Here is a 273,812-nt window from a genome sequence, read left to right on the forward strand (position 1 = left end):
GCTGGCTAGAGAGGGAAGAATATTATTACCTTTTTTCCCCTATTCTTCGCCGAGACTTGCAGCTTCGACCTGATCTCGACAGCAACACATGCTTTATCTCATTATAGGAATATTCATGAATGTGCTGTTTCGTGCATGTTACGTATATAAACGGTTTAACGACCAATGCGGGGTCGTCCTCCCTCTCCACAACCAGCTCCCAAGACCAAAGCCAAGATGAGTCGAAGTTACTCAAGTCCTGTGAGCATAAGGGCATAGCGTAAAAATTTCAGAGAATATAATCTCCGATTCTCCAGGTTATAGGCACTTTTCGGACTGTAAGTCGTGCTCTCATGCTAAGAATATACCACAGAGATCTGCGATCTAACCTCTCCCCGCATGTAGCTCCTCCACTCACGGTCTCTTTTTCTGGGGTATCTCACCAAGTATCTATTTCACTTACATCCCCTTCGACGCCTACGCCTCTCGGCATAAAAGAAGCAGCCATCCTCGACTGAACTAGTCATGTCGGGAGCAGACTCGGAGATGAAAATAGATGCAGCCCGTGCAAAGACGCTGGTTTCCCAGCTCCAGAGCGTGAGCGAAAGGATCGCCGCGGTCTCTAAGGGCAGAAATGTACGAGGTCCCTTCTCTCTCAAAACTCATCGAATTCTGCTCCCTCTGAAATGGAAGGACTGCCGTCAAGTCCATCCGCAAGGTTGCCCACCCGAGTGCTCACATCCTTCTCATCAGGTCCGCCTCGTGGCAGTCTCAAAGCTAAAACCCGCCAACGACATCCTCGCCCTTCACCAACCACCAGTCTCACACGTCCACTTCGGCGAAAACTATCAGCAAGAACTCCGCCAAAAGGCCGAGATCCTACCAAAGACCATTCAATGGCACTTCATCGGCGGTCTCCAATCCGGTAAGTTCACTCGTTTTCTCTCTGTCTCCAGAATACATCCGCAGTAGGGCATCAAAGGTTAAAAGTTTCTTTCCCTCTTTTCCCTTGTGTGTAAATAGGCCACTGTAGACCCCTCGCGCGCATCCCCAACCTCTTCTGCGTCTCCAGCGTAGACACTCTCAAAAAGGCCCAACTCCTCGACAAAGCCCGAGGCGACCTCATCGCCACCGACCCCTCCATCCCCCCGCTCAACGTCCACGTCCAAGTCAACACATCAGGTGAAGAATCCAAGTCAGGCTGCACCCCCGGCGACGAGACGATAGATCTCTGCCGCGCCGTCGCCGAAGCGTGTCCTAACCTGCGGCTCCTCGGGCTCATGACCATCGGCGCCATTGCGCGGAGCAAGGCGACGACGCCGGAGAATGAGAATGAGGATTTCGTGGCGCTGAGGGAGCAGAGGGATCTCGTGGCGGAGAAGCTGGGGCTTGAGAAGGAGAGCTTGGAGTTGAGCATGGGTATGAGTGATGATTTTGAGGGGGCTATTACTTTAGGGAGCTCGGAGGTGCGTGTCGGGAGCACGATATTTGGGGAGAGGCCGGCCAAGGCGCACGCGAAGATTAAGGAGTAGGCCGGCCGTATAATAGAAATTCCGCGATGCTCGAAAAAATATACCTACAATGAAGCTCACTCCACCCAGTTCTTTTCCATCTTTGAATCCCGACTTAATCCATGGCGCTGCTTTTCCATATACCGATTGATCAATCCCATGTTTCCCGTTTCCACCGAATCTCTCAAGCACCTAACACCACGCTGAAGGAGTGAGTTCGTAAGAGCAAATCAAGACAAAAAGAAAAAGCCTTCCACCGGCTGAACCTCAGTACCTGAAAAGCGCCCTCCAGACTCGGAATAAGATGATTGGCAAATGAATGGTTAAGTAAAGAACAATGGACACATCGCCTATTTCCCAGGGCCCAAAGTTTTGTCCTCTAACGAAACACAATACTTTGCAAAGGAATATTTGCCAATGAGAGTACACCACAATTATGAACGACACAGTTGCTATGATGTGACCTTTGCACGCAGTCAGCAGGAAGAAAATACGCCATGGGATGGTAGAACTTCGAAAAACATGTCGCACTGAAGTGCGTAGTATAGATAAATGAAAAGAGAACTTACATGCGGTATACATTGAATCCAGTGCCCTTTCCCAGCCGACCCTAGACTGACGAGTAGTCGATTGGCCGGAGACATTGCGGTCGTCTTTCTTCTCGGTTATCATATTGTAGTAGTGATGACGGAGTCGTTCTCTGGCGTTTGATAAGAGTAGCTCGAGGGTTTGTGTAGATGTGTTTGGGGCGCCTGGGCAACTGAACAAAAATGATGCAGATTGAGGGAGAGAGAGGAGGAGAGAGTTGTTGCGTAGCTCGACCAGCATGTTTAAGAATCCGGCCTAAGTCTCTGGTAGAGGTATAGAAGATAGACGGAAACTTCAATCCACCCAACTCGTAAATGGCCTCTGAGCTTGAGGCAAATCGAACCGTCTTGCGAGGCAACGGCGACCAGCGCAAGTGCTTTTCTCTGCCGTCCCGGCTTCCCATCACCGCGAACCTATCACACGGCGGGGCGAACCGAACGAAGACGGATCATATTCAGGGACAAGTTTAGGAAGTCGGGATATAAACATCCCAAGTATCAAAGTGCTCTCTCGCAGTTCCTCTAGCTTCACACTATCACCCTGCGCCTCTCAGCAACTCCATCCTTCGATACTTATACTTACATAAATGTATTAACATATCTTGTTCTGACTGGCGAGCCGCAATAATTAAGAAGTACATACTATTTGCAGAGTCAATCCTGTAGAAAATGCAAGAAGAAAGAGAGACTCGTCCAATGATGTGTACAATTCAATACCGCCATCTCTCCTTCCATCCACCATCCAAATAACCACCCTATGTTACCATGACGTTCTTAAACGCATCAGATATCTCGGTTCGCGTAGGAACCTGGGGCCCTCTCATCTCCGGTTGGTTCGAATGGCCAGAAGCTATCCTTTCTTCCATCAACTTGAGTAGTATGCCGGGAACGATATCGTCAGTGGCCCGAATAGTCAGGCGTACCATCTAAGAAGGTTTCCCGCGTTAGTTTGCCATTCGTAAAACGCGCAATTAGCACCTTAGAGAGCGGGGAAGAAAGCCACGAACCTGGGTGCCGTAATTCGGCTCCAACCTCATCAAACAACCAAACTTGCCGCCCTGCGAAGTATGCAGCACGCTAGCTCCCACAAAATTCTTCGAGTTATGATCCACGCCCTCCAGGATCCTCCACCGGAACCCTTCAATGATCCTCCTCAAGAATCCCTCCGTGAGCTCGCGGTCCCCATTTCTACTATGCGAAAGCCCAAAAATCTGCTGCGCCTCGCGAGGCGCCCCGCCAATCTGCTTCCACCGCTTGAAGAAGTCGTCGGCCGAGAGGTCAGCGGGGTCCATGAACTTGTGAATGGCCACGGGTAGCTTCAAGGTGAGCGCCTGCAGCGCACCGGCAAGGTAGCTGATTCGGATCGTCGGGCTCTTCTCGAACACGTTCTTGGCCTCGAACATGATCACCTGCTGGGATTGCGCTCCTTGGGAAATGTTGCTTTCTGGAAGGCCCTTTACGTCCCACGTGAGGTTCTTCTTCTCACTCTCATCGAGGTCCAGTGTCGTTGTGAACGAGCCCATGAATGCCGGCGTCCTATTCCTGAAGTACAGGATAAGACACGCCATCTGGCCACGGTACTCAGACCGCACACCAACCTGGATCTGACCGTCCTCGAACAAGACACCGTCGGACCGAACCAGCAGCCTGTTATACCCAGGCTCCCAACCGGGCGACAAGTGAGCTGCGCTGGCCAGATTGGGCGCCTTGAGCATCTTAGGCTCGGCCGACCCGATGTTGGACATGTCAAGGCCGGCAAGGTCACTTGCCCCTCCCCCTATGCCACTTCCGTGACCGTTGGCACCTCCACCATTTGCTCCGCCATTAGCCTTAACCGTCGCCGCCGAGCTAAAGCTCCGCTTCAGGCCGCCACTGTTAACCATGCCAACCTCGGCAGCGTCAGTGTTGGCCGACTTGCCACCAACAATCCAAGTTCTCCGATCGCTAGTATTTGCATGCTTTTGGTGAAGACGCGAGAGCAGCGCAGACTGCCTTTCGGGAAACGGCGGCATCTCATCACACACTGTTCTCAGAAGGTCGTCCGTCGGCATATGCGCAAGAGCCAGGTATTCGCAAGCTCTCTGCTGAAGCTCAGCATCGATCGCGTGGCTGTAGATTTGGAAGATGTTGACGAGTTGAGGCTTGATTTCGGGGAACAAGTTGACGAATTTGATGAAGCAAGAGAGAATCATGACCCTCGTGCTTGAAGTGCATGCGCCGAGCTTTCCCTGCAAAGCAAGGAGCTGCTCGATCGGGCTGCATCTGGGCTGATCGGCGATAAGGTGGCCAAACTCGCCGAGGATATAGGAACCAATCTTGACCAAGGTCTCGTGGCAGTGGTCCTGCTTGACATACTGCAGCGAATGCTGCGCCGCGTAGACTTGGAGTTCTTCGTTATTCGTCACGATTTGGATTACTCGTTGCCAAACTTCATCGCTAACGTGATCGCCAGCCATAGCGATCAGCCTCAACGAGATGTCCACGTACCACTTGATATCGGTGGCGTATTTCTCCGTCAGAATCGCAATCTTCAGCACCATCTCCTCCCGGATGGCGAAGTCGGCATTCTGAAGATATTGGAGAAGCTCGCCCACGATAACCCTCGCGTTGGTGAAGTCGCACATGCTGTACAAGAGGTCGAGTCCCTTTCTCCGAACACTGATGTCCCTATCCTTCAAAGAGCCAAGGATTATCTCTTGGTGTTGCTTGATAGGATCTAAGTTCTCCGCCCGCGCTGCCAAATGGGTCATAGCTTCCAACCCAAGGTATCGGATGTTGGTCTCGCGCGATTGGATGAACTTTCCTAGACGCGATGAAATCTGCTTCATAAGCGTTTCTTCCGTGTCGAGGTGGATGATAAGGTTAATAGCCTCAAACAAGACAGCGTTCTGCGCGTTGTTCTGTTGTACGTTCTTGGTCGGCTCCATAGCCACATCAAGAACCTTTTGAAGGGAATCCCGAATCATTGTACGGGTGTGAGTGTCATCTGTAGGCTCTATTGTTAGTGACCGCTTCACCACTCACTGGATAAGTTGTAATAATGCGAGAGTACACACCGGATGGAGGGAAGTATTGAAGCAAACGAAGAAGTTTGATCTGAAGCCAGGGGCAAGGAACCTTGTAGTAGAGGTAGTCTTGAGTGTACTCTCCATCTACGACAACACGCTTCAGTCTGGCAGCAGCTTTAGCGTACGCTCCCTTGTAATGGTCCAGGTTATCCTGGGCTAGCGTCATAACGAGCGAGGTGATGGAGAGCGCAACGCCGATGTCCGGGTCATCCATCAGTGATATAATACGTTCCGCCCATTGTGGCTGAACGATATCGGGATGTTTGCGGTAGAGCCGTAGAAGTGTGAGAGCGGCCTTCTTTTTCACAAATGATTTCGAGGCACTAGTTTGAAGGTTAGCCTCTCAGCAACATAAACCAAGCCGCTGCTACGAGCTAAGTCGGGTTCTTCCTATTGCTTACGGTGAGATCAAGAGCCTGTGCACTTCTCCGCTCAGGGCCTCGCCCATCTCCCGGCCTCCTACGTTGGCAATAGCATGGAGAGCAAGGCAGTTGAATAGCTCATTGTTGTCAAGGAGGTCCTTTCTTATGCTGTTGAAAACTAGGTGCAGGAGCTCATGCTTCTCGTGGAGGAACAGCGTCATGGCAAGGTAGCCAATCTGCTTTTCGGAATATTTGTTGGCCGAAATAAGATTCACCGCTTCGAGATGTCCGAAGTCGACGTTCCAGCCGAGGATATATATGTACAGGAGCTGCCCTAGTATCAGCAGCGTGTACATGGGTACGGAGCAATCCCGGTGGTGGACGGAGAATACACACCTTGCACACGTATTTCTTTTTATGGTACCCGCTCAAGTTCCCATCTACAAGACGAACAAGTTCATGTTAGTGACCACTCGGGGAGTCCGTTATACCAAACAAAGCAGAGAGTTGGTCGACAGTCACCTTTGAACTTTTGACTATACGTACACCGCATGGTTAGCAGAGAGCAACTTCTGGTGACTCGCACCACAATCCACCAAAGACCATGCTCACCGAATATTAGCCAGCTCTTTATTGATTCTCTTCTCCTCCAACTCGCGGGCCCTAGCGTTCCTCAGATCGGCGATGAACTGCACGAGGCCGCGCATGTTGGAGTTGCTATTGGCCGAACGGCCCAGAAAACTGCCCCCAGAGCTCGACATGGTGTACGGATGATGGGCCGATGAAGGGGAGCTTCGGATTGCCTTCGCCTTCTGAGCTCGAACTTCCCCTTTGCAACACTAAAATCTATCACACAGAGTAGCCGTATCTGCCTGCGATGCCCAAGCTCTATAGAATTCCTAGACCGGATGGACCACCACTTATACGCACGCCTTTCCAGCACGAACTAGCAGTCCATGAGCGTCTGACGTCGGGGTAGAAATAAATTCGTGGTGTCAAGAGGGTCAGGCTCGCCCAAAGCAAAAATTCGAGCGTCGAGTGGAGTACCGGTCGCTTAAAGTCGTGAGGAGGCGGCGGGTGTCGTCTCCTGCAAGGATGCGATGTCGGGAATGCCGGGAAATAGGGGGTCACGGTAAAGCTTGATGTAATTCAACCCAGAAGGGCACCCGGACCGGCTTGTCACTATTCGCTCAAGGGATAGAGTAAAGCAATGCAATTCGCTTGGAATATGTCGCGAAATACGCCGACACAAACGTATTGAGAACTCTTCCTCTAGTATGCGCCTCGAGGGTGCGAGATTCTTTTGTCAGTCGTCGATCGAGGGAGGGATTCGTCGTGTGGGGATGTCGGGTCTCGACTCTAGCTCTCGTTGCTGGTATCGTCGGGTTGAGTGATCAGCGACAAAGGGGGGGGTTGATATACACTGCAATGTAGCCCGGGATGGCAATATATACGGGGGAACGGCACACGAGCGCCAGCAGACTTCTCTACCGCATCAATCCACGTCTGGAAAGCTAATCCAAGGGACAAGTAGGTCTGTCTGGAGTCGGGGTCTAGTTCCCAGAAAACGTGACCGAAGAAGTGGAGAGACCCCTATGGACTTACGAAGGAGCCCACCTCATCCAGACTTCGATCGTTCTTGACATTTTGAATTGCAGGACCGTGCGTCAATAGTTATGCAAGTTTCCCCCCTGTTTCCGCCCCGTTTACTCCATATTAAACGTTAATCAATTCCTGCTTCGTGCCTCCCAGTTTCTTATCGATAAGAGCTCCAATCACCCAAAAATAACCCAGCCAAGAAAGATTGAATCTCGAGATCAATTATGAATTGAGTCCTCGTCAATCGCCCGCCCCTCCAGAGAACAAGGTGCAACTTCGAGGTAGCCTGTCTACCCACACGCAGATGTGGTGGCACTGAAACCCAACTCCCTGCCCACAATGAGCCAAACCCTGCGATTCTTCCGCGCGGCGACCGGATTACGGCTGGATACCCTCGTCTGCACGCGGGCATTCGCGACACAAGCACCTGGAGCGCCTAGGTTCCAAGTCTTCAATCGGCGGACTAAATGGCTTCAGAAGGAGCGCGCTGCGTCAGATGTAGAAAATAGTCGGGTGGCAGATTACCTCAAGGATGAAGTCGCCATCAGGCTATGTGAAAGGCTGCTGGTACGTCCGATTATGGCATTGGCCTCGCATCGAGGGTCATAAAAAAAATCCTAACGGTAGCTCCAACACAGGATATCAAGCGGGAATTCCCCAAGGTCCTTGATCTAGGCGCCAATTCCTGCAATATCGCCCGGGCCCTCACGAGGGAGAACCCCGATCCCGACCCAGACAATCCCATCTCCGACCCCATCGCGAAAAGAGTCACAGAGTTAATCGCCGCGGATTCCTCTGAGAAAATGCTCTACCGTGACGCCGACTTACCCTTCAACAAAGAGATAAACATTACGCGTCAAGTTCTCGCCGATGAGGAGAGCCTCCCTTACGATTCAGAGACGTTTGACCTCGTGCTGAGCTCGCTCAGCATGCACTGGATCAATGATCTACCCGGTGTTCTCTCGCAGATCAACAACATTTTGAAGAAAGATTGCGCCTTCATGGGCGCGATGCTTGGTGGCGACACGTTATTCGAACTTCGCACGTCACTCCAGCTCGCAGAGCAAGAGAGGCTTGGCGGCATCTCCCCTCATGTATCCCCCCTGGCCGACGTCAGAGATGTGGGTGGCCTGCTACAAAAGGCCGGCTTCAAGATGTTGACCGTCGACGTTGATGACATCATTGTCGACTACCCCAACATGTTTGCTTTGATGCAAGATCTGCAGGCCATGGGTGAGGGTAACGCTATCCTAGGTCGGGAGATGGGCCCCATTGGGAGGGACGTTCTCCTTGCGGGCGAAGCTATCTACCGCGAGCTTCACGGAAACGAGGACGGCAGTCTCCCGGCCACGTTTAGGATTATATATATGATCGGATGGCGTGAAGGCGAGAATCAAGCGAAGCCTTTGGCAAGGGGTAGTGGCCAGGTCAACCTCAAGGACATCTTGGAACAAAAATAAGCCGGGTGCGGAGATTTGATTAACATATATTCTTGTATAAAGCCGCGTGATTTTTCATGTCTTTACAAACCACGCCCCAGGCATAGCCTGTGTGTAACAATACCAGCCATAAAAAGCACACGAACAACAGAAACCATCGACATGACAACCTTAAATAGCCTCACTGCACTTGAACATGTACTACGAAATCAATTGAAAACGCCTGGCCAAGTCTCTGCTAACCCGCATTTTTCCGTCCCCGTCCAATGTATGCTCAAGAAATGCATCGATCCCCGCTTCCGTCTAGACTCTCCTGAAATCAGTCATACACCTCACAATCGACCCCAGCCCAGCAACCTCGACAGCCTTCTCATGCCAGCTAAGAAGCACGCTCATAGCAGCAGTAACAGATTCGTTCGCCGCGCCTGGCCTCGACCCTACTTGGCTGAATCCACCGGTGGCCTGTGGAATGATGCGGGTAGGACTCCTAGGCCCAGGCCCCGCAGATCCGGCAGCCATGCCTTTGTACCTTTTGACACGCCAACGTTAGCGGACTTTGAAAGGAAGAGTTCGAATTTGTGTGGATTTCCATACAAGTATTTCACGAGAACATCCAAAAGCTCACTTCCTCCCTCCGATCCGTAGATGCGGTTAAGTAGCGGGGTCATTTCGCTTGCCTTGATCGACTGGAGTACCTCGGTGATAGTCTGCAGATGCGCATCCTGTTGACAAAAACAAAATCAAGTCAGCTCAAGGCTTCACCCCGTAGAGTCCCCATTGTGGATAGAACCAAAAATCAACAACCTGCCTTTGCGGCGTCGCTGCCATTGTAAACCGGAAACTCCAAACATCCCCTAAGCGCACCCTCCGCATCACCACCCCTAAGTAGCTGCCTAACCTGCTGGGCGAGCCCGCGAACATCGCTTTCGGAGATTTCGGGCTGCGGGGGAGATAATGTGGACGTATCGAAGTTGAGGGGCGAGTCCTCTTCTAGGGCATCGATGTTGATTGTGCGCCAGGCGTCGCCGAGCGTCGCCTCGGAGTGCTGCTGGATGATGGACATGGTGGTTCTGGAGCTTCCCCCTTAACAAAGGTAGGATTGGGGAGATGTCGTCGGGAGAGGAGAGGATTCGGTTGGGTTGAAGAGACTAGGTTCCCTTCGGAGTTACCTCGTCTCTGTTGTGTCTCGTGGAAATCGAGTAGGCGGATGCAGGTGGACAGCTTGGGGTTGTTTCGTGGCGGGGTTCGGTGTGGCAGGTGCTTGAGGCTGCTAGCACCCCGCCCAGTGAGGATCATCACCAGCAGTTCAACGTCCTAAAATGACTTAGTAATCAACCGGTCCCCAAGGCACTGTCTTATCCACAGTATGGTTTGGTTCTATCTACACCGTCTGCGTGTAAGTGAGCGCCAAGTTCAACATCGTTCAACCTGGTCAGACTCAACGCCCCCCAAGTAGTGACGCCAAACTTATAGAGAAGTGGGCTCAAATTAAGAGGCAGGGGAACTCATCAAGTTGCGTCACAAGCCTCTGATTCTCCAGGTTTAAAAATCGCCAATCTAACCCGGAATTGCCATTGCCAGCGTGAAGAAACCCATATCTCGAGGTCGCGAGAAGTCTTTTGATGCTGGGTGTCTTGGACCTCTTGTACATTATTGTACTGCTTTGTGTCTTATGGGTAGCTCTCTTTACGATGGAAAGCTGTAAAATTTTTGTATCGTTCTACGCAATGGCCAGCCGATCCCATACTTCACATCAAGACCTTCCAGTATGCCGAGAGGAGATCAAGAAAAGGTATTTGATCACTCTGTGTTCTAGCTCGGAAGAGAATGCACCTCGGCATTAGAATCAGAGGCCTGTTCATCAGACTAGTTGCCTCTTAAAAGACTTCATTGAATTGCGAAATTAGAGATCAAGGTAGGAATCTAGTCCCTCACCGTCGACATCGAATATGAAGGCTCTTGAGACGCTTAGGGTTCAGCTTGCTACTGGTAATGGAACTCGGTTATTCACTTACCTCTTAGTTGTTTCTGTATTGTCATGCCGTAGGCTTTTTATTTGCAAAATGGCCACGAGCTAAATACTGCTCTAGCATATCTCGAACCTCATTCTTGCATCTCTAGAAGATAACCTGAATACAGCATCCACTGAAGTCGTGCCCACCACGGATCGACACGTACAGGAACAGAGAGTCATACCCTGTAGCAGAAAACGGCAATATCTTGACTCTTCACCGGAGTTTCCGCTTTTCAAGGCCGAATATGCTCGGGAAGACCCTCTGTCCTGGCGTGGGAAGGAACCAACAATGTTAAGGTGGTAATATCTTTTAGCTGAGTCTTCCTAATTCCTTCTTAAGGTGTTCGTAATACATGGAAAAGCTGTGTTGGGAATTAGGCAAGACTAGGCCCTCACAATGATTCAAGGACCTGGACTCAACGGACCTGTTCTTCAGGAGCAGATTAGGCCCAGGACTAGCTACACCTCCAGCTGAACAAACTACCTAGCAAATGGTATGACTACACCTTCCATTTGACCTAGCTTGGATTGACATGAAAGCTTCCATACCTTCCAGGGATTAACTGTATAGAGACCTGCCGTTCTAGTAGTCAAAGTTGCTACACCGGTTCTGCGATGTTCCTAATCCTATCTTTTTAACACCGAGGTCCGAATCACGAGCCTTGCACAGTCAATATACGACGAGAGCACAGTTAGGTCCAGACGGAGGACAGTGTTCACGGAATCAAAGTGAAGAGAATATATATAGTTGACCGCATTAGTCTCGCGTTTGGGCGGACTCAATGCCTCCCAATATATTTCCGGTCTCTTGACAGGTACTTTGCCTTCTGGAAGCCTGATACACGGAACACTCAAAAAATACACTCTGGAATGGATCGGCAAGTAAGATATCGACACGAGGACTTAAGAATGAGGAGCTGTGGCCAACTTAGAGCTATTTGTGCCCTCCTTGGGCTGCAACGTGAAAGTGCCCAGGCTTCTCGATGCCAAGAATGTTCCGGCCTTTCTGCTGCACATTCACTCTACGGCGTGCTCTCTGCACGATGCCTTGAATCTACCTTCGTCTTCATCTGCGCCTCATGTGCGAAAGTGCCGGAGGGAGTGGGCATATCAACGTGTATGACAGATGGTGCGGTCGACTCCATCAATAGAGGAACATCAGGACCTCCGGCGCCCGCGGAAACTAAACTAGAACACTAGGAAATAGATATTCGCCACAGGGCGGAGAGGAACGCCGGGCGATGTGAAGGGGAAGAGTTTCTTCACTTCCTCTCTCACTTTGAACGGACAGGACTAAACTACGTGAAGGAGGCCTCAAGCGCAATTCGAGTCTCTGCATCACTGTTACAGTTTCCCCAATCATTTTTGCTCATTCTTCACAAAATACGTGCTTAAGGAATGCTTGCAATGCCACAGGTAAGTACATTCGCCCGTAGATCTTGGGATGTTTTCGTTTCTCTTCTTTTTCTCATTCCTCAGCAATAAGCATCATACAAATTACCTATCCAAAGGCGTGTATATCACCAGGTAATTGCCTTCCCTCCCCAGCTCTCCAAAAAAATCTCTCAATATATTCAAGATGAAGGGATATATTCCCTCATAACAGCTTGGTTCAAATTGCCCGAGTCGTCTGACCGACGATGACGGACGGTGCGTAACGATCTCCACACGTCGGGATTCACGGATAGGCGGAAAGCAAAAAAAGGCAGAAGAAAAAAAGAGTCAACGGGAGGGAGAATGTACCTCGCATAGACGATCTGGGGTGCCTCTTCTGCCCTAAGGGAGTGTGCTGCTCTTGGAATTACGGGGTATTATCCGTCGCATCTCTGGAGATCAAGAAACAGCATCGCTACCGCAGGCCGTAATCAGGCAAGCGGTAATTCCAGAAAGAGAAAAGTGCCCCAACCGAACACCGGGAGTCTGAGGAACGGGTCGCATCTCAAAGTCGTATCCTGGCACCGTTTTGGGCAATGAGACAGCGCTCACACTGCCGTTTTGGGTCGAGCTTCATCCTTCATGTCGGCTTTTGCGTCTCAACGAGGGCAAAATTTTCTGGTAATATTACTCGTAACTCACCGAACCAAGGTACCATTTTGATGGACGTCCGCGCACTCACCGGTCGCGTAAAACCTTTCTTCATCATCCGTTCGCTAAGTATGGCCGCAATTAGAATTAATATGCGTGAGACTTTTGGTTGACAGGATGTGGACGGGACGTGTATCGATCCAGAGCGACGAGATCCTGCCTGTCCAGTGGCTGATAGAGCCCGCATATGGCCAAGCTGACCCGAGCTGTATCTTTCACATATTGTCTCGGTTGGTGTGGACGGGCACAGAGGATCTAGCGCTTCTCCGAGCTCGTCGTCGGTCTCCCACAAGTTTATCAAAAGCAGATGCTCGAGGCTCTGAGTTGTCCAGTCCTGGCTGGACCGTGACACGAACATGCCACCAAATCTAGGGCATCGGCAAAATCTGGAGTTCTATCTCCTTCCCGAGACAAGAATTAATACCGGTAATCCTATCTTTTCCCGCCTGCCGTGATTTCTTTTTCGTCCCGTCTTGCCCCTTCGTTCCCATCCTCTTCCGGAGATCAACAATATCCATCAAACAAGTTTGCCCGTTCGCATGCAACGAGATTGGGCACTCATACCACCAATCCGTCGCAGGTAGCTCCCTCATTTATTTTTTCCATCCTCCCTGCGGCACGACGTTGTCAGAGAGTGGATCTTGAAGTCTTTGCGTTCAGGGAGGCAGGGCCAACAAGGTGAGACGGATCGGTAGCCAATCCCTATTTCTCCGTTTCTCGAAATTCCTTGGCCCTAAAATTTTGCCCGCCTGGCAAGGGAGGCTGAAGGCGATCAGCAACAAAGGAACACTCAATGAATAATGAATGGAGCAAGAGAGAAAATTTTTAAAATTAGCCCGTGCCTGTTGCTTCGGAATGATCAGCACGCGCGTGGAACTCCTGCAACGTAGCTGCAAGGCGGAAGCCATCCCCGGTGCCATGAGGCTCGCTTGGCATCTTCCGGCCCCCAAGTGTTTCTTCACTCACGCGTATCTTTACGAAGCATTAATGCTTCGTATACGGACACCGTGCCAGACTGTATTTGCTGCAGGTACGGAGTGCTTGGACTGTTTGGACTATTAATACTTCGTACGAATGAATACTGGTGCACTAACAATCTAATTCCCGCGCTCGGATACGCGTCCCAACTTCTGGAGAGGTTCTCCACGAGTGTAGCCTATGAGTCAATTCACTTCTTACACCCCTACAAGCAAAACCCCAGAAACTACGGGTTCACCGAGCCAAACAGCTTGTCCCTGGTATTAGTCCTCTCGTTGTATGTTTCGCAACGTCGTGATGGAAGTGTCGTCCCCGCTTGGTTGGCACTGAGCAGGGCGAGTTCATTACACGCCTGGCTGTCGAACATGTTTGGTCAAGGGGCAAGACGATGCTGCTTCAAAGATTGTAGGACAAAGGGTCTGTCACCAGCGGAGTGGGGCGCTGGATTGGATGAGCCTGAGGACCATCAATTTAGCCCCTGATCCTTCGCGTGGTCCAGTCGCACTGGGTTCTTCTGGAAGGCGAAGAATTGGAAACCATCCCTGTAAAGTACCACGAGTTAATCACGGGGATTTCCCTTTCGAGACTCCTCTCTCTTTTTTAGGAACGGGGAGGTTGCTGGGGGGAACCTCGGCCCCTAATTTCCCGCCCACACGGATCGGATAGGTGGATTCAAGTTCCTTGAAATGCTACCTCGTAGCGTTGGAACTGGTAAAAGTTGAGTTTATGCTATTGTCATCGCAAGACTTACGGAGGCTAGTGGGCCACTAGCCACCTCGAGCTAAGCACTGCTGAGGATATTCTGTCTGGTTGGTGTCTTGACTTTAATAAATCGAGGCTAGGATTTGCCTGCCTGTCTGCATGACCTTGACAATCGACAGAGCGAACATACGCTTCTCAGCCATAAGAAAGTGTCTTGGGAGGATGAGCCGTAGGCCCGAGGAGTTGTTCAAGTTGAGTTCGACACGGGGTGGCCTCATACCTGCTGGCACACTCACTCGCTATCTCTGTCCAATTTGGGACCGAGATCCCTCAAATTTACGATACTGGTTCTGGGTGTCGAAATGGCAAAGGACACTGGGGAAATCCACACTTTTCTGGGGCGCAAGAAGGCCGAGTGGACACAGGCTCTCGGGACCTACCCGTCTGGGCCGGTCGACGAAATGAATGTGGGACGAGGGGGGGTTCTAACTGGCACTGACCTGACTTCCAAACGAAGTTAGCGTGCACAGTCTGGGAAGGAGAAAGGGCAGACCATGCCCAGCCCCCTGGAAGCTGAGTGTCAGTGTTTCCTTCGTCGGAGCTGTCCTATTGATAGCCAGGCATCACTGAGACCATCTTCCTTGCCGATAGTGCGTAATCTAGAATGCCCTTGATTGTTGCCATCATGTGCGGATCCGTAGAATTTACTTCGTGAGGCGCTGTGCGAGAAGCTCTGAAGTACGAAATAGGGATCGAGGCACGAGCCCAAGTATGGTATGGTACTGCCGAGTCGGAGCCTATGAGGTACACTGACCTTGGTGCTCCACCAGACATGGTATGGTGTGGACATGGGCAGGCATGGCCCGATTAGTTGCCTGGGCCGGGCTGATGGATCACGATATCGACTCGAATCTCGTCCCCAGTGATGGCTATGGTAATAATCTGTTCCGCTCTGGACAGCACACTTGCCAATTGATGCCTACATCGGAGAGAAGACGGCTGACGGTTATTCGCTCCGGCATCACATGATTCTTGTAGAATGCGAACGCCGGGCGAACAGTGGACTCGGAAGAGAGCAGAGGGGTAGGGCCGAGTCGTCATTGGCTGTGGGGCGTGTGGGCTTTGCCTCTTCTTGCGCCGCCTGGCTGGTGAGCGTCTTCATTGGAGCATAAATCGGCTCCCTGCCAAGCCTGGGGTTAATGGGACAAATTCACCCTTTCTATTGTTTTCCCGTTGTCTGTTCGGCCACTCTGGCCCTGGGCACCTGGGCGATGATCAATGGATTGAGTGGACAACCGATGGGAGCGTTTGCAAATTACCTTCCCTATCCTAAAGTTTGCTTCGTGCTTTCAATTGCCCTTGTTTTGGCCTTCGTCGCGCTATGTAGTCTTCTGTGGAGAAAGCTACAAGGCCATGATCGAAGAGACAGGAACGTGATGGCGTTCAGAAACAATGTTGGCACAGTACCACTCAGTACGGAGTACATAGTCACAGGAGACTTGGCCGTGAGATTCCTGGAGGAGCCATACTAACCATGTCCGGTATCGTTTTCTCCCAGCTAACGCAGGAACGCCTGCAGTGTACCAGTATGGTGTGGCGTAGAGTTCTTCACAAGCAGGCTGGACACGTGTGTAGTGTACGTACCAAAAGGGATGGCAAACCCCAGGCAATGAAGCGACCTCGGGCCAGGCACTGTAATATCCGCATATGAACATCATCGTGATGCCCTACCTCGAAGGCTCCATCGATCATCGATTAACACTGCTGTTGCCGGGTAACGGGATCCGCAATACATTTGTATTATTGACGTGGACCGGGAGGTTGTCCGAGGGTAGGATATCCTATAACCTCCCTCCTGAGCCTCGTTTCTCCTTTGAGTAATCATAGAGCGGCCAGAGATTTGTAAGATCTCATCTGGTTGACCGAGGAAGGCTGACCTGGCCCAACAAAAAGGGGCAGTACTTTTAACATGTTCCGATTCATGTGAGTGATGGATCCGCTCACGCCTTCCGGATCTTCTTCCCTTCACTTTTCAAGGGTTAATGTACTCCGTGCGTAATATTATATAAGAACTGGGTACCAAGCGACACTTCCAAGCATGCCCTAGTACGCTAAATAGTTTGGAACATTTGCCCCTGTTCTAGAAATGTTCCATGCAGAGAAAAGAACACTGAGCTTCAGTGGTGCAAACACAGATCAATGGATGGTGTCGCTCCATCGGATGCCATTTTAGCGGGAGACTGCACAAGCAACATTGAATGGGTAAGGCGATGACACCCAACACGTTTTGTCACTTTTGATTCCGTATTTTACAAACAACTTGGGCATTTCCGAGCTGGTGTGACAGGAAGGGAAGGCTCGACGGGAGGATCCGTTGACTCGTCACATGGAGGTCGCATGGCAGGTTGACCTGTGGCTTGCTTGTTGCAGTTGCACTTTGCACTTTGCCCTATTGATGCCGCTTGCCGCTTTTCTTGGGTTGGTGACTTGTCAGGGTCTGCAAGCTGATACGAAGGGGTACTTTTCAGCCCTCTTTCCAGGCTTTTCTCAACGGAAATTCGAGGGCATGTTTGTTCCCAATTTCTTCTTTTCTTCAAGAAGTCTCCCTGCAAAGCCATTGAGGTCTCCAATCGGAAGTTTGGCCCACTGTTTCAACGATGGCCGTCACATTGAAGCTGTTGGGATGAGCAAAAAACCGGGTCCATGCGATGGCGAGCGGCTTACTTTCGTAAACTACTTCGTGGGCCGCCTTGATGTCGGTGAGTAAACAGAATTGTTGATCCTCACCGTGTTCACCGATCTGGAAGGTACTCTCCAAAGCCATGGGCAATCTTGACAAATTTAAGCACCAAAGTACGAAGTAATGTATATTGACTTTGGTTTTGGAATTTTTGTAAGGCAAGGGGACTTGCCAATTGGAAGGGGCTGCCCGAATGGGCTTGCCTCCCGAGAAATATCAATTGATGAAACAGGCAGCACTCTGCCAGGGTGTACGAGGTAAGGTTCGTTGTGTTGTTGCTTTGTAAACCACCAAATAAGCCCTTCGTACCCAGCACGCGAGATCCCAGCGTTGGAACGTCAATCAATACTACAAACGAGCCCTCGTCCAAAAAAAGATGTTCCTGCAGTTCGGGAGCGGAAATGTGGGGCGTCACAAACGGGCACCTTGACCGGATCTCGACGTCGCGTTGGAATTTTGAGCATTCCCAGAGGCGCGTCCCCGATAAACCGAGAGCCGGCACTTCACTGCCGCGGCCCCTCTCCCAGCTCGCCTCGACGACTAGAAATGCATCAAACTCCAGGCTGGACCGGAATTGCGCCGGTCAACCCATGTTCATCCTCCTGTACCAGGTCAAAGGTTTTGTCCCTTGTGGCAGGGGTGGACGCGACAGTTGAGGCTGATCAAAGGAGCAAGGGTGGGAATGAAATTTCTGTTTTTGCCAGGGGTGTAACCGGCCGGATGGCTTCCAGGTGGGTAGATGGCAACCTAAATCCGTCGGCGATTGTCTGGATGTGGCTTCGGGGAAGCACGAGGAGATCGAACTAGGCCGTTTTCTTGTCCAGGGTTTGCTCCCTTCGTAAAGTTCGTAAGAAGTATTTCTTGTAAGTGCGGTCGATCAAGTCCAATGTGTCCACTCCCCGTTACACGAGATGTGCAAGAAAGGCAGCCACTGAGCCAGGCACATCAACCGGCTCCCTTGCGAGCGCAGAGACCTTGGGAGCGACCGGGGTCAATGGATCCACATCTCGCAGAATTTACGACCGAAGAATCGAAGCTTTCAGAGCTTATGGTGGGATTGGCGAAGTTGGAATTTTTGGCTTCCTCTTTCTCAGTATCCCTGGGCCCTGAGTTCTACGGCGCTACAGAACCTGGCTTCTTCACCCTGTTCTTAACACTTCGTCTTATATTCTTATACTATTTTGTTAACCTGGCACCCCTGGATGAGAATTTCCAATTTGCAGGCCGCCGGAGACATTATCAACAAGTACCGGCCAGCCCTGTACTCCGTACTAGATCCAATACTCGATAGTCCTCTCCATAACCATACTAGCCTCAGGAGAGTTCCTCATTCCTGGGCCCCCTTATCGACCCGGGACCTTGGGTCGGGATTCCTTCTTTCCTTGAATCGTCACTTCTCTCAAATTTGGCTTCCCTGCCTGCTACCCACCAGATCCCAAAAGATTGAGAAGTAAATCATATCATCCCGGAGGATCAATCTTCACCCGGGACGTTCGTGCATTATTCCCGGTCAACTCGTATAAGCGTCCTTCTCCTGGTGCCGATCCTACACCGACCCGTCCGGCTGGAATTCGCCAGGAAGCCATCTAGCTCGTAAACTGCATGTTTTTCTTATCTCCAAGGTCCCTGTATAGTATCGAGCTTAACCACCAACTAGCCCCTCTAGCTATGCCCAATGTGTAGGTTGATGCCTCTTCCCAACCTCCTGGGCCTAGGTTCCCTGTCCCACGCAAGTACTTGATTCTGAGGGCCTCTTGCGTACGAAGAAGTAATACAAGGATCGCTAAAGGGTGATAGAGGCTTCACCCGAGCAATCTTGCCATCGAAAAAAAGAACTGCTTTGTACTTCGTAGCGGTTATCTCCGTAAAGGAGCCGGATGTTGTATCGACCTGGGAAACGTGGACCAACAAAAACGCCTGGTTGACACAGGTTATGTGACGCCTCCTTCAGATGGGGAATCCATCACCAACCCGCAATTGGCTGCTGTTGAGGTTGGCGTTGTAGTACTCATGAATGGCCGTTTTTTAGAGATCAGGAATGGATCTGGTGTTTGTAATATTTTGTTGTGATCGGCACTACAGCCAACGGTCATCTGGTGGCTGTATCAAGTGTCGTGCGAGCCTCCATAGAAGGGGAGGGGAGCACGGCATTGATCATTCTACCCTCTTCTTGACACGATTCGGAAGATTACGCAGCGAGTAACAGTGCACAAGTTATTAATAGCTGACTTTGGTGGGCGACATCGAGACTGGGCAGTCTACCCTTCGACCCTGTTGTTACACGTCCTGGTTTCCGCGAGATGAGAACTTTGGCTGATCGAAGTCGTGTACTTCGTAGTTATCTCCATGTCGGTGGGTGGTTCGTCCAAGTCTACGCCAGGTTAGGTGGGCATCATTCGATGATTGCAGCACTGGCGTTGTGGACAAAATCAAAGAATGCGGGTGCAGGTACAATTTTGTTCTCCTCGGCAGTGTTTACCGATTGACCGGTGTTCACGAGCATTTTTGTAACAAAAGCCCCGCGATTAGTACGGGGAGAGCAGTCTTGTTGCAGGATGGCGTGTAAACTGCCGAATCTGATAAAGAAAATCCCATCGGCGTGTCCCGAGTCTGACAACGACTGCCCTTTCCTCTAGTAAAAGGATATCGGGCTGATTGGATTCATCGGGCATCAACTTGGTTTTCTATTTCACAAATCAGATAGATCTGGGATGACCCACCGAGAGTCATTCGCATGGCGCAATACACAGACGGGAGCAGTAGGAGCCAGATATTCGTAGTGCTTATGGAAGCGGTATTGTGAGTCTTGTTAAGGGATGCCGTTCGCAGCTGCATGGTTTAGTGTGACTTTTGTAATTACTTGTGATAGTGAAGAACGCCTAGGCTCGGTGAGAGGTGAAAAAGAGATCCACCCTGATCCAGTGGCAGGAGTGATCCATACGAAGTACTCGGTAACAGGTTTTACTTTCGAAGTACAGGCTACGGGAAAGGGTCAACCTGCTGCTCGTAAAGCCCCAGAATTGCTTATTTCCATTCGTCAGGCAGAGTACTGTGACTTATGCACTATTGCTTTTGGGCAAGAGAAGTACCTGTAAGGCGATACAGTCGATATGGTCGCTACTGTACCTTCCTCGTACGTATCGCGGTCTGCATCAGATGAGGGTTTGTCAAGTGGTGCTTTTAGTACGGTGACATTCACCGAGGCTGTTGCGCGTTGTATGTGATGGAGAGAGTGAGTCTTCCCTCTTTTGAAGAGCTCTCCTTGACTGCCGTAGTAGGACGTACATCAACCTGTTGGTATTGCTCTACACAACGAGTAAGGAATGCATGCGCTAAGAGCGCAGGCTGGGGACTAATACCCTAGTCTTTGGTCCCAGTGGCTCGGAAGATGACCAGTTTGACCCGGTGGGCTGGCGACTGCTTGAAACAAGCTCCTCCCCTGTACTTCGTACCTGAGTGGACTGGATCCTTGCCTAGGGACATGGGATACGATACAAAGTACTCTACAAATGACACTGTACAAGTACTCAAGGACGACTGCGACCAAAGGGAGTGCAAATTCATTCACCCTTCGTGAGGTTCATCCCTGGCAAGGAAGTTTGTGAACTACCATACGCAGCAGCCCGTCGCTCCTACCACGGAGGCACTGGGACTCTGAAGCATGCGAAACAAGATGCTGAAAAAGCTGTATCAGGCTATCAGGCTATCAGGCACACGATTTCCCCTTTCCTCAAACAACATCAATTCTCTCATCATTCCAGTGAACGAAACTCCCTTGAATGGGATTACAATTGTAGCAAATTCGATCTCATCAACAGGGCAAACGCAGGCCGGATCCGGAGTAAATAAGAGTGTACCTGCGCAAGGGACTCTTGAAGAATTTGTCCAGCCACCAACAGCAAGACCAATACACAGCACTAGAGTTGGTTGATCAGTTCCTGCTTTTTGCTGTCCCAGCGACACGGGGTCTCTTGGTCCTGATAGTGGTTCCAGTAATATTTGTATAATTACCGGGATATAGTGGGTTATCGTGTACCTCAGTACAGAGGACCATCTGGACCCGTACGAAGTAGGCACTAGTTACTTCATCTTGAATGTAATTAGTGGAGCGTGTTTGTTCGCTGCCTGTTTCGTACTCTACAAAAGACGAAGTACTTCGTACTCCAGCATTTGAAGCCCACCCCAGTCGGGTCTCACTCAAACTCCAACTTCCATTGATGGTACCACAAACAGTACACGGCACGGTCAGTGACAAGACAAAGTACTACTAGCCCAAATTGGGTACATTGTTGGCGTATACACTACGGCAAGGCAAGGTACGAGACAACGACCAGGAGCTAGGAAGCTTCAGGAAGGAACAGACCCAGCTACGAAGAAGTAAGAAACTACGGAGTACACCCTCCCCCCTTCCCCTTGGCGTCGTCCACCCCCCCTGCTATTTCCTCCGAACAAATGAAGACATCTAGGTACCGCTCTACTCGCTCATCTCCCAGTGAGTAACTTTGTAGTTCCAGCATGGGTTACCCCCTGCCTTTGCCATCGAATTGATTTCCGTGGGAAAAAGAAAAAAATTTGAAGGTAATAATGAGTGAGTCTCTATCCCTTTTGCTTGGTGGCACGTCCTCACAAGTTTGTTCTTATAATAATATCACACGCCTCCCTTCTCTTCCTGTCTTTTTCGTTTCCTCCTCATTCCATCCTAATACGTTTATTTCTCTATCTTTCCCCTCCTTCGTTCCCGCCGTGTATAATAAACAGCAAGCCTTCGCTCTTCAAGTTTCTATCTCTGCCCAATCCTTGTTACTTGTCGCTTCGCTCCTGCAGCCCTGCAACGTGCCTTACATCTCCATCCCGCAACGGACAACAAAGACCGACCACACATGACCTATAAGACAAAGATAGGAAAATAATACAGCTCGCGCTGTCGCATCAAATAAACCTATTGCCGAACATCAAAGAAGAGGAGGATATTAGGTCCACCGCTGAGATACACCATTCAGTGAAGGGTGTTTCCAAACCGTCTACATGCAACGACATCACCGATAGGATATAATCTACCTCGCGACCTCGCATCCGAACTGAAGCGGAACTTTTTTACGCTCCACTCTTTCCAGGCCCAGGCCTTTGTTTCCCTCTATTAACATTCACGGAAGCCATCACCGCTCTTCTCTCGCCGCTCGCAAGGCTTCCTTGCATCGCCCCCAACTTCCTCGACCACCAATCACCTCCCTAGAAGCTCTGCTGCTCCCTGTGGTTGACTTCGACGTCTACTCCTGATACGTCCTGCGACGGGTCCCATAATTTGTGAGTCACCAACTCCTGTACCATGTTGCTGTGCGATGTGCTGGCGTTCCATCGTGAATTTCGAACGCTCCGTCTTGTGGCTTCGTCGTTGCTTCTTTCTCAGCTTCCCCAACAGCGATGCAACCGCGACGTGCGCTCCTGGGCACATGGCCTCTCTCGATATAGGCCCATTGCTGCCCTTTTGCTGCCCAGCGCAATGGTGTGTTGCGGTTCCGCAAAGGGCTTGATTCCGTGTGCCCTTTTTATAAAGCCACACACGAGATCCTATTTTCCCGGGATTTTTGACGTTTTTGTTTCGTGACGAAGATTAGCGAGTGCAATGGCTAATCTGGTTGTTCCAACCATATCCAGAATCTTACTACAACTTTCTATATCACAATGGCCGTCCGCGACTCTACTCCCAGTCCCACGAACATGGGGCGTGGTGCTTATGACACTACGGGAATCCCCAAGCCTCCGCCGAAGCCGAAGCCGCGATAAGTCTGGAAGACGCTGATTTTATGTGCGATCCGATGTACCACCGGCCCGCAACAGACACCTCAAAACTTGCTTTGCTGCCTGCTCGAGCTATGTCCTGTCCCGAGTGACGTCGCCCACCGCTGCGGATTTACGAATTCTATTCTCGCCGGCTCACGGCTGAGCCCTACTTTCCTCTTCCGAATACTACTCTTAATCAATCCCGCGGCCGGGCCAGCAAGCGACTGTACCAACACGTCTTTCCCAATCGCTGTGTACGACTTGCGCCCTGTTTTCATTTCACCTTTTTTCGACCAGTTTGGCTTCGGATACGACCTTTTTAATTCGCTTTCTATCGATCTTATACATGTATCGGCTCACTGCCAAATCGCTTCCCAGCAGCGTGGAGGGTTGGGAAACACGGGAAGAATCTAAAGAGGAGGAAATCTTATGACGTGATTTTTTTTTTCTCCTTTCTTTTTTCTTTTTCTTTTCGGAAGAGGGATCATTTTGGTTTTACGGCGTTACCCACTAGACAGGATCGATTTCTATTGCTGGATATGTTTTCCTATGCTTTGTCCCTGCGGATATCGCTTGATTACCCTCACCTCGTTTCACTCATCGTTTCTGTCAATGGTTTTTATTTTTATTTTTTTCGTGTGCTAGCGATCGGATCGCGCTTGGAGGAATTACCAGATACCCACAACCCTCCGCGCTGATATCTACCCCTCCAGAGATATACACCATACCCCCAAGATCGCAGAACACCTCTTCCTGCCTCGGAAACATTCACGGTTTGTTACTCCAAGCAGTGAGTTGGCGGGTCAGGTGTCATGATCAGTTTCTGTTTCCTAATTAGACTGGGGTAGAAGCAATGTCTGGTGAATCTCGGGATTTTGGGTCTTCTCTTTTGTTTCCTTTTCTCGAATATGCTTCTTTATTTACAATGTCATGGGATGGATTTAAAAAGACAGGGCGGGATGGGAAAAGAAACAAGATGCTTTAGCATATCCATAGATTTATTGAATTTTGCTTTCTTACAAACTCAGTTTCCTATATCCTTGGCCCTGTTTGCAGTTTCTTGCGCTAAATATGCCTCCCAGATCTTGTTTGACCCCTCCATCGTGATCCCTGTCCAGATGTCTTAATTTCACCTTTACTTGCTTTCATTTTTTTCTTACGAGGCCCCTTTACAATCATTATTTTTACACCAGATGAACTGACATGGGACTCCGTCTATTAATGCTCACTAAGGGAAGGAGGTTTTTGCCAAGAGCTATCTAACTGCGAGTCGCAACCTACCAACTCAGCCAGGTGGGCGAGGCTGAGAAGGGTATTTGTCACTGATTTAGCTTCATGTCTTCCGTAGCTCTTGGCTCGAGTATCAGACGGCATCCTCATCGTCTTACTAATCTCTTATTGGAAAGCTGGGGAGATGCAGAGGAATGCATCAGCTATAATGTCATGCTGAAGCCTGGTCTGCGGTCTGCCTGTTATGCGCTGCCCGTTGTTTTATTTCTCCCTTTGCACTCTGTCTGAGGCGTTGTTGAGTGGCTTAGCTGCCGTTCGAACTACGATGAGACTTTGTATATATTATCGATTGCATAGAGGTGTATCCAAGCATGGCAAGAATGAAAAGGGAAGATACTCATGCCCAAGGCATACTCGGCGCTATCGAGTAATCCCTTTTCAGCTCAAGTATCAATTGAAGGACAACTTTGCGAAATGGAGGTCATGACGGCCCACGGTCCTTCTTCCTCCTCCTCCCCTTCTTGCGCTTTTGCTCCCACCCTTTTTTCTCATTGCGCAGGAAAAGCAAAAGAGAAGGCTTATACCACTTAAGGCTTGTCTTGGGAAGGTGAGACATTTTGTGGTCCGTTCTTGGGGGGCGTAATGACCCTACGTCAGAATAGGCAAGACAAGAGAGATGGGCCGTTATTACACCCTGATCGAGGAGGCATCTGAGACAATGCTGGTGGCATTCTGCCAAACACAGCTGAATGATTTTCTCCCTTCTTCTTCTTCCCTTTCCCAGGATTTCTGCAATTTGCCTTCGTCTCTTCATTTCACTACTATGCATAGTACCATGCAACAACGCAGGAAGCGAAGTGTCATCTGAGCATATGAGACGAATACTACGTAGGAGATGGATCTTTCTGGCGTACCTGGAGCCGCGCAACAGGACCCAAAATAAGCAAGCATGATGGGAAGACGTCTGACGACGAGGTCTTACAAACCAAACCGGGACGAAGTCAACAAAGAAGAAGGGGGGGTGGGATGATGGGGGTAGCTGTTCCCACTTCGCGGGCAGGTCCGCCGCGCTAAAACGTGTGATAGAAGGTGGGTGGATGACCAGTTGTACGAAGTATTTGATGTCAGTGGTGATAGAGTTTTGGCCCTTTCATCGTATCGTTTTCCCCCGTTTGGAATATTCGAATGGGGGGCGTGGTGATGAGGCTGTGACTGGTGTACTTCGTAGTTTTACTTGATAAACCCCCACACCCCCTATTGTTTTCCCCAGTTCCAGTTGCCTCCTGCGGGATTTACGTTGCAGCACAGCTATTTGGCGGGATGATCTCGACGTGCTTCGAGGAAATTTCTTGAGGGGAACAAATAACAACAAGATCAAATACATTTCGCCGTTGTTTGGCCCGTTTCGCCCACCCCCCTTGTTACATTGTGGCAAGCGTCAATCAATCACTGTCATTCGAGAAAAAGAAGAAAAACCCGAAATCGGGCACCTTGACAAGGGAGCGTTTGGCGTTCATGTTTCCTGTATCGGGCTTGCTTGCTGCTTGCTTGCTGCATGTTTTGTTTTCTTTTTGTCCTGTCTATGCAGTTGCATTACCGTTATTGTCTAGGCGGCGACAACTTGCAGCCCCAAAAGGTAATGTTTGCTTTTTCTTCTTGATCATTACTAGTAGGTGGATATGTGATGGGATTTGCTTGTTCGTGATATTACTACTTGAGGCGTTTGTTGGGGAAGAAGCAAACCCCACCAAAGGGGGGAGATGTGGTAGTTTTCCGGTCAGCGCGGGCTCCCGAAGCATCGTGCCTGCTTGCTTGACGAAACTGTGCCTGGGGATGTGGAGGAGAAGCCGGTGATGTTTTCCAGTTGATCTGTGATGGGTGGAAACTATTACTTCGTACTCTCGTATTTTTTTCTCATTACTGGGCATCGCGAAGTCTCCTCTCCTTCTTCCACCTCCTCCCCCTTTCTGGGCGGATGAGCGCAGCAAAGAAAGCAACTTCCTCCGCCATATTGGGCCATTTTTTCATAGCTTTTGCTCGGCCTTAACCTAGCCGTAGTTCCGGGACGGGCAGAGAAATGGTGGGGATTGATACAACCATACCTACTTGGAAATACCGAATCTGGGATGTTGGAGGGTGCCTAAAAATTCCTCTTTTCTGAGAAATGATGAGAGTTTTGGGGGAGGTGCAAAGCTACATCCGAGGAAGCAGAAAAAGGAAACCCTCGCAAACCAACCAAAAACCGTGCCGATGTTACTTTGCCGTTTCCGTTTTACTTTTTTTTTTTTTTCATGTTCTTCCTTCTTTCATCGTACCTATAAATTTAGTGTCAGTACATTTTCCCCATTTTCCATTTTTCTTGTTTGCTTCTCATGCGCCTCCTTGCCATGCCTTGCGAGATTGATACAAGGGGAGGCGCAAGGAGGGACGCAAACAGAAAATAGGGGGTACCTTCGTTCGTGTGGAACTTGTGGCAGGGAGGGCGTCAGCTGGCTCGAAAAAGACGTGGGCTAATGCAGGGCGTTCGCTGCACTTTAACGAGCTTCCCGAGAACCAGTTCGTTGGGACCAAAAAGGCGCGGTGCTATTTCCCGGGACTCTCCCGCGGTGGACCGGGGGACCTGGTTTGTGGATGAACCAGAGGAGAGGTACCATCTGAACTTGAGAAGGTACCTACCTGGCACTACCTCGTATCTGCTGGCTGGGACGAAAGTACAGGGTGTACTCTACACTATAGCAAGGGTCAGGGGGAGTAGCTGGGAGGGTACATCAATTGATCGATCACATTGCAATGTTCCTTACTGCTCCCTCCCCACCGAGAAACGACTCCCCGAACATTCTATTCTGCAGGGGACCGAAATGGTAATTTGCCTCGTACAAGAATTATCTTTAATTCTTGCAAAAACGTGGGAAATCTACGACCTAGGAATATTTCCTCTGCTCTGTAGCTGGTTCTCTGCGGGGATATTGTCAACGATCAACGACTAACGGATTGACCAAACTCCTATAGTGGCTATTAACCGTAATTATACCCAATAGTCAATGGTGTCATTAGGATTCGAATCTCGTTGATCGTTTGCGCGGCAGGAAGAGGGTCGTACGAGATATTATGACATCGGGGATTAAATTAGGCTCCAGCTTTAACCAACGCCTCGTGCTCTAAGGGGGGATCTTGGGTTGGTCTTTTGTTTTCTCAGCGTTTGCTGTTTGGTCAATGGTGCCCCTAAAGCAAAATGGTCAGACAACACCGTATTGCTCATTAATCATCTTGTCAACTACCTACTACTTTGAGCAAATTGATAATTTCGTTCTGTGTTTCAAGAGTTCAATGTTGTCACTCCTTCAATGTCTAATCAAGTTTACGAGCTATGAGCCGCCCTACATTTGTAGTGTATACCTCTATTACCAGTCACGTCCTTGACCCCAGTTTTCCGGGATGGCTTTCCGGTCTCAAAGTGCTTGGGTTCAGATCGCGAGACCTGCTTCGCAAGAAAAAGCAGAACACTTTTGTTAAGTCGGTTAGGTACACCATTGCAAGATGATAGGATCGATGCCACTGTTTGGTGTTTTGCGGCTGTCACTCAGTCGATTGTCGTTGTACCGTGTCTCCCACTACACTGGGCACTCCTGACGTCGCAAACCGACTTCCAACGGCAAGCTGCCAGTGTCAAGATATCAACCTGGGACGCAGACAGAGGCGGAGGCGTTTCTGCTTGCCCGTGGTACTTCGTAGATCAGTGCAGGTCAGACATTCAGACATGCCCCCGTCTCGATCGAGACAAATGAGCGCATTAACACATCTCAGAGGAGAATTTACTGCCTGACGTTGTGGTACTTTTCTCCACCTACAGCACGCCCCAAGAGTGGTGGCGGCGTCTTAGGTGAGATCAATCTCAGCACACCGAACGCTCGCTAATGTCAACGTCAATGAATCAAGCGATCGCTTAAGAACCAAACAGGGAAGAATCTGATGCTGACCAGTGAACATTGTAACACATCAAAAACTAAATTACAAAGGATTCCATCTGCTGCGGTAGCGTTATGTCATTTTGCAGCTTCGATCCGGCCCGCTGCCCACCACCGTTGATTCGGCGAATCTGAGTCAGGGTACGAGGGGATATTAATCCCCTTGCCGTCTTCTCTGCATCTTCCTATTCTTCGTATTGCATTTTCTCATAATCTTGACGGCATAATATCGGCTCGAAAAGCGCAGCGCGCCCCTCGTCCCTTGTCATCAGGCAGGCCGAACCCGTGGACAAGGACCGCCGCGGAAGGCGATACCGACGAGGGTAAATCGGAAGAATGTGCCGGTTTGACCACACAGCCACCCACGCTCTTTCCGTTGCCCCCTTCTCCCCGGTCTTCAGCCCCCACGCTCTTTCCCAGCTCGGTGACCAGCTGATGATCGGTGATGACAGCGTGAGATCACCTCAGCTTAAATTGGAAGCCCCCATTCACTGTTTCCCGCGTGGACCCTGACCTCACAACATTGCATTGCCCCCAATGTTTTCCTCTTTTTCTCCGATCTTCTGTTTCTCCTCATTCTCGATAGGGTCTGAGGAATTAGAATCTCATCAGCCCTCGTTCCACTGCCTCGTCACATCGGATATTTTTCGCCCCCGATCCACCTCACTTTATATTGTTCTTCAGCCTTCGTATATAGGAGAATAGAGCCACTACTTGCCTGCTTGATGGTGATCATTTCCACCAAGTCGTCAGGCACCGAACGTACACCTCTACTTTGCATCAGGGCATCTTGAAGTACCTGCGATGCTTTTCTGCGCACGGAGTACAAGCATGGGGAGGTGTGTAATGAAGCTTTTTACTGACCATGTTTGCTTTGCTCTTGCTTTACTTTTTTCCTATGAAAAAGGATGAACACCTCTACGAAGTAGTATCAGTGGTTCGAAACCATCACCTCCTGCCGGAATACCCTACCCACCCGGCTGCCGTGAAATTGTCATGTCTCGAATCGTGCCGCCTCTTACGACCAAGGCACTGAATGTACGACCTTGGCTGGCTTAAACGCAAAACCTTGCTTTATGAACCTGTGGGGCTCTGTATCTCTTCATCTGCACGAGCCCTGAACCGCCCCAGTGATGCCCCGAAAGGGCTTGAAGGCGTTCGAGGAGTAAGGAACCAAAGGCAGTCAGTGCTCCTCATTTGGACCCAGCCCTTCGCTTGCTAACCGATCTCCGATCTGGACGAGTCTCCATGCACACCAATGCAGCCTAGCGGTTCATCTGCCGGCACGTATCAGGATCCGGTAGTTTGAGATCGAGGAATCCGTGGCACTTGGCGGTGACTGGCCCGCTGTTGACGGGACGGCGGGTTCATATCTCGGGATATATGTCTCTGATCGACTCATGTTAGCCCCATATTGCGAATCGGGGAATAAAGGATCTCGGTGTTATGGTACTCTCCGATGCGCGGATGAGCCGAAACGGTAGCGCAGCCGACACTCAACTCAGTGTTTGGCTTTGCGAAGGGGAGATGACTCACGTTCTTCTTACTAGAGGCATCTCTGCCCGGACCTTCTGAACCAAGTCTAGATCGATATCCACGAAGCCAACCGCCGTGCCGTCCGAGCCATCATCGGGGTTCCCGTCTGAATCCACACCGCCAAGGTGTAGCACCACCCTCCCCCAAGGATCCACCACTAGACTGTGCCCGTAGCTCACCCTCTTCTCATTGTGACGACCCACCTGCGCCGCAGCAATGACCCAGCTCTGCGTCTCGATAGCCCTCGCCCGGAGCAAAACCTCCCAGTGCGCCCCTCCCGTCGGCACCGTAAACGCCGATGGGTACGTGAGAATCTGCGCCGACGCGCCAGAGCCACGATGCGCAAGTGCCAGCGCCGGTTCGGGGAACCGAAGATCGAAGCAAATGAGACTGCCGACGCGCCCGAGAGGGGTCTCGAACGGCGGTGTCAGCCGAGTCCCCGGCTTAACCGTCGCGCTCTCCCGTAGGGCTCCATAGTCGAAGAGGTGGAGCTTGTCGTAACCTGTTCCGTCGTCGATCCCGCCATCGGAGCGGATCCACAGCGACCGGTTGTAGAGTCTTGTCGACACCGAGCCCGGAGAGTCAGACTGCTCCGTCACGGGCACGTGGATGCCGACGTTGATCTCGATCCCGTGCTCCTTTGCTGCTGAGCGGAGACCATTGACGAATGGGGACTCTTCTTGCGGCTTCGCTAGGGAAAGTGACTCTTGAGGCGATGAAGCGATGTAGTCTGCGGCTTCGGGGAGGAAGATCACCTAGAACGTACCGATCGCCGGCCCTCGCTCGAGTGAGTTCTCTTGCAGATCCTTCTTGTCATCAAACTGATAATTGAAAGACAAAATTCTCTTACCTTTGCTCCCCCTTGGGCTGCCTCGCGAACTAGTTTCTTGCACTTCTCCAAGTTCAGCAACACGTCCGCCGTCGACGTGAGCTGCCCAACCGCCTGTTTGTTTTGAGTGTTAGCCTCACCATTCTTTGTATCTTGAAAAAGCATCCCGATTTACCGCAATCGCCATGCTGTAAGAGCGCCGAGTCACCGGCGCCTGGAAACGGGAAGTGAGTCTAAGAAGCCTGATGGCGCTGATTCTACGAGTCAGGATGGGATTCATTGCCTGGTCAAGTCGCCCATTCCCCAGTATGAGCCGCAACTAAGAAATGGCGCGAATGGGCGAAACTGGCTTGGGACCGGTTCCATCCGCGACCGATTACGAAGATGCTGGATTATTTGTAATACAAGTTGAACTTCACCTCTCGCCTGAGACTGGACACTTACATGGAAGATAACACTCAAAAAGAAACATACAATGGCACCATTCTTATTTTTTTTTCTCCCTTTCATGAAGAAATGATTAAAACGTAAGGTTCTTAAAAATGGCAACAGAGCCTTTCCCTTTATTCTTGAACTCCCCCTTCCGACGCTCCAGCGAATTAATAAAGAATATCCCCGAGTTTTTTTTGTTTAACATACAAGGCCAGACGTACTTGGGACCAAAACAAGAAGAAGAAAAGGAGTAAGAAACCAAAAAGAACAAAAGAGGAAAGATGAGGAAAGGAGACCAAACTCTGAAAGGACATGATCAATAGAAGGGTCCTTTCGAAATAACGGCAGCAAAAAAAAAAAAAAGGGTGTCGAGAATCAAGAACGTGTAAAAAATGTACAAGGGGAAATCGAGAAGGAGGAGGTCTGGGGCCAACACAAAGAGAATTTCCGAGCATGAGTTTGCTTTCGGTCTGTGTATCAACTTCCTGTCTGGTATGAGTATGAAAAAGGGGGAGGATTTGGGTCTGCCTCGAACGGTCTTTTTTTCTTTCCTGGTTCCGGTCTGTCATGAAGTAATACTCTATTCGTGTCCAATAACCGTGACACGCCGAGGGAGTTGAGACGAAGAAGAAAAAAAGAGACAGATAATACCCTCGAGAGTACTTCTCTCGTTTAGCTTACTTTGGCCCCGAGGTATCGAGCTTATCGTAAGCACTTTGTAACGTCGCGTGTTCAACACCATCCGCCTCCAAGGCCGCGATCCAATCTCTGAGCTGAACGCCCTTACCCTTATCCTTATCTTCCCGCCAGTTTCCAAGCCTATTGCGACTATCCGTCGTTAGGGGCATAGCCTCGGGCTGTGCCGCTGGTGCCGCACCCGCACCGCCTCCGGGGCCAGGAGTACCCGCGCGTGCTGGTGTCGAGGCACCACTTCGAGCACCGCCACCCGTCATCCATCCATACTTCTTCTTTCCGAAGACGCTACCCATCTTGCCGACAAACATGCTGCTGGTCAAGTTCTGAGAGGCGTGATTACTAGCCTCTGCCGCTTTCGCGCTCTTCCGCTGCTCCTTCTTGGTCATTTCCTTCTTCGTGCCACCATCTCCGGCCGTGGAGCCAGGCGTGCCGGGCCCGACCGAGCCGGCGCGCGATGGAGCGCCGGATTCTGTTGTTCCTTCCTTGCGTGCGTTTCGCTTCCTTAGACGCACTTCCTCCCAATCTCGTTCGGTTCTTACGGCGTCTCGAACAGTGGTAATGGTTTCGTTCTTATCGATCCGTTGCAGCTTTGCAGGAGTACCATTCGCAGGTTCGAGTTCGGCGGCGGCTTGCGTCCCTAGGGTTTCAGGGTGGTAAGTATAAAGCATCAGATGGGGGGCTGTTTTTGGGGGGGGAGGGCAGTGGGGTTAGGGTAGAACATACTCTTAAGAGGATTTGGCTCCGCACTCGCCGTTTCGTCGTTCGCTACCAGAGCTGCCTCCTCAACGGCCGCCATTCCCTTGAGCGGAGCAGCTACATCCGCCCACTCCTCGGGGATATGCCCGTGGGATGAGGCTTGCCTGTTGACAGATACTCGATGCGCATCCTCTAGCAGGGTGCGCATTCTTTGCTTGCAAGCAATGGACAATAGTCCGAGTTGGTCGACCAGGTAGGCGTCATGTGGAATGAATGAGCCAGCGGTAGTCACTATAGTCGCGTCCGGGAGAGTCTTCACAGTGACGTTGACGCGGGGTTGTGGGAAATTCTCAGGAGCGCGCATCTTTCCATGCTGCTGGCCAGTTTTCAAGTCCACGTGAAGCTGCAGACCCTGTTCTTTGGCGAACTTCTCCAGCTTCCTGTGGACGGCGGGGACGAGGACATAGGGCTCGATTAATTCCTGGACACGTATCTGCGCTAGCTTCCTCGCTGCGTCGTCCCACGCTTTCTTAGCGGCCTGAGATACGAGCTCTTCCTGCGACTGCGCGTCGGTACGCTCCGGGGGCTGATTCAACTGACCCGCTCCATATAGGGTCTCTCTAGGACCCGGAGGATGCTGGGGGAAGCCATACGATGCCTCATAGCTATTGAGTAGCATTTCCGTTGCATAATTCTCTTCGGCGCGTAGATCAATTCCTGTCCCCGCTAACATATCGGTCGGCTCGTAATCAAATTCCTTGGTCGGTCGATCGAGGGGACGAGCTGGCGGCGGCATGCTCTGGGAGATGGCAGCCGGAGAAGGGGCGCCCGGGCTGGGCGCGGGCGCAATCGGTGCCATAGTGGCCGATGTATACTGGGATGGTGGCCCAGGACTCGGGGCCGCGGGCAGTTGTGGGGTAGCTATTGTCGGGACATGTGGACGGGAGTCGGGAAGGCTAAGGCCAGGTGTGTGGCCGTTAGTTGAAACGGGAGTCGCTGTCGGCATGGGTATCTGATGGGTTGGCATCGGGAGAGTGGTGGGTGTCGTGGCACGCGCAGCAGAAGATGCGGTTGGCGTAGTGGTAGGAAGCGGTATGCCTGTAAACTGAGGAGACGCGGCGGCGCTGGACGGAGTGTGACCTGGTGTGGAAGCTCCCGTTGCACCAGGGCTTTGAGCATAGGGAGAGTTATATGGCGACTGTGGTTGCGACGCGGGCGCTGGAGATAGTCTGGGACGTTTGTTTGGGGGCAACGTAAAGGCAGATTGGGATTGGGCGGGGGATGGCGATTGCTGAGGCCCAGATGGCGGAGAGAAGGCGGGTGTCGACACGGGTTTTGGGATGGGCGGTTGTGACTGTGGTTGCGCCATGGTTGCGAGTATGCGAAAGCCCCGAACGGCTTTCCTCCTTTATTCGAAGATGAATCACGACGTCGAACTCGGGAAGTGGCGATGGATCTCGATGTGGCGTTGAAGATCCTCAAGACGTGCACACCAGGCAGCGAAGCCTGGTAAAGGGCGCGGCTAGGCGACCCATTCGGCGGATCTGCGAAGATGGATCGTTGGGGACGGTCGCGATCAACGTATGGGTATGGGTATAGGAAGCGACACCGGCAGAATTAGATGGCTGCTGCTTGTAGGAGACGCGGGATTTGCTGTTGTAGCTGTCGTTGATGTAAAAAGCTTGGACGAGTCGCGCCTCTGTCTGATGAGAATGAGGAGCAAGGAGTAGCTTGGCTGGCACTTGCTTGCGTCGACAATTTATAATCACGTGACGCGACCACTGACAACAGAGGAAACGGAAGGCTGACTCCAGAGAGCTTGCTCCAACAAATACCCGAAGTATTTCCGAACAACTCTTTTGTTGCCTCAGCCTTCGCCGCGTTGAACAATCAAGCCGACGACAGGACAGCGATGGTCCTCTCAAACCTCGACAACCCCAGAGCTTCCAACCTTCCCTTTCCTAGGGTTCCGCGCTCTTTCGGTTGCCAGTACATGCAGCCCAATATCAAAAATCTCCGGATTCGAATTTGATTCTCCTCTGATTTTCCTTCGACCACGACACGAGTATTGCACTATAGCTGTAAAGCACCATGGCGTCCAAGAGGAAGGCGGCTGCCATGACAGCGACTGAGCCGGAAGAGCCAATTGACCCAGCAGATCAGCTAAAGTTTCTTTGCCTTGGTGGAGGCAATGAAGTCGGACGATCATGTCACATCATCCAGTACAAGGGCAAGACAGTAATGGTAAGCACACCACCACCTCGTTCGTTGTGTCTCGTGTGCCACTGCACGTCCTGAGGCGATGTGGATCTAGAGCAATGGGCTGACAGTCTCTCTTTCTTTCTAGCTTGATGCCGGACAACATCCAGCATACGATGGTCTCGCGGCCCTACCCTTCTTTGATGACTTCGACCTTAGTACCGTGGATGTCCTTCTTATCAGCCAGTAAGCGGATCCCCTCTATACCCCCATAGCATTGTAATATTCGTGTTGCAGGGCAAGGCGGCTGCAGGATGATGTATGTACATGGACTCGGTCAGCGACGTCATGGGGAAAGACCACTCCCCCCCATTTCTACTACGACATACCAGACGTATGGATATGACGCGGGTGACACCAGAAGAGGTTGGATACGCCCTTCAGCCCTGCCACAGTGGCATCGAGCTCCAGGACTGTCGCCGCCTTGTTGTTCCCAGTTCTATTGTAGACAGAGAGAATATCAATATACTATTTTCATCCCTCAGCTGCCTTTGCCTTTGTCTCTTGCCCTGCAGTTCGGCTCTTTGTTTCGTTCGAGTGATGGCTTGAATATGCTCTTATTCTCGCACCATGCGGCCAGTCCTAGGCTAACACACAACTCTAGTTTCCACGTCGATCATGCGGCATCTCTTCCATACGTCCTGGCCAAAACCAACTTTCGTGGTCGCGTCTTCATGACGCATGCCACGAAAGCCATCTACAAATGGCTGATCCAGGATAGCGTACGAGTTGGCAACACCTCGTCAAACCCGACCTCTCAACCTGTCTATTCGGAGCAGGACCATCTCAGTACTTTCCCTATGATCGAGGCCATAGACTATCACACTACGCACACTGTATCGTCCATCAGGATCACACCTTTCCCGGCGGGCCACGTCCTGGGAGCGGCGATGTTCCTTATCGAGATTGCGGGTCTCAACATCTTCTTCACCGGAGACTATTCCCGAGAGCAGGATCGACATTTGGTTTCCGCAGAGGTCCCCAGGGGAATCAAGATTGACGTTCTCATCACCGAGTCGACCTATGGTATCTCATCCCACACGCCAAGGGAAGAGCGCGAGCAGCAGCTGATGAAGTCAATCACAAACATTCTCAACCGCGGAGGACGCGTTCTGATGCCCGTCTTCGCTCTTGGTCGAGCCCAGGAGTTACTGCTCATCCTCGACGAATACTGGGGAAAGCATCCCGACTACCAGAAGATACCAATCTACTACGCCAGTAACCTCGCCCGTCGTTGTATGCAGGTCTACCAGACGTATATCGGATCCATGAACGAAAACATCAAGCGTCTTTTCAGCGAGAGAATGGCAGAAGCCGCCGAGTCCGGTGACACCGCCGGCAAGGGCGGACCCTGGGACTTTAAATACATTCGTTCGCTCAAAAACCTCGATCGATTCGAAGATTTCGGCGGCTGCGTCATGCTTGCCAGTCCCGGTATGCTGCAGAACGGCGTAAGCCGCGAGCTACTAGAAAGGTGGGCTCCGAATGAGAAGAACGGCGTCATCATTACCGGTTACAGCGTCGAGGGAACGATGGCGAAACAAATCATGCAAGAGCCAGATCAGATTCCTGTTGTCATGTCGAAAGGTGCTGCTACAGGAAGGAGAGGTCCAGATGGTGACAAAGTCATGATTCCGAGGCGATGCAGTGTTGAGGAATATTCATTCTCAGCTCACGTTGATGGAAATGAGAACCGTGAGTTCATAGAGGAGGTTGCTGCTCCTGTTGTTGTAAGTTGATCAGTCCAATTCCATTTTGCTCTTTGGTGCCCAGGCCCGTCAATCACTAACCAAGAACTTCACTTTGTAGATTCTTGTCCACGGAGAGCAGCACAACATGATGCGTCTCAAGTCAAAGCTTCTCTCCCTCAACGCACAAAAGATCCACAAGGTCAAAGTATACTCGCCCCGAAATTGCGAGGAACTCCTTATCCCATTCAAGTCAGACAAGATGGCCAAGGTGGTTGGCAAACTGGCATCCATCCAACCTCCAACCCACGTCATTGGCCCCGACGACCCAGAATCGCGTCTCGTAACTGGCGTACTCGTCCAGAACGACTTTAAGCTATCTCTCATGGCACCCGAAGACCTACGCGAATACGCCGGTCTTAACACGACCACGGTGACTTGCAAGCAAAAGTTCGTACTGGGCTATGCTGGCATCGACTTGATTCGATGGGCTCTCGAGGGAACGTACGGTGCCATCGAGGAACTCCCCGAGATGCACACACGAAAGGCTACGGATGGCGATGGACAAGATGAGAATGGCGACGATGAGCACGGTGGAGAGAACGGCGACAAGGAGATGGTTGAGGCGGCGGACGAAGAGGTTCCTCACCTCGTGGCTGCGTACCTCATCATGGGATGCGTCATTGTGCGGTACAAGAGTAACCGCGAAGTCGAGATGGAGTGGGAAGGGAATCTGCACAACGACAGTATCGCCGACTCCGTCATGGCAGTTCTCATGATGGTCGAGACTAGCCCTGCCGCCGTGAAGCGTAAGAGAACCTCCCCCTTTGCCTCCTTTTGATTTTTCCCTTTCCACGAAGATATGACGACTCAAACTAACGCTTGCATATCAAAGGCTCCGGATCACAATCCCCTCATCACCATCACACCCTCCCCGCCCGCAACCCCCACGCCTACGTCACCCCCGAAGAGCGCCTCAGCCGCCTCTTCCTCTTCCTCGAAGCCCAATTCGGCGCCGACAATGTCTCCCCCATCGCCGACCCCAAACTCCCTCCCCTCACTGCCTCCCCCCCTTCAAAAGACAGTTCCGCTCCTGCCGACCAACAACAACAAGCCGCCGACGCCATGTCCCTCGACGAATCGCCCGAATCCCTTGCGCAGCGCCGCGCCGCCGAGCTCGAGCGCCTCCACAAAATTGGAATCCCCGTTCCTGGCGTGTTTATCCGCCTCGACAAGATGTCGGCCAAGGTGTGGCTGGAGGATCTCGAGGTAGAGTCCTCGAGTAGGGTGTTTGCGGATCGGGTTAGGGCCGTTGTGGAGAGGGCTTGTGAAACGATTGCGCCGCTTTGGGGATGAAGAAGGAGGGGTTTTCGTGTCTTTTCTCTTGTGTTATGACGTGCTTTTGATACCTTGGAGAGGCGGAATGAGGGTTTGTTTCACAGGGAATTGAGGAAAAAAAACGGTCTGATGGGGATTAAACGAAATGTACTTTACACAGCGATAACGGAAATGGAAAAGAGGAACCTGGCCAGAACAGGTGAATCCAGTGTGTATACGATGATTAGGAAGTCAACTATTTTCCTATGGCGTTCAACTGTCCACGGTGTCTAGTGTCGGACAGGAGAGTCAAGGAGGATTGCAGGGAAGCAGAATTCAACTTCTCTCCCAACATCCACGGGACGTCTCAATCCAGTGGTGAGAGAGTACATCTCCCAAATTAGTTCTACATCAATTCTACATGAAAACACCACAGACTATAGGCACGAGGAGCATGATAAGAAGAAGAATAGCAGTGAGATGCATGTTTATTCCCTACCCAATAAATGCACCACAATGCATAATCCCCATCTCTTACAAAGGACCAAGGAAACCAAAAAAAAAAGGAGGGTAAACTAAAAAAAAAAAAGACAAAAAGCAACTAATAATACTTAATACATCGAGACCGATCGGTCGGTTCTACCCGATAAACTCTTTCAAGTCTTCCGACTCTTCTATCAAAGTCTTGAAAGAGAACGGGGTGAAGGCCCAGCCTGCAAATTCGGCGAACTTGGAGAAGGATTCGACCCAGGCCAACCTGAGAGAGTGAAGCTGTTGATCAAAAGTTAGAATCTTTGCCTAAGAAAAGAAGGGTTCGTGGGTTTCCTCGACTTACCATAGCGCTAGTTCCCTCCATGAGCACGAGAATAGCAATTGCTGGAAAAAAGAGAAAGGTCAGTCTCATGCTACACTGAATACAGGCGGCTTACACTCTAGACTTACTGAGATTGAGCCACATGGTGAATCCGATAACGATGGCAATGATACCAATTGGGCCAGTCATCTTAAGGCAAGGGCCAATGGTCATGTTCCAGAGCACGGTACTGAGTTGCTGATGGGCAAGCGACAGAGCCCAGAGACGGAGGTAAGACGCAGTGTGGGACACGCAGTTGAGGCAGAATTCTACACAAGTCAAGTTAGCAAAGTCGTCTCAAAACCACCTGTTTTCATAAGCATCAACTTACCAATGGTGTGAATAACCTGGTGAATAATTACTTCACTCAGCTCAAACTCCTCATGCTCCTCGTCATCAACATTTTCCGTGACCATATGAATGCCAGCATCAAGGCTATCGCGACCGTTGCCATTAACGGGCCGATCGCCATCTTCGTCATCACTATCAGCGGCAACAATATGCGCCGTCTCGCCAATAGTACGATAACCCTTGGCTCTCGCCTTCTTATGCTCCTTCCAGAGCATGTAGGGCTTGAGACCCAACATGATGGGGACCTGAACCATAGCGACGAGGAGCAGGACGTTCTGAACGAACGCCTGGCCGGGATACAGCTGGACGTCGATCGTGCCGGGCTGCAGGAACATGTAAATCAACATGTTCAACAGGCCGGGGGGCTGCCGACCGATGCCGAACCAGTCGATAGACCACTTGTAGATGATGCAGATGACTAGGTATCCGAAAATCGCCTGGAAGAAAATCATGCCGGGGATGAAGTTACCGAAAAGATCTTCTCGCTTCCGGAAGTGTCTAGCGTTGATGTACGAGAAGCAGAGAGAGTAGGTCATGTGAACCCATCCAAGGATAATGCTCATCTTCATCTTGTAACTGTTGGTGAAGAGCAGATTGTTCTCGGTTCCGTGCCACATCCAGTCGAGTCCGAACGGGTATCGGTAGTCGCCCTTGAGCTGTCCGACAACAGGAGCTCCGTCTGTCTCGGGGGGATGCTCCCACTCCCAGGCGCTAGGCCAGAAGGTGAAGGACAGGGAGAAGATATCGTTATAAATGAGACCGGTGAAGACCGAAAAGATGGCCATGACGAGAGCAATATATCTTCCGTAGAAAAGCATAGCGAAAAGTTCAAAAGTAACCTTCTTGAGTGACTTTTCCCAGTAGATCATAGCTATCGAAGCGAAGAGCATGATGAGCGCGTGGCCGACATCACCGAACATGACAGCAAAGAGGAAGGGAAACGTGACAATGACAGGGATGGCAGGGTTGACCTCCTGGTACGTGGCCGTTCCATAGGCGTTGACGATGGTCTGGAAAGCATCGGTAAACTTGTTCGTGCGGATGTAGGTCGGCGGCGTCTTGTTAGTTCGAACCTCGTTGATAATAGACGGAATCGAAAGACCAGCGCGGTTCGTCACATCATGAAGCGTGGACCGGATGCGTGGGAGGTCCGAGGTGGGACACCAACCCTCAGCGATAAGCGTTCGCCGGGCTCGGTCGTAAGAGAAGAGGTTAAGCGTGCTGTACACCGCCTTCTCCTTGGCCATAAGGACCATCCATACCGACAGGGATTGGGAAATCTGGTTGAGCTCGATGTTGAGCGTCGTCTGCGTGTTCTGCAACACGTTCTGGACGTCGGCAAGGCGAGCATTGACCTCGTGAATCTGATCCCGACGAAGATCGCTGTTCTCATCAACGCTATAAACATCGGCACCCATCGACTCCGAGATCTTTCGAATCTTGGCAAGAATTTCCTTGCCGTGGGCAAAGATGACGAAAACATTCTTGTTGACGGTCTCGTTGGTGGTAGGGTCAACGAGGGGTTCGGGAATCTCGGACTGGTTCATGTAAAGATTACCGCGCAGAGTTCTCCAAAGAATCCTCTCAAAAGTATCAACGCGGTCTCGGGCAATAACACCAGCAACGAATCCGATGTTCATCCCAGAAAAGGATCGCTCGGCATCGGCAGCACGAGCGTGTGCCTCGATATCTTGCAGAAGCGGAGCCTCATCACCCTCCGTCGAAGCGCGGATCTCCTCGACGTTTCCATGGGCACGGTCGAAGAAGCTGCCGGCCTCGCGGAGCACCCATCGCCATTCGGTAAGATCGACCTCGCGTTTCTTGAGCGTCTCGTAGCTTTCATTCAACTCTTGGATGCGCTGCTCAAGGACCTGGCTTCGCTCCACGACTTCGTCAATGTCGGCAGGGGCCAGAGTTCCGAAGTTATCGCCTTCGGTGTCAAGGTCGAGCTTGCGGAGGGGGATTTTCGCTTTTTCCATCTGCGAATGGAAGTACCCTAGAAGTTGCCATCAACGTTAGCATTTTGGTGCGATTTGGGACAGAAACATAATTATTTGGAGGTACTCCATCGAGACGGAACATACGAAGCTGTCGCTCAACATTATCAAGTCGACGGATCTCGTTGGTATACGTTCGTTGAAAAGCACTCAGCTCGCCGTTAAGCTAGGCAACAGAATTAAATGTTAGCAACCTCCTCTTAACAACGGCCGAATTCCCATCAATCGCTCGCCTCCTCTTGGGAATCTCTCATGCCGGGGGACTGCTCGGAATCATCGTACATCTCGAAAATGAAGCATGCCAAGGTCGCCGAGCGCCGTCACAACCTCACGGCCAATTTCGTTGCTCATGTACAGCTGCACCATGCTCATCTCCGAAGAGCGAAACATGGTGTCCTGCACAGGAGCCATCTTATTGTATTTAGGGTCACGGACCCGGACGGGGCTATTGGGTTCGTCGTATTCTGGCTCCGCGTCGGAAGCTGTCGTTCCTGGTATTGAAGCTCGTCGACGACGGATCATGGGCGGCAGAAGCCGAATCGAGATGCTGCACTTGAGGTTCTTAATGAGGAAAGGTCGAGGCCCTTGTGAGATTGCCAACCAAAACCAAGCAACGAAGTCCAAGCTCGAAGAAGGCTACGTTACGTAAGACTACAGTCGACTTGAAAAAGCCAGTTATATCACGTGATTACTCACCTGAGTCCGGAGCATCGGTCGGAATATCGGCGCCGAGTTCGTCATTCTATGATGTCATGGTAAATTACCAGTCATTCATTTATGGGGAGGACTCTGTAAGTCAACATCATGGGAAAACGGAAGCGATGAGAGCAGCAATGTGGAATTCACACACATCTCTGTAGTTTCGCTCGTTTCTTTGGGAAGTGGAAACCACTGTCATAGAGACTGGACAGCACATCTGACAGACACTACACGTCGGTACAGGTGGCCACTAATAGACCCTAGCCTACACTACTTTGCCTAGAAAGCGAAAAACAACTTGAGGGGGACACTAGCACCATGAGCAGGGAAAAGGAAACACGGGTACGGAGTACAAGCAGAGTAGAATTATTTTCAGTAAAGAGTATCGAGATGCACTATAATTCCATGAAAGACCACAAACAAAAAGCAGGACAGCCGTAGTTTTCGCTCTCATAAAACAAATTTAACAATCCCCGACTCCTGTTGGCTTGCCTCTTTTTTCCCACCTCCGCTTCATGGCCAGTGATATCAATGCTTTCCCAAACTCCACGCCTTTAAATACAAGGACTGCTCGTGATATCTAGTGCTGAAGAAAGTATTGAAACAATCGCAGGTCATGATATGATGCTGAAAGAGTCATAGTTAACAAGAAACATATAGGCGCCGACACACAGGAGAGAAAAAAAATAGAAAATGTAGAAGAGGGAGGGGAAAAATATAGGGATCATGACAACAACGCAATGCAAAGGACTGTAGTGCAAACGATAACGCCAGGGCTAGAAGAACCAGAAGAAGTGTGACAGTTCAGCTGGGTATCATACAGCATCCTGTGAGTCTGCTAGGGGAAGTTGGGAGAAGGGCAGGGACAAGCACTTGAACTCAAAGCTTCCGAGTAAACATGTGCCATCCGTACATGCCACCAACTTCGGCGACAGCCACAGGGATCTTTCGGGCACCCCAAGACTCCGCGCCCATCTTCCAGGACCTATACGGATTTTCCTTGGGGATTTGGCCAGCGTTCCTGACCAGCCAGTAGCGTTGACCGCTCTCCTTCAGTGTCCAGCCTGCAATCTCGACAGCCTTGCGGCGCTCCTTAAGCCGCTTGAAGGGTCTCTCTGCAATTTCGAGGACACATAGCGGAGCCGAGACTGGCTTCAGAAGGGTGTAACGCAAGTCAAAGAGAGGGTCAATATCATTGCTTGCTACCAGGTCAGACACATCGAGGTAACGTAGAGTATGGGGGCCCATGTCATCTCGTGGGGCTAGGAGGGAATCGACATCGGAAGCCATGAGACATCGACCAAGTGACAGTTCCTCGAGTCTTCGGGTAAGAGGTGCGACTAAAGGAAGATGGATGGGCTTCATCTTGCTACCCTTCAGATTCAGAGACTTGAGAGTAGGGGGTAGAACAGTTAGAAGATCGAACAAATCGTCCGCGCCCAGCAATTCATGATTAGAAGCATCGTGTGCCAGACTCAAGACCTGAATAGAATCCTTGACTGCCGGGTGGCGGGTTAGGAAAGTGATGATTTCATCAGCCTTTAACCGCTTGCACTTGGCCAAATTTAGATGAGTGATGCGGGCAGACGTTGGGATGGAGAACAAAGCTTTGGCAGTTATTTGGCACCCTGCTACATCGAGATGAGTAAGTCTCGTGAGACGTGGCAAGATGGTCTCGAAGATGGCAGCAGGCAGCGTCGAAGTCTTGTGAAATGAAAGACGCGAAATCGTCAACTCCTTGGGCCACTGAACAGTGAGGAGCGCCTCAAAGGAGCGTCTGAAGTCGGCATGCCAGCAGCCACAAAAGTCAAGGGCGCGTAGCTTGGGCAAGCTGCCAAAGAATAGCTTTTGGAGGACCTCTGGGCTTAGATTTTCCCCAATATGCTCTTGAGCGAGGAACTCCTTGACATTGGGAATCAGCTCGAGGCACTCAAGAAGCGTGCTGGAAGTCAGATTGTGAGCATTTGATCTTTCCCGCTCAGTGGAGAAAAGCGAGGTAGGATTGAAATGGCTAAAGTCAAGCCGTCGGACAAAGCCACCTAACTCAGGATGCGTAGAGATCTGGGTAAGGAATTTTCGGAAAATCTTGGAGTGAGGGATAGTGATGTGGGTGTACAGCGTCCCCAGGGTGGCTCCGTGCAGTGTCTTGGACGTGAGGAGCATCGCACGGAGATCAGCGTTTCGTTTTGCGGTGCTGTTCGTAGGGGTCTCGACGACAAGCAACGAGATGATGGCGGCTATCAAAAAGCACGTTAGTAAGACAGAGAACGCTAAACAACGGAACCAATCCCATCGAGTCTAGCAAAAGTTTGACCAGCACCCACTTCCCAGCGAAATCGGGGAGGGGCGAAAAAAAGAGTCAGGAGAGAAAGAGGAAAAAAAAAATTGATGATATTGGAAAATCGGATAGGGCAACATACTTAGAATCTCGGTGGGGAGCCGCTCGAGGGCCGAATTGCCGGGTCGTATTCCGGGCTCGCCTTCTTGAGTATTAGGAGTCTCTTCATGAGCTTCAAGTTTGGGGGACGGGGGCAAGGTCGTGAACCGATGGAGGGCGTGAAGATCGCTGTAACTCTTGCTTGCGTATCTGCCCTTTACCCTGATCTCCTTCCATCCCCGGCCCCAAGGGGTGCCGGCGGGATACCAGGCACCATGAAGCTTGCTCGCAGGTTTCGTGATGGGGGGAATAAATTCGGCGTTCGCCATGACCACATCGCCAGTATCGTCGACGGCTTCTTCGTAGGCTTCAGCGTAGGAGGAAATTTTGGTTGAGGTGAAAGATTGGGCGAGGCCAGACTCGTGTTCTCGGACAGACGAGAACGAGCCTCGCCCGACAGTGTCTGGCGAGGCCGAGCGCTGCATGGCCTCGATGGTAGGTGAGGTTGGGGAGCAGACAGGGATCATGGGACCGTGGTACGAATGCTTGGAAATTATTGGGGCGACAGGCCCTCGCAATCGAGATGGCATCGTAAGACTAGAAAGGGGGAAAGGAAGAGAAGGAAGTATTATGGCGTCGGACGACGGGGGGTGGTGTTCGTTGTTCTTTAATGGTGCTTTTATTTCCCGGGATCCAGTGGAGCCTTCTCCGAAATTTGCAGAAGAAAGAGCACTTGAGTCCAAGAGCCAAACTTTATATGCAATAATATCAAGGACAGTGTATAGTGTATAATACACAAAGACCCTAAGAAAATGAGAAAGAGCGATCAAGCGCCCCCAGCGGAAACGGGCCGGGGGGTTTGGGTTGTATGTAAATAGGTCACAAGGACAACTTGGACGGTTTCTTTGGCGGCAAGGGCCCAGAAAATATTGCGAGCCCAAGGAATCAGGGAGGTTTGTGTTAGTCAAAGCTTTAAGTTTTTAGGTAAGAGTATCCCGTATTGGGGGGGTGCGATGGCCTAGTGGTGCGGGGAAGGGATGTTTTTCGAAGCTTTCCTTCCTTTGGCTCATGGAAATAGCGTTGAGAAAGGTTGCACCTGCGTTTTAGAGCCCCAGCGTTTGGAAGGTTCGACAGGCAATTCGAAGGAGTGCGGTGAGGTAGCGTCTTGTTGAATGTTCTTCGAGGGCTTGTCGTTGGTGATCGTCAGGGATGTGAAGTGGATCTCGGAAGCGATCTTGCGTTGCGCGTGGTACTGGGGTTTGACAGGGAGTCGGGTTTGTACAAATGTACTTGGTAGTTGACTTCAGCCCAAATAGAGAAAGGTGAGAGAGCATCTCTTTTTGGGGGGAACAATTGAAGAGAGGTGGATGTAATATGGCATTATGTATCCATCGGCGCCCGTATGGCAGTGGCCACATACGCTACATGTATCCCAAGATGACTCTTCCATTACCGCAAAGTGGCAAGGCCTCGATATCTGCTGATAAATTTGCCAAGCCGACGTGGAAGCTAATCTACTTATAAGTGAGGCCTCAAAGTACTACTTGTATCTATTTTTCTCTGCCCGATGGGATCATTGATGACTCCAGGTACACCGGACCTCTACGGAAGGAATACCGGGTCGGCGAATGGCCTGGCCTGGCGAGGTTATTACGGAGGACGAGGATCCCTATATTAGTCGCGTGACTTGGCAGGAGAAAGGTCCCTGATCCAGTCGATCTCCTTCATCCTTCCGGGTCGTTGGCTGGCTGGGGCGAAGCAATTTCAACGTTGGGAGTTTATGCGGCTTCTGGACATGAGTGCAGCATTTATACCAGACATCAATGTTCCATCAACATACTCCGTACGCATACGCCGATGGGTGTGTGAAACATTGACGGGTGTGGTGTTAGACTAAGAGAAGCATTGGAATAAATCCAAGACGGTCAGCGTGCATCGTGGTGGCCCATAGCATTCGGCACCACCCCTGACTGGCCAGGCCACTGGTCAGTGGTGGGTGACACAGACAGCAGACCTCACGCCGACAGCATGCAGCAGAACGCAGACCGCAGAATAACCGAATGCTGGCAGGGGAGCTCGTCAATGACGTGGACTCTTGCGAATCGAATGCGGCAGGAAGCTTATTACCGGTGTGTACCTGGTTCCTTTGTCCGCTCCGCTGCGTGCTGCGAACCTCGGCGGAATCGACTCACCAACAGACGGCGGGCGGAGTTGTGGCTGGATGAAAAATCCCAATTTAAGACATTGAAAAAAGAACTCCCCCTTCACAAGGCTTTGCCGGAGAGCCTACTTTGTAGCAGGGCCGCGAGGGAAACCTGAAGGCTGACAAGAACGATGCCCCAGTTGAATCATCAAGCGCAGCTGATTCTTGCGATAACGGAATCCGTGGAAACATCAATTGATGCTCCCGACAGCTTGCTGAACAGATATAATGGTGTTGTGGCACCCGATGGAATTTACATGGGACCATCATGCGGACGAGAGAGCACAATCAACCAAGCCTCAAGTGGAAGGGCATTTTCCTTCCTGTACGGAGTATGCCAATACGGGAAGAAATCACCAATCCTGCAAATAGATCATGGATTGCGTTGGGCAAAGGGGCCTACAAGTATGGAGTAGGGCTGGATACACTTTCTCCGCGGAGGCAAGGGATCAATCAAACCAATATCGATGTAGCCTTTTTGCGATGTGCCTCCTTCTTACAACGTTCTCCTCGAGGACGGCTACTTCGTACTTATTCCAACATGTCGCGGGCTCGCTAATTTTGATACGGATTAAAACGGGATATTAATTGCAACACACCACAAACCCACGTCCCAAGTAACCCGATGCAAGGCGCTGGAGGCGGGACAACATGACTTGAACATTGAAATGCCCAAAAAGCGAGCGATTTGATGTCAGCGAGGCTCTTTAACTCCGACGGCTCTATCCTTCCGTCGAATCCTAAACTCGCAATTCAAATTGAACGAGAAAGATACGAAGGGGTGTCCAATAGATAACAAATTTCGATGATGTCTACCTTGATGGAGAATTTTCCGTCGTGCTATTGGCTTGCAGAAGACTGAATTGTCGCCCAGCTGCGGAAGTCAGTAACCTGCACCCATCATCACGTCAGTTCTACCAAGTGTGGCCTGCTACACCACTGCACATTCAAACAGATGCACGGGTCACAACATCGATGGGCGCTTGAACTCTTTCGGCTCTGGCGACTTTCCTGACCATTCCTCATCGATCTATCACCAACAGCAGTGTCCTCGGATGCCGAGATTTCACAGCCGGAGTAGAGGGAGGACTTGGACTTCGTACTACCCGTATTCATCACCGCAGACTCCGATCATTGCAGTTGAACCGCCTCACATCTTACGCAGGTTATAGAATGGTCGGGTCGAGTCATCGAAATGTATGTACGAAGTACACTCCTTCGAGTGTCGATGCGCCCAGCGACTGGTTCAGATCATGTGCCCTAAACCGATGCTGCCATAGGTTCTCCAAAAAGGTCAGCTAGGACACAAATTGAAGCCGAGCGTTAGGGCACCACATCCAAAGTTGGCATCGGTCATGCACTTTTAACCTCTGAAGACCCTTGTCTACGGGCGGGTCCGAATGGGCTCCGCCAGCTGGCCGCCTCAGGGGAGCGAGTGAGCTGGCCGAGCTGGGCTGGAAAGGGCAAGTTTTAACTGGGCTGTGGTGGCAATTGGCTGATTCGCTCGAGCCGAAGATGTGGCTTCGCCCCGGCATCGGCAATTCCAAGTTTTTTTCTGGAGTCCTAACTTTCTCGCCTCCCGAGCAACGCTGCCCTTCTTAAGGCAACGGCGCTTCCGATTTGTTCTGAAGGAAGAACTTTAACTCGATGGAATGTCGTCACCGACTTTCTAGTGTACGCTTCTTGCCGCTCCCCGCAGCTTCACACTCTATCGCCGTATTACATATCATTTTTTGCATTGCTTCTCCCATTTTCCGTTTATTCTTATTATGTCTTATGTCCATCATTTACTCTTTCTCTCCGACGTTAGAAAATTCCAGAAGCCCTCGGGGCCTTATTAGTATTGGGGATTGTTGCTCGGGTATCCCCAAGATAAACTATACAAATCAGAATTATGATTTCCTTGTGCCTCATTCCGAAAGATAACTAGTCAACGGATATCCAACTCTTTCCCGCTGAGGATTTGCATACCTAGACCCCAGCCTTTGGCCTCCGATCAAACTTCACGGTTGAGATGAACGTGTTCAACGTGACCAAGGCGCCTCAACGACCTTGCAGGCTCCTCTTCTTTGATTCAAACCCAGAGAGCCATGACGAGGATCAAAGGATCCACCGCTTCACCCACCGCCTACTGGACCCATACTAACCGATTTTCTTGCTAATACCGTGATTCCAAGAGGTTCGCTGATAATCCAGCTAGGCCCGACCGCTGATGCGGAAAATCCCTGCCCTCCCCACCCTACCCCGCAAAAACATTACCAACGTACATATCACGATGTTACCAACGAGTCATCTTGTCCAAAAAGTAAGCATGTATAGCCCTTAAGTGAAGGAGGCGGCAAGCTCAGAAGACTCCAAAGAAGGAGGAAAAAGGGAAATGGAATAGGCAGGTCTTCGTCTTAGGCTCGCCGTTTTTCGATGGTGATTCGTCCTTGGACGCGGTGCATATGCAATGCGCAAGTCGCCGGATGGGCGAGAATCATTGGCTCCTCTATGCCATCAAACTCGAGCGACGACAATGGGGGCCCTTGCTGAACGTGCACCGCCCGTGGCTTCTCACAATCTTGGGCGTTGAGTTGTCGTGCTCTGATATGCTTTCGGGGAGGGGGTCTCTCGACTTGTCTCTCTCCACACGAATCAACAAGGCATAGATCGGGGCCGAAGGACGACAAAATTCGGAATATACAGCGCTTCACGAGGAGGAGAGACAGCAATCCTGTGAAGAAAAGAAGTTCAATGCCGAAGAAGTCTGATTGTCCCCAGGGATGATGAGTTTCCCGTGGGTTAGGTAGATAAAATGCCATTTCGTACTTGGAAGATCCCATTTCTCCGTAGTTTGAAGGGGGAAAGACAACAATGTTATGGTGAGTTTGGTGGTATCCAGGCACGCCCGCTGGGGGAAAAGAAAACCAACCGAAACGATGCAAAGGAGGGAAAAGATTCCGATATAAAGACATCTTAACGGCTCCGTAGGTAAAAAGAAAAACGGTGCCCCAAACTATCAACTGCTAACGCCTCATTGTCCATTGATGATGAGGCTTCTTGCCAATGAAAGCCCTCGCCTAGAGAAGAGAGATTGATTCGAGAAAGAAGAAGGGTCGAGAAAACATCAAATATACTCAAACAAGCCTGCGCCGTTTCCGTCCCTCGTGATCCCTACAATGGCAATTATGCAGCCAAGAGTTGCAAGTAAAATTATACTTGAAAAGAAAAAACATCGAAGGTAAAAAGAAAAAGTTTATAACTGCCAGGAGGAGAAGCAGCCCGGCTCTTATTTACCGAGTACTTGTCTTCTTTCCACCTGCCTTCATCCGCTCCTTACAGTCCTCACAGTACCATTTCACTATACAAGTTCAATATTAGCTTCATATCCCCAAAACCGAAAGAGCAAAAAGAGATGAGGGCCGAAGAAACTTACCATTCTGCTTCGGCGGCACCTTCAACCCCACACACTCCAAATGGAACCACTCCCTCTCACACCCCTCGGCATCACAAGCCACCATCGCACCGTAGCTCACACTATTGCAGTAGCAATACGTCGGCTCATCAGCATCAATATCTCCATCCTCGTCTTCCTCGCCGCGGGGACTCTTATTGTTTGCGCTCTCGCCAGAAGTCTGGTTCGCGCTGTTGACCTGCGCCGCCGACGACTTCTTGTGGCTGCGCTTGGATGTCGACTCCGTCGTTCGAGACGATCTCGACCGCGCCGCTTCCTGGAACGTGGCGAGAGCGGGCGTGGACGGCTTGCTTGCCCGCCCGCTCTTCGTCGTAACCGTGGCTATCGTGGTGGTGGTGCTGTTGGTCACAGGTGGAGCGGGAGCGGAGGTGGTGGTCGCGACGGGGGCGGGTACCGATGGCGCGGTCTCGGCCTTCTTCTCCGTCTCCTCGGGTTTCGGGGGTGGGTCTTTCTTAGTTGAGGTCGATGCCGAAACGGGCCTGTCGGCGTTCACGTCCGGCTCTTTCGCCGTTGTTGCAGTCGCAACTTCTGGCTTGGGAGCTTCGCTGGGTTCTTCAGTAGGCTTAGAGTCCACCGTCGGAACAACATCCGGGGTACCCGGGATAACGCCATTAGGCTTGTTTGAAGCTGAGGATGACGGACGGGCCTTGCTGTTCCCGTTGTTATTGGTGGCGGCGGCAGTATTGCTAGTCTCAGTAGCGTTCTGGGCGGGGGGTTGACGAGATCGCGAGGAGCTGGGACGTGGGGTCGAAGAGCCTGGCGCCGGCGAGGCACGGCCGGGAGCCTTGTTATCGGGGAAGGAGCTGAGAATGGGGGAAGCGGTCGCCGAGGGGGTTGTACCGGAACCGTTTTTGCTATTAAAAAGAGGGAAAAGAGTTAGTAAACGAAAAGACACTAACGTGATACGTAAGAACCTGGTCCGGGTATGGGATTACAACGAACCTTTTCTTTGATTGAGTAGGGCCGCTAGGAAGGGCCTTCCGTTTCTTTTGGCCGCCCTCCGGCACCGGTGTTGTCCTCGGACTTGTCGTCGATTTCGCCGATTTGGACGCGCTGTTGCCAAAGACCGTACTCATCGCCCGCTCAGTAGGCAGACCTCCACCATTAACAGGCTTCTCAACCTTGCGCCGCTTGCTAGGCGGGTTCGCGCCATTAGAAGTACCGGGCGCGGTAATACCGAGACCCAGTCCAGCATTATTACTCTCCGTATTATTATTATTATTCTTGCGGCCCTTGGTGCTCTGGGACTTCTTGGTGCCCTCTGCCTTGTGATCGTCGGCATCAGCCTCGTGGGCCTGATGTCTCTGTTGCTTCTTTGCCTGAACGGCCTGCTTTCGGGATTCGCTCCGGGCAGCCGCTTCCTCCGCCGCCTGCTGCGCAGCGGCCGACGGGCCATCGCGGCGGCTCCCGCGCTCGTTGTGAGCGGGTTTCCCGAGTCTGTTTTCGGGGTAAGCCCAATGCGTCGTGCTTCCCCATTTCGCCTCTTCGCTAAACTCCGTCTCGAGGTGCGGCCAGACGCCCTCAATGCGGGACAGGTGACGCTGCAGCACCTCGTTCGCTGTATTGATGACGTGGTTCTTCTCATCGAGGGCTATGAGCATGTCCTTTATGTGGCTCGCCGTCTCGTGGAAGAGCCGCCGACGCGGCACGTTGCTCGGATCCGAAACGGCAGCCTGATAAGCGTCGTCGTGGATGGGAACCGGGCGCAGGGCGTTGTTGAGAAGGATGCTGGTGCTGCTCGTAGAGCTACTGCTGGCTGAGCCATTATGGACACTGGCGGCAGTAGCCGAGGCCGGCGACGCCGCGGCGGCACTGGAGGTCGACGTCGCATCGTCGGTATTTTTTAACTGTGGAAACGGTGAGCTTGCACAGGCGGTGACAAGCTCGCGGAGCTGCTCCGTCGGCGTGGAGATCTTGGCGTCGACTTCCTTCAGGAGCGTAAAGTGGCGAACGAGCTCCTTGGGCAGAGCGGTGATGGCATCGGTGAAATGCGTGAGGCCGGGGAAAATATCGATGGGTTGATCATGGACGACGGCGGATCCGTTGATGGCGCCGCGGCCGCTGGCGCTGCGTTGGAGGGCGGCGCCCGTGGCCTTGGATGGGTTCGTTCGCGTCTGCCGCACCGGCTGCGACCTGCGACCGTCGACGACGGCCGGCGATTTTGCAGACTTCATGCAGGCGATTGTTGCGGGAAAAATATCAAACTCGAAGAAGGGGTATACAGTATACGTGTTCCCGTCGAGAAGGGTCGTAGTAGATGCCGTCGGGTGTGGCTCGGGATCGAGGAAGCAGGAGAGGGTTCGACGAGATCGGTGCTAGGTTTTTTTCTGGCGTGGAAAGCAGCAAAGTAGTAATGCTGAGAAAGTCGCTGAAGCTTGGATTGGGATGGTCCTAGGACATCCTGCGCCTGAGTACGGCGTTTGATCGATCAGGATCCTCTAGGGGGTACTGGAGAATAGTGGGTGAGATCTCTCAGAATTGGGTGTTAAAAAAAAGGCGGGAGGGAAGAGTTGGGGGAGGGTTCGATTCGGCATTCTCCCCAAATGACCTTTCTTTGAGCAACACGACTGGCGTAGAGTGGGCGGGCAGAGCGAGTTTCTGCCGGGGGGGCGCGGGTTAGCGCGGGCGGGAACAGGTGTGGGCGGAGACAGGCACCTGCCATTGATTATCGGAAGAATCCTTTTTCCGATGATGTGATGTGCCAGCTGGGATCACTTGTCATAAATGCTCGATGAGCTCATATTCTGCAGGGGATGATCTAGCTCGGTTTCACAAGCTCGTTGAAGAGATTGGACAACAACGGGTTTACAAGAGAGGGAAAAAGAATAAAATAAAATAAAAATAAAATAAGAAAACAAAAAGCGCCACAGAGAGTGGCCTGGCCTGGGGTTTTCATGAACCTCGTTTGGAACGACACGAACTGTGCCCGAGAGGAGATGTTCTATAATAATGCCTATCAATATGTTGATACCAATATTCTATAGCATCATACGGCCGGCATTCCATGACTTGTTCTATCCATTACCCAGCGCAACGTAAACGCGAACCCAGGGGGAATTAAGGGTAGACAGCTGAGAGAAAGAAAAATTGATGCTGGTGTCCGTCAACTTCGGGGTATAGAAAGAGATCAATAAAAGCAAAACGCAAAACTTAGAAACATGAGAGTCTGTCAGGGACGAGACGTGATTATGCCAACAAAAGAAAATGCCCACCCGCGACATGTCTCGCAACATTGATTGATGCATCTTTTCCGCATTCCAACTCTGACAAACAAACTTCACCTCCGACGACGAACTTCGCATTATGGATCCTAAAGATGCAAAACATCAAGGGCTATGTGTGCTGCGAAACACCATCTTTTTCTCCTTCTTCTCATCTCATTAAGCAACGACCCGTTGCACCTTGGCAGAACGCTCTGCCTTCAGAGGAGAAGCTTCTCGCGCCTTCTGCTTCTGCTGGCGCTGCCATTCTAGAAGAACGGGAATGAAGTGCTTGAGATCAAACTCGGGCCACATGCATTGCAGGAAGAAGATCTGGGTGTCTTGGTGGCATTGCCAGAGCATGAAGTCACTGAGACGTTCGACGCCGCTGGTGCGCACAAAGATATCTAACGGCGGGTCCTCGGACGTGTACATATGTTTATCTAGAGTTTCCGCCGTGATAGTCTCGGGGTTGGGGAGCGCGTTTCGGGAGGAGGAAAGGCGACGTCCGGTAAGGGTGGGTGACAGGGTCTCGGGAGAGAGTGTGGTCGAGGAGTTCGCATCATTGTCGTCGTCCGCGTCGGACTTGGAAGACGGCGCAGGCGATGCATCTCTGATAGTGGGTAGGGGCTCACCCCGCATATCAAGGTGCTTCGTTAGGATATTTCGGGTGATGCGCGACTGGGAGAAAGGGTTGCTCTTGGGGAGTGGAGGGGATAGGTATTCCTCAACCGTCGATCGCATTGCCGTCGTCATTTCCTCGCGAGAAGTATATGGGAAGCAGATGTTGAGCGCGACGCTATGGCGGAAGAATAAAGTGTTAGCGCAACACGTTTCACTCCACCCAGATTCTTCGACGGGACATGTATATATATGCAACTTACAGGTTGTTATGTTTGGTCATGTTGACGGCGCGGTCCACAACCTCCATCACGTCGGGCCGGATCAAACTCCTCTGTCCCAACACTCGAACGCGGGCGCCGTAGCGGTCTAGGATATCCCCGTGCCGCGCAAGCTGCTCAAGCTTGACCTTGGCCATCTCCATGAGGCCATCCACCTCATACTTGGGTCGGTTGAAGTTTTCGATACTGAAGGCATAAACTGTAACAGTCTTGACGCCGCACTTATAACATACTTCCAGAATCTGCCACATTTGTGTTAGACTACGCCTTGCACCAGTGCGGTGGACCTCTCCTAGAGGTCAAGGGCGGGGAGCATGGAGGGGGATGCAATTGCTGTGAAGGAATCGCTCTTGTCGCGCGAACGTACCCTTGCCAAAGCTTCGAAACCGTAGTGGTGGCCCTCAACGGTCTCCATCCGGTGGCGCCGGGCATATCGACGATTGCCGTCCATCTCGAAAGCGACGTGCTGAGGGATGGGACCTTGGCGCAGAGCGCCTATAGTCAGCTCCCTGAGCTGCTTCAAGGCCCATTCTGCAGGAGGCGAGCTAAAGAACCATTTCCTAATCTGCGACGGCTCGGCCATTATGGTATGGGCGGGTGGGAAGAATATTAAAATTAAAGAGCGTTCGGATTTCAGGGGAACTCGAGTGGTCGACGTGTTCGGTTTCGGCGGTCTATTAAAGTTCTAGGGATCGACTTGGGGTGTTAAACGAGGGACATGGAGGAAAAAAGGGCAGCTTTAAGTGAAAGAAACAGTTTGGCGATTTTGGCGAAATGTTGAGAAGTGAGAATGGTTAGCTGCAGGATGTGCAACCGGAAAAAAAAAAAAAAAAAAAAAAAGGCAGCACAGGTGAAGGACGACGTCAGCGCTGGGCAGTGCAGCACTCGTACGAAGGCATCCTCGTATCTCGCAGCATGAAGTGAGCTTACAGGTGTTACTCCTGCATCCTGGCAGGTGGTGTGGTTGGCTGCTGGTCTGCTCTTTGCCACGGCCAGGCTGTAACATGGATTGGATAGCTGCAGTATGGTACTCTAGATGTCGAATTTTACTGCTCAACTCTCATTGTTGCTGTCTTGGTGTTGGAAAACCGTGTCTTACATAAGGACACGATCAATCAGATTCAGCACAGGTTCTACTTCTGGCAGGTGCTGTTATTACTGAATGAAGTCGCTCTCATGACACAAGTAGAGAGCTAATGCTCTTCTTAAACCACGAAGTACAATAGGGAAATAATTTCAGAGAACAAATTGAGTGGTCTACTACTTATTTAGAGTCCAGCTTCTAGCCAGGTCTGAGTGTATTAGAAAATGTTTAAGCATCGATTGATGCTTGGCTTTGGCAATCTGTCAACGTTCAAATAAGTGCTAGTTGGCCTTTTTACTTCACTATCAAATGGATTCAGATGCTGTCTCTGCCTGTGGGGACGAGGGGCCTAAAATAGCCCACTTTGTTGACTGTGCTGTGCTGTCTGCACTTGGTCTCTGGTGATGCAATTTGTCCACTATCAATTAAACAAACCCACCTTCCAGCATTGAGCTTCTAGAAAGCATCCATCATCACCACGTTTAAACCTTGCCCATCGAGGAAACCACTCTCACTCCTTATCGCATATTAATACTTCATACATATTGCTATTAATCCAGCTCCTGCTATCTATTCTTCCTTTCTTCTCTCCCCGACTTGGCCAATATCTCTCGACGACGCCCAAGAGCCCTCGCTCAAAGAATGTTGTCGATGGCAGATCTCCCCCATTGAGATCGAACTTCGCTTTACATTCCCGAAACTCGACCAGAAGCTTCCCACCGACAAAGCCCATATTTCTTCCGCCGCCGACATCCCCCTGGAAAGACGACACGATGTCCTTCACCAATGCCCCGGTGACGCGCTCCCTCGCCGTCAGCCTCGTCGGCACCTCCATAGCCGCAAGCCTCTTCGACATAAAGCACTACTTCTACATCTTCGCCGACTCCCACATCTGGCACTACCACCAGCTCTGGCGCCCCCTCACATACCAACTGTGCTACATCAACTCGAGCGAGGTCCTCTTCGCCTGCGTGGCCCTGTACCAGCTCCGAGTTGTCGAGCGCATGTGGGGGTCCAGGAAATTCGCTGTAAGCTCCCTTAACTCCGGCGTTCCCTACCGAGCTCTATCTTCTAACGCTCTTCGATACAGTCCTTCCTCATAGTCACATCCATCTTCACAGCCATCATCCCCCCCGTCCTCATATCCCTCCTTCAACCCCTCACGGCCAGCTACTTCAACTACCTCCCCGCCGGTCCCACCTCCCTCATCTTCGCCATCCTCGCCCAATACTACGCCATAATCCCCCACATCTACCGCTACCGCGTCGCCACCTCTTCTCCTAAACCCCCTCCTCCTCCCACCGACCCTTCTTCTTCATCCTCAACGACCAACAACCGCCCCGGAGACGACGACTCCTTCTCCGGCCTCACCTTCTCCGACAAATCATACCGCTACCTCCTCCCCCTCCAACTCGCCGTGTTCCAATTCCCCGCCTCCCTCATCACGGCCCCCGTAGGCTGGGCTCTAGGTTACGCGTGGCGCTCGGGACTGTTTCCTTCGCGCCTTACCAGCTGGCGGCTCCCCGGGTGGCTCGTCGGCGCGTCGTCCCAGAAACCCTCGGCGCAGTTTGAGGGGCTGAGGAGGAGGTTGGAGGACGAGGATATTACGGAGGCGACGACGGCTATTGCTACGGGGGTTCAGGGGGCGGAGGGGAGGGGGGAGGGAGGTCCGCAGAGGAGGACGGTTACGCAGGCGATATTTCAGCAGTTTTTGTGAACCAAAAGAGCAAAAGAGGTGGGACGAGTGGAATCAGGAGAGGTAGCGAGGATCGTTTAAAATGGTTGGCTAGAGGTGAACAGGCGAGTGTGTTGTATGTGTATAGATTCAAGAGGAAGATGGGAGAAAAATACCCTCTTTCCCCTTTATTTTCACTTGTAGGAAATAGACTATTTCAAGCGATTACCCCATCTGCCGTCGTTCCATTGTGAAAACACTCGCTATCCCATGGAAGGAGGTATGGAAATTCCGAAAGAAGTTCTACGTGGACACTAACCCGTTGATATCCAGTGCCTACGACAAGAGCCGATGAGCATCAGAAGCAGAGACGTCAAACTCTCAAGCCTGGAGTTGAGAAGCCTACACGAAACAACGGACGTCACGTTTCAACAATTTATGGTTCCCTCAAAATTTTTGTTGTATTGCAATATCGTCGAACGAGGAGATGACTACTTTGAAGTAAGTTCTCTAGGAGAGTGCCCCTCATCCTCGAATCTAAGGTTATGCTTTAAGTGTTGCAGCTCCTCCTGTTTCTTTCTCTTCCTTCATTTTCGGACGAGCCGTCTTCCGCAAATGCATCTCCTCAAACTTCTCCCTCATCCCCTCCCCTTCAATACCGCAATACGCAAGGTCGATCAACGACCTTCCTTGCAACCTGGGCGTTGCCTCCCCCCTTGAAAAATTGCATCACATAGTGGAGATGTGGATGTGTGTAGCGGCTTCGTGTGGTGTGTGGTGTCTGGCTCTGTTGTGTGTGTGTATGGAAATAATGTGTGGTGGTTCCCAATGTTGTAAAACGCCTTGATTAGAGAAATGAAGACAGAAAAAGGACAACTCGAAAGATGAATCGACATTTTGCATGTCAATGGATATCCCCACCCAAAACCCCGTCTATAGCCGGAAACTCCATAAAGAAAAATGAAGAGAAAAAAAGAAAAAAAAAATTTTTCAAGAATGCCAAGATAAAGGAAATAAAGTGAGGGTGGTAGGAAAAATGCAATTGGAAGCGAACGACTGATCTTCTCAGGAGGAAGGATATCAGTCAAGAATGGGGTGAATGGCATAGGTAAAGACGCAAGGATAAGGTTAATCCGACGAAGCACGAGGATTATTGTGTTCCGTCAAAATGGTTCGAAGGGAGATTAAACGTTGATAAACGTATAGGTTGGGTTGTCAGATTTGCCTCTCGAGTTCTGACAACAGTGGCACTCCGCCAACTCTCGGGATCTATTAAATCGCATAGTCGAGGTACCCCGAGAGAGGCAGATCCGGCAGGGTCTTTTAAATTTGTTCAGGCTCCGTTGTCATCTCAACGTCGTCCGAGTAAACGAGGCCGGACCATACCCTCCAGTGAATGACGCCCAGATGAGCTAAACGGATAGCCATGTCTTCGATGGTCTCGTCTTCGCGAGCTTCCCTCGTGGAACCGTCACTCCTCTCCCGCTCTGGGAATCCGTAGGCATTTTGGGGCCGGCTGCCGGAGGCAATGCTGAAGAGGCTCACACCCGACAAACCGCGGAACTGCTTGACGCGAGCAGCGAGTTCAACATGGAGTTTGTTGAGGAAGTGCTCCTCTAGCTCCCGGTACCTATCCGAGTGGACGTCGCAGACGAGAGAGGTAATGTTGGCCTCTATCACGGGAAGCGCTTGCTGAGGAGCATTCGTGTACCGGAAGACCTGGAGAGCCATCGAAGGAGCGATGGCCTTCCAACGAGCTGCGGGCTTCGCCGCGGATGGTGCGGTTTGGAGGAGGGCGATGAGCGAGTTGTATAGCTCGTTTGCCTTCGCCTTGGAGCGTGTGGCATCGGCGGCCGTTTGCGAGGGGAGAATGAGAGAGGATCGCGGCGAGGAGTTTGCGGAGCCGGCGTTGCTCCAAACGAGGCTGGATGGCCTAGACGAAGACACGGATGCAGCTGATCCACCAAAAACCGAGTCGGGAGTACCTGGTCGAATTTGCTCTCCGAGATTATGCAGGGCAGAAGACAGGAGAAGGGCGCCGTATCCCGACTCCATATCCTCGTACGCCTTCATGCAGATCTCGAGATTGATGGCGTCCATCATGTCGGATCGGAGTTTCATTATCCGTTCTTCGTCGAAGAGGAAGGTATTCGGCACCGTCTTCTCGTTTACCGAGGGCAGCAGAAGTCGGGCGAGACCCTCGAAAAAGACTGTCATGTCGCCGAAAGCTTGGGTGTTGGTGGAGCTCGACAAGGCAGGCGAGAATCGTTCGCAGGCGTCCCCGTACCACATCTTGGCCGAATCGACATCGATCTTTCCAGCTGCAATCTTCTTGAGGAAGAAGCGTTGTTCGAAGTTCACGGTATCCTCGATCAGGGCCGGGCGGAGGCATCTTATCTGGTGGTTCGCAACGTCCAACTTCATTGCCTCCAAGACACTTAGCAGACTCCTCATTCCCTTGACCAGCTCGCTCATATCATTGTTTCGGTTGCCGCGGCTTAGTTCGTTGTACATCTCGTCTACCCACTCATCACGCATGGGTGCGCAGTGCGACTTCAGGACCTTGGAAAGCCACAAGGCGAGCTTCTCTAGATCCGCCACTCCCATGTTGAACTGTTGCATAAGCAGGTCGACATTTAGGCCCTCGTCGAGGTATACTCGGTCACGTTGAGGCACTAGAGTCTGAATTATTTCCTTCACGGCCTTAAGAAGAGCTGGTAAACACCAGTCATCGCCTCTGCCGTGCTTCTCCTCAAAAGTCGGACGGTCCATCACAAACTCGCACAGCTGCTCCAGAAGCGCATTCCAAAACAGATTCGCCCTCTCCTGCTTCCTCCTTCCCTTTTCTCCCTCTAAGTTAGGCCGGAAATGTAAGTCGGGGTCGAAGTTGATATCGTGGCGGAGCTTGGGGTTGTGGATGATTTTAGTGACGTCTAGTTCGCTGAGGGTTGCCCTGGTCACAGGAGGCTCCAATGGCCTGGATATCCGTCGAGAGTAGGGAATGTAGCAGCTGCCTGAGCGGCTGTGTGTTGGGAGGCCTGATGTACAAGCCGGCGGGTAGGTGTTCGCTAGCTTTCCGCCTGACTGTGCAGTGGGTTCGGCATACTGGGTCTGAGTGTCTTCTTGTTGTTGGGGGATGCGGTTCTCCACCTCAGCCTCCGGCAAGGGCTCGCTCTGCGTATTCGGCCTAGGCGGGGATCCTCCAAGGGCACCCCCACCAGTTCCTTGCTCCGTCGTCATGGTGGTGGGCCGATATGGTGGGCTATCCTGGAGGGGAGGGGTGTGTGAGGAAGGCCAAGGGTCCAACGTTAACTACTACCCGTATCCGGAAGTGACGATTGGTCCAGAATCGTTGACAGTCGAAGGTAAATCCAAGACGTCGTCGGTTCGAGGTGATTCGGCGTCTATCAAGAGTGGCTGATGTCTAAAATCAAGATTTTGGTTCAAGGTGTAGATTCTTGTTCTCTTACGTAGCGAGGTGGTGCGTGTGCCGTGTAAGAGAGAAAAGAGTATAGGTGTGTAGACAAGTCGAGATCACTATCACTAGCGGCACCTTGGGTTAGTGTCCCTTGTATATAAAGCGCGTGGAGCTGAAACGGAGTGAAGAGTCAGGAACGACGAAGGTGACAGGAAAGGGTGTTGCAAACACGGAGCAAGGGAAGTTCCAAGTAAGACGACGGGCCTCGTGAAAGCGGGTAACCGCAGAGCCTTTGCCGTAGACCGCCCTGTGATTCGAGAGGGGCCGGGGCTACAAGGAGGTCGGGGAAGAAGAAACAAAACGTTTGCCCGCAGGGTGTAGCCAAGGTGAGAATAGGATGTAAGGGCTTACGCAGGTGATCCCCCGCGAGAGACGGAAGCAGGAAGATAGAAGCGGTGTATGGAAGATGCGCGGTTTAGGGTAACAGGAAGAGGTGCACTCGACGAGTGTAGGACGAGAGAGGAACAGACTTCTCAAGTACCAATTGGTTAAGAGAAAAAGCAAGGAGTGGAATGACCTGACAATTGGAAGAATGGAAGGAATGTATGAAGTCAAGAGCCAAGAGAGAGCTGAACTGGTAGGAAAAGAGAAGGTGTGTGGACTCTTGAGGGTATGAGTGAAGGTCTTGAGCGAGAGTGTATATATGTGGGTGGGCGGTGGGTGTGTATGAGAGGTACCAATGCAATGGCTTTTGTCACTAGACTCAAAGAAAGGCAAGACAAGAAAAAGGGTCAGGGTCTCCTCAGGGCAAAGGGTCTGGTATTATTCCCCGCAACTAAGGTAAGGGAGAAGGTAGTGGAGAAAGGCCAAAGGCCTTCGAGGTGGAAATGTGGAATTGCCGAGATGAGACGGGGTTTCCTTACCGAAGAGGTCTCTATGTCGCTGAAGGGTCTGGTCGACAAGACGTGGCGTTAGACGTTGCCCATGCGGTGTGTTGTCCAGACGTATACGAAATCGAAGGTTCGGCAGCCAAGAAGAAGGGGGGAGACTTGGACTGGATCCGTCTCGGTGGGTGGATTGCGGAAGATGGGACACAATGGCGCTTATAATCCAAGGTAGTGGCAAGATGGGGATTCCAGCGTGGCTCTACCGATATGCGAGGCAGCACTTCTCTTTTCCTATTCCTGCCTCCAATCGCCTCTGGTGTCGAGCTAAATATGAGCGAGGTTTAAAAAGACCACGGACGGAAGTGGACTTGCAGCAAGGCGATGGTGGCAGCAGCAGTAGTGGTTGGTGGTCGTGGTGGTGGCGGTGGCGGATTTCCTTGAGAATAAAAGGAAACAATCTGACGTGGGTAAGGAGCGACAGGAATGAGCAACAGCAAAGGAAGAAATATCAAGGAGGGACACGACTGAACGAAGTCGGGAAAAAGAGACAAGGAAAAATTGAGGATCAAAAGGAGAGTAGACGAAGAGAATTGGGCTATAATAGTATCAGATGTAAGAGAGAATGGAGGGAGGGAAAGAAGAGCTGAGAACAAATGAGCCCAAAGGAAAAAGGAACAAGAAGAGAGCGGAAAGCACGCCAGCCAGACAAGAGGAGCCAGGGGCTGCCCAGGCCATGCGATACATTGGATTGTACTAGGGATTAATGGGCAATGGGCAATGGGCAATGTGTGCCAAAGCCAGCATTGCATTGCTACACTACTTTGTAGAACGGGGCATGCAGCTGGCTTCCTACAAGTTACAAGTAGAGAAAGTACCAGTAGTATTTAGTGTCCGGGGCAAGTACCCGACTGGATGAGACGAGGTCCATGATCAATTTCAATGTGCCTCAAGTGCCCTCCATGTCACGAATGTATCTAAGTATTCAATGTTGGTGGCATTGGGGTTGTGTGGGTAATACGGTGCTCTACTTGGGGCGCCATACAATTGTAGTAATACAAGCACAATCAGCAGCAAAGTACAATCGAATCTGAGCCAATCAATAGATCCAATACTAGATAAAAAGGGCAAGCGCAGGGCAGAGAGTATAAAACGGAGTTGAGATTGAGGTACAATCCGTGCCGGACCCTTGCCAAGAGTCGTGGGCGTTTCCCCTTCAGTTGGATTAATCGAAATCAAGTCTCCTTCGTATGTCGTAGTGTCTTTTACCATGAACCTGCTCCAAGTTTGGGGGGTGAGCAAGGGCAGAATCAAGACAACGCGCACGAGAAGATCCACATTCATACGCCCGGACGGCCCTAGATCATTTGGGCTCAATTCTCAGACTGGACTCCAATTTCATATTACGCATACTCCGTATTTGATTCTGCAATAGCCGTATACACTACGTCTAAGGCAGGATTGATACCCCCCACTGTTGACCTCACTACAACATGAAGTATTAATGTACACAGCCAGGCCAGCTCAAGAACCACTCGGCCCAGCATCTTGTACTTCGCAGCCTAAAGTAACGCAGCGTACCTAACCTCGCTCGAGGTCAATGGTCTATCAGCCCGTAGTCCTGCTGCACATTACGCCTTGACGATTACAGGGCATGGCGTTTTGCTCAAACACTCACGAGCTCCATCAGTTAGTACTACTCTGTGAGCTACACTCCCAAGACCAAATTATCAATGATATCTTGATCAATTATTGCATAGTAATATTACGGGACAAACCTCTCGGATATTACTTCAGCACTGAACCTAGCCCCTAAAAGTTAAATCCCCGTTCTTCAGGAACCAAAAGAGGCTTGCCGTTTGCAATCTATGGCTTAATGCCTGAGCAAGGCGGTCTCGCAAGGGGCACTCGATGAATCGATTGAATCAATGAATTGATGTATTACGCTGCAGCACGACGCGGAGCTAGTTAGGGTCTATGAATGTATTTGCCATCGGTTCGATCCATTCCACCATCAAGCTACGAGATGCTGCATAGCACCAATGTCCATGTCCCACATTCCCCATCTATGGTACAATAACTCTTCAACTGGAACCAATACAATGAGAACTCCATGTACCCAGGCAGCGAGATGAGCCGTGAACCACGACACAGCTCACACAGCTCATGGAATGGGTCTAAATGGGCATTCTCCATCTTCTCATGCTTCACTTGCATGAGATTTTCAGAGTGAGGACCCTATCCATCCGTCATAGCACCACTGCAGGGATCGGGCAGGTCCTCCCCGGAGCCCGGAGCTGAGGCTATCAAACAAAACGCCTGGGATCGAATCGTCCCTTCTGTGCCCAAGCACTTGCCTGTCGCCCCGTCTGATGTTGAGTAGATCGAGTAAATCCATTGGTTACACGCTGGAGACGTTCCTTCGCACCAAATTTTCTCTTTACTATTTCGCTTCGTCTTTTTTTCTTTTCTTGCTCCGCTCTATTTCAGGTGGGGCCGAGCCGCAAGGGAAAACCTACACGCCCACAGAAAACCATCGCCAGTGGCGGAATGAAATGGAGTTGCACCCACCAAAGAAAAACCCCTTGCCTATTCGAACCGGCGCGTCTCAGTGCATCTTTTTCCTTTGGTGCGATGCATTCCGAGCAAAATATTACGAGCTGTGGGCTCCTGGAATGACTCCCATCGTAGTAGGCATGCTTCGCATAAGATACCTTGCAGTGCATCAAAAAGTCCGATCTCAATCCCAATCCATACCATACAACGCAACCCAATGCCTCTGGAAAGTCGTACGGCTGGTAAAACATGGGACGCAACGTCGTTGTGTGTTCGGTCGGTTAACCCTGGCTGGTCCGTCTCAGCTTGGCTGCAAGCAGCACCCCCCAGATATGCCGGGATGGGCACAGTTGCAAGGAGCATATCAATGGGCGACGCGCTGTGCGAGTCTGTCTTGGAACGGGAGAGTGTCTGTCCATCCCCCGCGCCATGACGTGAAGTGTGTGAAAGTACGAAGTGGGATTAGTTGATACGGGGGGGACACGCATCGTATAAGTATGTATACGTTTTAATTAAAACGGTAGGTGCATTTTGTCGCGGTGGGTCAGGCCCAGGCCGGAGCCACCGTCTTATACGCTGATACAGTGATACAATGAGACGGCGATTGATACATCGTAATCAGACAGATTGGATCAATCATGGTGTGGTCAACTCGGGACTTCTCAGACCCTTTCCCTGATCGACCAACGCCGGTCTAAGTCAGTCAAGTGGAGAGTGTATGAAGTAGCCGGATGCAGAGCGCAGAGGGATATTAATCGCATTCTTCCTCTTTCCAACAGACATTGTTTCCGGCGGAACCGGTGGGAGTGTCCATTTGCTTCGCACTGGAGAGGTCAACCTCATCTAAATATCTTCACATCAATCCCACTCCCCAAAAGCATCAGCCATCATCAGCTCCAATTCGTAGAGGAGAATGAGAGTCAGATGCCAAAAAAAGGATCTAGACTTCCCAAAAACTGACATGGTCCAGCTCTCTTAACTGAGACCTACGAAGTAAGCAGGCAGTTACAAAAGCAGCAAAGGCAAAAGCAGCCAAAAACCCTCACTACTTCCTTCGTGCGTCGTAGCTCAGCGCCCAACAAGAACAACGAAATTAGCAGCCACGCCCATGCCACAACGCAAACCGCTGATCCCCCCATCCTCGATCCAAATATATGCCGAACCGGAAACCAGGCCTCATAATCATCAGGTTCCACACTGCACTTTTCAGTTCCACAGAGGCTCAGCTTGTCGACGTGGTCGTGTTAGGACTGACGCAATCCCGCAGGGTGCATGCTTGCCCAAGTCCTATTTTGAACAAAAAGAAACCCAGATAGGGCAAACTGTGTCCCGTTGCCCTCTGACTCCTCTCCCCTCACGCTCAAAGCCAGACTTCGAGGGAAGGGGGAAGGGGAGAAAAGACGGGGCTTTTTTTTCCTCAAAATATGCACCTTTCCACGCGGGTGTGTTGTATTTACCTCGTCCTTGGGATTCCTCCTTGGAGCTGCTCCATCCTGATCCGTACAAGTGGCTACGCCAAGAAAAGTCTTATTACCCTCGAGATTTTTGTGGACTCAAGCTCGGTACCTGTGACGTTTTGGACTGCCCTAAGAACATGCAGGAGCTAGCGGGGAGTGTTACCCACATTGGAGCTAAACTTCCAAGGTCGAAGTATTGGAATTCTCAGCCAGACCGAGACTTGCAAATGTTGCATGTCGAGTGGACGTTGATGATCTAGACCCTTACAAACATACGGAAGTAGTGTAGGAAGCAGTGTACAATACCCAAGACGGCGACACTTCAGCGGGGCAACTCCCTTCTTTTTTCTTGTCTCCTGCGAAGTACTCATTCCCACGCATTCCCACGACTAATCGCCGAAAGCAACCAGTGGTGGCGTCAAGTGGCTTTTCCTCTTGCAGATTTCTTCAGATCAAATTAGAATCGCATGGCAAAAAGGGAGGCCACATCAAAGATTGAACACTCAACTTCGTTCCTATTACCTGTAGCGTATTATGTCAGTCAAGATCCATTCTCGTCTCGTAGACAAAGTACTTCGTGCGACAATGTCCCGCGCCGGTAGTTTGGCCGAGGAATCTTTCAACGAAAGCTGAGGGATCTCTATCGATGTGTGCATTTATTTTTGTTTTCTTATTCTTCCTATTCTGGAGTACGCGCTTTGCTGGTTCGATTCCTCGACAGACACTAAGGTCGCATTGCATTTAATGTTTCTTCCTATTTGCCCCCATTTCTTGTCCCAAATCGACTAAATCGCGGTCAGTGTGCATCTTTTTGCCACTTTCCAGGTAAACGCAGGCGATTGCACTGGGGAAGTTGGTTGGCGCAGGTGAGGGGGAGGCAAAAAGATCCAGATCACGCGAATATCACGATCTTGTTCACTCCCCGGGACATGTTCGCCGGCTCGGTTCGTGGGGTGGGACAGACGTACGTGGGCGTGCGTGGGATTTATGTTCAGACGCTAAGAGTTACGAGGCACACGTATCTGGAGCGTATAAAGGAGCATCAACACACTCAGACATTCGTCCGGGATCTATCCGGTTGCATATGCAATTGAGTTTTTTTTTTTTTTTTTTCTTCCACATGTTGCGCCACGAGAGATTAGGATCTTCTAGCCTCAACATCGACTTGTGGTTGCAATATTGGGATAAATGGAATGATTTTTGATGGCACTCAACTAAGACACTATATCTTGGTGAAGACCACGCCAAATTTTAGTGTATGACGTCGAAGTAACCCTCAGTGCGATTTGGTCCCTTCTAGTTTACACTAGGGTGTCCCATCTTGACCGTGATGACACTCAGCTTCGTCGTACCCTGCCAGTTGAGGCAATCACCTCGGAACCGCAAGGTAGCAGACGCAATTTGGCGGGGGGGCACACTGGTGAATCAAAGACCACCAACACGTCGAGCTTGAGACGGCATCGCCGAAAAATCGGGGGCGAGGAAGGAGGGGAACCCATTTGAACTTGCGTCAATGCATCCTGGATGCGACCAGTTCACGCACAATAAGACTAATCTCCAACCCTTCTCATGCACTCGCCAAGATAATTTGCTCGGCCTCAAGCTGGTTTAGCTTGGAGACGTAACCTGCACATGCTCACTCTCCCCATGTTATTAGTTCCAACACCCCAATACCATGTTTACTGTCGCAATGACACGGACAGCAGCAAGCCCAGCCGCCTCAAGATCAAATGTTGACTCTGTGGACGAAAGGAAGTAATAATAATCTCGAGTGCCGCTTTCCTCTTCATGCCAGCCGGCTTCTTGTCCCCGCGCTCGGTCATTTTTCCCAGAGTGATCTGCCTGGAGATGATTTGGAGCTACCATCATTACAATTTTTTTTTTCTTTTTTCTTGCCTCTTCTTTCGTCTGAACAAACGCCCGACTCATAATCTCCGACAAGGATCCTTTAGGTTCTTTTAAAGGTGATTAGGAAAAGCCAAGCCGGCCCGGAAAGCTGGGACAATATAAGTCGAGGGGAAACTTGGGGAAGAAGGGGAGACGAGATTTCTCCCGGAATTCATGCGTCGACGATCTAGAAGGCTTCTGGATCACCATTTGGAAATTCCGTTTCGTCTCATTTTTGTCAATGCAATACGGTTATTAAAGACCCAGAGTACAGCTCTTCTTCATAATCTACGACGGATATTAAGTGCGAACAGACCTCCACCACCTGGCCTGGCAATAATCTTGTTTCGATGTTGTATTCCTTGAGCTGGACCGAACAATTGATCCAGCGCACCAGCCAGAAGAAGGTGGAGTCGTGAGCTCCTATTTCCGGACCGTCCGCCCCCAGTCCCCACGAGGCATGAACGTCGAAGCCCCCTGACCCTTGGCAGATAGGGACCATTTCCGCCATGCAGCTCGAAATGACCATCATCTATCAATCATTGCATTGACGCAGTGTGCTGTACAATAGATGGAGGAGGCTGGATCGAGTCTAAATGAGGGTTACATGTATGAGGCATGTTCAATATCGTCCAAACAAAACCCCCCCCCTCAAATGTAGTAAACAATGTTTCTACAGAGTACGAGATTATAGATACAGGCAATATCCCAGATGAGACCTCTTGTTTGCCATGACCAATTAGTCAGGGATTTTTAACCAAGTTGGTTCAAATGTTGCCGTGTTAGTACAGGTATAGCGTATCATTTGGAGTCGTAAGCTCCTCCGCACGGCATGAGATTTGACTCCAACAAAAACTACTCCCCACACTAGCACCGGAATACTATGAGAAAAAAGGAAACAGTTTGCCTGCGGGATAGAATGGGGGCCAGAGGAGGAGAGAGTGGCAGTAACGTCCCAGTGGTTCGATAACTCGATAAAGGGGACCAGCCCTGGCCCGGGCTCCTCTGTTCGTACGATTCCCCTCCATCCTCCTCGGAGGAGAGTCCTAACGCATCAAAATGGCGTAAGCCTCGGCGCTGTCTTTTTAGGGCGGGTGAGAGAGGAGGAACAGCTCTCTCCAATTGGGGAAAAGGTCCTCTCTCTTGGTCAGGTACCAAAACCCAACGCATCGGTAAAGACTCCATCCAGATTTAACTTTTCGCGGAGTGGGACGGGGAGATTGCTTCGGCTTAGATAATTCAGGGGTGGTCTTCTCTCTTTGCTGCTCTTATGGCTGCTCTTGGTCAAGCGCTCCAAATCGAAGCCTTCTTGCTCCATAATAATACCAGGCGAGAAGCACACTAGAGAGAGTCTGGAAGGCTTTGCTGCAACGTCGAAACTTGCTAATCCGATCCGACCAAGAAGTGGGAAGGACCCATTTCTTTTCTCGTCTTTCAAGAAGCGGATCGTTATGTGGTGCCAAGATGCGACGTAAACTACGTCTACGAAGTACTACGCCTCTCTACACTACGAAGTACGCTGTCGATCTACAAAGAAGATCGGACTGACAAGAAGTATACGAAGTACTTCGTCACCATCCCGAAGCATAAAGCTATTCCCTTACGAAAGTAGTGCCAGGGGGTGATGCTGTAATTAGAAGCATCGATCCTCGATTCCCGGTCTTAGAGGGACCTCGGCCAAGGCTACTGCTGTGTTTCGGGGGGCGTCCTTGATATGGCCAGTCATCATTGGTCGCGGTCAGGTGTAACACTGGAACACTTTCTCGTCGGCTTAAGAGTGAATTGTGAGGCGCAGGGCTTGATACATCAGTGCATGAGTGTGGATTTGTACGTCTTCCTTCGTATGTGTGTGGGCTGACTCTCACCACCTTCCTTCTATGAAGTACGAGGCAATAATGCACCACTGCACCACGGCACCGAACAGCGAGTTGGTGTCTGCATCGACTCGAGCGGTTCCCTTGCTCCTTGATCCTTCTCGGTCGTATTATTAGCATACTCACACACCGGAAGAGTACGAAGTATCTTCATCACAACAACCCTCAACTCGGAATGAGGACATTGTAGTCTACAGGATGCGTACCGTACTCCGCTGAGTACTGCAATGACGTGTATCAAGTCGAGGCCCCCCGACACATGCCTTCACCGGTAGTTGTGAAGCGAGGCAACGATATCAAACCGCCGTTTCCCTGCCTTCTCACCGCCTCGGAGGAGACGGGGACGAGAACTCGAAAGCCACGTGAGACGGCGAGACGGAATTAATGTACTTTTTGTCCTACCCTCCGCGTCCAGCCCGTGGCGTTAACAGTAACCTCGCCTTATTAGAAAGGCTGGCGAACGCTGAAGGCTTTCTTGCGGTAAGTACCCGGCCCGGCAACTCTTCTTGGACCGGATACCGCGCCACTGTGAAATTCGCCTTGCTACTTTAGTGTTGATTATTATTTTTTTTTCTTTTTTCCCGCCCGGCAGTCAGTAGATCATCATCGAATCTAGATGGCCTTTTTCACGATTGGGCTTCTCCTGGCCCGCTCGCCGTAAACTGCCAAGTTTACACTCAAGATAGATCCAAGTCACTAATGTACCTGCCCGGTCTACACCGGATATTTGCAGTCTATGGATCATGCAGAACTAGCTGTTCTTGTTCCGTCGTTTACGTTAGATCGTTTACGTTAGACCAACTCTCGACTTGGAGGTCGGGCATCCTTTTGCTCGCCATATGATTCAGAGAAAAGGGCTTGGCAAGTGCGGCGGATCGTCTAAATCTTGCAGCTCGTCCCGTTCGTGGCAGCATGACTACAGGAGAGTTAAAGAAGACCAAGTAAGCCCAACGCTTCACTTTGCCAAACGGAAAAATAAAAATAAAAATAATACAAGGATCGGGGCAGTGTTAGTCTATAACTCTAGTGTACCCAAAAATACAAGAAGCAGGTCAATGTGGCAAGCTGTGATGGGCCACCGAGTCCACAGCAGGAATTCCAATCACAGCCTCACTAACAACCCAAAAAAACCCATCCCCCACTCTTGAGACACCGTCACGGACGCTGCCGGCCTGGCGGCAACAAGCTTTTGACTCAAGACTGTTCCATCTTTCTCAAGTTCAGGGGCCGAAAAAGTTTGTCGCCCTAGTCCTGCGCCATTGAGTCATATGAGCAGTTCTGACATTGAATTTTTCCTTCCATCTTCCCGAAAGGGGTAGGGAAGGCCATTATCGGTAAGGAGCTGCTCCAGAAAGGTTGCTCCCCTCGGTGAAGGAGGGAAAAAAAATCTTCCTTGGTGTTGGGTCCTACATATGCTTGATGTCGTGGCGGGCGCCTTTTTTTTTTGTCTCTCACGAGGGATGGTCGAGATTTCAGCCGAGGATTTTTTGATTTTTTTTTTATTGCCCCTTGGCTAGTCTGCTCGTGATGCTGGACTGCTGTTCCGGCAGCCCGATATCACCACACTCGATGCGAGCTGTTGTGTAAGACTGAAACTTGGCGGGAGTTCGTGGGTTAAGGCGGATGTCACGGGGAGCCGAGCCTGCTCTACCTACGATTTTAGGTCTAGGCCGCTGTAGGGTTACTGCATTTTTACACATCACCGGTATATCTCAAGTCCTCCAATATGCTAATTATATTCTTACATACCATATCAATCTCGAGAGGAGAAACTGAACAGTGATTAACGCACAGAAAGGCGAGGCGCAGCGCACTGCTGTATGCCATGGCTGGCCGTAAATGTACGAGGCAGTATTGAACATCGTTGAGCGGGCAGTGTTTGTTTGCTTTCACTTCTGCAATGTTTCTGGTCTTTTCGGGTAGCACCAACACCGCCCAACGGAAACAGCAGATGTTGTCCACCGCCTTTCCCGTCACCTCGAGTCACGACCTCGGGAGCGGTCGTAGACGATTGGTCTATCCGGAACGCGACTGGGATGGAAATGGCAAACGTGTGAACTTGACAAGCGGCCAACAAATCAAAGGGAACGGCCCCGGAAAAAGGGCACACGAAGTGCTATAGTCAAGTTTGAAGGGGAATGAAAACGAGTCAGTCAGAGCTCCTGACCTCCTGACAATAAGAAACCGTAGCATCACTGCGGCATCATCAGCTCACAAGGCATTCCAAGCGCAGGCTGAGGAGCATGATTTTCTTGACCACCCACCGGCCCGGCATGTCTAAAGCAGTGTTGGTTGGCTGCTGCAGGGCCCTCGAGCCGGGGCCGGCAACGTTGAAGATTGAAGACGGAGCACCCCGTTCTTTACTTGGTAGAATGCTGGCACGAAATCGAAATCCCAATGCTACTTTCAAGCCCAAGGCGTCTGTTTTACCATTGACAACCTCGAACTTCATCTCGTCCTTGCGATTGATCGACCAGCTTATCCGTTCCGAAATCCAAAGAATCTGGGCTAAATGTAACAGAACAACAGAATCTACGTGCTTTTCGGAAGACGGAGAGCAGCTTCTGAAATTTGCTGCAGGTAAGGTAGCAGCGTTTCGTACCCCGGAGATTCTGTTTGGCTTGGCGAAGAGCTCCCAAGTTTCTTCTTTCTTCCCTACTTTCCTTCTCAAGTGTCACAAAACAGTCCCAGCAACAGGGCTCCATTCTCCATTCTCCATTTCCTGAGGGCCTTCCTTGTTTTGATTTATTCTAGACAATTTTTAGAGGGTGATCATTGAAGTCGAACTCGAAACCTAACATAATTGTGTAACTTCAGCTCTAGGCCGAAGCTATATTGAAGAGGAGTGCTCTGTTGATTCCTCCTCCAATTCCCATACACACTCACACATCTGTGCTCGAACCTCCGGGAAAAAACGAAGATGACGGCAAGCTCGAGTCAGGATTTATCCCCCACGAGCAGCATGAACGAGAACAGGAACGGGGGGTTGCAACGAACTTGGGATGCAGAGCATAAAAAAACAGACATTGTTCAATCTTAACACTATACTTCTTCCCTCACTTGATTCTTCCGGAAGAAGTGTCGAATACCTGTCGTGTGTCTGTGCGGCTACCGGAACATTTCTCATGCGGACAAGTTTCCAGAGCCTGCATCCTCACAATCTGGATAGAGCCTAGGGAGAGATTGGCCGAGTCAGTCCCGAAAGAAGGAGGCTCTTTTCGTCTCACCTTCATTACTATCAGCCTCTTCCTCCCCTCGCCCCCACCCTGCGCAGCTCATATGTACGTGCCATATCCGACCTGGTGTGCTTTTACCTCCTTCATGATTCGTTCCACTGCAGGTCTGCCTCCCATCCCCCCCCTTCTCAGTGTCTTCCCCCTCCACACTTTGCCCGGCGGCTGTAACGCGGGAGCTAGGCAGAGCTTCCATCGGATCAGCGGGATGTAGGTGCGCTTGCATGCTTGCCCCGCGAAATGCTTTGCGTTTGTGTATCGCGCAGCTGCAGAAACCGCCGACTTCCCTCTCAATGCTCCTTCTTCCCACCCTCTCCCGGACCGGGCGGACTGGGGAACGAAGGCAAATAAGAAGGCACATGGCCTGTTGGAAGCCTCCACGTCAGTCTCTCAGCGTCTTGATATCATTTATGTGTGGCTACGTAGGGAAACGATTCCTCTTGTCCGAGTATGAGCTGGACCTAACCTCGGGCGTACGAATCAGCCTGAGAAGACAGAGAACCACTTGTTCTGTTTCGTTTCACCAAAACAACTGTCCTTCTTTCTTTTTTTTCCTTATTGATATTTCCTTTCGCCTCTTTTTGTGTGCTGTCGATCATGGAAAGGTCGCGCCCTGCTATTTTAGCCGACAGGAGCTCCTGCTTTCCATTCTGCCTCTTTGTCTGCTCTCCCAGACACTATTCAAACCTGCATCAGGAGAAAAGCTCCTGGATGTGGAGCTCGAGGAGCAGTTCTTGGCGGCAGGACGGAGGGTTTTGAACGACCAAAAGCAGAGAGAGAAGATTGGGGGAGGAGAAAAGGGTGGGTAGCAAAAAGACGTAGGCAATGGTGTAGCTTGCACTCATACTTAGTATGATCTGGGGCTGATATATCAATAATGTATCGTCATATCAGGATGGGAGAGACATCGCACCAAATCGTGCGCCGAGTCTGAGTCTTTTTTTCTTTTCTCATTCTTAATTTTCTTGCTCGCTCTCACCCGGGATGGTGGAAGGCTACTGCTTGATAGAAACACCGGTATATCCCTCGTCTCAAAATAACATCCTCCGCGAAGTACGACTCCTCAGATCTCAGAAGCCTGGCGCATGTAAGTAAGTTGTTGTTTTTATCTCGACAATCTTCCAGCTTTCGTACATTCGTGCATTCGTGTATTCATGCATTTGTACATTCGTATAAGACACATGGTTTCCCGTCCTCCCTTGCATATGCGATGCAGGTCGAGGCCACCCCGCGGGATGTGAGAGAAGGAAAGCAAGAAGAAAACCTCCGCCGTGGTCTGCTTCTATCTCCCATGCACGGCGCAAGGTTCATTCCTTTTACTTGCCAAAGTTGGAAGGTGAGTCCTTTTGCCCTCGTGTAGATGCTTCTTAATACGATACTGATGACCTTTTTCTTCAAATACTTCTTCTCTTCTCCTGGCGTATCGAGTAATAAGAGTATGTGAGATGGCGCAGCGAGGCTCTCCCGGCTGATTTGTCCTTGCATTCAGTTAGCCTCATCGTATCAATGGCTTGTTGTGGGGAGCCTAACTTCGGAATGGAGATGGCTCTTTTCTTTCCGTTTTTAAGTAGCCTACCGGAAGTCTCGTCATGGCCTCAAACACAAACATTCTAAGATGGAAACGATTGAATGACCTGCAACCTGGGGCTGGAACATACACGCGCTAGTACCCGTGCTGAAGCTATCGTGAAGCCTAGGGTCTGTTTGAAGAAGTACACAGCGCTCATCGGCATCATCCGACTAACACCCCTCGGCTCCTTTCCCGCTTCTCTGTTTTGACGTCTGGCTCGTAATCTGGCGATCTCATCTATGTCTAAGTCAGTGCCGTGTTACCTTGTTTCGATTGATCCAAAACAGGGAGCATCCGCAGGCATTGGCAGGTTTACCCTGACACCTACGTAGTGTCACGAACTTCGTGAACCTGGGTAGTCTTAGGCGAATGAGACCCGCAGATAAAGACCGTGTGTTGTGAGGACAACGGCATCTCTCATCCCTAGTAGACATGAGCCCGATAACACCACATCTTGAGCACTGATGGATAGTCATGAACTTCCCGCTCGTGAAGTTCCGAGTAGTGCATCTAGCCGAGTCCTCAAGGATTGGGATCAGCATCATATACTAGCCCAATGTTGTGCAGACCTGACCTCCTTTCTTTGCTTCTTATACCCGCGGGCTCTTCCTTGTGTGCGCATCGGGCCTACTGCACCACTAGTATCGAGTTATCAACAGACGCATGCATGCATTAGCTTCATACGGTAAAAACCTCGACTCCTATGGCAGTTGTCTTATAGTAAACCAGAGACCTATGCGTACTCCGTACGTCGTAAGCCGACAGGAAGAAAAAGCAAAAAGAAAAGCCACTTTCCATCACTCGGGACTCGGAGACCAGGAACCTCCTCACCCTCCCCCCAGGCTCTCGCCGCTAACCATCCTGCGACCTGATACACGCATGCTGCAAGTTCAGCGACGCCGGGACGTGGACGTGCTATCACCTCGAGAAACCATCAAATTTCTTCTTGTACCACTTCTCCCCCGCACACGCACACATTCTATTCGTGAGACAACAGACCCGAAAAGGACCCACCGAATTGTCTTTACCAAACGGACACGCTGTCTTGTCCGTTCCCGTCCCATCCCCACCAAAAACTATTAAGACATGCAGTAGCCCTCGTCATACGGGTACGTTTGCATCATCTTGCGCTTTACTGTCCTTTTCCCCCTTCTTCTTTTTGAATCGCGGAGTGAACTATGTAAAACTTGTGAGAGAGAGAAAAAGGAGACTAAGGAGACTATTGCTTGGACTACTGTATCTGCGAGACGACACTACTGTAACTATTTGATGGGAACGGCGGTATTCGCCCGAGCTGGAACTGGTGGGATAACCCCTCGTTACTGTCGTTGCCCCAAGACACGAGGGAGCAAGTCGTTGAATGACTTCGTGCTGCGAATGGTGCCCTGTGATGTTGACGTCAGACATCCACGAATGCCTCACGTCTGTTTGTGCCGTTGGTATCCTATCTTGTGTAGAGCATGTCGTCACCGAAGCGGAAACTCGATCTGCCACGGCAAACAACCATGTCCCCTGTTGTAAGTCCCCCATTCTAGAGCGGGTAGATCCGGCAAGCAGATGAAGATTGGGCATCGGTTCTTGTTTGAGCCGAATCCTCGTTCATGTAGCTATTCGTTGAACACAACAGGGCTGATTTCTGAACACGGCGCTGTAGAGATGTATGCAGAGTGCCTTTGTTGCACTTGAATGCCGGGTAGCGTTTTCTGTGAGGGATTATATTCGCCACCTCAGCGACATCTTCACAGTCCCCTTTCCTTCCCGGCCAGCGCTTTAATGGATCCCTTCTCCCATCTCTTCGAGCTGGGGCACCCTAGGCACCCACGTCCTACCATACCCCGCCCCATCAACCCTTCCGTGTATCATCCATACGTCAAATCCTGTGAGCGACGGAACCAGAAGCGCAGCGCAAGAAGGAAACTAAGCTTCCAAATAACAACGCACAGCATCGTTCACATGCTTTCCGCATAGGCGGAGAAGGCGGACAAAGTATGTCGCAAGCTCCGTTGGGCGAGGACTCTCCCGAGCTCGTTGCGCCTTGCGTGAAATTGCCACTTGTCGTGGTAAAATCCTGCCGCGATGCTAGATGACGCCCTATCTTCCGACGCAAACTTTGTAACTGCCCCAGGAAAACTAAGCCGTAGGGTCCGGAAAGCCCAGTTTAAGGGGGAAAAAAAGAGAAATGCATGCTGTATATTGGTGATCCCTTCTCTTTCGTGTCAAGGATATAGATTAATATTCCGGCAATAACCGACGTAAGACGTTGTACATGTAAAATTCGCCCCTTCTAGTCTTTGCTGTTTGTTGTTTCCCGAACGCCTTGAACTCCACATGAATATAGAAGTAAAAATTTGGGACTAGATCGGTATCCTCGAACCCTGACGTTATCGGCATCCCAAGAATGTCATAGCATGGGACATCATTATAGTCATAAGGTGGGTTCCCGAGTCGTCGTCTGGAGTTTAGTTTAGTTGAGGAGGATGGAGACCTAGTTCGGAATGTTAGCAAGTGCGGTTCATCAAAGAGGCTGAGGCGTGGAAGAGCAGTCTTACGGCCATGAAGACGCAACATATACTTATGTACGGACTTAGCCGTTCTCCTACCCTCGCGCACTTCCAAAAGATGCCAGCGAATCTGGTTGAGAGATAAGAAACACCGTTAGCGACCTCCTTGAAATCCCGAAACCGTTTGGGGTGGCTCCGGCGCATGCCTAAACGTACCCGTCCTTGTTCCGATCCATGATCGCGGGAAACATGGCGTGCGCGTAGGAACTCGTGCAGATGAGGAGGAGGATGACGAGGAGGAGAGACTGGAAGTTGAAAAGCGCAGACTATATTTTCCTAGGTTAGGACCGGATTGCGCTTTGCGATAGCTAGGGGTTTGAACCATACCATGGTGGATGATTGTTTTCTGCTTCGCCCGAATCTTTCGATATAGAAAATAGGAGCTCCGAATAGATGATATGAGCTGAAAATAGGGGTTTTGGGGTCGTAAAACTAGTATTTCCGTCTGTGGTTGTCGTCGAGAATATCTTGTCCAGGTTGCAAGTCGAGACGTCGAGAAGTTGAGAAAGGGACAATGATGCTTTGGAGCTACGTTGGCTGGAACTATTTAGCCGACATTTACGCGAATGGCGCCCACGTCACTTTCAACATGTGAACTTTGAACTTTGGACTTGGAAAGCCTCAAACCCAAGCTCACATTGACTCGACTTCGATCCGCCAATCCAGCCTCAACTTCAGCCCTTTCTCTTCCATTCTCCTTCGCGCGGATACCGAAACCATAGCCCGTGTCCATCTTGTTCCTACTTTTTACTCTTACGTTTAATTCCTTCTATAAAGCCTCCCGATCGATCAAAGAAGTGCTGGTCACGATCGACGCGAAACCTGTCTCTCGCTCACCAACCTCTGCTCAACTCACCACTCTCCCCATTCTAACGGTTTCCGAAGCCAATCATCCAAAATGGAGCCCCGAGCTCGCGCCGGCAAAAATGTCGGAAAGATGAACTTTACCGCTAACGACTGTACGTCGCAACCCTTCCCCTTCCCCCAACCCTCCTTCCTGGCTGACCCGCACGCCCTTCGCGAAAACAGTAAGCCTCATCCTCTTCGGCTTCGGCGACGTCAAACAACCCCTCCCCGAAACCCTCCGCGTCTGCGACGAAATCCTCACCGACTTCATCCAAGGGGTAGCCTTCGAAGCCAACCGCGTGGCCCACCACGCGGGCCGGCAAAAGATCAAAGCCGAAGACTTCCAGTTCGCCTTCCGCCGCAACCCGTCCTTCCTCGGAAAGATTCAAGAGGTCTTCGAGAAGAAGAACGAGATTGAGAGCGCCAGGCGCATTTTTAAGGAAACCGAGGATGATATCGTGAAGGATGCCGCGGCGCAGGAGGCCAAGGGCGCTCCCGCGAGTGCGAAGAGGGCTTCTTCGGAGGCGGGGAGGAGTAGGAGCGGTGCGGGTGCTGCTGGGAGGGTGGAGGTGGTGGAGGAGGAGGCTTTGGGGGAGCAGGATGATGATGTGGAGGCTGAGGCGGATGTATTGAGGAAGAGGTGAAAGGGGATGGGGCGGTTTGGTGAGTCGTGGAGTTGAAGCTCTTGCTGAGGGCTGGAGGGGAGGGAGTCTCTATTGTTGCTACTTTTGGTGTTTAGGGATGGGGATTTCAGCGACGGTATTGCCCTGTTATTCCAAAACTCTTTGGTCTTCGCCCACTGTTGCTAGTGGATTGGAGAAGGCTTGGCTACGTGCATTTGCGGAGATGCATATGTTTACTTCGCTCTCGGCCAGAGAGGAGGAATCGGCCGTTTACGTCTGTCTCGATTATTGAGAACGAGAGACCGGATGCTAGGGTAATTAGAATCAACTAGTTGGAGAGACGAGGGCCGCTATCAATATCCCCTTGAGGATTATATTGCCGAGCAGGACGAGGTTATGATACGATACCCAAATAGAAAAAAAAATATCGAACACATGAAATCACACATTCGTCCACACTCTAGCAAGTGAAATCGTCCTTTTTGATTCCTCATTATACCGCCTTTGGTACGCTGCGTCAAAAAAAATACATGCTAAACACACTCTGCTGAAGCATCTTGAAAACCGGGGGCGGGGCCCTCCGGCCCTCGTCTCCCGGCCTCATCTTGTCACCTATCGTCATCATGATACATGTACATGGCTCTCATCCCCCTTCAGGTTTCTCAAAGATATAAGCAGAATACAACAGAAAAAAAAAAAAATTCCGTCTATATATACCATGCGGCCCAACTCAGTAGATAAAAAAAATAAAAAAAAATCAAACATGAGCGCAAACCAGACCGGAAAGGAAGAAAAACATGCGATAGGGAGTGCTTCAACCACGACGAAGTAGGAAACGCTATGCGAAAAAACAGCTGCTGAATAGGAATGGGGAGGGGAAAAAAGGACAAACTCTCCAAAGGCTGCGGGAATGAAGAACGAAGACAGCCGTTTGATAGGTATTGATATGTGATGGGAGAATCGTCCATCGAAAGATTCCCTGTAAGAAGAGGTCTCTGGTCGCTCTTTGGTCCGTTCATTTCAGACTAAGAGGGCTTCGGACTAAGAGGGCTCTTGCCGGGCCCTAGTGTCTTGCGTAAACGCGCAAGCTCATCCTCGAGCTTCCGCCGCCTAGCTTGCTCTTCCTATAAGACTCGTTAGTACCAAACATAGACACGAAAACAAGGCTCCAGAAAAGAAAAGTCCTTACCCTCATGTCTTCCTGGAACTTCTTCCTCTCCTCCCTCATCGTCGCCCTAAACTGCTCACTTAACATCGACGCCCCAGCCCCAGCCCTCACCGACCCCCCTTCACCCGTCCCCACGACCTTGAGCCTCTGCGCATCGAGCTCCTCCTGAAGCTTATTAATCTTCTCGCGCGACGCAAGAATCTCCGCGTCCAACCTATCGCGAAGGTCCTGAATCTCCGCCTCGAGAGAGGACCTCGCTGCGACGGCATCGTCCAGCTTGCCCTCGATCTCGAGCTTCTCGCGCTCGGCGTTGATGGTCTCGCGCGTGATGTCCTCGAGCTGCTTGAGCGTCTGTTCGAGTTCGCCCTTGAGCGTGTCGATCTGCCCGTTGAGCTGGCGGACTTCGTCGCTGCTCTTGAGGGCCGCGACGTCGGCGGCACGTTCGGCGCGGGAGCCGTAGGCGCCCTCGAGCTCGGCCTGGGCGATGGTGAGTTCCGTCTTGAGCTCGACGACCATCATGTTGAGGCTGTCGAGGACGTCGTCTTTTTCTTTGATCTCGCGTTGCTTGCCATCGAGCTCCTTCTGCTTGAACTCGGACGACAGCTCGGCTGCTTTTCGGGCGGCTGTCGCCTCGGCGAGCTCGACTTCGAGGGACTCGATCTTGCCGTCGATCTCGTCCATGCGCGTCTGCAGCTCGCTGCGGCTTGCTTCCGTCATGTTGAGGCGGCTTTCGAGGTCCTTGCTGCTCGAGTCGAGAGCGGCGAGCTTGGCGGTCTTCTCCTCGAGTTCGGCGCGGGCGGCCTTGAGGTTCTCGGACTCCATCGTCTCGGCGTTGCGGTTGGCCGTGTCGAGGTCACGGAGGGCTGACAGGAGCATTCCTTGTGTTTGGGTGGCGTCGGCTCGGGATTTCTCGAGAATCTGCTGCATATCGGCCATCTCGGCCTCCAGCTCCTTAATGCGACGGTCCTTGGCCTCGACATCCCCGGCGCTAGCTACCGAGTTGGCGCTTAAGCTACGAGCTTCATTCAGTTCGGCATCGAGATCGGCAATCTTGGACTCCAGATCGAAGACCTTCTTATCGAGGTCGAGAAGCTCCGAATCCTTATCCGCAATGATGGCAATCTTAGCCTGCAGCTCGTCCTCCTTGTTTCGAGCCTCCAGAATTCTCCTCTCGATCTCCTCATCCCTATTCTGCAGCTCGATATCCTTCTCGCCACTCGACTTGTTGTTGAGCTCGCGTTGCTGCTTAATCTGCCTCTTCAGCACGACCTTGTGCTCGGTCAATTTGGAAATCTGAGAGGAGAGAGACCGGATACGGATAGATAGACCAGTGGCGGAGAATGGCTCATTGGCGTCGAACGACTCGTCGATGGCCATCTCATCCTCATCATCATCCAGACCCTTCTCCTGGCGTACTTTCTTACGATCCTCCCGCTGACGACGGAGCTCCGAAAATCCGTCCTGGATAATATCCCAAAGCTCCCTGAGTAAGGGCTCAGAATTGCCTCCTGAAGGTACTGGCTGCAAATTACCAGCAGCCTCCACCGCCTGAATCAACTCCGTCTCAACAACTCGGAGAGAGTACTGAAGATAGCTAATGCGGTCATCTAATTCTAGATCACCCCCTTGAAGCTGCGCCGGGTTAGGAGGCGGTGGTGGTTTTGCATTAACGCTGAGGAGGAGGTCGGTGATTTGCCTGTTGACGGCATCTAAGCGGCCTTCAGCTTGAGCTATGGCTACTGCTGCGGAGGCCTCATCGTCGACAGAGCGGGAGCGGGAATGTCCTTGCTCCTGCTCCTGCTTGACAGCTGATATCGTGCTGGCAAGGTAGTCGAGCTGATCGCCGATAATGGCTGCTGGTCGCGCACCCCTCGGCGAGTCTCTGCTCGAAGGAGGCATGCGGAAGTCGGAATTCTTCGCGGGGTTGAACTTCACGATGACATCGCGGAGAGATGAGTTCAAGGATTCCAGTTTCTGCTCCAGATCCATAATGTCTCGTTCGTTGTCGGAGGACTCCTGCCGTAGAGCATCCATCTCCAAACTATAGGCATCTGTTTGGGCCCGTAGCTGGTCGTTCTCCTGCTTTAACCGGTCGGCCTCCCCACGGAGTTTGGTTGTCTGTTCCCGGATGGGAGATTTTGGAGGAATTTCCATAGACCTCTGAAACTCCAGGTCTACGCTAGACCGTCCATTAGAGTAAGTATAAAGGCTTTCGGGACTTCCTGGCATGCCATTTATCGGGAGCAGACTTGGCTGTTGTTGCTTCTTGCTCGAGCCCTTGTGGGTTAGTTGTAATATGGCAGCGGTGTGTTCTAGTAGGCGGCGTTGCGGCTCCATGATCCGCTTTTCAAGACCCCAAAGCTCCGAGGCCAGCTCCTCGCATTTCCTCTCGGAGACTTGACGCTCTAACTCTGCCTGCTCAGCGCTATCGCGGTTGCCAGCCTGGCTTCCGAATGGGGTCCGTCTGCCAGGCGACGATCGGGTAGGTGAGAAGAGCTTCGCCATATTTGCGGCAGCATCTCGATACTTGATCTGGACGGCGAGATTCGCGCGGGTCGTCTCGATACGTTGGGTTATGGTCTGACATTGTTTTTTCAAATCGTCGACTTCTTCTTGCGAGAGGATTACGAATTGGCGGCTGTCGAATAGGGCGGTCTCGGTGAGGAGGTGGACTTGGATAGGGTCGTTGAGGTCTACTAAGGCAGAACTTCGTGGTCGATTAGGGTCCCTTTGGGCCGGATTGGTTCGCAAGGCGTCCCTGCCAAAATTATTGTTCGCATCCTTGCGGTAGCCGTCGACCATCATTCGTGCACCCGGCCCAGGCGGTTGGGCACGTCTCGGGGGAGAAGGGCCGTCATTATAATCCCGAGAATAAGGATTTCTAGGGGGTGAAAAGCCATTCATGGCTGCGTAGGCAAGGCTTCGCGGCTCTGAAGAGTAACGGGGGTCGTTGGAGAACTGTCATGCAGTCGAATCATGGGTCAAGGCATGGTGGAAGAAACCAGAGCACTACTTCGTACCAAAAGGAGAAATAAAAAAGAAAGGGAAAAACAGAATTCGTGGCGTGTCGTGTCGTGTCGCAATCGTCGAGAGCAGGGTCAATTGATGCGATCGAAATGGGAGGCTGGGAATCGAGGCAGCGTGGGTCTGGCTGAGTGTGCGCCAGGGAGAAAAGAATTCCTTTGTACCTTCGTAGGGCGGTATCCCCCACAGTCCGTGAGAACGTGAGAACGTGAGAACGAGCGAAAGTGACGCACGTTTTAGTTTAGGTCGGTCGGCGGGAGATGAGACAAAATGGCGAGCGAGAGGCGGAATGGGGGAAAAGGAGTCGTCGATCGTCGCAAGGGGGTGATCAAGGAATTTGGATGCATTCACATCGAAAGCGGCTAACCGGAGTCGGGACAGAGACTAAAACAGAACTATTGCGGTTTAAACGGACTTTAATGTCCACCACGTTGGCGGTTGAGGCACTTTGCAAGACCCTGGGGATGGGAGAATGGAAGAATGGGGGGAGGATCGAAAATCACGTCACGTGTCAGGAACCAGTCAGAGCATTGAAACGTGGACTTCAAGTGATTGAACTCAATGCTTGACCACCTAAAAATCAGCGGGATGGCGATGGAGTGTAAGACTATTGGACAGTGTTTCTACGAAGTACCCGATCTACATGAAGAGATCACTCAATTGATCGATATCAATTCCTACGAAATCGTGTCACTCTCGGGACTACCGAGATAATCAGTTCTTCGGAGGCACAGGTCAATTGGTCTCTGTAAGGGCACCCACTACCCTTTACCCTACCCTTTACCTGCTGCATACGCCAGCCAGCTGGTCTCAGTGGGTGCTGCCCAACAAAATTTCCCAATTATCGGCGGCAAGCACCGTCCAACCCAATAAAATCATGGGAGCCCGTCACCTCAATACGATTGATTGACTAGAATTGTCGAAATCGCCGAAAGGCCTGACACTCATCTACCGAAATCGAAATAGATTCTTCTTCATAACGTTAAAAGGGGATCGCATCGTGAGAAGAGCCCCTTCACGATGAGCCCCTTCTCTGACAGTGCCCAAATATCCTGGAAATACCCTACAACCATCTGCCCCTTTTCATATCCTGGTTAAAGGCTCGGCTCGCTTCATGCTACCGAGGATGATAATTCTGCCGATATCCATTCGGGAAAACAACCCGTCCCGCAACTCTAAGTGTCGGAACCTCATCATTGAAAAGATGCAGAGATAACGTGGGCATCAATGAAAGATGGGGTCTATGGCGCCATATGCGAGACTCCGTGTCCTTTGACGAGTTGGGCAAAGCTTTGAGTGACCGCAAGTGCAGCTCGCTTGCATCTAGTTCTGCAACTGCTCAGGAGAGCTTCTTGCCTATGGTCCTATGTCCTTCCCAAACTCGCGGCCCTTAGGTCGTCGCCAGATCGCTCACTAATAAGGTGATGGCTCAAGGAGACCGTTTCACAGAACCTTGAAAGGTTCCGAGGTGGCGAATATAATATAATGAAGACTAAAATTAGTTTACATGCAAACATATGCTCGCGTAGTAAACGTACAGAGTAGATGCTGCCCGTAAGGAGGCGAATACTGGAAGAGTAGTGACAAAGGGGGCTGCCAACCTTCCCCACATCTTCCGTCATACTCGCATGTTGAAGTTCCACGAACGGGAAAGCAACATCGCCGCTCACATGGTCATCGGTATATCTTTATCTTGGGCGTGTCGTACTCTTGCGCGTTAACGGTTGAAAGAACAGGTAGGCTGTTGGATTCTGGTTCTCGGATGTACGACGAGACGGATAGGCCGTGTCTATCGAACTGCCTCTAGGTAGCGAGCTAGATTCTGTGATGTCGTATCGGAGCTGCAGCAAAAAGCTACGGCACCTCGGCGACCCACATCTCCGCGAATCCCGGGCCGTTTGTGGGCTTAGATCCCGATTGGCCAGCCAGATCTCACGCATTTCCAACCTCACTCCCGCTGCTACGGCCGACCATTTTGTATTAACGTGGCGATGTTGCATTCCCTTCGAGCTCGCCGATTGGCATCCGTCGGTACCGTGATCTATCGAAGATTGCCTAGGGTTGAGATTATGACGTCGAAGGATAATACCCCTTCATGTGAGGGGGGTTTTGCGGCTGGTGCCGCTTTCTACTAGAATAGCATTCTGTCAATCAATTAGAAAAGTCTACCTACTTCTCATGCCTGCCTTTACTCCAGAATTATTTGAGTCCCTCTACTCCGCGCCCCGGACCCACGGACAGTCCCTACAGCGCCGCCACTCTCCTCCGACCTGGCGAGAACCCCGTCCCGCAAGACATACGGCCCGCAGATAGTGAGCCTGCGCTCTCCAGACTGAAAGACCAAGAAGGGACATATTTCAATACCAGGTGCTCTAAATGCACCGTTCAGCATTTCGGGATTCTTCACCCTCCAGGGAAAATTCGACGTCAGTGAGGGTAGGCATGAATGGTTTGCCGCGGATTTTTGAGAATGCGGGGGAGAAGGTCGAATGGGACCTAGGGATGGGGTAAGTAGGAGGAGGGGAGGGACAGAGGAATAACACTTAGGACTTCGTTGGCATGGTTGAGTCTTTACACAAAGCCAGCTCGTGAAAGAGCGCTTCCAGGTAGTGAGCTATGTATTAGAACGAAATCGATTCTATAAAACTCCATATAGCCCGTGAAATAAATACATCAAATGACTGTACAGAAACCTATAAGTCTAGCGCCTTTTCCAATCATGACCCAAACGCCCTGCCATACTCCCTATTTGTCAATCTCGTCGTAGTCGTCCCAGAATACCTATCTACTGCTCTATACCGAGGGTCCCCTCTGCAGCGTTTCCTCCTCCGATCTAATTAATGTATTCTGCTGTACCGTTCGTGTCTAAATAGATATTAAATGCTTCATAAACTTGACCACCTTACGCAAAGCCGTCTTCTCATATTCGACATGTCATATCATCATCCCTGACTTGGCGTAAATAACCAACCAGTCCAGAGTTTACCGGTGTTAGACCCGAGTTTATACCCTGGTATTATCCTGTTATTCTGCAAGTCCCCCCTTACATCGCCCGTTGCTCGTAGTTGCCATTGGGAACCCCGTCCCCCGTGTTTGGTAGGGCATTGATGGGCCTGTTGAAAGTGTGGGTAGACCGGGCGGAGTCTCTTATTATACCCATAGGCCATCCGCTTATACCTGGGGCGTCACGAGTAGACGGTTCGGCGTTGTATGGACTGCCAAGGCCGTTGTAGTTGCTCTGATCCCCCGGGCCGCCGTGGATATTCTGTTGCCCCAGGCTATTATTATAGTAATTGTGGTTTGTAATAGAGGTTCCATTTTGATCAGGACTTTTTCGGGGCTTGTTCTGGTCTCGTTTCTTGAAGCACCGGATTGCGATGATGGATAGGTAGGCGACGAGGACGACACCTACGACAGCACCGATGGCGATACCAACAATCTGGCCTGTCGGCAGAGCTTTGGAAGACGCTTCTGGGGAGGGCACAGGAGGCGAGGATGCGGCAGGCGAGGATGTGGTAGACGACGAGGGCGCCACAGAGGAAGATGCGGAAGGCGGGCACACCGAAGCCGAGGGCAGGAAAGGCGGTGACCCCACAGAGGATGGCACAGGCAACGGGTCTGTTGAGACCCGGTTGGTTATGCAGCGACCAAACTTGCCCTGACATCCCGATCCCGACCCGCAAAAAGCAGTAGAATTTCCGCAAGTCCCATCGGAGCCGCAGCAGTTGCCCCATCCACTTCCGTTGCACACAACAGGATTCCCGTTAATCATGCCGCAATGGCCGTCCTCACTGATCTAAACGGCGCTGCATATACCAAAGTCCGCTTGGCATCCGTCACCGCAGTAGTCTTCCGTCGAACCGCAGAAACTGGCGTGCGAGCAACAGGTTCCGTGACTGTTGCCGTAACAGCTGAGTTGACCGGAAGTACTTGAGCCGCATCGGTTTTCGTCCTCATTCGATTGTAGTCGGACCGCGAGGATTCTGGAGGTTGGCAGTAGCCTTGGAGGTGTTAGACAACTTGATAGACCTAAACTTGATAACGGGCAAGACGATAGGGTTGGAGAGGGGGAGTGGGGGCACTCACATATTGATGTTTGCTAATGCACGAGAGAGGGTTGATGTATGGATTATCAGAGTTATCCTGCTCGAGGTTGAAGGGTGGTTTCGGGGAAGGTTCGAATATAAGGCTGTCGCTTGCGTAGGCTGTAAGCTATAGAGCAACACTATTGATCTATACTTCAAAAGAGTGGAATGAACGCTCAAGACTGGTCCGAGGCGTCTCTCGAGATTAGATGAACGACATGGAGTTACAACGAACGAGTTACGGCGCGGCCTCAAAATCCGGTCTCAGCGAGCTTTTTATTATTTCCTGGTCTGCCTCAGACTGGCGCCGCGTGACTATGGCCCCAAACCGGCAAGCCATTTCTACGTCTTCCGGTAGGCCCCCTGGAGGGTAAGTACCTCGCTTAGGTCTACAGGGTTCTAAGCACCACGGCCAAAGGCCCTGGAGACCTGCCCGTTTTTGACCACGAAGTAACCGATGCAGGTTTACATCGCACCATGCGGAACAGGACAGAACGATGTCGACTGGTGGTGGGTACATCTCGTGAACGGCAGAACCGAAAATAATGTGGCTAAAGGGGGGGGGGGGGATTTTGCGTGAGAGGGCCAAGTGTAAAAGCCGCAGATGCTTCGAGATTGTCAATATAGGAGGCGCAGAGACTGGTGGCTGTTTGCTGGACATCTTGATTGGACGATCTCCGTGTGCATGACAACTTTCGAGGTGATGGAGAGTTGCAGGGCTCGGGTTGAGTGAGGATCTCGATACCCATTCTCGGCCATCGAAGCATCTCCAGGCGCGATGAGGGCGAGGAGGAGAGAGTTGAGTGCATTCAGCTACTGCGCAAGTCTCATGGTTGTGGCATCTGTAATAGAAGGTGACACCAGCCTGGTATCTGTGATGCAAGCCATCGGTCCCCCAGGCCAGGCTAGCGGCTAATGACGCGCACACACCTTGCGAACGAGGGGCAGGAGAAGAAAAATCGAAAAACGTGGAGAAAAGGGGGAAGGTATGTAATAGTGTGTCGTGCGCCTTACATCCATTTCTTTCGACCCAGCCCCAGCCACAGTCTCCAGGAAGCAGCAAGGACCCTGTAGTGTACGAAGCAGTCCATGTGAGTCAGATCTAGGTCCCGGATTAAGAAAGAAGAAAAAAATTCCCCTTCCCTTTTCTTCTCAGCTCGCTACTTGTGTGAAAGAAGTGCCTGGGACCGTGGGTTCTGGCATATCTTCATCGAGGGCGAGGCCATTGCTCATGTCATAATCCTGCCTGTCACTGATACCCTTACTCCTAATCTCTCACTGGCTTCATGACAAGATGCCCACGGTAGAGGTGAGGTCATCGAAGACGTTGTCGCTGCTGTCTGTCCATGTGCAGGGTACGAACAGACAGGCACAAGCTAGTGGCGGAGTCGAAGGGAACGGGTTCGCGACAGGGTTGGATACAAGGATCGCAAGGGCCACCCGAGATTCAGCACAGGTGGGAGGGTCTTTCTAAGTCCTGTGTCTGATACAATCTTCCATATTTCGTAATTCATTTGAGGGAATAGTTTCTTGTCTAGTTCGAGGTGTCCGAGGAGTGTAGAAAGGGGCGGAGGTGGAAGCAGAGGAAAATGCGAGACGGAAAGGAGATTAGTCGACATCAAGGTCTCTTTCCCTCATCTCTGCAAGGGAAAAACGATACACTACTACCCTCCCCACCCCAAGCCTCGATGTCAGGCACGAAGTAAATTAGCAGTGCATCAGTCCTGTAACCTACATTGTAGTAGAGAGCCCCATCATACCTCAGCCCGGCGGTCTCTTGAGTCCAGTCCCTCCTCTGTAACGAATGCCACTGCCAGTCATCAAATGCAAGACGGCATCCCAATGCTACGATACTTCATAGTACCCTGCACCCTGTACGTCTACTGACAAAGTATTTGTATCAACTATTATACGACGTACAAACCCAGTATTGTCGGAGAATTGAGCAAGCCGTCAGGGGCAGAGCCGAGCGGGTTAGCCTCATCCGATTTTAATCATGTCGACCCTAGTCCTGACCCGGCCTTAAGGAACCGGACGTGCTAAACTAGTGCAAGTTCGAGCGAGTGGAGCTGATAAGCAGGCAGTGATGTGATGCACAGAGAACGGATGTCGGACGAACTAGATCGCACGTGGCTTTCAAAGACGACAAATTGACGGGATGAGAAAAAAAAAAGGGGGGGAACTTCGAAGCCTTGAAGTCATTTAATCGTACACATCCTGAGAACAGAGACGTTGGCATCTCAGGGCGGTGGGTGTGGTACAGTCCCATTCATCTAAAGGCGGGCGGGTAATATTAACGGAGGATCGTAAGAATCGTAAAGGAACGAGTCCTTCTACATACAGCTACACACCTGTCAGACAAGGATCACGATGGTAACACTCGCAGAGAGTGTGTGGGTTGTGCCTTCCAAGGCTACTTTGTCGACAAGCCGCAACAGTTGCCCGTCTGGAAGGTTGCGGAATGCTGTCGGAATGTTGCGGTCAGAGGGATTTTAAGGAGAATTACAGGATTAGCGCATCACTAGATCGAAACCTTTTACCCTCGCGCTCGTGCTCCCCTTGGCCCCAGCCAGATTGCCGTCATCATTATCAGGTCGAGACTGATTGATTACACTACCGCTTTTCCAAGGGTTTCTTCCACAGGGACGTAGGATTGAAGTGGGCACATTCGAACCCCGAACCTAGGAGAACCAGGATCAGGACAGCCCTGGCAATAACTGGGAAAGGAGAAAAGCAGGAGTACCCCGCCACGAGCCTCCATGCGACCGTCGCGAAATTGCAGTCCAAGGTTGCCCCTCCATCATTACATCAACGATTTCAATTTCATCGAGCCTGGTCCATTCATTGTCCATTGTCCATTGCTCCATTGCCCATCACCCGCCGCTCCGACTCTGTGGATCCATCCCTCATAATCTACTTAAATATACATCTTTCATCTCCCTCTGGAGCTTCGCCTTCTTCCTTTCTCTCATAAAGGCTGATCGTCTGGCCTTGTTTCATTTGTACAGCGTCCGCCCTACCGCTTCCCACCGCGTCCCGACTCGACTGCGCCGAATTACCACCAAGTTCCCCGCCATAGCCGCAACTTCATCTTCACCAGCCTGCCATGAACAGTGAGCTAGCTCCGATTCTCGAGATTCTCGGGCCGTCAACCGGATGGCTCACCACGACATTGTTCGCCGATGACTGACGCCATCTCTACTCACGATAGAAACACCCGATCAAGTTCGGGAATCTCTGAACCGCCTCGAGGCCGGTCTCGAGAGACCTTCCGCCGTTCCTGTACCTGGTATGCTGCAACCCGCATGCGTCCACTCCGACTCATCGCATGTTCCATGTTCCGTGTTCCATGTTCCCTCACTCCACCCGGACGTGAGCTCCATTCATTGCTTCGCGAGAATCTCCGCTAACCACAACTCCAACTCAATTTGGAAAATTTTCAGAATGCGACGAGATTCTCACTTCTCTTCATCTCTATACTCGAACCATCAGAAATCCCTTCTCAGACCCCCTCACAACCAAGCGCGGCCTGTCCGTTGTTGGCCGTTACGCCTTCGACAACGAGAATGTCCCGCTCAACACACGGCGCATTGCCGCGCGGTGTTTAAACAACATTATTGTGCTAGCTCAGCCAATGCGCCAAGTTTTTGTCGATGAGGGCTATCCCCAGAAGGTCGTCGCGCGATTAAAGGTAACATATCGCCGACTCTCAAAAATCGCACCCCCTGTTCAAAGGTGCCACACTTTCTAGGCAAAAACTAACAAGCTGGTATCTTCTCCCGAAAATTAGAACGGTGAGCCTGACGATGAACTTGCTTGCGGCAATCTTCTTCTCTTCTCCTCCGTACAAACTACGCTCGATCTCAGTCCATCATTTGAGAACGATGGCCTAGCAGAGTTGATCAACAATGTACGTTGTGTCCGACATATACCACTTTACGGGTTGTACATTGTCACGGCGCCTGGCGCTTCATCACGGCTAACACACAATCTTAATAATTTGCGTGCCCACTCACAGAACCTCGCCCGTCATGCAAAATCCGAATCACCACTGACCGACGACCCCGCCCAACCTTGCGTCGCAAGCTTGAAACTCATGTCTACCTTAGCAGTCAGTTACGAGGCCCAAGCCCACCTCTTCATCCCCTCTGTCCAGTCCGTTTTCGACCTCCTCGACAAGGTCACCATACCCACTCCGCCTATGCAGCTCCCCGTCTCTCTACTAGTAGGCTGCTTGGCCTCCGTTCCGTTCCACGACAAGTCTAGAAAGGGCGTTTCCTTCCCCAAGGCCAACGTGGGGAAATTGATAGACGTGGTAGATGCTTCCCTCAGGAGCTATGCAGGGAAGGCTGGAGAGATGAATTTGTTGACTCCAATGGTGGCCCTACACCGTGTGGCGCAAGCAGCAGATCTGGAGTCGGATACTATAAAACAGCTGAAAGAACGCCTACTCCCCTCAGAGGAGGACCGGAAAGAAGTGCTTGGAAGGGGCCAAACGCTTCCACATAGGCTGTTGCGCTTCGGCGTAAACTCGACGTCTCCCGAGCTAAGAGATCCTACTCTATCTCTCCTCTTCGAACTATCCAATAAAGACCCCCGAGAGTTTATCCGCAACGTGGGTTTCGGAAATGCCATCGGATATCTCACTACGAAGGGCATCAACGTCTCGCAGGAGGACATGGCAGCAGGCGGCGGTGACGTCACCGATACCCGGCCCATTAACCCGATCACTGGACAGAGGATGGACATGGAGGCGGAAGTCGACTTACCCGAGATGACGGATGAGGAGAAGGAGCGCGAGGCTGAGAGATTGTTTGTTCTTTTCGAAAGGTTAGTTGCCGGCTACCCACCACCATCTGTCTACGGTTTGTTGCATATTAACAGCTTGGCTATAGATTGAGAGCAACAGGCGTTGTCAACGTGGAGAACCCGGCAGCTCGAGCGGCGAGTATGCCCTCTGTGGAGGAAGTCGAATCTAGTGATGACGAGAAGAAATAGGTGATCTAGATGGTACCACTATGGTTGGGCTCGGCCTTGGATCCTTGGGGGGGGGGACGCTTAATAGATTTGGGGATCGAGTATTTCAGCGCTTAAATGTTTAATATGGTCGAACTCAACTGTACTTTATAATAATCCATTCGTCTTTTTTTCCCTTCTCATAGAGACGTGTTCGGTATTGGGAGCAAAGTGTCAGCCAGGCGAGGCGAAAGGGGGTTGTTTGAGAGGCCTTGATTCCCTATCCTCTTTACCCGAAAGCTTATAGTTTCGAGTCATCTGAAAATGAGTTTAATGATTGGCCCTCGAGCTACTCCGTGAAAATGCCTGGAAAGTGCTCTGATTATCTTCGAAGCTGATATCTTTCTGGGAATGTGAAAGAGGACCACCGACATGTCGCATCATAGTCATTGTCGGCTGACTAAGCAAAATCCAACCAACTCCCCCGAGTGCTACTTTTGTCGCTCGCCTCCTGCAGAGGCTGCAGGGCTGTGAGAATTACTAGAAAGCAACAAGGCGCAACCAAACTTTTTTGGAGCTCCTACCAACCTGCCTGTTTTCAGGTTCTAAACATCTTGATCAACTTTCTCCCTTCCGCACACCCGCCTCCAGGGACAACACTCGACTCCTCATCCACAACAACACCCCACGAATAATCGGTCTACATACCCTCTTCCTTTGAACCAATTGAAGCTTTCGACACAAAACGCCCGTCGCGATGGTCCAGATTAGCGAGGTCAAGGGAAACAAGCGGGACAACCGCACGGCGGCCCACACCCATATCAAGGGACTCGGCCTAAAATCTGATGGAACTGCGGAGAGGCAAGCTTCTGGCTTTGTGGGGCAGACATCAGCTCGAGAGGTAAGGATCATCTCCATTTCCCAACTTTGGCCGCATTCAGTTGAGGTGCCGCCGTCCGTACCGTAAACAGCGAAGGAGGCGAACACAAAACGACTAACCCAGAATTCGAAAATATAGGCATGCGGTGTAGTCGTCGATCTCATCCGAGCGCACAAGATGGCCGGCCGCGGCGTCCTACTAGCGGGCGGTCCCGGAACCGGCAAGACGGCCCTCGCTCTCGCCGTAAGCCAGGAGCTAGGAACCAAGATCCCCTTTTGCCCCATCGTCGGCAGCGAGATCTACTCGAGCGAAGTCAAGAAGACCGAAGTCCTCATGGAGAACTTCCGGCGCGCCATCGGCCTCAAGGTCCGCGAGACGAAGGAAGTGTATGAGGGCGAGGTGACGGAGCTGACTCCCGAGGAGGCCGAGAACCCACTCGGCGGATACGGCAAGACCATCAGCACTCTCTTGATCGGGTTGAAGAGCGCCAAGGGCCAGAAGAAATTGAGGCTCGACCCGAGCATATACGAGGCTATCCAGAAGGAGAGGGTGACGGTCGGTGATGTCATTTACATTGAGGCGAACACGGGCGCGTGTAAGAGGGTCGGTCGCTCGGATGCTTATGCTACTGAGTTTGATATCGAGGCGGAGGAGTATGTGCCTATCCCCAAGGGCGAGGTGCATAAGAAGAAGGAGATTGTGCAGGATGTTACGCTCCATGATCTCGATGTTGCCAATGCTAGGCCTCAGGGTGGCCAAGATATCATGAGCATGATGGGTCAGCTCATGCGGCCTAAGATGACGGAAATTACGGATAAGCTGCGGACGGAGATCAACAAGGTCGTCAGCAAGTACATCGATCAAGGTGTTGCGGAGCTAGTTCCCGGTGTTTTGTTCATTGACGAGGTTGGTCGGCTGTTTCCCGATAGAGTGAAACCCCACTTACTAACTGAAACAGGCTCACATGCTCGACATGGAGTGCTTCACATATCTCAACCGCGCTCTTGAATCCCCTATAGCGCCCATCGTCATCCTCGCCTCCAACAGGGGAATGTGCACCATCAGGGGAACGGACGATATTGTGGCCGCCCACGGCATCCCCCCCGACTTCCTCGCCCGACTCCTCGTAATCCCCACCACTCACTACCAGCCCGACGAGATCAGGCGTATCATCAAGATTCGCGCGACGACCGAGGGCGCATCCGTTACGGATGGCGCGGTGGAGAAGATTGCTGAGCATGGAGAGCGCGTCAGCTTGCGATACTGCTTGCAACTATTGACACCGGCCGGGTAAGTCTTTTGGTTTACGTTTTAATTTTCTTCCCCTAGTTCCCGGTCGTATTTCTACTCGGCTACCATTATCTCCACCAAAATTTGGATCTTGTCCTCCGATTTGATTTCCACCATTTGCTTTTGCGGGGCCGGAACCAAGTTCTGCCACCCGAGACAAAACAACCAGGCTAACAAGTGGGAACAAACAGAATTCTTGCCAAGGCCAATGGCCGCTCTCAAATCGACGTTCAGGACATTGCCGAGTGTGCGGATATGTTCCTTGATGCTAGGCGAAGCGCGTCGCTGTTGGCCAGCGAGGCTGGCAAGGGCTACATTTCGTGAAGCGTCTCAGGATTACAACCCAGCAATGCGGATGTTGACACTAAACTGAGAGGAAACTTCGGGATTGCGAGTGGGCGCCATCGAATGGGCCCATCAACCGGTTAGGAAGGAGGCCAACATTAAGATGAGATGGTACACGGATTAGGGTATTAGAATCGGCAGATGAAGCGGATCATGCCGGAAGTATCCAAGAAGGCCGGCGGGGTCTCCGCCGTTCTACGAGGCTGCATATGGGTTGCAAACGAGGACCATGTCAGAATTCTAATATGATGGACGAAGATCAACCATGTTGTTAACACACAACTTGAAGGAACTGTTTTTTTTTTTCTTTTCGTTTCTTTTCTTCTCTCCTGTCTTGTGGTTTTCTGTTTTTTCTTCTTTTCTTCTGCTATTGGCGAAGGGGATATATCACTGTGAGCACTGATGGAAAATGGGCTGGGTGGTTTAAATAAAAATGTCATCTTTTTTTTTTCTTTTTTCACCGATGAGGAAGGGATCTTCCCTGTACAAGTGATGCGAGGACAAAGAATGGAAGCTCGTGTAGGACGGTGGCTTGACGCCCGCTTGGATGTTCTCTGACCCTTTTCCATGCGCTCTCCAGGAACCGAACGGTCCCGGAGGCGCTATCACTATTGGTATTATCCGAGTCGCACAGGTCAACGTAGTAGCTGCACGGAAACCGGGTACGATGGGACGAGAACTAAGTTGCCGGCATCGTTTTACAATCCCTGAGCCCGAGCTTCCTCCATTAATTTACTCTGCAGATCCATGTCAGCTTCTTTTTCTCATTTTATACCTCGCGTGCGAGCGTGGCCATCTCGTGGCCCTTGTTAACTTGGCCGTAGTACGAACGACCACGTCTTCCCTTCATTCCAGAGGATGGCCGAGAGCGTCTCTGTACGAACCCTCCCATTTCCCGCCACACATGATGGGCTCTGCAAGGAAAACGTCGGCTGAAACTTGGGAGAGGCGTACATTCCACACAAAACCATTGTTAATTTTCTTTTTTCCCTTCTTTCCTCTTTTTCGTCTCCCGTCTATAAAGAAGGGCCTTATTGTGAAGCTTCGGCCTCGGCTTGGAATTTCGAGCCGCTCAAGAGTCTTCTAGGGGGTGTCTTGTGTACGAGAGCGGTATTATTCAAAGGCAAGGTTATTCAAAGACAAGGCCGGGTATTAGTGCGTGTCTCTCTCTCTCTCTCACTCAATCAACTTAGACGCTGGATTCGCCAATGTGCAAGGTTCTTGGAGGGTATAATCCCCCACCCATTCACCTTCGCATAGGAATGGGACGAGGGTTACAAACGCTGCAAGACAAAAAGAACAAGACGGGCAAGGAAGTTAGATGCATCTACACCGCATCGTAATAGAAGTACGGTACGGGATACGGGAAGCTGGGATGCAGAGGCCGTGGAGCAAGTTCCTTTTGGCTCCGTCTTGTTCAGAAAGGGAGCGTGAGATTTGAAGAATTGCCCCCGGCGTATTATATGTTTAAATTTCTCTGGGTACATTCCCGAGACATTTCGACAAGGCATTCTGGGCCCCGTCCGTTGCGTAAGGGATGGTAATGGATGAGCTGTATTCCTTGATGCCAAACGACCTTCTTGTGGCATCCGTTCAAGGGTTTTCCTTTCATGGAATAAACGTAGAGAGGTTTCTTCGGTTTTTCCTCCGCTGCCCCATTCTTCGGGAAGCTGTATCGTATCGGCCATCTTCAAGCCTTCTCTTTTTTTCTGCCTTCCTTCTGGCCTTTTTTTATGTTTATGTTTATTTTTTATTTCTCACTTCCTTGTCGACATCCACCAAAGGTTCTCTCGATACTTGTTTTTCGCTGACTCGTTCAGAGTGGGATGGAAGGGATTCCCCTGCTTCTCACCTTTCGTTTTCCTCTTCTCGGGTTGTTGTCTCTTCTTCGCGGCGATAATGGCGGATACTGCTAGCCGAGGGTGAAGAGAGAGTTGAGAGAGTGTTGAGAGGAGAGAGACCGATGCAAGGTTCGGGCGAGACAGCAGATACCCACGATTCGCTGCATAAAAGGAAAAAACATCCTCTGGCCTCCAAGGCGAGGGATAAGACCAGTCAAACCGGACGAACGAACGAACAACAAAAAGCAGAGCAAGTAAATCCATTGTTCTCTCAGCCAAGTGCTTCTCATCCCTCGGGGTGCTGCTGCCCTCGCCAGAGACCTTTCTTTTTGGGCCCCGTCCTCAACTCTTTATTATTCTCCTTCTTCTCCCCGGCTTGTTGCTCATATTCGTCCCTATTCCTCCGTTTTGAATGGGCCCGTAAGAGAAGAAGATCCTAGTAAAAAAAAGCATCAATGGGCAAGATAAAGCCATGAAGAACCTCCGACAAAGAAAACAATCCAACAAAAAGTCTTTGAATCTTACCGTCCCTTCAACTCCTCCCCTTTCATCATTCGCCTTGGATGACCCTGGGCTGTCCTTTCTTACCTGTGGCTCTGGCCCATTGCTTCTCCTCCACCCACATCCTTCTCTCTCCGTCGTCCAGCAAGATTTCCAACATCTCCTACTCGAGAGTAAGTGTGCTTCCCTTCTCGGTTCGCTCTGTCCAGAATCTGGTTCCTCTATCCACAATACCCAACAACAGCCACTCCTGCTGCCATGAGATACCAAATTGGAGAACCTTTGATATTCCGACACTCTACCATCCCAATCATTGCTTTCACAAATCCCAACCTTCCTCCTATCCCAACGGCATAGAGTTCCTCTCATTCGCAGGTTCAACATCGTGTATTCCGCTCTCTGCTTCTTTTAGAGTGATCTCTTCAGAGAAATACATTCATTTGTAGGCAGGCTGCAATCAATCTCACCAAGGCTTGAAGCAATCATCCTACCTTCTCCACTCACTACTGCTGAGTCTTGACTTTCGTCACCACCCGCCTGCTTCGTTGCGTTTGCAACCTTGTCTCCTACCACACTGTCAATACTCATTTCCAGTCCATAATTAACACTTACTTTCTATCACAGATCCAATGAATACCATGGACACTTCTTTCCATCAGAGGCCCAGGGACGAACAGATGGTCCTACCCTCATCATCTTCTAGCGGGCGTCTTACTCGAAAGCGAGCAGGGTCTATCGACATAGAGCAGGCTAACCGCCAAAAGTTCGAAAACCTCAGTCTCTCCACCCCGAGCTCGGCAGGTCTGACGTCGAATAGTGATGGACGAGACTATATTTGTCTCTGTGCGCCTGCCCCCAAGGTCCCTCGACCTCGAAATGGTGAGTCGAATCATGGCCTTTTCTTTCTTTCCGTGTTCTTCCCGAAACCCACAAACGCCCTCTTGCTTCACATTCGTCATCGTACACCATGCCCACTGCGACCATGTGTCACTTGGTCCCTGGACCTCGACACTCGAGCAGCAAGTCTGAATCACTGTCATTGTCTCCTTTTCTCATCCACCTTCTTTGTTTTGTTGGTGTTGGTCCTTCGATCTAAAAGGAGAGAAAGAATGTATCACCCTCGAGAAACAGTGCGCTAATACCACCAATTCTCCTAGCATTTATTTTGTACCGTCAACATCACCAAGCGGCGGTTACGGCCGAGAACCCAGGTCTTCCCAATCCCGAGGTGTCCAAGATCATCGGTGAGCAATGGAGGAACGAGGCCGAGGCCGTGAAGGCCTATTGGAAGAACCTGGCGGAGGAGGAGAAACAGCGTCATCAGCTACAATACCCCGATTACCGGTATACCCCCCGCCGAGGCGCACGAGGCTCTGGACGATCCTCCATTTCATCGGAGGATGGAGGAAGGTGCCCCAAGTGCGGCGGTCGTTATATCGCCACCCCGAGGACACCCTCAGTCCATTATCAAGCTGGTCGAACCTCCGGCGCCGCTCCTTACGGCCACCCCAGCTTGAATCATGGCGAAGAGGCCTATTTCGTGCCTCCGGGGCATGGCGGCTTGGGTCCGAACCGGGTGCCACAGCCATATGGTTTCTCGCCTAGCGGAGGTCTCCGCAATATCCAAGAGGAAGAATACGATTCCATGTTCGCGGGACCGGAGTCCAAGCGCAGGCGCTTTGATACGCCGCCAGGATACCCAATCGAAAGGCCGCCTGGAAACCACCCTGACCAAAACGGACCGCACTCTGGTCGTCCTGATTTGCTGGGCAGAACTTTCTCTGATCGTTTGTACGGGGTAGGTCCACAACAAGCTGCCACGAACGAGGGCCTAGTGACGTCGACTTCCGCACCTTCGGCTTCCCAACAAGACCCGGTAGCCTTGCCACCTCTTCGTTCTAATCCCCGGTTCGACGAGTCTCTTCGGTTGCCGCCCCTGCATACCCAACTAGCCCCAACTCAAGAAGCGGTTGAGACACCGATGTTGGCTGTCGCTAAGGGCAAAGATTCCCAGGAAAAAGGAGTAGTAGCCATGATTATGTCCATCCCATATCTTAAGAAAATCGAAGTCCTGTGCAATATCACTCCTTCGTATCCACAGATTAGCAGTCGTAATAACGATAAGGCTGCGGGCCGTGGATATTTTATCGCCGTCGACGGACCGGTGGATTCAACCCTGCGTGAAGTTGGCGCAGCTGTGGAAAGGGCGCTCCAGACCTATGGCGACGCTGCTGTCAAGACGTTTGTAAACCCGGCGCCAATCCCCGCTATCAGTGGGCTTGAATTCGGTTTTCACAATTCCCAGTCGGGAATGAGCGTTAGCGAGGATCCATCACACCACCTTGATGCTTATATTCGCCTCATATCGCAGTGGCACGAGCTGTCGAAGGATATCATTGACCACATCACCACAGCGCCAGTGCCGACCAGCGAGATGGACGTGGAAATGCAGAGGTCAGCGTCTGACGGAAACATAGCCCTTGGCAGCTCTGCTCAAGCTGAGAACAATGGATACGGCATCCCCACTCACGACCGATTCGATAACTGCGGCGGCACGTACGTCCGGAAGCCGGGAACAAGGCGTTCCTCGAAGATCCCGATTGCGCTGGTTCCCGGAGGCTTTAGTGTGACTCTGTCGGACCGGTTTGCCTGCGCCGTTCCCATCACGGACACGTACTCGCCAGTAGACCACTGGCAATGGATGGCCACCCTTTGGCGCGGAATCGTCAGCCCTGACCTCTTCGTCTATGTCAAGCCGTCGCCCGAGACCGATGTTAACCAAAGGAACACGGTCGAGGTAAAGTCTCATAATGTCATGCTCGTGCGGGTTCCCAAGGGGATGAGTCTCGACCAGAAGACTGAGAGACGGCTGGCATTTGAAATCACGGAATGGGTGCGCGCCGGACAGGGTCACAGAGTCTGAAGAAAGATGGACCATCCTCTGTCTTTGCCGACCGGGCCATCCGCTTCCGTTACAACCTCCGCCACCTGCATGTGATGCTACGGGCAAAAATGGGATTTATACCAGTTTCCCTGGTGGAAAAAAAACAGGGTCGGAAACTGTTGGGAATCTAACGAATTGAGTGATGATACCTATCTTTCTGCCACTGGTCTGGCATATACACAGAGCAATTGAATGTTGGCAAAGCCATTTCTGCCTTTTTATTACCAATTAGTTATAGTCATTCAAGCTTTCTCTTCTTTAGGCGTGGTCTGGCACCGGCTTCTTCGTCGCATCCTTTCGATCGCGTCTCGAAGTGTTGCGAGTCGAGATGTTGAAGACGGTCGAGGAGAATATTGTGCCTAGTGAAGAGGCCATGAGAACACAATTGATTATTTTCCCAAAACGGCATATCCGCAAGTGCATTTCGCATTTCAAAATGATGGTGGCGCCTAAGATGGCAAGGCATTGAAGAATTGATGCGCAAATAAGATCAACGGAAGTTGAATGCGCGAAGCTGCAAGCAGCTCAGGTACGCGACAAGCTCCCAAAGATGCCGTGTCGCCCCTTTAGTTGCATAACACATGATAGTTGCTCTCATGTTCATTGGTACGGAGGTACATGTCGCAGCTGTCAGATTAGGGGTTTTGCAACTGTTGTCAATCGCGTTTATCCGTTCGCGTCCCAGGCTAACGACAACTCTCTGGATTCAAGAGCTGCATGACCAAAGGGGACCATCACCGTCAACATTCCCCGACGAGCTCCGCGACGACTAACCTCTCCCAGCTTCCCGACGAAACGACGAGACGACCTATGCACTATAATTGAGGGTCGAACCTCTTACCTAATATACCACTCCCCCGGTTAGTTCGACCCGTAGGCTTCAACCCCAACAAGCCAGGCCAAGCCCCAGCAGAATGGTAGCGACGGCCTCGCGGTGAAACTCACCAGTAATAACTCGAAACATCCCTTCCGGCCTCTCAAAATGACGGACATAGCTGTGGGCCAGATCGTCCAGCTCCCCAATGGATGCAAGGGCGAGGTCAGGTTCGTCGGTGAGACGGCGTTTTCCCAGGGCATCTGGGTAGGAGTCGAACTCGAGGATGCTAGCGGCAAGAATGATGGAAGCGTCCATGATAGGCGGTACTTTACCTGCGATATGGGCCGGGGCATGTTTGTGAAGCCGCAGGCCCTTAAGATTATCGGCCAAGCTCCGCCGAGGGCGGCGCCGGCTCCCAGGGCGGGTGCAGTGAGGAGAACATCAAGACCGAGTAGTTTGCAGAATCCCGGCGGTTCGAGCGCAGTGACGGATCCAGCGTTAAAGAGAAGGATAAGTTTGAATGCACCGAGTCCGAGCCCTGGTCCTCGGTCTGCTCGACCAACGAGCATTGCCCGAGTAAGACTTAACCTATCGATATCACACCTCTCGCACATACTCTCCTTCTCTCCCGGTGCTACTTGAAAGCAAGTTAACATTGGCGTTACCTACCAGTCTCCTACGAAATCGCCCACCAAGGGCATTACACCGACTAGTGCCTCGAGCTCACGAACGAATACCCCCTCAAATTCCCGCGTCCCTAGCATTGGCACCAAACCTAAGACTGTTGGAAGTGTACGGACGTCTATGGGTCCTCCGCCTCTTCCGAAGACTGCAGCAAAACCTATGGCAGGTTCGGTGGCGAACCGCCAAAGCAGTGGCTCCACAAGGCTGGCCAACCGACTATCGCTAGCCTCCTCCAAGCCTCCCAGCAGGGCTGGTAGCTTACGGCGACCATCGGCGGATTCACAAGCAACCGGGGCTGATAGCCGCAGGTCGAGTAAGGAAGAGGGAACTATGGCCTCCGACAAGAGTGAAACAGAGATCCTGTCGCCGAAGCCTAGGAGCCCCATCCTCACCAAGTCTAACCCGGTAGAGAGGCTCACGGCCGTGGCCCAAGGATCTGCTACTGGAGCAAGAGGGGGCCGGCCTGCGGCGAACGACGCTGCCAACCGCGAGATCGCGGATCTCAAGACGAAGATTAAAATCCTGGAACGGAAAGCGATGGAGAACCGAGACAAGCTGGCGACGATTCCCAAGCTTCAGCAGGACCTTGAGAGATACCAAACTATCATCCAAAAACTGCAGCAAAAGGCCCAAGATAACAACGAATCGAGGAAACAAGTAAAAGAGATGGAGCAGAAAATAGCTGCCCTCGAAGATGCCCAAGCTGACCATGAGACGGAGCTGGAGAGCATGCTACTTGACCGTGAGATGGCGGAAGAGCAGCTTGAACACGTCAAGATGGATCTTGAGATGACTAAAGAGCGGCTCGAGGTTCTCCAGCTCGAGTATGATATTTTGCACGCCGAACGGGAGGAGGCTGTCCAAGGTCTTACTCCCGAAGAGCGAGCTAGTGAAAGCTGGATTGCCAAGGACAGGGAAAACGAAAGGCTAAGAGAAGCTCTCGTGCGGTTTCGGGACATTACGCGTGAGAAGGAAGCCGAGCTGCTGGATCAAAATGCTGCATTGGAGGAGGACCTTAAGGACTTTGCCGTTACGAAGGAGCAGTTGGGCCAATGCAAGGAGAAGCTCGAAAAGTCCAGTGACATCATTGAGGACTTGCGACAGCAGCTCGAGAACGCTCTTGGCGCGGAAGATCTAATTGAGGACCTTACGCATCGGAACATGTCCCTAGGCGAGGAGGTCACCGAGCTCAAGGCCGTTATTGATGAGCTCGAGACCCTCAAGGAGCTCAACGACGAGCTCGAAGCCAACCATGTTCAGAATGAAAAGGAGATGCAGGAGGAACTTGACTTTAAGGACTCTGTTATCGCCGAACAAGTTCGACGAGTTACTCAACAGGAGCAAGGCTTGGAAGACATGGAGTATACACTCTCCAGGTTCCGCCAACTCGTCACCACTTTACAGACGGACTTGGAAGATATGCGCGCCTCTCACGCTGTCACCGAGACGGAGTCGGCGAAGCTGAACGACCGGTCTAGAGCCATGTTGGACCTCAATATGAAGCTGCAGCTATCTGCCTCCAAAGCTCAAGTCAAGGCTATCGACTTGGAACTCCGTCGACTCGAAGCGCAGGAGGCGGAGCAGCATCTCGAGATTGTCAAAATGTTCCTCCCCGACAGCTACAAGGAGGATCAGAACTCTGTCCTTGCCTTCTTGCGCTTCCAGCGAGTGTCGTTCAAGGCCAACATGCTGCAGGGCTTCATTCGGGAGAGAGTCGATGGCCAGGTTCATCCTGGACACGAGGACGATGTGTTCTATGGCCGCGATGCTATTGACAAGCTCACTTGGGTGTCGGCCATGTGCGAACGATTTGCCAACACGATCCGACGCTGCTCGCCTGAAGGATTTGCCAAGTTCGAATCTACTCTCCATGAATTAGATCCCGTTGAGCGGGCTCTTAACTCATGGATTGACGGTCTCAGGAAAGATGAGCTCAAGGAGAAGAAGTGCGCCGACGAGCTTCAGCGAACTATTGCCGTCCTTTCTCACCTTGGCGAAGTTCATCTCGCCGAAGACCTCGCCTCCTTCGCAGACGAGACCTATATGCAGACACTAAATATGCAGAGCTATCTCGAGTCCGCAACTATTTCGTTCACCACCCTCAAGGCCATGGTGCAGAGGATCTTGTCCTCTTCCGAAAACGGGCAGGACGAGCTCAGCCAACACTTTGTCAAGCGTGCCGAGCTAGCCATCGGGCAGACGCGAAGTGCCAAGCTTCTTGCTGGCAAGGCAGTCCGCGCGTTGGAAGATCTCAAGACTCGGTCTCTATCCTTGCAGCCCGAATCTCGAGACGCCTTTGAGCAGGTCGAGAGTGCTGCGCAAGACCTTGCCAATCTGGCACGCCAGCTTGGTATCGATCTGCACACTCTTCTCACTGAGGAAGGTCGCAACGAGCCTTATACTTTTGCCGAAGTGCAGAGCACCATCTCGAGGACTACCACCGCCGTCACGTCGTCCAGCGAGTCCGATCTCTTCTCTACGTATCTTGCCGGTCTCCGTGTTTCCACGAACCAGCTGAACGACCTCGCCGCTCTCTGCTCCGATCTCGATCAAGTCCAGGAATTCGATGTCCACCCCGCCCCCTGGGTCGTCAAGTCCAACGAACTCACTGCGCAAAAGACCCGACCAGTCGACGCCGAGGAAGCCATGAGGCGCCTGAGGGAGGAGTACAACGAGGCCCGTAGGACGGTAGCCCAGCGCGACGACACCCTCAGCACCGCCCTCCTCAAGATCGAGACCCTCGAGTCTCGGATGAAGGACGCCCAGGCCAAGGTTAACCGCATGGGCGAGCTCGAAGGTGATCTCGAAGGCGTCAAGAAGCAGAACATGGGTCTCATGGAGGACATCGAGAAGCAGGACCGCGAGCTCCGCGTTCTCGAAGCCGAGCGCGACAAGTGGAAGAAGGTGGCCGGCGACAGCCGCGCCTTCGTCGAGGGCGTCGGCGAGGCCAACACCAAGGTGGGCCAGGAACGCGCCGTGGCGACGGCCCGGCAGATGGATGGCCTTAGAGGGGAAATCACTAATCTGCAGGCCGCCGTGCGCTACCTGCGCGAGGACAACCAGCGGGCCAGGACGACGGAGCAGCATAAGTACGCGTGGCTCGCCGAGCCGCTCAAGAAGCCGCCCTCCGTTGAGCAGCGGAGACGGGCTGTCGTGGCGGCTGAGGGGCGTGACGTGCTCGGGGAGCTTCTGCGCATTGCGTCGTCGGCTAAGGTGTACGATTTGACGACGCTGCCCGAGGATAAGCTTGCTTGGAGGAGGGCGAAGACTACGCCGCAGTATCATGCTGCTAAGCAGGCCGAGGACTACGCTGCCTGGAAGAGCTGGCAGGAGGAAGTTGTGAAGAAGTCTAGGACCGTTCTTGGTGGGAAGCATGCCGCGAAGGCTGGGAACAGGGCTCTTGCGAGGCTGCAGATTCGTCTCCCTGGTGCTGATGGGAAGGTGATTCCTGGTACTGGCAAGGACGTGCAAATTGTTGGCTCTGCGGAGTGGGAGCGGTTACAGGCTGCAAGGGTCGAAACGGATTAAAGAGGTGGAGTTTGTCTTGAATCTCCTGTCTCAGGCGTAGGTAAGAAGGTTGAAGAAGAGTTCAGGGGGTTAGAGGATTTACTGGTGTGCACGATGCACGGCGCAGCACGACGCAAGATACCATTTAGTTTGTCGTTGGAATTAAAAGACTTATTTTGTGGCATTTCCCCCGGCCCGACTTGGTCAGGATGCTCCGTGTAGCATTTGTATCGGGCCGACGCGCTCTCATAGCAGCTACTCCCCGCGGCTGGAGCCGTGATGCTAGCAATACCTCTTCCTATGGTTAGCTAAGTCCATCCAACGCGGCCGCCACGCGTTGGGGCGGGTAAGCCAGTCCCCCGTCCGTCCCCCATAGAGTATTCCGATCCCATCCGCAACTAAAGCTCATTCAAGCCCTACTCTTCCCCTTCTTATCCTTCTTCTTCTTCCCCGTCTCCTCACCCCCCGCCCCTGCCCCTGCACCAGCACCAGCACCCATCAAAGCCGACATAGGATCCCCCCCACTCGCCATCTCCTTCATCATATCCTTAAACAAATTCTCACTAACCCCACCACCCGTCATAGCGGGACTAATAAACGGCAACAACTCATTCATCTTCCAACCCTTCGGCACCGCAGGCCTAGGCCACTTCTCCCCCATCTTAGGCGTAGGAACGCCCGGGATCTGATACCGCAAGGACTGCGAGTCGTCCGTGGTAGGGTGCTTCTGCAACCAGCCCGCCACGAGCCTGTATAGATGGTGCTTATTATTCACGGCGGGCGCGCCCACAGGCCTATGTGGATCCCGTAGCTTAACTTTAACCCGCCCCGGATTCGCCCAGTCGCGCGGATGACACTTCCCCGGCTCGAAAAGCACCTGAAATCCCAGCTGCGAACACGCATGCGCGATATCCCTAGCGATGGGGTTCGCCACCGCCAGCGACCGCGAAACGCGCCGGCCCTCTTGCCGCGTGTGCTGAGCGGAGAAGTAGATCGGGTAAAGGCATTGGAAATCGACGTAGTGCTTCGCGTCGGTGGCGGTGGAGTATTGCGGGGGTCTTTGGAGGAGGGAGGCGGCGGCGGCTGCGTTGCGTGCTGCTGCTGAGGAGGATGAGGAGGCCTGGGAGAATGAGGATGCGACGAAGGGGGGTTTGGTGGGGGGAGCGGTTGTGCTGAGGAGGATGTCGGATTCGTCGAAGTCGGAGATGTTGCCTTCGGAGGGGTCTGAGAGGTCGCTATCGGACGCTTCTTCTACCCTAGGGTGAGACATGTTTGTTGGGTTGGGTTATTTTGGAATACCCTCTCCTCGTTTTCTGGGTTGGGAAATGGGCGAGGTTTCGATAGAGGACAGTGAGCTGTCGAGGAGGGTTACCGGGATGTCGTTTGCTTGCAAGTAGCGATGTACCTCATTCAAGACCCAAGATCTTGACTTTTGGTGGGGTTCACGTGACTACCCCACCTTCACCTTGGGGATTTCGGTGGGAGTTTGCGCATGTGGGGAACATCTCCACTACGACGAAGTACATTGTATTTGTAGCTAGTTGAATTGGCAGCTTGAGGAATAAACGAAGAATAAATGTAGCTTGATCGAGTTATATATATATGAGTTGAATCCATACATATACACCAAGTCGCCACCACAAACAACCCACGGCTCATGAGCTTACAAGATATCGAAGCTTGGGCGATCCATCGAATAACTCGAGCGCCCGGGTGAACAGAGCAGAGATGGCTTATAACCATGTTCTTCCCCAAATTCCTCTCATCCCCTTAATAGATGACTGGCCTCGCTAAGGTTCCGGAAAGGGCCTTGTTGCGGAAGAGCTCGCTAAGCCAGTAGCGATCTTCCTAAACCCAATCTAGATAGAGGTTGTGCAGGATAACCAAAACTAACAAAGGAAAACTGGAAGACTTCTCATTTCATCAATGAATCCATAATTGCGTAAAACGAAACATAGGCAAGTCGGTATCCCCCGGTTGTTTTCTTGGACCAATTTTAAAACCCTCCCAACCAAAAGGAACAAATCAAAATAAAAAGAAAACAAAAAGGCGCATCAAATACACGCAAGATGCTTATAAACAAGACGCTGATGATCCATATTCCCTTCCACCCATTCCCACTTCTGCCGGGAGCAAGCGCCTCACTTTGGCTGGCCACGTATACGTAGGCATGCTCCCGCTCCGGCATTCATCTGTGTCTGTCTCATATAAAGGTCGTCGAGATCACCCTTCGCTTCTGACCATCCGATCATCCCCCATCGTCGACTGAGGAGTATCGCCCGCCACACAACACCCCCCAGAGTTAAAGACCAAATAGCCCACGGGACACGACGCCGAAATATCAAGGTTCTGCTCGGGTATTCCCGCCTTGGGTGGAGACGCCGGGGCTCCAGCATCTCCGGCGGAACCACGATTCCCGAACCACCGAGTAAAGAAGCAAAGACGATTCTCGGGAACAGAGCAACGGCTTGAGGAAGGGGTGTCTTCATCCGACATTATAGGGGAGCTAGGGATCGGCGGGCTCGTACAGATGCTGGCGATGCTCAGAGGATCGGCCGCTCTCATCGTCGACATAACCGTCCTCTTCATTCGCCTAAAGCTCGCCTCAACCGCCGACTTTACCGTCGTGGCAAGAGGATTGACATCTTGCATCGCCTGATAGCGCTTGATGGTCCAGTCGAACTGCGGTTTTGCATCCTCATAGAGACGGACGTTCTCTCTTGGGAACAGGGTGTAGATCATGGTGATTAGGATAAGAGCGTCGAAAGTACCAAAGAATAGCATGAAGCTAAGGGAAGGGGGAAAAAATTGTCAGTATAGGAACAGGGGAAATTATAGACAGCGCACATTGAGACGTAAAGTTCGAGTGGTGAATACGAGAAACTCACTTTCTCCACGAATTCGTTACCGTCCCTTGATAAAGGATTTGCTGAGAACTCAGTAGTTTGATGGCTGCCCTAAGAGCCTCTGTTCGACTCAGAGACCGATTTAAAATGTACGAGCGGTGCAATACCATGATATGGAACTGAACCCATTGGTCGAAGCAGAATCGCGATGACGTTAGCCAAGGGCAGTCCGGATGGTTATCCCAGCGCCAATCAGTCGATTCAAGTCGGAAATAGCCAGGGATTTTCTGGGCCGTCTCAACGACCTGCCTTCCGACGAGCTCAGCTCGCGCGAAGTCCATGCAATCCATGCCTACATTTTCAGAGAAATTGGAGTCTCTCAGAGGGCCGGCAAGTTTGAAAAGCCAGAGACTGCGCGTCAACGGTGTTGGTGGGTCAGTATCATCATTTCGTAATCTCACAGGGCAAGTGGACTTGTCGTATGGCGGAACACAATCCACAGGAAGACTAGGTCGCTTCTGCTGAGGATCGATAAACGGAGGCTTTCCCAGAATCAAAGAAAAGTGAGTATCCCTAAAGGAAAGAGGTTAGTTCTTGAATAATCTATTCTAGTTCGGAGACAAAATGGCTGTAGCAGTAAAAGGAAAGAAAGGAAAAGGGAAGGCAAGGCAAGGGCAAAAAGGAGGACGCGAAGAATGATTACCATATCGTCAATGTCATGTAAAGTGATCTTCTTTCTTGCACCAACCACTCTGTCTCCAGAATATCCCGGAGTGTCGAACTCGGAGGCTTGGGATCAAATAAATCGTCATGGATGCCGAGCTCCCGCGCGTCAGTCAGCGCCTCGTTGAGGGAATTCCACTAGAGCAGCGTCGGTTAGTTAACCATACATACCATGCCCAAAGAATGCGGGCAAGATCTTCTGGCAAAGCTAATGATCGAACGGATTTTAGGGAAGTGGGAAGGGATTCCCAAGGTAAAAACTAACAGATCCAAGAATATCGGCCAGATAGGCGAAAAGAACGCAACGGGCCATCCCCGCTTGTACATTTATGATTGTAACTTCAGGCCTGCCGACCAAGGACAAGAGGGCGTGGCCTGTCTCGCTATAATCTATAGCGAGATCCCGAAGCGACATCGTCACGGCATATTTGAGTGACTCAAAGGGCCCCCTTGGATCGTCGGGTACGACCAGAAGAACGGTTGCTAAAACCTGGAACAGCAGAGCGGGAAAGACCCTCAATTTCGGTGGAAGAGACATGGGGCCCGTTTTCTGGAAGACTGCGAAGGGAATCTGGCTCCATCGTTCGGCCAATTTCATAAACTCGTGCGGGTCAATGAAATGGGTGTGCCAGTTGACCTCTGCAAAATAAATGCCCACAAGCTGGTCGATATAGCATTTGGCGGGGAGGTGTCGAATAAGACTCTTGTACCGATCCCTCAACTCCTCGCAGCTGCCCTGGGTACTCGGTGAGTTGGATGCTTGGGTTTTGGCATCGCCATCGTCCCTAGACTCCGCCATCGCCGCCGCCTTTGACATGCGCCGGGCGGATGCCGGTGGGCGCGCAGGGCCTACATCGGAAGTAGAAGTAGATGTCACGGGTGATATGGACCGAGTAGACGTCCTGATGAGCGGCGATAACGGTAGTTGGTTAGTCACGAAGAGATCTGGGATGAACAAGAAAAGTATACATTTCGCTCTTTCTAGAGACAAACCTTAGACTTGGCACCGACGACTCATAACGGCAGACCGATTCTTTGTTACGGAACTTGCAGTTGGCGCAAGGGAGCTCCCGGTCGCACTTTAGACGCCATGAAGGTTAGCAATGATGGTTCAGCACCAACATACACGGTGGGGCCCGTCATTCGGAGGGGAGGCTTGACAGATTCGACGTTTATCCATCTCTTTCGGCTTAATGAATCAAAGAATTCAGGGCAATGGGACTCGATGACGGGTATATCAGCATTGTTGTTTGACCTACTTTTTGCTTGCGCCGGTGACACTCGACACATGATATAACGGCGCGTCTCCTCTTCTTCGGCGGCGGACGAGAAGGGGCGGTTTCGGTCAGGGTTATCGAACCAACACCTCCCGTCATGCCGCCGAGAGGCGACTCAGCCACCATTTCTTAGAAAGGAAAAGAGAAGCTGCGATTGTTTGAACCCCGCCTTATTAAGGCCTGAGAGTTTAGCTCCCCATCGCTGATATGGAAGCACACTGGGAACAAAAGCTGGCACAAGCGCCGAGCGCCGCTAGAAGAGAGACGAGGAAACCCTAGTTCTATAGGGTCAGTAGATGGCATTAAGTGTTGAGATTCCGTGTGTAGAAAGACAAGTGTGGACGAGAGTGGCCGCGGGAACCGGGCAGAGCGCGATTCGCTAATTTGTAATGCGGCAACGGGAGGGTCAGAAGGCCAAGCAACAGGATACCTGTGGACTGTCTGCGGGGGTAGAGACTAATAGACTGACGGATGGGAAAGGACTGGTGATGGTTACAATACATTTTGAGGGGAGCATACGAGACTTGGGCCGCTTCCCACCAGAGACAGACAGAGACGTATTACAGGAAAACGCGACAGACAGGACCAATGACGCAGGAGGTTCCAAGCAAGGCCTGGACCGCGTGTCACATACAGAGTAGAGAATAAGAGAAAGGGCAGACCAAGAAGGGAAGTAAGGCTCATGGGTCCTGACATGAACAACGGCAGAGCGCAGTGAGAATCCGAGAAATCTCCTGGTGGAACATCATCGGTTCGGTGAAGTTGCAGGCTGCAACTACGGCGCGCTACAAGACAGTGACGGGGTGGCAGGAAACGGGAAGCGGGAAGTGGGAAACGGGGGAGATACACAAAGTAATGAAAAGAACATGGACAGACGTAAAGCAGCGAGGGGGAAACAGAAAGAGACGGATTGGGATAAATTAAACTTACCAGTAACCCAACTCGTCTTGATGCAGGCAGACGAGGCTAGAAAACAAATGTTTGCGGGTTTGGGATTTCTGGGGAAGGGGGCTTTTTTCGGTCGGGGGAACGACACGATATTCGGGGATTGAAAGAGCCCGGCATGGACGGAATTTAGAGAGAGTACATGCGAGTCCAGGGCTTCGCACAGCGACGAGCTTATTTCCGACGTTGCGTGCTAATTTGGGGAACATCACCAGCGCAGATTGGTCGTTTGGCTTAGCTCGTCCAATCCCGGAGAGCAGGATTGGTAATCGAATTGGAGATAATACTTTTTTGATCAAGATACTGTAACTGTGTACTTCTATGTCGAGTTTGTGTTTGTCAACGGTCAAGCACACACTCGACACGGCATGGGCTAGGATCGATTGTTCGAATCAGTGCCTCGCCACGACCGATTGCTGGGGTGTACTCACAACGTACTCACGTCCTTTGTACCGCCGCTTTTCGACCTGATCAAATGTTTGTGTCGACGCTGCCTGCTGGGGCCCTGGACCAAATCAAGACGATCCGACTGTCTTCGCCCCCATCGTTGTTTGCTTGGGGTTTGTCGCTCATCCCTGTTTCATTCATTGTGGCTGTCCAAGGTTGTCACTTGTCTCCCGAAGTCCGAAGTACCCTGATGAGTTTAAACCATGGAAGCGTAAGTACGAGTACGATCAACTGCTAATGGATGGGCGACTCCCATTCGATGCATCAGACATCTGCCACAATCTGCATCAATGATCTCTCCTCGGAGATATTGGCAGGGTACTAGACAAATCTCAATAGCTTCTCTGCACCTGCCTCCATTGAAATGAGCGATCAAAGTACTTGAGTATTCGCACCACAACGTGATCGGTTGATATGACTTCGGACATTTGTCTACCTTGTACTTTGGACCCAAGAGATAGGCGCGGGGAAGTAGCGACCAGACACACACATACATCAAAATCGACCCAAGAAAGTGCAAATGCGAGTCGCATGACTAATGTCCTTTCCTCTTCCACATTTAGCGACCTTCCTCATGAGTCGCTCAACCATCCTTCCAGGTTCCAAGGCTTGATTCTGTCGTAGTGTAACGTACAAAGTACGAAATAGTGTAGTGTGGCCTGTCACCTGTGGTTCATTCTGCTCGCCCTGTTCGCTTCCCTCGGACCCCTGGTGGGGCCGACTCCTTCCCCGACCCACTACAAAGTACCAAGTACACCGATGCAAGCAATGGACCCAACTCAATCCCCTAACTCCGTCGGGAATGACAGCATCAAATCTCACAATCACCATGGTTATTTTGAAGGTATCAAAGTATATTGTGGTCCACTCCGAGAAAATGGCTGACGCTAGCATCGGGGATCAATGTTACCATTTGAAGATAAAAATCTCGAAATACGACATCTTTCCCACCTTCTCATATCACATCGCTATCCCCGTTCTCAGGGTCCCCCCACGAAACGCAGGTGGCTGAGAGGAACAGCTGAGGCATCTCCCCACGTGCACCTTTTGTTTCCCCTTTACATCGGTTGATAATACCTCGTAGAGTCGTATCTAACTGTCCATTATTATTATTAAGCCCTGCGACTCGTTGAATTTCTAGAGGCGGTAAAGGGAACGAAGGCCAATCTTAAAAATGTCTTCCAAGGCGTGGCCGAGGAGGGCGTGAGGGGCAAAAGCCGAAATTGTTCGCGATTTGCTGAGAGTCGAGCGGAGCACCGCCTCGATAACGCCGATGGTCTCAAGAGTTACTTACGCCCAATTAACGGGGGCTGGGCGTGAAGACTGGTCCTTCAGACAGTCTATTCGCCTTCGTCCCAATGTTTTCCATGTGAAGTACTTCCTAGGTTTTGGAAGTCAGATAAACCCACAAACCATAGAAGCGAAAGTGTTTCGCATACTTGACGCTTAGAAGATTTGAGCTTAGTGTGCCGATAACATCAAAAGGAAACTTCAATATTTGTGGATAAATCAACGTCAGACCCGTGGTTTCCGGCCTCGAGATAAAGAACGCTGGGTATGCATTTGCAGATTACCGAGCCTCGGTGAGCAAACCAGAAGTAAAAATAACTCTTATTAGGTGGAAGAAAGAAAGGCAAAGAGAGCGAAAAGGACAGATATTAATGTCCAGGCAGAACCGGTGACTCGATTCACTTACTGGCGATCTCTATGGATCTCTTTCGCCTCTTCCAGCCTCGCCTCTCGAGCGCGTTTAGAAAATCTCGAAGCTAGGATCTCGTCGAAATTGTCATGGAAATATGGCAACGACGAAGTTTAAGCCGTTGGCCACTAGTGCTTTTCATTTGTTTCTGGGTTCGCTCATTTCGCGTCCTCGAAAAAGCTAAAAAGGACTAGACGTTTTGCGATCTTCTTTCGGAGACCAAATCTTCAGTTGTGGTTCATGATAGAATACGCATTTTGGGGTGTCGCTTGACCTTGGCCCATAGAATAGCACGCTCTTTTTACATGAGTTTTTGGACATTGAGCTCTAGACAAATTACTATACCAAGCTCCGTACCTACTAAGCCCAATTCAGAGTCTTGCGAAGCCTCCTACGACGTACATACTCTACTTTGTAGTATCGAATGATGAATCTGATCGACAAAACCTCTCAGCTCTCACCACTACTGAAGAAATGTGGAGTCCTGGCAAGGCTTCAGTGTTGCTTTTTGGTCAAAGTATAGCCTGGCCTGGCCTGGCGATAAAACACTCGGCTCCACTCTGGGCCCTGGTTCCCGGAATGTTCTGTTTTCGGATTTAATATACGAAAGTAGTTTAATAATGGTGATAAATAATACTTCGCTGGATCTTACTGCCTGACCCAATCCGCATGTACTTTTTACGAAGTACGAAGTACACGATTTTATCTCTCATCGGAGATCGGAGTCTATCGAGGGCCCGAGCTTGCGAAAACGAAAAGAGAGTTATCCCAAAAAAGAAAGAAAAAAAAAAGGCAGAAAGAAGGCGTCTGCATGCTGTGGCTTACCACGTACTGCCGAGTTCCGCCTAAGCCGGGAAGCAATGCACGAGGTCTTGATCTGAATATTCGGCGATAACCTCGTGCTACTTGGTGGCAAGTAGTGTGGTGTAGCGTAGTTTACACTAAATGGATGACAGTGATTCGTTCCGAAGTTGATTTAAAATCTACAATTTGATAAAACTACAGCGCCGTATATCCTATCAATTTTCGTAGCCACTCGTCCGAGATTCCAGCTTCATTCCATCCCCTCACCAGCTTTCTCCTCTCCGGTCCCTCACTGACCTCATGTAGGAAATTAAAACTAAAGGAAAAAAGGGAATCAGGAGGAACCCTAAAAATGCAAACTCTACGCATGTCCCGCCCAAGCCCTCGGCTTCTCTCGGGGCCACCGTCTTCAAGCCAATCAACAACACCGCGTAAGGCCTTCTTCAAAGTTTTACCCCTTCAAGATTGAGGGGAGTCTCGACTACTGTAGCGCACGGGCACTACGCGTCGGATGGACGGGATAACTGGCGTGCTGTAAGCCCGAACGTGCCCAATTTGTTGCTTGTATGCCGTGCATCACTGGGCACGTCGAGGAGGGATGTCGGGGGAAGGGACGCAGTCCATTAGCTATGTAGGCGGACAACACAGGAGTCAGTAAGGAGGATCAAACACACTCCAGATCCGGACGATAGAGCAGCACGAGAAAAACGCGAACAGATCAAGTCTTTGCATACAATCATCGACAAGTTATCAGTACAAAATGTCCACCTGGAAGAAGGGGAAAAAGAGAAGAAAACCCCCGGAGAAAACAGTAGAAAAATAAACCTGCCCGCTTCGCAAAGAGGCCTCAAGAGTCTAAGTGCGTATTGAATAAATTCGTAAAAGCAAGCAAGATGTACCAAGCATTCCCAAAAAGCAATCCCTTAATTTCAGCCCACCCTCGACTGGTAGGCTTTCCACGCCTCCCTCCGGTACCGTTCCGCTTCCGTAGGTGGGTCATCACCCTTAAGGATACCACGCCCGACAATAACAATGTCCACTCCGCGTCCGACAACAAGCTTTTCCGGCGTGTTGTACTGCTGGCCTTTGCCGTCTCCGGCGATCCCGTTCTCTCCTTGGCCCTCGGGGGGCAATTGGCAGCCGGGGGTCATGCTGATGAACTGGTCGTCCGCCTCGCTGTTGAGGTTCTCCTGACTGATGAAGCCCATGACGAAGTCTTTGTGTTCCCGGGCGGCCTCGATGCAGGCTTGGGTATACTGGGGCGTCACGAGGTTATCCACCGTCGACATTTGCGCTAGGATCAACAACCCGCGATCTATGGGGGCCTCCTCGATTCCTTGGTAGACCAAGTCGTCTCCTTCGGCGATGTTCTTAGACAGGCGCGGCGAACCCGCAAGCTCGTAGTGCTGAGTGACAGTGGTGACAGACACGATGCTGCCTTTCCTGCCCTCCCCCTTGTTATCACCGGATCCGTTGGCTAAAGGCGGATGCGCCGCCGGCTGTGATGGGGGCGCCATCTCGTCATCCTCATCGTCCTCGAAGCTCTCAGATCGCGGGGTTCCGATGCTCACAGACGTCTTGACCTCATAAGGGTATCGGTCGCGCCATCTCGCGGCGGCTTCGGCAAGCGCGGTCACCGAGGCCTTGCCCGGAAGCATGTTGACGTTTATGATATGCGCCCAGTCGATGATGCGCGCGGCGCCCGAAGTATACTGCATCTGCACCGTGTTGCCAATGTCGCCGAACTTGCGATCCTCGAAGATCAAGAAGCCGTGTTTCCGCGCCAGCGCCGCAAGCTTGGCTCCGGTTCCATTCTGCGGGTTAAAGTCCCACCCGGACACGACGTCGTAGTGCGTCTTGAGGACGACAATGGACGGGCCAACCTTGTCGGCGAGGTTCAGGAGCTCACGTGCGGTGGTGACGTCGGCGCTGAGGCAGAGATTGGAGTTCTTGAGCTCCATCAACCGGAGGAGGTAGGCCGTAAGAGGGTGAGTAGACGACTCTGCGCGGGCCGCGTACGACTTCTTGAGTATGGGATGTTGCGTCATTGTGACGGTCTCTTGGAAAGACCCAAGTGGTTTTGACTTGGTTGGAATTGTAAGAGCCGGAAGGCTAGTGTATCGTTCGTTGGTCGAACGAGCGAGAAAGCTGTATTATATTTAAGATTCCTCTCATAAAAATTCGCAACGAGTAGTTTGTTCGACCTTGGACTTGTGGACCTCTCTATCTTCAGAATTTTCTTTTCGCGTCCTTTTTTTTTTTCTCTCTCTTCTTTCAAACTTTTTTTCTCTCTCTTCTTTCAAACTTTTTTTTCTTCTTTCTCTTTCGGCCCTCCCCTCCTGTATGCTGCGTGCTGCACACGCACTCCTGCGAGAGTATTGAACTTGGTTGGCTGGAAGAATCCGGGAGACGCCGATATGCAATGCAGCAGCAGCGTGCCAACTGGAAACAGCGCGGTATCGGGTAGGTCGAAGCCGTTGGGACACCTTAAAAAGGGGGGATCGAAACAGAGTCGTTCTAAAGGGCCGGTCCAGTCACGGACAAAGGGCAATGAGAGAGGGAGGTCAGGGTGTGTTATGCAGGTCGAGTTCGACGGTCCGCAGGGGAGGTAGTATTGAAGGAAGAAGTTGGGAGAGAGAGAGAGAGAGAGAAGAAAAAAAAAAAAGATTGACGAGGTTGTGGGTACCTGGGAAGCTATGTAGTAGTCGAGATAATCGTAGACCAGTGGATCGAGGTTGGCAGTAAGGCCATAAATAGGTGAAAAAAAGAGTTTCCTTTGAGGGGGGCAGGTAGTGACGAGGTCAGACCCCAGTTTGACTAGTCGTATATTGATGTATGCGGACCCTTGCCTCTTGTTGCTTGTTGGGCTGGGTTGATGCAGGTTGGTTAATTGACCCTTTCGGATGATGCCAGACGTTTCGCGAGGGTCAATGTCCTTGGGTCAGATTTAGTGGGCGGCAAAAGCCAGTGCAGGTTCGAGGGGAGGAGGCTTGATTGATCTCTGTGGGAGGAATGGAGGGGAGGGTACCGTTGTACCTCAAGACGCTTGCCCACGAAGCGTGAAAATCATTGAATTCTCCGCCCCTCGTTGGAGGGGGCGGGGTTTTGGTCCAGTTCACACTCCACTATGAAGTACTACCGGTACTCGTCCTTCACATGGACATGGAGTACATTGGGGCGTTCAAAGGAATTGCTTGAAAAGGTCACCATTCGATGGCTCAATCATCAGTGGATGTTGTCTCGTCTCCCAACCAGGTTATTTCAAAGGGTGCGGGGCATGAGTATTGGTACCTCATCCATCGTAGCACAATTCACCCCTTTGCGAGTACATCAACTTTCGCCGCGGTCTAGGCAAGGCCGAGTCCCAGACCGACCCAGACCCAGACCCAGTTCCAGCCTCTGCATGGGATGTGCAGGCGCGGAGCATCAATCATTGACATGCCCGGGGTCCCTTGGGCGCAATTGTGGGTAAGCCTTGCTCGCCACACGCACTACTTCGTACTACGCTATTACGGCTGGAACGGATGGTGGGGATCAGGAGAGAATGGGCTTAGTGTGACGGATAGGATAATAGATCTTAACCAAACCCAGCGATCTTCGAAGCGAGCTGTGTGGAGGAAAGACTAGCAATGGAGAAAAAGAGAGAGACACTCGGGGTCTAAGACACAGTGTCGCACAGGGTGTGTGGCCGCCCGTTCTTCTCCTTGACTGGCCTGGCGAGATACTCAAGTGCGTATAGCTTAAGCCCCGGTCGACATTAGCGGCGACCATGAGACAGAGTGGCGGATGGGTAGTTACAGGTAGGTGCAGCCAAATTGGAGGAGCTGATTGATGATTGATGGGGTTTGGCTCGGGAGGGGGGTTGGAAGAGTTGAAGTTCGCTCCCAAGGGATTGGACATTTCCTCGCCCATGTGCATAGCAGAGCAGAGTGATAGGTGGCTCCTTCATAAGACATTGATCATCAATTCAATCCGGGACTGGGTTTGCCGACGGAGGATTCTACAATATGCGGTAGCATACTGGTAAGTTTCCATTGATCGACTGCGTAACAAGCAGAGCTGACCTGCAAAGTAGTAGTGTATTCAATACTAGTTTGCCTCCATTGTCTCCATCCCAAGCCTCAGCTATCCATCCCCAGTCCAGCCGCTCCTAGTTTAAAACTCTCATGTGACACTTATCGAATAGACCAGATGCTGGATGTTAGAGATGGGGAAAAAGATGGGGACGCCTTGAGTTCCCTCGACCAATCAACTTGGTGGATTGCGTTGGACCCCTTCTCACGGACCAATGTCTGGACCACTTTGGTCTTGTGCCTTGCATTCCGTCTGGACCCCTCAGCGATACCTCATCTCATTTATTGAATGTCTCGACGCCAATTGACGACGCCACAATTCTCCGGACAGTACCTGTGTACCAAGTACGAAGTTACCAGGAGTTTCGCAGCAACAACAGCATATCTCAACTGACCCTTCCTCCCTCCATTGTTCAGAACAGAACTTCAGCGCAGGGGGCCGGGATCGACATGCCAAATTCGAGATATCCGCGCACAGTCCAGTTCCATCTTCGTCAAATCCATCCCATCTTTTCATCTACCGGAATCCCCGTCGTGATACTTGCAGGGGTATTCATTCTGTCGCGCTGCATCATCGAATGATTCCAGGGTTCAGGCCTCTTTTCCTTAGCCCCCTCCCCCCTCCCTCTCACTAATACGCGTAGAATTCGGTATTTTCGGTGTATATTGCCATTGGAGTTGTAGCTGTTGCTCCCCTAGGCCGAGTTTAAATATCAACCCTATGTCGGCTGGTCGAGAACACTTGAAGTAGGGCTCCACTCACTTCTCTCTAGTAGATGGCGAACTCTTACTCCACATTAATGAATCCGCGCAGGAGTATCCGCGATGTAGGGTCTTGGTTCTGGTCAGACTAGTTGAAGCATGACCGCAAATGCTCGATCGGTGACCATATTAGTGCACGCCCAAGTTTCACTGATGCCACCCTGAACTTTAAGTGGACGTTATTCTATCCATCCGGACCTTGCCGCGCTTTGTCGAATTGACCGAGTCTCGTCCACCCCTTGCCCGGTCCGGAGCCTTGAGTCAAGGGCGCTGTCCAGCACGCCTTGCATGCGTGGGCGGAGGGCGCGGGACAACATGACTAGGTTGGCCCACGAGCTTAATTGGGAGACTTGAGCAAGTTCGCAACGCGGCGACATCCGCCCCCCTGCTCTTTATCAGCTGTTTGTTGTACCTGGCCTTCATCGCCATACTTCATAGCTTGACTTGCTTTTTTTTCCTTTTTTTTTTTTTTTTTTTTTTTTTTTTTTTTTCTCATACATGAATACGGGCGATCAAATCGACCGAAGATCTCAACAGTGACCCGGTCGTGTAGAAACCGCCCCTTTCTCACTTCGTCTGATATTAAATGATCTGAAGTTGGAATCCAGCCCCAGTTGGTCTACGCTGCAAGTTCTTCCCTTCTAGAGCGTGTAAAGAAAGCAGGTCTGCCCCAGAGTTGGGAGGAGTTTTACTAGGATCGAGATTGATGGTCTTGGTCCTGCGGTGATGGCTTGCTCTACAAAGGGTAATGATTTGCGGTTCGACGGCCAGTTCGAACATGACACTGGACTGTAATGATTGGGTTGAGGATTATGTCGTGTCAATCTGCAAAATGCATTGCGTCCTGCGTTCGAATGCCCTTTCTTTGAAGTTACTGCATCCTCGAGCGGATGAGTGGCCCCCCGACAGGTGCGGATGCATCTGCATCAAGTAGAACCTTGCAAATTTCTTCCTTTTTTCACGGCAACAGCCTTTTCAGGACTTGCAGGGGTGGGCTCCAAACCATTATCAACTCCTTCGTACATCGACGGATTGATCGTAGGGCGAAGCGACGCCGTCGCAGCCCTGTCCACCCAGACCGTTGGGTCTCGACGTGGGTTGCTGTTATTAATATTTGACATGGGCGTCCCAAGGTCTTACATCACCGATTCAATTAATATACGCGTCCGCCCCATTTCCAATGGAGCCCTGTCGCCAGCCCTCATTAATGGAACCTTTGACGACGCGACTCTGCAAATTTGAAGATCACTAATGTAATCGTAACCGCCGCTAAGATCTAAGAAGCAGCCTGGTAGTTGTACACTAAATACTTTAGTCAACAACAGTCAAGTTCATCGCTCTTCTGTGCGATTCTCTATCGACTTGGTATCGCATCGCATGCTTATCTTGCGCAAGGGATAAGGGTTTCTCGACTTTGTAGACTGTGCTAAGCAAGGAAAGTGCTTCAGCGGGATCGAAAATGATCCGTACTTCGTATTTAGGCAATCCGATAATAGGCGAGACGACCAGAGACCATCCGATTTCAACTTCGCCCGTCGAGCAGCATGCCCGATCAGACTGACGAGCTGTCAAAGCTGATATACGCCGCTGCTGCTTCTATTCAGAGAGTCGTATCAAGACGCGACCGTTGTGCCCATTGAGTGCCTACATGTGACTTCCCATCCTTCGAGCAAGATAACGATGCCAGTCGTTCTATAGCCGAGCAACAGTTTTCGGGTTGAAAATGGATTTTGGGATTTTCATGAAATAAGAAATATCCACGATTATTTTTGCCATTCATCGCTTTGAAGAAGAAAAAGAGAAAAAAAATATCAGAATCCTCGTCTCGCCCATGGTAGCTTATGGTGCTCCTCATCTTAGACAAGAATTGGGTCCGTCCTTGGTTCTGGAGCTCCAAATCAATTGGTGCTACGTAACAGATACTTATCACGCAGTCCACTTACTTCTATTCCGCTAAGTACTAGGTACCTCCTTTCCCAAGAGACCAATCACCAATCTTGACAGCCTCCTCCTTACCAAAAACCTTCCTGACCTGTCTTCTGCAACCTTCTGCTCATCTCAAGTCATCAAATCAATGTGAACTCTCCTTTCCCGCTTTTCCTTGACTAGTCTTCCGTGGTTTCCGTTTTCTTGTCCACTTCTCGACGCTCCTTACACCCACTTGTCCTTATCTACTAAATCACACTTTCTCCGCAGAAGTCTTCTTTTTTATCTAATCCCTTTTTTCTCTCCCCACTGCGAAACGACTAGCTGGGCAGGCAGCGTCTCCTCAGCGAGCTCCGTCGATATCACTACCCCATCCTCGACGTCGATCATATCTGCCCACGATACGACAACACCCTTTACGACTGGCCCTTAATACTCGAAGACCTCACCGGAGTGTTGATATCCGAAGCAAGAAAGCTGATTTGCTAGTATCGAGTTTGGCATCTTTCGTTCTTCACAGACCATTCGCACACGCCCCTTTTCGCCCATACCTGGCGACGACCAAGCATTTCTCTCTCAACGTTCAACACTCATCAACCCGCCCTCAATGTCGGTACGCCAGACAAGGAGCAAGGCCGCTAAGGCCGCTCAAACAGGTTCAGCTGTGCCCGGCGTCGAAATCAACGATCCCGTATCTGCGACGCCCAACGGCTCTGCCATGAACGGCAACGGATCTGCCCACCGCGGACCGGCACGCTCGGAAGACGCGGAGAAGGAGAACATTTTCCTTTTCTGGCCCAATATCATCGGTATGCATTGCCAGGGAGCCAGAAATATGGTTTTATGTGGTTTCGGACCACTTTTCGTGCGAGGGCGCAACTTTTTATTTGTATTTGATGTTTTTGCTGACGTTGCCGTGGCGCGTTGAATTTAGGCTACTCGCGAATCGTCCTCGCCGTCGCATCTCTCTACTACATGCCACTCCATCCGCGCACATGCTGCATCCTCTACTCGATATCGTGCCTCCTCGATGCCCTCGATGGCTACGCCGCTCGATGGTTCGAACAGTCGACCCGATTCGGCGCCGTCTTGGACATGGTCACGGACCGATGCACCACAGCCTGCCTCCTCGTCTTCCTTTCCTCTGCTTTCCCTCGATGGGCTATTCTCTTCCAGGGCCTTATCTCTCTTGATCTCGCTAGCCACTACATGCATATGTATGCCAGTCTTGTTGTTGGTGGCTCTAACAACAGCCACAAGAACATTGACAAGTCCCAGAGCAAGATCTTGAACTTGTACTACACGAACAGGGTGAGTGTTACATTAGTTTATTGCAATTCTACTTGCCTTTTTTTCTTCGTTGTCCAACCAGCCCCCCATTCGTTATGCTAATTTATCCTACGCCAGACTGTCTTGTTCGTCTTCTGCACCTTCAACGAGCTCTTTTTCATTGCGCTTTACCTCCTCTCTTTCTCATCGCCCCTCCTTTCGCCTTCCCTCCTCAAGTCCGTCGGCGATGATAAGGTGGCAGCCGACATCCATGCCGGCGCCCAGGTCAACTCGTCTCTTCTTAACCAGATCTTCCCCGACCCTTACAGCGCCGCGGCTCTCGAGTTTGCGCGAGCCAACAAGATGGATTCCACCGTCCCGTGGATCATCGCCGGTATCAGCTTCCCCATCATGGCCGCGAAGCAGATCATCAACGTCATTCAGCTCGTCAAGGCGAGTAAGTGGTTGGCTGAGGTTGACGTCCAGCAGAGGAAACTGCAGGGTCTGCCCAGGAAGAAGAAGACTGCCTAAGCGTCTGTGGCTATGGTGCCACTTTGCGACCGTGTAACCTTTCGGATCGAGCTCACGGAAAAAAAAGAAGTGGTTCGCTCTCGGGGGCGAAAGGGACGCAGAGTTAGTGGGCAGCTGAGGTGGTGGGGGACTGGGACCCTTGCACTTGCACTTGCACTTGCACTTGCACACGACAACTTGCCCGGATCTGGGCACAGTCGCTGCCCAAAATGGTGAAAGTTCTGAGGGAGGGAATATGTGAGGCACAGAGAGGAGACACCTGTCCTCCCTATGATTGAGGACAGGCATCATTCATTGGATGGGCTCCCGAACAGGTCGTTCCAGTGCCGCCAAACCAAAGTGGTTTGGCACCATTATGAGGCCACAGATGGCTCGAGATGACACTTCATCTTCCAAGGGATATCACAATTTGTGGCACCGATTTTACAGGCGCCATTGTTAGGGGTGGCGCATTATCTCATAGACTCTTCTTGTGTTCATGGGAGTAACTTTTTTTATCTCTTTTTTAATGTTTCTTTTCTCTCCTGTTTCCACTCTCTTCATAAGCTCCCAAGTCCGAATTTTTTTGAGCGTGCAGCACAAATCTGTTCACGTCTTCTTATTTCCGATAATACCACCAACATCTTTCTCTTTACTTGTTCTTTCCTCCTCTTTTTACACCATTTTCCCCTTTTCCTTTTTTTCCTCTTTCTCTTTTCTCGTTCTTCATTTTCCAGCCCTGCTGCGTGTACATTGTTTATATTGTCTTCTATCTTTTTTTTTTTTTTTTAAACCGAATTAGACATTTATCGGGCTCCGAACCGAAGAAATTACTCCGGGCCTCCGCGAGGGAAGGATGGGAATCTCGGGGGGCTTCCCTTTCTTGGGATTTATTGGCCCTCTTTTATGGAAAACTCGTTGATGAGATCATGGGGGGCTGTTCTTGGGAAGGGATTGGGCTCGAGGACACTTCACTGTATATATTGAATACAATTCCAAGGGCATCGATCATGATTCTGCTTCGATTTTGAGCTATTGTAAGTGTCTGATATCGCTGGAAGCCGAGGACGACAGAAGGCATCGTTAGCACCCAGAACCCAACTGAAGGAAGGCGCATCCCCCACTCCACCCGCCCTTGCTCTGTACCTTCCTCTCGATTCTAACCGCCCTCGTAGACTTATCCTTTATATATGAGGGTACGGAAGGAGTTTCCAACCGAGCAGCTCAAGTAGTGGTGACACTACAACCAGTGGCCAGGTGGTCGTTTGGAGCGCTCAGAAGGTTAGAAAATTGCAATTTTCGTAGCTCGTGGGAGGCAACCAGGATTCGATCCTCGGAGCAACCCGCGAGCGAGCTTTTTCCTTTTTTATCTTCCCCTTCGCTCGGGGCCTTTCATCTTTCCAGTTTTTTGTATCTTTTGAATTTTAAGGCTTCTCCTATATCTGGGTACGAGAATTAGAGACGAGGCATGATATTCTCGAACGGGATACCATGGCCCGGATGTATCTTCCGGAATCTTAAGACAACCAAGGGAGAAATAAGGAGCAGAACGTGGCTAGTGAAATGTCAACGATTCTGGTAACTGCAAGGGATTCTGCCAACGGATCGGGGTAGTATGGCAATTGCTCAGGACAATCGTCACTAGACCTTGGCTCCTGCTTCGGAGCGACTCTTCAGTTTGGAGTGGAAGCTGGTTCCCGGATGCGATGGAGTCCCCTTGACTTTGTCGTTGTAAAGATGGCCGATCCATCACAAACTCCATCCGCCTACGAGGATTTAAACTTAGACGCTACCTAAATAGCATCCATCTCCAGCTTTGATACAAGCCCTCAAGCACCTTCCAGATTATTACTATATTCCTATCTCGATCCCCAAAAGCCCGGCGTGAAAATGACGGACACAATACCGTTCAGGGCCGAATCCAGCCGCCGCAAGGGTTAGAAACAACAAGCAATTCCGAGTTCTCTGCCAAGAAGGCCGTTACTAAAACCCAAGTCTAGACATCGACTTTCGGTTTTTTGTCATGCGCCGCAACGGCCCAAAGCAGAGATATCCGCTCCGTCTCATCAGTTTTCCGCTGCGAGACCACATTGGCAACCCCCTCATCGGCGAACAGAAGCTTCCGATCGCTGGATGTTCCCGGCACTCGCTGCCCAGCGCAAGCAATCTGATCTTCGACGGCCTCGACCGCCCCTTTCTGTATCGTGATGTGTATCTCGAGTTGGCGCGGCACGCTGGTGAGAACGGGTCAACTTGTTGCATGGTACGTGACCTACCAATCAATATTGGGTGCCGAGAGAGGGATCTCCGACTGACCCGACAAAATGACTGCCCCCTTTTTTAAGATGCCAGTCATCACGAGCTATTCGGCGACGTGCCAGGTCGCCGTTAATGGGATCGTAATACCTCCGAGAGAGTCATACTACATTCCACCAGACTGTGTCCTCACTTTCGGAAGTAATCTGGTGGAAAGGACTTTGCATTCCGGACTTAGCGTCCGAGTCCTTTGGCTCCCACCACCGCAGGTGCACCGCCTACTCCCCACGGGCTTCCTCTACGCCCCTCTGCCATTGCATCTGGGTGGCGATGCTCTATTCCACAGGCTCCTTCTGCCGGCGCGAGAAGATTCCATGGGCCCAATCTTTCGCACGATCGACGAAGTACAGGCGGTAGACCCAGATCCGCGCATGGTGCGAGCACTACGATACACTCGAGAGGAGATTGTTGACGTAGTGAGGGACTTGTTACCGGTGGGTCTGGAAGATGAGGACCAGAGCAGCTCATCGCCAGAACAAGAACAAGACGATGCACAGAGGTGTGAACACGAACATGGCAGAACACACGAGAACATGCGCGGTGAGGCAAGCGACGAGTCGGGCGGTAGCCGCATGGACCAATGGCTAGACTCGTTGTTGACCCAAGCCACTGGGCTGACGGATGATGATGATGCGGAGACTATACCGGAGATTTGTGAGTGGGTGAATTGTTGTGAGCATGACCCGTCTGGCCGCCGTAATCGGTGGTGACCTGGAAAACCGAGACTTGGACGGCCAGACCACATGCAGTCTACAGTTTAGATTTTCGTCTGCAGGCGAAGGACACGGAGAACCTCAGGTTCGGCGGGGGAGTCGGCGATGGTCGGAATGGGTGGAGTGGACGATTCTGGTTTTGGGGTAGTCAGTCAGTCTGTCTTAGTCTGTGTTTTTGTGAGCCCCGGCAGGATGCTGCTACAGTTGTATCCCATCATGGGGTCAACGAAGTAGTGTTGATGGGATGGATGGTTTGCATGGTCTTAATTAGCAAATATGGGCTCAATGCCCAAACGCAGCGATTGATGTTTGGTTTTGTTGAGCGTTGGGAGGCAGCAGAGAGTCCAGGTACTTTGTAGGTGTTAACAAGTATATGGCACTGTACACGCTCACTAGAAATAATAGTGATCCCCATCAGTGCATGAGGCAATCGGAAACTGTGTGGTTACATGATGCCATTGGCTTGGTGCCTCCCCCCCACGCGAATGATATTGATCTTGTCCTTCGGAACAGTAATAATCGTTCCGACCCTCCATGATGATCCTGCTCCGTCCTTTGTCGCTGGCAGGCTGGGAGGGACCAGCACAGTCCGGAGATGCCGTTTTCTCCCTCCCACTCTCCCTCCAACGCGAAGTACGTCACCGTCGCCGAGACTTCTCCGAACCGTCTCGTCCATTTCCAGCTTCGGGACGAGCCACGGGGGAGCTGCTTGGAGGATTCGATGATTAGATCAATACCGTTTGGAAATATGCCGCAGCCTAAAATGTTTAAGGGGAAAAAGACAGGAATCGGGTTTGCTCGTTGGATTCGTCTCCCTCCTTGGTTTTCATACCGTTATCAACAATCCGCAATACTTCGCACATTCTTCGGACCAGCATTTGATCGGAGTGACCCTTGATCCCTGATCCTTGATCCTTGGTGCTGAATCCCGGGCCTGTTGAACCAGCCCCTGTCCAAGTAAAGTATTTGATTCAAGCAGTGTAACTGTCCACTAAAACGACTTAATAGGCATCATCCTGGACCAGAGCAAACCCAAAGTACTTGTACGAAGACACTACACACTGCAGCGCCTCAGAGCCTGGACTGCGCAAAGCTCAGCTCCGCACATGCCGTGCCTGCGATCCGAACTGGGCAACTGTGATTGATCAAATCGTAAATGCACCCTCAGATCCTTCAATCCCCATCAAATGTCAAATGCCAATATCGCGTCCCCTGTCCTTGTTCATAAGAAAAAAAAAAAAAAACTGTTAAAAAAATGTTCTCCACGATTTGAAGGTGAAATATTCCACCATCCTGGCTCCCGAAACGTCATAATTTGCCAATGCTTTTGGCGCTGGTTTCTTCGCCATTGCCATTGCCGTTGCCATTCCCATTAGCGAGCAAATATCCCTTGCCAAGTAAAAGACCGGGAAACGAAACAGGCATAGTTGCGACTGTTTTGTACAAACCATTGAACGAATTTCTAGGCAAAATCCTCAACTCTTTTTTCCCTCCGTTTTTCCTTCTTGATTTTTTTCTTCTTCTTTCTGTTGCTCTCCTCCTTTCGCTCTCCGACCTCGCCGCCTCTCTAAGTGTGCGAATAAGCCGTCGACATCCGATGGAGGCCTCGACGGCGAGAAAGAGCGCGATTAACCTCTTTTCTCGCCTATCTTTTCCTCAGGCGGCGTCCTGATAACAAAAACACACACAACCTCTCCCAAGAGACTGCGGCCGCTCCCAAAAAGACTCGATTCGAAGAAGAGCGGAGCTGGTGTTCCTCCCGATTTCCGATATATCCATGACGAACCTCCCTTGGCAGACGCTATCGCGTCATGCCCGGTTACGTGCTCGAACACTTCCCATTCCTCACCACCATCTCCAACCTCAACCACTACCACTACAACTACAACTACAACCTGGACGCGCATATTCACCCAGTCCTTCTTCTCGCGTCGAGCGAGAGGCCCTAGAAACAACACATGCCCACGACCAACAGCAAACCTTCGAAATCGAAGCCGACCCTTACCCTCTCCTCCCCCCGAACCGTCCCCGCCCCATCCTCCGCGATGCCGCCACACGTCATCCCTCAACACACCAACCCATCTGCACAACGAGCCAGATGATGCCCAAGTCGGCCCTTCACCCTTCTCACCCACCCGACGCCGTCACTCGCCCCCGACGCAAGTTTCACAACTACTTCATCACCCATCTCCCCTCCTCGTCGATGCACCCGGACCAGCGATTGGCCGCGGGCCCGGGCCACAAGCTACCCCGCGACGCGTCGACACCGCACACGCCGAACTCGGGCCACTCCCCCGCCTCGATCCCCGGACGCGGCATGACGAGCCGCGACATGACCGTCGTGCGCATCCCGCTGCGCAGCGCCAAGCACCACTTTGGCAGGGCGACGTCGAGGGGCACGAGGCCTTATAATGAGGATTCAGACCAAGCTGGCACGATTGATATGCCGGCGTTTGCTAAGCGCGCTCCTATCAGCTTGGTGCGGAATCCGCAGAAGCAGGCGGAGGTTACGCCTGCGGATAGCTCATTTGGGGATCCTCAGATTTTCTACTTTGCTGTCTTTGATGGGCATGGGGGTAGTGAGTGTGCAGAGTTTTTGAGGGATGAGCTGCATGGGTACATTGAGGAGGCTTCTGCGGAACTCGGCCTGCGTAGCAGTCTAGGGAGGAAACACCGGCCAGGCGTTCCACCAAACGATGAGGAGAAGAAACAGAAGAAGGACACTACGGCGACGAACGAAGAAGTCAAGATGAAGACCGCCGCCGAAATCAGGGAAGAGATGGCCGGCCACGTCCCCACCAAGGACCGCCAAGGCGTCATCACCGAACCAGCCCACGCCGACGCCATCCACGGCTCCGACCCCGTCCCCGGCAGAGTCCGCGACTGGTCCTCAGCGCACCAACGCCTGATGGACCTAGTCAAAGAATACCGCGACACGATCGGCGGTTACTTCCGCCGCTTCCACCCCGAATACTTCAAACTCAACGACGCCGAAATGCCTGACATCACCGTCGAGTCCGTCCTCGAATACGCCTTCCTCCGCGCCGACCTCGACTTTATATCGGCGCAGGCCCGGAAACCCGACCCGGCTGACCTAACGGCCACCGACGCACCCTATAACAACGACGAGATCCTCGGTGCCCCCCACGCTACGCCCTCGGGCCAGCACATTGGCGGACGCATGCGCTTCAAGGGCGGGTCGACGGCCTCCGTTGCCCTCCTTTCGACGCCGACGCCCGCGCCATTTTGGCATCCGAGCGCACACGCGACGCTCATGGTCGCGCACGTAGGAGACACGCGCGCCATCCTCTGCGACACGAGCACAGGTCTCGCAGCCCCCGTGACGTCCGACCACCACCCCACAGCCCCCGCCGAAGCCCGCCGTCTCCGCCGCTACGCCCCCGCCGCGTCCATGGTAACAGGCGACTCCTTCGGCGAGCAACGCATCAGTGGCCTCGCCAACAGCCGAGCCTTCGGCGACATCGAAAGCAAGCGCATCGGCGTGTCCGCCGAGCCGGAAATCACCCGCCTCGACATGACGCCCGCGCAGTACTCCTTCCTCGTGCTCTGCTCCGACGGCGTCTCGGGAACCCTGAGCGACCAGGAGATCGTCGACATTGTCAAGGAGGCGAAGACGCCTGACCAAGGGGCCAGGGACGTCATTAACTTCGCTACGGAGATTTCGAAGGACGGGGATAATGCTACGTGTCTTGTCGTTAGGCTGGGCGGCTGGGAAAGGAGGTCGGAGGGGGGTTTGGGGAGTTTGGGGACGAAGGAGGTTAGGGATATGAGGAGAGCTGAGGCTTTGGATCCAAGGAGGTTGAGGTAGGGGGTTTGTGGCTCGTTGACGTTGGGACAACCACTTCTCCCTTGCTTCCCTTGTTTTTTTGCATTTTTGGGATCATCGTGGAAGGGAGGAAGCATGGTAATGAAAAACTCCTTTAATACTACACGGGGAGATTTCGAAGGAGGGCAGCTTTCGCTTTTATGTTCTCATGTTTCTTCTCATGGCCTCATATCTTTGGCATCATGGCGTTTGGGAGAGGAAGAGCACACAGCATTTACATCCATAAGCATTTTCCGAGCAGGAAGGAAATGAGAGGAGAGAAAAGAGGCAACACTATCATGAAGGAGGGTCTTTAATTTTGGTACTTGACATATTTCTTTCTTTCTTTCTTTTTTTTTTTTCGTTTCTTCATAAATACATGCGTGGTATTAGACGGTCACGGTATAGAGGCAAGGCGTATGAGGATTCGTTTCGTTCCCCCTTGTCCTTTTTTTTTTTCTTTTTTTCTTTTCTTTTTTTTTTCTTTTTTTTTTTTCGTTCTCGAGTCTCGGATTTCAAGTCGAGTGGTGTGAAAGCGATTGGGAGTCTTTAGACGCGTTGGGCACACGCTGAAATATACCGATCAGAGAGAGGTCATCGTGGAAGTTGTGTTCAAGATGTATATAAAACTACCTAGTATTTAAAACTACCGCGATGAACGAGAAAGTCAAACTCTCAGTCCTACCCTATCCCATCTCCACAAACCAACTTTTTTTTTGTATCCCCCGCCCGCCGCCATGGTCGCGAGATCCATCTTCTATAATCAAGTCCCCCGGGGCCATTCACCCCTTTCTCAATGTCCCCCCCCCCAACTCATTTCTCGGATATCAGTCGCGGATTTTGAGACTCAAGGACAAAGCGGATTTTTCTACCGATAGCCCGCACCGGGGTACCCTCCACCTCCTCCCTGGTAATGAGGCTGTGGAGGGTAAGGCGGCTGTTGTTGGCCGTATCCGGGACCTCCATATCCGTGAGGGGGGGGTGGTCCGTGACCGGGATACTGCCCCTGAGGTGGTGGAGGACCCTGATAGTAGCTGGGACCGGGAGGTGGCGGCCCTTGCTGGTACCCTCCCCCTCCTCCATACGGCTGCTGCGGGTAACCCTGCGGCGGCTGTCCCTGGTAGTATCCATGGTGTTGGGGGGGAGGAGCAGGTTGCTGGTAGCCGGAACCAGGCCTGCCATACCCAGACCCAGGCCGATCATGCTGCTGGTATCCGGATCCGGGCCTGTCGTGTTGTTGGTACCCAGATCCCGGTCTGTCATATTGTTGGTATCCAGACCCAGGCCTGTCATTCTGCTTATATCCAGACCCAGGCCTACCATGCTGCTGCTGCTGATATCCTGAGCCAGGCCGGCCTTGCCAGTACGTCTGCTGAGCAGGCGCCTGGTACCCCGAGCCCGACGAAGGACGAGGCGACGGCCGTGGGCTCTGGCTCTGGCCCGCGTACTGCGACGAATGGCCTTCGCCGGCATACCCATAACTCTGCCGCGAAGGAGGGAAGCCCGGTGACAACATCGCGCCGCCTTCGGGCTCGGCATCCTCGCGGAAATCTCTCGTGCGGACCTGGCCCCATAAACCGCCGGCGACTTTACCGTGGCCGCAGTCACCGTAGCACGAATGGGCGCCGCCGCCCCGGCTTCGGGACTTGGTTTTGTCTCCGTGGAGGACGTGGTTCTTGCCGTTCTTTACAGATTCGGAGCTGAGGAGGTGGGGAAGCTCGTGGCGCTTAGGGTGCTCGTTGTACCATTTACGCACCGTGTTGTACATGTTGCGTTGGATCTCGATGCGCTCGTCACGGAGGGCCGGGTGGTGGAAGGCTTGGAGGATGTCATTGATGACTTCATTCACGGGGACGTTGGGATTCTCCCAAGCAAAGAGAATACGACTATAGTTTTCCCACGGTAGTAGTTAGTGGGAACGGTTTCCTCAAGATTCGAAACATCAGCCGCTGCGAAGGTATTAACTTACGGTACAGCGTATTGAAGAATAGTTACAGCGACCATTCCACCGCAAGAGTTTAGGATGTTAGTGAAATGATCCTTCGAGAGCATCGAGTGGGTCGGGTCGCTGCAGCGGGGGTTATTCCATGGCTCCAGCTGGGCTTTGGCGCTGGCGCCGATGACATTCTCGGAACCCTCCTTGAGGATCTTGGACCCTTGCTGGATGATGGGGCGAATGAAGGGGGCCAGGAGACCCAGGATAAATGCTGTAAGCGTCTCCGAGATGTGATCCAAGAGCTTCTCCAAACCAGGGATCTTGGAGATTGTGGTGTTAATTGCCTTGACAATCTTGTCGCGGAACTCGAGGATTGGGTAAATCTTTTGAGAGATCTTGACGGGATCAATATTGGGGCTTAGGCCGGGGACGATATTCACATTCTCACGGCTGCGCTGAGAGGAAGCGTAAAGGGCGTTCTCGCGCTCTTGCGCATCGGACGAGGCCTTCAGGTCCCTAGCCTGGGCCGCGAATCCTCCGCCAACACTCGGCAGGTTTGAGATGAGCGAGATAAAGTCCTCTCCTCCAGACGAGCCGCCAAAGGCTCGCGACGATGACGGCACTCCTCCTCCCGCCTCAGCGTTTTTTAAAGCGATGTCCACTTCGTCAACCTCGGATTCGGTGAAAGAATCAGATGCAGCGCTGTATTTTCCATGTTAGTGAGGACGAACTATCGTAAAGACTACGAGAGGAAGGGGGAGGGAGGGTTCTGAGGGGCTGACCCAATGACAGAGTGGAGGAAGTCAACACCTCCAAAAGTCCCTGTAACGAGAGGATACATTCTCTTTCCTCTGATTGAGATTTGAGTATCACGTCCGCAATGAGGGAAGACCTCGTGGTGGCCCATATCGATCAGAACAAGCTCGGAATAGTTGGTGTGGGCACCCCAGTCTTCGAGACAGTGGAGGGCCTGTCCGAGGCATCGCAGTGCTTCGCAGAGGTCCTCCTCCTTACCAGACTTAGAGCCCCCGCAGGTATAGAGACGCCCGTAGTGGACGGATCTCGAAATGCTGAAGCGAAGATACCCGGCGCTTGTAGCCCAATCCCCGTCTTCGTTGGCGATATAGTTTTTCATTCCAGTGCGCATGTCTATCTCAGTCTCGATGGGCCGCACAGGACCTCGGAGTCGCTTATCGAACTTCGTCGCATCGAAGCCTTCGGAGTAACCTAATGGGTTGTCGATATGTTCTTCCGCTCGGTAGACACCGAGTCGATCGGCCGTGACTTCGAATTCCTCGGTTGCGTATCCAAAACTCATGAACCCCAGCACCCAGACCTAGTCGTTTTCATGTTAGATTGCTGTTACCTGTTCTCTGGGCTGAGAGCTGGAAGTTGAGAAATACATACGAGGACGCGAATGGTCTCAGCGTTGACCGGACCCTTCAAACTTCCAACATCGATAGCCTGAGAGTAGTCTCGCAGCCAGTTTCCGAAATACGTTCGCTTGATCAGCATTGAAGTCCACTTCTTTCCTTTTATGAATGCTATTGTCGCAAGCATATCCTCGATGTCTAGGATGCTAAGTGTCAGTGCCCAACAGGTCCACGCGCAAAAGATATGTAACGACGGCAAGACTAACCTCCATGGCGCCAATTGTGTCCCTCAACCTACATGCGGAATGATTAGCTCCTACACCGGTATCGAGATATCCCAAACCGAGTCAACGTACCTGAGCAATCGATGGAATATTCCCAGCACCGAAGGCGGCCGCGGGCGAAGGTAACACAATCAGAATGATACACAGCACGAGGAGCCAAGCGCCCCCGTGGCCGAGGGTGAAAACGCCCATCTTATGTTGCGCGTCGTTGCGGAAGCGTGACAGCGATGGAGTTTTTGAAAGGGCAGGTTCTTTCGAAGCAGAGCTGGCACGAGGGGATTGGGAAGTAAGGCACGAGATTGTCGAGGCCGGGAGGGATTGAGTTCGGAAGTCGAGTGGGGAAGAGAAGGCGTAGGCGACAGCAAGAGGACTCGGAGGCCGCCGCCAGCGGTTCAAAATAGTTTATTATTGGAACTATCGGAGTGATTCAGGAGCATTAACAACAAGGGTATTGTGTGAAGGCATAAATGAGGTTCGCGACAACTGGATTTCTTCGGGCGTCTAGTTGCCTGCGCTCTGTTTGTCGCAAAAGGCTAAGTTGATGACGTGAGACGGAATAAGCTTGATCAGTCTTGTTGAGACGTCAGAAATCAATGGTTGGATGGGCTGGACTGAAGAGCACCTGCCCTACTTGTACTCCAAGCAGACACGCACAGAGAGAGAGGGAAGGAACAAAGGAGGGAGGGAGGCAGGCAAAGACAAACAGTGCGCTAGAGACGTAATGACGACGCGGGGTTGGCTGCCGCTGAGATTTTGACCTGCTCATGACTCCATTCAAATTGGCATGAGCCTTGCCCCTCCCCCTCCTTCCGCCAAGCTAAGCTCAAGCTTCAAGCCATGCCGAGTGCCGGATTGGTGACCACGCAATCCCGTGCAAGGGGACCGGAGGTTGAATTAAGCATTAAGCTCTGGGGGCGCACCACCATTTGCACCCTTTGTTGACTTTGGGCTCCTCGATGTTCCATATCTCGATTTTATCCCCTGTGTGGCCTGAGCAACTGTCTTGACCCAGCAGGGCATTTGGACAAAAAGCTGGAAGGATCGTGACATCAGGCGCCACAAGCTCGGGGAGGGATGGTTTGCCGGATGGAACATCGATCTACAAATAGGCTCAGCCGCAGGACCCCTGCTGTTCAATACAGCCCTACCAACAAAAGGAATGGGGTTTTGGCTGGGAAGTGACGAAATGAATAATAGCAGCAGGATGCTATTATTCGTCGCCTACGAAGTAGTGTTAGACCAGTATTCTCACCTCGAATATCTACACTGCACGAAGTGGCAATCCCATCCTGATGAGAATGAAGATATCCGGCAGCATCTTCGACCGGATTCTCGGGGTTGATGACGACGATGACGACCAAGTTAGTTAGCACCAACTGGAGCTTGTAGTGGTACTCGGTAATCACCGGCGTGTGCCAAGCATGGACTGAAGTGCGTTATGGCCTGTCTAACTCCACGGGCAAGATCGTGATTGCGAGAGGCGAGGATGCACCAAGATTCCAAGTACGAGGTAGAGTCGTCTTCCAGCTGCCGGCAGGTCATATTCGAATGAATTGGAGAGCCGCCCGCCACAACAAGACTCGGGCGGATTGTGAAGGGGGACCGGCGAGACTCGAACAGAGCTGGCGGTCGTCGAGTTTGTTTTATTCTGTTGCCTAATTCCAGTCCGCCAAGCCAGGAAGTTTCCTCGGAGATCCACATCTAAACTTCAAATGTCGGGATCCATCCCCGTCTCCGTGCTTCGTACAAAGTACATACTCTTTGTATGCGCAACCAGTAGATTATGTGTACCACATGTCCGAAGTAATGTACGAGGAAATTTCCACACGGTCAGATCTTGACCAGTCCGAATGTCATTACCGAAAGTACGAAGTACTGGGGTTAATTGATTGTTCTTTGTATCAATCTGGCTCCTGGTAACATGGTCTGGGTGTCTTCATGGCTAACCATGGTTTCGAGTGATTGGGTAACCGGTTCGATGTTCTTGGTATGAAGTACGGAGTATTGAGTTTATCAACAAACTGATCAAATCTTGATCGAGCAACGATTGCCAGCTCAGCGGATCGGATCAATCAATTGATCAATTGATCGATCAATCGCACTTGATCCCCTCTAGTCTCAAAGCTTTGGCTGGCTCTCTTCCTCCACTGGAGCTTTCGGCTGAAGTCGTTCCGACATGCGCCAGGACACGCCATAATTCACGTGCAGATGGCAGATGTAGCACCACCCATGTCTCCTTATTCGCGCCGTTGTTGTGGGACTTTGGGAGGGACTTTGGGACACAGTCCCAGTCTTGGTCTTTGGCCAACTTCCCCCCATCAGATTCAATGGGTCTTCCACCCCTGGTCCCAGTCCTGATTGATTTGATCGGTCAATTTAACCCCAGTAGCACTAGTGTCGTAGCGCCAGTAGCACGGGCATGTCTTATTGCAGAAGATTTGATTCACCGCGCGTTCCGTTCTCCCCGTGTTGGCTGATTTTTTTTGATCTCCTGTCGGGATCCGAATAGTTTAGTTTACTTGGAATGCTCTTCTCTCCTTACTTTTGAACGTCCGGCATCCAATCTCCTTCTCTTCCCCGCTGTGTCCCTGCCTCGGTCATGTTGTTTCTGGTTGTTGGAGTTTGAATTGTGCTCTGTTCATTCGCCAGTTCTTCTCGACTTTTGACCCCTGCTTGCCCGAGGCTTCCGACCTGGTCACCCCAGGAATTTGTTTTTTTGGCTATATTTTGAGGCTTCAAGCCTGCCGCTAAACCGCCCATCGGCCGACGCTTTGTCTTGTCGTTACCCGGTCTGGATAGTTTTACTCTCGTCTCCTAACCTAGTTGTCGTCGCTGTCACTCGTCATGTCTTCGAAGACTCTCCCTACCTTCACCCGCGCCGAGATCGAAGCGCATAGCACGGCCAAGTCTTGCTATGTCACGATCGGAAGAAAGGTCTACGATGTTACCGACTTCGCGGGGGACCATCCTGGCGGTGCCGATCTGATCTTCGAATACGGCGGGAAGGACATCGAGGACATCCTGAAAGACGAAGTCTCCCATACCCACACCGAGACGGCCTACGATATCCTAGACGACTGCCTCGTCGGCTTTGTGGCCACCGCAAAGGCCACCAACGGGAATGCCAACGGCTCGGCCAAAGCCTCCAATGGCAAGCCCGCCGAGAAGGTCGAACTAGACGAGCAGGGCAGGCCCGTTCACCCACGTACTGGCATGTCGTGCGAGGAAGACCTAGAAAAGGAGACGGATTACTCGAACGATTACAAGACGCACAAGTTCCTCGACCTCGGCCGGCCGCTCTTCGCCCAAATCTGGTTCGGCGGCTTCAGCAAGAGGTTTTACCTCGACCAAGTCCACCGCCCACGTCATTATAAGGGCGGCCAATCTGCCCCTCTCTTTGGAAACATCTTGGAGCCCTTCAGCAAGACTCCCTGGTGGGTTGTGCCTACTCTATGGGTGCCCATGGTAGTCTACGGAAGTTCCTTGGCCATCCAGGGCTTCTCTAATCCTCTGCACTTTGCGGCCTACTGGCTATTTGGATTCTCTCTCTGGTCCTTTATCGAGTACTGCCTGCACCGCTTCCTCTTCCACCTTGATGAGTATGTCCTGCTGGGCTCTGTCCGAACCGAGAAGCTCCAACGCCGTACTAACTTTCGGTTCCAGATACCTCCCCGATAACAGGGTTTTCATCACCCTCCACTTCCTCCTCCACGGCATTCACCACTACCTTCCCATGGACAAGTACCGTCTCGTCATGCCTCCCGCGCTCTTCGTTGTCCTCGCCACTCCCTTCTGGTTCCTCGCTCACGCCCTCTTCTCCTACTCGTGGCACGCCGCGACTGCTGTCTACTGCGGAGGTATCTTCGGCTACATCCTCTACGACATGACGCACTACTTCCTCCACCACCAGAACCTGCCACTGTGGTACAAGGAGCTGAAGAAGTACCATCTTGAGCACCATTTCCTCGACTACGAACTGGGCTTCGGCGTTACCACTAAGTTCTGGGACAACGTCTTCGGCACCGAACTCAAGTCCGACCGCAAGTCTGCGTGAGACCCAATTCCTCGATGTGATTTTTTTTTTTTTTAATATATATATACCCTTGCCCGGGATTTACGATCTGGGATTTGAGACCCATCTCTCCACTCCTCTATCTAAGCGGCCCAAAAATACTTTCCCACCAACTGTCGGATATTTTATTGAATAATAGCCGTCCGTGTGGGGTAACCATCTGGTCTTGAAGCTGGCGTATTGAGGCGGGTTGAATCTGTTTGAATCACATGTTCATGGGCCGGGAATCCGGGGTATGTTTCTCTTTTCAGCTTGATCTCTAATATAATGGACGATAATGAGGCACGTTTCGAGGTTCGCCATCGTTGGAGGAAGTGAGATGGCTTAGAAAAGAACTTGTGTCCGTGGGCAGCGCTAATCTTCTTGGAACGAGAATTAATATGATACCAATTTACGCCATCGACTGATGTTTTATGAAGGGATTGTCCATTTTATACCCAAACCCATATGCTGGAGCGAATGGCCTCTGCAAAGGATCATTGCTCAAGTCAAGTTGATTTCAAACGGGTTGCTTGATGTGCTTTTCACGTCCCACACATTGATGGAAGGAACAGTTTATCGTGCTATCAACCCATCAAATGTCTCAGACGCTTGCTTAAGCTTCCACTATCATATGCCTGGCGCCAGTGGAAATTTAGTGGCATTTTGATTCATCAATGCATGTGGGTCAATATTGAAGTGTCGCAGGTACGTATCAATAGTAAGTGTCGGTCATGTGACATTTCCCATCTGACATAAGATTCTATTATTAAGTTGCCCCTCTAAAGATATCCAACCTTGACTTTGACTCGACTTAAAATTCTCCATTCGACCAGGCTGATTGATGTTCGGGCGGCTTATCTATGAATTGCACGTCCAGTTGCCAACTCCCCTGAAACAACCGTCCTACTCATCAACTTCATCCTATAAAGCCGCAGAAGTTCTCTCCCCTCAAGAATTTATTTCAACTCCTGACACGCAATAGGCCCAATCACCATGGCTGCCTTGGACGTTGAGGCTCTGCTTGACGCCACTGCCAAAAACGCGGAGGACAAGAAGCCGAAGCCCTCCGAGGAAGAGGACCGCCCCAAGTCATCAAGATCCGACAGGTCTGACCGCCGAGGCCGCGATCGCGACGAATCCCATGAAAGGGATAGGGAATACTACGATCGGAAGCGACGCGAGCGCCGAGAGCGTAGTTCGACGCGCAGCCGTCGAGACTCGCCCACGGGAAGCACCTACAAGGAAGGGACCCCCCGCAGCGAAACCGGCAGCCACAAGAGCAGCAGGCGTAGGAGCCGAAGCCGCGACGACGACCACCGACGCTCGCGTCGCCACCGGGGAGGAGACGGAGACTATTATCGTCGAGGCGGTAGGTCGCGTTCCCGGTCCCGCTCGCCGGGCGGCCGGCATCATCGTAGGGGGGAGTACAGGGACCGCCGAGATCGAGACCGTTCGGACCGCTACTCGGGCGACCACCGCCACCGCGGCGGCCGGGATGATGATCGTCGTGATGTTCGAAAGCGTGAGGCCACACCTCAACTTAATGAAGATGAGCGAGATCGCCGCACTGTCTTTGTCCAGCAGCTTGCAGCCCGCCTGCGTACCCGCGAATTGAAGGAGTTTTTCGAAAAGGTTGGCGCCGTCACCGAGGCCCAGATTGTCAAGGACCGTATCAGTCAGCGATCCAAGGGGTAAGTTTGCTCGATTCCGGGATATCTCTCCCGTGTTTTATCCCCCCTTTTCCTCGCCATCATTTTTACTACTCTTTACTAACAATGTGATCTAGTGTGGGCTATGTCGAATTCAAGGATGAAGCGTCGGTTACCCAAGCCCTACAGCTCACCGGTCAGAAACTACTAGGTATTCCCATCATCGTTCAACTCACCGAAGCGGAGAAGAACCGCCAGGTGCGCAGCACGGAAGGCACTAATGGGCACCCCAACTCCATTCCCTTCCACCGCCTCTACGTTGGAAACATCCACTTCAATGTCACCGAACAGGACTTACAAGCTGTCTTTGAGCCCTTCGGTGAACTTGAATTTGTGCAACTCCAGAAGGATGAGCACGGTCGTAGCAGAGGCTATGGTTTTGTCCAGTAAGTACTACACTCGTACCCACCCATGAACTGAGTTCTCTTTTACTAACATGTGGTTAACAGGTTCCGTGATGCTACCCAGGCCAGAGAGGCCTTGGAGAAGATGAATGGATTTGACCTAGCCGGTCGAGCAATCCGTGTTGGTCTAGGAAACGATAAGTTTACCCCCGAGAGTACTGCCAATCTACTGCAGAGGTTTTCTGGCCAGAACTCGTCTTATCAAGGTTCCTCATTCTCCGGTGCTGGCGGTCGCAACCAGCAAAACTCCACCTTCGACCGAGCCGGTGGTAGAGACAACGACAAGGCAGGTGGTGCAAGTGCTCTTGATGATACCGATGTAGCTGGTGTCAACTTTAACAACTACAGCCGCGATGCATTGATGAGGAAACTTGCTAGAACAGATGAAGCTTCCACCGTTGCGGAGGAGCGTCAGATCCTGAAACCTAAGACGGAGGTTAAGCCCCTCCCTGTCAACGTTAACATGGCTAGTCGCTGTGTAGTGTTGCACAATATGTTTGATCCCGACGAGTAAGTAAACGATTCTTTCCACAAACAATACCCCTACCGCCCCTACTTCTTCACATATATAATGCTAACACGAAAAAACTTTATAGGGAGGAGGGTGACTCCTGGGTTAAAGAACTAGAGGACGACGTTCGACAGGAAGCCGAGAAGAAATACGGTCATGTTGTACACATTTCCGTCGACCCCAACTCCAAGGGAGATATTTATCTCAAGTTCGACAAGGTCCAGGGCGGCGAAAACGCTATCAAGGGCCTCAACGGCAGATATTTCGGTGGCAGGATGATCGACGCGTCGCCTGTTGTAGACGCCGTCTACAGCAGTTTGTTCTCACGCACCCGAGCCATCTGACGCTAATCTTCTTCGCCTTTCCACCCTCTTTTCTAGGAACCTATGATGGTTAGTTATATGCCCCGAACCGGCATCTCTTCGCCAGGAACGAACCTGAACTAACACTCAACGTAGGCATTCAACCCATACATTAACTTCGATGTCCAGACGCCCTTCGATGGAAATGTCCCCAGGCCAGGTTTCCCTAAGACTTAACCATGTTGCAGAACTTCCCCATCCCCTTGGCCAAACCTCGCATAGCTCAGTCAGGTCCGAGTTCGCACCACACTCATACCTCCACCGCCTCGCTCGCCATTTTCCCCCCCATTCCACCTTCGCGACGATTCCCAATATGGACCTTCGCTTCGGATTCCCCGGCGTTTCGTCATCTCGGCATTTCCTGCCGTCGCGTGGTAGCCGACGACTTTGGTATCCCCTTTTTTTCACGACATGCTGCTCAGTTCTGACTTCACAAGCAACGCTTGTTGCTAGCTGATCTTTTACCTTAGGACTTTTTTTGCCTGGGGCCCCGCGCACCACCTCCCGCGGGAGGTTCGTTAGCAGTGGATGCTATGTATATCCTTTACGCAGCCTGACGTTTCAGTTTAGATTCTTCTTCTGTTTTACTTTACTCAAGTCTCAAATACAGTCCTCGTAGCAATTTCTTTTTCGTTCGGTTCCTCGTCCGCAATTCCCGTGACTCGTTAAGTGTGTGCATGTCGCCGAAGTGATGCTCTCGCCGGCTCGAATAAAACTCCACGAATTAACATCGAAGGCGAAACAATACTCGATTACATCTCGTAAGTGGACCGAGACGTGGTTGGTTTCTAGAACTCAGCTATATCTCAATACACTGCCTTTCTCTCGCCTATTATCTTCCCGTTGTTGTGATACACATCCTACTCCTGTCAAGTGATGCCGATCTCCCCTTCATAGCTCTCCAGATCAGGGCTCTTCTCAATAGTGTTTGGTATTCTGGTTTTGCCTCCTCACATGCGTTCCTACAGGCTTTTACCAGGGAAGGTACGGCCGAGTCTCGTGTGTCCAAGAAACCATCATCATGGTTGTTCCAGCGGTTGTTCCAGTCGAGAGGGATAGGGGGAAGGAGGCTGCTACGACGACCTTCGACACGATCCCAGGCTTCGAGTGCTCCCGAAATTGAAGCTCCAGCTCACGGCCCGGATTCTTAGAGAAGGAGCAGCTGGCCCATTCATCCGCCAGCCATTCATTGATTGAAGCTCTAGTGAATCAGAACACTGGCCCTATTCAGGATTTCTATTTAAGATTTCTCTTCAACCTGCCCCTTCGTCACTTCCCTCAAGATAGAGCAGATCCCAGATCGCTCAGGCTCTCCAGTCTTCGATTTCTCAACTATAGAAGCTAGAGCTCTCTTCTCGTTCTTCTTCTTCCTTCAACATTCTTTGCCCTTGGTAGATTTTCTCATTTTTCTTCCATGAGCATACCACAGACACATCGTCCTTCTGCTACAAGCACGTTGCGTTTACCTGCGGACGCGTTCTTTTCTCACACTTTTCCCACAACATTATTCCCACTTCCCAGAGCACTGTCGAACTGTCAGGTAATGTTTCTGCCCTTCCCTCTGGCCTTTCCTCTCCAGTGTCTCTTCACGGGTATCTGGGCCTGTTCATCTAGCCTTTGTTCTATTCCTCCATTTCCATTACCGTCACGTCATTTCCCATCACCACATCTCTTTCCCTCTGCTCATCTCAGCTCCTGAGAAGCACAGGCAATTGCCTCCATCACCTTCATTAGGTTTGGCAACCTCTTCATCAAGCTTACCATCTTCATTCTCAGGTTCTATCAATTTACCAATCAAGTCCATCTTCAGCAATAGTCCACCTCCTGCTATCCTTCTGGTAGCTGTGACGTTGGCATGTTGCACATCAATTTCAATGCCCCCCTTGAGGGAGAGGCACGAAGGCAAAAGCTACAGGAAATATCACAGCAGCACGTGAGTTGACTCTTTTCTTTGTTCTTTCTCATGGGCAGCATGATAGCAGTGAGGGCTATATGCTTCCTTGTTTCTGTCCTATCATTTCTTTTCCTGCTTCTGTGTTTCCTTACGGAGTTCGTGCATTGGCAGCAGTGTTCCTCTGCATTCTCCTCTCCAGCATCTTCTTCCCAGTTTCCCCTGTCATGGCCTATATTGCTGTCCTCTCGTGGGGTGCTCTACTGCTCCAACTTCCTTGTTCACACGAGCTTTCGTGGCTCTGGAGCTCACCTTAATATCCCCTTGCCATCTCTCGCGTTCAGTCCCTGTTTCTGCCAGGTTCTGGTTACCCGCCCAGCTGACTCGAATACAGAAAATCTTCCTCGAGTGCCGCGAGGCTCAGGGAATGATTGTTCATGCTCAACAGGAGATCCGACGTTCCGCGGGCATCCCAGCTCGCCAGGTCGAGGAGGTCAATGACCTCCTCATGCAGGCCGGCCGGAAGTTCAATTTGGCCGTCAAGTCTATCGTCGACGATTGGGCTGAGTTGTCTCTTGAGAACGACGAACTCAAGCAGACGGTCGCCGGCTGGACGAAGGACCTCGAGTCTCAGCGGGAGGAGGTCAGATCTACCAACCGATACAACTTTGACCTTCGATGCCATCTCCGAGCCTACAAGGACCGAGTTGACAACTTCCGCCACGAGACGCACAAGTTCATGGGTGAATTCAAGAATGTGAATGTTCTCGAGGACGAGAGGTCTGATATCGACCGTATCAACCTTGTCAAGGTACGTAAAGCACATCACGAGGGGGGAACAAGTTTTTGGGGGTTAAGTATATTTCATTCGCTAATAATAATGATGTCTCCGCTACAGAAAGTCCTCGCTCAAATCCAGAACAAGGAATCACTTTTCTCCCTTCTCGATCCGGTCAGCGCGGGCTCCGGCGCCGATGATTCTCCCCGCTCGAGCAAGTGCTCTTTGCTCGATAAGGCTCAGGAGGCTTGGAACACCAAGGAGAAGACCAATCCCGGTTCCAATGTGCCCCCGAACTCCGGTTCGAAGAGCCCCGTTAACCGTTTCTCGAGTGATGATCTTCGTGAGCGTCTCGGAAAGTTGAAGGGTATTCCGTACGTGAGTGGCGTGCCCCGACCTCCCCCTACCATGTGGGCCAAGGACCTTGAGGAGCAGCGTCATCGTGATTCCGGTAAGCAGGGTAAGCCCCAGCACGTATCTTTCAAGAATCCGGCTCCTAGCAGCGGCGGCCTCTTCTCCCCCGTCGAGGATGAGGACGACGACCGGCCGCACGGCCGGTTTGGTGGTCGTAGGCGGCCAGATCCTTTGGCAATCTCATCGGGATCACCAATCAGCAGTCAAGCTCTTGTTTTGAGGACGGCCCATCCAATGCTGCGACTCGGCCGTGGCAGTGGCAACCGATCCCGTCTTATCAATCATCGTCCATTCGAGCGACCTCCCATCACTCAATTTGATGATGACAGATCCACTCCTCTCGAACCTCCCCATCGCGGCAGGAACCGAATGGTGCCTCAAACCCCCAAGTCCGCCATCCAAGCCGGTTTTCCTCAGGGCTCGCGCTCATTCCGCCCCGAGGCGGCTGAGTTTCGCCCCGGTGCCTTGCCCGGAGCAGGAGACTTCGCGACTCAGTGGCCCAGCCGGTCTAACCCCCCGCCCTCCTCCAACGCCGGCGGATTTCGTCCCCTCCATCGCCGCGGTCCTGCCCGCATCAACGCCAGTCCTACTCGTAGGCCCCATCCACCAGCGGATGTGAACGCCAATTCGCAACCTCCTATTACCCCCGTGGGCCGTGGCGACCAGAACATCTTCAACGGACCGCCTCCACATCGACCCCGCCACAACAGGCATCCTCACCGTGAGACTCTCGACGGCCGTGCCTTTACTGGTGTCAAGAATGCGTACAAGGAGTTTTTGCAACTCGCCCGTGGCTGGGTGAACGAGTATGCAGGAAATGTCGATGCGCGGCAATTCCTTCTCCTTAAGGGCACCGACACGTGGGAGAGCCTTCTCGCGACCTATCCCACTCTCACACACCGACAGGCGTCGGCATATGTGGATGTCCACATCAAGGACGTTGTTTACCGCCCATTTGTGATCACCCGATTGATTATCGACTTCTTCATGTCGAGGGTGTGGAAGTGGGACGCGTGGAAGCGTTTCGACAGCGAGTCGAACGCTCAGATCGACGAGCTGTTGCGAGAGTTGAACCGCGGCGGAGGCCATCAGCCCGCCTACCAGAACCAACACCTCTTCAATCGCCAGGGAGACATCGTCTCCCGAATCGTCGCGCATCCCACATACGGCGGCTATCGGGACTCGCGAGTGCGTCGAATTTGCGATGAGCTCAGCCGCATGCTCGAACCCGTCTTGAATCGGTTCGTGACCTCCGATAAGGCGTTCGCGGAGCTCAAGCTTGTGATCGAGCAGGGATGGGAGGTCGGCAGGGAGATGGCTCTTGCCCGCGTGCGATTTAACTATAGGTTTCCCAACACTGGCGAGAGGTTCACTACAACTTCTATGAATGCGATCCACCCCCATCGCAACCCCAACGAGCTCCAGAGCGAGCACTGGCGAGTCGCCCTGGTTGCCTCGCCGGCCATCACGTGCGTCAAGGATACTGGACGCAGCATCGCGGCGTACGACTTGTTCCTCGCCGACGTCCTCTGCATGCAGTAAGAGGATGGTGGTGTCGGTTGCTCCCGCGGGCTGAATGTGTGAAGCCTGGGCGGTTGAGCGAGGTAGTCGAAGGGGTGTTTCGAGGTTTGGTGCTTTCGGTTTTTTTTTCTTTCGTTACCATTTTCGACATCGCGTGGTTCGTTTCTTTTCCCTTCATTAGCATCTTGTTTTCCAAAGCTTTGAGATCTGGTGACTAACCAAGGTGATTAGAATCATGAGTGGCAGGGCTAATGACAGAATCGTCAAGCCGATCGGTTTGTTTCGCTTTTTTGTCTTTCAAAATGACGCCCTCCCCCAAGGAAGCCCCACGACGAGGGCCCCTCGAGGGACGACCAGCTTCTTTTCAGATTGGATTCCCGCTCTCTGTTTTTCGATGGCGAACGATGAGATGGATACTGGGATTAAGTTCTTGGTTTCTTTGCCCCGATACAATTGGAATTTGAGGTTGGTTTGACAAGAATGAAGTCTCAGGCGGGTAAGTTTGACGCGTTCTGTTTTCTGCGGATTTGGGAGGGGAGAGAGAAACAAAACAGGAACTGACGTGTTGGGAATAGGAAGCTGGAAGAGTTTTCTCAGCAGGACTCTTGGACTTTTGGAAGAAACCTCTGACATCCTTTGAGGCATACGACATAATACAACACAAGTACCATTCGGATGGTTGATTTCTTTTATGGTTTATGGAAGGAAGCGTCCACTTTGCTAGAGGCATCTGGAGCATCACGATACAGTCTATTGCAGTCTATGCTGTGAACTCTGGTGTCTCTAGTGGCATGGGCTGGAATATGGAGGTTGTTGTTTCGTTTTTTTCTTTTGTCCCTCTCTTTTCAATTCCCCTTTCATTTGCGTGTATCATTAGCGGAGGAGTAAGTGGTTAAGGGAGAGGGTCTTTGATTTTTTTTTCTGCATTCATGTTCTGGAGAGCCATCTCGGACAAACAAATGCAGCCATCACAAAAGTTCAGGGGTTCGATTTCTTTTGCTTTTTCAGATTGTTTCAAAAGGGTGAATGAAAAGGGAGGTAAGCATATTTATCAGGGTTCAAGAAATAAAAGAAGATCATAAAATGGTTGTGGGCTATGTAGCCGGCAAGCCGAAAGGCACTGGTGGTGCAGTGTGTTCATGATGTTGTCTACAGACTCAAGTGTGGCTCTTAAGGAAGTTCCCCATTTCCAAGCCAGTGCTTGGAACGTATCTTTTGTATGCTGAGGGTCTGGAAAGGGCCTGGCCTCTCAGAGGATCTAGACCTTTTTTACTAAGTTTCTGCTTTTCCGGGGATAGAATTGGCGTGATTGGTTTCCTGGGTTTCTAGAGGACGTCGGGCCTCGTGGTCGAGGACGAGTCTCGTTCTTCGATGATATCATCCTTAGATCAAAAGCTTCTTGGACTGGGACGGGGGAAACTGGGAATTTCACACTTCACAAACACAGCACGCGACATGGGAGTTTTGCCATGGGACGCTTGGAATGGTGCTTTGGAAATACTCATCAACGGCTTCATCCTCTCCGAGGTTGGCGGGAAGCATGAATAGGACATCTTATTTGTTTCGACCTTTGAAACCTGCCTTGAGTGACCGTCTCCCGACAGGCCCGCGGGTGTACCCAATCCTCCAGTGCCGAAGCACGCACAAGATGCCCTCCAAATTCCATTTCTACATTAACCGTCATACGGGCTTGCCAGAGGACGCTTACCACTTCACCAAGGGCGAGCCATCTGAGAACGGTTCGTAAACTGACCTCGTACACTCTAGCTGCCTTCCAACCCGAAACCCCAGCACTCGGAATGAACAGAGAGCAAGGGACCTGATAGAACTAACAACTCACTTCTCTTCCCCCTCACGCAGAAAGCCGATCCCAGGCGCACACAGACTTCCGCAACGCCCGCGGCCACCTCCCCCACGCCGGCCTCAACCCCATCCGCTCATCCACCGGCGTAGTCTGGGTGACGGACCGCGCCACCGAACACGGCTACCTCGAAGCCCGCGACCAATGGGCGAACCTAGGCCAAGGAGCGCCAGACGTCGAGGACGACATCGCGGGGTGCTTCCGTCGCCCGGACACCATTGACATCACCGTCTCGGCGAGGGAATATGCTCCCATAGCGGGGATAAAACCGCTGCGGGAGGCGGTGGCGAAGCTCTACAACGAGATGCACAGGAAGGGGAAGGAGAGCCAGTATACGTGGGAGAACGTGGCTATTGTTCCTGGTGGGAGGGCTGGTTTGATACGGATTGCTGCGGTGTTGGGGTCTGCGTACATGTCATTTTTCTTGCCGGACTATACGGCGTATAATGAGATGTTGTCTCTTTTTAGGAATGTGAGTTATTGGGATAAGGCTCCCTTCCCTGCTTTCTCCTCCGGGTGAGCTGATTATGACTTGTTAACCGCTTTAGTTTGTCTCTGTTCCCGTACCTCTATCTGCCGACAACGACTACCAGCTAGACCCGGGCCTGATATCCTACGAAATCGCCCGCGGTGCCTCCATCATCTTGACGTCTAACCCTCGCAATCCTACGGGGAGAGTGGTCAAAAACCCGGAGCTGGCAGAGATCCAGAGGCTCTGCCGTGGGCGCGCAACGTTTGTGGCTGACGAGTTCTACTCGGGATATAACTACACGAGCGGGTGCGACGGTTCGACAGTGTCGGCAGCGGAGAACGTCGAGGATGTCGACAGAGACGATGTGATTATCGTCGATGGGTTGACCAAGAGGTTTAGATTGCCCGGGTGGAGGATTGCGTGGGTTTTGGGGCCCAAGGGTGAGGTTTAGCCATGTGCGTTGATGCTCTTTCAATTTATGCTGACATTTCTGGATTGAAATATATTAGAATATATCAAGGCGTAAGTCGAACGAGCGGCGGCCGACTTTTCTTCTTGGGATATCATTGCTGACGGTGATTTCAGGATTGGTTCAAGCGGCAGCTATCTGGGTTAGGCTCAATCGTATCCGAGCAGAGAACAATTTCATCTTGGCGTGCTTAGAGGGGCTGACATTCCTATTCACAGACGGCGGTGCTGCGCATTGCCTGCAAGAGGCCGCAATACCGATTCTCGACCCCGAACTTGTGAGGAACGAGATGGCATGTCTGCAGAGGCACTTTCGAGTAAGGCGGATATCTCAACTTACACCAGAGAGCCGCATCTCCCAACTGCAGAAGTTGTTTCTCACGTTGGCCTTAGGACAAGCGCGACTACGTCATAGGCAGACTGCGAAAGATGGGATTTGAGTTCAACTACGTCCCAGATTCGGCCTTCTACATGTTCGTTGAAGTCCCGAAACCCCATCACCCCAGCCTTTATCTCTGCCAAAACAGGGCGTTGAAAAAGAGGAAGAAGAAAAACCAAATAAATGACCATCATGGCGTGTGCTAACCATCATGTGCATCTTAAAAAAGATGGCTCAACCTGCAAGGCCTACCAGAGCCTATTCGTGACGGGCTCAGTTTCTTCGAAGCCTGCCTCGAGGAAAAGGTCATCGTCGTCCCGGGCATATTCTTCGACTTGAACCCTTCGCATCGACGTGACCTGTTTGATAGCCCGTGCCACCACTTTGTGCGGGTTTCTTACGGTTCGAAGATGGACCAACTACGGAAGGGGTGCGACGGAATCGAGAGGGTCATACAGAAGTATTCCTCTTCTTAAAATGGAGGAGGGGGGGAAACAAAATCCAGTTCGTGACGTGCTGAGTGCGGAGAGATGTGTTTGAGGCTTGCTGTGATGTACCGATATTGATATCGCGTGCGATACTCGAGAAGGCAGCGGAGCCGCAGTGTGTGTATTACGATTGCTTCAATGAATCCAGCCTTTGAGCCTTATGAGCCGCCTTGGGGGCATTGCATTCGAGACACACTTGCGCAAAGCATTTTGCATTTGAATTAAACCTATACTAGGGTTAAACGTTAGCTTGAGAGATCCTCACTGCCACCGGGCATATCCTAGGTCAAGTGTTAAGCAGGTATAGCCTCTAATAGTTTTTGTTCGAAAATACTTATTTAGTACCTGTCATGAGATAGGTCAGGTGGTGGATCTGATCTCTCACAATAACATTTAAAACCCTGGTATAGGTGTGGTTGGCCTGCCCAGCAGCCTAACGGCGGGGCGCAGCCGTCCAGGCCTCTAAGCCACAGGGGCAGGGAAACAGGGAAAATGAGACTTAGTGCGAATCATGTGACGGATCTGTGACCGCAACATTCCGGCAGCGCTTCGCCGATGGATGTCGGCTCGGGGCGGACGATAACTATTGACTGACATGATGACTTTAGATTGCTTCGTTTTTTACACTTTCTATATCGGCACTGGCATTGCGAGAAACCTTATGGGAATTTGCAGATTTGTTTATTTCATGTATTGGGATGAATGAAAGCTATAAGAACACGGACTGGATCCTGTTTGTAGATACCTATGGCGATTGCTTGATTCAACAGAGCTCAGCAAAACAAAGAGTTGACAACATCCCTTGCGATCAGGATTGCTCCTTCCGTAACAACAAAGAAAAGAAATCCATAAGTCATCAGATTCATTGTCCTTGAATCAGTTATTTGTGGCCCAGTTATACAATATCGAAACAAACAACTTCCCCCTTGAGCAAGCAACCATGACTACCTCATCATCTTTCAACTTCCTCGTCTCTCGGACTTCATCATGTTCATCATCAGAGTCTGATAATAGCATCAAGATGTCGAAGAAATTATTTGGCAGCGTCAAGGACAAGTTCCGAAAGCGACCCTCTCCTCCCCAGTCACCGGTTCAATCCGTCGCCTCGGGCGCTGGAACCACAGCCGTCGCCGTACCTCCCAGCCCTTCTGATAACCCTTTCCGCGGCCGATCACCCGCCACTCGGCGCCCAGTTTGTAAGTCATCGTCGCGAGATGAAAAAGGCAGTTACCCAACGGACACATAGGCTAACAGGCAGCTAATAGCGATCATGGATGCCCCTCCCGCCTACAACGACGTCGTCGGCGCCAACTCGAGCCTGAGGGTCGGTACTACCGTCCCTCGTGCCTCATCCCCCGCTCCGTCGGTGGCCAGCCTCAGCACTCGTGAGGATCCCTACGCATTCCTGAGCACTTTTGACACCATCTTCGTCATTGATGATTCTGGTTCCATGCGAGGCCGCTCTTGGCGCGAAGTGCGAGAGGCTCTCCACACCATTACGCCCATCTGCGCGGCTCACGACAGCGATGGAATTGATATTTACTTCCTAAACCACAAGTCCAAGATTGCTGCCGACCCCAATGCCGGAAAGGCATCTGGAGGCTACCGCGGCTTCAAGAACCCCAGCGCTGTCGAGTCTCTCTTCGAGTCTATCCAGCCCTTTGGTGGCACGCCCACGGGTACGCGTCTACAAAGCATCCTCAAACCCTACATCAAGCTTCTCGAGACGAACCAAGAGGCCATGGAAACCGTCAAGCCCGTAAACGTCATCGTCATCACGGACGGTGTTCCCTCGGACGACGTCGAGTCCGTCCTTCTATCTGCCGCCAAGAAACTTGATAAGATCGAGGCGCCGCCTTACCAGGTCGGCGTGCAATTCTTCCAAGTGGGAAACGAGCCCGGTGCGCGAGAAGCACTCAAGGAGCTTGATGATGAGCTCGGTGAGCAGGTCGAGGGCGGTGTGAGGGATATGGTTGATACTGTTACTTGGAATGGTCAGAATGGCCAGGTGCAGACTTTGACGGGTGACGGAATCCTCAAGGCGGTGCTGGGTGCGGTTGTGCGCAGGTTGGACAGGAGGAGATGAAAAGGCAAAAAGGGGGGGCGGTGATTTCGGAAGTCCGTTTGCACTGCTCGACTATTTTCTTTTTCTCTTCTCTTTTTACCCTCTTTCTTCTTTTCTTGACTTGTCTTCCTAGATGATACCGCTCTTTTCTCTCTCTTTTCTTTTTTTCTTTTTTTTCTAATGGGCACCACGGGATTATGGTATGGCATAGAAAGGGGGGAAAACTGGTAGACTGGCCACGGAATAGACTTCTACTTTTATTTCACGTATTCTTCGCCTTTTCCCCAACATGGTTAAAATTGTGTCCGTAGAAAAGCAAGTAAGACTTCTTGACCAAGCAACCGAGGCCATCTTCATTTCGGCTGACTGAGCTGGGGGGAGATCAAGAAACCAAGTTTGCTGCCAAGACTGGAAAATCGTAGAAATTCAGCTAATACCGGGGTCAGACCTCCACGTGATGGTGAGTTCACCTTTTGGAGTTCAAAGTCAATCACTCAAGCTATTGGCGTTTGAACCAAGTTTTTTGCCGTGTCGAACCATTTTCTGCCTCTAATATTCTGAGAGTGTGCAAAGTACGTACTTTGTACGGAGGATGCGTGGGCACTACGTATAATTACACCATTCACTTTCTGATGTATGAAGTACTTCGTACCTTCACCCTCGCGTTTTGTTCGTCGAGGAACGGATCAGAGCACGTTGGTACACTCCGTGGACGGAAGTCAACTGCCGCTTTTACTTGTACTCCGTATACGGGGTACGCCCACAAGGTGCGAAGTACCTTCGTACTGAGGTACCCGGTAAACCTTCCTCCGAATGTCTCATGTGGTCCTGACTAAATCCCATCCGTAATAAATTCTTGCACGTGACTTGTGCGAAGTGAACCTTGGTGGAGGTTACAAAAGTGCGAATTAAGCCCGAGGAGCGAAAGCTTACTTAATCGCCACCGCTTGGGTACAATATACTTTCGCTGGTACAGTCGGTGGTACTTTCTTGCTCGTACGTTCTTGGGAAAATAGCCGGTGACTTGGATTGGACTGAGGCGGGGGTTCCGTTTTCCCTCACAACGCGAGACGGACGCAGGGGTTGGGGAGAGCAATGAGTGGGTCCAAGCTCTCAATCGGGGTTTTGGCGCTCTGAGCGGGATTACCTAAGCCAGGCCGGCCAGCCTCGAAGGACTCAGTTTCCTGGTTGGCCGGATTTCTAGGCGTAGAGTGGAGGTACCGATCTCTGAGAGAAGGGGACGACCCCCCGGGCAACTAGCACTTGTCGCCCCAGCCAACAAGGTATCGAGTACACTAGCCCCACAAGTCATGTACAAAACTCTTAGCGAGATTAATATGTATTATCTTGGAAGTACTGAAATTACTTTACGATACCTGAAATGCCTAGTATAAATAATAACCGAGAAAAGACCATTTAGGTATTTACTATACATTATTCCAATAAATGTTAGTAGTCGATAGGCTCGGATGTACTGCTGCTGTCGTCGACTAGTCCAAGTCCCGATCTTACGCTAGATGGAAGGCAGGCTGCTCGGCTTCCTGCAAGTCAACCATTGATCCTCTCTCTTCTGTTACTGTTCGTGCTGCTGCTCACCCACACATTGCTCTCTCGCTCACACACACACCCCAATTGACACCTTCTTTGTGTCTCTTCCGCTCCCCTTCCCTCTCCTTCTTCTCTTAATAACCTTCTTCTTCCCCCTTCCACACTTTCTACTTTTCTTCCCCCCCGGTCACTCCTCGTCTACCATAATCATCAACTTACATCTCCATCCACTATACCTTACCTCCAACCTCTTACACCCAGACCTACCACATCTACCTTTTGTCTAGTAGGACACGAGCGGCTCCGTCGTGTGCCACCTTCGTCGTCCCGGATCTTTCTCACCCTCACTGGCAGTTTCTCTTATCTCAAAGACCTGTCCCCTTCGCGTCCGTCAACACGCTTCCTTCCCTGCATCATCAAACGACCATCCCATCCTCAGTCCCGTGTCACCAGCGACTTTGCCAATCCTAGTCCTCGCCCTTGTCGCTTCCACCATCCCGCAACCACATCGATCAGCACAAACGACGACGGTCACCATCACTACTAGAAGGAAGACCATTTACGGAACCGGTTACGCCAACAACTGCGCTTACACAGAAGAGCAGGTTGCGTAGTTTTGTGTGTTCTGAAATTACTAACCCTGTGTGCCCCCAGAACTCTGTCCCCTTTGGGCGCGTGTTTCGTGCACGTCTCTCCCACCTTTTAGCCCTCCAGCTTTCCTACATCTCCCGGCTCCAAGCCTTTTCCTTCTTCTTCCTCAGGTAGCAATGGTGTACTTCGGAAGCTCCTTTGCCGATGGCCCAGTCCTAGCCATTGCACCTCAAACTGCACACCAAGCCCTCGTTCTGGGCAAGTCCTCCTTTCAATCTAAGCCCAACGCCTTCGCCGCGCGTCGATTCGCCAACATGACTCCTTCTTCCTCGAAGCCCACCGGCGCCGGGCGCAAGAGGTCCCGAGAGGAGGCGGAGCCTAACCTCTCCGACGATGTTTCTGAGTCTTCGCCTGCCTCTTTCTCTAACAATGACTGGATGTCTGGAAATGACATGGTCATGATGGAGACTGCCACCGCCGCCCCCGTTGGCCAGCCTGCCGCATCATCTGCGGCCGCCACCCTCCACAATGCTGAAGTGAAAACAGCATTGCAGATGCAGCAAGAACAACAACTCTCCGGACGAAGCTGCAAGACTCAGCGCCGCGAGCACAACTCTGCGGCGGCCAGCCCTACCAAGGAATACAACAGCCCTAGCGCCGGCTTGACGACACCCACCTCGGAGACGACCCACCACCTCGTGGTGGATGATTTCACCCTCCACCTAGGCATCGGTTGGAGACGCATCAGCAACGATGAGCACATTCAGGCTGCTGCTCGCGGCTGGGCCAAATTCATCGAGAACCACTACCCCATTTCCAACGTGGTCATCCAGCTCGAGAGCAAGGGTCTCCAGTCGTACCTTATTGAGGCATCTGAGGGTTACTTCCTCTTTGACGAGAACCTCCGACAGGGCCGTCTTGTTAGCCGTACAGGCGATGGTGCTCTCCAAAACCTCAAGAGCAACCCTCCCGTCTTCGAGGGCCCCGAAACTATGATGGCCGCTAGCCAGCCTATTGTTCCGGTCTACGTCCAGCAAGCAAACACCGGATACGCTATGCCTTTCGGCAGCACCGAAATTGAGATGGAGGTTTGCTAAATCAGCAAGGCATCTATACGATCTGCCATTTCTTGTCTCTTGTTCACACTAGCGCGGCGACAAAAAGCTTCGGAACCTTGATTATCGCCTTGGTTTTTCGGCGGTTATTCCCGCCCTGCCATCTTGCTTTATCTTTCTCGACATGTTCTTTTTTGATGATTTTTACGGCGGCGCAACTGTGTGTTAGCTTTATCTCTTTTTTCTTCTATCCGGGACGGTGTTTTCTGGTTTGAGTGTGCATTTGGTCAAGGGGATACTGGTAACCACGGAGGACCTCCGAGGAAGGTCATTTGCTACCCAGGGAGAGGAGGGCAACCGGCGCCCTTCTCTGATGGAGCGGAAGCAACAACGAAGCGGCATCATCAATGGCCGTATGTATCATTAGCAGGCAAATTTTAAGCCGAGCAGAAATAGAAAACAGAAGCAATTAAAAAAGTATTAAAAAATCATTCAACATTGTCTTTCTAAGTGATATGTCTACTTGTTCAAAGTGCTGGTTATGACGCCTGAGGCCCAGACGAAAATTCCAAGAGAAATTCCCAATTCCATTCGCCCTGGGGGACTCTCTCATCACGGAGGCATCGGAGATACAGATGGGGCGTAAATACGGAGGTTGATTGGTCCTGAGAACAAGACAAACTGTGAGAAGAGAGTATTTCGTACCTTCGTACATGTAAGTTCTTTCGAATTTAGAAAAGTTTTTCCTCTCAAATCTCAAGGTTTTCGGGAGGTTTTCTTAGCGCTATGCAGCCTACACTAGAGCGGGCATAAGTTGCTTAACCTACCTTTCGCATTTCATAGTGTGTGCATATACATTGTCACGCAAGGGGAATTCAGTGAAGCAAAGGGGGCGCAGTGTCAGCGGATCTGATTGGCCAGAAACGAAGGTTTGGCGATTGTTGGAAAAGCGAGCTTTGATTTGTGCTTGGGGAGGGTCGAGACCGAGTTTATCTGCATGTGCGTTAGTGCTGCGGTTTTGTGCAAGAGGCCGTGTTTTATGCTGGTGTTGATTGGTTGTGGTCTGTTTGTGCAGCGCCTGGAGGGGGCTTAGAGGTGGTTTGGGTGGTTGCATTGGGTGTTAGGGGAGCTTCGGTCTGAGACATGGGGGTACTTTTGGAGGTGCTGCAAGGCCGGTGGCGGGGTGGGTATTTCGCTTGTAGACTCTGGGCGAGAGCTAAGAGCAGTTTGCTTCATTATTCAGAAGGATCACTTTGTCATCGAGGCGGGCATTGAGCATCGAATAATACAACACATCATCTTGGGGGCTGCAGTTGTGCAACAGATGCGAGCCGATGGTCTATCATGATAAGCAATAAGCAGGATGACTTCGCAGTGTTGAAGCGCCATCTTTCATGATGTTGGATGGGCTTTCTCCTTTTTCCTTTCCTTTTTTTTTTTTTTTTTTTTTTTCCTTTTTGCACCGAAGTGCTTGCTTGTGCATTGGGGGAACAATCGTATATGCCAGCCAGCACCTCCGGCCACTGAGGTGAAGAGCTAAATAGTATCTTGACTTGAGCACTTTCAGACTCGACCTGGCCAACTTCCAAAAAGAGACGGGTCCTGTATTGCACCTGATGATATTTAGAGACCGAAAGAGCGAGACGGGATTTGCTCTAAGTCCGATTCTCAGGGCCCCAGAGAGCCACTATAGGCGAGGCCCACGGCAATGGCTGGTGGCAAACCAGTCAGGGCAATAGGAAGCTCTTGTTTCAAGGTGCCAATACCATACTAACCCTGGATGAGCATCGAGAAGCTCTCTCCGCCGAGGAACGGCGATTCGACTGGCTCCTGTTCTCCAGCTCCCCTTTTAGCACCGACGAAAGTCAGCTCATCCCCGGTTGGTTCCCTCATTTCTCGCAGAACTTTTCCGTGGACGCCAGGCTTTTTCGATGATGTGAGAGCCAAAGAATCGATGGAATAACCACATGGGTGACGCTTCCAAGCACCCACAGGCTTGGGACTGTGGATGCTGGGCAGGACACGCTCTCCCGCTTCCACAACTTTTCCTCGACCCCGTGGCTGTCATTGATGTAACAATCTCGCGTTCTTGGATTGGATGGCAGAGAACCAAGGAGTCTGTTTTTGACTGGTGCTGGTGCCAGCCCTGAACTGGTTCCTCGATTCTGGATATTATATTTATTTATTTTTATTCCATATTATTTTTGTTATTCGCCTCCGAATCCTGCAGCGCAAGTGGACAGCATCCAGCACCCCCCTGGCCAGACATCTTTCCTGCTGAGCCCGTGCAGTCTTGTTCCCGTCGCACGCCTTCGCTGTTCTCGCCACACCGCTGGGTATCGTGACTCGAAACTGGTTCCCAGGCGAGCCCCCTCCACCACGTTCCCTTGCTACGCTTTTTGTTAGTGCACGCGTCGTAGGACTTTCACTGTTTCATCCACCGGGTCCGATTTTTCTTCCTCTTCCCGAATGGTTATCTAGTTGTTTATTTCCTTTTCTACCAGTTATCTTTTTGAACTTGAATTTATTTTTGTCCATTTTTAATGGGATATTTCGGAGACTCTGCCAAGGTTCCCTCATTGACTCATTCAACCCTGGCCAAGTCGAGGCGCGGCTGTGGTGGTGTACCTTGACCTCTACCGATCTCGCCTTGCTCGATTGAATCTTTGGTTCCGTGGCGCCCCTCTTCCCAGCCTCAACCCCTCAGCGCAGTGTGCAAGCAGTGAAGCTCCATCACCACCGCTCCAGGACGAACCGAGCTACCTTCGTACAGCTGCGTGTAGTAAACGGGTGCGAGAGCAACGGCGAAAAACAACTAATTGCCCAGCCCGCTGTCCGCCATTTGTATCACGGGCGAAAACACGCTGCTCACCCCATGTTTATGGTTACACACGTCGCATAGCCTCGGGTCTGCACGACTTTACGGAACGACAGCTCGAATAACTCGAATAACTTGAATAACCCTCTCTTCTCGACCAATATACCCCGGCTGTGCTTCCAGTCCAGCTTCGGCCGTCAGTTTTCCGCTGTTTGGAAAGCTTTCTGCGGCCACCACCCGGATTTAATTCCCCCACCCTCCTCATCCTAGACGCCACAGCCAGCAGCATTCATGGTGTCGAAACCCGAATACTCGACCTCGCTCACCCTTCGGGGCCCGTCCTCGGTCGTGTCCCGCCACCCCCATTCCTTCTCGCACTCCTCTCGATCTCGGGCGAAACGGTACAATCGATCCCACGCAGGCGGCACTTCATACATACCCCAGAACGAGTTCCCCGTCTTCTCCAACAGCGGTGATGTCGAGATCGTGATTAAGGCCGGGGGCCACGAGAACCGGTATCTGCTGCACAGGCACACGCTGACGAGGTGCTCGGGGTTCTTCGAGGCGAGCACGAGCCTCGAATGGAGTCGGGGGGCGGCGGCGGCGGCGGCGGCGGATTCGACGCAGGACGACCTCAACAGGATAGCGGAGGAGAGCGATGGCGGGGCTCATGCCTCGGCGGCGGCCGGCGGTGGTGAGCTGGTGCCTAGGAAGAGGAGGTGGAGGTATGAGCTTGACCCGGGCTACGAAGACGGAGACGTCCCGATGCTGGTCCAGAAAGAGGCCGATGCTCCTCTCGACACCAATGGGATCATGCCCAACGGCACAGGGTCGCTTTTCGGTGGGCCGGTGAATGGAAACGCCGGAACGCCGAAGACGAAATCCGGAGGACACAACCATTCCTCGTCTACGAGCTCAACCCGCGGAGGGTTTTTCCGATCCGTAGCAAACTTGAGCCTCGTCCCAAACACCCCCACGCCAGCAGACCAACACCACCTCTCGCAGGCCGACCAGGATCTCCTCCGCGACTACGACAACCTCTTCCGCATATTTTACAACTACCCCCCTCTCCTCGACGGCGTCAACATCGCCGACGCCTACGTCCAGTGCAAGTCCCTCCTGACACTGGCCGATCAGTATGACGCACTCGTGGTCGTCGGTCCGCGAGTCGACCACCACCTCCTTCAGTTCCAATCGCGGCTCTGGAAGCAGATTGCGAAATATCCCATCTCCTATCTCCGTCTTGGATACCTCGCCCGCAGCAAGGTCATTTTCCAGGAAGCCCTTATCCACGTCGTGGGCCAGTGGCCCGCCGGCGAACGCTCCCTCCGCGCCGCGTTGCCCGATAGCGTCATCGAAATCATCGAAGACAAGGTCGATGAGCTCGAGGAAAACGTCACCCGCGTCGAGAGCCGTCTCTTCCGCCTCAATCTATGCACGCCGCGCGGGGAGCGCATCACGCCCGCTGCTTCCTTCCTCGACTGGCTTGCCGTTTCCTTTTTCCGACAATGGCTCGCCGATAATACGAGTTGCCCTCCATCCCCTCCATCCGATAATACTATCAACAACCGCCACGGCGACCGCGGGCACAACCGCAACGGAAACACGAGCGACGGAAGCAGCCGCTCCGCCAACTCCAACCCCGGCGCCATCGTCCAAGCAGGCTCAGCCTCCTCCTCCTCCTCCTCTACTCCCCCGCTCCCCCTAGCCTCCCTCGGCCGCACGTTCCGCACGCTAGGAAGCGCGAACCCCTCGGCGTACCTCTCGCACGACGAGTGCAAGCGCTTCCTGAAGCTCTCGCCCGAGCTATACAGCCGCGACAACCTCCGGCGCTTCGAGAAGAGGATCGAGGAGCTCAAGGCTATGGCGAGGGATATCGTGAGGCCGTTGATGGGGAGTGGGTTGGAGCTGGAGTTTGGGGGGCGTGTGGCGGAGGGGTTGGGGTATTTGACTTGTACGACTGTTAGGGAGAGGGATCTACCCTGGTTGGTAGAGTAGGGGTGAGGTTTTGAGTATACTCTTTTTTTTTTTTTTTGGTTTCAAAGCCCCCTCCCTTTGTCTCACGTATTGGAGGGGATTATTCTTTCGTTTCTTACCTTTTTTTAGCCTCCTTCTTTTGTTGGGTCTTAGATTTGTGGGTGTGTTGTGCCTCGCGGAGGATCTAATCTCGCCTTACGCACGGTTGAAACAGCGAGGACAGTTCATGAACATTTTATATCATCATTTTTGAAAGGGGAGGGTTTTGTACTATGTTGGACATTGGGAAACACGATATTACTACTTACAAACGACTGATGACCCGAGGAAGCCAGAAAGAAAGAATGGCGGGTGGACGGACGAGGGATGAGACTTGGTGTCAACATTTGATGATGAATTTTCTTTTTGTTTCCTTTTTTATCTCCCAGGACACGATGTATGGCAAATGCGCGGATACCCACTTTACTCTCTTTTATAGCCGTTTCTTTTTTTTTTTTCTTATATAGTCTTTATGACGTTTATTTAGAATGAATTGGTGATTTCCAATGTTGTTTCTTTGTTTGATTCCGTCTCTTAAGTTTGTAGAAATCCAAGTTGTTGGATAGTAGTACATCGATACACAGGCCATAGGGCGCAATAGCCCTCCGTTTTACAGAGACCTAATCATCTCCCGTCAAGTCGATCACCGATACGGTACTCTGGCGCCTCTTCTCCCTCTCAACATCATAGTCATCGTCATCAAAAATATGCCGAGCCGCCAAAGATGGCACGCCCACCTTTGAGGCTCCGACGTGGGATGTGCCCACCTTCGCCGGACGGAGATTCCCCGCCTTGGACGTAGGGAACAAAATCCTCTGCTGTCCGCCCGTAGAAGATGCCGTCGTCTTTTTAATCTTTGCGTCCGACGCCGTCTTCATCGGCGTCCCTTTCTTCGTCTTCTTCTTCTCCGGCGACTTGTCTACCGAAGACCCATCCCGCACTTTACTCGGACTCGACAAAAACCCATCCAGCGTCCCCTGCCTAGTCTCCTTCCCTCCACCCTTCCTCGACCCCGTAGACTTCAACCACGGCGGCGTGTCAAGAGGCTCAGAAGGGAGCCGTAAGCGCGGCGGTGTGTAGAGACCACCGAACGGCGCACCCTCGGGCGACGCCTTGTCGTCACGAGTGCCTGTTCTTCGGGAGGGAGTTGTTTCGGCTCGAGCTTCGTCTTCTTTATCTGCTGCGTTGCGGTGGGTTGGGGGAGGGGTTTCCGGGCGGCCGGGGATGGGACTGGATGAGATGAGGATGGGTTCTTGGGAGGATGTGGGAGCGGCGGGAGGAGATGCGGAGAGGTTGAAGTCCGGGGTGGGGTGCTTTTTGGTCCTGGGGCCAGAGGTTTGTGAGTTGGTGAGGGTCCACGCGGTTTTGGTTTGCTTCTGGGAGGAAGTGGAAGAGGAGGAAATGGTAATGGGTTCGAGTGGTTTCGTGTGCTTACTTTTCGGGACGGAGGGAGGCGCGGCGGGAGGGGATTTGCGCCGGGTGGCTTTGGCTGTTGCCTTGGCTGCGGTGGTAGATTTGGGCTTTGCTCGGGCGCGTGAGGGTTTGGAGAGCTCCGGCGTTGGTTCTTTGAGGGTAGGAGGAGCCTGTGTCGAGGTTGTTGTTGGCTTAGGAGAGGTGCGTGATGATGATGCTTTGGTCGGTTTGATCCAGCTGTCTAACGTCTTGGCAGCAGGCGCACGCTTAGGCGAAGCGATTGTAGTGCCTTTGGGCGAGCTGGCGACGGTCTTGGGCTTAGACACCTTCTTCCGCAAGAGTTTCTTGCGTTCTGCAGCTTCGAAGTCCTCCGCTTTAAGGGGACTGCCGAGCTTAACCACAGACTCCGGTATCCACATAGCATCCAACTGCGTCGGATCGAACCTCTTCTTCGGCGCATTGACAGCAGCCTCCTCTTCACCAAACTCATCATCACTATTAAGCGCCAAACCATTCCTAGCAAAAGCCACGATTGCATCCTCCGGCTCAGCGTCGAGGTCCAGCCCCGCGATATCCGCCGGTATAAAGTGCACGCGAAGCTCCTGCGTGCCGTCCGTGCTAAAGTGCGCGCGCCTCCCAGAGATCTTTTGTATCAGCGCCGACTCCTCCTGCTCGGCGACCTCCAAGGAACAATCCGTCGCGCGGCTGCGGTACCTATCCATGAGCTTCTGGACAAGGAGGCTCGGAGCCAGAACCCGCACGAGCTTCTCGGCGCCTATCCGATTCGTCCAGTCGAAGATTTCTTCGGTGAAGCTCCGCAAGGTAACCATGTCGACAGGTTGGCTCCACGATCGTCCGTCGTCCTTGAATTTCTCGAGCGTCGCGGGGTCCGAGACGACGGGGTGGGTGTAATACCGCAGAATCTCCAAATTCGGAAAATCCTCCGGGATCGTCAATGCCTTATGCCTCGTCCTAAAGTACCCGCTCTCATTCGTCCTCAGCTCCCGAATCAGCTTTTCCCTCCACTCTCGCAAACCCGCCTCATCCGACCTTTTCAGCGCACACAACGACCTTCCGAACCCGGCCCTAGCCGCCGCGCAAGCGACCTTGGGTCCACATCCGGGTACGCCCTCGGGGAGGTAATCGCCACCGCTCATGAGGGCCACCAACACCATCCCCTCGCGATCGAGCCCGGACTTGAGGAAATCCTCGGCGTCGACGCTGTACATGGACACGTGGGTCGGGGTCTTGCCCCCCTTCGTCCCCTCCGCCGTCCAGTTCCTCAGCGTCCTAGTGCACCCGAACATGATGGTGTCGACGTCCTCGCTCAACACGGCGTCGACGATGCCGTGGCGCTGCAGGAGCGCGCATTCGGCTTCAGCCTCGCCCGGCGCGTCATGGGTCTGGAAGCCGAAGAGCTTGATGAGACGGCGCACCAGTGCTGATGAGGTCCTGTCGCCTGGGGCGGAGAAGGAGCGCTTGTTTCGCTTGAAGACCGGCTTTCTGGGGCCGTCGAAGACGAAAATGGGCTCGATGGAGTGGCTTAGCAGACGCGCTAGGCGGTAGAATAGAGTTCGTATTGCAGGGTTGGTGCCACCTAACGAGAGGTCAGAACTTCATAGAAACCTAGCTCATGACGTGTTGGGAGCTTACCCCTGGCGGCTTGGATTTGGAATTGCCAGATGGATACGTCAATTGCTATGCGCAGTGGCCTTCCTGTCTCCTCGAGCGTTTCGGCGGCGAGTTTGGCTAGGGAGACACGCTCGCCGGGGCCGAGCTCGGCGTATATCCTGAGAAGCGATGTCAGTGGCGGGTTTCACGCTAGGTTATCGAGTCTCATCGTCCTGAGAAATAACTAACCCTTTGATACCCATTACTGCTAGACAGTATCCAAAACATTAAGGATCGGAATGGGGCGTCAAGCTGGGGGGAATTGGACTTGGAAATCTCGTGCACTCGTGAGTCCAAAATCAAAACCAGGAGAAAGCTTAATCTCCGGAGTGCCAAGCTGCCGCCATAAATATTTCGATATTTTCTCTTGTTTGCTTCGTATTAAACATGCATAGGCTCAATGCATCCGAGGGCCCGGCCGACTGTATAACGATGTCTAGGAACAGAACGGCATGTCGGATATTGGTCGCGGTCTAATGGGTTCAGGAATGCACAATACCAAGTGTGGATGCTGGTGTAAATCGTGATCATCAATTGATGTTTCCGTTGATGTTCTTGGTTGTTGTGGTTACCCAGGCAATGCACTGATAAATGCATAAGCTCAGACTGGCTCTGCGCTACGTTAAATGCATTCATCAAACCGCGAGAGACTTGGACCTCGAACTTCACGAAAGACACGAAGGGAAAGAACAATTGCCAAGAAATGGATGGATTGATGTCTACCTCTCTTTGACTTGCCTTGCGTTCATTATCGCTTTTCAAACTGCTCCAAAAATTCGACATTCCTCTTGACATCAACTCTTGTCTAGGCTCCGACGGTCAGAAGGCTCTTTAAAGGTGACCTTCTAGACTTTTTTCCTTCGAGGCCGAGGCCAAAATCAGTGTGAGCAGAGAGTATTTTATGCCTCGGGGTTTATCCTGTATCCTCCTGTATCCTCCTGTATCCCTTTACTATTGCCAATTCAACATACATATAACATTGATCGAACATCTCTTTCACGATGTCTGCTAACCGGGCGCCACCTAATTTCGAGCGGGTCAACTACTTTGCCAATGACGCACACTCTCCTGGCTACGGATGCTTACGGTTTCTGACCCAAGCTACCACTCTAGACGCTACGCGTATACCCTTCTGTTGGGGATTTACTATCTACCGTGCAACTAAGGCTGTTGCTGGTCAAGACCCCGAAGCCGATGCCCGCTTTGCTGAGGGTCTCCGCCGCTTTGAAGCCATAGTCCGCTGGGACTTTCTCCAGACTAAAAAGGCCCTCGGCATTGTTGTGGCAGGTCTTGACGTACCTAATGGCACCGAGGATTTCTCTCCTGTTGGCCGCGCATTTATCGCCTCAGTAGCTGCATATGGGAAACCTAATGTGACAGGACCACATATATATGCAAAGTTTCAGCTTTTACAGAATACTAAGCGCCTGATCCTTGACGACAAGTCCCTTGATACCCTCTTGACACTGCCTAAAGAACCTCCACTTACAGCACCTGAGGATGAATTAGATGCATTTAATATAGGTGGCGGTTGTCGTGTGTGGCTCTGGGTGCTCGACCGCGAAATAATGCAGGTGTGCGAGGATGGCAAGCCTCTCCTAAAGCTACCATACTAGGCTACTGATAAAGAGCTGTACCTACCCTGGGCCTGGATGTACGTGTCCTTTATAGCAGAGAAGTGGTTCGAGCGCCCAAATCTGCCAGAATACGTCAAGTGGCGCGATGAGTTAATTGAAGATACGACGGAGTGGAAGACAATGCTGTACTGGTATGCGGATCTGGTGTCATGGCAAAACGAGTTCCGCAGGAGTCGCTGCGAGAATCGATCCTGAGAGTTGGGACTTGGATGGGAATAGCCTAGATCGCTCATTTGTAAGAGAAGAGAGGAAGGATCTGATCAACACCGCACTCACAAACATGAACGAGTAGCACAGCATCAAGCTCGAGCTCAGTGAATATATTTAATGGCATGATAGAGTAGAGTCGTAGCGGCATAGCCAATTGATCTTTACTCGACAACTGGAATCATGTCCCTGAGGTAGCGTCACATGCTGTGAAACGTGAAGCATCAAATCAATACTTACCCAATAAAAAGCCAGACGGTGGAAGGTCAAATTGCCAATAAGATCGAACTAACCTCGATGGAGGAGATCGCCAATACCTCCCTCGATTTGCAGCCTTACGACGAAAGATGACTGGGATGAAAGACCAAAGGATGTCTACGAATTTGAATACCCCGGTCATTAAAAAGTACCGCAAGCACTTTATCCCCTTGGAGTCGAACCCCGACGTCTTCAACCAATTGATCCGCCTTCTGGGAGCACCCGAGTCTCTCGTCTTTGAAGACGTGTTCACGCTAGACGAACCGGAGTTCCTCCCGCACCCAGCATTGGCCCTGATCTTAATATTTCCCACGGCGGAAAACTACGAGGAGCAAAGGGCAGCTGAAGATGCTAGCCATGAAGACAGCAGTTCAAGTAGGCCTGGCGAGGAAGTAGTTTGGTTCAAGCAGACCATCAATAACGCATGCGGTCTCTACGCAATACTCCATGCTCTAAGCAATGGAGAGGCACGAGGCCTGATCGGTAATAATGAAGCTCTCCATCCTCCGTCGGCAAGGGCCAATAATCTTGAGAGCTGACAGAAAGGCTAGAACCCGGCTCTCTGTTATCGAGGCTTCTCGATTCATGCTCAGGGTTGCAGCCGCATCAGCAGGCCCTCGTCTTGGAGGAGTCTGAGGAGCTCGAGAGGGTCTATAATGTAGTAGCCATCCAGGGAGATTCAGCAGTGCCGGACAACCCGGAAGATGAGGTCGACTTCCACTACGTAGGTTTCGTTAAATCGGGTGTAGATGGTCGGCTCTACGAGCTAGACGGTGATCGCAAGGGTCCCATTGATAGGGGAGCGGTGCTTGGGGCTGGCGATGATGTCCTTGGCGAGGGCGGCTTGACGGTGATTCGAGAATATATAAAGAAAGAAGAGGGAAATGCTGGATTTGGGTTGATGGCGTTGGTCCGCCGAGAGGGGCCTTGATTTTGATGTCGAGATTCATCTCACGCACGAAGTTCAATCCAGAACCTCCGCGACCAGAGTCATGCCTGGGGTCAAGGAGTAACGATCCTTCCTCCGGGAGTACTTGAAATTATTCCTTTGTTCTTTTCTTAGTACAAAACGCGCATTCCTATTCTGGCTTTTCCATTTTTTGAACCCATGGATTGTTTGGTCGTGTTCTGGGACTTGGAGTTCTGAGATGAGGATGAAGCTCTTTACTGGGTTCGAACTGAGGAGTGATGATCTTCAATGCGGGTGCACAGTGTGGGATGTACTAATTAATACCTCCAATCGCTAACCACACCAGCCAGGCATTCTGCACCCCTGCAACCAGACAATAACCCAAACGAACGCCAAAACGGACGCGACATCATGAAGCTTTCTCCCACGAATCCGTGAACAATTCGAACACCCAGCGCCCTCTCAAGTCGGCCGAAACCCCGGGAACCTAGAAAATGTCCGCCCCCCACCGCTCCGTCGCAAACATTCGCGGCGGCCAGCTCCCCAGCATCAGCGCCTCCAGCCCACACACACCACCCCGCGCCGCTCCCTCCGCCTTCGGTTCCCCTTCGACTCTTCGCGCTGAAGAAGACCTTATTGTTATAGAGATTGGATCTCGCTTCGTACGAGTGGGATTTGCGGGAGATACCATACCGAGAGTGCAGCTCCAACTGCCCCCGGAACAGCAGCGAAGGGTGGGAGATTACAGGATATGGACGGCGCGCGGCGAGGATGACTGGACGAAGCGGCCGAGGGGGCAGCATTGGGGAGAGGATTACGAGCTGTGGAGGAATGATGTGAGGACGACGGACCTCGGGCTCGTGGAGGATAAGTTACATAGGCTGCTGCGTGAGGCCTTCTCAAAGTGCGTTTCTCTCGTCGGATGAACTCCCTGCCAACCCTCCCTCCGTTGCAGGGCCGCTCTGCTAACTTTTCGAGTAGACACCTATTAATCGACTCGAAACCAAGACGTATTGCGCTCGTGCTACCGTCCTCTTTACCTCTGCCCCACCTTTCTACAATCTTAGACTTGCTATTCAACCAATTCCAATCACCGATGATATCCCTCCTCTCAAACGCGACCATGTCCACCATAGCGGCGGGTGTACGGTCGGCTGTGATCGTCGACCTCGGATGGGGAGAAACCATCGTGACGACCGTGTACGAATACCGCGAGGTTAAGTGTACGAGAAGCATAAGAGGGGGCAAGCACCTAGTGTCCTCACTGCATAGGATAATCAGGGATGCGCTACGAGAACAGGGAACGGCAGTCCGTGAAACAGACGAAGAGGAAGCCGAGGACCGGCACGTTCTGAGCTTCGGGGAGTGCGAGGACATCTGCACAAGGGCTGTGTGGTGCAAGCCCTCCAACAAAAATAAAACTACGCAGGCAGAACCAGGCGAAGGCTTACCCACCGTTCAGGAGGAGCAGGAGCAGGATGAGCTCGAGCAAGAAGAGCCCGAGGCTCCCTCAGCCGCCACGCAAGAGGCCAAAACAATTACGATCCCTCTACAATCGACGAGACCGCCGACGAATCTAACTGTACCCTTCTCTCGGCTTGCAGACGCATGTGAGAACACGTACTTTGAAGAGAGGCCGAACGCGCCGTGCAGCTTCGACGACGAAGAGCTTCCGGTCCACTGGCTCGTCTACAAGCATCTACTCCACCTACCTCTCGACGTGCGAGCTACCTGCATGCCGCGCATAATTTTCACGGGAGGCTGCTCCAAGATTCTCGGGCTCAAAGGTAGAATATTCGACGAGCTTTCGGAGCTCGTACGTATGCGAGACTGGGACCCCGTGACAGGCCGAGCCGCCGAGGCCGTCAAGAAAAACCCCAAACTCCGTCGCTACAACTCCCGACAGGCCGGGACCGGACCGACGGCTGTTCTCGGTCAAGAAGGCGAAGCTGGCGAGGAGGATGGCGTGTGGCACGACGCGGCGAACGCCATACCGGAAACGAACGCCATCGACGAGAAGCTGGACAGGCGCAAGACGAAGCCGATCCAGGGGGAGCTTAGGGCTCTCGAGTCGTTGGGACCGTGGACCGGTGCGAGCTTGGCGTGTCAGCTCAAGGTGCTGGCGGTTGCGAACGTTGAGAGGGAGGCGTGGCAGCTGCATGGTGCTAATGGGGCGTCGAGACCGGGGGACGTCGATGCTAAGACGCAGCAGAGGCAGAGTTTGGGTCATGGTGGGTTGATGAGGGGTGCGGCTGGGGGCCAGGATCGAGCTTGGACTCTTGGAGCATGGGGCGTGTTATAAGAAGGGAAAGGGAAATATAAGAGAGAGAAAGAGAGAGAGAGAGAGAGAGAGAGAGGTGACCAAGATATGATTTGATACCCTGGGAGTGAATCCTGGTTCTCACGAATGTGTTCTGCTTGTCGAGTGCTGGGCAACATTACACGTGAAGAGGACGGTGGACAATATGATATGTGGTCCCTCATCTCTTCTCATCAAACAAACTAGACCAAGAGCGAACCTAGCGATCGCGATGGAAAAGACTTCCAAATCTGTCTGGCCTTGTTCAGTCTGGTTTGGTGGTGTCGTTGGAGTCCTCCCGGCACTAATAAGTGAATTTACGTTGCAGTCGCTGTGGCTCAGAGGACTCCGACGCGCGTATCCGCACTGTAAGCAACTGACTGATTTTGCGCATAAAACCGCGAAAAATATACAGTGTGATTCGCACCGATACTGTTTCAATCTCGCAGTGTTAGCCAGCCATCCATCCAGCCTCTGAGGAGAGGAGGGCAGTGCTAGTCAAGTGCGGTCGAGGTTACAAACTTTGAAGTAGTTCGATAGTTCAATGTTGCCAATATCAAATGTGCAGTGCCCATGATTCCATTTGTTCTCCACCTACTTGTAGAGCTAGTGTACCCCCTAGTGTCGCAGGACCCTGAGCGGCTGGTACGCGAAACTACACTACTTCGAATGTTCCTCGAGCTCCCTCCTCAGCTCACTTTCAGCAAGCAGGGAACTTGGTTGTAGTTTAGCCTCCAAGACCCCAGAGTCAAGATGGGTCCGGGGTACAAGTAATGAGGGAATCGCCATCGCCAGCAAGTATAAGGACGCCCATATCGCACTGGACGAAGGGAGGTCTGACTCTCTGACTTGAATCCGAACTATTAATTCAATCCAATCTTTTCCCCTCTTCGTCTTGACACACCAACATCTCCGCTGTACATCTTTCGATTTCCCACTCGCCTGCGTGTCAAGCGAACCTTAGAACCTTCTCTGTTCTCGGGGAAGCGCTCAATCCTGCAGGGCATTTTCATCTGATTGGGCTGGTGGGTTTAGCTTCAAACCATCCGTCACAAGGTTGCAAGCGCGCACATTCCGCTTCGTCTTCTTTTTTGACCCGCTGGACCCTGGACTGGTGGCTTCTTTCTTCACGGAGGGTTCTATTGTTCATATTCTTTTGTTTCCAGGAAGAACCCTGCCGGAGAGACCAGAGACCAAGTGACCAAAGTACCAAGGCACTTGCTCTGGTTTTCTCGTCTCTTGTTCGACCCGTTCTCGACCCTTTCTCTACGTGACCCCACCTTCAACTCAGATATCGCTAATTCTTATAGCGAGGGGCCAAACCACCTCCCCCATCCCCAATCCCCATCCCACCTTGTTTAGCCTCTCTTTCTCTCCCCTTCCCGTCTTTCTTTGCTCCATCCTCCTTCGCGCCAGTCTAAACTTACATCTACGGATCCCCCCGATTTCCGGGCCCCTCGAAGGTCGAATCGCCTCTACACCCCCGGCGATCAAGAAAAAAAAATATCAACCCCGCGATCCTCTTCACGAACCCCTGTTCGACACACCCCCCCAAGCCCTCCAAATACACAAACAACGCGCCAATGGCGGGGCCAGGATCCCCAAGCAACGAAGGGGGACCAACCTATGCTCCCCCGCCTCTCCCCGCTGGCTGGATCGCCCAGTGGGACGGCGCGAGCAGAAAGTACTATTTCGTCCAGCTCTCGACGGGCGTGTCGCAATGGGAGACGCCTACGGAGGCTGCTCCCACGGGAGCGACTCCCAACCCCCACGTCGAACATCCTTATGGCACGCCGCAGTCTGAGATTATTACCCATCCTGATGGGAGCCAGACCAGGAGGCATGCTGACGGGACGATGGAGCCTGTGTTGCCTTCGGATGGGTCAAGGGGTATTGGAGGCGGGAATGGTGACCGTGGCCTTGGTGTAAGATTTTGTTTTCCACGCGCCCTCCTCCCAATTTGTTCAATGTTTTTTTTGAAAGCTAACTTCTCTTTGTTTTGGTGGAATAGAGCATGGCCTTCCAGATGTTAGCCGGAGGCAACAAGAAACAAAAGGACTCGAGTAGCCCCCTCGGACTCGCTGGCCAGCTTATCGGCAGCGTTGCCGGCGGCGGTCATGGTAGTAGCAGCGGCGGCGGCAGCGGTGGCAAGAATTCCGTCCCCGGAAAGCTCGTGGGCGCGCTGGCTTCGAATCTGTTCTCGTCCGGCAACAAACCCGCACAGCCGCAGAACTATCACGGTGATTCTTCGTCTCATGGCAGTTCCCCCGCTCATGGTGGTGGCGGTCTGATTGGTGGCGTGGCCTCTTTCTTGGGCGGTGCTGGTGGGAAGCATAACCAGTCGGTATGTTGATTTTGAGAATGGAACGAGGGAAATTTTGTTTTCACAATACTCACAATAATGGTTACGTCTTTAGGGCCAAAACTACGGATACTCTGGCGCGGGGACCGGCGGCACCTACTCTGGCCAGGCCCCCCCTACCTCCTATCAGGCACCGGCCCCGGGCTCTGCTCCCCCTCCGAGCTCGCATTCTCAACATTCCCAGCACGGCACGAGCGGCTCCCACTCGCAGCAGTCTCAATCGTATCATCCCCCTTCGTCGAACCAGCAATCGCACGATTACTACCCGCCAGGCGGCCAGGGACATGGATCCCAGGGACACGGGTCCTCGGGCCAGCAGCCTAGCTACGGACAGCCCCCTAACACTCATTCCAGCTATGCGCCGCCGTCGGGCCAGCATAGTTACGGCGCGCCTCCCAGCCAGCCCAGCTACGGGGCTCCTCCCAGCCAACCTAGCTATGGCGCTCCTCCTAGCCAACCCTCGTACGGAGCACCGCCGAGCCAACCGGGCTACGGTGCCCCGCCCAATCAACCTTCCTACGGACACCAGGGCGGTGGTCACCAGCAGTACGGAGGTCACAGCAGTGGCCAGTCCTACCAGCCTCCGCCTCACCATAGAGGCTCGAGCCAGCTCCCGCAGGGATCGTATGGTAGCAATCCTCACTACTAAGAGAGTTCACGTTGAGAGTTGATGAAGCTTTGAAGCGTCTTTTTTTTTTGGGGGGGGGGGGGGGGGGGGGGCGAATATATACGTTTGTTGCGCGCATCTTGTTGGGCAATATTAACTTGACAAGCCTGGAGGATTTCTATTTTTGAAGCCAGTTTTTTTGAAACGATTTATTATGTCTTTGAAGGATGTTTGTTTCTTTTCTTTTCGTATATGCCCTTCGTTTTATGCATAATCCGTATGTTCTCTCCCGATATCATTCTCGAATATCCTTGTTCATATTTATTCAGCTGGGATCCCATCCCCCTTCCTTTTTTTGGTGATTGAAGAGAGATTGCACCTACAGGAGGAATTAGTCTCTTTCCCTTCTTATAATACTTGACGCGAAGCGTATGTCGGTATAGTTTTTCGTACGATATCCGGAGTGTTTGAATAGCGTAAAACACTATCAATGACATTTCTTAACAGTCAAGCAACAGAATACATCATAGGATTTTAGATTCTTCTCTAAATGCACAACTGATATCCTACAAAACTAATACAAAACACCAAGCAAAACCCATCGCTCACTTCTCCTTCTTCGTCTCCGCACCCGCCTTCGCAACGCTCACCATCCTCCCCGACACCCACCTCGCAACGATCCACGCCACCGGCACAAGAGCAGCGATATACATCACCGTGGGCGCCAACGACCGCGGTAGCACGTTGTAAAGGAACGGATCGAGGATGAGATCCACGTGCACGGGTTCCGGGTGCTTCATGAGCTTTTCGTCGTCGGTGAAGTAATCGGCGGCGGTTACGACCCGTAGGAGCAGCTTTGAGGATTCCTTGGTCTCGAAGTCGCCTCTTTCTTTCCCGTCTTCCTCTGCGGATGGGGTGTGGGATATTTCGTAGTGGGCTAGGGAGGTGACGAGGTCTGGTTCTTCGAGGACTTGGGGGATGGAGTATGTTGTTAGGGTGAAGGATGTGGGTTGCTTAAAAGGATGAGTCCCTTTCCTTAACCGTTGCGATTGGGTGATATAAAGGAGAGATAACTTACGGTCGCGGCCCAGCATACTCGGACTTCATAGCGTTGGTCAGGGTTGAGGTCATCGAGGAGGTACCATGATTCGGAGCCCGGCGAGAGGGAGGATGGGAACTGGGATGCGAGATGAGTGCGGATGGAGAAGTTGGAGGGTGTGAGGGTGGGTAGGGACGTGAGGTACCAGGGTGAGAGGGAAGGGTGTTGGGCTGTGTTGGGGGAGGGAGGTGGAGCTATGAAGATGGCTTTTTCGGTGTTGGCGAGGGTCGGGGTGAGGATAGAGAGGGTAGCGATGAGGAGGGAGAGGGAGGGGAGCTTTGGGATGAGCATGGTGATGTGACGCTCGGTGCTGGTTGATGAGGTGGCCGTTTCTTTTTGGTTGCTGTTCTTGGACGGCTAGGCTCTTTTATGAGGCTCCAATTATGCTGTGGTGTGTGCCCGGTGATTGCGGTGTTTGTTGCAATGAGACTGTGATGTCGAGTCTCCCGTGTTGAAGTTGAGGCTTGGCTGAGAGTTGAGCTTGTCGAGCTTGTCAAGAGCTGTGATCGATGACGTGCAGGTATGCTGATGAGGCCGAGTGCTCGCACTGTACCGCTCTCTCAAACCATGGAAAGCAGCAATATTGTAACCACTCTCGAAATCTAAAATCAGTGGGTCGCAAGGTGAAGTCCGCCTCTCATGCGAATGAAAACGTTCTATCAAATGTTTCAAACTGATCAAGGAACTAACACTGGATCTATGAAAGTGGTCGGAGCGTTAGTCAGCCTTCCATGACTCCAATTGTCTCCATTGTCCTGCATCACGGCGTGAAACGTTGTCTAACGAAGTAATCAATTTCTTCCGCTCTCTTCTAAGGAGGAATTATACACAACCTCGTACTGAACGCTTGCTCTCGAGCCGAGCACACAGAGGAAAATAAATCCCCCGGTTGGGCCTGTTTCGGGGTGTTCTTTTACTTTTTACCCCACATCACCCATAATGACTCGGCTACGGCCCTGCATCGACCTCCACGCGGGGCAGGTCAAGCAAATCGTCGGCGGGACCCTGGACAGCGAGTCCGCCGCCCTCAAGACGAACTTCGTCTCTCAATTACCGCCGGCGCACTTCGCCAAGCTGTACAGGGACAACGGACTCACCGGCGCGCACGTCATCATGCTTGGGCCGGGAAATACCGAAGCGGCGAGAGAGGCTTTGGAGGCGTGGCCTGGTGGTCTTCAGGTTGGAGGGGGTATTACGGATCAGAATGCAAGGGAATGGATAGATGCCGGGGCGGAAAAGGTGTGTGTTGCCCCTGCTTTCTTCTATGCACATGGAATGAGAGGAGTTTGGAAGAGAGTAGCCCTAAGGGAAGAAAAATGTGTGAGCTGATGGGCGTGTTCAGGTCATCATCACGTCGTACCTCTTCCCGGATGGAAAATTCAACCAGGAGAGGTTAGATTCTGTGCTTCGGAGTCTCGGGAACGACAAGAGCAAGCTCGTGATTGACCTCAGTTGCCGGAAGACGGGGGATCAGAGTTGGCATGTTGCCATGAATAAATGGCAGAAAATTACTGATATGGAGGTCACCCAAGGTAAGCTCTTGTCCAAAACTCTCTTCCTGCTTTGTGAGCCATGGCTAAGTGTGAAATTCCAGACTCAATCAGGCAACTTGAGCCTTATTGCTCCGAGTTCCTCATTCACGCCGCCGACAACGAGGGCCTACAACAGGGCATCGACGAGGAGCTCGTCAAGAGGTTAGCCGAGTGGTGCAGTATCCCGGTTACGTACGCCGGAGGGGCGAGGCATCTTGAAGACCTGGATCTCGTTAAAAGGATCAGCAATGGCAAGGTGGACTTGACGATTGGGAGCGCTCTGGATTGCTTTGGTGGCGAGGGGGTCAAGTTGGACGACTGCGTGGCGTGGAATAAGAGACAATAGAGAGGAGCTTAGACTAGATGGGCTTAGACTCGGGGGGGTGGGATGGCAGAACGTTCTTGTTTTCCTATGAAGAATCAAGCTGAGGCGGTGGGCTTAATTCTGTCTTGGATTCTTGGTGAATTCGAGAAGCAGCATGGGTTTCGAACCGTTGTTCTACCTCCCTACAGTAGAGTTTGTGTCTTGAATGGGGCGACTGGGTACATCACTGGTGTTCAGTGGCGATGAGATTTTACTAAAAGCAGAGCATATCGTCAAGTGCAGATGATGCTCTGCGGAAGACGTCGGTAAATGGACAACCCGTCATGTAATTTACGAGGTACGAAGCAGTTGATAATGCTTGGAAATACGGCGGCTTTTGTCCATGTCCACGTTCCAAATACAAAGCTGAACACCGAGATTGAGTCTCAACGGATCGTTGCTGACAGACAGGCAGACCTGGGGAACCTGAGTGAATCTGGGCCCAAGATCCTGGTCCCTTGTGTCCACCTGTGCATGGACCCCTGATCCGTTGAATCCACGACAACCCCTGCACAAGCTTGGCAGCCCAAAAGTTCGACACAGATAGACCCTGAATCCCGTCAACCCTGACGAGTGGTTTACTTCGTATGAAGCACAAGTCGTACAGATCCTTTTGTCCTCGAAAACAAGGCACTTGTTTCATAGCCAAATGGATATCGAAAGGTCTCCGAGAGACTCCTTGGCGGGGGGACACGAACTACGGCTGCCTGGCAATCTACCAAGTAAACACATGTAAACAGTCGGAGAGGAGAAACGTCCGAGGGAAGCTGGATTCATTGGCTCCCCATTTCCCAACCCACGCTCTTGAAGTTTCTTAGCGTGCGGTGGAACGGGTGGTACTTCGTACATGCTACCTCACACTTGTACGAAGTACACGATACATCAGGACCTTCAACAGGTGGGAAAGGGCCCCCAGGTCCCCTCTCCAGGGGTTCGAGCAGTGCTCAATTTGCCCGTACCTGGACCGTTCGATTGGAGGCGACGTCCAAGTTTGATGAGGAAATCGGCATTTGAGTGGTCGTTCGCTGCCATGGTGGGAATTATCGGCGTGGCGCTTACTGCTTCGAGACAATCCCAATTTGCACGACGGGCCATATAATTACACTGAGCTGTTAGGAGGAGCAGGAAGGAATACTTTTTGTAGCTCGTACGAAAAGTACATATCGGAGTGGTGGCCAAAGTTCTGTGGAAGCTTCTGAAGGGGCAATCAGACGACGGCTCTGCGGTATTTCGTACGAGATTGCCATGTTGCTACCGTGAAATCAAACTTAATGATGGCCTATTATCGATATTGCGCCGAACTGGAATCAGTACAGCGAGTAGTGTACATAGGATACACTACTGAGCACTGTAGTGTGTGGGGAGGATTAATGGATCAACGGACAGCACGGGACTCTAGCAAATCAACTTGCCACCGTTCTCTCCGTGCTGTTTGGTCTGTTCGATATCTTCTTCGTAAAGCTAGCTGGACGCGTGAGCATCGTTGTCGCGTCGTTACATCGATCTATCGAGGTTATGTATGAAATAATAGTAGTATCTCATACTTCATACACCTTTGATCCGTTTTTGGGGAGGCCAGTGGCGACTTGCTGGTGACAGCCAGCATTATTGCCTCGTAGCTATCGATGGAGGTAGCACAGACCTGGATCATTGATTTGATGGTGGTGGAGTTGAGCTGATTGATTGATGTCCCACTTTGACAGAACCTTGGAGCAGTGTCAAAGTACACCTTGAAAGTACTCAGTACTGGTGGAGGTGGAAGAGGGGTGCTGCCGTTGTGTCGTGGAAGTAGAGATACCTCACCGTCCAGCGCCACCGCTGCCACCGAAGGAGCCAATCCAGAGGGTCAACGGGTACTGATTACCAAGCTCTGGAAGGCAAGTTCCGGGTTGGTCCCACGCCCTAACTGCCCAAGACCCCATAATTTTCCATGGGGGGAAACGAACTGAACCGCCTCAGGCTGTCCATTATTTTTTCTGGTGGAGGCACCACCGCTACTATTTGCGGGCAACCCCCTAATCCCTATCAACGTCAACAAGAGAAAAATTCCCCTTCCGCTACAGACACCAACACACCTTACTTCCCTCACTCCACCCTTCACGACCCTTTCTTTAACCAATTTCAACCTCCCATCATCCTCGCATCCTCTCCGACATAGTTTGTCGTCAAGTTATCCCCTCTGGTTCGGTCATCTTGAGATTCCAAAATGCGTGAGATTATCTCTATCAACGGTGTGTGCCCCCCATCTTCTTTTTTTCGAACCCCTCCCCTGGACGCGTTTTGCTCACCGCATCGTGTTGTGGTGATGGCTTCTCGCCACCTATCTGGCTATCGTGCTAATCAACTTTGCGTCTCTAGTCGGTCAGGCGGGTTGCCAAATCGCCAACTCGTGCTGGGAGGTAGGTTTATCTCGTCCTTCGCTGCTTCGAAGCACCCCTCTCTTGGGCATCTCGTTCTGATGGACTGGGCCGACCCGATTCCCCCCTTCCCCCCCTTTTTTCGCCCCCATTTCGCAACTGGTCCCAATTCCATATCAAACCTCGTCCTGGTGATGATGGAAGACTATCGCTTTCACGAGTGTCGTCGGAGGCGAACTAGCTAACCGGGTTGGATATTTCTAGCTCTACTGCCTTGAGCACGGTATTCAGGTATGCCACTCTTATCCGAGTCGCCTAGGTTTTCATGTCTCTAACTTCAGTTTCTACTCAGCCTGATGGCTACCTGACGGAAGAGCGCAAGGCCGCTGAGCCCGACCATGGCTTCAGCACCTTCTTCTCCGAGACTGGTATGTGTTCTCGTCAACCTGGACAAGTCTGCTCGAAGGAAGACTACTCTAACCGTCCTCTCTTGCTCTTGTATAGGTCAAGGAAAGTACGTTCCTAGGACTATCTACTGCGATCTCGAGCCCAATGTCGTCGATGAGGTCCGCACCGGTCCCTACAGGAGTCTTTTCCACCCCGAACAGATGATTACCGGAAAGGAGGATGCTTCGAACAACTACGCTCGTGGACACTACACGGTGGGCAAGGAGCTCATCGACCCCGTTTTGGACAAGGTGCGACGTGTTGCCGACAACTGTGTTGGTCTTCAAGGCTTCCTCGTTTTCCACTCCTTCGGTGGTGGTACCGGTTCCGGTTTCGGTGCCCTTCTTATGGAGCGCCTCTCTCTCGACTACGGCAAGAAGAGCAAGCTCGAGTTCTGCGTCTACCCCGCTCCTCAGACTGCCACCTCCGTCGTTGAGCCTTACAACTCTATCCTCACCACCCACACCACCCTCGAGCACTCTGACTGCTCCTTCATGGTCGACAACGAGGCCATCTACGACATCTGCCGCCGCAACCTCGGACTTGAGCGACCCGATTACGAGAACCTCAACAGGCTTATTGCTCAGGGTACGTGCTGCTGCTATTTTTGCGTGGACATACCTCCTCGCGGGCTCTCCATCTTGCCTAGACGGATGGCTTTGGATACTGACCAGTACGGTTTTTAGTTGTCTCCTCCATCACCGCCTCTCTCCGATTCGATGGCTCCCTCAACGTCGACTTGAACGAGTTCCAGACTAACCTCGTCCCCTACCCCCGTATCCACTTCCCTCTCGTTGCTTACGCTCCCGTCATCTCCGCCGCTAAGGCTGCCCACGAGGCCAACTCGGTCCAGGAGATCACCATGTCCTGCTTCGAGCCCAACAACCAGATGGTCAAGTGTGACCCCCGCAGCGGCAAGTACATGGCTACCTGCCTTCTGTACCGTGGTGATGTCGTCCCCAAGGACGCCCACGCCGCCGTCGCCACCCTCAAGACCAAGCGTACCATCCAGTTCGTCGACTGGTGCCCTACCGGCTTCAAGCTCGGTATCTGCTACCAGCCCCCCGAGATGGTCCCCAACGGCGACCTCGCCAAGGTCAACCGCGCTGTGTAAGTTTTAAACCTCCAACTCGACGTTGTGTCAACTCTGCATAGGGGTACGCCCTTGCTGTATGCTTTTCAAGAGACTAACGTAACTCACCTATAGCTGCATGTTGTCCAACACCACCGCCATCGCCGAGGCCTGGTCGGCGCTTTCCAACAAGTTCGATCTTATGTACTCGAAGCGTGCTTTCGTCCACTGGTACGTTGGTGAGGGTATGGAGGAGGGTGAGTTCTCCGAGGCTCGTGAGGACTTGGCTGCGCTTGAGCGTGATTACGAGGAGGTTGCTGCCGACTCTATCGATAACGAAGAGGCGGCCGAGTACTAGGAGGACTGGACTCTCCACCACAAAGTTTCTTCCTCGTTTGTTTAATCACTTTATAATGGTCAAAATGTAACGATGCCTCTCACATCCGCCTCCCCCTTTACCCATACCCAATATCCACCCACCCCGCGCGTCGAGAAATTCCTTTACAAAAAGAAAAGAAGTCGGATAGGCAGGAGTTGAAGTTTCTAAAAATCATACCCATGTCCCCTTTTTTTGACTTTCTTTTGACTTTCTTCGGCCGCTATATCTCTTGTTATGCCTGCTGAGCCTAAGGACGGAAAAGGTAGATGGGTTGTATGTTTCATTTTCGGTTTTTTCCACTTTTTCTCTCTCGCTCTAATTACTTTTATTACTATTTTTTTTTTTGATGACACCCGAAACTTGAGCCGCCTTTGGCAGACCCTTCTGCGCTTGCGCCTTACGATATGCACATAGCTACTAGCCCTTTTTAAAAAGCGACCCTTTAATGCACCCGCCGAAGGATAGGGATCAAGCTGTTCTTGTAAACTCTGTAAATGAGAGGATGATGTGATGGCTTGATGTATCCAACCTAGATTACTTGACACGGTCTCCGGTGTGTTGGGACACTGGAAGGGTCTAGGGACATTGGACTGGTCTCGGACCCCGAGAAGCCACAACGTCAACCCCATGATTTGCCACGATACCGATGCCGAAGCCGGACAATGTAGAACCCATTTTAAGGTTGTATGACGTCTACTGTGCTCCCCCTGTACTGTGGGCGAACGAAGAAAAAAGGAAGAAAAAGAAAAAGAAGCAAGCTTCTATGCATGCTTCTTTGATCACCCTCTCCAGGAGCTTTCGCTCAAGCTTCGATCGATATTTCCGATGCCAGCTGTAATTCTGCTATTTCAACTGAAACGGGCCGGAGAGGGACCAGAAGCTTGGACCATGCACGGTCGGACTGGTGACGAAGTGACGAGGACTGGAATTGTTATGAGTAGTGTACAAAGGTAAAGAAAGCCGGGGTACTTCCAAACTTAGGGGTTCATGCCTGTTTGCTAGCGGATTTTGTACACTACACTACGTCAATGCTACCCTGTACGAAGTACTCTGTAGTTGACTGTGAGTGAGACTTGTACAATTGTACCAGCTGCAGCCCATGGAATTATTACTGAGCATTAATCTCGATCCATGTCCCAATCCAGTCCCAGCGCTTCCTCCAACTCTGCTAGGAAACCAACCTCTCGCAATAATCCAGGCGCACTCGATCATCTCTCTGCCCGAGGCCCCATCCGATTAATACTTCGTATACGAAGCTCTCTAAGCCTTCCTGCAGCTGTCATTATCTCAGTTGCCAATATTGCGACTCGTTCTTTCCATTTCCCCCCCTTTTTTATTATTTTTATGTGATGACCTGCTAGCCTTGGTGACGAAACCACGAATCAACCCAATCCGCCCGAACCGAACACGATAGCCCCCCGTTAGTCGATTTACTTAGTCCGTCCCATTCCCTTTATCCGCCATCGTTAGACGACGACAACCACATAAGCCCTCAATTACAGGATGTCGGGGGAGTCTTCCACCACCGATCCCACGCAGAATCTTAGCTTGACGCCGGAGGAGAAGCGTCTGTATGGGCAGCTCTTTCGCCAGGCGGACTTCGATAATGTTGGTGTTGTGACTGGGGAGACTGCTGTTACCTTCTTTGAGAAGACGAGGTTGGATAGGACAGTTCTCGGAAAGGTATGGGTTGCTTTTATTTACGAGATTCCGTCTTCGATTTATGGCTGTCGTTAGCCATCCTATGATGGTCATTGTCCCCTCAGGAATGTTTTGGCCCTGCTTTAGCTGACAAGACGCGGCTGCCATATTTTCTAGATATGGCAAATTTCAGATACCGAGAATAGGGGTTTCCTAACTCCCGCCGGCTTCTCCGTCGCTCTTCGACTACTCGGCCATGCCCAAGCTGGTCGCGATCCCACTCCCGAGCTAGCTCGCCAAAGCGGCCCTCTCCCCCAGTTTGATGGCGTCGCCCTACCGACCGCGACCCCGACGTCACCTCCCCCTCCGGCTGCCGTCCAACCTCAGGGTACCGGGGGTGGCCCTGTCAGGATCCCCCCTCTAACCCCGGACAAGGCCGCCCAGTATGCAAGCCTTTTCGAGAGACAGCCCCTCCTCGTCGGGAATCTGATGCCCGGCGACCAAGCCAAGCAAATCTTCGAAAGGTCGGGCCTTCCCAACGAAACCCTGGGCCTCGTCTGGCAGTTGGTCGATACAGAGCAGCGCGGCGCCCTTATTGCCTCCGAATTCGTGATAGCCATGCACCTCCTCAACGCCATGAAGGTTGGCGCCCTCAAGGCCATACCTAGCACCTTGCCTCCCGCGCTAGTCGAAGCCGCCAACCGTCGTGGCCCTGCCCCGCGCCAGTCACCCACCGCGACCGGCACTCTCTCTGCCATTCCCCGTCAGCTCAGCGGCTCTGCCCAGCTGCGCACGGGAAGCCCTCTCGGCCGACATGCCACAATCGCGCCGCAGCCGTCGGGCCTGGCTGGTGGCGCGGGAGCCGCCTGGGCCATTACGCCGGCCGAGAAGGCCAAGTTCGACACGATCTACGATGACCTTGACAAGACGAGGCGAGGATTCATTACCGGCGAGGAGGCCGTGCCCTTCTTCAGCCAGTCTAACCTGAGCGCTGCGACGCTCGCTCAGATTTGGGATCTTGCCGACATTAATTCGGAGGGTGTCCTGAACAAGGACGAGTTCGCTATTGCTATGTATCTCATTCGCCAGCAGCGAGCGAATCGCGATGGAACTGCCGTCCTTCCTACCACCCTTCCCCCTAACCTGATCCCGCCCAGTATGCGCAACCAAGTCCGGCCGCCGACTGCTACCTCTCCATTCGATGCTCCTATTCCACAGGCCCAACCACAGCCGCCGCCGCCAGCGCAGAAATCTGCGCTTGATGATCTCTTCGAACTCGATGGCCCGGCAGCCACAATGCAGGCGCCCCTGACTACCGGAGGCTCCGCGGCTAGTGATCCATTCAGCAGCGGACCGGTGCCTACATCCCCCGTTCGTGCTTCGCCAACTGCCAGTCAGTTCCGGCCGTTCGTACCCTCGTCGTCTTTCGGAAAGGGCCTCACGCTTCAGCATCAGCAACACACAGGTGATTCGAAGCGTGGTGGCGGCTCGGAGGATCTTCTCGGCGATGCTGATCCTGAGATCAGCGCCAAGCTCACCAATGAGACGACGGAGCTGGCCAATATCTCCAACCAGATTGGAACCCTTACGAAGCAAATGACGAACCTCCAGACCCAGAGGACCTCTACCCAGCACGACTTGACGCAGGCTAGCCAACAGAAGAAGAACTTTGAGCAGCGGCTCACTCAGCTTCGCACCATGTACGAGAAAGAGGCCAAGGATGTCCGGGCTTTAGAGGAACAGCTTGCCGCGACCAAGTCAGACACCAGGAAGCTCCAGGCCGAGTGCATGGCCCTGGAGGGAACGTGCCAGGACTTGCAGGGCCAGAAGCAGCAGGTCGTCACGGCATTGCAGGCTGATCAACAGGAGAACGCTAGCCTGAAGGAGAAGATCCGGGCTCTCAACGCCGAGATTGCCCAGCTCAAGCCCCAGATCGAGAAGCTGAAGTCCGAAGCCCGTCAGCAGAAGGGCCTCGTGGCCATCAATAAGAAGCAGCTCTCTACCAACGAGGGCGAGCGTGATCGTCTAAAGTCCGAGGCTGACGAGCTGGTTAAGGGAGGCGAGGAGCTCTCGAGACAGATGACGGGCAGCTCTTTGCAGTCCGGCCCCGCTGGGATCTCCAGCCCCACTCCGTCTGCTGGTAGTGGGAACAACCCATTCTTTAAGAGAACTGCCAGCACAGACATGATTGGCGCTTTTGCCTCTCCGCCCATAAAGGCGTCCGACAAGTCATTTGACGACATCTTCGGTTCGCCATTCCCCCAGGCGTCGGCCACCCCTCCTCCCCCGCCTGCCGCCTCGGCTATCCGCCATCACACCGGCAACTCGACGGGGAGCGGTGGTTCATTCGGAACCCCTGCCACCACCAGTCCTACTATCAGCCGCCAGGCTACCTTGAACGTCGAGCCTCCTGCTCCGCCGGAGTCGCGTCAACTCAGCTCAAGCTTCCTTCCGTTGAAGGATCTCGGCGAATCTCTGTCGTCCTCTCGACAGGTGTCGCCCCCATTGTCGCGGACCGGAGACGATAAGGGTGCTCTAGGCTCCCCACTCTCGGGCGCGTTCTCACCTCTTGAGCCCTCCAATACTGGACAAAGCAACACCGCGTCGGCGGCCGAGGTGAAATCTAGCGCTACGGGCGATTCGGGCAACACCAGCGGAGCAGCTGCGGAGACACCTATTGCCGGAGCTGGAACCGAGGAGAAGAAGCTTACGGGAGAAAGATCGGTTAGGGACTCGGACCCGTTCGCTTCGATGGACCAGGCCACGGCCAAGGCGGAGTTCGACAACGCGTTTGCTAGCTTCACTAAGATCCACAAGAGCCAGGACAACAAGGCCAAGGATGACAGCACCAACGCGTTCTCGAGCTTCAACACCGAGTTCCCTCCCATCTCGGAGCTGGAGCGAGACGAATCGGAGTCGGATAGCGAGGCGGGTTTCGACGACGATTTCGCGCCGTCGTCTCCCAAGGGGAAGGATAGCCAGGTGACGGTCAAGGATAACGCGACTGCTTTGCCTGCTGCTTCTTCGGCGGCTAAGCAAGAGACTTCCGACGCTTTTATGGCTATGATTGGGGATAGTGCTGCTGACAAGTCGTCTGGGCATAATAATAGGTAGATTGTTTTCCCTTCCTGGCCCCTTGGATTCTTTCTTCCTTTCTTTCGCTTTCGCCGTTGCTGTTTTTCTTGTTTTGTTTTAACCCCTTTTCCACCATACCATACTCTATATCATAGCGATAGCTCGTGAGCTTGTTGTGTTTATTTCGTAATAAAGTCCATTCTCTAACAATCTTTTCGTAATAGCAACGCGAATGCCGCAAATAACTTCTTCGACTCTCCACTAGCCACCACCCCAACCGCGGTGACGACTGCGCCCGCGCCCCAGACCTCCTCCGCCTCTGCTCCTCCTGCTCCGTCCAAGACGCCGTTCGACTCCGATCTAGACGACGATTTTGAGGGCCTAGAAGACGCCAAGGAGGGCTCGGCCGACGACGACTTCGCCAACATCTCTAGGTCCGGCCTCGACGAGTTCAACTCCGTCTTCGACAGCAGCCCACCGACCAGCCAGGCCAAGACCGAGTCCTCGACGGCTTTCGGCGGCGGAGAGAGTAGCTTCGATTTTGTTGGCACCTTGTCGACGGGGTCACTTGCTGGCAACAATAACGTGACCCCGACAGCGGCTACGGCCACTACCGGAGTTGCCGCGACCTCGACAACCATCTCGGCCACCGATGCCCAGGACTGGGACGCGATGTTCTCGAACCTCGATTCGGCGGCCAGCAACTCGCCCAAGACTGTCGAGGTGCCCAAGGAGACTGCTACACGGCCGGAGCTCTCGCGCGCCGAGACGGGCGACGATCCGTTGTTGAAGAATTTGACGAGTATGGGGTATTCGAGGACGGATGCTTTGGCGGCGTTGGAGAAGTATGATTATGATATTGAGAGGGTGGGTTTCCCTTTGTCCTTGTAACCAGCCGTGAGGCGCTTCACTTTCTTTGCCTTTCTTTCCTTTTTCAAAAGGGTTGTTGTCTAACTTTCCTTTTTATGCATAGGCTGCCAATTTTCTTGCCAGCTCATCATAATCGCGTCAAGGGGGGGAATGGATTTTAGGGTGGAGGTGAGGAAGTAGTTATTTACTTTCCACGCACAAACACTACGATCATTATTTGGTTTTCTTTTCTTGTATGGGATGGAGTTGAACGTCGTAAATGCATACAAGAAAGCAGGTATTTTTGTTTCGACACATGTCTCGTTGAATTTGGAGACGAGGGGAGATGAGAAGATTGTAGTAGGAGGCGGCGGTAATGCATTGTGAACCAAGTTGTATTATGTCTTGTATTTTACTTGGGGCGGGATGTGGTTGTAATTAGGGAGGAGAGAGTGGAATTCGTCGTCCATTTGATATCTTTTCCGGTTCTCTACAAATAGCCCCAAGTCCACATCCAAACGAGTTCCGCGTCTTCGATATATGAGACCGAATTTCGTCTCTCTCCCGGGGAAAACAAGAAAAGAGTACTGATCCATTATCATTTGATGTATTCCCATACGCCGTAAGCTAGAAACAGAGAGAAGAAAAAATCGAGAACAAGTAAAATCCGACAAAAAACCCCATCCATCATCCCTCCCATCATAATCTAGATATATGCCATGCCCACTACTCCTACTTCACCCGTCCCATTATCGTCTCAGGCCCCCTAACGACATCAATCCTCGCCGCCCTCGCCTTAACGCTATTCAACATGCTCCTCTCAAAGTCATCCCGCGACCTCAAGACGGCCTCTACCCAACCAATCTGCAAGTCCCAATACGCCATCTTGAACCCTTCAAAGGCATTAGGAACTTCATCCTTGGGCGCCGTAAGGAGCTGCAAGAACGGTTCGGTGACGCGCCACGTCTGCTTAATAGAGTCGGCGACGTCCGGATTGGGCAGGCCGTCGAAGTACTCGAAGGCCGTCTGGACGTCGTTGAAGATCTTATCCTGGAAGGGATCGGCGCGGCGGAATTTGGCGCCTTTGTTTCGGACGGAGGAGAGGTATGAGATGAGGAGCTCGTCGGCGAAGATTTCGATAAAGATGTCGACGAGGGAGTGGTGCAGGACCTGGCGGTAGTCAGAGACGTACTCGTCGAACGTGACGACCATTTGCTTCATCGCCGTGGCAGAGTACCACTTGGGCGTGAAGTAATCGGGCAGCACGGGCGCAAAGTCGACGGCGAAGATGAGCTGCGCGAACTTTGTCATGCACCAGGTGGAGAAATCGACGTATCCGTCGCGCAGGGCGTTGATCTCCGAGTCGGCGCGCTCGAGGTACTGCGGCGTGACGAGGGGTTCGAGCTTCTGCACGAAGCTGGAGAGATAGCCGAAGCGGTTCTCGTCCTCGTTGTCGTCTATACATGCGATCTGGTCGTTAGCCGTGGCCACGAGCCAGTCTTGCAGGGACTGGAACCCATCGAGGTTATTCTCGGGGCCCGCGTTCTCGTAGCGCGCTGCCTCGTCCTCGAGCATCTTCTGCCACGCCTGCTGGCGCGAGCGCAGACGCTGCAGCATGGCGTCAATGACGCCCTCGACGACGTCGGCGCGCTGCGAGTTGGCGGCCACGTCGATCTGCTCGCGCATCATGCGCCACAGGTCGACAAGGTTGCGCGTGCGGAAGTAGCCGTACTCGTCCTGGTCGAGGTTGGAGCCCTCGACGTTGCGCTCGGCGAAGTCCTTTTGCTCCGATTTAAAGATGCGCTCGATCCACTCGTCGAGGTACTTAATGATGAGCTGGCGGAAGTCGCGCACGAGCTCGGCCTCGCGGTTGTCGATGACGTGGGGCTTCAGCTCATCCTGCTTGAAGCCCAGCTTGGTCATCTTCTTGTAGTATTTCTCGGGCCAGCCGACGATCTCGAGCGTCGTGGCCGAGCTCGTCGCCGGGTCGTCTATCACGCCGACAAGCGTGTCGTGCATGAGCTTGTGGTACACGTTCCCGTACATCTTGAGAATCTTCCACTTCTTGGGCATCAGGGGCGACATGCCGATTTTGACGGCGTTGAGGTCGTTGAAGTACCACTTCATCGTCTTCTCCAGCTTCGTCGGGTCCTCGAGGAACAGCTGCTTCGCCTCGTTGAACTGCTGCTCGGCGCTCAGCCGTATCGCCTCGAGGAACTTCCCCTTGTATCCGCGCACCTGCTTCGCGCCGTCCGTGATGCCCTGGAACCGCGCCGCCATCTCCTTGTGGTCCTTGAGCGCCTGCTGCAGCGCCAGCACCTTTTGGTCGCTCTTGTCCTCGGCCTCCATTACGACGGCGAAGCGCACCACGAGCCCGTTGTTTCCGTTGACGACGAGGTTGACGAGGTTCAGCGCCAGCAGGCCCACATGCTCGTCGAACCAGTCGATCATGTCGTCCAGCCTCTCGAAGTAATCCTCCAGCGTCGACTGCAAACTCGAATCGTCCGCCTTTTGTATCTGCTCCATCGCGTCGTCCCGTATATTCCTCAACTGCGTAAGCTCGTAGTGCACCGGCAGCAAATTCGGCATGTTCTCCCTATCCGCGTCGTCCTCCCTCAGCATTCCCTCGACGGCGTTCAGCCTCTCGTTGAAGGTCTCGAGGTTCTTCCTCATCGTCTCGACGGCGCCGAAATTCCGGTGGGCCTGCGACACGAAGTTTATCGTGCCGATGTCTTTGATTATGTTTTGCGACTCGGAGCACAGCTTGTCGATCTTCATCATCTCGTCCTTGATCTGCTGCACCGTCTTGAGCCCGTCGGTCAGGCCTGTCATGCCGCTTTGGGTCGTCTCGAGCTGCTCGCGCAGACCGCTCCGGAGCTGGCCATCTATGGCCGCTTTTTTGCGCGCGAATTCTTGCTTGAGGGCGGGGATCTTGTCGAGGTCTTCGGGGTGGCGGAGGAGCTCCGCGAGCGTCGGTACGGAGTCCATTTTGGGCGGTCGGAGTGTTTAGGGAGGGGGGAAAATAAGAAAGGGTGGTTTAGGGATCAAGAGCGCTCCGCAGCGCGGGCATTGTCGAACCCTCTGAATACAGGGTACAGATTTCCGTAAAAAAAAAATCAAGATGAATAAAAAAGGAGGCGGCTTGGTGTGATGTCGTCTCTTCTATCCTGCTGTCGCAGACAGCTCTGACGTTGGGAGTTGAACGGTTGACGTTTCGGGACACGTGACTTGGAGTCTGAGGGAAGCTCCGACTTAATATCACTTGGTCTCGCAAAGCATTGATCCACAGAGCTCTTCTTGACCCAATTCCAAGTCATTTCAGCTCGATCAGCCTAGCAGCCGTCAGATTCCTCTTGCAATCTACTAAGAGCCTGGCTAAACCTTATACTCGAGCTGCGGCACCTTGAGATATAACTAGCCTGGCAAGTTCCGTCTAATTCTTTGGCACTCCTCATCACGCACATCACTCGCTTCCGAGCCCAACTCCATCTCTGCTACTGTAGATCTGCTCGCAGCCCTTAGTCTCTCGTCACCTCCAGTCTCACGTTTCCTCCCACTCAAGGGGATATGTACCACGCCTCCATTAGCCGCCATGGCTCCGGACAAAAAGGATGTCTGTGCTAGAATATCACACCATGGCCGCTGGTGCTCGCGCTGTTTGACTCCGTCCTTTCTTGGCTTGGCCGCGACAGATAAGTGAGACTTGGTTGTGGTGGGATGGGTAGGCGTATGTTCTATCAAGCCGCCGAGACACCAGGGCCCCCGCATCAATGCCATACCAGCCCAACCTAAGCTCTCAGCAGGGCTAGGCTATCCTTCGCCAGAAGGCAGCGTGATAAAGACTTTCTTCATCAAACCCTATTCAAGAGATTAATTAACATCAAGTCCGATGCAACGGCCCTATAAGAGGGAAAACGAACGGGATGTTAAGGGAGATTATAGGAAGAATGGCGCGTAGCTAAGGGTGATCTCGACACTGGGCAGTAGTCGTCCCGGCCAAATAGCAATATGTCTCGGCGAATTCCCCGGTTAATCGAGAGAATTCGGGGCGAACCCAATCACCGAGGATCCCAGCGGTGCTGGAGAGGAGGCCAGCCATCCAGGAGTGCATCGATGAGGTGGCTAGGGAACCGAGAAGTAGAGCTTGGTGAAGGATATATTGCATCAAAAGACAAGTCCAAGTTGGGCTTTGTGAGCTTGAACTACATCGCCAGGAGATAAGAGGGCACATGCACCATCCTCGAGGCGGCCCATGGCATTGACCTGATTGTGGAGGGCAGACCGTACGCGTTGTCGTCTAGACATTATCGAACTTGTGGCCGTTTGCGCTAGAGCTTGAGCTTGAAACGTTGCTGGAATTATTGTAGTAGTTGTAGTGTCAGATCTGGCTGCGCATTCTGTCTTGGAGTGCTTATGAACATGATATAGACTTTCAAGATGCAAGGGTGCTCGTTCACAAACGTGGCGAAGTATAACATGGTAAAAACAAGAAGCGGAAGAGTTCGTAGCTCCACCCTAAGCCAACCTCCTCCACGATGGGACGGCTACCCTTTACTCTCGTTCTTCGTGTCTCTCCTCCGCAACTCCTCCATCACACACCGCCTAATAACCTCATCATGGTTTGCCTTCGGCTCAAACCCCAACCGCTCCCTCGCTTTCGCCGAGCTATACGTACGATGCTCCAACGCAAAGCTCAGCGCCGTGCTACTCGCGCTCGTCGGAGGCTCTATATACCCCAACGTGAAGATCCAAACCACCCACTGGACAATCCCAATGACCAACCGCGCCAGCCACTCCGGAATAACAATCAGCTCATCCCTCACCGGCCCCCCCCTCGCGGTGCTCCAGAACAAACCCGTATGATACCAAAACAGCACCGGGTCGCCATCCGAGATATTAAACGCTTCCCCGTCGACCTTCCCCTTCTTACAGCGAGTAGGATCGACGAGGGCCTTGGCAGCCAGAATATGTGCCTCAGCCGCGTTGTCGACGGAAATCACAGAAAGCAAGTTCGTCCCCGGCCCAAGTTGGAAGAGCGGTTTGTTCCCGGCGCACATGTCCAGCAGGACTCGGAGCTGCTGAGAATCGCGCGTGCCGTACATGTGCGCGAGGCGTAAGCTAACCGTTCGAAGCTGTTTCCCATTCGCTCCGAGGACGATATTGTCCGCAAGGGCTTTCGTGCGCGCGTACTCTTCGTGGTAGGACGTGAGCGTAGGATGCGTCTCGTCCACTTGGACGTGCGGCGCGCTGGCGTAGATGTCCACCGAAGAGCAGTGCACGAACGCCTTTACCGAGGGACTCTCCGCGGAAAGTTCCAAGAGAAGCTTAGTTCCCTCGACGTTTGTCTCGTAGAAATCCCCTCGCCCCTTCGTAGGAAAGGAGAAATTGGGCGATGCTAGGTGAAAGACGACAGTAGGTTGGACGTCGTCGAAGACCTGCCGCATCAGCACGCGGTCGGTGATGCTTCCCTGGGAGTAGGACACGCCGTCGTGGCGGTTATGGCTGATTACGCGGTCTATGACGTGGATTGTGCCGCATTCTGGATCACGGAGGAGTTGGTCGACGAGGGTGTAGCCTAGGAAGCCGCAGCCACCCGTGATGAGCACGGAGCCGAGGAGAGGTGGTGATGGTTGCATTTTTGGTCGGGTCGCTAGTGGAAATCTTGATGGGGGGCTATAAAACAGGATACAGAAACACGGGAAGTGATTTTAAATCTTCAATAGTGACAAATATTTTTTATTGCAAGGCTTTGGCGAGATGTGTATTGGGATTGGGGGATTCCGGGGGCGGCCGCCCCAAAGAGGGGGTCTTACTTCTTAGGTGAGATTGTGAATGTTATGAACGAACAGGTCGATTTGATCTCTCGCCAGCCCGGTTCCTGGTTCCTGCTCCTCCTTTACAATTTGACCGTTCCACACGCATTTCCCGGTCCGCGACGGCATAAATACCGGAGTCTGCCGTAACGGACATGAGATCTTGGCTGTTCCGCGCGGCAAATTCCTACTCTCAACCTGCCTTTCTATCTAAATGCAGCTTGGCCCTTCTATTTTCATTTCTCACACAAAAGACATCACGGATTGGGTGGTTGACGACCACCACAGATATTTGCTAAAACATATATATATATATATATATATAAGAAAAGAAAAATCTCGCCGTCGGGGTCAGGGTGAGGTCCCTCCACCCGGCTCGAATTTCCCGGGTCGAATGGCAAGCTCGAGGACCAAGTCAGGGTCCACAGCCTTCTATGGCACGTTCAACAACGCATCGCGGAACTCGGGAACATGAAGGGCCTCTCTCCAAGCCAAAAGGCCCCAGGTGGCCAAGATGTGATTAGCCCAGACTCAGATCCGAACCCAAATTTAGGCTTCATCTTGTCATGCTCCTACGTATCCCCTCGCGGTGGTCATCGTCGAGGCCACGCCCCCATCACACGTTGCACGGAGGGTCTAAATCCTTGACGAGCTTTCCTCCTCTCAAAACACCCCAACTCTCCCTCTCGCTGCCACCAGCGCCAAATGGATCGATCCACTGTGCTGCATCTTTCTACCCTCGGTCTACTGCGACAAATCATATTGACCCCGTGCTCCATCGCATCTCGGTCACCAGCCTCCCTAGTCGCTCCGACTCCCTTTTTCGACTCTCCCTGATCCTGCAGGGTGGTGAGACTTTGTGGGTCGGTTGCAAGCGCTCTAGTATGCGGGGCGAGATGAGACGAAGGATGCGGCCTTGGCCGCCTAACCGCGCTTCGCTTCTGCACCAGTAGAGTCTAGAGGAAAGTTTTTTTAGGGGCGAGAAAAGAAGAAAAGAAAGAAGCAGACTTCATGCAGGTTTCAGGTGCGGCTCTTGGATTGATATTATTGAAGTCCGAAATGGGATAAGCTCAGAAGCGAAGCGATAAAGGACGCTCTGTTGGGATCTGAGGGAAGTCAATAACAAGATCTATCAATCTTTTCGAGTAATTGTTATGTCACGAACGAGTGACAGCACGCTTGAGACATCAATTGATCAGGTCGAAATCAATGCGAAATAGTTATTGTCGCGTCATGCTCGGCTTGCAAAGATCACAGGCAAGGGCGGTTGCAGAAAAGCTCGCCTTCAGCACCCGTCACTCAAGCCTGACCTGGCCGACTTTGCAAGCCGCCTGTTCATCGACAGCGGGGGTGATTGAGCAAATAGGAAGGCCAGGCGAAAGATGCCCCCATGCCCCTGAAGCCCTAAAAGCCATGCCTAGGACGGGCTCAGCTGCAAGCACTCAAGGGTCAATGCGGCTCACAGGGAGAGAGACCAAGACACTTGAAGTTCGACGCATCTGTCTTGGCTGGACTAGCCTCGCCTGGTCGCAGCAGGTGGTCGCCACAGCGGTAAACCAGACACGTAGGAGCGCAAATTAGGGTCCAGATTGAGGAGGGAAGAAAGGGAAGGGCTCTAAAAGAGGAAACTGACTTGTGGACCTGCAAAAGGTCGCTCGACCCTTATTTTCCCCAGACTCATTCAAAGTACGAAGTAATCCTCACAACCTTCCAATTTCGTGAAGAGAGGCCCCCGGGCCATCTCACAAAGAGTGGGCACGGGCGGGAGTTGGTCCCAGGTGGAGTTGAAGTACTAGACGCATAATGAACCTCCCATAGGGAATTTCCGAACGATGCAATGTGGCAGGTGGCGACTTGAGGCTTAGGAGCAGGTTCGCAATGCGAGCGAGCAAGGACCAATTCATGCATAAATGATGGTCCCTGTGAGAGAGGTGGGTGGAGGATACAATTTCCAGGTGGATTTGGGTGGATCGACATGATGGATACCAAAAGAAAATCTACTCGGTTCTCCTTCCCGAGTGAGTCTTTCCGTCCTGCTTCGGGTGGGCTTTTCTCTCCTTCCTTGCTCACCCACAATAAGTTTCGAAACAAACATGGGGAAAACAAGGCAAGGAAGTTGGGAGTCACAAAGAGGATGAAACGGCCAAACCAGATGATGGTAGCTTAAAGAAGGGATGAGAAAGGTAACATTTGAACTTTAGGTCCACCAGGAACACCGTTGAATGATGGCCGGGCGGATTGTTGTATCATGATGGAGAGCAGCCCGGCCAGAAACGTCGTCTTAATGGCTGGACGGTGGATGAGAAGCAGAGAGAATCCACACCGCATTGAACTCCACTCCGCTAGCGTAGCTGGTGAGCTTCCAGGTCGCCAGACACCACCTAGTAATGAAGAGGGATTCGTAGAGTACCATTGTAGGCGATCTGATCGGTTCTCTTTTTCATCTCGAATGCCGTTTTTTTCCACTTCCAAGCTCTCTTCCCTGTTCGTGGCCCCATACTGATCTCGCCGCGTGCCATTGATCGGATCTGGAGAGTATCTCCCTGCCCAGGATTCTGATCTATATTCTTGAACAGTAGAACAGTAGCATTGATGTAGACCCCACCGTTTTGCGAACCAGTCTCTCCACCGCCACCGATTCGCCAGTGCTTACCCGCCGCTAAGACGAGGAACCACAGCTTTAGACCCTGCGTGATGGGGGTCCCGGTGCGGGAACCCGCGTGATGGATAATGCCCCTTGCGCTCCCGCTTGACCTGGACTAAGTTGAGCAATCGTGACCATTCGATTCCACAGACTTGCGATGTTCTGAAGTATTTCACGTTTTGATGTGTGCGACTTGGCATCGAGACGATGCTGGATTATTATTCTTTGCCTGCCCTTCTCACACGTCACAGCCATAGGACGGATTATTTTTTCGGAAGTGCATCCGGCGAATGTTGTACGGTTGTACTTCGTACATCAGTGCCAGTTTTCAGTGTCTCCCCGAAGTTTCTAAAGTCAAGCGTTCGTTCTCTCCAACGCCAGCTTGTTCTCGCTTGGCGTAACGGTTCAACATCCCCGATGGAATGCAAATGTAAAACCCAACGTCATCGCCCCGCAAGCCGCAACGAATCGATTGCTCTCAGTCTCCGGTCAGGAAGTTCCAAGAAGAACCCAGTCATGGGCGGGACTGGAGAGTAAATGAGAAGAAAGAAAATGTCAAAGCTTCTGTGTAATATGATCACCGCCTGGCTGTGCAGGAAAACCGGGTCAATGCTGGCGATGGAGAACTCTTGCAGAGAGCCGATCCTCAAATCCCGTTTAGCATTGATTGTGGCACGAATAAACCGGTGACCTGTCAAATCGAGAACGCTCCAGGTTTCTGGACACTCTTTTTTGCTGTGGTAGTCAAATCGATACCCAAGTCATTTTTTCTGCTTTCCTTTCGATGAGGGGAGAGTTAATCCGCCGTGTCTGTACTTCGTAGTGAACGAGACCATGAAATGGAACGTTGCCCGATTCACTCTTCTCCCAATCTAGGCAGGTCCCAGGTCCCCAGTCTTTGCTCGCGCTTAGGTTCCATGTTTGGACCCGGTTCGGGTGCCCAAGCCACCGCATCAACATCCCCTGAAATTTTAGAGGGCTCCGCATCCCACTTGCATGCAGGTTGAGCCCAAATCGAGCCCCTGCCTTTTCTTGATTGGAGCATTGTCGGTGGTGTGTCTTATGTGCCGCCGTCTCTGTCGAGTCGAATCTGTACCTGCACCCCGGCATCGAAATCCGCCCCCCCGGCACCATGTTCCTTCTTGTCTGTGTGAGACAAAGAATAGGACGATGACGACTCGTCCTAGCACATGTGGGCCCAAGAAGACGTACTTCGTAGGATCATGGGCCAACTCTGATGGAAGGTCATCCTGGGCGGGCCCTTGGGGTTGCCTCCTATTGTTTCCTTTCGTTTCCCGCAAGGCCGCCGGCCGGGGGCGTGTAGTTGTGGATGCATACGATCGACGACGAAGCCAAGGAGGGCGTGTGGGTGGGACGGCTTGACCTACACGCCCCCTTTCACCAAGGTGCTTTGTTAAGTACGGAGGATATAAGAACCTCGGGTGCCACCATCGAACTCACATCTCGTCCTTTGTGCTCCAGGTCCAGGTTCAAGTTCAAGTTCAGGTTCCTTTTCTTCAGGCTTCGATCAGCCGTTTGTATTTTTTGTTTCCCGTTGTCCATTTGTCTTCCTTTCTGACACTCCTTCTTTGGCAACCCTCGATTCTTCCCTTTTCCCTCGAGAGTACCAACCTTTCTTTGAGACGAGATCTCGATATCATCAATAAGCGAACAATTGCCTTCTTGCCGGTCAAGCAGTCAAACGTTTCGAACGGGTATTTCGTGCCGGGACCTTTGTCTACGGTCTAAGTGCTCTTCAGTCCACTCCTTTATCATCAGACCAAGTTATTGTCCAGTCTGCTGGAAAAAAAAAAGTCACAATCGCCATTGTCCCTGGCACCTTCCACTTCTCACAGCTTCCATTCACAACTTTGAGAGCTTGGCTCCTTCCTCTGACTTAAGAAGAACTGCTCCTTCGCTCCTTCCTCGACTGAGCTCTTGTGATTTCGTGAATCTCCCACAACCTTGACTCACGCAGAACATTGCATCGCCTCGTCAACCGCCACCACATCGCATCATCTTGCTCCAATTGTCGAGTATAAAAACACCCCAAGGCATCCAAACATCCTTTCGACTCCCTCTCTCCACCTCCTCGCCATCGTTCTGCAAAGTCGAACTCAGACACTGCATCTCGACCGACTCGCTCCATTTTATCAAACAATCAAGGTATCTCATCTCAGTCAATCAATCACAATGAAGGCCACTCTTCTCTACGCCCTCTTGGCTGTCGCCTCCCCGGCCTACGCCCACATGGCCCTGAGCGACCCTCCCCCGCTCCGCTCCGCCAACAACCCCAACAACGGCGGCGACATCGACTTCGACATCACCTCGCCCCTCAGCAGCGGCAACTTCCCCTGCGGCGGCTCCCTGAGCCTCCTCGGCACCTCCAAGGGTGCCCCCGTCGCCACCTACAAGGCAGGCCAGTCCTACCAGGCTACCATCACCGGAGGCGCCCCCCACAACGGCGGATCGTGCCAGTTTTCTCTGTCCTACGACAAGGGCGAGACCTGGACCGTCATCGAGAGCATCGTCGGCGGATGCCCTCTCAGCTCGGGCCAAACTTTCCCATTCACCATCCCCTCGGACGCCCCTTCGGGCGACGAGGTCGTCTTCTCGTGGTCTTGGCTCAACAAGGTCGGTAACCGAGAGTTTTACCAAACTTGCGCCGTTGTCACTATCGAGGGCGGCTCCTCGGCGTCTAGGACCCGTCGGGAGACCGTTCCTTTCAACAGCCGCCCTGCCATGTTTGTCGCCAACATTAACGGCCAGTGCACGACCACCGAGGGCGTCGACCCGGCGTTCCCTAATCCTGGTCCGGATGTCATCGTTAACTCCCCCGATGCCACCGTTCCCGCTGGCTGCGGTGCTGCTACTCAGCCTGATGTTGGCGCTGGCACGGGCAACGGTAGCGGAAACAACAATGGTAACGATGGTGGTGCCAACACTCAGCCTGCTTCGAGTGTAGCTCCTGTCGTTCCTCCGACCAGCGCCATTGCTCCTCCTGCTGTAACCTCCAGCCCTCCCAAGACTGCTTCGCTGTCAGTATCCCCCTCTCCTTCTCTAATCCAAGTGACCACAAGCTCACAATCAAGCAGCCCTGGCGGAGTCTTCGTTACCCAACCCACCACCGCTCCCGAGCCTACACAGGCTCCCACCACCCTCCTAACCGTGACGAAGCAGCCCGAGACGTCGGCAGATGCTCCCGCTACTGTCACCCCCGGTGACGGCGGTAATGACTCTGGAAACGGCAACAACACTGCCCAGTCTGGTCCTTGTGCCACTGAGGGCCAGTGGAACTGCATCGGCGGAACCCAGTTCCAGCGCTGTGCCGCTGGCCAGTGGACCGCTCCGATCGCCATGGCTGCCGGAACTTATTGTCAGCTTACCGACTCTGACAATCTCACAATTGCTCGACTTGGCGCTCGTTTCCGACGCAGCGGAAAGCTCGCTGCTCGGGACGCCGAGGTCGTTGTTTAAGCGTGTTGTAACTCTTCGAGGAACGAGTCCTTTTTCTCTTCTCTTCTCCTCTTTTCTTTCCCCTCAATTTGGGTCTTTTTTTTTGTCTCTTCTTTCTTCAATGGGGTTTTTCTTTTTAAGGCTATGGACTAGCCATCATGTCATGCATCAGTACAGGAGGAAACACACGAAAGGAAAAAAACAGGGAGCTTGAACATGGAAACATGGAAACATATGAGCATAACGGACAACCCATGGCATAGATAGTTAACGGCCTTCTCCTTTTTTTTTTCGATTCCCCGTGCTATTCATTCGTATCTCGTCATCTTCCCCATTCTTGCGCAAGTGCGTCTCATCAATTGTGCTATCGTTATTCGTAATTTGCATATACGGTGCCTCCTATTTTTTTTTTTTTTTTTTTTTTTTTTTTTTTTTCGTTGGGCATTTGCTCTTTGGAAGGGGAGGGGACTTTTCTTATATTTCTCCTTCATGTCTTGATGATGTCCTGCTGGGCTGCAGGTATTGGCGTTTCTTGCTTTAATAGAATGGCTTGGATTTGAAACGTTCACCGTCCTCGCTTTTGCTTCTCGATTCTTCTCCCCTCCCGTCGAAATCGTAAAAAAGCTTGCTGCGAGCATCGAGCTACAGAGGTGTCTGAGAAATCGAAAACCCGTACCGGCGGGACTGTTCGTATCTGTCCAGTGTCGTTTTCAATGTTTGCTTGCTCTTCGACCACTCGTTTCACGAAGTTCGCTTACGTCCATCACCAACAATCTACGAAAGAATGGACCATGAGGTTTTGAACTTTTTTTTCCCATCTCGATTTTAGCTAAGGTCCGCAAACCTTCTCACATAGTCCCAGAAACGCTCGACTAGGAGAAAAAGAAAGACACTACCCTTTTCCTTGTACTCCTAGCCCCTATGCGAGAAGATGCACCGTTGATGCTTAGGCCGGTTACCACAAATCCTCAAAACCGCTAGAAATAGGAAGAGGGGAGGGAAAAGGAAGAAGTAGAAGAAGAAGCAAAAGAAAAGAAGACACGCGGATGAGCAGACCTCCTGGGCTGTCGAGGAGAACCCATTTGGTGCCCGCTGCCTCTCTCACGGCCCGACCTTCATCTTTCTTTTTAAGCTCCTTCTTCCAATGTCTGCAAAATATTTCCTTCTTTCCCGCCTTCACAACCTCTCCCTTAAAACACCTTCGTGTGCCACTCGCCCAACTCCACCTTGTCTTCAAATACGCCGCTTCAGCTCCCCTCTCCGACCTAAATCTGGAACGCTGGACGTTGGCCGATTCCGACCATTGCAATGCCCGAGAAGGAAATATAGAATAAAGAAAAGGAGCAAAGAAAGGGAAGGCTGCCCCGTAAGCCTCCCCTTTTTGATGGGTCATCAACGTTCCAGGCTCGACCTCCGCATTCTGACCGTTTTCCAGTCGCCAAATAGTCAATGATTGATACCTATCAGAGTATCCCTGTGTCGTAACACCCAAAGACCGCTGTTCCAGCGGTGAGAGGGCGGGCTTAGAACCAAAGAGCAAGAAGGGAGGAGGCGGAGACGGAGAAAGCCTTGGCGGGGCTTTGCAATTGGTTCAAGCCAATGGTGCTAGCAAGCCAGGAGGAGGAAAAGAAGAAAAAGAAAACCTTGTGCTTCGCCACCAAGAAGCATGCCGAGGACTCGGCTTCCTCTGTCCGATGAATCATCCTGTAGACCTTCTTGTAAGATGCCTCCTAGAAAGTCAAGTAAAAAAGTAGTGTATCGGTGTGACGCCTCCTCGCGAGGCGTCGCCACTGACAGATGTAGGGTTGGTTGTTGTAGGGAAATGATGGCTTGCTGGACATCATTGTATGGCGTGTAATCGATGATGAGAGTGGCGATTTGTTAACATATACTGGCTCCTAAGAGACTATTAAACGACCTAAATGGCGCTGGTGGGCGACAAGAAACTGGCGCGGGTGCTGTTGTCCTCGAGAAGCGCCCCGTTCATTTCGCTTCTTCGGGCACATCAGGCACCCTTCCTTGGGGTCCCGAAGGGATGCTGTGCGCGGGCTGGTTTAACTGATGTTGTTGGCCGTGAGGAGTAAAGTTCTTATTGCCATAGTTGCCGCCTCCTCTATGCTGTGGCCCGCCAAAATGGTGAATATGTTGCGGACTACTGCCATAGTGGTGGGCCGCTGGGGGAACGTAATTTCCCCTTGCATTGTTCACTGCATCGGAAATCACGAATGTTAACAACCCATGTCCCGTTTTCATCTGGGCCGTAAGTGGCGTGGGTACTTACTCGGGCTAGGCTGCTGAGGTGTGTAGACGGGCTGCTGGTAAGCCATGCTGGGGCTCATTCCGTAAGGCTGGCCTTGGGCAGAGCCTTGGTGAGCCATCGGCGGCGCTGCGGGGCGGCCAGGGCTGGGATATCCGTTAGAGCCCGCAATTGGCTGCGGAGGCACCGCGACGGCTCCTGGAGGCATGAATTGAGCCTGCGAAGTAGGGTACATCTGCATCTGAGGAGGTGTAACCATCATACCCTGCGGCCCCGTTACAAACTGCGGCTGTATCATCATGGGTGCTCCCATGTGGCCAGGCTGTTGCGGCATGTATTGAGGGTTGTTCGAGAAGCTTCGGTACTGGCCCATGTGCGGAGCGTTGGGTACGAACGGTTGCATCACGGGCTGTCCATAAGGCACTTGTGCGGGAGAGTTCACAGCCGGCGGGTAGACAGGTGCCTGCGCTATCCTAGGCGAGGCAAATGACTGAGCCGAATTTGAGTGCATCATGCGGTGGTCATCGGTATTGGCATATCCAACGTGAGGCGTGTGTTGAGGAGGAACATGCATGTGCACGGGTGGCATGTGTGGCGAAGGGCGAGCCGGCATGTTGTGCGCTCCATGCTGCAGATGGAAGGGAAGCTGGTGCTGGTGGGCGAGGTGAGGCAGCACATGGGAAGGATTCGGGGTCGACAGTGTGCCTGGAGGGCCTGCAAACGGATTGCGCTCAAAGTACTGCTTGTAGGTAAGGAGCATGGTCGAGTCGGGCTTTTCGTTGTCGTCTTGGCGCTGCCTCCAGGTGGGAGGAGTGTCGTAGGTAGGGCGCAGACCGGCGTTGTCTTCCCAGTTTCGACCTTGAGGGGGCTTGATCGTCTTGATGCAGCTCAAGATATCACACTTCTTGCAATCGACACTCTTGGTCTTGCGTCGGATGATCTGGCGAACTGGAGAGGCCGAATTCGTGACCGTGGATCTGGGGCTCGAGGCGGTGCTTGGGTGGCAGGCGGGGCTGAAGCTTGGAGCAAAGGCATTAGGCCTAAATTCCTGCGTGTTGGGGTTTAGCTTGTTGCCGTGGCCTGGCGTTCCACTTAGACGACGATTATTAAAGGCGCCATCATTGCCAGCGCCAGTCGGAGCGGTGGGCGGGAGACGACCATCCGTCTGGACCGCAACATGGGGAGTTTGTTGCATCTTAAGACGTTGCGCTAAAGTGGGTCTTCCTTGCGTTTGGTGCTGGCCACTCCTGTCGTTGCGGTTGTACTGCTGACCGTTGTAACCCGAGGAGCCGTACGTTTGACGACCACCGCCGTGGCGGTTTTGCGAGTTCGGGTGCGAAGTAGTATGGACGGGAGTCGGGCGGGGAGCCGGTTTTTGTTCTGAAGCCGCTGGTGTGGAGGGCTCGGTGGCCTGTTTGGATTGGGTCTCCTTGGCAGCAGCCTCCTTAGCCTTCGCAGTTTCCTTGGCTCGAAGAACTTCTTCCGCGTTCTGCAGAGCCTTGGCTTGGATTTCCTTCTGTCGGGCCGGGTCCTTCGCAATGATGCCAATCAGATCAGAGGGGACAGGTGTCGATAGCTTGAAGGTGTTCGCAAAGTTTTTCAGCTCCGTCAGCTTTACTTCCTTATCAGCCTTGGTCTTGCTGATTCGAACCCTTTCGGCCTGGCTTCGTTGGCCTGCGGCGAAGTTCTTGAATGACTTTAATAGGTCACGTTCCACAGTTGCGGCTGCGCTGGGCGCAGCTTCTCCAGGCTTGGGTGTGGTTCCCCTTGTGCTGGAAGCCGGAGGAACAGCCGGAGATCGGAGGGAAGGAGCCCCCTTCTCAGAAGCCTTCGACTCTGCTGACGTCTCACCAATCTTCGATTCGGTGGCTTTCTCTGGTTTAGGCTGCTCCGCTCGGGACGTAGCGGGCTTTTCGGTAGCACCCGCGACTTTGGAATCGGTGGAGGCCCTAATAGCTGGCAAGGCGACCGGGGTGGCGACGGCAGGCGTGGACTTCTTCGGCGGGTTCACCTTGAGTTGGGAGGAGATGATGGCTGGGTCGACGGGAGCACCAACAACGGTTGCCTTCGATGTCGGGGCTCGTTTCGCGGGAGGTGTGTACTTGTTTTCGCGACCAGAAGAAAACGCAGAATCTTGACGCTTGACGCCGGAATATCTAGTGAAGGAAAAGAAAAGAGGCGTTGGCACATGGGCTTTCTCGTCCATACCGTTTGCTTACAGGAAAACGGCGAGTTCACTTACTTGTCCTCTTCATCACCATTCCGGTCATCGCCACCAACAAAGTCCATAATTCGCTCCTCGGCGACGTGGGATGTCACCGCAGCGCTTCTCTCAATCTCCCGAGCCTTCCTCTCAGCGGCCGCCATTCGTTCCTTGTACTGCGGGTGGCTCTTGTCAATGGCAGTCGTGTACATGTTCTCATCGTAATCGGTCTGCAGCCCGAACAGCTTCTCATTGGCAGCAAACTGGTCCCAATGGCCCGAAGAGGTGGAAGTCTCGAGGCTATCGCCAAAAGTGTCCGAACTATCGGGGATCCATGGCTTTAGCGTTCGCTCGTTGTTGAAGCGGTTGCTTGAGATGGCCGTGTCTGTGCGAAAACCAGATCGGTTGCCTTGGGGGAGACGTTAGAAAACACATAGAAAATGAGGCGCAAGCGCTAGGGGGAGAAGTTAGCAGGCTGAGAACAAACCATTCTGCACGCGACCCGATGCCCCGCCGGATCGAGAGTCCGACGAGTCCTTCTTGGGCAGAGGCATCGCGGGCGAATATCAAGAATATATACCCTCGTTCTGAACTATCGATCGCTCTTTCTTCTTCAACTAGATCATGCCTTCGTAATCGTCGAATGACTCTTGCCGCGCAAAGAATCTTACGCCTATTCGAGTGCGTTTCGAGGAAATCGAGGGAAAGCTCGCCGAACTATTCTCCGTCAAGGGTTGTTAGCTCTTGGATCGCAGTGAATCTCCCGTTGAGTTGATGGTTTCGATTAATGTTTAACACATTAGGGAATTAAGGAATTAATGAAAAGGATGGTCAGGGCGTGTGTAACATTGACGCCGCCATTTAGGGGAGAGAGTTGAAAGAAGGCATCGAGGCATACGAACAAAAAAGCAGGGAGATCAGGGGACCAACTTGGTTGAGGTCAATTGTGAATATTAGGGGCGGCTTCTCGCTTCAAAGTAGCAGGGAGGACAAACCTTGAATCTGTCTCGCAGAGTGATTCTGGGCTGATATCCTCTCGTTGGAAGAACGAGGCTCGGGATTGTAGGGGGATGGAGAGCTAATGGAGGGGGGTTGGAGGAAGTCGACAAAGGACAGCTGTTTGCCCCTGTTAGCAAGAGCACTCAAAGGCCAACATCAAGGATGAGGCAAAGAGCAGAGAACAATTGTGCAGACAAGAAGCTTAGATAGGATAGGACGAAGCCCAGGGGCGAGGTGTGATGGAAAGGGGATGGATGGCAATCGCAGATGACAGGGGAGTTGCAGCCAACGAACCTGGCTAGCAGTATACAGAAAATTGTGGATTGAAGAAGGGCAGGAGGAACTCGAAGGAACGAAACGCGAAGAAAGGCCTGCTCGATGAGACGGATCGAGTCAAAACGGAAGGCCACCAGACGAAAGAAGTTGGTCTTTCCAGTAACTTACTTCGTACTTCGTACTCGGCGGAATGAGGAAGGCACGAGAAGGTCGAGGATGGATGATGGTAATGGCTGGAGGGTTGGAGAGACCCGACTATGCGTGGTACAAAGGGAGCGGCGGCGGGAGAAGAGGAATGGAAAGACGAAAGTCTTCACAAGCTGCCCCGATCCTCGAGGTGTTCAAGACTTGCCTCCGAATGGGCAACTTGGGATCGTTGGGCGAGTTTCGCTGGATAGTTTTTTGGGGATGGGGGAAAAAAAAAAGGATAATACCGCCAAGGGTGGAAATAGAAACACAGCCCAGGTGGTGTCAAGTACACTTTTTGCTACATGCATCAAGTGATGGATCAATCAATGTGAAGTTGAGGCTTCGACCTAGACTTTTTTTTGGGGGGGGGGGGGGGAAGAGAGGTACTTCGGTCGTAGCTGCAAGTTGTAGGGGATACACTGGTACCCCTGGCTGTTCCTAACAAATGCAACAGCACGATTGTACGAGGTAACTTTCTTAAGACCCGGAACGCTACGAGGTACAAGTAGGATTGTACTTGTTTTCGTTTGGAAACATTTTAAGTGTTATAATAATCCCAGGGGAACGCACCTGCCAAACGAAAATTTCGCACTGTAAATAAGTACAAGGATGGATATTACAAGGACTCCAGTACGGACCGGGACTTGTTTCGTATGCTGTATACAGTACAAAAATAGAATAAACTGTATTGAGACTAGTCAGCATGATCTGATTCCTCTTCGAGCAAGAGCCGGGCGCGATGTACCAATCTCGACTGGTGCGAATTTTAGAACGAGACCACCGAAATCTGTCTTGATCAACAGGGCCATAGTCCGCAAACAGGGTGCCGTCTAGGCTTGGCTCGGGCCCGGGGACAGCGAATGGCTTTGCTGGCCCTCCTCGACCTCCTGCTGAAATTGACACCGGATGGGTCAAGCCGTGGAGCAATTCCACGGACACACACGACCAATGCGCAGGTACCTCACAGGCCTGAGGTACGAACATTTGAGTTGGCAAGGGCAGTGTGAAGTACTTTTCTGCAGTCACTTTCGGTTGAAAGCCCCAAATATTATTACCATTCAAAGCATCCCTTCGGACAAATTTCTAGACCACGCACCGAAACCTTCGACCACGAGACATCGATGGTCTCCACGCTGGAGCGAGGCATCTCCGCGCAAATAAAGGCGGACTCTTTGCCTTGTTCAGATTGTGGGTGCGGGCTTGCTTCTCACGAACCTCGCCACACTCTCGGACTCCAGGACATGAAACTTCTGGAACAATGGACGGATTGCTCACCCCGCAATGATTTTCACTCGCCTTTCAATGTGCTTCTCCTGGCGATCATCTCTCCTCGGATGAACCTCTTTTCTGTTCCGGCTTTGGGAGTTACGAAGTGGCTTGTATTTGTCTGGGTCGTGGACGTTGATATTGTTCCGGGGGTAGGAAAAGTCTCACACGTTTTGACGTCACTTGAACCCATGGCTTGGTGCTACGGAAAGCTTCATCTTTTCAGCATCTGACTAGGCAATTAACCGTCTGGAGCTAAGAGTAAGCATATGTCCTGAGTTCTCACAGTTAAGGAGAAAAAGGGAGAGGGGGGGGGGTTCAAAGTTCATGTTTCTTTCATAAACGCCGCCTCGCAGTCATTAATTAGAGCTAGCAGGTAGTTGGTGATAGGACTTATTATATATCGATTGATGCTCACATTCTAGTCTTTAAGCATGCATAATACTTCAGATTTGACGACTATGCTACTAGAGAGCTATCATGTGTAGACTGTAAAATGCAGCTGGTGATGAGACAATCAATGGCTCTTGAGAGCACCCGGATCAGGCCGAGGGAGTTCACAGAGATTTCGGGAACCGGCCCATTCTTTTGGTTTCTTGCATTGCTGATATATCATTTCTTATACTTCGTAACCATGGCTTATATACCCTAGGAGGGATGTAAGGATCAATATGCAGGCTCTAGAAGAGGGGCAAGCCTCGAAGCCTTGAGCACTCGAGCTGCACGTCAACGTGGCATAAAGTGCATATCCTCCTACATCCCCATCTATCCTGCATGGGAACAGTAAAGACACCTTCGCATAATAAATCATCGACAGGCTGTTCGGGAGAGAGAATCAATAACATGGACGGGAAACTGCCCACTAGAGGCCCCAGCATCCGAAGAAACACAAGAAGCACATTCGGATGCCATAACCTTGAAGTGCAGGGCCAATGGGTAAAAACTTTACAACTACCACTCTATTATTCGCCCCTCTAAACGGTATCAACTCAAGATCCAAGTCTTCTCGGCCATCCGAAATCCGCTGCCCGCCGAGTTGGGGAAAGGGGGGGGGTTGGTGGTGTTTGTATACAGCAAGGAAAAGATGAGTGCTTATATTCACAAAGTGGACTTTCCGGCTCCCCCTAAGCTCTAAATGACTGTTTTAATACTACATTGACAAGGTAACCCAATCTCACTTCTATAATTTTTTATACCTTGAGACCCAAGTCTTGTGCGTAAGGAAGGGCATGGAGGTCACCGACCGTCGCAACGGTGGCCTTGCCCTCGAGGAGAGACTTGGCAACCTATGGTAGTTTTAATTGTTAGCACACATATTGCGTCATCCTCGTGAAGCGACTAAAGAGGTGAAAGAGAAAGAGAATTACATACAGCTTGAACCTTAGCAGGAGTAACCGAGGCGTAGCTCTGGACGAGGGTGGCCGGCTGGGTGGGCTGGGCGCCGTTGACGAGGGCAGAGCCGACAGAGAGGATCGACTCCTTGGAGGACTGCGTCTGGTCGAGAACGTCGAACTTGGCCTTGGCAATCGCCTTGGTGATGTCCTCATTGCTGACGGAGCCGGCAGCGATGCTCTCGAGAGCCTTGACGGCCTCCTGGGCGGCCTGGCGAACCGAAGCGGCAGAGCCGGAAAGGGTGATGGTCAAGAGACCGGCGTCAGAGTAGACGAGGTTGCTGGACACAGCGTTGGCTCCAGAGGAAGCGGCAATCTTGGCGAGGAGGGAGAATCCAGGAGACCACTTGACGGTAGACTGGCCGCCGAGAAGGGCAGCGAGGACGGAGGCCTCGGGGCTGGAGGCGGCGGTGGGGAAAGCGATAGTGATGGCATTGCCGGTGCTGCCCTCAATGCGCTGCTCTCCACCGTAGTAGGTGGTAGCGGCGGACTGGACGGCCTGCTGGCTGGAAGCCGGAACCTCGTTGAAGAACTTGGAGGCCCACTGGCTCAGAGCGCCCTGGGAGGCACCGTCGCCGACGAGAGCAATGTTGGGCTTGGTGTAGACCTGCTCGGCGAACGCGGCGATGGAGTATTCGTCAAGGTAGCCCTTCGTGGAAGTAGCGGACGAGGGGTACATGGGCGAACCGAGGCCGGAGTGGAAGGCAACGGTGTGGGCAGCATCCTGAGAGACGGCGGCAGGGTTGGCGGCGAGCTTGGCCTGCTTGAGGTGGATTGCCCTCTCGACATCCTCGTGGAACTCGTGGGCTGTTGATTTGCAATTAGTACATCAACAACAATTGATGGCGCAATTGGACTTATGGGATGATGAGTTCGTCATACTGGTGTATCGGGTTTGCGTGAGGACCTCAGCAAGGAGCTCGGCGAAGTAGGGGAGATCCTCTCGGAGGAAGCCGGCCTCGAGAACGAGAGCCTCTCGGGTGTGGTAGGCGTTCAATTGGCCGCCGAGGAGTTCGGTTTCTCTTGTGATCCTGAGAGCCGAGCGCTTGGAAGTGTTCTGTGATGGTCAACGGAAAAATTTAGCTCAAATTCGACAATCGAGACGCTCGGACAACCGGGAACCACGACGACGACGGACCTTGAAAGCAAACTCCTCCAATCCCACGGTCAGACCGGGAAGAGGCTGATACCTGGTGCCGGCCTTGACGACAACGGCGAGCTTGGAGGTTTCTCCGTGGCCATCCCTCGAGGCGACCTTGACGCCGGCGGCATCGTACGTCTCGAACGATGGACCGGAAGCGGCTGCGGCGAAGCCTCGAGCCTGGATGGGCCGCGCAGAGCGCATGGACCCAAGGGCAAGCCGAGTAAGGGACGATCTCGAGATCATTGTCTAAAGGGGTGGATTCGGTGTCGCGGTGGACAACAATCAGGGCAGCCTGTGCTTTGCGTGATCCAGACAACTTGCTGTGTGGTCGACACAGCTAAAAAGAAGATCTTTGGTGTCTCCGTCTTATTTTCGGCAAGCTCCAATTGGTCAGGTGATTTTCCGAGGAATTGAAATCACTCAACTCGTCTCTTCAATTCGGTTGGTCACAAAAACCAGCTGTTGGCAGCCAATACCAATTGCCAGGATTATGTGTCCCGGAGATTAACACTATGTACATAATTGCATATGACTTTTGACTCCACCGTTCGGACTGTGTGGAGGGGGACAAGCGCAACGAGGAAAAAAAAAAATGTGAGAGTCATCAGGACGATCGAGTATGTCAACCACATCTCAACGCGTGCCACTCCCTAACGCTTTCGTCTAGTCGACTGCTCTACACTAGCATTCAATGAAGCCGCGGTAGCATCCGATTGACTGTGGAAGCTCTCGCGAGAGATAGTGAGAGGATCTCTTGGAGCAGCAAATTCCATCGCCACCCCTCCCTTCCAGATCTTAATCACCCCTCCATCCCTCCAGCCTACTTCTATACGCCAAGCAGAATATCATAGCCTCCCCACCAAATCATGATTATAGTGGGTTAATATGCTTTTCCCAGAGTGACACCTTTCGTGTCTGCGGGCTATCCTAACCGGTTCGTGATGTATTTACAGACAAAGCATGCGGCAGAGCTCTGCACTCTGCTCGTAAACGACACATTCGGCGAACTGCCTTCGGTATGTGCCCTCTTTTCGCCCCTTTGAGCGTCCGCTCCCTTCAAACCCCGGGCTATATTGTCATGGGCGATCGTTTCCACTAATGCTTGTCTTGCCTCTTATTGTAGCGCATCATCGAGGCACTCGTCCAGAGAGGACCTAGCCGTCTCCCACAGCTCTTCGAACGAACCGGCCTTAACCCTCCTCAAGTTCGCCACGGCCTCGCCGTTCTCATCCAACACAACCTCATTTACTATAGCGTCAACAAAGACACGAAAGTTACCACATACGAGGTAAACGCCGATGCCTGCTATAACATCATCCGCGTAGGGCGAATCGTCGATCTCGTCGGCTACCAGTACGGACGCGCTGAGCAGGAGGTTGTCCGAAACCTGTTCGCTCTAGGACATGTGCAGATCGCGGATCTTGCCCAAGCTTTTGGTACTCAGGGCAAGTCTGCAGCCCAGCCCGCCACGAATGGCGATGGCCATGCGCACGACGAGAACTCGACCAACGGAAATGGGGTCGTAAGCGCCAACTCGGGACCAGTCATTAAATCAGTCTTCCAGCTTCACGAGGTCATTGGCCGCCTCATCCAATACGAGATACTCGAAGTCGTCGACCCAGAGTCGTTCGCCAACCCGGAAACCGTCTATACCGAGATCGAACAAGAATACACTAAAAAGGCCTCCCAGACCAAGTCAGCTAAGGGCAAGGAGGACCTAGCGCGAGAGAAAGCCGCCGAGCTGCGCGCTGTTAGAGATCGCGGTAAACGACTCAAGAGAAAGCTTGACGCCGAGGATGGGTTTCCCAGTGTCAAGAGGAGAAAGCTGGCGAATGGTGAAGCGAACGGTGCCTTCTCCCCCCCTTCCAAAAGACGAGTCCTCGATGTTAGTTCCAATCCAAGCTTTGTATATGAGGGACATTTGGGATTTGCTGACACTAAGACTAACCTAGTCATCCACCGTTGTACGGATCAATTACGAAAAGTGTCAAGTCGATTTGAGGAACGACAGGCTTGGTCGGTTCGCAGCCGACGTTATCGGCCACACTACCTCCGAAGTTTACAGGGCTCTCCTGCGGCTCGTCACAACAAAACTGTCCCGGTGCAAGGAAGACTCGAGAATCGATGGAGCCTACAGCGACATGTTCGACGATGGCACCGGAGACATTAAAGTAACTACTTTGGAGATTCTAGAGAGCCTTGACCCTTCGATCAACCTGTCGACCGACATTGGACGAGTCAGCAAGAGCAGCGTTGATCCGAATATTTCAGATCGCCTCTTACAACTGGCAGCTATTGCCGATACGAATGGCCTCGATGCCAACGGCGGAGGTAGCACAGTTAAGGTGGGTCATAACGGTCACGTTAGCGACGACGAATTCGACTCGGACGACGACATACCAACCACCAAACCAGGCTCCACCGAACGAAACGGCGCCAGCAATGGCCATGTGAAGTTTGACAATGTTCAGACTCCCGCCGAACAAAGGGTGGAGCTACTGCGTCGGCACCTCTTTCTCCTATGCGAAAACAAACATCATTTTGCGCGGTATTGCGGTATCTTGGGCGAGGGCCAATGGACCGTTGACTTTGACTTGGTCATGCAGACGTTGCGGCAAGTCGAGTTGGACTCGATCATTGAGCAAACAACTGGCCGACGTGGTCTTCGGTTAACGCGCATCCTGCGGCAGTTTGGCCGTCTGGACGAAAAGGTTATAGCCGACAAGGCTCTCATGAAGAAGCCTAGCCTGCAAGGAAAAATGGCGGAGCTACAGAAGGCCGGCTTCGTCGATGTCCAAGAAGTGCCGCGCGACAATAATCGTCTTGCCAACAGGACAATGTTCTTCTGGTACTATGATGCCGATCGGACATGTCGGCAGCTGCCCGATAGGATTTACAAGATGATGCTCCGGTGCTTGCAGGTGCTCGAAGTGGAACGACACAAGGTCAAAGACATTCTCGAGTTTGTGCATCGAACGGACGTCAAGGGCAAAGAGGAGGAGGTGATGACTCCCGAATATTACGACAAGTACAGCAAACACCTTGAGCTGGAAAGGAAGCTACTTGGGCACGCGATGAAGCTTGACGACATCATCGCGGTACTGAGGGATTATTGATGAGGAGAGGAAAAAAAAGCATATCATCGTCAGCCTTTCATATGCCTACCAGGCGCATAGCTTATGCGAGAAAACTTTGTACAAAAGAAGAAAGGAAAAGGGGAGAAAAAAGGGAGGAAGATGGATTGCTCTGTTACTGGATGTCGGGGGGATGGCATCCGTTATACCCCTACATGTAGCGTCCGGTGTTTTGATAGATGGACCGTACCCCGGTATAGTGGACAAGAGCGATGCAATCTGGCGTATGCCGTGAACATTATTAGACTGAGCCCAGTCCCCGAAAAGCCCGTCGCACTTTTTTCATCACCTCGTCCTCTCGAAACATTTGCTAGACCTGGTTCAAAGTTCGCCTGTTCGTGCGAGCTGGTGACAGACAATTCGGGCCGCCAGCAGAAACGCGACACCTGCTGTCCTTGACTGGACTCCACCTCGACATTAGGTGGAGGTGTCAGGGATGCCGTTTTTGGCTGGCGGGTGCGGTGCCATTTTTAGAACCCTCAACACCTTGATGTACAGTAGTACCAACTTAAGGACTTAAGGTACTGTACCTTCCTTTGTCCACACTACGGGCTCTGCACCCACTGTGGGCTTATACAATTCGACTCTAAGCGCTGGAGGCCAAGAAGCTGGATGATTAGAAAAGTGCCCCAACAGCGATGGAACAAAATATAAAATAGTCGGAGTCCTCTGTTCAGCAGCGCTATTTCTGAAGACAAAGAAGAAAAAGGAAAAGAAAATCCATCTTTTGATTTCTTTTCTGGATCATGGAGCAGATTACCTTGCGTAATTTGTCAAGGCAGCTAGGGACGATCACCTCGTTGGCTTCCCAATGACCAATACTCTCCCGTAGACCCGTCAGCGTGCAGACAACCCTGTCAATAAAATGGCGGCTTGCAGTATCTCAGCTCTCCTGGGCAGCCCTCTGCCCTCGCTGGGAAAGGCTCAAATATCTGAATATCCCCAATTCTTTAAAGCAAGCTCAAATTGTTTCCTGTCGTACTTTCAATCCTGCGTAGATAGTATGGCCAAACCTTGGTTCTTCGTTGCAGCATTCGCACCCTTCGCGGCCGCGGCCGGCGACCTAGACGACTTCTCAAATAATCTGGCGACTGACCTCGGACCTCTCCTCGCGCTCTTCGGCGAAAATATGACAAAGCAATACTTGAGCGAGAGCACGTCCTTCGTGGACTACTTCATCTTCGCAATGGCTCCTACCGGCATTATCACTGCGATCGTTTCTACCATACGAGTTTGCGGTAGTTCGGCCTTGCGTGCGTTCATAGGCAGGGCTCAGGAAGGGAACGGAACTGTTGAAGCAGAGCTATGCACATCAACAAGCCGTGACGTCTGCGAGCTCTTCAACAATGGCAGCATCACGAGAGCCCTTGGAAAATCCAGAATCCTGGAGATCATACACATCCCAGGCGAACCATCCGCCACGAACGATATAGGGATTTTCCTCTTCCAAGACTACCTTCGAAGTCTTGACGACAATTCGGAATGGGTGGAGGACAAACGGCATGGTGTTTTCGGTCGTCTTCGTCACCCAGATCTAGAAAATCCAGAGAAAAAGAACGGAAGAGAATTACCCGATACCGTCGTGAATCCCAATCTCTCAATCAATGTCGGCATCGCAAAGCTCCAAATGAGATACTTTTATTTCCTGGCAGGCTTAGGCTTTATCCTCCAGACAGGAGTAATCGTGATGGCCTGTGTATTGTCACTGCATCAGCAATGGACGAAAGACGGAAAGCCAGAATCGCTGATGGAAGTTAAACTCGTTATCTCGGATAACCCCTCCGCGATTTTGTTTGTGTTGGGTACGACTTGTCTATGCGCTGGGATGTTTTGGTGCGCCGCCTTGATCGGCCAGATCACGGACGAATGCTTCTACCGTCGGAAAGATGGCCTGCAGCCGCTATCGCGGCTCTTCTGGCTTCAGCCAGGGAACCTCCGCGTCGGTGACCAAACTTTCGACTCGTTTGCTTACAGCGAAAAACTTGAGGATCCTAAAAGCCGACTGTCCAAGTATACGATTTCGAGAAAGAGAAATAGCCCTTCTCAATTGCATACGTGGGGAGCGATAATCTTCACACTTGGAGGTTATATAATGCAATTCATCGGTCTGAGAGGGATGACTGCTTATGTCTCCATCGCTCAGCTCGGAATCTCTATTCTCATGAGTTTCTTCCGCGGCTGCCTGCGGATGCGTCGCCTTAAGAGTGATGATAACGAGCTTCATAATATCCTTAATGATGTTCCTGGGCACGAACTCGACTGGCTGGCCTTCAAGATCGCAAGCACGGACGACGGCGACAGAGCTGAAAACATCAGCGCCGGGAATAACTCTTCGCCCCCACCAGACTGCCTACAATGCGCAGACAGCAAACAGCCTCAGAGCACTTTAGAGTTCCGGTTCGAGGAAACTGTAGTCCGGCATAGGGCTCGTCTAGCCCGCTTAACCGGCCATGGCCCCCTTCAACCCCCAAGTTGTCAGAAATGGGCCGATGATCAAGTCAAAGTCCGTGTTCAAGCCCGAAAGCTAGCAGACGCAATCGGCCAGGCTGCCGAGATCCTCCTTGGCCAACGGAAGGAACCTATGCAATTCCCGGTTACCATATCGCGCAGGCAAAAGAGGTCTTCTGAAAGCCCTCTCACGTTGACTCTGAGACGGCCTGAGGGCGGGTCCCAAAGTAGGTTCGACCTCGATTCTGCAGAGCTGGAGGGAGTTTTAGGTCCCTGGCTCTGGCTATTAATGAAACGCCAGATCCCGGACGCTAACGGTAATGCCGCAATGCCGGCATCAACGAGGGGACTAAGCAGGGACTTTGATCAGACCAAGATTCTAGGAGCTGAACAGATCCGAAAGGTACGAATCATCTCGGCTTGTGCTCCCGACAAGGGTAGCCGGCAAGGAATTTCTGAAGGAGAGATGGGCCTATGGCTTGGCAAAAACAAAGTCAATCTCTCCGAGGCCAATTTAAATCCGAACTGCGAGCATGATTGTGACAGCTTCACTCTCTGGGAGGAAGGACCGGAGGGCTGGAGACCGGTTTCGGGATATGCCCGGGAAGATTCACAACAATTCCGCTGGATTTTTGGTTGGAATGCAGCATTGCCTTCCATTTCTCCAACCGGCCCCTTGAAATCGGAGCCGAGAATTAAGATTCTATTCACACACACACTGAGTTCACTCCTTTCTGAGTGCAGTATGGAGCTTTTCGCAGCAGCAATGGCTTCGATGGCCGATTCTTCAGAGGTCGAGATCAATGTAACACCCGAAGAAGTTTCAGGTCAGCTCCGGTGGATGAATGGTCAAATAAATGACATCGTCACAACATTTGTCACGAGCGGCTTGGGATCAAGTACTGATGCATTCCTATGTACCGTCCCGGCCCTCCAAAAGAAGCTGAGATATCCTGATGAAAAGGCTCTTGCTGATGCGGCCAGACACTATCGCGTGAATGATGAGTGGGAACGAGCCGAAAGTCTGCTAAAGGCGGCTTGTGTCCGTTACGAACAGCAACTCGGTGAGGAGCTACACCTGGCCCCGGACCATCACGGCGCGCACCCTAGAGATGACCTCTCTGGCGCCCTGGTGGCACTGTGTGAGCTCTACCGCTGGTCCTTTGTTTACGACAGGAACGAGAGAAGCAATTTCGGCTATAATGGCATAAAATGGATGCTTGCCAGATACGGACGAGGAGAGTTAAAGCTAAGGCCCGCAGAAGAAATCGTTCAAAGAATACGGGAGGTTCTTGATCTCTATTACCAGGTTACACTCCGGGTTTCGATAGATCGTGGTCAGGAAAAAGAGTTTCAAGTTGAATGGTACCCTGACAACAGCACGCAAGTCGAGGAACATGAGAGCCTTGTTGATGCTATAGAGAAGAGGGACAAAGCCACGGCCTTGTACTATCTTTGCTCTGTTACTACCGAAGCCCTCAACTCTGACCAGCAGCCGGCACTTGCTCTAGCTGCTCGGAATGGCTGGCACGAAGTCGTTAGGGCCCTTCTTGATCTCAATGCATATGTAGACGGTCAGGACAGGGAGGGGCGAACAGCGCTTTCATACAGCGGAGAAGGCGGCAACCAGGCAATCGCTAAAACGCTATTAGAGAATGGCTCATTCCCAGACAAACTCGATAATGAAAAGCGCACACCATTATCGTGGACAGCCGGGAACGGGCAGGCGGCTATGGCTGAGCTCTTACTCGAGACGGGGAAGGTCGACGTGGATTCGAAGGATAATAGCAGCTGCACGCCGCTATCGTGGGCCGCCCGGAACGGACACGAGGCCGTTGTAAAGCTGTTACTTGGGACGGGAAAGGTCGACGTGGACTCAAAGGATAACATCTGTGGCTGGACGCCGTTATCGTGGGCTGCCCAGAATGGACATGAGGCCATCGTCAAGCTGTTACTTGAGACGGGGAAGGTTGATGTAGATTTGAAGGATAAGGAGGGTGCGACACCATTATCGTGGGCTGCTGAGAATGGACATGAGGCCGTCGCCAAGGTATTACTTGAGACAGGAAAGGTTGATGTGAATTCGAAGGATAATCACAGCTGTACGCCACTATCGTGGGCTGCCCGGAATGGGCATGTGGCTGTGCTTAAGCTATTACTCCAGATGAGAATAGTGGCTGTGGATTCGAAGGATATATATGGTGGGACACCATTATGGTGGGCCGCCCAGAATGGACATGAGGCCGTTGTCAGGCTATTCCTTGAGATGGGAAAGGTCGATGTGGATTGGAAGGATAACATCTACGGCCGGACGCCGTTATGGTGGGCCGCCCAGAATGGACACGAGGCTGTGGTCAAGCTGTTACACGAGACAGGAAAGGTTGATGCAGATGTGAAGGATAACATCTATGGTTGGACGCCGTTATCGTGGGCTGCCCAGAATGGACATAAGGCTGTGGTTAAGATATTACTTGAGACGGGGATGGTAGCTGTAGATTCGAAGGATACGAATGGTGGGACACCGTTATCGTGGGCCGCCCAGAATGGACACAAGGCTGTGGTTAAGCTATTACTTGAAACAGGGAATGTTGATGTGGATTCGAAAGATAAGGACGGCAACACACCGTTATGGTGGGCTGCCTGGCATGGACACGATGCTGTGGTCAAGCTGTTACTCGAGACGGGGGCAGTCGATGTGGATTTGACAAATGAGGACGGCGAAACGCCGTTATGGTGGGCCTCCCAGAACGGACACGAGGCCGTAGTCAAGCTGTTACTTGAAACAGGGAAGGTTGATGTAGATTTGAAGAATAAGGACGGCGACACGCCGCTATCGCGGGCTGCCTGGTGTGGATACGAGGCTGTGGTCGAGCTGTTACTCGAGACGGGAAACGTCGATGTGGATTCGAAGAATAAGGACGGCGACACGCCGTTATCGCGGGCCGGCGGGAGCAGACGCGAGGCCGTGGTCGAGCTATTACATAGGTACCGACAGGCTGCTCGAAGGACGCCCTGGCGGGATCCCTGCCCACCACTTACTACTAGGTGCTAAGCGGCTTAGTGAGAAGCTACCGGTTCCAGCCATAGCATTTACGCGATATCGAAAGTATGACGGTGGACATGAGAAAAACTTGAGCCTTTGTCGAGAAAAGGGGACATTCACCTATTTGAGCCATTGGCAGCGAGGAGGCTGGAATGCTGCCCAGCACGACTCACCCCGCAAGCCACACTTTATTGGCAGCGAGCTGTCTGCATGGTGACTGGTGTACCGAGTATGGCCACCGAGATGCCAACTGTGTGGCCATTGAAGGGATGCTTTTCCAACTGCCTTCACGAAGAAGTGCGCCAAATAACCTACTCCAGTGGAGCGGTGCCGACCGGACTGATAAGTACCCAGTAAGGGAACTGATAAGTTAGACTAACAAGATTCGCCGTTAGAATTGTCGAGGCATGGGAAGACTGGAACATAGAAGACTAGACTCTAGGATATGGGAATGATGAAAGTGGAAAATAGTATAAGAATTAGGAATAATGTTTTTGCGGTCCATATCTCTACTTAGCTGGTGCTAGGATGGGAGTCTACGCTCCCGCTAGCCATATACATAGACTCGTTCATTCCAATGGGCCTGATTCCCTGAACTCGGGTTGCTAACTCCGCCGCTTGCTGCTAGAGTAGCCTTCTCACCCCATTCGTGCGTTTCTTGTCAGCATCGCAGTTCTTACCCTCGCCCAACTTATCCCTTCGGAACAACCCTCGTCATCTAAACTATTCAGCTAGTCCTAGATCTTTGCGTCATGTGTCTGACCATGGCCTCTGTACAGAGAGAGCTTATCGCCTGAGGGCAGGCCCTATCAGGTAACTATTTCCAGCCTGAGCCGCTTCACGGTCTGAGCATCGCCCAATACCCTGGATTGAGTCTCATCAATGTGGATAACCGCAGCACACCAGGCCGAATAAAATCTGGAAAGGCTATCCTTAGATACCAAACCGAGTGCGAAGGCAACAGACGAACTTCACCAACCCAATTAAGGTAGGTTGGGGGAGATTGGATCTCACTAAAACTGCAATGGATAGATATATGTATAAGTGAAGGTCAGTGCCTCCAGAAAGTTGATAGTTCTCAGGACTCTATCATCGAAGGGACAAGCAAGCAAATAACACTATCTACTTTAATTTTACCTTCTTTTCACCTGCCGATCCTCCTGGCATCTAGGCCTGAGGCAAGCCGGTTCCCAGCTTCGAAAATCATGGCTTCGTATCGGTCAAAGACCCATCTGCGATACAGAGATACAAGGTCAAGATCGCCGGCAGGGAGCTGCCATCAAGAGTGGGCGAAAAGTACCGAAGTATCGTTTTGCAGTGCCTGAGAGGTGATTCTTTCGTGTGACGAGATTTGGAGGAATCAGAAAACGGCATGCTCGACACCTCCATCGAGATTCCATGGAGACACAAGCATGTCAGTTGATCTCACATTGCCTGGACTATATCAGTATTAATTGTCTGCGAATCCTCGGAAGCCAGCGGTCTGGCCCTCCTAAACGTCGCTAACTATAACTGCGGCTCTTCTGCGTGCTGTTCGCCCAGCATCTTGGCGTGTGATGGCTTCGGCCCCAACAATCCTCATCTCGAAAACGCGCAGCATTCTGGGCACTTCCAGAGCGTCCACTGATCGGAGCCCGCCGGCAAGATAAAAAATGGTGGAGGATGGCGGCGCTGACTAGTCAAGACACGACGGACGGTGCTGTCCAGAGCCTGGTCGATCGAGTCTGCTTCAGCTCCATTGCGGGGATCCGCCTTTTACCATTCTGTCTAGTGAAGCAATCAGTCTATCAGTGACTCCTCCGGAGTCGTGGTGTTGTTTGTTGTTCGCGCTTTGCTCCGGACAGCGGATATCTTACAAGATTCCCAGTCTCTCCTTGCAGAAACGTGTCTAGTCTACATGTCCTTTGATGACTTCTGTACAACTCTATCCAGCCCAGGAGAACGAGATGGCCGCCTCGAGCAGTATCCGTTTCTTAAAGATGCGGCGAACCATTGGGGAGGCCACGTCGCAGACCACGTTTCCCGATCCGTCCGTGGCGATGTGCACAGTCGAGCCTGGGAATTTCTTAGCGACACGGCGAAGCTACGGAGCGCGTTCCTGGTTATGAGCGGCTTCCCATTCGAGCCAGACCCACTTGTGATCGGCCTACACATTGCGGCGTACTTTTGACTGACTAGGCTTGTTAAAAAGGCTATCAGGATGAATGAGGCCCAAAATATGGCAGTCGACGCGAGAACCCGTTCCGGGAGACCGCGCTGCACTGGGCCGCCAAATACCGACAGCGCAAGTTCCTGAAGCTGCTAGTCGATAACGGCGTGGACTTGAACTTGACGGACCGCGTCTGGCGTCAGAATGTGCTTCAATATGCCACTGCGAATGGAGACATGCTATCTGTCCCCGCGCTTCTGGAGTCGAATCACCATTGTGGCCTGTGTCTGCAGGATAGTGGTGGCTGGAACCCTCTGCGCCGGGCCCTCGCCGATGACTATCTGTAGTAGGGTAGCCCTCCGGGGTAGGGTATGCCGTCGATGGGCGAGGTAGTCCTGCTGCTTCCCCATCATCACCCAGGATGAGGCGACTAAGCATATCTCTCACCACGTCTTCTATCTTCTCTTTTTCTAACACTGGGTCGGAGCAACAGACATGAGTTTCTCTTGGCGCGCTTCTGAAAGCATTCATTGCCAGTAGCCTGCCAGCACTAGCTTGGATCCTCAGTCTATTCCCCCAAAAGTCGAGGAGACGTTGTGGCAGTCGTGTCCTCTGCGGTTGTGGGTTTAGCAGGAACTCTATTAAGTCACTCCTACTGGGATCGGGAAGGAGCCGTGTCCCGGGCGATTGTTGATTCAGGAGGAGCTCCATTACGTCCCTCAGATCGAGTTCAGGAATGAGTCGTCTCCCCTGCGATTGTTGGTTTAGTAGGAGCTCTATCGTGTTCCTTGTACCAAACTCGGAGAGGAGCTCCCTACAGAGCTCAGTATGCCAGTTGTTCGGCCTGCTTCTCTCGCACCAAAGCTCGCGCCGAATCGCCTCCACTAGATGCTGCACTTTGAGCTCGGGAATCCTTTCACGCTGACGTAGGCGCTTGTCTTCAGCCCTTCGCTCTTTCTCAACGTCTTCCTCCGTTCTCTGCTCCCGCTCCATCCATTTTACGCTGTCGCGGCCGTCGTTTTGATGTGGGTTGAGAGGCCCTTCTGGCCGAAAAGGGACCTTGCGGCCGTAAGGGTCTGGTGGGAATTGGCGTTGGGGTGGAGGGCGGTTGTTTGCTGAATAACGATTGCCGAACGAGTTGGGCAAGAAATATGTCGGCTGAAGATAGCCGTCGTTAACACAGTTCTCATGGCAATACTGGCCTTGAGACAGATCGGGACCCGCTGTGGGTTGCTGGGCTGGGGGAATACGCGTGTGCGTATGTCGGATAGCCCGCAACGTGCTGGAAGAGTGAGGCGTGTTGGAATATAGCGATGGTGACGCTCTATTCGTCGACTTAAAGGCATTTGGGGAGTTGTAACGGACAGTCTCCCCCAGGGCCTTAAAAGATGAATGATGGTCACTTCTGGACTCCTATGGCGCATCATTGCCTTCGCACGACTCCGGGCGATCGCCGTTACTCAATCTCCTGTGAGGCCGGGGGAGATGATGCTTGGTTCCCCGTCTCGATGCCATGTTCTGATTGTCTCCATTCTCTATATCCGAGTAGTCGCTCTAGCTCGAGGGCTGCTGGTCTTGGTCTTCCGAGGAGATTACCTGCCTCGGCGTGCTACCGGGCGACTCTCCCTGCCCTTCCGGCTTAGGTATTGGCGGTATCGTTCTGGGGTATTTGGTGCGAGCCAACCCGACAGGTTACGAAAGCATAGGTGGAAAAGGTGTGATGAACCAGAATGTCGGCGCAAGAGCAGGTAAGGTCAAAAGCTCTAACTCGGGGTCATAGATGATTACAGAAAGAAACGTTTGCTAACAACTCCAAGTCGCATAACACACGACTTCCCTTACGACACCTTCCGCTGCCCGATTATTTGTCAAGCTCAACTTGATTGGGTTGGGCTCAGGCAGTAAGATGTCGCGAACTAACACCGCAGAACAATAACGAGGCCACGAATAATACGGGGATACGGGGATCATCGGCCATCCCAATACCAGCATGAGCGCCCCATCGGGTGTCGGTCCCACTTCCACCAACTCTCATTCTTCTTTGAGAATAGGGTAGAAGGGTGAAAAGAACCACTGGCATGAGGAAGAACTACTGGACTTATCCGAATTGACTCTATCAAGGTTCCCAAGTTTCGCCCATTTAGGCATTTTCTCACGCCTTGGATGAGTTGCGAAGATGAGAATGACGTCAAACTTCTTGAACGGCAAGGCAGAAAATCCCGCTTGGCATGCCTCACTACCTCATTCGGGACCGGGGTTGCACCACATATGCTAGAGGAGTTGAAGAAGGCGATATTTCTACTTACGTACAGGATCAGGCTTTCTCATCTCCTTAGATTAAACTGCATAGCTGGTTCCAGATTTGATATCTAAGTACACTATTGGTGTTCTCATGCGTGACCGTCTGGTACGTGATATGTGGAGGTGGGAGGGAGGCATGTGGTCTTAAGACCACTCACAGCCCTTGAGACTGGCAAGCCGTATCGACTCAAAGGATAAGTGGACGCCACTGCCGGAGGGACTTCGGAGAAGACGGGCTTACGGAGCCGGAATATTGAGGTTTTTGTGTGTTGGTATTTGTGTCTTTGGGGTGAGGCGAAGAGGGAACTCCCACAGGTTTAAGAGTGGGTGGATCGTTAGCTGAGAAAGGATCAAATTACCTACGGTTGATCTTGGCTGACCCGGCGGTTTCAATCTATTACTCCATTTCGTGGCTTCAAGGCTTCCTGTTGCCGTTATAGCCAGGGTTGCGGGACTTGCTGCTGGCGTTGTGCCTAACACCTCGTCTCTGTAAAACCTAAGTTGTCGTTGTGATCGAACAATTTGAAGGAAGACCAATGCGATTTGATGACTGACATTGTTTGATCGATGCAGTAATCGGGGTTTACTAGATACAGTAGGTTTCGCCCACATCACCGTCTGCCTCTCCAACACGGCCTTTGTCGCCGGTTCCAACTGCTAATTGCCGTCTCCTATACCTTTGCATCCTCTCCAATGCCTACGGAGAAGGCTGAGATAATCTACGCGGGGATAATCGATGGGAATGCCTCCATACTACCCCGCGAATCTCTAAGGTGAGGTTGTACTAGTCTACTAAGATTCGCTAGTTGAATTGCAGTTGTTTAAGATCAATGCGTCTGATGGAAATGACGGCTATCGCGTGCTATAATACGAAGTACTGCAGCTCTTTTGTTCCACTAGTCCGATGGACACCAGCCATTCACAAAGGCTCCTTGGAAGTTGGGGTAGAGAGAGTGTAAGCGTTAAAGAGTTTAGCTTTGCTGTGGAGTGGTCCGCTCATCCTCCTTGCCTCGGCACCTGGATCGAATCCCAGAGGTTACCGTGACATAACCGAGAAGCTGTGGTTTACCAAGCTTCGAGCAATGCATCAATCAATCATTATTCGGGCGATCGCTATTCCTTCGTACACGCCACTGCCTGTACATGGACAATTGATGGAGGCGACGCGAGTGTTGCTGTATGCAATCGAGAGCGCATCAAATATAATAACGCATCAATTGATCAGTATTTTCAAGCCTACCCTCATGAACTCCGACACCAGATGAGAGATGTGAGGTTGGACTTCAAATATCACTCGACAGTAGATTTCAGGTTTTAGACGACTTCGGTCTAGATTGGTCTTCTCCAGAAAGTCTGGGCAGGGCCGCCGTCGGCTATATCCACCCATACCCAAGTTGGAGATTTGGAGAAACCCCCCCTGGTTCATAAGGGGGTGGCGATAGCCTAGCCAAAATAGTTTATCGCGCCGACTCAGTGTCTAGTGCTATAAAAAAAAAATTTCCCAGATCAGACCCTTTCAATTGCATTATAGCGCTGCCAGTCTTCCTAGTCCGATTTTCTCTCTTCTCCCCGCCTTCTCCCGACCTTCTTGCTCTCGATCCTAATACGACTCCATTCACCTCTGAGGAAAAAGGAATCTGCCTTGCTTGTTTCGTCCTGTTTATAGAAAAGGGCTCAGCAGCATAGATTCTCGGCATCCCGGGCACTCCATTTCCACCCCATCACAAATCGGACGAGGTTGACCTCACCAAGTTTGCGCCCACAATGTCTCCGCCCATGTCGTCCTCGCGAGAGAAGGAGTCGAATGTTGCCCGTCTCCTGGGCTCCGGTACGGAATTTCGGTGGCCAATTGATGGCGAGACGAATACTGACCTCGATCGAAATTTGCAGGCTCCGCCGGTATCGCAGAGCTTATGCTCTTCCACCCTGTATGACTCGTCCGATGACCCTTCAAAGCGAAAACGAAACCCTTCACAGCGACAATGTAGGACTAACAACCCGCGCCTTAGGTCGATACCATTGCCAAGCGATTGATGAGCAACCAGACCCGTATCACCAGCGCTTCGCAATTAAATACCGTCATATTCAAGGAGAAGGCCGCGGCGGGACTTGGCACCAAGTTCTTCTCTCTCTTCCCTGGTCTCGGCTACGCGGCGGGCTACAAGGTAACGCAATTTTCCTCTTCTTCGCTAAAGAAGGGTATGCGAAAGGAGACCAAGAACTATTTTTTTCTGACCCGAGAAATTTCTAGGTCCTCCAAAGGATATACAAGTATGGCGGTCAGCCCGTCGCACGAGACTTCCTCGGCACCCACTACGGAAAGGACTTTGAGCAGGCCTTTGGCAAGAAGACTGGCAAGGCCATTATGCACTCTACGGCCGGAAGGTAAGAACAAAAAACGACTGGGTTTTGCGCATTGGAGATTTCTCGGTGAAGGTATGAGGCCACTCACTAACATATGGCGATGGCATATAGTTTGATTGGTATCGGCGAGATCGTCCTCCTTCCCCTCGACGTACTCAAGATTAAGCGACAGACAAACCCTGAGGCTTTCAAGGGACGAGGTGTACTCAAGATTGTTAAGGATGAGGGCTTTGGCCTCTACCGGGGATGGGGATGGACTGCGGCCCGAAACGCTCCCGGATCCTTCGCGGTATGTAGTTGAGAATCGGAGAGCTCGAAAACCGGCATTGAGGACTCAAGCTAACATCCCCTTTCCACAGCTCTTCGGCGGTTCTGCTTTCACCAAGGAATACGTCTTCCATCTTCAGGATTACAACTCGGCCACCTGGTTCCAGAACTTCGTCGCTTCGATCGCCGGTGCCTCTGCCTCGCTAGTGGTTTCCGCTCCTCTCGACGTTATCAAGACCCGAATCCAGAACAAGAACTTCGACAACCCCGAGAGTGGATTCAGGATTCTCTCGAACATGGCTAGGCACGAAGGATTTAGCAGCTTCTTCAAGGGTCTGGTACCTAAGGTACGTAAAATATCACCTGACACACACTGCACAGGATCCGGAATACTCTCTGGACGACAAAGATTTGAAATATGCTGACTTGTATCTGCAGCTCCTTATGACTGGTCCTAAGCTTGTGTTCTCCTTCTGGCTCGCGCAAACCCTCATCCCTGCTTTCGACAAGGCTCTCGCGAAATAAATGAGTAGACTGTACGAAAAGAGGTGCTTGCGTAGTGGTTTGATCTAACCCGGAGAACTCCCTCGAGGAGTGTTTCCTGCCTGACATGTGTGTGATGGGTGATTTGTCTCCCCGACCTATATGAACGGTTTAATGTTATAGACGACAGGACGACGCAAAAGTTTGGACGGCCGACTCTCTATATACATGTCTGATTTTTGAGCGTGGAATTTATCTTTCACTCTTGATAGATGGGCGGCGGGAATGGGTAAAACTGGGTGTTGCTGAGCGAGGTGAGGGTAGTAGTAGAGAAATCTGTTGCTCATGTGCTTCTGTTATTCTTGCTTGTTCTTGTATAGACCAATCTTTTTTTTTTTCTTAATATCGCAGCTCTCGAGACATCAGTTGCTTCACCTCCGTATTGGAACAATGTGCTGATGTACAGCATTTGGACATGACATTGATATTTCGGCTTAATTGCGAGCTGGGTCTCGTTCCCAGGTACACAAGCCCATCGCAGTTGTTACCAATTGACGACCTGCCCGATATTAAGATGGCAGGAGTGAATCTCCCGAATTGGAAACAACAAACATCGTGAGTGGTCGGGCCTGGCCTCAATCAGTTGTACAGTTGTACATTCGTCGAGGGGAGGGTTCGAGACCAGGAACACGTCAGAACGTCTCCGCAGAGCCAGGTTTAGCCGTCATTCAATGATGGAAGGGGCGTTCATGATGATCAATTTGATGGGCCAAGGGGAAGGAGCCATGTTGTGTACAAGTACAATGTTGGGTGCCCAATGATAACCGCTGTGGCGCACTGTGTTGTCACGGCAACCACCGCCTTCCCGAGCTGGAAACAAACACAACATGGAACATCAACCAACCCATCAACCACGACCAGACAGGGCCGCGCAGATTCCAGACCAACCTTGGTGACAGCGAAGAAATCACGCTAAAACAATAATAAGTGCCATCCCCTCGTCTTATAGCCTTTGCCGACTTTATATTCCCTCCCTCGCAAAGTCTGGATCCGCGCACGTTCGAACACACCGTCTTACCGTGGTGAATCTTTCTTCTCCAATTTCCCTTCCTTTGCTATCAAGGGCCATTGGCACCCTTGCACGGTTTCGGCATCTTCTTCTCTGTGTTTTTTGTTCTTTCAATCAGCATTTCATTCGACTTCGAGTAGCTAGCTACATATACGATACCCACCACAATGCCTCCTATCGAGAGAGACGTCTCGATGGAGCCGAGAGGCTTACGACATGTGCACTCGGCTTCCTCTGATCATGGAAAGGCCCTTACTATCCCAATGTAAGTCGAACTGAAGAACATTCCTTACGATCCCAATTCGTACCCTCTCAAACTCTGTTTGCCCGCCTGCCTCGGTGACTGACGCATCATGAACAACAACAGGTGGGACAGCTCAGATCCCGACCGGGCTCCTCCTCCCCTTCCTCTAAACCCTCAGTCTCCCAGCATCGGCACGTCTCGGCCTGGAACATCAACAGCTATCCAGTCGGCACACGCTGCCTTGACAGAAAAGGCCCGCGAAAGCATGGCGAGCCCCCTTATGTCGAAACGACTCAGTGAGGTCTCGCCGGAGCGTCCCCTACCTCGCCCAACGCCTCACCGACGAATGCAGTCCCTCCAACCCAGCGCCGTACGAGACCGCGGCTTCCTCATTGAAGGAATTCCCTCCTCTCCCCTCTTCCCGGACAAATCGACCAGACCATCGACGCCAATTCGACATCGAGACTCGTTTTCAATGTCCCCCGACAAGATGAGCGAGCATAGGATGTCGACCCCAGTACCGGGTCCCAGCCTGACGCCAATTGTTAGGCCAACGGCTATTCGCCGCCATCACCAGAGTATCCTTGGCGAGAATACGCCTCCCCAGTCCGCCACGATGCAAGCCCTACACAACATGCAAACACCGAGCGCGACGCAGAGCCCTACGAGTATGCCACCACAACAAACTCCTGCTGCCCCTAGGGAAGTCGAGACACCGCTGTCCAACGTAACGAACAACTCCACGGCTGTACCGAAGGGGACTCCAAATTTCGATGCGGCGGCGCTGTCTAACCAGATAATAACGCTCACGAATATCGCCACATCCCTTCAAAAGGAGATGTCTGCTCTCAGTCGCAGGAGCCGGGATAATGCGACTGACCTCATGAGTCTGAAGCAGGTAACTAGCTCTCGGGATGAGGATATTCGAAAGACCCTTCGAGACTTGATTGGGAATCTCAATGATCCAGTCAAACCCATCTCGTCCTCGAGGGATCCATTTTACTCCGGCCTGTTCATTGATACCAAGCACAACCATAATGCCACCTCTCCCCCGTCTTCCCTCCGTACCGCTGGTGGACGGCCGTTCTCCTTGCCACGCATCCCTTCCCCTAATAGCTTTGCGACATCTATCGACCGCGAGTCCGTCGGTAGCCCGCCGTGCTCCGCGGCGGATGCGCCGGCCACGATTGCGCTGCTTGAGAAAATTATCCGAGATATGGGCACTCGCGAGGGTCAAGACCTGCTCGTCACTCGGCTCACCGAGGTTGCAGAGAAGCTGTCTGGCATGGCTTCGGCGACCAAGGTCGAGGAGTTGATGCAATTGATTAAGAACTCAGAGCCGGTCTTGATTCCCCCGGTAAACAGCAATGGAGGAGGTCCTGACAAGCCGAGGCTGCGAACTGTCAACTTTGAGCAGAATGGCGAGTCTTCTAGGTCAATGTCGTTCGATAGCATGAGCCGGGGTGGCACGGTCCATCCCAGAGAGGCCGCTGCCAAGGCTCCAGCTAATGACCTCGTTAATGAGGACATTTTGAAGATCATCAGAACCGTTAAGGACAGCGTTTCCCAGGGCGGAGGGCTCACTGCCGAAGTTAAGGCTCTTGTACGCGAACTCCGAGGCGAAGTCTTGGGCATGGGTCGCGAATTGCGGCGTCGGCTTGATGAGGTCGTCGCCAAGGATGAAGATAGTAGTTCGGCCGAGAGCGCGGCAGAGCAGAGGAATGAAATGAAGCGCATCATCAACGAGGGGCTCGATGAGCTCAAGGACCATATGGACAACCTCCTACGGGAACACCGCAGACAGTCAGCTGCTTCGGCTGCCTCCAATGCAGTCGACTACCAGGAAATCTACAATGCCATGCGAGCGGCTCTCAAGGATTCGCAGGCTGGAAAACAGCAGCCTCCAACTCGGGACGACGTCGTTGAAGCCGTGCGCGAGGCTTGGGAGAATTACAAGCCCGAGATCGAAGTCCAGCAGTTCGGTCTGGAGAGGGATGAGATTCTCTCCTGTCTCAAAGAGGGTCTCCAAAGCCACGCTCCGCGAGATGACAAGCCTGTCGGCGCCACTCGGGAAGAGGTGTTCCGTGCTGTGGTGGAAGGTCTTAAGCACTTCGTCCCGCCGCAAATGGAGACACCCGCCACCCTCTCTCGTGACGAGATCCTCGACGCCGTTAGAGAGTGTCTTGAGGAGTTCGAGTTTCCTGTCGCGCCCTCAGCTCTTGGAAATGACTTGTCTCGCGATGACATGGTCCAGGCTGTCAAGGAAGGTCTTCACGGGTTCGAATTTCCCATGCCACCAACCTCCCAAGCCCTTACGATACCCGGAGAGAGCAACGACTACATCATGACGAAGCTTAGCGAGATTATCGAGCTTATGAGGCGCGAGTTTCGCGCCGTTTCCGACGAAGCCAAAGAGAACGTTGCTGCCAACGGGCGTGATACGGAGCAGGTTCTCGACGCGACCAAGGACGGATTTGAGAAGATTCGTCATGATATGGAGGTTTTCATCAGCCGTGTTAGCGGCCTTTCGGGCAAGCCGGACGCGACGGAGCTTCTTCTCAAGAGGTTGGAGGTCCTAAGGGATGAAGTCGCTCATATTTTATCAGGCCAGATTGAGGGTCTCCGCGATGCTGTCAACATGTCTCTTGTACCTTTCACAACGCAGCAGAATCCGTCAAAGCAGTCCCTCGATTCCATCAAGGATGGCATCGACAGAATCCGATCAGAGCTTCAGCGACCCTTGCCTGGAACTTCGGAAGTTCTCGACGCCATTCACGAGGGTCTATCCGAACTTCACATCCGCTTCGAGAAGCTCGCCAACAAACCACCCGACCTGACCGCCAACGATGAGATTCTAGACGCACTCAAGACCGGCCTTGATGGCGTTCGATCCAACATCGATGTCGTTCGATCTGACATCGACGGCATCCGCGATAGCCAGAACGACCGTGCCCTGGCTCAAATCACCGACAATGCTATTGTACCAGCACCTGTCGACGTCCTCAAGCATGATGACATCAAGAACCTAGAGGTCCTCGTGACGCAACTAGGCAGCAAGGTGGAGGCCATGGACGCCGCGCCCCCTCCTGAGACGGCGTCAAGGGAAGACATCCACCGGATAGAAGAGATGATTAACCAAGTCAAGGAAGCCATCGAGGGCCTGCACGGTGAAGAGAAAGAAAGTGACAGCAACACTGAGGCCGAGTCCGAGAAGCCCGATACTAGCCTTAAAGAGGATGTCGAGGCCATCGAGACTATACTGAGGAACACCAAGGCCCGTCTCGACGACATGATCGACGGTGAGACCGCCGTTCGCAAGGAGCATATTGACGGACTTGAGACCCTCATCCTCGAGACCCGCGAGACTCTCAGCTCGATCACCACTCAGATGGAGAACACCTCACGCCGTGAAGATGTCACAATGCTTGAGTCGCTCATTAGCCATGTCGCTGCTTCTTACGACGAGATGAAGGAGCGAGCAGACAAGGAGCTTGAGAACCCGGAGAGGGTTACTCGCACCGACATCGAGGCCGTCGAATCCGTTTGCATGGACGTCAAGAATCTCGTCACCGAAATCTCCAGCAGCGGGCTCTCTGGACTGCCATCGAAGGAGGAACTGACGACCCTTGTCACCGACCTCAAGGACCGCGTCGATGCCCTGAGCGAAGCCCAAACTAAGGCTATGGAGGAGCGTCAAGCCGAGATGGTCGACGTCGGCGAGCGCGTGAATGAGGTGAAGACTTTCCTCACCGAGTTCCAGGACATGACCAAGTCGCGACTCGCAGACGGCGTTGTCGGTATGCAGACCGTCGGCAAGTTGCTCGACAGGATGGGCGAGACCATCACTAACAACGCAACGGTCAGCGAAGACCTGCGGGAAATGTTCGAGGCGATGAAGATTGAATTCGAGGAGTCTCGCGCCGGCGTTGTTGGAGTCAAGCTCGAAGCCGACGAAAAGTTCCAGGCCACGACGGAGGCTTTGAGCTCCAAGATTGATGAGCGAGTCGACGAGCTCATGGCCAAGTATGACGAGTTCCAGGTCACCCTGGAGGAGCGGGCCAAGGCCGGCGAGGTGAGAGACGAGGAGACCGAGGCCGCTGTCATCAGCACCAAGGCGGTTGCCGAAGAACTCAAGCTTCTCATTGACACGCTCGGCTCGACCGTCACAGAATCTCTAGAGAAGATGGAAGAGGCGTCCAAGACCGTCTTCAACCGCGTTGAGGACCTCGTCACACGGGCGGACGAGAAGAATAGTGAAGACAAGGCCGAGCACGAGCAGACGCGCGACCAGGTCAAACAGGCCATCGCCGCCGTCGAAACCCTCCAGGGCCCCGTCCAAGAGATGCAGCCCAAGATTCTCGAGGCGATCAACGATATTCTCACGCTTGTCGGCCAGCATTACGACTATGCCAAGACTGCCACGACGGACATCCAGGACAAGATTGAGGAGGCTAAGCCCGAGCCGCTCATGCTGCCCGAGGTTGAGAAGTACGATGATGCCCCTGTCCAAGAGAAACTCGACAGGCTCATCGAGGGCAAGTACGACGACACTTCTCTCCAGGAAAAGATTGATAAACTTCTGGAAAAGGAGTATGACGACAGCGTTCTTCAAGAGAAGCTCGATAAGCTCATGGACAAGGAGTACGATGATGGCGCTCTCCATGAGAAGATTGACAAGCTCATGGATAAAGAGTACGACGACAGTACTGTCCAAGAGAAGCTCGACAAGCTCATGGAGAAGGAATACGACGATAGTACCATGCAGGAGAAGCTGGACAGGATTATTGCGGATAGGTACGACGATATTCTCGTCCAAGATAAGCTTGATCAGCTTATGGACAAGGAGTATGATGACAGTGCCCTCCACGAAAAGCTGGATAGGCTCATGGAGAAGGAGTACGACGATACTACCGTTCAGGAAAAACTCGACAAACTCATGGACAAGGAATACGATGATACCGCTGTCCAGGAAAAGCTTGACAAGCTAATGGACAAGGAATTCGACGATACTACCATCCAAGAGAAGCTAGACCGGATCATTACGGAGAGGTACGACGACATTTTTGTCCAAGAGAAGCTTGACAAGATTGTCGACCACACGCATGCCGCCGGCAAGGCTTATGCCCAGCTTGACACGCTAGACAAGATCCACGGCGAGGTCATCAAGACGGCGGCGGGCATCTCGGAGTTCCTTGCGGCTCAGACGCAGCGCATTGCTGATGAGCATGAAGATCGCTCCAAGACACTCCAAGAGACTACAGTTGCCCTCGAGCGCAAGACGACAGAGAAGCAGCAAGTCGAGGCTTCCCTTGCCGACTTGCGTGCCGAGGAGGAACGCCTCAGGCAAAGCGTGTTCGGACTCAAGGCTGAACAGGAGATCCTCACCAGGCAGAAGACAAGGCTCACAGCCGATGTGTCGTCTCTCGAGACGGCGCTTAGGCTGCGCAAGGAGGAGCTCAACGAGATGGAGGAGCGCGCCGAGGGTCTCGAGCGCAGGATCCTCGAAGGAGTCATGAATCACTCTCGGGTGCTTCTCATGTCCAAGGCGAGCAAGGGCAGCGATGCCATGAGCCGCAAGCGCGTCAGGGTCAAGGGCGATGAAGCGGCGGCAACGGGCGCCAAGGAGAAGTCTGACCGCCGCTCGGTGAAATCAACCGTCAACATTGCACTCTCCTCGAAGAGGAACCTCGTTCCCAATCCGGCGGGCGCATCAAGGCGCATCGTTTCGCTGAGCCAGATTACTCACAATGTTCCCGCGGGAGGTTTCAAACGCAGCCATAGTGTGAAGGCTCCTTCCGGCGTAGGACGCGCCGGTGCCTTGAGGAAGACCAGCTGGGGTGGCTCCCTCGCCAAGAAGAAGTACGGCGATCTCGACAAGGAGAACGTCGTCGAGCCGGTCAAGGAGGGAGACGAAGAAGATGATGATGACGACGGTGTCGCCCCCCACGGAGGTGAGCTCGTTGTGAGGAGGCGGAACATCCCTCTGCCTACCGAATCAGCTCTGTCGACGGGTAGCACCCTCAACGGCGGCGATGATTATGAAGAGGAGGAGATGGAGCACCTTGATGATGACGATGAAGAAGAAGACGGCCATGGTAGTGGCGCGGATGATGACGGGGAAGTGAGCGATGCGGGGACGTTGAGGAGGAGTAGCCGCGGCACGACGATAATCTCAAGCGCCGTGGGCACGGGAGATTACTCGGACGACGAGTCGTATGATAGCGACGACTACGATTCGCGGAGCGAGTGGACGGAGAGTGCGGTGGGGTCGACGTTGTCGGATATGCCGGTTGCTGGGAATGAGCTTGTGCTTAGGCAGCGGTGATGAGTGTGTTGGTGAGTGAATGGGTGAGTGAGTGAGCGAGTGATCGAGGGTGTTGTATGTAGCTGGGTCTTTTCTACTTCTCTCTCTCCGTCTCTCGTTTACACTCTTCTCTCTTTTGTCTTGGGGATCGACAAGGTGGTTCTTGAGCTGTTGGAGTTGGTTTTTCGCTTGGGAAGCCGAAAAAGAGTAGGAGGCACGTTTTATTGTGACGATTACGATATGTTATTTTGGTATGTCGGGGTAGTCTGGACATGTTAGCTGGTTTTTTTACGGCAGTAGTAGCCTTTTTCTATTCTGTTCCTCTCTTACTTTTAAGTTGACTAGGAGGAAACTCTTTGTTTTGATAGCAAGATTGATAAAACTTCTCCAATACTTTCTTGAGCACATGTAGTGAGCGTAAGGTGTAGATGATGAGGATGAGAGTCTATTGACACAAGGGATTGATGTATACAAAACTGTTTCTACATTTTAACAAAGACATTATATGATACACAAGCCTTCTAGAAATCTATCCAACGCAACTCTCACTCCTCGACCTTTTCAATCCTCTCCTTCCCATCCATCCAAGGCCTCAAACACTCCGGGATAACCACGCTCTTCGTCGCCTCATCCCACCCGTTCTCCAACAACGCAGCCACGACCCTCGGCACAGCCAACGCCGTCCCATTCACAGTCCAAGGAAACCCACCGATCCTGCCCCCGGCATCAGCAGAGCGCAACCGCGTCCCGAGGCGCCTGGTCTGATAATCTGTGCAGATGCTCGCGGAGGTGACCTCGCCCCAGCCGGCGTCCCTCTGGACCCTGGAGGGGAAGTAGGCCTCGATGTCGCATTTCCGCGTGGCGGAGGCGCCGAGGTCTGTGGAGGGCATCTCGAGGACGCGGCAGTAGAGGCCGAGGGAGCTGAGGATCTCGGTTTGGATGTCGAGGATTTCGTCGAAGACTTGTTCGGTGGCTTCTTGCTCGGGAGTCGTCCACGCGAAGAGTTCGACTTTTGTGAATTCGTGCACGCGGTAGAGGCCCTTTGTGTCGAGGCCGCGTGAGCCCGCCTCGGCGCGGTAGCACCGCGATGCCGCGACGCGGCGCAGGGGTAGCGACTCGGCGGGGAGGGTTGTGTCGGCTTTCATTCCCGCGAGAGCAATCTCCGAAGTGCCGGTGAGACAGAGCTCGGGGCGCCCGCGCTGCATATCTGATGCATCGCGCGCAATAGCGTAGATCTGCTGCTCGCCGTTCTGATCGCGCGGCTGAAACCCACAGGCATCAGCAACGTAGCTGTAGACCATCGTCGGGGGCGAAACCTGGCGCCAGCCGTGGCGCGTGGCCACTGCGAGTGCGTACTGCGTTAGCGCATGCTCGAGCTGCGCCGCGCCGTCGACGAGGTAATACCAGCCCCAGCCCGAGGCGTTCGCGGCGGCAGCGAAATCTAAAATCCCCAGCTCCGTGCCGATGTCGACGTGCGATTTCCCCGGTTCCGTCCTGCCGAACCCGGCGGGCGCCTCGTTGATGTAACTCAACAGCAGCGGCTCGTCACCCCTCGGCGTATCGTCACTCGTAAGATTCGGTATCGCCTCCGCAAGCCCCTGCATCTCCTCCATCAACCCAGCCTCAGCCTCCTCCACCCCCTGCAACTCCCCCTTCAACTCCCTCGCCCTGCGCAGGACCTTTTCCCTATCCACGACGGCCACGTTCTCCTGCCCGCCCTCGCCGTGCCCGTGATCGACCGTCTTCCCCGCCGCCGCCCTGATCCCCTGCAGAGCCTTCTTCGTGGCGTTGGCCTCCTCGCGGAGCAGGCGCGAGTCCGTCTGTAGTCTTTTCCATTGCTCGAAGAGGGAGCGGATCTGGAAGGGGTAGGTGCTTTGGCGGGCGTAGTTTCGTTCTATGCAGTTTTGGGCGTAGAGTTCGGGGTTTTCGCGGATGTGGCGGATGTCGATTATGGGTTTGGGCGCTGTCGTTGGTCTCTTTGGCGCTGCTGCGGAGGAGGTGGTCGAGTCGGCGGGCGGTGGGACGGGAGGTGGTGGGTGCGAGGAGGAATTGTTGGAGAGGTAGCGGGTTGGAAGGGGGGAGAGGAGGGTGAGCTTGAGGGACGGTCGGGCTTTGAGGCTGGGGAAGTGGAGGGACGTTGCCCTCGTTGCGAGTCGGGAGGTCATGTTGTGTGGCGAGAGGAGCTCATGCTTGGATGAGCTGCGAGTAAGGATCGAAGAGGGCCACACTTTGGCGGGATGTAACGAGATCAATTGATATCGCAGGTTCCAATAAGGTCGAGGCTTTTGTGCAAGTAGCTCGCGAGCAATTGGCGGAAGCTATTCTCAAAGGTGGAAGTGGTGTGGTCTTATTGATCCAAGGTCGAAAGCTCGATGCAAAAGCTCGTCGTGCAAGTCACCTCACCTGTTTTCGACCTCTCACGATGCGCTTAGTCATCACCTGTTGTGCCTTAAACTATCCGATCCCCTTCACCCTCCGTGCTTCAATTAAAGTACGAAGTACACCGATTATTGCTTAGAATGGGGACGGCCAATATTAGACGAGGATCTCGGTAGGGTCTGATCCAACGAGCACTGATAAAGCAAACACTAGTCATAATCATCGCATACTCTGCTGACATGGTCGCTGATGGACCCATCAACGATTTCGGCTGCCGCATCCTCCGTGTTCGTCCCCGAACGGGTGTCATATTCCCGTTCAGCTACCCCCAGCCCCCCGAGCTTGCGGCAGCTCTGGCCGAGGCCCAGGCGGCGGCTGGGATCACTGTGTCACGCCCAGGTAAGCTTCCCGTCCTCGTCGAAGTGCTAGCCGTCCTGACATGGCGGCCCACGTTTCGTTGAGAGGGCCTATAATCACGGCTTTGACGATCTTGACAATGATTTCTTCGATCGAGTTCAAGCAGGGGAGTTTAGAGGTGTTTAGCGGAGCGGTTAAACTAAATTGAAGTTTAGCGCTTTTGCAGCGCAAAGTCGCTTGGCGCCCAGACCTGGTCGTAGTATGCCATGCCCGAGGACGGATTTTTGCCACAAACTCACAGGCAAAGTTACTGTGGTTGGGCGTACTACTTCGTAGTACAAGCCGGGAAATTCAGTTTTGAGGAGGAGGTACTTTAAACCCCGTCCCACCCATCAGCACGTGATACGAAGGTGCCCGGTTCTTTCACGCCGCTTCCCACCCTTCGACAAGTCAACCGCGTCCCTGTCATCACCATGCCGCATATCACTGGTCAGGCAAGCCCGGTTTCAGAAACGCCTCGTTGAAATTCCAGCGCGCTGGACGGATGAGCAGACTGAGTTTCTTCGGTTCTCGTTTCCGCCGTGTCCGACACCTATAGCAACCACTGCAGGTGGTCACAAAGACAACCTCTCCGAAGTTCGATGGCAGCTGATCCAGCCGCGCTTCTCTTTTCGGCACTCAGCAATTGGAGCATGGTCTTCATCACCACTGAGACTTAACATGTTAAGTCTACTGGGCGGTCGGACGATCAGAACACTGGCATGTAGCGTTTAGGTCCGGATACCGAGGCGCAAGAGCTTCACAACTCCTCGCCCCCTCATGCACTATGCTCTTCGTCAATCTTTGGGTTCTTTGGGCTCATTATTATCACAGCCAGGAGAAGGGACCGGGGAGCAGCCCGTGATCGCACGTACTCCAGTAATAGACAAGGCAGGGGACGATTCTTCTGTTTCCTTTTATTTTAATTTTATTAGCTCTGGCAAAGTCTAGATTATATATGGACTTCATAGACCGTTGTCTCCTCTGCTCCAGCTAGCTTCCTAGCTTCCTCACATCTAGATATATAAACAGATGAATGTACATGTGTTCAATAGTATTACTACAAACTTTTAAGTATCTATATCCCTCATCTCGCAACGCCTCACTTACCCGGATTGTCTCTTCGAAGCATTGGGATATCAATCGTTCCAGGATATTACAGTAAATCCCATATTTATATCCATCCAAACGTCTAAATCCGGCAACCGCCCTCTCGCGTTCGCGAGCTGAGCGCTAGTCAACAAGACCAAAATTCGCCAAACGTCCTCAAACAAGTAACAGTAACGCCCTCCGCCACAAGGCCCCGGCTGAGTCTGTCTCTAGGAGGTGAAAGAAGACTTATCGTGTAGGTAAACAATGAACCGTTCAACTATCCAAAACAAAAGGGTCGTCTAATACGCAAGTACGCCCACGAACTCCAGCAACGTAAGTGAGATCATCAAAATCCCGGCAGCACGCACCTCGTTCGGAATCTCGACTAAAAGAAGAATAATAATAAAAAAAAAAGAGAAAAGGGAAGAAAGGGAGAGAAAAGAGATTGGAGGGCTTCGCATCTTTACCATCAATTCTGACGCATAGGCACAGGCGAAGCCCAAAGCTCTGCAGGTGCAGGTTCGTTCATCCCCGGTAGCTCGCTTGTCACTTTGCCCGGAGGACCATATGCAGAATACGCGTACGGTTGAGAACTATCGTACCTTGCGTCTGGCGGCAGCGTGTTCGCATGACTTTCCGTGGAGGGCGGCGACGATGCACCCTGTTGCCTCCTCCTTAGCAGGAACCACACGCCGCAGCCGGCGATGATAGCGGCGAGTGGGATTCCGAGCCCTAATCCCACTTTAAAGCCGGTCGAGTCTTGCGCCCGGTCGCTCTGTGCATCCGGGGTGGAAGAAGAATTTTCGGAGGAAGCGTCCGTCGTGCTAGTAGGGGAGCTCGAGGACGATGAGGAGGAGGAGGAGGAGGAGGAGGAAGATGAAGGGGTCGCCTTGTCATCTATTATGTTGCCTTTATTGTCGAGGAAAACTCCTTTTCCGGTAAAACAGCACGTGGAATCGTTGCTGCAGCAAAGACTCCCGTCAGAACATTGCCTTACGCGAGGGAAGAAATTGTTATGAAACTGAGTCTCGTCTACAAGAAGTCAGTCAGCTGAAAAAGGCTCAGAAGCCAACCCCTTCTCGCCCCCAAAAATACCAAAATGGCAAAGGGTAGATCCATACTGTAGACGCATATCGATGCGCATTTGCTCTCGTCGTAGTGGTCGTCCGCACATGGGCCCCTAACGAAGGTATCCTGGGGGTCACCGGGATTATGACAGAGCCTGTTGTCCAGGCACGTCGCGTTGACACCGCAGCATGCTCTAGACCCGGGACATATGACTTGATCTGCGTAGGCAAGTCCGTTGACGCCGTAGCATGTAGTGGCTGTTCGCACTGCGGTGGTGAATATGGATGCGAAGGTCAGGAAGAAACAAAGTGCTCTGCCAGTCATTTCTTGTTAAGGTGAGAGCCTCTAAGGCATTAGTGAAGACGACACGTAAAAGAAGATGGTCGATATTCCCGAAGTACTGAAAGACCTTTTAAAAGTACTGAGCCGAAAATTTTATATATTCGGAACGGAGCGAGGGAAAAAAGGAAAGGATGGGAGGGTTCCAAGGAGGGCACTTCGCCATAAGAGCCACTCTCGGCGGTTTCATCATCGTCTTGAACGCTTTCCTATCAGGATTCTCGGGATTCTCAGGATGGAGGCCGACTGCAATGTGAAGTTGGCTCCAATATAATTACTTAGGGGACTAACACAGCGTTTGATTGATTGCGGGGCATGCAGGTTGCCCGTCCCAAGCGGTCCCAAGTTGCCATTCGCTCCGCCCCTTTGCCGCCGCCCCTTTGCCGCCGCCCGAGGGCGAGGTGTTTAACTCATTGGCCGAAGTCACCACGGATGGCATCAATTGATATGCTGATCGGCGGCTCCTGTCCGGGCATGCATGCCAGTCCAAGGACTCGAGGCGAGCGAGGTAGATTCCGGGGAGAGAAGGATCAGAATGCCAGTTAGTTGTCACCAGAGTACAAGTACTCGTCTTTTTCACCTTCCAATCTTATCAGCTATGTAGCCCATTCCTCATTTCCTTCAGTTCCATATCCTTCGGACTCGATGATTTTCGTTGCTCAGTCGATCCGGCTCACCCGCTTTGCGACCGCTGTTCTTTGGACGGCTGGCCTGGCTGCTGTTTTCTTCATCCTGTCACCCTATAATCCCCATCGATCTTCTTTTTCTTCTTCATTATCATGAGGACAAGACTCATTCTCAGGAAAGGGCGGACAGCCAATGTTCACCGAGGAAGAGATAGGCCACATCGAGCAGATGGTGCAATCCTTCGCAGACTCGCCTGTGCGGCCACCATACAAGGAAAAATTCGGTGAGCTAGGCCAGAGAGCACAGCAGCTTCGGAACTGGATGGCCTTGGCCGAGGCCTCGCCAAACATGAACGAGAAGAAACGCCTGGTGCGAGCGGTCGAGGTCGCCGCGTCTTCACTGTTCCCATTCCTGCAGCGTTCCCCGCGCAATCCACATTCCGACACGCCCTTCGCGGACCTCTTGGATACCTTCGAGCCGGGAACGAAAGGAATTGTCCTCCCGACTGGCTCGGGAACCCTCCGATACGCCTACCACCTAATCAGCTCTCTGCGGGACGTCATCTCCTGCACTCTCCCCATCGAGGTAGCCTATGCTGGCGACCACGATCTTTCCCCCGCGGATCGCGAGCAGCTTCAGTCACGCTTCGGCGACATCCGGTTTAGTGATGTCCTGGATGTATTCGACGACGACGCGGTCGACCTCCGGAACGGCGGGTGGGCAATCAAGCCATTCGCGGCTTTGGCCAGCTCGTTCGAGGAGGTCATTCTTGTAGACGCCGACGCCGTCTTTCTCCAACCACCCGAGACCCTGCTGAAACAAAAGTCGTACGCCTCAACCGGGGCGTTGCTATTCCACGATCGCCTGCTCTGGAAGGGCGCTTTCAAAGAGCGGCACGAGTGGTGGACATCTCAAGTCACCCATCCCAGCGCCATGCTGAACAGGTCGCTCGCCTTTACGCAAGACTACGCGGAGGAAGGCGACTCGGGTGTCGTCGTCATGGACAAATCTCGCTTAGATGTCCTCGTCGGCCTGCTCCACATCGCCTGGCAAAACTCGAAAGAAGTAAGAAAGACGACTTACGAGATGGGACACGGCGACAAGGAGTCTTGGTGGTTCGGCTTCGAGCTGACGGGGTCGCAATACGCTTTTGAGGAGCACTACGCTAGCATAGTCGGCTGGCTGGAAGAGCCTACGGCGAAAGGCGAGGCGAATCTCTGCAGTTTCGTGATTGCCCATGTCGATGAACGGGATAAGCTCCTATGGTATAATGGCAGCCTCCTTAAGAATAAGAAGGTGGATAAGAAGACGTTCGGTGTTCCCACGCATTGGATGGTTGACGGGACCTGGATAAAGGGTCCGTCCAGACAGGCAATGAGCTGCATGGTGGGAAGGGAACCTGTAGAGCTCTCGGCGGAGGAACATGCAATTATTAGCGAATCGGTTAGTCTTGCAAAGGCGCTTGACTTGGAGTTTAGGTTGGAATGATCATCAAATGGGTTATGCGGCGTTCGGTACGGGATCTGTCTCATGGATTGTAATATAGGATGTAATTTCAGATTTGTTCCTAGCCAGAAGAAGCCTGCGCGTGGCCCGTACAACTCGGCATGGTCGTCAAGACCAACTCCCCTCTCGTCCACAAGGCCGGCGAGGGTGTGATGGAGTTCCTCCTTGCTAACTATCCCCTGGACTGCCCCATCTGTGACCAGGGAGGCGAGTGCAATCTCCAGGACCAGTCGATGCGATAAAGTGCTGACCGTGACCGATTTTACGAGATTGGCAGCAAGCGTGCTGTCGAGGACAAGAATATTAGACCCCTTATTAAGATGTCGATGAATTGATGCATCTACTCCGTACTGCACGTATTGCATTTGATTCGCTAATGATGTCGTTGGTGCTTATGATTTGCAGATCGGTACCTACATACCTTGAGAGGAGCCTAGGCTCTGAGCTGTTTGCTAACCTTATCGACCTCTGCCCTGTCGGTGCTTTGACCTTGAGGTCCTATGCTTTCCGTGCTAGGCCCTGGGAGCTTAAGTAGACCAAATCTATCGACAATCTAAGAGCGAGTTCAGGTTCAACTTCATCTCGTTTCACGCATCTTGGGATGAGGAGTAGATTGATAAAGACTCAAGAAATTCTTTAAATTGTAGTTTACAATTAGTTCTATACGTTTCGGGTATCTCATATCCCCAACAACTGAAAATTGGAGACAAAAAAAAAAAAAAAAAAAAAAAAAAAAAATGAACCGTAAACCTGGCCCAATGTTCCTTCATATGCCCTTCAATCCTAGCTGTCGCTTATTCTCCATCAGATTCGATATCTTCTAAACCATCGTCGCTCTCCTCCTCCGCCTCCGACAAGACCACCTCCTCAAGCACCTCCTCACCCTCCTCACTCTCATCCTCGCTGCTGCTGCTGCTACTACTGCTCTCACTCTCACTCTCGTCGCCATCCTCCTCGACCTTCCTACGAGAAGAAGGCCCAGGCGCATCACTCAACACCTCCCCATCCTCCAACTCCTCCACAAGCTTCCTCCTCTTCGCCGATCCATCCCCATCACCCCCAACACTCTTCCTCTTTTCCCCTTTTATTTTCGGTGTCGACTTCACCGCAAAGCCGGACGGTATCTCAGCCCCAACCTCGACGGCATAAATCGTAGGATACTCGAGCACCACCCTTCCGCTCAAAACATCATGTAACTTCTCCTCAGGATCAAACGGGATTAATGTGGTAGCCGCGCTCGATGTCGTAGGGGGTCGTGAGAGATAGAATGACACCCGCCCCTTTAACGCCTCGATGGCATCTGCAGAAACGGTATTCGGCCGCTCCTGGTGCGCCCTGTTGTCGATCCACTGCGTCGTGCGAGGGTTCTGCACGCAGATCGTCGTCCCAGGGACCCAAGTGCCCGTGTTCTCATCCTGGAACGTAAAACTCAAAGGCTTCACCGCAGCAGCCACAACCCTCGCCTCCTGCTCCTCGGCGCCTTTTCCCAAACCCCTCGTCTTCCGGTTCATCAAAAATGCCTCGCACACCCTCATATCATCCACAATCTTCATCGTCACCCTCTCCCTCTCCCCTCCGTCCCTCCTCACAAGAAACACCTCCACAAACCACTCAACCCTCCTCGTCCTCCTAAACCACCTCGTCTCATTCTCCTTCCGTCTACTCATCCCCACCGGCGCCCTAACAGCTCTAATTCCAAACCTCCTCAACCGACCCCCCATCTCCCCCCACCCATCCCCATCCCCATCCTTCCTCAACGCCCTCGTCACAAGCACCCTCCTCATCTTCCCATCCTTGTACCTATACTCGACATTATCGACCGTAACGGGCCTCAGCTCCCCCCGTTTTATTATCCCTTTTTCTTCCACCAGGAACCCCTCGCTGCGCTCGCGCGACCGCTCGATTGCGCTGATGAAATTATAGTCATGGTCTACGCCCGCGGGCGTCGCGAGCGTTCGCTTGGGGACGTAGGCTGTTGCGTCGCGCACGCCGCTGCAGGATGACCAGGATTTGTGTTTGCGGATGCAGCCGAGGGAGCAGGTTCGGGTGGAGCAGCGGGGGCATTTGTATTTTGGCGGCGCGATGTGGCAGATTGCGCAGAGGTTGGTGAGGAGGGTGTCGGCCATGGTTGCTTTCTTTGGGGTTGTTCGCGATGGGGTGTCCCCTTCTTCCGAGGGGTTTGGCGGCACGAATCGAGTGGATTGTTGCGGATTGTAGGATCGGATGGAGATAGTGATATATAATATATGTTAAGTACGTATAGGCATCGGCGGTGACCTAGTCGAATCGGTGAGAAAAATAAGAGCACAGAGCTATTTGAAGTTGAGCATGTGTAAATGAAGTGATAAGAAGAGTGTTTCCTCAAGGAATCAAGACCAAAAAGTTTCTTATCGATAAGAAATTCGAAAAGTGACTTCGCATCTTGGATTTGCACTTTGGGTCTAGCGCAGTGGAGACAAAGTATGCACAAGTACGAAGTACATCATTGATCCATCGCTCGCTTGGCCAAGACAAGTGCGACCTCCGACCTCCAAGGCTCGAAGAACCCAACAGCCAAGATATATTTCAAACTCTGAGCTTCTAACAACAAATCTCAATAATGAGAAGGTAGGAGGAAGATGGAGAAGAGTATATCGGAAACTAGCTACAAGCACAGATAACATACTGAAAACCTTAGAGTCCTGGCCAAGAGAAAAAAAGCTGAACGTAACCTCACCCGACCCGAGTTGGGTCTCTTCTGTCTCCTCCAATTTCATGTTATAACCCTTCGACCCTCGTTTCCTCCTTCAGGACCTTTCTTTTCCTCCTCGCCAAATCAGCGATGAAACAAAAAACACAATCTCAAGAAGAATGGAGGTTCAATAAAAGTAAGCTATTGAGATTTTCAAGCGAAAGGCTTGAATACTAAACACGATACATAATAAAAATAACAGTCAAGACGCCTTAGTACAAACGATTCAAGAGACAAAGCAAAGTAAAGACGGTATAAAGCCCCAAACCTTTTTTGACATCTCCCAGCCAAGAAAAAAAAAAAAAACGTTGTCACTATAAACAAGAATTATAAGAAAAAAAGAAGAATGTGGATCGTAGACAAAAAGAACACACATGAGGGCGCAATGACATCTCATGGCTTGCTCCAATATGCAAAAGCCAGTAGGTAGAGACATGTGTTAAGCGTCGATGACAGAAGACTGGGCTGTATAAAAGGCCCGAGGAATGCTATTCAGATATACGAGAGTGAGCGCGGAAGAGCGCGAGAGAAATGGTATCATGCATAAAATGGGTGCTCAAAGGCACATCACTCCCGATTTAACGGGTTCCGCCGAGGGCGCTAATCCTGGCACCAGACGGCCTGTGGATGAGGCCCTCGGCGTGCTTGCCGACCACGACGTCGTGGGGGAGAGGATCGGCATCGCTCCTTGACTCCTCAAAGTCCTCAGCATCGTCCTCGACGATCTTGGTGGGGATGTCGTCCCGGACCATGAACTGCTGGCTCGAGCGCTCTGGCGTCGTCGCCGTAGAGGTGAACGACATGGCTGTGCTGCTCCTGTTGGGGATGAGATCAGGAGTGGGAGGGATGCTCGAAGCGCGTCCCGAGGAGGGGTGGAGGAGGCTATCATCGCCAGCCTCCGAGGTGACGGCGGACTGCGTGCCGTCCTCGCTGGCCGCGGCCGAGAGAGCGCTGTTGCGGCGCGCATTTCGGATCTGCTCGCGGATTTCAGCGTCCTGAGCGAGTTGGAGACCTTCGACGGCAGCCTGGCATTGCTCCGCGATGTTGCGGATGATGTGCGCGATGGCGTCCGTCTTGTCCTTAAGGTGCCTGTCGGCAACGTCGTGGAAGCTCGAGCTCGAGAACCGCTTGCTGTTGCGCACGGCGTTGAGCATGTGCTCATCGAGCTCATCCTCAGGAATCTCACCATCGTAGCCGTCCTCGAGCTCGGCGACGATATCCTCGGGCTTGGTCAGCGACTCGACAATGTGCTCCATGTGGTGGCGCTGGCCACTGATGAGGCTGCGGAGGTGGAGCACCACGCGGCGGGCCTCGTCGCGCTGGCGCAGAATAGTAGCGTTGGTATGCTGGAGAGCAGCCAACTCCTTCTTGTTCCTCTTGCGCTCGCGCTCGAGCTCCTCCGCGATCTCCTGCTGGAGGACGAGAGCCTCGAGAGCGTCGTCGCGCTGCTTCTCCGTACCGGCAAGACGGACAGACATGCGAGCATTGTCGTCCTTCTGCTGGTCGAGCAGACCAGCAAGACGGCGGTTCTCCCTCTTGTGGTTCTCGATCTTGACCTTGAGGTCTTGGGTCTCCTTGGTGAGCTGCTCGGCGAAGGCCTGGAATTTGAGGAACTGTGAAATTTGTTAGCGTTCAGATCGAAGCAAAAACGAGGAAACCCCCGAGAGTTGTCTGTACTCACCTGCTGCTTCCAGCTCTCCAACTCCTCGACGAGATAGTTGTTGCGCTTGGTAACCTTGCTGAGCTCGGTATCCATGCGGCCCTTGAGGTTAATAAAGTCCTGCCAGGCCTCGAGAGCATCACGAGAGTACTGGTTGCGCTCGCGGACAATCTCGTTGAGGTGGCGCATGGAGACCTTGGTCATCAGAGGCTTCTTGACGGAGCCACCGAAGACGGCCTTGAGACCAGTGTTGCGACCCATCTTCTCACAGACATGGTCCATCACCGTCATGACGGCATCTTGGTTCCACCACTCAGGATCCTGAATAGACTCGACCTCACCGCGCATGACGATGATCTGGCCGGCGGGAACGAGCTTACCACCACCGTAGGCGGATCGAAGATGCTGAGGAACACCGGAGGGCGTGACATCGCCGTTGAGAGACTGAGTGAGGCGGGTGACGAACTTGTTGCGCTGGCCAACAGTCAGGGCGGTGGGAGGGCTCGATGTGAGAACGAAGTTGCGGTCCAAGTCGACAACAAGCGCGTCGGTGGGAGCGGTGAACAGCGACCTGCACTCCGCAGTGATACCAAGGATGTACGGACCGGGCTCCTGAACGAGCTCCTTGGCGTGACGGGCGTGGACGACGGGGACATAGAGGCCGCTCCACTCGTAGACGCGAACGCAGAATCGGACGGTCTCAGCAGCCATCGTCAACATGGCGGGGTAGTGGCTGACGAAGATGATTCGGCGAGTGGGCGAGATAGCGGCCTCGATGACGCCCACAATGTTGGGGATCGACAAACAGCAGAAGAGAGGCCACATGGCGAAGTTTTGGAAGCCCGTGGGCGAAGAAGGGAACTGATAGCACAGAGCATAGTCCTTCATGTCGATGCGGACCAGGTCGTTGAGTCGAGGAGCGGGGAAACTGAGGATGCGAGACACCTCCTCAGCGTGGAACAGGTTAGTGGCCTTGTTCCAGTGGATCCACATGCCTCGAAGGTAATCGCCAAGGAGGTTGTAGAGGGGGTATCGAGAAAGGAACGACAAGCAGTAGGGGATCCAGTAGGTCTCGTCGGGGTTGTCGTAAAAGTCCGACTCCGTACGTCGTCGGAGATCACGAATCGTCTCAGCTCGCTTCTCATCGGCGCGAGACCAGACGCGAAGGCAGATACCGTAAAGGGTGTGAGAAGAGTCCTGCTGGAGGACGAAGGCATGGTGAACGCAGTGAGGCTGGCTACGACCAGTGCAAATCTCGACATCGTGAGGGAAGCAAGCCTATAATACAAGTGTTAGGAGAACCATTTCTTCCGAAACGCGCCAATTCGCGTTCACTACAGAAAATTTGTTGACAATCATCGAGAATAACAAGGGACGGGGGTGTTAGTTTACCCTCATGGCAGCATGCAGAGAACGAGCAATCTCGTTGTCCTGCTCCAACCTGGGGCTGCTACCCAGAATCTCAGGAAGCCAGAACTGGCCAACAGCACCCTTCATGTGACCGATCTTGCCCTGAGCTGGGGCGGGAGCCTTGACCCACTGAGAGGGCTCACGGCCAACACCGCATACCATGTAAGCATGGGTGAGGGTCTTGGGCGTCCTCTGCTGGGGCTTCACGTTGAGAGTCGACGGAATCGGTTGAGTAATCCGAGAGTGGAGAGACGAGGTCCTGCTGGGGATAATGAGGCTGGTGTCACCCTGATCGCGAGTGCTAGGACGACCCTCGCGATCACCCGTCCGAGGACGGGTGAAGGATGGGTGGGCAGTGAGAGAAGGCGCCATAGTTTACTAAAAGACAACAGGCCGACTAAGGTAAATTCTAGAACGAGAATCGGTAGAGTCGACGTGGGATCGTGGTGTTGGTTCCAAGAAACAGAATAGGATCCTATGAAAGAGAGGCGACCTCGCGCTTCTCAATTGGAATATATGGGCCGTTTGAACGTAGAATTCCACCTGCGGCAAAAAGCTGAATAGAAACGGGTCAAGGAAATTCCTGGACAAATCGATCTGGAGAAGCTGGAAACTGTTCAGCCGCGAGGCTCGAGTGTTGCCATTCGCGAATCAGTCTGTCCACCAGCGATTGAAGGTCGAAGACAGGGCTGGCCGGCACACACACACGCAAATGTTGGTGATGTGGGTGAAAAGATAAAGTGAAAGAAAGCCGGACCCAACTCGCTACGTCCTAAGACAAGAGGGATGGGATGGGGAAGGTCAAAAGGGACGGAGCAAAGAGGTGCGAGGGCGGACTGGAAGGGAAAAGGAGAAGGTCAATGAGAAGGGGACCAATACCCATACCAGAGCCAATAACCCAATAAGGGGGGAGACTAACAATCAGAAAGGGGATCGACCACCGAGAAGCCGGGACCTGGACAAGGACCGGGACCCTGCGCCCTATTTTACTGAAAGTGGTGTAATAATACGGCTTCGATACGGTAATAGCAATTGATACTATGATGTACGTACCATTCGTCTATTTTACAGGTACTTGGTCTGCCTGTGCCTGCCCGCATCAATCAAATCCTACTGCTTCCATAGCTCCTTCTCACAACGGCCCATGTCCACTATGATATGGACCAGGTGTACTTCGTACTCCGTACATCGCTCAAGTTGTCTAAGTAGCGTATTATACAACTGGATTAGATCTTCCAAGTCTGGTTTTACATGTACCCGTTTACTCACTAAAGACAAGCAGAGACAGGCTGAAGAAGGTACCTACAGGCACGCTAATAGGAAATATTACCATTCATCATCCTCTCAACTTCGCGAATGCTACAAAGACCAGAGCTAAACATGGGGGGGCTGGGGATTGATGGATGGGCATGGGGTGAGCCTGGTTCGTGTCTTGTAGTGCGTTTGAAGACCGTAAAACGGGAGGGTTTGACACGGTACAGTGCAAAAAGTTGTCAGAAATCCACGGCATCTCGTCTCGTTTTTTGCTTGCCGTGGGCAGGTCGTCGAAACGGGCCAGGGCTGCGTCCATAATGCCGCAGCATTATTAACCAGTCATCTAAGACAGTCGAAGGTGAGCCCCTGAGCCACACGACAGGATTGGAAGCACTACCGAATGCTTTGACGGAATGGAGTTAAACCCCGTGAACCATGAAGCTGAGCGATAGTCCATACTTGTATTTTCCACCATGAAGAACCAGCGACTCGAAGGCTTCTTTCCAATTGAGTTTGAAACCCAAGAAAAAGACAATCAGTGACCGCGCTCGCAGGGACACTATCCAATCTCCCACCGTATTCTTGGAAGATTATCGAAGGCGAGAAGACCGTTTCCTCTCAGCCGTGCTATTCCCTTTGCGTCGGGTACTTTGGTATAGGATACATGTATTGGTCAATGTGCGAATGTGGGAGCATTGGCCTCCTTGCAGCTACCTTTCTTGGAAAGGCACTGCCCAGGAGAGCAGGTATCACGTACCTTCCTCTAAGCTATGTAAAGTATGTACAACAGGTAATAGGTACAAGGCGAAGGGGCCACCCCAATCTTTCCCCGATGCAATGCATACGCAGGGGACCGTGGGTCACAGGTGGTAACATCAATGTCCAGTCCCAGGTCCCAATGGACACAGTGTAAGTGACCAAGAAAGAAGAATAATGAGCTCAGAAGGAACACTGGGAGCTCTCTCTCTTTCGGTTGATAGCAAAACGCTTCTCAGCGGGCGCAACTTGGTACAAGTGCTGCATGTGAAGGAAAACCACCCGAGCCTTCAAGCAGGGCACATGAAAAGCACGAAGCAAGCTCACTCTTTACTTGTGCAGCGCAGCTTACCTGTACGAAGTACTTGGTGAATCTGCGCGAAGACGTTTGAAGATGAGAGCCAGATTGGCACCGGCACTGGCAGATACTGGGGCATGTTGGAACCCTGCCAGATGGAAAATTGGGACCCCACTCCAAGCACCACAAGGCAGACCATCAATCTTATTAGGGCGCCGTATGTGGCAATTCTGCTCTCTTTGGTCATGGAGAAGCACCCATAATAATACATAATAATACGAGAGAGTCCGTCATTCTTGGTTTCTGATGTCACCGCACGCGAGGCCAGGCCCATCCTTTGACTTCAAGGACGGATCTTGCGGGTATATCAGTCGAATTAATCTTATAAGGGTAACCTCCATTTCCTTGTGCGAAGTTGGTGAATGAGACGCCAGCGATGGGGGTTTTATGACGCCGTTAGTCCGTCTCTGTCACTGTCACTCTTGTCAAACCAGAGCTCATCCGAACCTGGTTCTTGCGACCGAAAAAAGGGCAAGATCCACTCAACTATAAGATACATTCCGAGCCTGGAGAGCAGTGCCCGTTGCCACTCTCCTCTTGGCGTCCGTAATCGCTTGTGCTTTTACTTTCCGCATTGAGTGTGGACATGAGGGAAATTTGAATCGGTTTCTCGGTGCAGTTTGCTTGACAAAACACGGTCTAAGATCTGCCTATGGGGGGGAAGGGGAGGGAGCAACATTGATACATGAAGTATTACAAAGTACACTTCAGTCGCGCAAGTTTTGAACGTTCAATCCCAACAAGCTCCAAATTCCCAGCTGGCTGGACTTGATGCTACGACGCCACGTTCCTGGGGCCCTGAGTCTAAGATTCGAATCAATTTCAATACGTTTGACGATAGATTCATCCCAGTCTTTCTCAATCATCCAGTCGACGAAAGGAATTACCGAAACAAAAGCTGATATTATCAATCCAATACCATGAGCCTTTCATCCTTCGCGGAATCCCGAGGGACTTGTTTTCCCCCACGTCCCTCGTCGATCCCCGCTCGGGTACATCAACTTGAGGTGGGTTCTACTTCGTAGGCAAAGAATACAAAGCACTGTTTTTTTGACGGAAGGGAGGAGACAAGACCAGAAAAACGTGCCCCAAGTGTGTGGTTTTTCTCGGTCTAGGAGCAAGGTACCACCTATACGTACAAACTATTCCTTTGGCCCCTCGTGGAAGTTGCATTTCCCCCATTCTTGGTGTTGCTCCTTCGTACAAGCACCTGCTCTGCGCTTTGACCGTTGCTCATCACCAAAGATTCATCCATCCGGTCCTTTTCGGTTCTCTAGGTCTTACTGCAGTCAAACAGTCGAACGAAGTAAACATGCCGAGTGCGCCGCGTATCAGTACAGCCAAGTGCAGAAAACCTGCAGGTCGGGTGATGTGCTCTACAGGAAGCTCGGCCGAGCTTGCAGATATCTACAATACAGCATGTGCGAAATATGACTTCTTGCCTCTTGACAGGTCCACGCCAAAAGAAGCGGATGCAAGAGCTACTTTATCCAAGACCCAAAGCGCTCGAGAGCTCAGTGCGCCGAACCAGTTCTCGAAAAAGAGATGGCGAAGGAGGGGAAACAACAGAATCCATTAAATTCGTCATCAATCCATGAAAATGTCTCGTTTGCTTTTCGAATGTCATCGTCGAGGAACATTCTAGGTCTAGTGGCAGGGGTTCACTGTCTCTCCTTACCAGAAGAGGGAAAAAACAAAGCCCCAAGACAAACGGAGTCCCGAAACAATAGGGAAATAAAAAACCAGGTTGGCTGCAGGCAGAAAAGTGGCGAAAGGGAAGAGAGATTCTCGCGTCCCGAAAATCTGAAACATGAACCTCTCAGCTAAGTATAGCTCCCCCTTGTTAGATTTCCTTCGATTTTATCTCTCCACCCTCCCTTGCCTCTGGTCTCATTCCGCCTCCCCACCTCGCCTTTCGCCCACTTTCGCTTCTGCGGGTTGGGAAGCAGGTTGGTTTGTTTCGGGTTGGGCTTCTGTACGGGGCAATAATCTATTTGATGGCATGCTTGTTCCTTTTTTTCTCTTCTCCTTTGCCTTGCTCCTCTGCCCCTCGCAATCTGCATCCTTCATGAGATGATTGCGCTGAGGTGAGTCCTTCGTAAACACTTTCTGTCGCCGTAGTCTTGTGCCGATCGATATTACCACGAGCGCTCGGGGATTGAAAAAATGTCCCGCAGCTCATCGTCACCGAGTCCAAGCGTCGGCGCCGTTTCTCCGGACCCTCAAGAACTGCGACATATCTGGCAGGTCAAGTAGGTACTTAGAGCCATAGAGGCTTTTGAGTATAGTATAGTTCATGTTGAAGAGTGGCCCAGGACGACGCATTCTCTCGGAGTGCGGCTCTATCTGCCTCGTCATCCATTCGTTGTAGTTTTAAGAGGTCATAAAGCTATCCAAGCCGAAAAATCGAAGCTGCTAGTTAATATCTTGTCCCCTCATATGTACTCGGATTCCTAAGCATTCTCGGCTCTTTACAGAACGATTCGAGAATTATTTAAACCGCGTTATATATACCTCATGACACCTAGATGGGAGAACTTTTAGCTGTATCCAACTTAAATGTTTCCGTGAGCTTCCACCTCAAGAACTAGCTCACGCCCTCTTTAACCTCGTCTATGATTTAACCGCGTTCGTTTGATGTACTCGTTGCCAATGTCTAGAATGTCAGACGCGAGTTGTAAAAGGCACAGGGTTTGAGGGTGCACCGATGGACATGGAGGGGAGGGCGTTTGAAGCATCGAAGTGTGTATTCTGAGAGCGGAATTGGAGCTATAATCTGCAGACTTGGTGCTTGACAAACATCACGAAACCTCAGCAAATCACCACAACCGGAAACAAAGATCTACAATCCCCGATTCAAGTCAACACTCTAAAGGTGCAATCCAACCCCAAGCACCTCTTTGCATGAACCTACCTAGCATAACGTCGATCACGGGAATCTGCGACCCTATCTGCTCATCCCACCCCGCTGTCATCAAGACAACCTCTAAAGGACAAAGACAGCAGTCGTTTCAATCGTCTTCCCTTGCCCATTTCTATACAGTTAGCTGCACAGAATTCGGCATCCCCGATGCTCTTGAGATAACCTACATAGCCTAAAGCTCAAGAATCTATCGCCTGATCCCGCAGGGTCAACAGAGAAGGGATATCCCAGCCACTACTCATATCTCTCACCATCTCAAGCTCAGCATTAGAATCTCTTGACAGCCCGAAAAGGGGTAGTCAGTGTGAGTTGTTGACCACTTACACGAAAAAGCACTCTTGCCGACCTCACCCGATCTTCACCGTAACAGATGCAAGATAAAGAGCTGAATCAAGACAAGACATGCATACACTCCACGAACCATTGCCTGCCACCTCTTTCCACAAACCCACTCGAAGCAACGAAAAAGAAAATACAGTCCCAGATCTCTCCGATCTCCACATCTTCGCAGACCAAGACATGCCAACCGGCAGAAACTGTAGCATCGATCGTCGTAACCCTTTTAATTCCGGTCCATCGGGAAACTCTTAAACACGCTTCTAGAGGCAACCACTATCGAATGCGTCGCTTTGCTTCTTTTATTCCATTGATCCTAGCCCCGAAGAACTTTTTTGCGTCCAGGCTGACTTATACTAGACACAAGTACTCTCACGCACACACGACTAGAAACGTAGAAACACCAAACACGCCAGAGAAGCACAATTCAACTAAACAGCAAACACCGACGAGAACACTATCCCTTCATCACAAAGCAAGCGGCTATAAAAAAGCAAAAGCACCGTTCTAAAAAGAAAAGAAACAAGAAAAGGGAGAAAGAGAGCAGCTCCACGTTCATCCAGACTCCGTTCGAGGGTGTCTGTCTCGTTATGTCCTTCTTCAGCCATCGAGATATCTTATACATCTGCCAAGTACGAATGCATCCGCCAACGTAAACCTCCCTTCAAACACACCCACCCCCTGTTTTCCCAAAATGAAAGAAAGAAACGCCACGAATACGGCAACCGCTATCCAACCCACTCATTCCTCATCCCCTCTCTCCGCCACCTCCCCCTCCTAAGACCTCAAAGTCTCAAGCTCCAACTCAAGCTGCCTAATCCTCTCACTCTGGTCCTGCGACCCAGACGTGACCCTCCTCTTCAGCGTCTCGACCTCCTGCGTCAAGTGAGTGATCTGCTCGCTCTGCGCGCGGATGAGCCCGTGCTGGGCCTGTATCAACTCCTTGATCTCGCGCAGCGAAGAGGACACATCCGCCGGTGTGCCCGCACCACCGGCAGCAGCGCCGCCGCTCGAAACAGAAGTAGAAGAGAAGACCGGGGTGGCCGTGCTTATCGGTGACCGGACGGGCGCCTTTGCAGGCGACCGAGATCTCGGCTCCTCTCTTACGGGAGGAGGAGCGGCGGCGGCAGCGGTAGTTCGTTGAGGTGGCCTCGAGATCTCTTCGAAACTCGAGGCATCGTCATCGTCGCCGCTGTCATCCTCCTCTTGGTCCTGGTATTTGTTGGCCATGGCCGAGATGGATGCCTTCTGGTCGGCCGCCGACACGGGCTGGCGCTCTGGGACAGGGGCGGGAGTGGGTTTGGGTTCCTCCTTCAGGACGGGTTTCGCTGAAGGGGGAGGCGAGGCGAAAGATGAGGCAGGAGGCTTGTAGTCGGAGGCTACTTCGACGGGTGCCTTGCCATCGTATACGCTCTCGAGGTCAATCTTGGGAGGGAGACCCGACTTGCCGTCGAGCCATTCCTTGGCGCTCACGGCGGGTTTGAGCCCGGTGGCGGGGGGGTAGATGTCGGACTGGAAGGTCTCGGCTCTGCGGGGGACGGTGAAGGAGATAGGCTCGATGTAGGTGTCATTGACCGTCTTGTAGGCTCTCATGACTTCATTCTCATGGACCTAGTAGATACGAGTCAGTAAAAAGTCACCGTAGCGCTGGAGTGCTGTGTGTCCTTGGAGATAGGTATTAACTCACATGTAGACCACGCCTGGGAAGGAAGGCGATGCCTCTTTGGGGATCACCCGACTTGTACTCTGTCAGGAACTCGAACTTGTCGTTCTCGTACTCGAAGTAGCGGATATTTCCGTCACTGTGATAAAACCATTAGCCATCTTCGGCCTGTCTGAATGCGACATCGTCAACCTACCCCTTGCCAGCCAGGTACAAGCAGTTCGAACCCTCGTCTGTAGACATCCAGATTAGCATACCTCCTTACCAGCACTGCGGAACAAATGGGAGATGAGAAAGAACTCACCCCAGAAGGGCATGCAAACACCAGAAATAGAGTCCAACATAGTGAATCCGCCAATAGGCTCCGGATTACCCGGCTCCCAAAGCGCAATCTGCCTCTCACTCATCCTCGAGAAGCCCGTCGTCGCGATCCTGTTATGCTCGCCCATCCAGACGGCCCTGCTGTTCTTGGCGCCCGCGTGGCCGGCATGTTCGCTGACGGCCCTCTCCTGGCGCACGTCCCACACGCGGATCTTCTTGTCGCGCGACGTCGTCGCCAGCAGCGTACCCGTGGCGTTCCAGGTCAGGCTCTGCACGATGTCGTTGTGGCGCAGGGTGTGGTGGGCCTGGCCGGCAGAGATGTCCCAGAGCTTGATGGTGAAGTCTCCCGACGCGGAGGCGATGATGTTTTCGGCGGCGGGGTTGAAGAGGACTTGTCCAACTTTTCTACAAAGGGAGGTTGACTTTGTTAGAGCTATGTCACGCGACCACTTTAGAGGTGGGTATCGTCTATGAGAGAGGAAGGGGCATCGGTTACCTTGAGTGGCCGGCGAGCTTAGCAACGGGCGAGACGTCGGGAATTTCCTCAGCGTCTACGTGGAGTGTAAAGTTCTTGGGAACCTGCCATATAAAGATCTTGCCATCTTCGGAACCGGACGCAATGAGGTGGTCGTTGAAAGGGTTCCTAGAGTGCGTCACGAATGTCGGTTAGCAAAAGAAAAGCATATATAGACATAGCGCTAGACACCTAGTCATAGCAGTATAGGGTCGGCATATAGGACCACGTACCAATCGGTATCTAGGACGGCAGCGGTGTGTCCTCGAAAGAGGGGGATCTGGTCAGGGAGCTTTCCTCGCTCCTCGAGTGGTATGACGGCGAAAGCGCCGCCGCCGCTCGACTCCCAGTTAACAGAGAGAAACTCGGGATTGGCCTATCGAGACATTGTAAAACGTCAGTTTCCGTCAATGCACGAGGTCTCTGGTCTTCAAAGGCTTCCCTAAGGAAGAGGGGAAGCTTCGTTCATCACCGTACCTTTACGAGGTTGGTATCCCACGCATTGCGGCTGATGTGCAGATTATCATAACAGAACTCCTTTCTCGTCGACTTGCCGAAAACATGTCCTGATCAAAGCCGTAGAGGTTCCTCGACGTCAGTCTTTCCGAATAATGTGGGATGGATGAGGGGAAGAGGGGCTTCAGGCAGGGAGAATGCCGTGCCGCGCAACCAGGCGGGAGGGAGCATATTCAGGGGTGGGAAAGACTGATGCTGATTCCTAGCTTTTGCGACGGGAACTTACGATATTTCGACGCTCGAACGAACCGGTGGGCCATGGATAATAGCTTCGTCTCTCGAAGCAACAAGGAAGCACTAGATTGGGTTTATGGAAGTGGGAAAAAAGGACGGTTCTACCAGTCGTCGAGGGCGCGAATGAAACAATGGATATGGATGCAGGTTGGTTGTGTACTTCGTACACGACCAAGGTTGGTTGCGAGGAGGACCTCAAAGTGCTATGCTATAATTGTACAAGTCAAATGTCAATGCTGGGGAGGTCCCCCGCTAGTTTCAACATCAGCTGGACTATTGACAATCAGGATCCTCGTTAAACGCATATTCTCCAAATCACAAGCTTCGTTCTGCAAAGCAGTTGAAGCGATTAATGGTAATTTATCGCATTCTTTGAGCTTCACCAATAGAGAAAATATCTAGCGGCACTATATTGCAGGTACCGAATCATGTCCTTCCCCGTTGAGTTGAGGTGGACGGTCTAGACCCATCGAACGCACCTCCTTCGTACTTCGTACTTGCAGCCAAGCAAATCGGATGACGACATGCGAATCCTAAAGCAAGAAAGCGAAGTAGAGCTGGCCTGGCGATAGACAGACAGGCTCCCTTCCCGTCAGCTTCCAATAGCTGCGGTCTGCCAAGCCCCAAGCAAATTCTTCCGCTCCCACCGAGCTTTCATTGCCGCTCATGTAGAGAGATTTCACTACCTCGCAGGGAGAGTCTGTAGAGATGAGAAGCTATGGCGAGATCGTAGCTCACAAGAATATAACTCCAACGCCCTGGCCCAACTCCATCCAAGCTCTTACAGCTCAACGATTGATCCCGCCTTGAACTCCAACCCATCTTACAATATTAACACCTGAGTAGCACATATAGGGGAAACGATGGCTCTCGGTGAGCCTCAGGTCATCTAGTGCAACACATTTGATATCAACCACTCCCCAACTCTAATATACACACAGTTGTCAATGCAACTTCAATACCTCTCAGTATGCGCACATATCAAAACCGCTTCTATTAGGCCCATTAAGACTGTATTCCGAACACCATAACCATCACCGCCCCTCCCTCATCACCTGGCCACATGCAGCTTGGCAGCACCTCCCTCTCGCATACTAAGAGCCTCGCAAACCCCAGGCATTCCAGAACTTCTAACTACTGTACTGCCACCACTGTTAGAACACCTCCTTCACGAAGTAGGGGCATGAGTATGTTGAAAGAACGACCTCGAGGCCTCTGATTGGTGTGGCACGTAACGAAGACCGCCAACACAGCCTGCCCCAAACCGCCCTGTAGTCTGCCTATTTATACCAGTAATAGATGTGTGCTGGCAGTCGCGCCCCCTTCTCACCCCCGCATTTTTGCCCAAGAAATGCTCGACGACGTTTCGCAATCCTCCAAAATCCAGACTACACTTCCTGAATGACATGGAGCTGGCGCTAACATTCGGTTCTGTAGGAGATATCATTGCGGTAAGTCTCCTAATCAAAGACATCATCCGCTCCCTTGGCGACTGTCGCGGTTCCTCCAAGGAATACCAGGATCTAGTGCATAGCCTCAGCATCTTGGACGAGACTCTGCACCAGGTGGATCAAATCGTTCGCAATCCGCGGCGGACGAGTGCCGACAAGGTTCTCTGCTCTATAGCTTTAAAGCGTCTACAACAAATCCGAGCATTTCTCCACAGCTTCAACAGCCAACTTGAAAAGTTCCGTTCCAGTCTCGCCCCCGGAGGGTCCGGCGACCGCCTCAAAGATGCAGCGAGGAGGATCCAGTTCAAGCTCGAAGGGAAAGACATTGAGAAAACAAAGGAGAAGATAACGGGGTATGTGCTTGAGTTGAAAATGGTGTTGGAAACGATGATACTGTATGTCTGTCGCAATCACCTTGGAACACGGAGCCTTGGGCACTGACTTCTGAAATGAAGCCATACTGTCGAACAAAACTACGAAGAGCTACAGACGACGAGCCGGTCCTTGCAAGAGCAGCTCAAGGACCTAGGACGGCAAGTTATTGCGAAGATTACCTTTTTAGCCCATGTAGCGCTGGACATCAAGAGATCCACGTCACAAGTTGCTTCCACGGTCTTTTCAATGTCTAGAGAGCTGGCGAGCTTCCGCTCCTTGCTCACGACACTGGAACGACCACCGATCGACGAGTACTTCACATTTGAGGATGCTTTAGGAAGGGTTTTCCCAATCCACCTAAGGACCATCACCTCATGGGATGCCTTTTCGTTCGTACTCAGCGAGAAGTTCAAGGGGGGAAGAGGCGCCCGGCGGGTTCGCCACAGGCGGTACAAACTCCTCGATCGCGCGACTGGGCGAGAGATCGAGCAAGGGGGAAGCTGGGAAAGGACATTCCTGCCATACCGGAGGATCGATATGAGTCTTCTTTGTCGAGATACCGAGCTTTCCGCCACCGAAGCCGGCCGTCTTGCTACTTGTCCCTGGTGCAAGGCTCAATCGAGCGGGGATACGAGCGTTCAAGTCCGCTGGTAGGTCTATCAGTCCTATGCAAAACCAAGATGAAGATTCAAGTCCACGGCTGATAGATCCGCACCAGTCAAAACTGCAACATGTTTTACACACGAGTAGTAGAGCTGGATGATATAGGACTTCCTTCGCCACCAGCCAATATACGCGAAGCTCGCCGGTTCGGCCAACTTTCCTTTAACATGGATGTACCCCTCGATTGGGATCGGAACCGCGGGAGAAAGCGACGCCTTGGTGATGGAATCTCTGACGACAATGACAGCGACGATTATGAGTCTGACGACGAGGATTTAAGCGGTCTTGTTCGAGTTACCGTCATCTCAAGGCGAAAGAAAATCAAGGTTTTCGAAGGACCACTCACAGGCGATCACTCGTCTCCGACGGTGACTTCTTTTAGAACTTTGTCTTCCGAAACGACCACGACCACAAAATCGACTGGAGCAAACTTCCTCGCGTCACTGAGCTCTACTCCCCAGCAAGGAGCACAGCAAGTCTCCGGACTACCGACTGACGCAACACCAACGCTATGCCCAGGGGTCCAACCTCCTCACAGCGACCTTCCACACATAGACGATCCGGAAGACGTCTTACGAAGGATAAACGAGGATCTCGCCACCCGTCTGGCCATTCTACTGGCACCGAAGCTAGAAGAGTACCCATGGGAGGATTCCGAAGCCCATTTGAGGCTCGAAGCCGAGGATCTTGTCGCAAGGTTCGCGCCCCACCTTATCCAGTCCTATCATGGGGACCGGGACCAAGAGAACATCGAGTCCTATCCCTGGGACTGGGAGAAAGAAGGCACAAGTGACTCGCAAGTGCTGATCGAGGACACAGTGGCTTAAGTCCAAGGCATCGAATCCCTCCAGGCTACTCTTTAGAGAACTGGACCCTTCTGGATCTCCTATCATGCTCTTGGGCTCCGCGTTCGACGCTTACCCTCTCGGCAAGTGAGTCTATGACTGGACTGCCTATCGCCTCGGTCCCACATGGTTCTTGCTTGTCTAATTTCTGGGCAACCTTAAGAGTGCAAACCGGCAGTTTTCTTTTCCCTTTTGCCGAGTCAATTCACGCTCCGGGCCTGACCACCAGGATCGCCTTACTAGATCCTATCAAATGTTCAACGTTCCATGGCGGAACAGTATCAAGAAACAGCACGCTGTTAGTTTAGATTTACCTGGACTGGGTCATCCCATGTTAATGTTCAAATTGTTGTCTTTACGGCGGCTTCAGGCGGTCATCTGCCAATATGCGCCGAGCCAAAACTCTCGAGATGCCGCGTGGAAGTTCGCATCATCATCAGGATTCCCTGCTTGAACTACATGGAATCCCAACATCGTGGCCTAGCTTCATGCGTGTATGATGCTGCCCCATAGTTCGCATGCACTCGGCCGAGCTCTTCAATGTTTCCATCCCAGCTCCGTCACCAAGAGCAACAGAGTAGTACTCAGATCCATACCATCAGCCTTCATTACATTAAATTCATGCAGGACAAGGTCACAAAATAGGTCATATCAGCTCACGCAGACAACAAGCAACACTCGCAAAGTGGACCGATAGTAAAGAAATAATGTCATTTGAGAGAAACAAACGATTCGAAAAATCATGCACCTTTTAATACAATGCCCCCAATCCGTTTCAACCAACACATAAAAACGGACGAAGTCAAGCGAAGAGAAGAAGCCCAGGCTGGGAAACAGCCAACATCTTCTAAGCTTCAGGAAAGTCTCGAGGAAAAAAAGTCTTGAAGAAAAATATTCACACTCCTACCCGTAGCGTAGCTGTCTGCTCAGTCCCCCTATCCGTCTCATCACCATAAAATGATGTAATACTCCCACGACCGTTAACAGTGAAAAACAAACATAAAGAAAATTCGCGAGTCCTCGCAAAAAAAAGAGAGGAGGAAGCCCCCTCAGAACAAGAAGATAAGACAGAAGAGTGCACCGCACGACGAGGTCCAGCCGCTGACGTGGTAGACAAAACAAGATACCCGAAAGGCTGATATTAAACCACGACATCGGCACCGATTTAAGAAATTTCCCCGTAAGGGCCAAAGGAAAGAAATGTGTTCTAAAGTCTCTCTCGGGTGGTCGGAGAGAGTGTGTGGGTTAATGTAAGGGTGGTGGTGGGAGAAAATGCATCATGTCAAACATGTCCTGCGTGCCTCGTTTCATAGTCGTCGTCGCAACGTTCGTAAAAAAGGTGGGGGATGAAGAACTGTAGAAAAAGGGGTATCGAGGGTGTAAAAATATGCAGAGGCAGGCAAACATGTAGGCCACACCGATGAACCCCTTAGACGTACATGCTCTTCGTCCTCGAGTGTACGCGACGACCCTCAGCACGGCGGCGGAGAGCTTCCTCTCGCTTGAGGACAACCTCGCACCACTTGTTGCGGCGAGGCCCCTGGCCATCATCGTCTATGCTGCCTGTGTCACCACGGCCGATGAGCTCGCCGAGGACCTTCATCCAGCCTTCCTTGTCTTCGGCTGTGTCGGCGTAGAAGTCGATGACTTCGCCATTGTTGAAACGGATGCGGAAGCCCTCTTCGACGAACATGTAACCTTCCTCTTCTTCGGCGAATGCAGATCGACGGCGCTTGCCTCCCTTGCCGGTTGTCTCCTTTTCTGTTAGTGTGCGCCTATCATCAATGAGACGCTTGGCGTTGCCCAAGTTGATAGTCGCACGAGGTTGGCGAGTAGCCTCGTGATAAGCTGTCAGCTTGGTACCGACGAGCTTGAAGTAACGACGACGCCAGTACTAAGAACACGCATTAGAATGATTACTCCTCGTATATGGGAAATAAATGACAATTGGAGTCTGGCACTTACAGGACAGTCACCACCCTGCTGGCTGAGATGGCCCTCCCAATTCCTGGAAAGACGTTCCTCGGCGGCCTTCAACTCCCGAATGCACGAGTTCATGCTCTTGGGCATATCATCATCGGTAGATCCCTTGGGTCGGGGGACGAAGAGGAGCTGGAGCTCAAGCTTGCCAATCTTGTACGGCGCACGCCTGACGACGGCCGTCGTCCCGCGCTTGCTCTTGACGCTCGACGCGAAGCCGGCCTCCTCAGTGGCCCACTCGTTGAAGCAGGCAACTTCAACGAGGTAGGGTCGACCGAAGCACCTCGACTCGTGCTCCTTGAGGCAGACGTAGGAGCGAGCGAAGCTACCGTCCTCGGCGACAAGGGGAGAGAGGAGGTCGTAGGCCGAAGGGGCTGCGTTTAGTTGACGGGTCTGGGCATCTCTCTGCATGGCGAGTCTTTGCTCCTCCTCCCGCCTTAGCATCTCCATTTCCCTGCGCTTCTTCGGCGACGCGAACATGCGACCAAAGGTCGAAGTCTTGGTCTTGGTGGCCTTGGCCTTGGTGGGAGAAGCAGCAATGGGAGCAGGAGCAGGCTTCTCGAGCTTCACATTAAGCGTGAGCTGGAACTCGAGGTCATTAGGAACCACGAGCTCAAACTCTTGGCCGATGGGCGCGTTGCGGGCAAGTTCAAGCCAGGCCGTCGTAACGCAGTGCACACCGTTATCCAGCGTCAAGCTGAACCATGTCCTCTCAGCTGTGTAAAGGTTAGTTTTTCATTTCACCCTTCAAGTCGTTTTGCCGAGCAAAAAAAAAAAAAAAAAAAAAAAAAAAAAAAAAGATAAACCTACTCTTGGCAAGTGGCAAGTCGAGGTCCTTGACACCCATCACCTTGACAAACAATCGTCCCCTCTCGCCGCTTTCTTCGGTAGCAAGCTCAGCGTTAAAGTCCTCCTCCGCGAGAGGATTCAGTCCAACGGCATTGCTCTCCTGGCCCGGAAGAGGAGGGACTGGTCCACTCATACCACCATGTCGCTTCCTAACACTCCTTGGTCGAACCTTACCATTCCAAGGCTCAACAGTCCACGACTGGGGTCGGTCAGCCTTGACGGGTGAGTTGCCGGCAGATCGAGCCTTCCACCTATCATCAGGATCCTTGTCGCTCGCGGCAACGAGCTTGGTGTTCTGGCGCATGAGGTAGCCACGCTGTTTTTGAGTAGTAGAGTTAGCATTCTGTAATTCTAACGACGCATCTTTTTTAGTCGCAGTGCCCGACGCTTGTCCGGCTTGGTGGCCACTACTTGTGGCCTTCTCTGGCGAATCGTTTAGGAGTTGGTTAAAAGCCACCTTTTGTGCCTCAATAACCCTGTCGAAATCCTGATCGAGACTCAGGCCCAAGTCAAGATCCAACGTGAGACTGCGCTTCTTAAAGCTGGGGTGTCTCTCCAAGTAGTCCTCCGTGCTGCTGGAAAAATCGTTCTCAAGATCACGAGAGCGTCGGCTCAGGTGGCGCTCGGGGATGGGAGGAACTTCTGGGGCGAGCTCACGGCTCACTTGCCGCCTAGCCTCTCGCATGGCCATAATGTCAGAGGGGGTTGCCGAGGGACGAGTCCTCAGCTTCGAGCCAGAGGCGGACTTGATAGTGGCTAGTTGCTCAGGGATTTCAGGAGTCGGAGGTGTCTCCTCCTCCTCCTCCTCCTCTTCTTCCTCCTCCTGTTCCTCTTCCTCCTCATCGTAGTCGTTGACAGGGTGGTGGATCACCGATCCAGAAACAGACTCGTCGTCCTCATACTCATCAGGTTCTCCCCACCCAGAGCCGTCATACTCAGGTTTTGAGAGAGGAGGTCGCTCATCAGGAGTGAATGGTCGCTGGAGGTAAGCATGGGCCTCCGCCATCGTAGGTCCTTCGATTTGGTCGGGGCGAGGGAGAACTGGGCCGTTTAAACTGGGTCGGTTAGGAGGAGCGGCAGCCTCCTCGGGGAGAGGCAGTTTCTCCTCGATAGGGCTAGCGTGTGGAGTGAGATCTTCCTCGGCGGGATCTTCCATGTCCTCCATCTTCTGTTGCTCCGCAGCCTGAACAGAAGCTGCGCTCTCAGAGTAGTGGCTAGCCGAGTCATCATCCTTGTCCTCGTGGATGACAAGCTCCTCATCTTGATCCATAGAAATCTCTCGGTACGAGTAGCTGTCCTCCCTTTCAGCCAAATCAGGTCGGACAATAACGCTACCTTGATCATCATCCAGAATAGAGTCCTCTTCGGTAGATGGGATGGGAACATCAGGATCTAGTGGAAGAGGGCGCTCGGGGCTGAAAGGAGGAGGCGAGGAGAAGTGGTAATCCGATTCTCTGTCAAAAATGCGATTGCCATTGACACGGCGAAGAATGGACTCGCGGGAAATGCGAGGAGGAAGCTGGTACTCCTCCAAGCCAGAGATATCGCCAATAGTGTCACCTTCTTCCTCAGCCTCAAGGGCAGCCTGGCTGGCTGTGTCCGTCGTCTCGGAGGACGGGCTACCGAACCTGTCTCGAGCACCAGCCCGGCGCATGCGACGCTCACGTTGCTGTTCGGCAGCGGTCTTAGCGGCATTACCGTCATCGGAGAGCATCATAAGCTTCAACCGTTCCTCGAGAGTCATCTTGCCGTTGCCAATGTTTTGGATCTCAGACTTGCTAACCGGGGCCGGGGGTGGCGAGGGCAGGCTCCTGTGAGAGCCAAGCATCCTCTCAGCAGTAGCCGAAAGTCCGGGAGAGCCCCGCGAGAACGAACCAGAACCCATCCCAGGCAGAGGGGGAAGAGGTCTGTGTTCGGAGTTCGAGTTGCTGGAATCGGTTCGCTGATGAGTTTGGTGTCCGACTGAAGCTCGGGTAAGCATGCCCTCGGGGGCAGGGCTAGAGTCATAGAAAGGGTCGTCACCGCCTCTCATTGGGCTGTCGTGTCGCCAGTCATCCGGCCCCACTACAGGAGTCTTATCTGTATCCTCAAGCGAGGCATCGAAGCTGTCGTCTGCTTCGTCACCCTCATGATGGTGGTAGAACGGGTTGTACTCATCGTCCTCATCCGACTCATAGCTACCCTCGCGGGAGTTGGAACCAATAGATGACAAGTCGGGAGTCGCCATCTCATACTCATTCACTTGGGGAGGTGCAGCATCGAAGGTGACGCTCTTGGTGTGTCGATGGAGGGTCCGATACGTCTCAGCCTGCGACTCCATAGTCCAAGTTCCTGTGGCTTCGTCGAAGCTACTCTTGAACCTAGAGGTGGAGAGAGAGGACTTGATAGGTGAGCCTTGCTCCCTCTTTGGCGTCTGGGGTGGGTTGTCCGTTTGGGAAGATTCTGGAGCAGCGGTCTTCGCGGGGCTGTACAAAGGAATATCGGTCTTGCTTTGGCTCCTTTGGTGGCCTTTCCTTTCAGAGGCTGCTGGCGCCTCGGAGCGCAGGCCAAGAGCCCCTCTTCCGCCGAAGGCATTCCCTTGAACCTTAGCAAGGGGCCGCTCAATATGGGGAATACGGGTAGGATCGTATTCCTGCTTCTGCTCTAGGGCGAGAATGTTGCTGTTCTTTACCCTGGATGCCTTCTGGAGGCGCTCTAGGGAGGAGCGTCGGAGTGGCGAAGGAGAGCCGGAGTGCCCACCGTACAGGCTATTCTCGGTGCTCGAGTTACGATTCTGCCAGAAGACCCTCGGTGACGTCTTGGCCTCAAGAGGCGAGGACTGGAAAGGAGAGGAATCCTGCTGGAAGTTCATCTTCTAGATTCAATCCCGTCAGCGTCGCTCTGTCTCTATCTAGGTATTGCTAGAGACATCGACTAACCTTTGTTGTTTGGTTCCAGCTCGGGGAATTTCTCCGCTTCTCGGATGGGGAAATCTCTGTGAGGGCGCGAGGGATGGCGCCCTTCTTGGTCGGCGACGACATTGCTGAGTTTCTAGATAGGCGCAAAGGTTGAACCTGGTGGATTCCGTTAGCTTTGTCGTTGTTCTTCTTACCTCTTAACCTCGATCAATTCTGGTGATCCTTACCGGGTCGGTAGATGGCATGCTTCCCAGCATGCAATGCCTTTAGTTTCTCAACTCCCAAAGGTTAAATAGAGGCAATTGATGTTGTTGGGTGCATGAGGTCAGGGTTGGGGCCGATTGGGAAAGGTGGGCGACACGAGAGGTTATATCAATCAAAAGGCTGGTAAGATCGGCCCCAAGATTGCTTCTAACCAGAGTAGAGCTCAATGCTGTGTAGAGGAAGACCACTCTCCGTCGTTAGCAAGCGCGCAGGCGAACCTTGTAGCCGAATCCGTAGACTCTCTTCTTTATGGACAAGGCAGGCAAGAGTTATATCGCAGACGATATTGCGCCTTTCTCTCTGATAAACTGCGAGCAGTTGTCTGGCGGAATGCCAAAAGGAGGAAGACGATTTGTTTTGGGATGGGATAATATTGTCTTTTTTGTACAAGTGTTCGTTGGAGGGTGTGTGTCTGGGTGTTCGGTTCGTTGTTTAAGAATGGTTCAAGGGCTCCTGAGATATAGCCGCAGGATGCTACACACAGCTACCAAGATGTGGTGGTGCAGGTAAACAAACAAGGAATGGTCAGAAGAAGTCGGTTCGGGAAGATCGAGGGCGCGTTGCTGTGGAAACTGCGACCTTGAACTGGTGCAACGCCCGATTCTGACTGGAGGAAGCACACCCTATGCACGGACCACCAATTTATTCCTGCATTTTAAGGTGGCATCGAGTTTCAAACCATTAACCAATATGTACGATAGCTCCATTGCCTCTCCATATGCATGCAAACGCAAAACTATCTCTCTAAGAGGGTAATCGGCCAAAAGGAAATTTCCGATAAGAGCCCCTCCACTGCGATAAGCCAGAAATTTTCAAGAAAAGTGAAGGTCGAAGTCGACTTCTCGAACGCTTGTGATTTTGTCCTCGAGCAGACTGCAATAGACCACAGGACAACAACCGATCCACCAAGTCCGCCCACAATGAAGCGCAAACTTGACGAAAACAACGAGCCGGCCGCCAAAGAATCGCAGCCTACAACCAAAGAAAATGCCGAGAAGAAGGCTTCGTTTTCCGACTTTGGCCTCGACCCTCGACTCGTACAGGCCATAGCCCAAGAACAGTACAGAGAGCCGACTTTGGTCCAGGCCAAGGCCATACCACTTGCTTTGGAAGGAAAGGATGTCCTAGCAAAGGCAAAGACCGGTTCGGGCAAGACTGCTGCATATCTCCTCCCAGTCCTTCAAGCGGTCTTGAAGAGGAAGCAGGTTAGTCGAAGCTCTTTTCCAGCGCATAAGTGATCAAAGCGACGGAAACTAATTCTTTCTTTCTACAGACAAACTCCGATGCATTCACCTCCGCGCTAATCCTTGTACCGACCCGAGAACTTGCTGATCAAGTCCACAAGGTCATCGAATCTCTCGCCGCCTTCTGTGCAAAGGACATCCAGGCTGTCAAGTTGACCGATAAAGTCTCCGAGGCTGTCCAGCGCTCCCTCCTCTCCAACTCCCCCGACATCGTCGTTTCTACCCCTGCAAGGACTTGGTCGAATATAAGCTCGTCTGCTTTATCACTTGATAAGCTCACACACCTTGTACTCGATGAGGCTGATCTTGTGCTTTCATATGGCTACGAGGATGATTTGCGGAACATTGCTAAGAAGCTTCCCAAGGGCGTCCAAACGATCCTTATGAGCGCGACCCTTACAACAGAAGTCAACACGCTCAAGGGCATCTTTTCTCGGAATCCCGCCATTCTTAATCTGGAAGAGAAGGACGGTGACGGTGAAGGTATTGAACAATATGTTGTCAAGTACGTATCCTCAATAGGCACCTCCTTTCTAGCCGGCAGTTACACTAACTCTATTCGCGGCAGATGTGCTGAAGACGAAAAGTTCCTTCTCATCTACGTCATCTTCAAACTAAAACTTATCAAGGGAAAGAGCATAATATTCGTTTCCGATGTGGATCGCTGCTACCGCTTAAAGCTCTACTTTGAACAATTCGGCATCCGCAGCTGTATTCTCAACTCCGAGCTTCCAGTGAACTCGAGGATACATGTCGTCGAAGAGTTCAACAAGAATGTTTACGATATCATCATCGCGTCTGACGAAAATGAGGTAATTGGCGACGAACAGACGCCCAAAGATGGATCGGAAGAGGCGGTCGCGGCGGAAGACGGCACGACCGAGTCAAAGTCCCAAGAACCTCCGAAGAAGAAGAAGCGGAAGACGTCACGGAGAGACAAGGAGTTTGGCGTCTCCAGAGGAATCGATTTCAAGAACGTCGCCTGCGTCATCAACTTTGACCTCCCCACGTCCGCCAAGTCATACACGCACAGGATAGGAAGGACAGGACGGGCTGGCCAGCGCGGCATGGCTCTCTCCTTCGTCATCCCCCGAGAACAGTACAGGAAGCATGTCCCCACCTGGGTAGAATCTACGGAGAACGACGAAAAGATTCTCGCGAGGATAGAAAAGCAACAGGCGAAACTGGGCAAAGAAGTCAAACCGTACAACTTTGACATGGAACAGGTTGAGGCGTTCCGCTACCGAATGAACGACGCCCTGAGAGCCGTTACGAGGGTAGCTATCCGCGAGGCGCGAACGAGAGAACTGCGAGAGGAGCTCCTCAAGAGCGAGAAGTTGAAGCGGCACTTTGAAGAGAATCCGACGGAGCTCCAGCACCTGCGACACGACGGGGAGCTGAGGGCCGCGAGAACCCAAGCGCACCTTAAGCACGTGCCTAATTACTTGCTACCGGCGGAGGGCAAGAAGGGTCTCACCTCGCAGGACGTGGGCTTCGTAGGCTTTAACAAGCACGATAGGAAGAGGAGGAATAAGAAGTTTAAGGTTGGGAAGAAACGGTCGGATCCTTTGAGGTCATTCAAGGCGCGGTCGAAAAAATGATGGATCAATTAGTTATTCTGAGGACCTAAGTACATAGACAGTTCTTGACGCTAATACCCTATTATATTTCCTTAAACACAGCGCTTTGATTCCACGAGTGGTTAACGCAAAGAAACGTTACGACAATGCATTAAGTGGCTTCTGGGCAAACACAATTGACCTAGGGAAGACGTGTTAGTCCCGGATCCAATAAGACCGCGAGGGGAGACAACCTACGCCTCAAAATAGGCGTGAACAGAATCATCTTTCAACACCTTCTTCGTCTGAGCAATATAAGCCTGCGCCTCCTCGAGTTTCCACCCCAACATACACGTCAAGACATACATCCCACACCCGTCAATGCTATCATCCAACATCGCCTGCATAATCTTCCCAATCGTCTTCCACTTCGCATCCCCGTGCCACTCCCCCAAGGGCAACTTCAACCGCCTCTCCCTCACCCTCAAGAACCCCGCATCACGAATCAACTGCATATTCTTACTCTCGTCGATCACGCGAAACGTCCTCCCCATCTTGTCTCCGGCCCGGATTAACACGTCAGCCCAAGCGCGCAACGGAGACTCTTTCGGAAGGGAGTCATCGTCGGCTTTGGCTTCGAGGGAAAAATCGACGTGCTCGATCCAGCCGCCGGGTTTGAGGCAGCGGTAGATCTCGGAGTAGAGGGAGGGCCAGTCTTTGATGGCGCCTACGAGGCCGCGGGTGTGGATGAAGTCGAAGTGGTTGTCTGGGAAGGTCCAGGGGAGTTGGGCGTCGTCGAGCTGGAAGGAGAGGTTGTTGGGAACGAAGATGGGCTGCATAGGGGTGATGTCGGTGCCGATTACTTCCGTGTTTGGGTAGGCTTGGGCAACGTCTCTGGTCAAGTTCATTAGAGGGATATGTTTCGAGGCACGTAGAAAATGAGAGGAGAAGGTGGTTCGGGACTCACACAGCCCAGAGCCCCGTTCCGGTGCCGATATCTAGAATGCGCTTGCATATCGTGCCGGGGGATATAGGAGCTCGGAATAGCTTGCCATCCAGAGCCATGAGAAGAACCCCATGACTGCCTCATAGACGGCAGTGGCAATAGGAATGCCCGTGGTCAATAAAGCTCCGTTTCCCTTCGAAGGAGAATGCATGCTCACGTCATATCCCAAGCTTCCCTCTGCTTCTCATCATTCGGCGCCCTGTGGGGTGGCTGTAAGCGAGTTCTAACATGTATAAAAATCTTTCTTCCATACCAATACTCGGTGTTGGTGCTGAAATTCTGATACGTCCTTCCGTGAATCTGACGGGATGTAAGTATGCTCGGTATGACCGATGTTGTAGAGCTCTCGCTAGAGCGGGTTTGCCGTCGTTAGAATGTTTCTCACGATGATAATTGATGTCTATATGAGGGTGAGCTCACTTATCCGAATCGAGAGCTGGCTCTCCATCGCTGTCGCCGGCTCGTAGTGAAGCCTGGGATGAATTCTTAGACATTGAGCATAAAAGAAATATTGGATACGCTGCGTTTAGGCGACGAACTGGGAAACAGGTGAAGGACCCGATAGTTCGGAGTAAGAAGCGAAGAATTCGCTTATTATAGACTGCACTTGTACGGGATGGAATATTCAGTAACCATGGAGGAACACAGTCAACGACTCTACCATACTAAGGTCGAGTTGCATCATGCATAGCCTGAAGACGGCGGTGGTTTGCTTGCGGTTGTGTTGGATGGCTTGCTCCCCGCGTGCTCCTCAACACGGTGCCCCCAAAGCATGTTTGTATGTTCGAGAACTCAAGTCGATCTCCAGTCACCTATTCCCAAGTGATAAGTAAAATCCACTAATGTTAGGTGATGAGATTCCTGGTCTCCTCCTGCACAAGACTAGCAAACTGCATATTGCGATCCAATGTTGGGAGTCTCATTGGGACAAGCGCAGAAGTCGATAGAACATTGTTCCAAGCTCTCAGTCCTGCGAACATGAGACTTCATCAGTCCCCTCCCTTGAAGAAACCGGTCGGCTGGATTAGATATTGCGAAAATTCTTCGAGGTTTTCTGTATGTCATATCCCCACTGATTCTTCACGAACCTAGGAAGTGTCATTTCAATTGCGAACCTTTTCACCCATTTTCTTCGATGAGCACAAGCTGCAAGCAAACATCGTGCGTATACCACATGAGGCAAGGAATGAAGGCGGAATGCGAGCTTGGTTCATTTATCGACGCAAGGGGGAGATCAGAATGTACATTTCCCAACGCAAGGGAGAGTGATGCTGCGTGTAAGTGGCTGCGCACGCGCCCGGTGTGCCGCATCCTGCAGTCGAACCATACGACTGACCGGGAGTCTGGGAGCCTGGGACTTTTGGGTGATCTCGAGTGTTTACCGAACCAACGCCCGCAGAAGTTCAGAAACCAACATGATGGGATGCAAATCGATGTTTGCCCTCGCAGCTTCCTAATATATGCACACCTGCTCACCCCGCTCTCACTGTGGAAGGTGCACCACACCTCTTGGACACCGCTGCCTCCTTCTATTTTCTGCGATATGATGGATGCGAATAACTTTATAGACGAGGCTACGGCAAGAACTTCCAACCGAGCAGCTCAAGCAGCAACACTGCGACCAATGGCCAAGTGGTCAATGGAGCGCTCAGAAGGTTAGAAAATTGCAATTTTCGTAGCTACGCGACAAGCTCTCAGTGATTCGATCCCGAGGGCGAGCGCGAGCGAGCTTTTTGCAATTCTTTTTCCTTTTTCCTTTTTTATTTTTTATTTTTTATTTTTTATTTTTTATTTTTATTTTTTATTTTTTTATTTTTTATTTTTATTTTTATTTTTTATTTTCTATCCCCCAGTTTTTTGTGTCGTCTCCGACAAGTTACTCTAGACACTGAAAGCTACAATCTCTTCTTTTCTTTTACCATTCGAGAAGAAATTGCGGATTCTTATTTTCACAGGTTGGCGAGAAGGTCAGCCGGTGCCTGGGTGTCGTGCAGTTGCTCTGTGGCGGAAAGCTCTTAACGTCAACCTCGGTGGTCTCACCGGAATACACCGCGCACCATACACTGCTCACGGCACAAATTGTCTATATACGACGTAATAACCGGACGATTTCGCTCGTTAAAGACCATGTTTCCTCCTCTCTACTCGGGCAGTCCGGGTTCTCAACGCTGGGATCCCTTGTTACCACGAGGTATGTTTGGGACAAACCGCCACGAGCCTCGTCTACTTCGTACGTTCATCTCGGATGGGCGAGATAGTACCGAATTGCGCGATACAGCCAGTCCACGCAAGTCAGTTGATTTGCAGCTCGCCTCGCACCCCTTGCAGGGAATATATTAATAAATATTAGACGATCTAGATCCTCGCTGAAGGTCTGGATGTGGTGGCCCTTCCCACGTGGTTTACCGGGACTTTTGAAGGGAACCGTGTTATATCGTGTCCCAGAGGAGACCTGATCCAGACTTTGACCTACGAATCAGACCAGAAAGGTTGGTCAGAGTCTGTGAGATGCTACGATTCTCTAAAGCCATACCAAACTCCTCTCTGGTGACACGGGTACACTTGTATAATCCGAACACCTACGGGCAAAAATTCGCGAAGTGACACGATATTTCGATCCGGAGTGCAACCCCCGAGCTTTCAGACAACCGAGAGCATCTAGAGTCTTAAAAGCTCATCATATGATGGTGGTGGTATCAATGGGCTCCGTAATCCCAGTTCCATGTCGACCCGTTGCTATTTTGATATGGACTCGGCTGTCGCTGATGCTTGCGAACAGGGAATCCGACCTTGACTGGGGTCTGATTGGAGCCCACTATGAGGTGAGCTCAGAATAAAGTACGAAACGATTCGTTAGCTTCGCGCCGCCCGTTATCCAACGGTACTCTCCAACGTCGCAATTCATTCCAACCTCGCCGACCTTTTGAGTCGACATCAATTGATCAATGCCAATGGCAGCGTCGACGATCGGGTCAAGGTTGCAACACTGCAAGGGCACTTTCGGTCAAAGTATGCTCAGAATCTCACGAGGATATCGACGTAGATGATGGTTGCAGCTCCTCTCTGCTTGGCAAGCCAAGACATGCACTCGCAGACGATCACGTCCCCACCGGCCCTCAGTCGATCCAATGGGCTCGTCTGAATTTCAACAACGGGGAACTTGATTTGAAATGCTCGCACCGCATGGACATCTACACTTACGTAGTCGTTCCTGAAGAAACTCCATGGCCTGGCGTCAATGGCTGATTCCCACCAATAGTATCGGCTATGATCAATGGATACAATGTGATGAGGCTTCGCTGACGGCACACCGTTGCTCGCCTCATGCCGCAAAGTGCCGAGTCAATGCCGGACGGGTCCCGGCGAATACAGACCCGAAAGGTTAACATCATGGAATCCCTGTCCGGGTCCGGGTGATCCTATACCATCACAATATCGGACATCTATACTAAACAACTCCACGGCTAGATTAAACGTCAGAGCCAGGTGAATTATTAAAGAAGAAAAGATGGAAAGAAAACGGTTGGAGCTTGAGTCTCAGCCCTGTCTCTAGGCCGATATCATACCGAGACATGTCTACAGGTACGCGTCCCAATTAACATCCCGATGGAATGTCAAAACACCGCAGTCGTTTGTTTCCTTCTCTCGCTCATAATCTCCACTGGAAAAGAGAAATCTCCACGAAATTACATGAGGCAATTTACCATATTGACCGACGCTTTACCTGATACCATTTTTTTTGCGCTCATTCATTGATGCTTTCTCCCTGCATCACGCCGTAACATCCACCGATGGCAGCTAGCGCAAATCCACCTTTGTGCCCGAAAATAGACCGCCAATTCCACTCCCCCGTGCTGTTTCTTGCAGTATCTCGACGATCCCAATCCCCTCCACCTCTCCTGGGCGCTTAAGAATCTACTAATATCCCTAGTGTGAATAGCATTCGGAACTACTACACTACACGTAACCCACAAGCACGACACGAACACTAATAAAACCTTTGAACCCCAATCCAAGTAACACTTCCCCACGCATGTGGGATGAATCACATTACATGTGCCGTGATGGGGCGACTTTATATCGACCGTTATTCGTTCTTGTTCGCCTTCCTTTTTCTATTTTTAATCTTTTTTTTTCTTGGCTTCTGCAAATCCCCACTTACTCCAAAGAACCTCCGGACCTTCGGGGGACCTGAGTGTTGATATCGCGGGCCTCGAGATGCAGATACCCGGCGTGGTGGTATCATTCCACTCGTCCGTTCTGGCTCCAACGAAGTAACTCTTCACCGTAGAAACGAGAACGAATCTCGAATGACCCTGTATGTCTCGGTCCAAAGTTCCTAATGTAAATGAGAATGGGCACGAGGTAATAAAGCGGAGACGAGGAAGGAAGGCAAGGCTCCCGTAGACACAGCGGATCCCCGAACCGTGGCAATCTCCTCGGGATCTGGAAAGCATATCAAGGTCGTTCTTCCCCAGCTTTAGACATCACAAGCTCGTCAACTCTCGTCATATGCTCCACCCCGTATATCCGAGCTTCGTAGCCCGCCTGAGCAAGAACGACCCTCAATGAGCTAAGGGTCAATGAGAGAGTCGTACAATCATTCAGCCCGGCAGCTACCCGTTACACATAAACCTCTTGCCACCCAAAAACTTCTTTCGAACCTCCGTTCTGGTCCCGAAACTTTGACAGAAAAAAGCAGAAAAAGGTAGGAACAAAGTTTCCCTTCCCCTTTTGCCACGCGTCAGTAGAAAGGAAACCCGGAAGAAAAAAAAAAAAAAAGATAAGAGTTGGTTGAACCCTGGCAGGACCTGACAGGGCCATTCCATCTTCCCAATCATCTTGAAATCAAATTGACGTCACTGAACAACTGGCCGTCGTCTCGACGTAAGCCTTCCTTCACCTTCGCTAACTATTACATCAAGGCCCTCTATATAAAAGAACTCGAGTGCAACCGGACCGACTCGTCAAGATGAAGAACCCATTCCAAACGAACCTGCCATTTTTGGCTCTACTAAACCTTTCGACGATGGCTTCCCTAGTGTCGGGTCAATGCCCCTTTGCGAACAGGCTCAAGACGAGGCAGGAGCAGGGTAGCAGTGGTGACTCTCGCTCCTTCATCCAGCACAATGATGTCGAAGACGGCGACGTGTACATGACGTCGGATGTCGGTGGACCGATTGCGGACCAGAGGAGCTTGAGAGCTGGAGATCGGGGTCCGACGCTGCTTGAGGATTTCATTTTCAGGCAGAAGATTACCAGGTTTGATCATGAGCGAGTATGTTTCGAAACCAGAGGACCTTTCTTGTGCTCCTCTTCATTCCCCCGACCTGTTCTGTGGGATCAGTTGGAGATTCTTTTGACGCTTACACTGGAAAATAACAGGTACCCGAACGTGTTGTCCACGCCCGAGGCGCCGGTGCCTATGGAAAGTTCGTCAGCTATGGCGACTATAGCAATATCACTGCCGCCTCCTTCTTGAGTTCCGAGGGCAAGGAGACTCCTGTTTTCGTGCGCTTCTCGACTGTCCTTGGATCGAGGGGCAGCCCTGATACCGTTCGCGATGTCCACGGTTTTGCGACGCGATTGTATGTCTTCTCAATTGAAACCTCCACCCTGGATCCTGGGCATAACAAGGTCGGACTAACACTATACGCTGATCGTTAGCTACACCGATGAAGGAAACTGGGATCTCGTTGGAAACAACATTCCCGTCTTCTTTATCCAAGATGCCATTCAGTTTCCCGACGTGATCCACGCCGGCAAGCCGAGCCCCAACAGCGAGATCCCCCAGGCTGGCACGGCTCATGATTCTGCTTGGGACTTTTTCAGCATGCAGACCACTGCTCTTCACACTCTCTTCTTCGCCATGTCTGGCTTTGGTATCCCGCGCAGCTACAGGCATATGGTAAGATCAACCCCAATTGTTTCTCCACAGCCTTTGCTAACATTGCCTACCCCCATTAGGACGGCTTCGGTGTAAACACCTACCGCTTCGTCAACGACAAGGGCGAATCCAAGCTCGTCAAGTTCCACTGGAAGACCCTCCAGGGCAAGGCCAGCCTGGTCTGGGAGGAGGCTCAAGTCACTGCCGGCACCAACATCGATTTCCACCGCGAAGATCTCTGGCAGGCTATCGAATCTGGCCATGCCCCCGAGTGGGAGTTTGCCGTGCAGCTCGTGGACGAAGACCAGGCGCAGGCTCACGGCTTCGATGTGCTTGACCCCACGAAGATCATTCCCGAGGAAATAGCTCCGTTGCAGAAGCTTGGAAAGTTGACGCTTGATACTAACCCTCGCAACTACTTTGCCGAGACTGAGCAGATCATGGTAAGTGTTCGATGGGATGAAAGATTTCAGAATTCAAGTGCTGACATTTGGTGCAAAAAAAAGTTCCAACCCGGCCACATTGTTCGCGGAATCGACTTTAGCGAGGACCCCTTGCTTCAGGGCCGCATCTTCTCTTACCTTGATACTCAGCTGAGCCGCCATGGTGGACCCAACTTTGAGCAAATTCCCATCAACCGTCCGATTGCGGATGTCCACAACAACAACCGAGACGGAGCCGCGCAGATGATGATCCACGGCAACACTATCCACTGTAAGTTTCCAGCCCCAGAGACAAGCCGCTTAACAAAAGTCAGGCCCCTTTGCTGATCGGGTTCGTCTACCCAGACTCGCCCAACTCTCTTCACGACAACCTGCCCAGGCAAGCGAATGAGACCGACGGCAATGGCTTCTTTACCGCACCGCAACGTAGGCTTCAGGGGGACTACGTCCGAGCCCTCCCTTCTTCCTTCGACGACCACTGGTCTCAGCCCCGCCTCTTCTACAACTCCCTTACCCCCGCCGAGCAGCAGCAGGTAGTCGACGCCATCCGGTTCGAGACCAGCAATATCAAGTCCGACACGGTCAAGAACAACGTCATCACGCAGCTGAACAAGGTCAGCAACGACATCGCGGCGCGTGTAGCCACGGCTCTCGGCCTCCCGGTCCCCGACCCTGACCCCACGTATTACCACGACAACACTACTGCGGGCTTCTCTGTCCTTAAGGACCCTCTGCCCACGATTGCTGGTCTCAGGGTTGGCGTCCTCGCTACCGTTAATGACAGCGAATCCCTCTCACAAGCGAGGGACCTCAAGTCCAAGTTTGACCAGGAGGGCGTCTCGACGATCGTCGTCGCCGAGAGATACGCCGATGGTGTCGATGCTATTTATTCGGGCATTCGTGCCAACGCCTTTGATGGCCTCGTCATCACCAAGGGAACCGAGGCCCTCTTCGGCGCCAACGCCACTAACCCTCTGTACCCCAGAGGTCGGCCCGCTCAGACACTCGAAGACTCGTATAACTGGGGCAAGCCTGTCGCTGCCGTTGGCTCTGGGTCGAGGGCATTCGACGGCAGTGTCGTCCAGAGGGGTCCGGGAGTGTACACCCACAATGATACTTCGTCCGTCGTGGACTCGTTCAAGGATGGTCTCCGAACCTTTAAGTTCGTGGACCGTTTCCCGACGGATAACCCCTCGCAGTAATGTGTGAGGCCAGGCGGGAGATCAGCACGTAGGAGGATGAGTGAGATGCAGGGGCAGCAAGAGACAAATTGAGGGGTTCCAAAAAGCAAAGATGCGGTTTTAACTTTTCTTCTTCTTCTTTTCTTTCTCACACCGCTCACTCCGATGAACGGAGCGCGGCTGACAAGGCCTAGGGGTAGGTAGGCTGGCTTGATAACGAAACAATCATAATTCAATACTTTACCAAGATGAATCTATAGGTGGTTTTCGCCAGACAGGAACGTGTTTAAGTGTGTGTATTATGCCGCCCAAGGGTCCGGTAGAGGAACGGGCGAGTACCTATAAAAATAAAGCCCTGATGCCATCTTCCCCCCTCTTGTAGACATGACGTTATCGAGGCGTCGTGGACTCCGGGTAAAACATCCAGGGCGGCTCTACGCCGGCCCCAACACGGCACAGTTGACGAAGTGAATGACTCGAGTGAAGAAAAGCGGTCAAGGACAATTCGGCTACTTTTTCTTTCCTTTTTCCCTTTCTCGCGGGGTGGAAAATTGAGATGTTACAACAATGTTTCGCTTCCGAGCGAGGGATCGGGGAACGTGGAGCGGGAGATCTGCACTTTTTACATTTCACGATGTCAACGAGGTGGGGAGGATGAGGGTCGTCCCTGGCTTTGTTCTTGCGGTGAGACTTGGTTGATGTTCCACACCGGTCCGGGATTTTATTGGGAATTTTCTTTCCCTTTTTTTTTTTTTTTTTTTTTTATTCTTCAAGTTGCCACAATGACGGCGAGATTTTGCGCGTGACCCCGCAGCCTGGGGACCAAGCCACTTGGGGGTTAGCGGGATGGAGGGACTGTTTCAGTGGGTTTAGCCGCGCTCAGCGGTGTCCGTGGCCAGGATAGAGGGGCTGGAATCACTAATTGCGACCAGACGTCTTCAACATTCAAGGGACCTAGGCTGATAGCTTGAGCCTTGACAACCAATACAATTTGATTTGACATTCGGTGGCGGCTGGGAAGTGTGACGCAGATTGACTCTTTAACCTATCTCGAGGCTTGCTCTCTTCTTTTTCCAGGTGTCTGCCTCGAACATCAACGCCTTCATCTATCCGGATTTATTGCGCGCTACTTTCCTGACCATCTTTTTTTGTCACCCCTGTTTTCCGTCTCCTTCTCGACTTCTCCTGCGATTCATGGCAAGGCGTGACTCAAGGCTCGTCCTGTAGAACCTAGCCATCCGTTTTCGGACCATCTCCTCGCGATATCCGCCCACGTTTCCATGCTGTGCCGATAACATCAAGCCTTTTGCGACGAACCATCGAACCATTCTTATACTCTTGTGTACATATAACATCGAAAATATCCGGCCGTTCTTACTTGAAATACTCTACAAACAAGGAAGGATGGATCGCCTACGGAGGTTGCTGGGGCGTCGCTCTACGCCCAGGTCGTCACAGGAGTACGAGCGGCTCGCGGAGGACACGTCGGAGCTGGAGAATTCGGATGTCCTGGACCACTACGACAACTATGATGGGGGAGAAGAGGAAGTGCCATTTTCGTGGTTCGAATATGCTATCTTCGTTCTACTAGGAATGGCAATGCTTTGGGCATGGTACGTTTGAATAACCCATGTGGCACCGCCCGCTCTCACGATGGGCTTCCCAACTTTCGACAATCCCAGCCTCTCGTATGCTGCGCTGTGGTGAAAGAAATCTGCTGACTCCGCTGTACTACAGGAACATGTTCCTCGCCGCCGCTGTGTACTTCCACAAACGATTCGAAGAAGAGAAATGGATAGCAGACACCTTCCAATCGGCTATCATCACTGTCTCGACAGTCACAAACCTCGTCGTCATGTTTGTGCTTACCCACATGCACCAGACGGCCTCGTATCCCTTCCGGATCAACCTCGCCCTCATCATCAACACCGTCACCTTCAGCATGCTTGCCGCGTCGACTGTTTTCCTCGAGGATGCATCGCCTGCTGTGTATCTCGTGTTCGTGCTGGCCATGGTGGGCCTCACGGCATATGCGACCGGTCTAATCCAGAACGGGGCCTTCGCGTTTGCTGCCAGTTTCGGCAGGTCGGAGTACATGCAGGCCCTTATGGTCGGCCAAGGGGTGGCGGGCGTGCTACCCCCCATTGTGCAGATAGTATCCGTCTTAAGTGTACCCGGCGCCAACACGGCAGGGGAAAACGAAACAACACCACCGCCACCACCAGTACCAGAAGATGCCGGCTCTGGTTCCGGCACATCCGCCTTCATCTACTTCCTCACAGCCGTTGCCGTGTCGTTGGCCGCATTATTGGCCTTTATCCCGCTCGCGCGGCGCCACCACCGCCTGGTCGCGAACCGGATAGCCGACCAGATGGCCGAGTCCCTAGCCAGCATCGAAGAGGCGGAACGGTCCGCGCGCAAAGTAACCGGCCCCATTAAGCTCTTCCTCAAGCTCCCCTGGCTCTCCTCCGCCATCATCATCTGCTTCTCCACAACCATGTTCTTCCCCGTCTTCACGGCCAAGATCCTCTCCGTCCGCGGCGAAGGCGACGGCGTCCCCGCCATCTTCCAGCCCGCCGCGTTCGTACCCTTCGCCTTCTTCATGTGGAATCTAGGCGACCTCTCGGGCCGAGTGTCGACGGCCCTTCCCTTCTCGCTGCGCCACCGGCCCTTTTTGCTTTTCCTCATCAGCCTGGCGCGAATCTTCATCCTACCGCTCTACCTGCTCTGCAACGTCGGCGGCCGCGGGGCCGTCGTGCAGAGCGACTTCTTCTACCTCTTCGGCGTGCAGGTCGTGTTCGGCTTGACCAATGGCTGGCTGGGCTCGAGCTGCATGATGGCGGCGGGCGAGTGGGTGGAGGAGGGGGAGAGGGAGGCTGCGGGAGGTTTCATGGGGCTTTGTCTGGTGTTGGGTTTAGCGCTAGGGAGCTTGTTGAGCTTCTCGGTTGCTGGGTTATGATGATGTGGGGTTGTAGATGCGAGCGATTTCTGAGAGAATGGGTTGCATATGGATTGAGGGGCGGCGGGGGCTACTTCGCCAAGGGAAGAGTCCCTTGCTTGGAGGGCCATGCATAGGCCCTGCGATGATCTTGTACTGTTTAGAGGACCTTGCTTCGGATTTTTCTGTTATCATTTGCATGGTGTTTGGGGTCTGCTTGGTCTGGTGTGCATATACGTCATGGCATGGCTTGATTCCACGAGTTCTGGATATATTCTCTGTATCTTTCTTTCTTATTTCTTTCCTTGTTCATATCTGCGAAAGCAGGCATATAGGTTACGAGTTGAAGATTCATTCTGATATTACATCCCCTTCCCCTCACCCAGTTGAATAAAGGGACCTCGACGTGGCGCCAACACAAAGGTCGCATCTCCGGGCCGGATATCAAAACGCTGTTTCTCATATTACATCTCCGCGAACAACGAGGGGTTGAGAGGGTCATTTGATGTCTTGGGTAGATGTTTGCTTTCGATATTATCGTACCATCAGGTCTCTGATGCCCTGTTTGCGGCGATGCTTGATGCACGACTTGGGGGATCCCCTCAGCCAAAAACCTCAGCCAAAAAAAGGGCCGCGGATTCACATCCGGTCTTCCGTCGTCGGAGCCTTAAAAAAACAAGCTCCTCTTTCTTGCATCCTGCAGCCACGCTGTCCAGCATTCCCTGGCCAAGAGATATGAATCCCAGCTCCCCCCACAAATCCAATTTTATCATATTTCTCGAGGGCAGAGTCTTCCGGCTCTTCTTTCCCGCTGCAGGTCTGGTAACATCCGGTCTTTGTAGGTTTCGAAAAATAGACACTTCTTTTTCGGTGGGGAGCAGCGTGAGGAGGGGGGGGAGTAAAGGGAGTGTGAAAGGGGGTAAGAGTCAGAATGCCAAATTGTCTCGGATCTGGTCACACGAGCGTTTTCGGGGGGGAAGGTCCTGTTCTATAACTTGGCGCGTATAATACATGTCGGCCTGACGTGGTTGTTGTTTTTTAATAGCTGGAAGCAGACAGTTGTTTCTCTTTTTGTTGGGCTGCGCAAGCGCCGGCCTGTGGGGGAAGATCAGAGGCTTGGGTTGGACCGGATTGCTTGGACCTGACCCCACCAAGAATATTATAGAGAGTACGACATATATCAAGCGAGAGAGAGGGGGTGAAGCCTACAGGTACGTCTATCTTTGGAATGCGGGCGATCATATGGTTCTCCCGCCGCAGGAGAAAGGGCGCGAAGGTTGGGAAGAAGGGAAAAATATGGAAGACACGGAATACAGCCACTGCTCCGGTACTTTATCATGAGGCGGATTGCCCCCGCGGATAGAGGTGCAGAAAAAGGCGGAATAAGGCAGGCTTGTGAAGAGAGGATGTGATGGCCGGATTCAGCAGTTTCCTCTTTGTTTCGGGTACTACGAACGAATTTCGAAGCAAGGGGTGAGAAACAAATGTGTGTGTGTGGGTGTGTGTGTGTGTTCTGATGTAATTCGTTCTAGGTTGGGTTGCTGATCGCCGATTTTGCCAGGGAATCTTCTGCCAGCTGCAAGTTGCGCACCGGGATGACGTGCAGTGACAACAGGTTGGGAAGATGGGCCAAGGACGGGCAAGGATGGGGAAGCGAAAAAACGCCATTTGGCGATGCAGTCGAATGAATTTGGGAATTTGGGGGTTGCAAGTGAGGGGTAAGAGGAGGGAGGCCCAGCAAGGCAAATGGGAGATGAAGCCGGCATGGTGGGATTGTGATGTGGTGGTGATACATTGATGGGATGGGGAAGAGAGGGGGAGTGTACGAAGGTGGACAGCATGCAAAGAGGATTCAATGTACGTCGATGTGAGCCGCCCAAGGCAGAGAGAGAGGGGAAGGTAGGTCGACTTCGGCGTAGTGCCTGAGACAACGTCATGGCCGAAATGAGGATGCTCATCTTGATCTGTGATTCGATCGGTGTACGACACAGCCGTCGAAACGAAACGAAAAAAGGAACCTGGAGACAAAACATTAGAAGGATAGAAAAGGGCAACTGCGTGGAACACGTGGGAATGTTGTCAAGTGTGGCAGCCCTTTTGGAAGGACCCTGTTCCCATGTTTCCCATGTTTCTTCCCTTTCAGCCACT

At 52.2% G+C, this 273,812-nt stretch overlaps 49 protein-coding genes and 13 pseudogenes across 49 annotated transcripts; 37 read left to right on the forward strand and 25 right to left on the reverse strand.

The window, feature by feature from the left end:
* Positions 1–504: 504 nt before the first annotated feature.
* Positions 505–1,511, forward strand: SAPIO_CDS2852 (uncharacterized protein; the record flags this gene model as incomplete). The annotated part of the gene is made up of 3 exons (XM_016785771.1): positions 505–615; positions 733–904; positions 1,003–1,511. The coding sequence occupies 3 exons, from the start codon at positions 505–507 to the stop codon at positions 1,509–1,511; spliced, it is 792 nt and encodes a 263-aa protein (XP_016644553.1).
* Positions 1,512–2,832: 1,321 nt separating this feature from the next.
* Positions 2,833–6,268, reverse strand: SAPIO_CDS2853 (AP-2 complex subunit alpha-2; the record flags this gene model as incomplete). Its single annotated transcript, XM_016785772.1, has 7 exons — positions 2,833–3,003; positions 3,085–5,019; positions 5,102–5,468; positions 5,547–5,836; positions 5,904–5,947; positions 6,030–6,043; positions 6,120–6,268. 7 exons carry the CDS (start codon positions 6,266–6,268, stop codon positions 2,833–2,835), a joined length of 2,970 nt encoding a protein of 989 aa, XP_016644554.1.
* A 1,177-nt stretch (positions 6,269–7,445) lies between these two features.
* Positions 7,446–8,566, forward strand: SAPIO_CDS2854 (NADH dehydrogenase [ubiquinone] 1 alpha subcomplex assembly factor 5; the record flags this gene model as incomplete). The annotated part of the gene is made up of 2 exons (XM_016785773.1): positions 7,446–7,673; positions 7,745–8,566. The coding sequence occupies 2 exons, from the start codon at positions 7,446–7,448 to the stop codon at positions 8,564–8,566; spliced, it is 1,050 nt and encodes a 349-aa protein (XP_016644555.1).
* A 282-nt stretch (positions 8,567–8,848) lies between these two features.
* Positions 8,849–9,608, reverse strand: SAPIO_CDS2855 (uncharacterized protein; the record flags this gene model as incomplete). Its single annotated transcript, XM_016785774.1, has 3 exons — positions 8,849–9,074; positions 9,140–9,267; positions 9,444–9,608. 3 exons carry the CDS (start codon positions 9,606–9,608, stop codon positions 8,849–8,851), a joined length of 519 nt encoding a protein of 172 aa, XP_016644556.1.
* A 19,964-nt stretch (positions 9,609–29,572) lies between these two features.
* Positions 29,573–33,598, reverse strand: SAPIO_CDS2856 (uncharacterized protein; the record flags this gene model as incomplete). Its single annotated transcript, XM_016785775.1, has 5 exons — positions 29,573–30,331; positions 30,427–30,519; positions 30,581–30,656; positions 31,519–32,170; positions 32,257–33,598. The coding sequence occupies 5 exons, from the start codon at positions 33,596–33,598 to the stop codon at positions 29,573–29,575; spliced, it is 2,922 nt and encodes a 973-aa protein (XP_016644557.1).
* A 722-nt stretch (positions 33,599–34,320) lies between these two features.
* SAPIO_CDS2857 (uncharacterized protein) lies at positions 34,321–37,532 on the forward strand (the record flags this gene model as incomplete). Its single annotated transcript, XM_016785776.1, has 5 exons — positions 34,321–34,473; positions 34,577–34,674; positions 35,093–36,218; positions 36,298–36,985; positions 37,072–37,532. The coding sequence occupies 5 exons, from the start codon at positions 34,321–34,323 to the stop codon at positions 37,530–37,532; spliced, it is 2,526 nt and encodes an 841-aa protein (XP_016644558.1).
* A 600-nt stretch (positions 37,533–38,132) lies between these two features.
* On the reverse strand, positions 38,133–44,360 carry SAPIO_CDS2858 (uncharacterized protein; the record flags this gene model as incomplete). Its single annotated transcript, XM_016785777.1, has 9 exons — positions 38,133–38,264; positions 38,329–38,369; positions 38,436–38,615; positions 38,678–40,693; positions 40,782–40,860; positions 40,977–41,330; positions 41,391–41,436; positions 42,307–43,630; positions 43,814–44,360. The coding sequence occupies 9 exons, from the start codon at positions 44,358–44,360 to the stop codon at positions 38,133–38,135; spliced, it is 4,719 nt and encodes a 1,572-aa protein (XP_016644559.1).
* Positions 44,361–49,248: 4,888 nt separating this feature from the next.
* SAPIO_CDS2859 (uncharacterized protein) lies at positions 49,249–51,604 on the reverse strand (the record flags this gene model as incomplete). The annotated part of the gene is made up of 3 exons (XM_016785778.1): positions 49,249–49,316; positions 49,392–50,284; positions 50,373–51,604. The coding sequence occupies 3 exons, from the start codon at positions 51,602–51,604 to the stop codon at positions 49,249–49,251; spliced, it is 2,193 nt and encodes a 730-aa protein (XP_016644560.1).
* A 1,206-nt stretch (positions 51,605–52,810) lies between these two features.
* On the reverse strand, positions 52,811–54,115 carry SAPIO_CDS2860 (Di-trans,poly-cis-decaprenylcistransferase; the record flags this gene model as incomplete). The annotated part of the gene is made up of 3 exons (XM_016785779.1): positions 52,811–53,429; positions 53,515–53,774; positions 53,900–54,115. The coding sequence occupies 3 exons, from the start codon at positions 54,113–54,115 to the stop codon at positions 52,811–52,813; spliced, it is 1,095 nt and encodes a 364-aa protein (XP_016644561.1).
* A 1,274-nt stretch (positions 54,116–55,389) lies between these two features.
* Positions 55,390–56,333, forward strand: SAPIO_CDS2861 (uncharacterized protein; the record flags this gene model as incomplete). Its single annotated transcript, XM_016785780.1, has 2 exons — positions 55,390–55,644; positions 55,707–56,333. The coding sequence occupies 2 exons, from the start codon at positions 55,390–55,392 to the stop codon at positions 56,331–56,333; spliced, it is 882 nt and encodes a 293-aa protein (XP_016644562.1).
* Positions 56,334–57,614: 1,281 nt separating this feature from the next.
* Positions 57,615–59,531, reverse strand: SAPIO_CDS2862 (annotated as a pseudogene; the record flags this gene model as incomplete).
* A 17,098-nt stretch (positions 59,532–76,629) lies between these two features.
* SAPIO_CDS2863 (Uncharacterized protein) lies at positions 76,630–77,221 on the forward strand (the record flags this gene model as incomplete). Its single annotated transcript, XM_016785781.1, has 2 exons — positions 76,630–76,690; positions 76,761–77,221. The coding sequence occupies 2 exons, from the start codon at positions 76,630–76,632 to the stop codon at positions 77,219–77,221; spliced, it is 522 nt and encodes a 173-aa protein (XP_016644563.1).
* A 1,004-nt stretch (positions 77,222–78,225) lies between these two features.
* Positions 78,226–81,272, reverse strand: SAPIO_CDS2864 (uncharacterized protein; the record flags this gene model as incomplete). Its single annotated transcript, XM_016785782.1, has 2 exons — positions 78,226–78,324; positions 78,390–81,272. The coding sequence occupies 2 exons, from the start codon at positions 81,270–81,272 to the stop codon at positions 78,226–78,228; spliced, it is 2,982 nt and encodes a 993-aa protein (XP_016644564.1).
* A 3,542-nt stretch (positions 81,273–84,814) lies between these two features.
* On the forward strand, positions 84,815–85,054 carry SAPIO_CDS2865 (annotated as a pseudogene; the record flags this gene model as incomplete).
* Positions 85,055–88,583: 3,529 nt separating this feature from the next.
* Positions 88,584–90,475, forward strand: SAPIO_CDS2866 (uncharacterized protein; the record flags this gene model as incomplete). The annotated part of the gene is made up of 6 exons (XM_016785783.1): positions 88,584–88,590; positions 88,689–88,766; positions 88,984–89,168; positions 89,268–89,387; positions 89,496–90,307; positions 90,373–90,475. 6 exons carry the CDS (start codon positions 88,584–88,586, stop codon positions 90,473–90,475), a joined length of 1,305 nt encoding a protein of 434 aa, XP_016644565.1.
* A 715-nt stretch (positions 90,476–91,190) lies between these two features.
* On the forward strand, positions 91,191–92,927 carry SAPIO_CDS2867 (uncharacterized protein; the record flags this gene model as incomplete). The annotated part of the gene is made up of 4 exons (XM_016785784.1): positions 91,191–91,334; positions 91,452–92,219; positions 92,272–92,603; positions 92,795–92,927. 4 exons carry the CDS (start codon positions 91,191–91,193, stop codon positions 92,925–92,927), a joined length of 1,377 nt encoding a protein of 458 aa, XP_016644566.1.
* Positions 92,928–95,928: 3,001 nt separating this feature from the next.
* On the forward strand, positions 95,929–98,213 carry SAPIO_CDS2868 (HMG box protein; the record flags this gene model as incomplete). The annotated part of the gene is made up of 2 exons (XM_016785785.1): positions 95,929–96,169; positions 96,448–98,213. 2 exons carry the CDS (start codon positions 95,929–95,931, stop codon positions 98,211–98,213), a joined length of 2,007 nt encoding a protein of 668 aa, XP_016644567.1.
* Positions 98,214–99,216: 1,003 nt separating this feature from the next.
* SAPIO_CDS2869 (Dynactin, 150 kDa isoform) lies at positions 99,217–103,263 on the forward strand (the record flags this gene model as incomplete). The annotated part of the gene is made up of 2 exons (XM_016785786.1): positions 99,217–99,480; positions 99,724–103,263. The coding sequence occupies 2 exons, from the start codon at positions 99,217–99,219 to the stop codon at positions 103,261–103,263; spliced, it is 3,804 nt and encodes a 1,267-aa protein (XP_016644568.1).
* A 388-nt stretch (positions 103,264–103,651) lies between these two features.
* SAPIO_CDS2870 lies at positions 103,652–104,512 on the reverse strand (annotated as a pseudogene; the record flags this gene model as incomplete).
* A 953-nt stretch (positions 104,513–105,465) lies between these two features.
* On the reverse strand, positions 105,466–108,214 carry SAPIO_CDS2871 (uncharacterized protein; the record flags this gene model as incomplete). The annotated part of the gene is made up of 6 exons (XM_016785787.1): positions 105,466–106,030; positions 106,131–106,661; positions 106,837–106,949; positions 107,077–107,713; positions 107,805–107,890; positions 108,071–108,214. The coding sequence occupies 6 exons, from the start codon at positions 108,212–108,214 to the stop codon at positions 105,466–105,468; spliced, it is 2,076 nt and encodes a 691-aa protein (XP_016644569.1).
* A 4,698-nt stretch (positions 108,215–112,912) lies between these two features.
* Positions 112,913–114,031, reverse strand: SAPIO_CDS2872 (annotated as a pseudogene; the record flags this gene model as incomplete).
* Positions 114,032–119,351: 5,320 nt separating this feature from the next.
* On the forward strand, positions 119,352–120,544 carry SAPIO_CDS2873 (CDP-diacylglycerol--inositol 3-phosphatidyltransferase; the record flags this gene model as incomplete). The annotated part of the gene is made up of 3 exons (XM_016785788.1): positions 119,352–119,553; positions 119,679–120,055; positions 120,152–120,544. The coding sequence occupies 3 exons, from the start codon at positions 119,352–119,354 to the stop codon at positions 120,542–120,544; spliced, it is 972 nt and encodes a 323-aa protein (XP_016644570.1).
* Positions 120,545–122,413: 1,869 nt separating this feature from the next.
* On the forward strand, positions 122,414–123,600 carry SAPIO_CDS2874 (uncharacterized protein; the record flags this gene model as incomplete). The annotated part of the gene is made up of 4 exons (XM_016785789.1): positions 122,414–122,459; positions 122,524–122,786; positions 122,869–123,493; positions 123,578–123,600. 4 exons carry the CDS (start codon positions 122,414–122,416, stop codon positions 123,598–123,600), a joined length of 957 nt encoding a protein of 318 aa, XP_016644571.1.
* A 1,729-nt stretch (positions 123,601–125,329) lies between these two features.
* On the forward strand, positions 125,330–127,381 carry SAPIO_CDS2875 (annotated as a pseudogene; the record flags this gene model as incomplete).
* Positions 127,382–128,191: 810 nt separating this feature from the next.
* SAPIO_CDS2876 (uncharacterized protein) lies at positions 128,192–131,163 on the reverse strand (the record flags this gene model as incomplete). Its single annotated transcript, XM_016785790.1, has 7 exons — positions 128,192–128,634; positions 128,699–129,264; positions 129,348–130,016; positions 130,097–130,650; positions 130,722–130,885; positions 130,954–130,981; positions 131,044–131,163. 7 exons carry the CDS (start codon positions 131,161–131,163, stop codon positions 128,192–128,194), a joined length of 2,544 nt encoding a protein of 847 aa, XP_016644572.1.
* A 2,652-nt stretch (positions 131,164–133,815) lies between these two features.
* SAPIO_CDS2877 (Ceramide very long chain fatty acid hydroxylase SCS7) lies at positions 133,816–135,025 on the forward strand (the record flags this gene model as incomplete). The annotated part of the gene is made up of 2 exons (XM_016785791.1): positions 133,816–134,570; positions 134,635–135,025. 2 exons carry the CDS (start codon positions 133,816–133,818, stop codon positions 135,023–135,025), a joined length of 1,146 nt encoding a protein of 381 aa, XP_016644573.1.
* A 993-nt stretch (positions 135,026–136,018) lies between these two features.
* On the forward strand, positions 136,019–137,993 carry SAPIO_CDS2878 (Uncharacterized protein; the record flags this gene model as incomplete). The annotated part of the gene is made up of 4 exons (XM_016785792.1): positions 136,019–136,716; positions 136,812–137,120; positions 137,184–137,648; positions 137,735–137,993. 4 exons carry the CDS (start codon positions 136,019–136,021, stop codon positions 137,991–137,993), a joined length of 1,731 nt encoding a protein of 576 aa, XP_016644574.1.
* Positions 137,994–140,329: 2,336 nt separating this feature from the next.
* Positions 140,330–142,636, forward strand: SAPIO_CDS2879 (uncharacterized protein; the record flags this gene model as incomplete). The annotated part of the gene is made up of 2 exons (XM_016785793.1): positions 140,330–140,713; positions 140,801–142,636. The coding sequence occupies 2 exons, from the start codon at positions 140,330–140,332 to the stop codon at positions 142,634–142,636; spliced, it is 2,220 nt and encodes a 739-aa protein (XP_016644575.1).
* Positions 142,637–144,263: 1,627 nt separating this feature from the next.
* Positions 144,264–146,271, forward strand: SAPIO_CDS2880 (uncharacterized protein; the record flags this gene model as incomplete). The annotated part of the gene is made up of 8 exons (XM_016785794.1): positions 144,264–144,354; positions 144,476–144,948; positions 145,025–145,388; positions 145,458–145,470; positions 145,534–145,559; positions 145,636–145,733; positions 145,810–145,889; positions 146,025–146,271. 8 exons carry the CDS (start codon positions 144,264–144,266, stop codon positions 146,269–146,271), a joined length of 1,392 nt encoding a protein of 463 aa, XP_016644576.1.
* Positions 146,272–147,223: 952 nt separating this feature from the next.
* On the forward strand, positions 147,224–148,369 carry SAPIO_CDS2881 (uncharacterized protein; the record flags this gene model as incomplete). Its single annotated transcript, XM_016785795.1, has 2 exons — positions 147,224–147,479; positions 147,549–148,369. 2 exons carry the CDS (start codon positions 147,224–147,226, stop codon positions 148,367–148,369), a joined length of 1,077 nt encoding a protein of 358 aa, XP_016644577.1.
* A 2,294-nt stretch (positions 148,370–150,663) lies between these two features.
* Positions 150,664–151,584, forward strand: SAPIO_CDS2882 (annotated as a pseudogene; the record flags this gene model as incomplete).
* A 3,067-nt stretch (positions 151,585–154,651) lies between these two features.
* Positions 154,652–156,358, forward strand: SAPIO_CDS2883 (annotated as a pseudogene; the record flags this gene model as incomplete).
* A 638-nt stretch (positions 156,359–156,996) lies between these two features.
* SAPIO_CDS2884 (uncharacterized protein) lies at positions 156,997–159,663 on the reverse strand (the record flags this gene model as incomplete). Its single annotated transcript, XM_016785796.1, has 3 exons — positions 156,997–159,386; positions 159,443–159,579; positions 159,650–159,663. The coding sequence occupies 3 exons, from the start codon at positions 159,661–159,663 to the stop codon at positions 156,997–156,999; spliced, it is 2,541 nt and encodes an 846-aa protein (XP_016644578.1).
* A 798-nt stretch (positions 159,664–160,461) lies between these two features.
* Positions 160,462–161,292, forward strand: SAPIO_CDS2885 (uncharacterized protein; the record flags this gene model as incomplete). Its single annotated transcript, XM_016785797.1, has 2 exons — positions 160,462–161,034; positions 161,092–161,292. 2 exons carry the CDS (start codon positions 160,462–160,464, stop codon positions 161,290–161,292), a joined length of 774 nt encoding a protein of 257 aa, XP_016644579.1.
* Positions 161,293–161,675: 383 nt separating this feature from the next.
* On the forward strand, positions 161,676–162,493 carry SAPIO_CDS2886 (putative ubiquitin carboxyl-terminal hydrolase protein; the record flags this gene model as incomplete). Its single annotated transcript, XM_016785798.1, has 2 exons — positions 161,676–162,045; positions 162,156–162,493. 2 exons carry the CDS (start codon positions 161,676–161,678, stop codon positions 162,491–162,493), a joined length of 708 nt encoding a protein of 235 aa, XP_016644580.1.
* A 473-nt stretch (positions 162,494–162,966) lies between these two features.
* On the forward strand, positions 162,967–164,774 carry SAPIO_CDS2887 (Actin-related protein; the record flags this gene model as incomplete). Its single annotated transcript, XM_016785799.1, has 3 exons — positions 162,967–163,376; positions 163,454–163,482; positions 163,540–164,774. The coding sequence occupies 3 exons, from the start codon at positions 162,967–162,969 to the stop codon at positions 164,772–164,774; spliced, it is 1,674 nt and encodes a 557-aa protein (XP_016644581.1).
* Positions 164,775–166,354: 1,580 nt separating this feature from the next.
* On the forward strand, positions 166,355–167,782 carry SAPIO_CDS2888 (WW domain-containing protein; the record flags this gene model as incomplete). The annotated part of the gene is made up of 3 exons (XM_016785800.1): positions 166,355–166,696; positions 166,783–167,115; positions 167,189–167,782. 3 exons carry the CDS (start codon positions 166,355–166,357, stop codon positions 167,780–167,782), a joined length of 1,269 nt encoding a protein of 422 aa, XP_016644582.1.
* Positions 167,783–168,345: 563 nt separating this feature from the next.
* On the reverse strand, positions 168,346–169,130 carry SAPIO_CDS2889 (Uncharacterized protein; the record flags this gene model as incomplete). Its single annotated transcript, XM_016785801.1, has 2 exons — positions 168,346–168,753; positions 168,819–169,130. The coding sequence occupies 2 exons, from the start codon at positions 169,128–169,130 to the stop codon at positions 168,346–168,348; spliced, it is 720 nt and encodes a 239-aa protein (XP_016644583.1).
* A 648-nt stretch (positions 169,131–169,778) lies between these two features.
* SAPIO_CDS2890 (1-(5-phosphoribosyl)-5-[(5-phosphoribosylamino)methylideneamino] imidazole-4-carboxamide isomerase) lies at positions 169,779–170,717 on the forward strand (the record flags this gene model as incomplete). Its single annotated transcript, XM_016785802.1, has 3 exons — positions 169,779–170,078; positions 170,182–170,371; positions 170,434–170,717. 3 exons carry the CDS (start codon positions 169,779–169,781, stop codon positions 170,715–170,717), a joined length of 774 nt encoding a protein of 257 aa, XP_016644584.1.
* A 2,224-nt stretch (positions 170,718–172,941) lies between these two features.
* On the forward strand, positions 172,942–174,969 carry SAPIO_CDS2891 (uncharacterized protein; the record flags this gene model as incomplete). Its single annotated transcript, XM_016785803.1, has 7 exons — positions 172,942–172,966; positions 173,094–173,134; positions 173,357–173,383; positions 173,445–173,520; positions 173,597–174,127; positions 174,226–174,649; positions 174,747–174,969. The coding sequence occupies 7 exons, from the start codon at positions 172,942–172,944 to the stop codon at positions 174,967–174,969; spliced, it is 1,347 nt and encodes a 448-aa protein (XP_016644585.1).
* Positions 174,970–176,493: 1,524 nt separating this feature from the next.
* On the forward strand, positions 176,494–180,597 carry SAPIO_CDS2892 (UBA/TS-N domain-containing protein; the record flags this gene model as incomplete). Its single annotated transcript, XM_016785804.1, has 3 exons — positions 176,494–176,673; positions 176,809–179,741; positions 179,931–180,597. The coding sequence occupies 3 exons, from the start codon at positions 176,494–176,496 to the stop codon at positions 180,595–180,597; spliced, it is 3,780 nt and encodes a 1,259-aa protein (XP_016644586.1).
* Positions 180,598–181,287: 690 nt separating this feature from the next.
* SAPIO_CDS2893 lies at positions 181,288–183,543 on the reverse strand (annotated as a pseudogene; the record flags this gene model as incomplete).
* Positions 183,544–185,099: 1,556 nt separating this feature from the next.
* Positions 185,100–186,191, reverse strand: SAPIO_CDS2894 (annotated as a pseudogene; the record flags this gene model as incomplete).
* A 5,014-nt stretch (positions 186,192–191,205) lies between these two features.
* On the forward strand, positions 191,206–192,489 carry SAPIO_CDS2895 (annotated as a pseudogene; the record flags this gene model as incomplete).
* Positions 192,490–194,451: 1,962 nt separating this feature from the next.
* SAPIO_CDS2896 (LsmAD domain-containing protein) lies at positions 194,452–197,482 on the reverse strand (the record flags this gene model as incomplete). Its single annotated transcript, XM_016785805.1, has 4 exons — positions 194,452–194,675; positions 194,750–196,881; positions 196,968–197,337; positions 197,416–197,482. The coding sequence occupies 4 exons, from the start codon at positions 197,480–197,482 to the stop codon at positions 194,452–194,454; spliced, it is 2,793 nt and encodes a 930-aa protein (XP_016644587.1).
* Positions 197,483–200,848: 3,366 nt separating this feature from the next.
* Positions 200,849–202,394, reverse strand: SAPIO_CDS2897 (Cytochrome b-c1 complex subunit 2, mitochondrial; the record flags this gene model as incomplete). The annotated part of the gene is made up of 4 exons (XM_016785806.1): positions 200,849–200,944; positions 201,030–201,856; positions 201,932–202,106; positions 202,188–202,394. 4 exons carry the CDS (start codon positions 202,392–202,394, stop codon positions 200,849–200,851), a joined length of 1,305 nt encoding a protein of 434 aa, XP_016644588.1.
* Positions 202,395–203,059: 665 nt separating this feature from the next.
* Positions 203,060–205,309, forward strand: SAPIO_CDS2898 (RNA polymerase III subunit RPC82; the record flags this gene model as incomplete). Its single annotated transcript, XM_016785807.1, has 4 exons — positions 203,060–203,068; positions 203,147–203,209; positions 203,317–204,078; positions 204,146–205,309. 4 exons carry the CDS (start codon positions 203,060–203,062, stop codon positions 205,307–205,309), a joined length of 1,998 nt encoding a protein of 665 aa, XP_016644589.1.
* A 1,021-nt stretch (positions 205,310–206,330) lies between these two features.
* Positions 206,331–210,827, forward strand: SAPIO_CDS2899 (annotated as a pseudogene; the record flags this gene model as incomplete).
* Positions 210,828–217,032: 6,205 nt separating this feature from the next.
* On the forward strand, positions 217,033–218,424 carry SAPIO_CDS2900 (uncharacterized protein; the record flags this gene model as incomplete). Its single annotated transcript, XM_016785808.1, has 7 exons — positions 217,033–217,096; positions 217,159–217,196; positions 217,278–217,433; positions 217,520–217,653; positions 217,744–217,921; positions 217,992–218,246; positions 218,338–218,424. 7 exons carry the CDS (start codon positions 217,033–217,035, stop codon positions 218,422–218,424), a joined length of 912 nt encoding a protein of 303 aa, XP_016644590.1.
* A 1,194-nt stretch (positions 218,425–219,618) lies between these two features.
* SAPIO_CDS2901 (Chromosome segregation atpase) lies at positions 219,619–226,020 on the forward strand (the record flags this gene model as incomplete). The annotated part of the gene is made up of 2 exons (XM_016785809.1): positions 219,619–219,716; positions 219,819–226,020. The coding sequence occupies 2 exons, from the start codon at positions 219,619–219,621 to the stop codon at positions 226,018–226,020; spliced, it is 6,300 nt and encodes a 2,099-aa protein (XP_016644591.1).
* A 524-nt stretch (positions 226,021–226,544) lies between these two features.
* Positions 226,545–228,164, reverse strand: SAPIO_CDS2902 (annotated as a pseudogene; the record flags this gene model as incomplete).
* Positions 228,165–230,335: 2,171 nt separating this feature from the next.
* On the reverse strand, positions 230,336–231,040 carry SAPIO_CDS2903 (uncharacterized protein; the record flags this gene model as incomplete). Its single annotated transcript, XM_016785810.1, has 2 exons — positions 230,336–230,898; positions 230,962–231,040. The coding sequence occupies 2 exons, from the start codon at positions 231,038–231,040 to the stop codon at positions 230,336–230,338; spliced, it is 642 nt and encodes a 213-aa protein (XP_016644592.1).
* Positions 231,041–232,128: 1,088 nt separating this feature from the next.
* SAPIO_CDS2904 (uncharacterized protein) lies at positions 232,129–233,648 on the forward strand (the record flags this gene model as incomplete). The annotated part of the gene is made up of 2 exons (XM_016785811.1): positions 232,129–233,343; positions 233,472–233,648. The coding sequence occupies 2 exons, from the start codon at positions 232,129–232,131 to the stop codon at positions 233,646–233,648; spliced, it is 1,392 nt and encodes a 463-aa protein (XP_016644593.1).
* A 552-nt stretch (positions 233,649–234,200) lies between these two features.
* SAPIO_CDS2905 lies at positions 234,201–235,532 on the reverse strand (annotated as a pseudogene; the record flags this gene model as incomplete).
* A 1,183-nt stretch (positions 235,533–236,715) lies between these two features.
* On the reverse strand, positions 236,716–239,579 carry SAPIO_CDS2906 (Uncharacterized protein; the record flags this gene model as incomplete). The annotated part of the gene is made up of 3 exons (XM_016785812.1): positions 236,716–237,750; positions 237,819–239,075; positions 239,190–239,579. 3 exons carry the CDS (start codon positions 239,577–239,579, stop codon positions 236,716–236,718), a joined length of 2,682 nt encoding a protein of 893 aa, XP_016644594.1.
* A 6,032-nt stretch (positions 239,580–245,611) lies between these two features.
* SAPIO_CDS2907 (uncharacterized protein) lies at positions 245,612–248,108 on the reverse strand (the record flags this gene model as incomplete). Its single annotated transcript, XM_016785813.1, has 8 exons — positions 245,612–246,445; positions 246,522–246,636; positions 246,694–246,730; positions 246,802–247,223; positions 247,315–247,461; positions 247,566–247,708; positions 247,810–247,898; positions 248,075–248,108. The coding sequence occupies 8 exons, from the start codon at positions 248,106–248,108 to the stop codon at positions 245,612–245,614; spliced, it is 1,821 nt and encodes a 606-aa protein (XP_016644595.1).
* A 1,037-nt stretch (positions 248,109–249,145) lies between these two features.
* On the forward strand, positions 249,146–251,398 carry SAPIO_CDS2908 (uncharacterized protein; the record flags this gene model as incomplete). The annotated part of the gene is made up of 4 exons (XM_016785814.1): positions 249,146–249,269; positions 249,520–249,886; positions 249,989–250,558; positions 250,627–251,398. The coding sequence occupies 4 exons, from the start codon at positions 249,146–249,148 to the stop codon at positions 251,396–251,398; spliced, it is 1,833 nt and encodes a 610-aa protein (XP_016644596.1).
* Positions 251,399–252,845: 1,447 nt separating this feature from the next.
* On the reverse strand, positions 252,846–257,265 carry SAPIO_CDS2909 (uncharacterized protein; the record flags this gene model as incomplete). Its single annotated transcript, XM_016785815.1, has 4 exons — positions 252,846–253,310; positions 253,382–254,112; positions 254,207–257,099; positions 257,164–257,265. 4 exons carry the CDS (start codon positions 257,263–257,265, stop codon positions 252,846–252,848), a joined length of 4,191 nt encoding a protein of 1,396 aa, XP_016644597.1.
* Positions 257,266–258,326: 1,061 nt separating this feature from the next.
* SAPIO_CDS2910 (ATP-dependent RNA helicase dbp9) lies at positions 258,327–260,251 on the forward strand (the record flags this gene model as incomplete). Its single annotated transcript, XM_016785816.1, has 3 exons — positions 258,327–258,611; positions 258,680–259,155; positions 259,219–260,251. 3 exons carry the CDS (start codon positions 258,327–258,329, stop codon positions 260,249–260,251), a joined length of 1,794 nt encoding a protein of 597 aa, XP_016644598.1.
* Positions 260,252–260,368: 117 nt separating this feature from the next.
* On the reverse strand, positions 260,369–261,709 carry SAPIO_CDS2911 (tRNA(1)(Val) (adenine(37)-N(6))-methyltransferase; the record flags this gene model as incomplete). The annotated part of the gene is made up of 6 exons (XM_016785817.1): positions 260,369–260,411; positions 260,468–261,103; positions 261,177–261,290; positions 261,373–261,414; positions 261,469–261,564; positions 261,636–261,709. 6 exons carry the CDS (start codon positions 261,707–261,709, stop codon positions 260,369–260,371), a joined length of 1,005 nt encoding a protein of 334 aa, XP_016644599.1.
* A 4,478-nt stretch (positions 261,710–266,187) lies between these two features.
* SAPIO_CDS2912 (Catalase-3) lies at positions 266,188–268,747 on the forward strand (the record flags this gene model as incomplete). Its single annotated transcript, XM_016785818.1, has 6 exons — positions 266,188–266,493; positions 266,601–266,803; positions 266,883–267,123; positions 267,183–267,545; positions 267,609–267,816; positions 267,891–268,747. 6 exons carry the CDS (start codon positions 266,188–266,190, stop codon positions 268,745–268,747), a joined length of 2,178 nt encoding a protein of 725 aa, XP_016644600.1.
* A 1,383-nt stretch (positions 268,748–270,130) lies between these two features.
* On the forward strand, positions 270,131–271,685 carry SAPIO_CDS2913 (Nucleoside transporter; the record flags this gene model as incomplete). The annotated part of the gene is made up of 2 exons (XM_016785819.1): positions 270,131–270,339; positions 270,464–271,685. The coding sequence occupies 2 exons, from the start codon at positions 270,131–270,133 to the stop codon at positions 271,683–271,685; spliced, it is 1,431 nt and encodes a 476-aa protein (XP_016644601.1).
* Positions 271,686–273,812: the final 2,127 nt, after the last annotated feature.

The sequence above is a fragment of the Scedosporium apiospermum genome (assembly GCF_000732125.1).
Source record: "Scedosporium apiospermum strain IHEM 14462 chromosome Unknown SEQ_SAPIO_0087, whole genome shotgun sequence".
Lineage (NCBI taxonomy): Eukaryota > Fungi > Ascomycota > Sordariomycetes > Microascales > Microascaceae > Scedosporium > Scedosporium apiospermum.